Genomic DNA, 262,007 nt, shown 5'->3' on the forward strand with positions numbered 1-262,007 from the left:
GAGGATGTCAGTAGCCATCAGTTCAATAAGCCAAGCCTTGTCCATACTGACTATTCAATCAAGAGAGGAGATGAATAGCTTCCTGTTTTAGATGACTAGGGAGCCAGTATGAGCTCATAAACCAAACAGCAATTTTCAGAGACATCTGTTCTTGATCTCCAGAATAAACACAGTATCCAAGGGCATAAGCTGGTGGGAGCGTACATTAACCAAAGGAGGGTGGGCCCTCTGGGGGATACAGCTTCTCCAACAAGCAGATTAGACCAAAAGACTGACCCAAAGACATGCCACTTCCAAGGAAATTGCAGAGAAAAATTATCGAAAACCAGTGGACAACTAATGGTCATCTCTCTGAGGTACATTGATGGCCAGGTCAGTAGTTAGACATGAAGAGGACTGCAGCAGCCTGGTCCAAAGGGAGGTCTTTGTGTCGAGCAAAGAGAGGGCTGGCTTATTGCCCCCACACTCTGTCCTGGCTCCCAAAAGGAAGGTTCAAGGACAGATAGCTAGGTAAACAGGTTCCTAGAAATTCACATCTGGATGCAGCTGGAAGTGTTAAATATTTAGATTGGTGGTCTTCCCTGGACTACTGAGAACACAAACATCCACACCACAGGGCTGAGTTTTGTGCAAATGTTGGGGCTTTGCATTTTTTTATTAACATTTTCCTTTCACATGGTTTACATCAATTTATAATAATCTACATAAATTGAAACAGAACAGAGACAAAAAAATATATCCTTACCAACTTATTAAAGTCAAATATTAATGAAGGGTCCCATCCTACCTCTATCAGCAAAACTGGCAGCCCTCACCCATTGCCCAGCAAGGACAGGCATCCCTGGGACTCCTGTAGCCTGTCCCTTCGAGTCCTGTTGGCACAGGCTGCCCTGCTAAGTACAGTGACTGGGGGTTCTGGGCTGCAGTCCCTGGCTCAGGAGAACCCACCAGGTATTTATTTCCTCGGTGCAGCTTAGTCCATGTCTGGCACCCGACCCTCCCCACTCAGTGGAATTTATAAATATTATAAGCCTTTTGCATTTCTCAGCTCTTCCAGCCTTCCTGTTCTCATATTGCCTAAGCAAGCTGGGGGCTGCAGTAGCTGTCTGACACTGAAAAGCAAACATTCTGTATTTGGGGGAGGCAGGAGACACCCATTTGGGCTGTAATTAACTCTAGCTGGGCCTCTAATTTGTAACTGACAATCTTCTGGAAGCAAGAATCTTCCATACCACATACCAACAAGTGCCAAGCGGAGACTTCAGGAATGGTCAGATGGTGGGATCTTTTCCTTCACTTGCCCCAGGGAGCAGGGCTCCTTGCTAAGCTGCTAACAGGCAGCTGAATGGTCAGCATTTCCCTATTCCAGCGTGAAGAGTATACTGTTCCACTGGCGACAGGTATAAAGTAGATCAGGAAGGCCCCTGCCTCTCTCCAAGCAAGTACTCCTGCTTCAGGGCCAACAAACCCTTTAGACTTACCCCTGAGCACGAGCAGTGGGAGCTGTTTTCCCTAATCCTAAGAGCCTAGAATGGCCGCTGGCACATAGAAAAGCCAGGGAGTTGTGCAAAGGTTCAAGCCCCTTTTGCTGGCACTTTGGGAATAAATATTACTCCTTTCCAGTACTGAGCAATGGGTCTCAAAGTTGGGAATGGCACCTCTTGATCCCCTGCAGTGTCAACAATGAGGTTCCCCAGCAAAACCCAGTCCCAAGAGAGGCAGGTGCCTGTGATTCTTCATCCTCTAATTTCTGGGAGTTTCCAGAGTTCATCCACAAAGCTGCATCTAGAAGCTGGGGCAAGGGCAGCACCGTGATGGCTGGCAACTGCTGGATTGTGCCTTCCTTTCCCAGGGTCTGGAGCGCACGTGGCAGTTGGGGCTGCCCCGTGGCAGTGCTCGGCTGTGGAGAGTGTAAAATCTAAGGCAAAAGTACCACGAGGTATGTGAGGTGCCAGGCAGCCTCCAAGATGGAGCCTGCATGCTTCTGGACACCTGCACCAGCCACAGAAGTTGCCCTCCAGGAAGCCTGGCTCCATCAGGAAAGCCTCTGTAACTCACTGCCAAGTGCAGCTTCCCCGCAACTCAGGCCAGTGCTGACTGTTCCACCTGGCTTGTTTCCTCAGCAGCCTGGACTCTCCTACCTCCCCGGACGCCTTCCTGACCCTCTGGCTCTCTTGATAGCAGGTCACTTGTGGGTCTTTATACTCAAAGGAAATAGAACTCCAGGGGGAAAAAACTGAAAATTCAGCAGTAGAAGAAACAGTCAAAGACGCCTCACTGCTAAGCAGGAGACAGAGCAGACAAACCCCAGAAATCAGCCCTCCAGCTCTGTGCTAAAGCGTGGGATTAGTGTGAGTCTGTCTCCTTGTCCAACATTTGCACAGGCAGCAAGGCAAGCAGGTGTGCTCCCACAGTGGAGGGTGGGGAGAGGCCCAGGGCAGTGCATTGGATAGGCCACCACTGCTGCCCAGGACCTCTGCAGAACTTTCCAGGTGTTTGGAGCAAAAACTGAAGCTGCACATGCATGTGGCGGGCTGGGACAGAGGCAAGGGTGGAGGACACTGAGGGGAGGCTACAGTCTAGGAGCAGGGCCAAGAAAGGAGAAGCTGGTGGCAGCTACAGAGTGCCAAATAAAAGCCCTTGGACTGGACTCAGGAGGAAAGAAAGGCTTGGGGGAAATGAAAGAATAAAGCAGGCTGTGTGCCCACACATGGTCGGTCACTACCTTTTCTGCATGACAGATAGACATTAAACAATTCCCAAACAGCACGGAGCATTAGACACAACTAGAGGTACAGAGGGCAGGAGCCGGGGTTGGCGGTGAGGCCGGGGGCTGGTCAGCTGGCTTTGTACAAGGTGGCACAAAAGATGCACATATTCCAGTTCTTGGAAGTTGGCTTCCCTTGGAGTCTGGAGTGCTGGGCTGGGGAGTTTCTATTGCAGTCTTTCAAGTCTGTGTTGGGCTCTGGCTGGAGGGGCTGGCTCTGGCCACCCCCCACAGCCACCCCTCCTCGGGCTACACATCAGTGGAAAAGTACAGTGTGTTCCGCTTCAGTTCTGCAAAGGAGATGGGGGGGTGCTGCAGGTAGTAGAGGAGGACCTGCACCTGTGGGGAGACAGGAGAGACTAAGGTTGGAGTCCTTGTCTTCCTGGCCCTCCTCATCTGATCTGTTGAGAAGAAAAGGTCCCTGGGCGGAGGACGGGGGGTGGTGGGGGGAGTCTGTGTTGCCCCCTGCCCTCCCAAGGATGGCTTTGGCCACTTCCTGAAAGCCACACCTTCCTTTGAAACCCAGGTGTGTTCGTCCATTATAGCACTAGAGGGCGCTGCAGGACAGAGGGTGGGGAGTCTAGAGCCACTTCCCCAACCTCAGTCATAAGGTCAAACCTGGGCCTGAGGTCAGCTTGGCATCTCTGCCCTGATCTGGTCTGTGTCTCAGGGAAGCCTCCTGCCCCTGATAGAAATCCCAGGATTCTCCTATATTCCTGGGCTTGTTTTCTGAGACTGAGGCCCTCCCAGGAAAGCAGGCAGCACCTAGGACAGATATTCTCTGGGCCCTTGTCTAGCTCACATGTTTTGGCCTGGGAAGGGCAGGACTGTCCACAGCCCTGCCTTCCTGGTGGCGTCATATACACCAGCTGCCCAGGAGGAGAGAGGTGTGGAGACTTAGCTGTTTTCGCTACCCCTCCACCTGGGCAGTGCTGAGGTACCTGTGCCATGACATCATGGGACCAGATGTCTGCAGCCGATGTGAGATGTGCTTTGCTCTCCACTTCTGAGGGTCTCAGTAACGTGGGGCCAAACACGGTGGCCAGGTTGTGAAGCGACATTTTGTTAATGGGCTCCTTCTCGGCAACCCTGAAAGAAAGAGCAGGGAGATCAGAATTCACTCCCCAGCGGCTACTTGGAGATGTAGGGCCCTTGGCCTTAAGCTCCAGGAACTCCTGGAAGGACTCCTGGAGGACATCTTGCCTCCGTCTTTTTAGAGTAGAGACCTGCTGGTGGGAATGCACTAAGCCAAAGGATCAGTGCCCAGCTATGTCTCCGTATATTGCTGTGACAGATTCCCAGCTTCTAGGCCATCGCTGACCTGATGGTAAACTGCCAGGGCCAGAAAGACTCACAGCCATCTACTCCAACTCCCCTGCCTTAGAGAAAATGTTACTGATCTAAGAACTTCTCCTGCAATAGCACATACTTGCTAAGGTGCTTTGAGGTGGGTACTATTATTATTATCATTCCCATTATAGAGATGAAGAAACTGAAATACAGAAAGGTTAAGTGACTTGTCCACAGTCACATACTTAGCAAGTGCAGACAGCTGGGATCTAAATCGGGGCAGTCTGCCCAAGAACCCATGCTCTCAACCATTCTGCTCTTTACCCGTGATCCAACAATCTAGCTGTGGGGACTGGTGCAGGAAGAGTCAGTGGGAGGAGCAGGGGGCAAGGTGGGGAGAGCCTGCAGCTAATTAGCTGTAATCAGACCTAGGTTCTGCCTGCTGTGCTGGGGCAGAAGCAGCCCTAACTCCAGTAGGAGCCCAGGGCCCTCCTCCCTGCTGCTCTAGGGACCTCAAGGCTGCCTCCCTTTGGATCTTTCCTGCTTCTCTTGCATAATAGGCCAGATGCTGTAGATCTTCCCTTGGATGCCAGCAGGAGTTGCCATCTGTGCCCGGTGTCCAAGAAAGCCTAATATCACCAAACACACCGAGAAGCGCTGGGCCTCCACTGTTCTAGGAAGTGTTTCTGGGGTTGAGACAGACCAACCCCAGACAATGTCCCTCACTGCCTCCTTCTGACACCATATAGTTCCCACCCTCTGGGCAGGAGCCATAGATGTTCCTGCTGTTTTGGAAACAGGCAAACATTGCAATGCTAGCAGACAACTGTGCAGCGGGCAGTGCTCCATGTGCGCATGCGCGTGTACCCCCCCCCCCCCCCACACACACAGAGCCAGAGGCCCAGATGTGGGAACAGACTGTGCCCGATTCCCAGGGCAAAAAACCTAATGAATTTTCCCCTCCTACTCCTCCTCTGTGCATCCTCCCCACAACACTCGTCAAACTATTTGGGAATTGGTTGAGGCTTTGGTTCTGGCCAAACCAGAGGGAAAATGTCTCATAATGGGAAAAACAAGACACCAGCCCCAGGCACATCCAGGTCTCCCTCCCTCCAGAGCCTGGCCTGGCTGCACTGCAGCAGGCGCCTGGGCCTGAGGGTGGGAAAGCTCAGGGGGCGAGGGTGCTGGTCCACAGAGAGGCCCTCTCAGGGCTCCCTGGTTGTGGCTGGCAAGTTGATTTAAAGGACACCTAAAGGGGCTGGGGATGTGGCTCAAGCGGTAGCGCGCTCGCCTGGCATGCGTGCGGCCCGGGTTCGATCCTCAGCACCACATACAAAACAAAGATGTTGTATCCGCCGATAACTAAAAAATTCTCTTTAAAAAAAATAAATAAAGGACACCTAAAGTACTTTAAACTACTATGTATAGCTATAAAGCTCTAATAACAAACAAAAAAATTTAGAAGGGCTGGAGATGTGACTCAGTGGTTTAGCATGCCTAAATTCAAGCCACAGTACCCTACCACCACCAAAAAAAGGGACACCTAGTGACATCTCTTCCTCACCCATGCCTGAATTAATCCTGGGCTCAAAAGTAATTCAGGTGATTCAAGGACACTTTATGGCTAACTTCTAATTCTGAACCCTGAGGCAGCACCAGCTTGGTTTGCCCTAACCAGGGAAGTTGAGAAGGGACTTAGTTTAGGAAAATGTAGGTGCTAGGCACAGATCTGTAGCTAACCTAAGCAAGTCCCTATGGGCTTGGGGAATCGCTTTCCCTGTCTATTAAATGAGGCATCAGTGGAGACCAGTGGGTTTCAAACTCAACCGACTCAAAAAAACAAACACATTTTATGATGCAACCCAGTATACACACGTCTATAGTAACTGAACAAAATGGCACTTACACTTCCTGCTGCAGTGTACCCTGATGCTGCCCTTTCTATTCACTTAAAAAATGCTAAAACTAACTGACAGGTTGAGGCCCATTAATTGTAAAGTTCTCCGACAGCCCACAGCTCTAGTCTTACCATTCTGAGCACTTCATGGCCAGTGCCTGAGGCCTTTGTTAGGACCCACGTATTTCCCAAAACAAGCTGTGTGTGCAGGAAGTTGAAAAGCAAACTCTTGCACTGTTGTGGGTGGCCTAATAGAAGCCAGTACCCACTAGGAGGTGCTGAGAAGATGGGGTCCCCTAGCGGGACATGTGGGGCTGCCTTGGGTCTCTGGCCCTCCCCTTTGAAGACCGGTCTCATTACCTTTTCAAGTGTTCCAGCAGGAAGAGGAAGGTGATGAGGTTGGGGTCGGGCAGGGAGCGGAGCAGGTGCATCATGCAGTTCTCCTTGGCGGCAGGGTCTGACAGGGCTGTGGGGAAAGAGGGGCTAGAGCAGGGCTTGGTTCCTAGAGAACCCCTTGCCAGAGCTCCTGTGGCCACCAGGCTGTGAGACCCGGACAAATCCAGGCTGCTGGTGTTCAGGGGAGTAGATCCCATAGGGGAGGCCTGGCATCTGGGTGGTCTGTTAGCAGCAGGTTCCTCCAGGAGGCCCTCCCATGACTGGTGACTAGGCCAGAAGGCAGGCTGGTGAGAGCAGTCCCTTTCCATCCCTCCTACACAAATCTTTGTCCCCAGTGCCACTCCACTCCCAGTCTATATGCTAGGTTCAAGCCAATGGTGGCAGTTCTGCCAGGGGTGGGGATGTTCTATTAACCACCTCTCCCCCAGGGGTCCTCACCCCCCAGGGGCCAACACCCTGCCTGCCCCAGGAGAAGGAAGAACAGGAAGGATGCACCAAGCCTGGATCTGGCCCAAGCAGGTGGAGGCAAGAGCCCTGCCCTCAGCAGAGGCGAGGAGAGAGCAGCCCTGGAAAACACAGCACAAGCTGTCCCCAGTGCCTTCTGGCTCACACCAGCCTCTTCCTTGGCTCCGGGTTGCTGGCTTCTGACTGCTCACCTCAGGGCAGTCTTCCCTAGATATCTCTGGTTTCAAGCAAGCAGGTCAGTGTGCAAAGAGGACAAATGGAGGGCTGCCCATGGGGACGTGAGGGAAGAGAGGCAGGCCAGAGAGGCCCCAGCCTCTGCACCAGGCCCAGCAGCCATATAGCCAGCTGGTGCAATGGACAGGCCAACGAGCAAGGGAGGCCACAGTCCCTTGCTCTTTACTTCACTGGTCAGGAAGGCCCGGCTCAGCCCAGTCCAGCCTCAAGACCCAGGAGCCTCACCGATGCCTTCCATAAAGGCTGGGTAAAGTCGGTCTGTGAGGAGAGGCTCAGGCAGTTCCCGGAAATACAGCTTGAGGGTGCCAGCAATGGCATTGATGTCCATGTCACTCAGCATTAACAGGATGTCCTTGTTATCTATAGGGGAGGGGGAAAGGTCAGGGACTGGCCTCCAAGTCATCCCTCTCCCCCACATCCAGCCTTTAGCCCTTTCCAGCCCCACAGGGACTGTCCCAAGACAGACCACCACCCACTTCTCTGCCTCTGACTTCCCCCAGAAAGGTAGGACATAGGTAGTACCCACAGGATCTGTGAGCAAGCTCTGTTGACTGGGGTGGGGGAGACAGAGAGACAGGCTAGGTTCTGTCTGCCATGGCTTCCCAGGAAAGGAGGGGAGGGAGAATAACTTATCATCCAGAGTCCTAGAGCCACAATCATACCATGTGGCAGGCAGCCTCCTTCCCAACTGGAATCTCCCCCCGACTGATCTCTTCTGTGGAAGGCACTTCATTTTTCACACCTAAAATCATGTTCTGACAAAATCTCAGCTTCTAGGTTGTACAGGGGAGCCATGTGCCAGAACGTTCCTGACCTGGGTCCTATCTTCTACCCCAGGCTTCCCCCATGGGCCCCTCTCCACCTGGACTCATGGCTGCTGGTCCAGTTTAGGCTTCTTGACCGCTGGGTATGGTGACGCAACTGTAGCCTGACCCAGCTGAATAGGGAAACCAGAGGGCCAAACCCCACCCATACCACACCAAGGGGCTCATGCAGAGGCAGAACTGTCCCACAGGACACCAGGGCCTGGAGACATGAGGGAGGCCAGCTCAGGCCATGGCTCTGTGATCTCCCTGCAGCCCTCTAGGCACTAGGCAACAAGCACAGAAGCCAGGAACAGAGTCTGGAGTACAAAACTCTGAGTTTAAACCCAGGCAGGAAACCTACAGGCCGGTAACCCTGAGCAAGTGACTTGGCTTCTCTGAGATCTGTCCATGTTCTTATCTGTAGCAGTGGATTTGAGACTGAGAAAATGCAGATTACATGAGAAAAAGCAGAAGCAGGCTGGCCACAAGGACTCAGAGACAGCCTGCGCTGTGCCATGGTGGACTGTGTGCACGTCACAGGCCAAGGCTGCCCTTCCATCGGATCCAGACCCCTCCATGCAGAAGGCCTCCTGGTCCAGTGAACCTTCCTACCCACCGTACCAGCTGGGCCTCCCAGACTCACTGGCATCAAAGACAGCTTTCAGTGCCTGGATGTCCGTGGCCACTCCTGATATCCGGTAGATGCCAACCTCCTCGATGCCCCTCTTCTCCACCTCTTCCACACACTGCCGCACGATGTAGGGCACCTTGGAGCGCTCCCGCCTGCGGGCAGAGGATGCAAAGGGAGGATGGAGGGAGCCTCCCAGTGCCAACTGCACCGTCCCACCCGCCCCAGCATACCTTGGCCGCTAGGATAAGGGCTGGAGGGAAGGAAAGGGTTAAGGAAGAGGCCGTGCCACCCCACCCTACACAGCCCACCAAGGCCTGCCTCTTGAGCAAGGGCACAGGTGAAAGAAAGTTCTGGGAGATGCCCAAAGACCCTAAGAAAGAATGTTCCCTGAGATTCAAATGCTTATGGTGGGGGGTGGGGGTGGGGGTACAGCTCAGTTGCAGAGTGCTTGCCTAGAATGCCTAAGGCCCTGGGTTCAATTCCTAGACCTGGAAGAAAAAGCAGTCTACACAAAGAGGTGGTTCAGGGCCTGAAGATGAGTGGCACAGTGGAACAGTATGACCTGAGGCACACAGCCCTTTCCTGAGCGGCAGCTGCTCCCGGCCTCCAAGCTCAAGGGTGGCCTGCAGTCATCAACCAGTCTGGTATTTTCCCCATGAGATCCTCCAGTGTTTCCGTGCTGGCTCACTTATTTCTAAAGTATTGTGTCACCCAGAGAACACACCTCTGCAGGCCACTTTTGGCTTCCAAACAAGCCATCTGTGACTATTGACCTGGGGGTGATTGATTAAGTGCTGGCATAGGCAGGGGGGCTGGGAGGCCAGGGCTGGTAGGGACCCGAGTGCTAGTCCCAGCACTTGGACTCCAAAGCAGCACCTACTTAGTCACCACACTGATCTTCACCCCAAAGACGCCGGTCTGCTTTTTGGATGGGGTCCTCTTCAGGCTCATGTCCCGGCTGGTGAATTTCATGGAGAATTCCACTTTGATCTGGTTGGGGGATGAGTCAGGGCAGGCATTAGTCTCCCGAAGGCATAAGTGTCCATGGACTGCCTCCAAAACACAGGGGTTCCCCCCCCCAGCCCCGCAGGAGTGCAGCAGCCCTACCTCCCAGGGCTCCATCTCCACCCACCCCCAGGTAGGAGTGGGAAAGGCATGGACAGAGGGGAGAGCCCCAGCTGGGCTAGGGGAGGGGGCGCCAGACACTTCCTATCCCCAGGAACTCACCCCATTCATCTCAATCACATCTGTGTGCCAGTTCTTGGTTTCTACAGTTTGTGGATCCAACTGCAGAGAGAAAAAGAGAGGGGCTGTGAGGGAGGGAGTGGGGACAGCTCAGAAACCAAGTCAGTACTCTTCCTGCTAGGTGGCAACTGCTCACCAGCCAGCAATGGTTAGGAAAGCGGAACCTTGATGCTTGCCAGGCATGGTAGTGTACACCTGAATTCCAGCAACTCAGGAGGTTGAGGCAGGAGGTTTAGCCTCAGCAACTCAGCATGATCCCGTCTCAGAATAAAAAAAATAAAAATGTCTGCTATGTGACTTAGTGGTAGAGCATCCCTGTGTTCAATTCCAATAATAATAATAATAATAATAATAATAATAATAATAATGCCACCTTAATGCTCATCTTGAAATCTTGAAATCAACCTTCAAACTTCAGGTGGCTCCAGCCCTCATGCCCCTCCCAGCTATGGCTGTTGAAGGACCTCCGGACCCCATGGAGGTGAGGATCCTCTATTAGTCACTTTTGCCCATCACATCACACTGACTCCTGGTCACCATGCTGGGAAATGGATTTTATCAGTCCATTTCACAGATGCAGCAACTGAAGGTCACAAGAAGTAAATAACTTCCTCAGCCATTTGAGCTGAAGTCGTCAGAGAAGATCTAGACCTTGGCCCGTGCATATCGGAACACCAAATGGGTTTGAATCCCTGCTCCGTAGCTTGCTATAGTGGAGCCTGGGCTAAGCTTCGTCTGTATGGGGCAGCCAGTACCAGAACCTGCCTCACTGGACTGTTGCGATGAGATAACAGGTTAAGGGATTGGCTCCCAAACAGGCGAACTCTCTATAGGGAAGTTCCCAGACCTGGGCTGGAGCTCCAGGCAGGAGTAAGTGCCAGGAAAGGGTCACCGATATCCCACACTGGGACTGTTCAGAACTCCCTTCCTCTAATTCAGTGGCCTTCAAACTCAGTGGTTTGTGCACCCACAAAATAATTTTGAAAAGCAATGTGCTCTGGAGCACATTTTTAAGTCATCTCAACATTTCTAAGGCAAGTTCAAATTGCTGCAAAGAATGTGATTTCCAGAATAATGTAAATATTGACAGCTTAAAATAAAACCATTACATCATGCTTTAAATGTATACAGTAGAATCTAATTACTGTAACGATCTGATACCCACCATCCTCCACTTAAAAACACATGAGCAAGCTCTTTGTTCCCTTGCAGAATCGCTGTTCCATTTCTCCTTAAAGGGTTCCTCCTAGTTTATATTTTAATATTTTCAAACCTTTTACTCATTGCCATATTATCATTTGCTCCCAAAATATACCTATACATTGAAATGAAAAATTTCCCGAGACCACAAGGCTCTGAATACATAAAACATATTCTGGACCTGTTATTACCATGATGAGCAGTGCACACTAATAAAAATAAACCAACACATCCCACATTTTAATAAGTACCAAGCAGCCAGGTTAACACTATGGTGGACTTTTATCTCTGAATGAGATAGACAGGACACCTCTCCTACGTTGGGGCACAGATCTCTACAGATATTATTTTTTGCTAGAGTAAAATGGGGGTTAGCACCGACTCTGTTCACATTTTTTTTTTTGTCTTTATTTTAAAGGATGTAAATGATAAACATTGTCACTAGAGGAGGCTAAATAGGGTTATATTACAGCAGTGTTAAGCAAGTCTTTAATCTCTTTACATGTCATTTACCTTAAATTACTCATATATCTTTGATCAAACTTTAAAAAAAATTTTTTTATAGGTATAGATGAACATAATGCCTTTATTTTATTTTTTTATTTTTATGTGGTGCTGAGGATCGGACCTAGTGCCTCACACACGCTGAGCAAGTTTTTTGCCACTAAGGTAAAGCCCTAGCCCAAACTTTTTTTTTTTTTTTTTTTTGGTACTGAGGAATTGAGCCTGGGGCACTTTACCACTGAATTACATCCCCAGTCCCTTACTTTTTAATTTTAATTTGAGATAGGTTCTCACTAAGTTGCTTAGGGCCTTGGTAAGTTGCTAAGGCTGGCCTGGAACTTGTGATCCTCCTGCTTCAGCCTCCTGAGTCACTGGGATTACAGGCGTGCACCATTGTGTCTGGCTCAAACATCTTAAATGACCTCTCAGCCGATAATCAGGCCCTTGTCAGTGCAGTGGAAGGCAAAGAACTAGACAACACCTGGCTAGAAGGCTTTGTAACCAGCCATTGGAGTCTTAGTTTTCTCAACACCTACTCTGACGTTTCTGTGGCCCCTCTATTGTCACCTCCAGGGTCTGGGTCAAGTCATCACAGGAGCCTGATCTTCAGGCCTTCCATCTACAGAGGGGAGAGGTGCCCATTCTCAGGTGGGCGTTGAGGACCTGCAGCTGATTACCTTTGAGCTTTCCCTGCTCAGCCAGCCATTGGGACATCACTGCATACCCCAGAGACGAACCACTGCTCCGACGGGCCACCACCTTCACAGAGGGAAACTGGACCTGGGTCAGTCAAGTCCTTTTTTACCTTCTGTCTCCCACATACTGGCTGGGGACAGGAGGCACCCAAACCTCCTATGGGGGTCAGGGGGCTGCACCCAGCTGGCCCTAAGCCTTGTGTCTGGGCCACCTGTGGTCCAGGTCCCATCCTTAACAGTCAGTTCTCTGACCAGAGGAGGGATGAAATTGAAAACGGGAAATGGAGAAAGGAGTGTGGGGGGAAGCCCAGGCCCCAGGACCTCCTCAAACACAAAGGTAGTGTGAAGCAGCCAGCCTGCGGTTGCCCAGGCTCTCTGGTCCAGAAGGCTCGAGGCCAGGCGTCTGAGTGGGTCCCATCAGAAGCCAGATTTTGGCATCACTCTCCTGAAACCTGCCTCCCCGCTTAACTTCTTTTGTCCCCCAAATCCTGCCCAGACCTGAAGCACAGGTTGCTTCTTGCAGTTCCTTCCTCCCATCCAGACTGCTGGTTCTTCAACATAGGGTCCAAGTCTGCCCCCAGCTCTGTCCCCCAGCAGTGACCACAGGGAGTAGAGGGATCTCAGATGACTGGGGCAGACATGTCCTTTGGGAGACACATTCTGAACTGACCAGCCTCCCTCCTTTATTTTGCAGTGTTGGGGACCAAACCCAGCAGGTGCTCTACCAGTGAGCTACAGCCCCGGTCTGCGTCCAGCCCTTTGGAAGGCAAGTCTCTTCGGGTAGCAGCATACCCCTCAGCCAATTCCACCTGGCTGGATTCACCTCAAGCCATTCTCTTGCTCTGGTTTCAAGTGACCTGGCATTTCCTGGCAGCTGCTATGAACTGAGCCAGTGGTCCCTGCCTAAGTCCCAGAGTAGCATCTGGACACAGCAGGGGAAGGGCAGGATGGAGTTTCAGGCTGACCTGGGTCTTCTATTCCATTGTGTGCATCTGAGCAGGTCACTGAACCTCCTTGAACCTCAAATTCCTCGGGGGTGGGGGGGTATCTATGCCTACATCTGATGAATTTTCCATAAGTCTGGCACTAGAACAAACCCTTGACACACAGCATCTCAGTTCACTGTCATAACAAACCTGTGAGGTTTAAGCCTTCATAGCTGTTTTCCCATTTTACAGATGAGGACACTGAGGCTTCGAGGACTGATTAGCTAGGGAATGAGAACTGGGATACAAAATCAGTTCTCCCTGACCTGCTCTTTCTGATAAAGCTGCAAGATAATGAGCACTGTATTTAACCAGGCACCTGGGCCTGCAGGCAACAATGGCACCTGCCATCACCTGAATTTATTCAGAAAGGAGACATGAGGCCTCCTGGCACAGGGTCTGGTGCCTGGCAGGTTGCCTCAAGCACAAACTCCCATTTCTCCCCTCCCCATCAGGTGGTTCTGTTTTGGGACAGCATGTGAGGTAGGAAAAGCAACTCCTGACGCTAAGGCCTGACTCTAGCCTCTCTCTTCCAGAAAGCCCTCCCAGAGAACCCCAGGCTGCTGGAATCCTGGTTCTTCTCTGCCTCATGAAGAGCCTGCCTCCTCCATTTGCTGTGATTTCACATACCTCAGCCTTTCTGAAGCCAGCCCTGAGTAAGGCGTCCCTTTCTGGTTTTCTGTGAGTCCCCACCACTGCCATCTTCCTGATCCCTGCTGCAGGTGTGGTCCTGGTACCTGCCCAGGAAGGCCTGTCCAGCCCCTCAGTGCCCTGACAATGATGCTCAGACTCCCAGGAGGCCAGCAGCCTTCAGAGACCAAGTCTATTTCAGGATGTCATTTAAATACAGAGAAGGGAGGGTGGGGAGCGGAGAGGGACATGGCACATTTTCCAGCGAAATGATGCTGCCTGAATCGCTGTGACTATTTATAACCCCTGGGAAATGTGGACTCTGCTATTTCCTGATTAGATTAGTGCTTGGGGTGGAGAAGCCAGCCCCTGGGATATCAGTGAAGGGGAACACCTGAGTGTTCACCCCCTAATCCCACTAGACAGGGGCCATCCATGGGCCCTGGGGAGCAAATACCTGGGGGACAACAGATCACTTGAAAGAGACAGATGGGGGTTGCAAAGAGTCAGGCTGGGGAGACCCACCAAGGCCCCTCTTCACACCACAGGTAATCATATGCAGTGTGTTCCCCTAGGGTGGGCACAGGCAGGAGACAGAAATGGGCCACAAAATACCTTGGAGAAAGTTATTAACGGCTGGACGTCACTAAGGGCAACCCAGTCATGTTCTTTTAGTCTTTGCCTTTAGCCATGGTTGAATCCTGGCCACACATTCTGACCCATCCCAAAGAGAAAAACAGCTGACCTTTAGGACTGGTGTCTGGGAGAGCACCAGGAACCCTGCAAAAGATCCCAGGCCTCTGCTGGAATATTGCAGGAGTCGGGAAAGGCTGCCTCCGCTTTTTAGACCAAACTGGCCCTCCATTTAGAACAAGAAGCACCAAAGCAGATTTACAGTAGGGGCAGGAGGACCCGAGACTCTGGACATGAGATTCCTCCAGAGCTGTTTCAGTAACGTCCTAGGGGCTCCCCAGTTCAGCGCTTCCTCCCAGTCCCAGGCAGGGAACTCCATCACTGTCCTTGCCTCACCTGTTCATGGCCACCTCCCATTGCTTGGCATTTGGGGCCACTCTTACCACTGGAGGTCTCCATTCCTGCCTCCTGGCAGATGACAGAGCCACGCTCAAACCTGAGTCTGACTGCCGGGCTGCACGGTCCATCACGCCACACTCCCTCAACCACACAGCTTGCCCAAGGTCTTCTGGGGGTGATTTCTGCTGCCTCCCCTTCCTGCAAGGTCCTTACATGAGGCCCTTTAATCTTCTATAAGGAGCCTGTGATGGCCCCATCTGTGGGCAGCTAAGGATAAACAATCATGTTCTCTAGGGCTGGGGGTGGGGAGGCACTGAGCTGCCTTTAGCAAGCAGAGGCCCCACCTCTGAAGGCTGAGCCCCTTCCCTTAAAGTACCCTGTCCCCATCACTGCCACAGCAGGGACCAGAGGCCCTGAGGAGCTTGGCCTCCTGGCATAACCCCTAACCTCCCACCCCTCGGGCCTGCTCCCACACTTCCCTTGGCTCTTGCTCTTCTCTGCCCTTGGCCCCCTGAGCCTGAGGCCTGCCATCCTAGCTCTGTCCTGGGAGGCAGACCCCACCCCCAGAAGCCCCAAGTTGGTTTTAGAGGTTAATAAAAATGAAGTGTTTTTTAACAAGGGCAGTAAATCCAGTAGACTGAAGTTGTCACCCTAAGAGGCAGGGCAGGAACATTAGAAAATAACTCAAGAGGGACCTCAATCAAATCGACTGCTGATCAGGGCGCCAAATGGAAGGCAGAACCGACTGGATGTGTTTTTGGGATCCCTGCCAAAGGCCGAGCATCAGGTCATGGAGACAGGGCCCTGATCCAGGCATCACGTCTGATGTGGGTACATTTCCTGTGGCTCCCACACCAGGACCACAGTGGCGGTCCTGGGCTGGTTTTCCCCTGCCCTCTCCCAAGTGTGGTCACATGCTTAGGGCTGGGTCCCCTTGAGACACCAAACCAGCCTGTTATTGGGACATACCACAGGCGTGAGAGCCGTGGCAGGGCGGCAATGGGGAACGGGGAGCTGCCAAGAGCCTGCCTCGCCTCCCTGGAGGAGGGCACTGGAGGATTCCGTCAACGTGGCTGCTCTGAGAGACCCAGGGAGAGGCTGTGTGGGGAGGGAGAGGCTGCCAGGGCTTCTATTCAGGGCTCCAGCTCAGCAAGTGGGTCAGAAAAGGCCAGGGTCAGGCTCAGAAAATTATCACCTCATCTTCCCAGTGACTGGGCAACTCCTGCCATGTGCCCAAGCCAATTTTGCCTCTCTGGTCTTCGCCGTGCAGGGACAGTTACAGCAGGGCTGGCTAGGCTGTCCTGAAGCCAAAGTCTGCCCACCTCCTCCCAGGCCAGCACCAAGGGGCTTAGCTGACTGTATTCCAAGGCACCCGGAGGAGGCCTTTTCGCCTCCCTTCCCCCCTCTCAAGAACTTTGAAGTTCCCTGAGACCCACATATGGAAGGGGTTTAGCAGCTCTGAATGCGGCTTTTATTGAAGCCAGGTTAGCCTCTTAGCACCGGAGGCAACCTACCTTCCCCAATGTTCCCATTCCCATGGCTCAGCCTGCCCTCTGCATGCCACACTGTTGGTCCCTGGGCCAGGCACAGCTGACCTTGAAAACCTGGGCTGCTTATGGAGGTCCCTGCATTTAGGCACCTCTTCCCCTGAGCTGGCCCATACACCTCAGCCTTCCCTACCCCAGGCAGCCTGAAGACTTCACCCCAAAGCAAAAGACTACAAACCAAAAGCAAAGAAGCCCAGGGCCATGCTGGTGGCACCAGGGTAGCAAGAGCAGGGATGGTGGTCACTTGGGAATAAAGAAAGGGGTCAGGACAAAGCAGCACAGAGACAGCCCTCAGCAGCCAGTCCCCACAGGGAAAAGGCTACCTTAGAGGTCTCAGTCCAGGCAAGAGGCTTTCTGAAGTCCTGATAAGGAAATTTCATGCTAGCTACTTATGGGAAGACCATGATGGGCTAAGAGGCCTCTCTCTGGTCTTGCAGAGGTTTGGTAAAAACTATAAAACCCTTCTCTGAAACTGACTTCATTCTCCCCCCTCCCCCAGGCCAGGAGCACTTTCCGGGCACAGAGCCTGCTGCCAGTGAACATGGGGGAAACAGCATTTCCACCGCTGACGTGGCTCAGTGTGGACTCTTTCCTCAGGCCTCACATCTGCAGAGTCTCGAATTCGCCACCCGTCATCGACAGTAAATGGCATGTCCACTGCTGTGCACAGCACGCCAGGCGCGTACCACACACCCTGACGTTGATGGACGGGAACCTGGCACCTCCAGAAGTCCTCCAATCTAGGGCATGTCACCCTGACCTCCACTGGCCCTGTGACCACCCATACAACTGGACAACGGAGACATAGCTGCAGGGTCAGGACGGGCTCCGGGCTTCCTCCTTGGAGGCCCTGGAAAGCAGGTGGCACTGTGGGTAAGAGCCTGTGCTCAGGTCAGGCTCCTGGGTATGAACACCAGCTTCTCTGCTAAGCCACTCATGGGACCTCATCTGGATCATCCTTTGAGCCTCAGCTTCCTCATACATCACATGGTGTGGATAATCCTAACACCTTGCAGGGCATCGAGGGCTGGGAATGGCAACTGGTACTCGGTGTTGAAAATGCACCATCATCACTAAACTGCATCGAAACACTCCTGCATTGGCTGGGGATGTGGCTCAAGCGGTAGCGCGCTTGCCTGGCATGCGTGCAGCCCAGGTTCGATCCTCAGCACCACATACAAACAAAGATGTTGTGTTTGCCGAAAACTAAAAATAAATAAATATTTAAAAAAAAAGAAACACTCCTGCAGCTTCACACTGCACTCCAATTAAAGGGCAAACTCCTTGTGGCCTGCAAGGCCCTAGGCAATCTGGCCACTGCCCCCTCATCCAACGTCATCCTCTACTCCCCACGTGGTGGCCTCTGCCTGCCTCTGAACACACCGACTCAGGGCTTTTCCCTTGTTGGTTCCTTTGCCCAGAACGCATGGTCCCTAGATCTCTCTTGGACAAATCCTTCTTATTATTTAAATCATAGTTAAAAAATGACCTCCTCAAGCGAGGCCTCCGTCCCTTTATTATCTAATCCATGACCACTGCTCCTACCCTCCCTTGCTTTTTTCTTCTTTTTGTGGTACTGGGGATTGAACCCAAGGGTGCTCTACTACTGAATGATTTTGTTTATTTATTTATTTTTTTGGAGACAGGATCTAGAAAGTTGCCCAGGCTGGCTTCGAACTTGCAATCCCCCTGCTTCAGCTTCCCAAGTAGCTGGGAGGACAGGCATGTGCCACCACGCCTGATTTCATTTCCAGCCTCCTGAGCTCACATGCTGACCTCTGCTGTCAGAGTGTCACAAGGGCAGCGCTTCACCTGCCGGCCCCTCTGTGTCCCTTGTGCTCAGCACATGGAAGGTGCTCCATCAACATTTGTGGACAAATGCATATGCTGGGATGTGGGGGACAGAGACAGCAAAGCCGTTCCAGGCCAGAGCTCCTGAGGACAGGGGTCAAGTTGCCCCACATTGCTGCGAATGACTTGGCCTTGGCCCAGGGGCAGCCCTGTAACCTCTCACCACCCAGACTCCCCCAGCACATTGAGGGTTTAAGGCTTAGGAATAGGAATCCTGAGTCATGGCCAAGACCATCATATGAACTGGATTCTAGGAGATCATCCTGTTTAGCTCCCTCCATCTGTACTGATGCCAGAGAACCAGAGAGGTGAAGAGATTTGTCCAAGGTCACAGAGCAAGTTAAAACAACAAACACAGGACTGGAAAAATGAAGCCTCTTGATTCCTACCAGCCCAAGGCCTTTCCTTCTCTAGCACCCTGTGTCACATGAGCCCAAGGGCTGCAGTGCTGCAGCCAGAGAGCCACCCAGGGCACGGCTGAGACATTCAGGCACCTGATGAAAAGGGACACTGTAGATGTCACCGTGCTGGCTGGGTTCATCTGAGGCACCAGCCCTGGTTAGGGTCCCTGTCCAGGATAGAAATAATTCCAGCCTCTGGCTCAAGAGCAAGTTCCTGTCTAAGCAGAGCTAGAGAAAATCTCTCTGGGGATCACAGAACTTCCCCACCACAGGCCTTTCTGCAGAAGAAGCCTAAGAGCAGCCCCCATGCCCCTTCCCACCTCTACAGGGTCCATCCTGGAGGGTCAAGAACAACAGGCCTCACTGGAATCCAGAACCAATACCAGTCCCCCACCACCACCAGGTACTAGGTAGGCATGTCCCAGGAACAGGGGGCTGTTCCTCAAAGGTGCCAGGCAGCTGTCAAAACTCAAGCGTGCTTTCTACCTCCAGCATATGACAGGGGAAAGGAAGCCAAAGTAGCCTGCTGACCAGCTCCCAGTAATGTGGGCAGCTGGCAAGGCCACTTAGCAGAGAGCTCAGTCTTTCTAGATCAGTGACCCTTCACCAGCACCTGGCAACATCCCCAAACCAGCACCTGCAGAAGTTTCTGGGCTCTTTTCAAAATGTCTGTCCTCCTAGGCCTGGGGCCTCACCGTCTCTGGACACTACTACAACTCTGGGCCTTTCAGGAACCACTTTGGTTGGCAGGCTCAGCTCTCTCTGGTCTAGGGCCATCTAAAAGACGGGGCACCAAGCCCAGTAGGGCTAACTGGCCAAGCTGTGTGTGGGATGCAGAGACGCTGGGGAGGGCAAGTGCCCATCCAACCTCCCCAGGTGCCAAGAAACAGCAAGTGCCTTGACGAGTTCACTTAGAGGGAGGACTCCTGCCTTCAAGTTCTCTGAAATGGCACATAGGGTGCCTCTGCATCTGGGTGAGTTTGAATCTTCATCAAATTATCAGTCAAAGACTCCTGCTCTGTAAGTCAAAAAGGCCTCTGGGGAGCCAACATGGTGGAGAGAGGGGAGCACTGGGGTTGGGAGACTGCCCATGTGGCCCCAGGAGTCAGGTCCCCTATTCTGGGGGGTGGCAAGGAAGCATAGTGGCTGTGAGAATGAGCAGGTAACACTAACCCCACTTCCTACCTGTCAGTCTGGCCAAGATGCTGGCCCAAAAAAGGGCCTGGGAGGAAGCAGGCTGGCAGTGGTCTCTAGTCCCTTGTCTACAGCTGAAGGATCACTGTAAGAATGAGGGCGGGCCTGTGAATGGTGAAGACAGAGGATGCAGGTTCTTTCCCTCTGGCAAATAAGAAGGGTGGCAAAGCAGAGTGGTGGGCAGCTGAGGCCAGGACGGATTTCTATTACAAAAGGTCTCATAATTTTGTTTTTGATGCCCAGAGCTGGATGATGGGTAGATGAGCCTAAGACACATCTGTATCTTGCACCCAAGCACCCTTGTATCCTCAATGGTAGGAACAGCCAGTAAATGGCTAAGTGAACCTTTAGGGAGTTGCATGTCATTTGCAAACCTGGTGCAATCAAGAATAACCATCAAGCTGGGTGCAGTGGTGCATGCCTGTAATCCCAGCCAGCTACTTGGGAGGTTGAGGCTGGAGGATCGCGAGTTCAAATCCAACCTCAGCAACTTAGAAAGGCCCTAATGAGACTCTGTCTCTAAATAAAACAAAACAAAACAAAAAGGACTGGGGATGTGGCTCAGTGGTTAAGCACCCCTGGGTTCAATCCTGGGTACCAAACAAATAAAAATAAAAACAATTGTCAACTTAAATGACCCACTCTGGAAGGGGCTGGGAGCTGTTCTATGATGACAATCAAGCTCACGAAGAAAGGGACTCTCTTTTATGACCATCTGAGCCTTAAAGTTAGACAAATAGCCCAAAGGGGCTCCCCCTGTGTTTCCCTGGGTAATAGAACTTAACAGAACAGGTGGATGTAGCAATACCAGTCCCTCACTTCCTAAGAGAAAGTCTTTGGAAGCAGGGAATTCTCAGGCCCACATGGCAACCACTTGAAACAGAGGGAAAGTCACCAGAAGCTGTTCTTAATTCTCTTCCACTCCCCTGGATCCTGCCATTTCAATCTGAGACCCCACCTTCAGCCAGTATCTGGCCGGGTCTGGGCCAGAAGGATCTTTGTCGTGGTTGCAGGGAGACAGTAAGGTGTTGATTTCCCCACAAATGCTTCTGGCCTGGCCTCACTTTGGGCCCTCTTAGCTTCTCTATGGTTCCCACAAGTGACCCCATTAAAACCTTTGGATGTTACAGAGTTGGGAATGGGATTCCTCTTTCAGCCCCTTCCCCTCTGAAGCTCAATCTAAGAATCTAGAAGCAGGCAGGATGGAAGGAAAGGCAAGGCACAGAGCCTGGTCTACTTGCATGTGATTTAAAGCAAAAAAAAAAAAAAAAAAAAAAGAAGAAGAAGAAAGAAAGAAAGAAAAAAAAAAAGAAAAGGAAAGTAGAAATTCAAGTTCAATACTGAGAGCGCTGGCAGAACCCACAAACCCAAATGCCACGTGTCTCCTCTGCTGAACGCTTGCACAACACACTAACTGCCAAGTCAGGGGCTGGAATGAAGCCTCAGCCCCAGAATGCTCCTTGGGGACAAGAGCAGCCCTATCCTAACCCTGCCTCCCTGGGGTCCCAGGGAAGCTTGTGAGTGGTCCCCGATTCCCCTCCCACAGCCACCAGAGGCCCCATACTATTTCAATGGCTCTGTTTTAATATGGAGACCTTTCCATTGGAACAGACTCTTCATTCCAGCATAGGGACCCCAGATGAGTCAGAGCCCCTCTTCCAGACTTTAATGACATGTTGGTTAAATGGGAGCAGGAAGGCCACAGGTGTTTTGGCATCCACAACATTGAATCCTTAGGGCACAGTTAATGAGTTAATGAGGCGGCTCCTCCTGCCAGGCTGGGCAGGACCTGGCACCCTTCCCCCACCCCACCTAAAGTACTGCCTCGTCCCACCCCCTGTTCTGGCGGTGAGCCTGCTGCAATGAGAGAAATAGGTTAACGCAGCTGGCAAAGGAGAGAAGCATACAGTGGGCCCCACTGCCGCCTGTGCACCTACCAGCCCATGCAGAGCGAGGCAGACACAGGAGGACGGATGTCCCTCTGTCACCGCAGTGTCCCTGACACTGACACACTTTGTCACTCAGCATGTGCTAGGGGACTGAATCACCCGCTACACAGTGCATCCCAGCGCCAGAGCCACCCTGCAGTTGCACTGACGCCAACCAGCTCAGCAACACAGTGCCTGACTGGCCCGCCACGATTGCCAGAAGTCACCATCAGATATGGAACTGTCAGACATCACCGGAGACAAACCCAGCTAGAGTTCTTGGAGTGGCTCCTCAGTTTTGCCAGCCATACATCAAAGTAAAAAAAAAGTCCAGGCATTAGAGTTTAACAATTTAACCCTCTCTGCCTGGCACCTTCCCAAGAGGCAGGTAAACCGAAGGGCTCTGTTTGGCTGGCCCTGGGTCAGGAGCCTGCTGGGACAGTTTCTTGCCAACTTTGAGGTTTGGGAATAGATGTTGAGCTTTGAGCTGGTGTCCGCTGGCTTCAGCAAGGGCTGGGGAGAGGAGACAGGGAGGGGGTGGCTCCATTCTGCCGGGCACAGACAGCTGCCTCAGCATAGAGGGGCTCTGGTAACAGCCAGGGCCAGCGGGCTCTGCTAGCCTGGTCCCTAGGGAGGCTGAAGGTGACACAGGGGCCAAAGCAGGGCAGCTCAAGTTGCTGCCCTGCCCAGCACTTTCCAGAACTGATGTCACCTCTAAGGGGTCAAGTATGCCCCACTGGCAGATGAAGCTAAACAAGAAGCCAACAGGCCCAGGAGTACTTCCTCTTGGCAGGTGCCAGGAGCCTCTATGCTGGCTAGAAGAACTTGTGCAGAGGATACTCCTCTGAGCTACAGGAGGGCTTTCAAGTCTCCATCACAACTGGCCATGGCCTCCCTTGTCACTACCTTGAAGAAGGAACATGGCTCTCACCAGCCAGGACTGGCATCCTGCAATGTCTTAGGCAGTTGATTCAGTCTGCAGTGTTATCAAGCGCTTACTTTGTGTTAAGCGCTGGGTCTGGCTCTTCCTTGGATGCCTGATGCCAGGGCCCAAAGCCAGCCTCAAGGCAGCCTGCCCAGCTGCAGGACAGTCAGCTTCTATCTCAGACTTTAATCCCAACTCAGGTCTGGGGCTGCAGGAAGGGCCAGCAGTGTGCCCTGGCACAGCTTGGTCTGAGCTGCCTGCTGGGTCAGGAACCCCCTGGCACGCTGATTGAGTCGCCTGGTGCCCAACTGGCACCTGGCCAGCAGTCATCTGGGTGGTCCCTGAGGCAGCAGCCTTCAGACCCCAGACTCAGCACATCACTACCTCCCCAACCCCCGCCCCCTTCCTCCCTGACAGGAATGATCCCCACAACTTGCACAAAGAAACCTCACATGGGGGGTAGTATTGAGGTGCTCCTCAGCAAAGAGGCAGCCAGCAATGTCCACAGGAAGTGGGGTGAGGGAGATCAGGCCTGTGCTGGTTGAGTGGGGCAATGAGACCCAAAAACCTCCTGCCTGGTCTGCTAGAATAGACTCAGAAAGCAGGCAGGCAGAGTCTACTTGCATAGGAGATGGTCCCTTTTTCAGAGACAGGGACAATTGCAGAGAAGGCAGCTAGGGCTAGGGTGGGGACAGTAACAAGCATTCATCATCAAGTTCAAGATGCTTAGAGCAGACCCATACGCATACCCCAGCCTCTGTTCTGGGACTCCTTAGTTCAGGCAGAGAGTGCCCCTAGCAGCCCCCAGCCCCTCTAGCCCAACCCCTTCTGACCCCTTTAGTCCCAGGCTAGCACCTTGTGGCGAAGCAGCTTGCTGCGTACTCGGCCCCAGAGCCGGGCGCCAGTATTGGGGCCCCGCTTGCTCCCGGACTCCTCCAGCTGATCAAGGCAGCAGCGCTCCAGGGGTTCGCACACTGCCTTCAGGCTGCAGTCGGGCTGAGGCAGGACGTCGGTCATGCCGGCGGCTGGCCTGCCAGGCCAGCTCCGCGCAGGGATGCGGAGAGGAGCCGGCGGCGGCGTTGGAGAGGTTGCTGTGTGGAGCGCTCAGTCCGGGACTGTGAGTGGAGCAGCCGCCAGCGCGCGCGTTGCGGGGCTCGGCTTTCTCCTCCCTCCGCGTCCTCCCACTTTCCCCTCCCCACCTCCCTAGAGACTGCAGCCCGCAGCGCACTGAGAGCAGCCGTCTGGCTGAGCGGTGGTGCCCAGCGCCTCTCCGCAGCTCCTCTCCCCTCTGCCTGCGGATCGGCCCGCGGGATGCTGAGTGCGTGCGCCACCGCCGGACGCAGGCAGAGCGCAGAGTGCCCCCGCCGCACCGAAGGAAGTGACTCAAAGAAGTCGCTGGAGCTGCCCCTCCAAAAACACCCAGCCTCCGGGCTTTAACTCTTGACAATCTGGCGCTGCTCCTCACCGACCCTGCGTCCCTCCTTCCAGCTCCTGCTAAATAAAGTTTGACAAGCAGCTAAACACAAGCCAGTCCCTTCCCGGCTAAATCCCTCCGTTAACTCCTTCACCACCAGGCTGCTCCAGGGGCCTGGGGTATCAGGGAGTCTTGAGGCCAAGCCAGGGGGGGCTTGCAGGAGCCAGGATTCCAGCAAGAGCTGCATTTTGGCCATAAAGAACCATCCTCCTCCCCTAAAAGGGTCCACACTGACTTGGAGTTCTACTTCCTCTACCCCCAACTCCTGCCCCCAAGGAACTGCTATCAATGCCACTTAGGTGACTAGCCAGATACTTAGGGGCCAGCACTCCCAAACATTCTCTCCTGAGAAATGTGAAGAATAAAGAGGAAGCCAGTATGGTGGTGCACAACTGTAATCTCAGCAACTCAGGAGGATCATAAGACTAGCCTTAGCAAATAGCAAGACCCTCAAAAAAAAAAGGGGGGGGGATAAGGATGTAGCTCAGTTGTAGAGCACCCCTGGGTTCACTCCCCAGCAACTGGGGGAAAAAAGAAAAGAATAAAAAGGATCCTTAGTGGGGCAGCCCTCTGGGGTTTAGCAGCCTTAGTGGTAATCAAGCCACTGTGGGCCCTCTGGAGGAACATGGGCAAAAGCCAAGGTGACTCTGGTCATAGGTGTCCAGCAGGAGGTGTTTCAAGCCATGGCCTTGCACATCTCACCAAAAGACTTTTGCAAAGGACACCCAATGGCAGAGGGGCAATCAGTCACATATGTATGCTGAGCACCTCAGGAGACAGGGAGTAAAATCTTGTTTTTGACTCTTAAATTAGTGAATATTCTAACTGAAGAGTGAGAAGTGAATCATTTCTTATCATGCAAGTTAGAGTATGATCCTTATATATAAGAGAAAAGCATGAACCCCAGATGGCTAGGGTAGTCACAACCCAGGCATCTGGGACATCCTGCCACTGTGGAGCTAGGCATGTGGAAGAAGCAAACTAGTATCTGCACAGTGCCAACCATGAGGCAGGTCCCATGAAGGGCTTTCAAATAGCCAACTACATTTATGTGAACTTGGTGTTCCTGACTGGGGCTCAGGGAGGTAAAGTTTTTGCCTGAGGCCATGCAGCTGCAGCTAAGGCCCTGCTCTTCACAACCACTGTCTCTGCAAGTTCTTTGGATTCAGGAAAAAGAGCTGGGTCTTGTCATTGCTTGGTAGACTACAGTTGGGACAAAGAGACCAGTCCTTGGCATCCAAATGCCTTTGTGTGTGGAGAGGTCTCACCCCCCAATAGTTCTTAGTTCTTAGGGTTTTACATCTGAGTCCTTAAAATGCTTTTTTTTTTTTTGCGCGGGGTTGGAGGTGGGTGGGTGTTACTGGAGATTAAATCCAGGGGCACTTTACAACTATGCTATATCCCCAACCCTTTTAATTTAGACAGGAGGTTCTTACTAAGTTGATGAGGGTCTGAGTTTCTGAAGCTGGCTTTGAACTTGTGATCCTCTTGCCTCAGCCTCCCAAGCTGCTAGGATTATAGGCCTGCCCTACCACACCCATCTTCTTGAAGCCTTCTGAGAAAGAGGTAGCTTCATGGCAGAGTGAGCAGGGAACTAAGTGGTCATAATTAGAGCGGCCCTTTTATCAGCACCACACTCTCTACACAAACTAATTCAAGCTTTCCCAAACTTTATGAAGTACCCCATTTTACATTTGAGGAAACCAAAGATTAGCTTGCCCAAGGCCAGGATGGGCTAATATATGAAAAGAGGTCAGGCTACCTCTACAGCCTCTGCCTCCTCACCCTGCAGGAATGAGATCTCAGTAGGGCAGGATTGGGTCCTGTATCACTGGTGGAGGTGGGGCCTTGGGCTCTGGGTGTCCCTGGGCCCTGTCCCATCTCTCTCAGGGCTCCACATGCCACCACCTTCTGCACAGTGCAGGCGGGGCTGGGCTGCCGAAGATGCAGACAGTCAAAGCCACCCAAGGCCACTGTAACTAAAGATGGGCTAAGTAAGCCACACCAGCCAGCATGCTGAGAGGGAGGTGACAAGACCAACAAAGGCAAAAGGCTGGAATGCACCTGTGTCCCCTGTCCAGCTGAAGCCTGAGTCCCTCTTTCCTGACACATCCCTTGCCTGTCTCTTCCAGGGTACTTGGGTGCCACTTCTGAACAATCTTTCTCCAGTCCCATGAGGGACAAGGTAGCTCCCTCACCACAACTGCCACCAAACCTATTTCCTCCAGAAGGCTTTGCTCATTCCTTCAGTGCCATGTCTTTATCAAGAGGCAGTAACTGAGGTCCTGGATGAAAGAATCAGAGATAAGACAAAAGCCAGCATTTGACAAAGCTGCCAGCCTGAGAAAAGGAGGCAGAAAGGCTTTTGTGCATTCATTATCTACCAGCTGTGCACCTACTATGTGTTACACCCAGACAGACTAGGCCTGATCTCTTCCCTCAAGAAACCCAGAATCATGCCTCAGGACCGTGCAGATAAAGTGCTATGAAAGTCAAGAGAAAGAAGAGAACCTTTCTAGCCAGAGGGAATTGGGGACAGCTTTGGGGAGGAGATGGAGCTGGCTCTCTGAGGCAGGGGAAATGCCCCAGCTTTACTCTGCACTCTTTCAGCAAATGTGCAATGTCTGGTTGTATAACTGGTTGGAAAGATGCCATTGTGACTGCTCACCCTGTCACCTGATGCAGGTATCATCAGCACTTTACACTGGCTGCTTGACTTCAGAACTAGGCCCTCACTGGCTGAGGTTCTCTTCCCTCTAGCTGGGTCACATGCCACAGGGTACAGTCTGGGGAAATGATGTGCTGCTCCCCACCACTGGGTGTGTGGGAGAAGGGCGGCCGGCAGGATAAATCCTGTTCCCAAAGCCCTTTACTTGTCTGTCTTAGAAACCCCAGGCTCAACACTTGTCTGGGTAAAGCAAACTCTGATTGGATGATCAATGGCCAACTGGTCTCCATGGTGACAAAAGTGCCTTAGCAGATGGGTAGCTGAGCTGAGAGGCTCTTCCCTGGAGATGCTCATCTTTCCCTTCCTCCCTGTGGACTTGGACCTTCCTTTGGGGTCAGTACAGATTTGCCTTCTCTTCCCCAAGCCTGACTCATTCCTTCCTGGAATCAGTGGCCTAGGACCAGAGCGGAGGAGGAGTTGGGCAAGACAAGTGTCCCTAACAAGTTCCTCAAAAGCGGCAATCTGAATTCTAGTCTCTGCTGCCCATCACAGACCCTTCCCCATCTCTGCTAGCTGGGACACGCTCAGGTTATTCTGGCCACCCAGGAAGTGACCATATCCCCTCCTGCCTGTGTCCATCCCTTCCATCTTGCCGCAGCTGGCAGAATCCGCCTCTGAGGACACGCAAGGGCCCCCTGTCTGGATAAACAGAGCCTGGGCGGTAAGGCCCCCACAAACAGATGTCACTGCCTTTGGAATTAAAAACATTCCTGGTGGACTGTCCCATCCTCCCTCATCCCCTTCCCAGGCTCTCTGCCAGAGGAATGAGGGGCTGTTTCTAGGGAGAAGTAGGACCCCAGGCTATATGCAGGGAGGGGACCCGCCACCCAGCACAGCTGTGATTGAAGTAAAATCAGGTTAAAGTGATCAGCAGAGGCATCACTGAGGGGGAAAAAGGTCAACAGGGAATAATATGTAGCCCGAGACATGTGGGCGGGAGAGGTAGGGACTGCCACAGTGCTGCCTTGGTGACAGCTGGGGGTGGGTATAGCTTCTAGGCAAATCCTCCAGCCTGTGAACACAAGGAGGAGGATTCTGCTCCAGAACCTTGGGATGTGGCTGCTACTTCTCTAGAATGACCTCCTTTCCCCCTTTTCATCTCCCCCCAAGTCCAGACCAGAACCCTGATTCCTTGTTCCCGTTCTTTAGCTCAAATGACTAAGCTAGGAAAGGGGCAGCAACCTAGACCACGGCTACAGCTGTCCCCTCATAGGAACTGCTCAGGAGCAAGACGGGGAAGGGGGAGCCCTAAGAGGCCACCCTGAGAGTCACACGGTGTAAGAGTTGGGCTTCCCAGAGGAGCCTGGCACTGGGCTGATGATGAAGAACTGGAGAGTGTGGTGTGGTTGCCCAGAACACTCCCTCAGCCCAGAAGGGCATGGCATGGGGTAGGCCCAAAGGAACAGAGCTGGGAGGCATGATACCTGTGGAAGGTGAGGTGGGCCAAGGCCGTGGGGTATAGGGAGGAAGCCAGGGAGTGGTTCCTGGCCCGAGGACAGACACAGGAGTCTAGGCTTCGTGAGAACCAGGCAGGACAGTGCACAGGAGCCCAGAGAGACCGTGGTCCATGGAGAGGCCGCGGAACCCAGTGGAGGACAGCAAATCACAGCGAAAACTGTGGGGAAGCAGGGATGGGCTCACCCTCCCAACAAGAATGGCTCTGTAGCCCCTGCGCCCCCCTGTGCTCTCACCAGGTTCTCTACACACCTTAACCAAAACCCAGAGGTCCAAGGACAGAGGTTGTCCCAGAATGGGAAACTGAGACCCGTTCATATGTCTACCCATCTGAATATCTGCTATGTTCAAGGCTTGTGTGAGGTCCAGGGATGGGAACCCCTTATTCAAAAGTCACCAAGCAGCCAATGGCAGAGCTGTAGTTCCACCCAAGTACCCATTCACTCATTCGTCACCAACTGGATCCCCACCACATGCTAGTAGGGGGCCTTGGTACAGCTCACATTCTAACTCAGCCAAATGCACCCCTGGCTGTCCCCACTAACCTTCTCCTCTAAGGAGATCACTTGACAGTAATTGGGCCTCTTTCAGGCAGTCCATGTCCAAGGCCCCAGAGCTCCCCAGGAGTCTGGTCCTTGCCTGCTAAACAGCTGTGCATGAGTTTGCAGCAATCTGAGCTCTGGAACCCCAACTCTGTCAATAAATGGCTATTGACTGGGCACGGTGGCACACACCTGTAATCCCAGCAGCTCAGGAGTCTGAGGCAGTGGGAGTGCAAGTTCAAAGCTGGCCTCAGCAAATTAGCGAGACCCTGTCTCTATATAAAAGATTTTTTAAAAAGTGTTGGAGATGTGGCTCAGTGGTTAAGACCCCTGGGTTCAATCCCAGTTACAAAAAAAAAGTGTCTATTGGTGGCTATAGATAGACACCCAGGGTGGGGCTGGACAGCAGGCTCCAAGGTGGGCTCCAGGTTTAAGATGTGCACAGCATAAGGAAAGGAGGCAGCCAGGATGGCCAGTTACTTGCTCCCCAGCCCACACCAAACCTGCCCAAGGTGAACTGCCATCATACCACCTTTCCAGAGGTATGTGCTGCTTCCCATGCAACCACCTCTGGCTGGTGACCCCCAGGGGCATGGTGGTCCTAGGTAGAAAGAAGAGGCTAAACCAGCCCAAGAGCTTGTATGCTGAGGAAGGACTGTCCTGGGCACACCCCTGGCAATCCCCAGTCTTTCTCATGGCACATTTGGTCACAGAACAGGGTGGAAAATCCACTTAAGCCTTTGGGAAAATATTGCTTCTCTAAACCCACCCAGGGAGAGAGTAGGCAGAGTCCACTCCTCCCCCAGTGTCCATCTATTCTTTTCTGACTTCAGGACACAAGTCACAAGAATCACAGCCGGGAGCATGTCCAGACCCCATAGGCCACTTGCCTGCTCCCCCTCAAGGAAAGGAGGAGGTATGGCCAGGGTCTCCCAGCACAGCCAGTGGGCACTATGCTCTGGATACATGGGTCTCCCAGGCCACACATGACAGAAAGGATTCAGTCTGAAAGTGGGTCACAGGGCAGGACTGAGGAGCCTCGCTGCTCCCTTGTCCCCATGCATTATTGAGCAGCTCCCTTTCACCCAACCACAAGTGTAAAGCGACCAGAAGAAAGCTCCAGGCAGCTCAGGAACCTGGGCCCAGTGCTGCCTGATTACCATGGACTCGGCAGCCGCTTTCTCTGAGCTTGGGCTAAATCATATTCAATGAATTTCTCTTTTTTTTGGTTAAATCAGGAGCTTGGGCTAAATCGTATTCAATAAATTTCTTATTTTTTTGGCTGAGGATCCTCTCTACCCTTTTTGTCCCCCAATGTTTATTTTTTAGTTTTAGGTGGACACAATATCTTTATTTCTATGTGGTGCTGAGGATGGAACCCAGTGCCTCACATGTGCTAAGTGAGCACTCTACCACTGAGCCCCAGCCCCAGCCCCCCTCTACCCTTTTTGCTCACATAAAATTATATACCAAAGTCTCTTTTATCTCCCCAAACAGAAGCTGAAGTGGAGAGTAGAGGCCCTGGCTGAAGCGGGGTGTGGGACCTACCGTTCCCACTCCCTTGTCCTCTAACCCTCGCCTGTCTTGGGGCTCTTAAGCTCCTCCTGAGGTTCCCAAACTCTGCAGACAGAACCTGAAGCCTTGGATTCTCCTTTTGGGCATCTCGGACTTGGACCTCAAGTTCTTCAAGTGGACCCACCAGTGCCAGAGTTTCTCGTGGGAACTGCTGTTTCTCTTGACCACAGGGCCCCCTCCCACCCGCCCTCATTGTCCCTCAGGATGTGGGGGTGTGGAGGTAGGGAAGATTAGGGGCTTTTTAAGGAAACTTCCGGGTCAGAGTTCTGGATCCAGACACCATTTCTTATCTCCACTTCTTTCCCCACTTTGGGAAAACTGTGGGCTTCTGAAGTGTTGATGTCGGTGTCCCTCAGTGGCCTCTCAATGGCATAACACTTATCTCATCTAGTCCATCAGGCTAGTGTTTTCTGGGTCACTCTGGGGTGTGCCCTGAAGCCAGTGCAGCTCAGCTCTTGCCTCTGAGGGTGTAAGCAGGCTGTGCCAGCCCCTGTCCCAGGCCACAGGGTGCAGGCTCCCCCAGTGCCACATGGCTCATACCTCTCGGGACCAAGGTGAAGGCCAGGCTGGCTGTGTGGGACTGCTTAGGTTCTGGAGGTACTGCAGGCTTGAGGGAGGCCAGCAGAGCCCACCCTAGGGGGACCCCATACTGGCATCTACAGGTGGCCTCAGCCCTAACTCAGCGCATTTCTGGCCACTCTTCTGCTAAGTATTTTCTCAATGCTTTTGGAAAAGAATCAAAAGTGGGACCATCCTAGGAATCAGTTTTTGAGATTCCCGGGAGGAGGAAGCAGCCTGTCTGCAGGGAAGTGACCTGCTTACCAAGTGCCTTGTCCGCCTTTAGTTTTACCTCCATGGGCCTGTCTGAAACCCACCCAGGCTGCAGAGGACTTGCACAGGAGGGCACCTGAGACCAGCCAGCTGGCCTCAAACCTGGGTCCTCTGCCTCTGGGTCAGGGAGTCCCCACCCCACAGCTGAGAGTACCCATCTTAGGGTTTGGAGAGAGGCTAGGTATTCCCAGGGTCTGAGAGAATCAGTTTGCAAGGTACTCTATGCATCGGATTCTTAGCTTGTCACACATCCCTCAGAGGTGGGCCTGCGGGGGTGGGCACCAAGCCGGCCTGCCAAGGAGGCATTCCCAAGTGGGGAGAGGGAAGGAGATCTGAGCCTCCATCTGCTTCCTATTGAATGTTTCCAGTCTCCAGCAATCACTGGCAGAGCCCAGGCTCCCCAAATCAGGAACACCTGGGTAACAGAGGCAGCTGGGCCAGGGGTTCACATTAGGCATTTAGAACAGCATTTGGAGAGTGGGGCGGTCACTCTCTCAGTGTCCTCATCCTGGCTTTTTTTGGCAGAGGATAAGCTTTCTTTTGCCCACTTTCCAAGTATCCCCAAAGCTTCTAGACCAGCCTGAAAGAGGGACAGCAGGTGGGGCACTAGGCTGGGGGGAAAAAAAAATTGGATCTGCATCAGCTGGGGTGGGTGGCCCCATGAAGGACAATAGGTCCAGTCCCCAGGCCCTGGGAGGAGTGGTGTCTGATGCAAGGAGTAGAATCAGGCCTGGTATTCAGTCTCTCTGTCCCCATGTACCCTCCAGGACTGGCAAGGTGGTGGTAATGGGGTCAAAGGGAAGCATCCCACCTGGGCTGGCTCTGAGAATAGCAGCCACCAGAGAAGGAGAAGCACAAATTAGAGGGAGACACAGCACCTGCCATGCATGTCTGGACCACTGCAGGGAGGGAGGGACTCCATCTCCCAGGGGAGAGGCTGAATTCCAGGGCCTGGAGCTGCCTGGGGTTGTAAGGTATGCCAGGATAGGGGTTTGGGGGGACTACAGTGGTGGAACGAAAGGGAAAGGTCCACCAGCCAAGATATTTTCAAGGCAGCCCCACTCCTGTCAAATAAGGTGTCCCTCAGGACACTGGGCCCAGCAGTGGTCAGTGTGACCCAGAAACAAAGGTCTAAAGGACAAATGGGACAAGGTGCCAGGAACCCACATTAATGGGCCTGTTATTTGTCCAAAGAGGGACTCCTGGTCATTTAGGTCAACATTCCAGAGGCCAGGCTATCAGGGCAATAGAGCTGGCCTTCATGACCCTCAGGCAGAGTGAATCCGGGACAATAGACCCCTCGGGGGGCCAGAAGGAGGGAGCTGGGGTGGGGGAGCCCTCGACTTCTGCCCCAGCAGGCTCCTGACCCATGTTCTCCCAGAGCTCCCTCCAGCTCTGCAGAGTAATTAAAACCAGAAGCAGCTCTCTGCGGGCTGACAAAGGACCCTTGTTCCAGGGCTCCTCGCTCACACTGCACTCTGGGCCTGACCCCGCCAAGCCTAGGCGAGACATGTCTAGGACAAGCCCAGAGCTTCTCTGCCCTAGGCACCGCAGGCAGTGGGGACCCCAGGCTTGACTTCCCCAGTCACTCTGAGGTGGTCCCATCAAAGCTGGGTCTGACTCCATCAGTATAAGAAAAAGGATGGCCTCTCAGTCAGAGGTCCCAACACAGGGGCCACAGACTGCTGACAGACTTAGGAAGGGGGCCGTTTAACAAGCTGTACCCACACTGTCTGAAGGAAGGTTGGGGGGCAGGGGACCTGAACCTGCTAGCTTAGGGCAAAGGGACTTTGCCATTAAACAAGTACTGACTCTGTGCCAGGCCCCATAGCAAGGGCTTCAGGACTCTCACATTAGAGGAAACTGAGGCTCAGAGAGGTAAAGCAACTCAACCTGTTCCCCCAACTAATGAATGGAGTAAGCAAAACTTGAAGCCCCTGATCTGTCTGTCCTCAAGGCCCTTCAGTGCTGGCTGAATAATAAAAATTCTCTCATGGTTTCTTTATTAGATGGTGGAATCCTGTCCATTCTTTGGATTCACAGCACTGTGCCTGTCATTTAGAGGGCACTCAATAAACCATAAGTGACATGAATAAACCAGTGAAAGGCTGGAGATGCATGTCACAGCTCTATCAATCTCGTTCAGGTTTATTATATTCTTTGAGCCTCGGTATAATGTGGTGGTAGCTGGGTGCAGCGACGCATGCCTATAATCCCAGTGGCTCGGGAGGCTGAGGCAGGAGGATCATGAGTTCAAAGCAGCCTCAGCAACTCAGTAAGGCCCTAAACAACTCAGCAAGACCCTGTCTCTCCATTAAAAATATAAAAAAGGGCTGGTGATGTGGCTCAGTTGTTAAGTGCCCCTGGGTTCAATCCTTGGTACCAAAAAAAAAAAAAAAAAAAAAAAAAGAATAATGTGGTGGTGAAGAATGGGAATAATTATCCCATTTAATAGATAAGGAAACCGAGGCTTCAAGAGCTCAAGAGACACTGACCTTCAGTTTGGATTGCTCTTCCCACAGCATCAGGGTCACTGCACTTCCATAACAATATATCTAAATCACTGGCCACTGGACAAGAGGCCCTGGGAAAGAAGGGTCAAGGAGCCAGGGATGCCTTCCTGGGGGAGAGAAGGCCAGAGGATGCTGACATTACAAGGTTCCTAGTGATCAGTTGTGCCTTGGGGCCATGGGGCCCTGCTGTTTTATTATGGCCAGGGGGTGATGAACAGTGTATGGGGGAGGGAGACCTGGGTCTGGAGAGGAGGCTAGGAAATCTTCATCCCAGAGATAAGCTTTTTTTTTTTTTTTCTTATCTAAAACCATGAAGGTCTAAGATGTTATTATTTAATAATAACGTAATGAAGAACTAAGGAGTTATTATTTAACGGGCACAGAATCCAGTGAGGAAGATAAAGAGGTCCGGAGAGGAATACTGATGAAGATCATCCCACAATGTGAACGGACTTAATGCCATTGGGCTGTACACCTGAAAACTATGAAAACGGTAAATTTTATGTTGTGTATATTTTACCACAATTAAAAAAAAAAAAAAAAGAATAAAAAGTTAGAGGGTCTAGATATGGTCAGATTTGCCAACTGGGCTCCATAGACATCCCTAGTACTGGAGGCCAGGGGTGTAGCCTTCATGACCTCCTCCCAAGTATGGTTTATAATAGCTCCGATTTCTCACAAGCTTCCAAGTGGCCTGGTTAAGAATGTCAAAGAAATCCTCCCTGGCCTGCCTATTAACCTTAAGGCACAGGCTCCAAGCTCCGGGAGGGAAGGGAACAGAGCGGGGAGGCAGCCCATCAGCTGGAACTTGGCAATCAGGGGTGAGGGTAAGTTACCACCCAGGACAGGACAGCCGCACGTCCTTCTTGGCCTGGAATGCTGTCCTTTCCCACTCCAGGGTCTTGAGCACGCCTATGCTCAAGAAGGGCTGTCAGGACAGGCTAGCTATGGGAAAGAGTAGCTCCACACAGGGGAGCCAGGCGACCTGGGGCAGACCTCAGGCTCCTGGTGGAGGCAGGGAATAAGAGGGTGGGGGTGAGTGGGCAAAGGCGCAAAAGTGCTCCCCTGGCTTAGGCAGCTCCTGGGTCTCACAGACTCTTCTCCAGTCTGAGGTCAGGGGTAGGAACTGAGCTGTGGGGCCCCTGAGGGAAAGCTCTCCTCTCTGGCCTAGCCAGCTAAGAGGGGTTGGACCCTGGGAATATGCTAATCAGTCAGCAGGCTGGTCCCAGTTGGGGACAGCACATCTGGAGCCTGGGGCAGCTTGGTTGGAAATAGACTAGGATAAACATTCAGGAGTCCCCTGGGAGCAGGAAGCCAAAGCAGGCAGCGGGGGCTGGGGGGAGTCCTGGATGAGTTGTAACCCTGCCAGACAGGGCTGGGGGTGGGGCAGCAAGGAGAGGGTGAACAGTGGGGCAACCTGGACTGAGAATCCACAGGTAATGGAAACCTTGGGTCTGGAAAGAAAAGGAGATCTCCTGAGCCTGAAGAGGAGGAAAGGGACTAAGCTGGTGGGACCTCTCACTAAATCTGCAGTGACAAAGGACAGACCCCTGAGAGTCACAGGCTGACACCCAAATCCTTCTCTATCCCATCTAGGATCATTTCCAAGCATGACCAGCTTTGGGTGGGAGTCGGGGTGCGTTCCCTGAATTTGGAACCCTCGCTCAACCACTAGCGAGATGTGACTGGCCATGTCACTCACCCTTTCTTGTCTTGCTTTCCTTCTCTCTAAAAGACAGGACTAGATTCCTGCCGGTCTCAAACCCTTCAGATCTTCTGTATTCATTCCTTCACCTCCCCTCCTTCTTGCAAAGCTCACAACCTCCCTGCTTAGAGCCAGCTGGGCTCTTCAGTTTCCTAGGCTGCTCCCTGCACATTCCCGACCTCTCCACCCCTTCTACCACTCCAGAGCCTGCCCACCTTGCTAGAAGAACACAGTCTACAGACGGCAGTTACTGTGCAGGCCATTTTATAAAATGATTGATAGTACCCTAGAAATAAGAGGGTTTATGATAATATTCCACAAAATAGGGAAAAAATTACACACTGTGATTAAAACTATATAAAAATGTATATATCCAAGGAAGGGAAAAGTTACAAATAAAATGGGTGTTCCAGAGGAGCAGGAGTGGGATGGTTTGTGACTACATTTCGAGTTGCTTTACTATGATTGCGATTTTCTTTATGATATAAACACTGCCTTTGGAATCAAAAGATCCGGTTTTCTGAAATCCCTTTTGTCCCACCTCTGCCTCAAAGCCTCCCTACCTCCAGCCCACGATGACCTTTCCCTCTTTGAATTCCTGGGGCCTGAGTTCCCATCTATGACTTAATGGGAGCAGTGGGAGGCTGGGAGCACCTTGTGAGGGACTCTGGAGCTGGAGGCTCCCCAGGTTCAAGTCCTGGCCCTCCTACCCCAGCCACGCAAGTGACCTTGGGACAGGTTGCTTCAACCTTCCATGCTGCCTCGCATTTCTCATCTTCATCATCATGCTGACATTCCCGACCCACAGGTACTATGAAGATGCCCTGAGATCAGAGAGCGACCCACAGGTACTATGAAGATGCCCTGAGATCAGAGAGCGAGCACTGAGCACAGGGCGGGGCTCTTTGTAAGTGCAGATGGGATCATTGCTGTTGGCATCGCTAGATCTCCAGTTGATGTATACAGAATGGATTCCTCAAGGCCAGGACCTGCACCCTGAGGCCCACTGCAGGTGCACGATAAATCCTCCTCCCCTTGCTCTTTCCTATGCATTCTAACTTCAGGTGCACAAGGCAGAAATGTTCCCAGTCCAGACGGGACAATAATCCAGGCAAAGGCAGACTGAGCTCTCCTTATGCCATAAAAAAGGATCCTGGGGCAGAACACTCTGGCTGTTCTGCCACTAGCCATGTCAGGGCCCTTTAAGTAGGCTGGGAAATTTCCTTCCTCCTCCTTTTCTCTTTCTATATATTTATTTATTTTTGAGGCAGGGTCTCCTATATTGCCTAGGCTAGTCTCAAACTGGTGGGCTCAGGAGATCCTCCTGCCTCACGTTCCCCAGTAGATGGGATTACAGGTGTGTGCCAGTGCACCCAGCGTTAGGTTTCTTGATGAAGACCTGAGGCAAGAAGACATGGCACAGAGAAGAGAACATGGCCTTCCCTGTATACATAAGCAGAGATGCCTTGGCTAAGATTCTTAACTTCGGTGCCTTAGTGTCTTTATCTGTGAAATGGGGAGGACAGAAAGGTCGGTTTCCTTGCGGAGTTATTGCAAAGACCACATGAGACAACATTTGGAAACAGGCTTTCAAGAGCACAAATGCCAAACACACATGTTGGTGATTAGAACTGCCATTTATCTGTCACTAAACACTGCCCACCCCTGCCTCCCACTCTGGATTCTATGACCCATTGCCACATCAAGCAAAGCCAGAGAGGGCCACTTATCATAGGAGCAAATGCCTGGAGCTCAGACAGTGGAATTTCTCTGGCTGGGCTGAGTGGGAAGGGGCCTAGAAAGAAGGGAAGCCATAGAAGTGGGCCTCTTCTCCCCGCCTTTCCTGCAGTATCCCCGGCTGTACCACGAGGCTGCCTCCAGCTCCATCCTCAATACCTGCCGAAGGGGAGCAGGCCTGTGCTCCAGGGACGGTGCCAGTTCCTTTCTTGGACACCAGGCAGGAATAGAGGTGGGATGAGCTGTGGGAACAGGTTGTTCTGTGGCTCTGTGGGGCTTGGCCATGTGGGAACAGCTCAGTGCAGACTATCCATCCAGCCCAACATCCTTGTTGGCTCTGAGGGCATTCACAGGGCTGGACTTTATGGGCTATGGCACACCTCAGGGAGGTACCTCCTTCCCTGAATCATAGGGGGTGAGATGGCTCTGTGGCTGGGGCCAAAGGGCTGTGTTGGGAGTTAGGGGGAGCGAAGCACAAAGGGATTTCAAAGTCCGCTGGCTCTGAACTGTCCGCTCATGGGCTCAGGTCAGCTGGCAGCAGGAAGGTTTATGTTTCTTTTAATATCAACTCCCAGGCATTTAACATTCCTCGAAGCTTAAACACAGAAACATTTTCCTTAGCAGACTGTGCTTTCTGCTCTGCCAAACATAACCTGGCTGCTTCCCCCTCCCCCACTGCCTCCATCTGCTCCTGTCTCCAAGATGCAATGATTTATGGTGTGCTTCTCCTGGGCCTGTGAGCTGAGCGGGAGGGAGGGACGGTGGCAGGCTGAAGTCCAGATGGGAGATTACCACCTCCGTGCTCTGGACTCTGAGCTCTAGAGAGGTCGTGGGTCACGGTACCCACTGAGCTGACAGCCCTGGACACCCTTTCTACTCTTCCATTCCACAGCACTGATGGAGGCTGCTCATGTCTCTTGGATGGGTATCCCCTGGAGGCTGGACAGCCCAGCCTAGAACTCCTTCCCCGCCTGTCCCTCTGGCCCAGCCCAGGGATGTGGAGATGGGGCTCCCACTACTTATCCCTGCAGAGTAGTTTCTGGGGACTAGATTTAGAGAGCTTTCTCGCTTTATCCCTAATTCCCGAATAATGAAAGACTAGCTTCTGGTTGCCTAGCAGCGCTGTCTCCCTGGCGACGGTGCTGAGGAGCAGGGTGTAGGTCCCATAACATCAGGAAGGGACGTGCTCAGGAACATGGGTGGCATAAGGCAGATGGCTAGGCCTCTACTAAATAGTGCCATCCCCCTGAGACAGGAGTGGGGGAGTGGGAGACCCACACAGGTCCTAGTGCCACCAAGAATACCCAGTTGAGGATCAGATACCAAATTTCAGCTTCGACATGCATCAGAGAACAAACACTTTCTGCAAAAAAGCCTCACCCTATCACAACCTATACCCCGTCACATGGGGGCAATTGTTAAGAGACCAGGAGTATCCAATGCTCAGGCCTCCCTATGTACCAGTTATCATTTCCCTTGATTTCATAGTCACAGAATCGATTCCCACTTGTATCCTAATCATGAGGTCACACAAGGTGCCAGACAGGAGTGTGGAAAGCTCCACACTGAGTGTTATCTGTCCCCAAGCCTAGTTCTCCTGACAGATAAGTAGATAGCAGCCATCTTCAAAGCTGAAAAAATGTTCTAGACATGCAAGGTGCAAGCAAGGACTTTTTCCTTATATACATTTTCACGGCATCAAGAAACAGAGCAGAGCCAGGTGTGGTGGTGCATACCTATAATCCCAGCAACTCAGGAGGCTAAGACACGAAGACTGCCAGTTGGAGACCAGCCTTAGCCACTTAGTGAGGCCCTAAGCAACTCAGCGAGACTCTGTCTCAAAATAAAAAGGGCTGGGGATCTGGCTCTGTGATTAAGTGCCCCTGGGTTCAATCTCCAGGACCAAAAAAGAGAAACAGTCTGATTGAGGATTTGCCTCTACTGAAACTCAAAGTATCTTTCCTAAGTTGGTGACTCCCAAAACTCAGTTGAAGACAGTCCAGCAACTCTAGCAACAAGTCAGAGACCAGCCCCAGGAACCAGTAGGATCCAAGCCCTTCTGGTAGAATAACAAGTGCTCGGGAAATGTGCCTCATTCCTATCCAGCATCTATGGCAGAATTGCTCATCACACAGAGCACTCTCCCGCCCCCCCATGCTCATGACACAACCTCAGAATCCTTCTCAATATCGTGTTTTGGAAAAAGCCACCAACAGACTGAAACTGGAGTGTGAAAACTGTCATTCCTCAGTTCCATCTGCAGAAGTATGAATGAGTCTGCTGTAGCCCCACAGGTACCTGGATGCTCAGTAAGAAGCCGTCTCTAGGAAGCATGAACCACCACCTTGGGGAATTTTTTCAAACCAGCTTTGAACTAAAGTCACAAAAGGCCAAGCACCTTAATCAAGAAGACAAGACCAGAAGACGCCTTCTCAATAGGCACCACAATGCCTGGCAGCTCCCCAGGCCTTGCCCTGGGGCCCTGGACTCTCACCTGGATCTGCCCTTTGCCCATGATCTTGTCCACGATTTCATTGTTGTCCTTGTTGACCTTGGTCTTGTCATAGCACTTCTCATAGCACAAAATCCTCAGGGATTGAGAACCCTCCAGCTCGATTTCAAACTCCTGGGGAAAGACGGAACAGAGGGTCATCAACCTCAGAAGCGGGGGGCACAGGGCTTCTTGGCAGGTGTGGGCCTCAGCTTTGCAAGGCTGAGGGTGAGCGGGGCCCAGGAGGAACATATCACAAGACACGGAGGAGCGTCTCATTTTCTGGAGCTCCCAGAGGCCTCCACATCACCGATGAAGTGGAGTTTGTGGGCCAGAGCTGAAACCCTAATGTCTGACACCTAATCGGAAGCCAGATGAACAGGGGATGGGAGGGACTGGATTAGGGAGACAGAGCTGGTCCAACCAACAGGCAATGGCCACCCCTCCCCGCCAACAGATAGGTCATGAACACAGTGATTAGGAGGGCATGCTCGGTGACACAGAGGAATCCCTATAGGGACACCAGCCTCCTCCACTCACCTCATCCCATTTGGGCTCTGTCGTGTCCCGGAACACCCTGGTTTTGGCTTTACTGACAAAATAGCCAAAGGAATCCACCTCCAGGGTACAGTACAGGTCTGCAAGGAGAAGGGCAGACAAGACACACCAAGTGAGGCCCAAGAGGCCCGGGAACAGGGCTGGGGCAAGGGTAGTGGTGGTGAAGCCCTTGAGGGGACAATGCACCTGTCCCTTCCAGAGGCCCCTTCAGGAAATGCTCTAAAACAGAGAGCTTGGGCTTAGGTGTCAGAAGGCTTAGAAATATTGCTGCACCACCTAATAATACCGGTGCCACCCTGGAAAGTCCCTTGAGCCCTTTGAGCCTCAGCTTCCCTGTGTGTGAAGTGGGGATGAGTCAGTGACCACAGAGGGATGCCAGAGAATCAGGACAGATAATGGGCCATAAAAGGCTTTGAACACACCACGGCCCTGTCCACATGCTGACCATGTTCTCCTTTCCTCCAGGTACACAGTAGGTGCTCTGTAAATTAAGAGTGTCACTCAGCCTTTCTGAGCTCCTAGTTTCCAAGGATCAAGGAGACCTGGTTCCTGCCTTCAAAGATATCAGTGGGAGAGGCGAATTAGAAGTGACAAAACAGCATGACAGGTGCTGTAAACACAGTTTGCCCTGAACCGATGGGGACACCGAGGGGGAGGCCAGTTCTCCCCGGGAACTCAGGGAGGCTTCCCAGCAATGCCTGAGTGGCTGTTTGTGGGCCGATGACAGAAGCTCTGAAAGGGGTCTGCAGGGAGAGGGACAAGGGCAGATGTCACCTGCCAGAGGAAAGGGGCAGGCTGAGGAGAGGAGCCAGGAGCCCTGGGTTTCCGATTCTGTGTAATATTAAGTCCTTTTAGACCTGTGACTCAGTTTCCTCACCTGGTAAATGGGTAAGAACTATAAGCTGTCTGACTCACAGATTCCTGGGTAAAAAGTAGATAAATTGGACAAGTATAGTTTATGAAATATTAAACAGGGTTAGTATTACTAAATATACAGTTCTGTTCATCTCCAGACTTAGGGGATGATAATAGAAAAGGGATGGGTGCTGGCACATGCATACATGGTCATCTTTGAGTCCACTCTCACAGGTCAGTGTTAACAAGTGTGACTCCCGTTTATGGAGAAGGAAGCTGAAGGTCAGAGAGGTTAAGAAACTTGCCCAAGGCCACATGGCTTGTAACTGGCAGAGATGGGGTTGAAGTCCAGGTGTTTGCAGCTCCAGGGTTCAGATACCTGGAATGAGGACTTGGGGAGAAGAGATCTCCCTGCCAAGAGGAGCTGGTTCCTGGGGTTTGGGGGAATGCCCCACATCTCCAGGCATACTAGCTGGACCCCAGCCTGCACAGAGCAGAGCAGAGCAGAGCAGAGGAGATGGGCAGTCCCACACCATGGGTCTTTTTGTAAAAGATGAACAGTGGCCACCCAACTTCTTCCTAGGGCAGGTAGTCAGGAGCACTTACTAGCTGATTGTTTAAACCCCTTGGCAGAGTGAACGATGACATGGAGGAAGCCATAGAGTCCTGGAGACTCATCATCTGCAAGAGAGAAAAGCCCCCAGGGTAGGGGGTGTTGAGAAGCTCACCCCCAACTCTGTCCCAGGCTGGTGGAAAAGCTGCTGACCCAGGGAGATGCAGCCAGGTGGTCTGACAGCACCACCTGGTGGTTGGCTAAAGAGTTTGCAAAGCCCACTGCTTCCTCCAACCGGAGCTGCACCAGGTCTCAGTGCCAGGCTGTTTCCCACTGGGCTCAGCCCAAACCCACACTCATGGGCCAGATATTTAATACTATTCTCCAGGGCTACTTTCCCTTCCTCTGAATCCTGCTTACTCCATGGCTGTCTTCCTAGTTTAACCTTTCAAAGGGAAAACTAATTTGATTAGTCGCTCTGCTAATGGAAGAGGGAAGGCTCAGTTCTGACCCCTGCTTGGGACACAGGGGTCCCTAGTTGATCCAAATAGACCAAGGGAAGCTGGCCCTCAAAACCACTTTCAGAGAGTGAACGCTTTCCCAGAACCATGGGCAGCCAGAACCCACCTGCTTTGGGCCAGTTTCCAACCTTGAGAGCACTTGTCTCTGCTCAAAAACCTCCCCCAGGTCCCCCCCCCCCCGCCCTGCCCATTTGCATGACATCTGAACTCCCTTGATTAGCATTTAAGGCCTTCCAAGATCCAGACCCTGGAAACTTCTGGGCTTATTTCTCATATACTATCCTCTCCATCCATCATCGTCCCCCTACCCCTCGGGCTTCAGCCTTTTGCTTCCACTATGGGACGGTCTCAGAAACCAACACCATCCCAGTGCCCCAGGGTTCCAGATTCTTCTCTCACAACTGAGAGGGCTGAGGAGGGCCTGGGGGTTCAATAGAGAGTAACCCCCATTTAAGATCTCTATGTACCTAGCAATAGAATCGCCCCAGCAGAGTTAACCGGAGATCAGACATCGGTAGCCATGGTCCTTACAGAAGGACACAGCAATGCCCTGGGGACTTGCACCTGCTATTTGGGCCACCTCAGGTTCCAGATCTTACCATCTTTATTGCTGGTGACAGGAATGTTGTGTACAGTCCTAAGCTTGAAACAGGATCCCGTGAGTACCTGGAGCTCCACTGAGCTCAGGACGAAGGCCTGGAGATCTGCAAGAGGAAGCAAGGGAGGAAGGAGCATTAGCACAGGTTCACTAGGACCTGCTGCTCTTCCTTGGGGGCTGCCATGGGAAAACAAACAGCTTAGTTCTAGGGGTGGAGTTGGTCCTTGGGAGGTAAAGACTTGGAGACATTCACATGGGTCCAGTTGTGAGTGCTGTCAGAGGCCCTAGGAGAGTCTAAGGGAAGAGGCTCAGGTATGTGTGTATAAGAGTAAGGGCAAGAGCAAGTGAGAATGGCAGAACCCTGAGCTCTGGGTCCAGGTCTATCACCAACTCATGGTATGCCTTAAGTGAATCGCTTGAATTCTTTGGGCTTCCATTGATCAGAAACATGAATTAAGTGCCAACTCTCCTGGCATCTTACAGGATGGCTGTGAGGACTGAAGAAGAGCTAATTGACATGAAAATGTTTGGAAATGCGAACGTAGAGCAGGACAGGACTTTACCCTTCTTCTGTAGTTTCTGGATTGCTTCTCTCCACTCTGACCTCTCGTAGTCCGAGGATAGTAAGAACAGGTAGCTCTGAAGAGAGATGAGAATTCAGTGGGATGACCATAGTCAAGCCAAGCATATTCCCAGATTCTGGGGCTCCCAGTCAAGCTCTTTACCCACACACCCCTGAGCTTAGAGGAGGCAGCTGGGGGCGGGGGGTGTTTCTTTCTGGGAAGCCAGATGACCGGGATGACAGTGCTACTGGTGGCCAGCAGAGGGCACTGGTTCCACACCAGTAGGAGAGAGAGTTCAGGGCTGCAACCACAGCAGCCTCATTGGAAAGTGGGGGGCCCAGGAGCCATGGAGAGAGAGTGGGCTGCCCTGGACCAAGAAAAGGGGCTATCTCTGTCCCAACTCCACCCTTCCTGACCTTTCCATTCCGATTGTGGATCCGAAACGGGATTGTGGGGGAGTTGAGCAGCAGTAAGAACTCATTCTCAAACATCTTCTTTTTGAGGCGCTCGATGGCCCGGCTCTGCCCTTTGTTGGCTTTCTGTAGGGGATGAGGCACAGATGGTTTCCCTCACGCTCAGTCCCCACTGCACACTCAGCAGCTCTAAGCACAACATCCCCCCCCCCCCCCGGTGTGTTAATCATGATTTTAAAAAATTTTTCTATATTTTATGGTGCTTTGGCAGCTAGGGGCCTAGCTAGGTGAGGAGAAGCCACTCCTCGCAGGGCTGGCTAACTCCTAAGGTCGTAGATGACTCCCCCAAATCAACAACCAGAATCCAAATCCCCAACCACCCCTCAAAGGCCTCTCACCCATCAAGGCAGTACTTCCTCTGCCCTAAATCATCAGGGTCAGGGACTAGAGACCACCCCAAGGCCTGAGCCCCCCAACATTATTTGAAATCGGCAATGCTAAGCTGTTCTCCCGCCCTGCTCTCCTTCTTCCACAGAAACCTAAGTAATGCAGTGGCACCGTGGCCCATGATTTCCATTTCTGCCTCCTGATGACCCTGAGGCCTCCACCTGTGTAGTGTGGTGGACCCCTTCTCTAAGGAACTATAAGTAATAAAAATATCTCAGTGGCATTAGACTCTCTGTATTGTTTTTTAATTTTTTTTTTCTTTTAATATTCTTTTAGTTGTCAGTGGACCTTTATTTTATTTATTTATCTGCAGTGCTGAGAATCAAACCCAGGGCCTCACATGTGCCAGGCAAGTGCTCCATTACTGAGCCACAACCCCAGCCCTGCATTGTTTTTTGATCACCTCTATAAATTAAATCCTGGGTACAATAGAGACACCCTGCTTTCAAAACCTCAGCCATGTCATATGAGGTGGCACATGCCTGTAATCCCAGTGGCTTGGGAGGCTGAGGCAGGAGGATAGCAAGTTCGAGGCCAGACACAGCAACTTAGTGAGATCCTGTCTCAAAATAAAAATAAAAAGGGCTGGGGGTGGACCTCAGTTTTTGAGCACCCTTGGGTACAAGTCCCAGCCCTGAGGGGAAAACATAATAAAATGCATAAGTATACTTGTATCTTTACATATATACCTTTAAAAATATATTTGTACACACACACAGTACATGTGTAAGTGTACATTTTGCAGAGCTGCCCTCTCCACTGGATGAGGAGCTCCATCAGGTGTCTGGGATGCTCCTTGTAGCTACTGGGGCTCAGTAGGCATGGGCTTGACTGAGTAGAAGCCTCTGTCTGCATACTTTAGGCAGGAGGAAGGCATAAGACCTACCACTCCCCGTAGCCTGGGAAGAAACATGCATGCAGGCTGCCCCTGGAGTGGAGATGATGGGCAGCATCAGATGGGGAAGGAGGTGTCACTGCAGCAGGCCGGGGCCCAGCCCTGATGGAGGAGGACACCTGTGCTGGCCAGGGCACTTCCTTTGGGCAGATGTACCCCATTGCCTTCAATCCTAGCACACTCCCATGTCCCAAATACCCCTATAACTGTGGTCTTCTTTTCCCTTTTCAAAGAGAGAGATCTGAGTTGAAAGGATCCTTAGAGGTCATTTGGTTACTTATTCATCAACAGTTAATACATGAAGCACCTACTGACTACATGCTAAGTACTAGGGGCACAGAACTAGAGAAAACAACCCGCTTACTGGTGTTCAAATTTTAGGGAGGAAGAAATAAAGCTGACCAAGCTGTTATAGTCAACACCAGTCAAGCAAAACCAAAGGTGAACAGCCAGGACTGGGAGCAGGGCACCTAACCCGGATTATGGTGAAGGTGGACACCGGAGAAGGTTTTCCAGAAGAGGCGAGGTCTAAGCCAAACTTGGATGGAGGAGGAAGAGACCAGGCCAACCAAAGCACTCCATGCCCTACCTTCTGGTCACTGGGAAGCCTCCATCAATGTCCTTTCCTCTAGCCACTGTTTTCAAGTGTAAGAATTTAAAGCTATGCATTTTCCTCTAAACAGTGCTTTGGTTGTATACTCTGGGTTTTAACATGTGCAACTCTCATTTTTGTGTCGTTCTAAATAGTGCACAGTTTCTTTTTTTGATTCTGTAAATTGGAAGTTTTAACTTTCCACTCATTCAACTAATATTCTAGCCTTTGACTTCAAATTTTACAGCAGTGTGGTCTATGAGTGTTACCTGTATGCTAATTTTTTTAATATCTATTTTTTAGTTTTAGGTGGACAAAATATCTTTATTTTATTTTTTATGTGGTGCTGAGAATTGAACCCAGTGCCTCACGCATGCTAGGCGAGTGCGCTACCACTTGAGCCACATCCCCAGCCCCGCTATTGTTTTTAAATTGAAATTTCTCCTGTGGTTTAATTGTGTGTGTGGCATGCTGTGGATTAATTCTGGGGTACTTTACCACTGAGCCACATTCTCAGGCCCTTTTTATTTAAGGTAGGGTCTCTAAGTTGCTAAGGGCCTTGCTAAATTGCTGAGGCTGGCCTCAAAATTGTTATCCTCTTGCCTCAGCCTCCTGAGTTGCTGGGATTATGGTTGTGCCACAACCACATCCAGCTCTTGTGACTTAATATAGGATAAATATTTATGAATGTGCCATGTGTGACAAGAATCTCAGCACTCTGTCAAGGCACAAGCTTCTATGCATTTTTAGACCAAGCATGTTAATTGTGGTATTGAGGTCACTTCTCTCCCTGTTTATTTGCCTACTTGATCTATCAGTCCTCAAGAGATCTCCCAGGCCTTTTCTCTTGCATAAGTCCTGCTTTTCCTTAAGAAGCCCTCCTTTTTCTTCCCTTCTCTACTGTGTCTACTGTGTTCAACAAAAACTGTTCTCCCATAATTCAACTCATTAAATTCTGAGCACTCACTCCTTGGCCTTCCCACCATCTGCTCAGAGCTGATCTGCCTTAGTCTGGGGCTTTCTCTTATCACAGACACAGAGGGCTCCAACTCTTGTGTCCTGCCTCCCTTAGCAGATCCTCAAACCTCACAACTGCCCCTCTATGTCCCCCTCCCCCAGCACCCCCCCAGCTCAAAGGGACCCAGTCAAAATGGTCCCAAGGCTCAGCTGCCAGGTGCTCCTCACCTCCTTCTGGATTTCACTCTTGAGGGCAGAGATCTTCATTTTCATGTCCTCTAGCTCATGGTCTGGGAAGGGGTGCACGTGGGGGCTGGCCTCAGACTCCTCGGGGGATGGGAACACTAAGTCGGCCAGGGGGATGTACCACTTACAGTCATACTGCTGGTGCTTCCTGCAAACAAGCCCAGAGGGAGACGTGAGCCACAGGGAAGCTGGCTCTTCAGTCCTGAACCACTGGGCCCAGAACCAAAAAATGACCCAAGCGGGATCTACTGAGAACTCTGCAGAGGTAAGAATGATCGCAGCCGGAGGAGCTAGATCAGGAAACACACACATCGACCAGTGCCAGTCAGGTCTGGGGTCCGCCAAACAGTGAGGGCTCCTCACTTTGACGAGTCTTCAGATCCAGTAGGGCTGGTGTTTTTAAAAATCCCAAGTCACTTGTTTATTAAGAAAAACAAAAGCCTTGTTGATTAGACTTATACTTTCCTATTCCCCATCCAATACGCTTCTCTCCCTTCTAGCCCATCTAGCCTTAGGCTCAAAGTCATTTTCCTTTAGGGTAGATGTAGGATACCAAGATGTTATTCTAGATGCCAACTCTGATTAACAGGAGGTCACACAGGGTACTAGATTAAAGACTATAAAGCTACATCCAAGCCTAGTGAGAAAGAGCAACATGGTTGATTCATAATGTCTGCAATGGGCAAAGGACTCAGGCAGAGGCACATATGCTGATTATTGCCATCTCTGCTTTAGAACTATCTCGAAGGTGATCTAGTTCCAGGGAGTCATGCCCTTTATTGAAGCTCATGAAGATCTTTCCTTCTCTGACTTACTCCAGAACTTAAGATTTGTACCTCTCATTCCAGTTCCTTATTGCTGCAGTGAGCACATGGCTTATCTACCTCTATACTGCACAGCAGTGTACTTGGCACATAGTAGGTGATAAGTAAATGCAGGTGGACGAATATGTGGATAAATACTGAAGAACCTTTCCTGCTCAAGGCCCGGTGCAGACCCACACTACTGAGATGGAGATAGAATGGAGTTTTCAGTTTAGATTAGGGTTCAAATCCCATCTCCTCCACTTCTAGCTGTGTGACCTTGGGCAACTTAGTTACCTTCTCTAGGATTTTCATCTGTGAGATGGGAATAATAATAAACACTTTGTGGCATTGTTGGGAAGATCAGAAATCATGTATTCAAAGCATTTGTCATAGCACCTGGCATGGCATAAGCCCTCGATAAATAGTGGCAGATTTAATGAATATTCACAGAATTGCAGTTAGCAAAAAATTTAGAGATGTCTAATAAAAGGAGAAGGCTTAAGTAAATTATGGCATATCCACTTGTAACATCATACAGGAAAGTATAATGATGATTATGAAAATCAGGCAGCAATGGGGAAAATGCTTATGACGTGAAATAGATGAAGCAGAGCCCCAAATTGGGCATTCACTCTGATTACAATTATATGAAAGAAAAAAAAACAAAACATAATGACATTTAAAAAACTGGGAAGGAAATATAGCTGCAGGAGACAGGGGCTTATGTTCGTGGGCCTGACAGCTCTTTTCTATATGTCCTTATATTATCTTTATAATTTAAAGCATGATTTATTTTTAGAAAAAGACTCTGTAGTGAAATAAAATTAATTAATTTTCTTTTTATAAAGAAAAAAAAAAAAAAACCACACAGATTACCCAAGGTTGCTGAGGGCTCTACAAGGACCAAGGGTCTGGTTCCCCCCACTGCGACCCTGGACCCCCTTCCGCACACTCACCCTGCAGAGGTCTTCTTCAGCTTGGCGCACAGCAGGACATCTGTAAAGAGGAAGACATGCCGCAGCTTCCGGGAGCTCTCCGACATTTCCACCAGGAAGCCGTCCTTCACCAGCTGCCGCGTCTGAAGGAGATGGCACCCCCCACCCCCAGCCTGCTCAGAGGTGGATACAGCTGAGGGCCCAGGCTGCACTGGGGACATGGCCCTGCTAGGGAGGGCGGAAAGGAAGGGCTGTATTACCTAGTGGTTAAGAGCACTGGCTTTGGAATCCTGAGCTTGAACCCCAGATTTTGCCACTTCTCAGCTGTGACCCCAAGCAAGCTCCCTGGCCTCCCATATCTCAGATTTATCGCTGTACCAGGAGGAGAATGTTATCTGCCTGATAAATCAAGATGATGCATAGGAAACAGCATGGTGCCTGGCACTTAGAATGTGATTGACAAACAGTGGTTTTCCCACAGCTCTCAACTGGGATGGACCCTAGTTCAGAATGACCTGGTTTCTCTAGCCTGAGCCAAGAACATCCTTCATCCTCAAAGAGCCTCCTAATTGAGTCTGAGAAGTTGATCTATTTTCAGCTCAACCTTGACCTGCAGACCACTCAGGCCTGTTTCCATTACTTCTCAGTGGATTCATGAATCTCCCCTCGTGGATGGGAGATGCTGGGTTTCCCTCAGTGGGGCTGTAGCAGTCCTAGAATCACCTCTTGGAGTTTCCTCCCTCTCACCCTCAGAGCCAGTGGGCTTCTCTGGAGCTGTCACTTCCTAGCCCAGCCTCCCCCATGTGCACGACACACTGTGTGACCTACATATGCTGCAAGATGTGGGTGAACATTTGAAAGGATACAATTAAGACGACCTGAAATTGATGGTGCGCTAAGCAATCTGGAGATTTCTGAGCTATCCCCAGAGTACAACAAACTCATGATATTCTGGGGCGTTGCAAACCAGGGCTGGGAACTGCACACAGAGATAGTTCCATGCCCCGTTAGTCATGCTCCAGACCCTGTCCCTCATTACTTCTCTTCCCAGGAGACACTGGAGGCTCATAAATGTAACAAAGGAGCATAAACCCAGTCAGCCTTCACTCCTAAATGCCACTTAATTACCTCTATTGGACAGGAAGCACAGTATCTAGGCCAGGATGCTGACCCATGAGGGTCACCGTCCCTTCAATTCTTCACATTGCTTCCCCTCATTGGGCTACCTTTCCATCAAGAAGGGTCCCCAGGAGAGCTGCTGTGCCAATCTAGGCACCCACAGGGAGCATCTCAGCAGCCTGGATGGACTCAGAAATCATGAGGCCAGTGTGTTCAGCTGTCGGCTCATCCCCAGCTCCAGCCTACCTGCTGTGCAGGCCGAGCTGAAGCTGCTCAGTTTCTGTTCCCTAACCCTCCAGGGAGAGCAGCATACCAGGGGGGTTGTTTGCACCTGGAGGGCCCCTTCTCTGGTATGGAGCACAATGCTAGGGGCTTATAGCCAGATAGCTTCAATCCTGTACTGACCCTAATGGCTGAGGGACCTCATGCCAGACCTGGAGAGACTCTCCAGGCTTCAATTTCCGCTTCTGCCTCCCTGGGTTATCATGGGGATTAATGAGACACTGGACTTAATGCTATTTAGACCAATGTCTGAAATGCTACAGGTAATGGTGGCAAGCAAAGACTGCACACCTCACCTTGGCTGGCAACCAGAGACAAGGAGTAGAGAGGTACAGGACACTTGACAGTGACATGCATGTATGAAAGAGAACAGGGGCATTTGGTCAAATGCCTGCTCCTCAGCCTAGGTGTGAGGCCAGGCAGGGTCTTGAGCTCACCTCCCCCTTGGGAGTAGTGACTGCAGTCCGGCGGGGGTCAATGTCTTCATTGATGCTGGACAGGAAGTTCTGAGAGATGCGGAGGGCATCCTGTAACAGTGGGTAGTCTGGATGGTCCACAGGTGTGTGCTTCAGAAGATCCTGGGAAATGAAGGGGGCGGGGTGAGTTGAGAAGGACGATTCTGGGCTCTGTAAGATAGTAGGTAGTACCTAATCCTCACCAAAAGAATTCTGAGGTGGGCACTCAGGAACCCACACTCTAATCTGGTCATGCCTATTAAAAATCTGAACTAAAAATTAGGGTTGGGGCACTCAGGGTGAGGGTAGTGATCCCGATTAATCTTGCTGCATCATGACTGTAGCCTCATCTCACCAAGCAGCTGAGAGAGACACCCCTCTACCCACCCCATAGCTAGCTGCTCCCAGAATACCAAAGACCAGGAGGCAGAGAAGTGCCTGCCTCCTAGGGAGCATTTGGCCAAATATCAAGCTTAGTAGCCAAGCTATATTTAGGCCCTGGCCCCGTTGGCATGGTTACTGCAGGCCAGGCAGGCGCAGTTGAGGCCCAGGGACCCTCTGCTCAGCTCCCCAAATAGGCTGTTCTCAGTGATTCCAGCACCCTCCCACCAAACTCCTAACCCCTTCCTAGCCATTCAGGGGGCTTGACACTCACGTGTAGGACCAGGGTACTCCGAGTAACTCGGTCAATGGGCTTGTAGAGCAAAGCTGTTGGGGAAGGCAGAGAAAGGAGACAGGATGGTGACATATAAGGAACAACTTAAGACATGGGAGCTGGCTTCATCTCACAACCCACCTTGTTGCCCCATACAAACACTCATTTGCAGGGAGCCCAAGAGCATTCCGCAGTAACCTGTCCATCCACTCTCAGTCCCAGGGCATGCCATGCCACAGCAACAGGCGGACACACAGCCCCGGCTCCCTTACCGCCTCTGCCTCTGCATCTCACCGCCTATCAGACAGGACTTCTTTTTATCTGGGGGGTACAGGGGGACTGAACTCAGGGGTACTTAACCACTGAGCCACATCCCCAGCCCTATTTTGTATTTAGAGACAGAGTCTCACTGAGCTGCTTAGTGCCTCACTGTTGCTGAGGCTGGCTTTGAACTTTTGATCCTCCTGCCTCAGCCTCCCGAGCTGCTGGGATTACAGGCGTGTGCCACAGCACCCGGCCAGAGATGACTTCTTTGAGGGTCATCTCCCAGACCCTCCTGGCCTGGTCCGGCTCAGAGCAGATGCTCCTCTGCATGCTCCCCCACCTACACCTAGCCAAGCCCCTCAGGTCCAGCACACTCTGGGTCCCACCCAGGACTCTGGGCTGGGGGAAGGAAATGTTTTTCCAGGAAAGGCAGCTTCTCCATTCTCATGCTCCTCCAGTCAGAGGCCTGGCCCACCAGTGCGCGCAGCATGCTTTGCTCTGACCCACACATCTGGCCTCTTCTTTATGAAGAAAGACTTTTCTACATGCCCTTGAACTCCCAGGCAGAATGGGGAAGGCTGGGGGGCCAGGAGGCAGGCCAGACTTTAGCACCAAGTCTCTGCCAGTGGCAGCCTAAGGAGCAAAGACTTCCTGAAGGGATTTGATGGGGCCTTGCCTGTGGCAGTCCCCAAGAGGTTGGGCAAATGCAAACTCAGCCAGGTCCCCATGAGCCACACCCATCTGTGACCCAAACACATGAAGATTGCTGGGATTCAGTGGGGACAGGTGGAGGAAGCAGCTGGTGGCCCAGTACTTCCAAACATCCTTCTCACGAGCAGCTGTGCCCCGCTTCTCCCAACATGGTGGTTTCAGCATTGGGCCTGCACCCGAATTCCCCAGTCCATGGGCGAGACCTTTGGTCTCCTGCCATAGGAGCAGTAAGAGGTAGGACGCTGGTTTGGGAAGGACCTCAACTGGGTTTCCCACAGGACTAGGTTGTGCCAGATCCCACTCATGCCCTAGCCAGCCCCCAAACCAATGTGTCCCCTCCAAAAGCCCTAGATATAAATACCCTGTGAATTGCTAAGTAGACACTTCAGGGAACAATCTGCTGGCGACAAAGAAGATGCGGTCTCAGCGGTGTGCCAAGAGTCTTATCTGCAGTCTTTGCCTGGCTGCCCATTAGAATCACTGGGGGAGCTCTTAAAAGAAACAGATGCCCACCCCCCCCACCCCATCAACTAAACCCAAGTCTCTGCGGGTGAAACAGGGGAGCAGCACTTTTCAAAAAGCTCCTTTGCTGATTCTGATGCCCAGTCATGGTTGAAAGCCACTGCTTTATGCAAACACACTTTCTATGGGTTATTTGTACCTCTTTCTTATCTAGTCATTTCTAGAGGCCCTCTCCATGGGCGATGGGAGCTAGAATGCCAAGGCTTGTTATATCCTGGGACAGTGAGGTAAAGCCCAGTTACCAGCTCAGGGGGGCTCACTTCTGAAGCTGTTTTAAGGCACCCCCGCCTACTTGTGGTTCAGCCCATCTTCGGAGTTGCGGGGGCGGGGGGTGGGATCACCAGAAGAGAACCCAGAGACACACAAGGAAGTGCAAGGTCAGCAGACACCTGCCAGGGTGGGCCCTTGAGTTCCAGCCCCCAGGAAAGCTGATACTGCACTGTCAGCTACTCCAGGCCTCTCTCGAGTCCCAGGAGGAAGAGGCTTCTGTACAAATGGTGGGTTGGGTTTCAGAGGGATTATTAATACGCTTGTAGTCACCTCAAGGGTCCACCTGACAGGGGCTGTGGAATGTGACCTGCAGCCTCAGCCTTGGCCGAGTGGGATGAGGACAGCTAGGAGGAAAAATGAGGAGAAGGAGGGACAGGAAGAGGCTCTGGAGTCACAGTTAGATGTAGAGAGGAAGGGCAACCCAGTATTTGTGTTCCCCGTGGCCCCTGCACGCCTGCATCCCCTGGGGAAGCAGCTCACCCTTTGGCCCAGGAACTCCTGCCCCTTCCCTGTTTCCCGGCTCTGGCAGGTGAGCCTGGTTTCCCCCAGTGCTGTAAACCACTGTCCCTACTCCTCATCATGCCATCTGGCCCAGCATACCCACCATCCAACAACTTGCAATTCTTGTCTCTCCTCCTATTCCAGGAAGCCTCTCCCTGGACTCTCCCAGGACTTTTGCAAACAACACCTTCACTTGCCCCAAAATCAGCCCCCTGGCATGAACATGCTGGTCTCTCTTTTGTTTGCTTGGGAATTTGCTCTGCCCAATGGCACTGAGTTAACTGCTTGGTGTGCTTTACTTTCTGTGATTCGAATGGGGAGCAATTTTTTCACCAGCCCCAATTTACAGATGAGAAAACTGAGGCACAGAGAGATTATGTAACTTGCTCACAATCACAAAGCCTTAAGTAGTAGCTGGGTTTTGGATCTCAGTTTACCCATAAATAATAATAAACCGCTTCTAATAGTGAGCTGTCTTTTTCCTCAGGAGAGTGCAACGTCTGTAAAAGCTAATTGAATGACAGGAGGGTTCTCAGAGAGATTTCCCAGGAGTAGGTAAGATGACCCCTAGTTACTAGGGTGAGCCCCCTCCTTCAGAGCTGGCTTCTTCATTCTTCATTTCCCACTTTGAAGCTGACTTCAAAGATGGCATCGCAGGAACCAAAGAAACCCTGATAACCGGGTCCTGGGCCTGTTTCACAGAGACGAAGCTTTCTTTGTGGAGGGAAGAGGAAGGAAAGGACTGACCCCCTTTCTCTTTTAGGGAAGCCAGAGCTAAGACCTGACCAACTCCTAGGCCAGATCAAAAAAGAGAATTTCCCCTCGCTCTCTGAACAATCCAATTTCAAGTCCTGCTCTCCTCTGACCCTAGCCTGTCAGAATCCGCTGAAGGGCAGGGGACTGGCCGGACAGCTTCTGTCCTGCAAGTAGAGTGCCCAAAGCCGTCCACTGGAGCTGCTGAAAGGCTGCCTGCCTCTGAGGCTGCTTCTGTCATAAGCAGACTTCAACACAGGTCAGATCAGGAAGGTGAGGTTGAGGGGGTCCTGCACAGCGTCCCCTGGGAAAGAGCCCAGGAAACCTAATCCATCATCTCTCCTCCAGCAAACAGCACCGCCCCCCTTTAGTTCAGCCTTTAACAAGGAGCACTGGGTTACCACGGAGATAGGAAAGCAAAGTGATTGAGAAGGGTGCAGACAAAAATGCCTGGTGGCAGGGAAGAAGGTCCTACAACCAGCCACCTGCTGCTCCGACACACATGGGCCCAGAGCAGCTGGCCCGGAGGCCACACTTGCCCCTCACACCCTGCCCAACGCAGCTCAGGTCATCCCTAAGGCACTCCTTGCCTTGGAGAGCAGGACCCACCTGCTTCTGGACGCCTCCCTGCCTAGGCCTGCTTTGGCCTCCTCTGAGCAACAGCTGGGCTGATAGCATATGTCTGTCCTGGGACCTTACCCCCACCACACATGCTTGGGGTCCCTTTCATTAAGGAGTGGGTGTGTGACCTTCACAAAGAAGCAGCTGCCACACCCCCTTCTCCCAGAGCTGACCTTCTGTGCTGAGTGTGGGAACCTCAGCTCCAGGGCCTCCAGAGGCTAGCAACAAACCTCCTGGGAGGAACCCAGTCCCTCCCGGCTCCCCCAGCACATCCTGAGAGAAGGCGGCATGTGCACAGAGCACACAATACCCAGGCTGCTCAACCTCCTCTCCTATCTCCGGAAACAAAGAAACTCCCAACTTGTCCCTCCAGCCCAGGCTGGCACGCTCTTGGTTCAAGGCACTGCTGTCCACACCCTCTGCCCCTGTCCACCGGGCCCCTGCCCACCCTCTCCCTGGCCTCAGGGTTCTCTTGCCTGCAGGTACAGCCTGCCACTTCATTTCCTTAGGAAGTTGCTCAAAGCCTCTCATGCACGCATTTAGCTACCAGTTCCCCACAGATCCTTGTGGGGGAACCTGGACCCTTCCCGACTGGCCCTTCCATTTCAAAGCCTCCCTGCCCTGAGCAGTCCCCAGACTTCAACTCCACAAGCCACAGGGCTGTGCACACAGGTCCAACCACTTGCCCAGCCTCCCTTCTCTGCTGGCCCCCCCAATCCTGATGGTCACATTTAAGCCCACTCCAGCCAACCCTCCGCCCCCACAGTGGGTTAATTCACACCGCCTCCCATGGAGAGGCGCCTGGGTTACCATAAGTGCAGTTACAGCAGAAGCGAATGATGAAAAGAATTTCCATGGCAGCCTCTGTTCCTGCAGCAGGGGCGTGTAGCCATCGCTCCCGGCTCCCGGCTCCCCTCAGCAGCCCGGCCACTCGGCCACCTTGCCGGCTGCTGCTGCACAGCCTCCAGAATCAAGCAGCCGCTTCCTTCCAAGTGCTCCTCCAGCAAGAGGGAGGGCGGGAGACGCGTGGAGAGGCAGGAGGAGGGAGGGGAGGGAGGAGGGACCCAGCGCCTGCTGGCATCCTAAGGAGGAGCACGTTTGTAGCTGGCCTGCTGCCTGGGGAGGAGAGGCCGGATTCCTCATGTGCGTGTGTGAGGACAAGCCCGGGTACGCGGGCATGTATACACACACACACACTCTCACACACAAGCAGGGAGGGCCTGGTGTTCACACACAGCCCATAGTTCGCAAAACCAGACAAAGGAAGGTGACCGTAAAGCAGCCCTATTCTCCAAAGTACCTTCCATGGTGACTGATGTGTGGCTGTCCTTGGAGTCCTTGGGCCCTTTCACTTTGAGTTCCTGCCAGAAAGAGGAGAAGAATCACTACCTGATCTGTCCAGCTCTCCCCCTCCCCCAGTGTGACCATAGCAGGAAGAGGGGCTTTGAAACACAGGGAGACAAAGGAGACCCAAGGACATGGGGTACCTCTGCCTCGCCACCTAGATTCCCTGGAGCCTCCTGAGTCCAGCTGCTGGGGTGTGGGCAAGAAAGGGCCGTCTAGGTACCGGAATCAGGACTATTTGGTAGGACGTGCTAAGGTAACGGGAATTCCTCAGCATTCCCATGAAGCACCCCCCCAGCAATTCTTAGGGCCTCCCAGAGACTGAGAAAATGGCAAGAGCAGGATCCCACCCCCTAGTAACCCCTGCAGAAGACACTACTCAGAGATGTGTACATATCAGGCCCAGGGCAGCCAGGGTTTGAATGGACAAGCACCAGGCCAATCATTGGGGCATTCAGTCAATTCCTAGGGTATGAATGCCCTTGAGATGAGAAGGGGTCTGCACACCTGCACAGGGGGAGCAGGGAGGATGAGTGCCTGGGGCAAAGATGCTAAAGGTCACAGGCTACACCCTCCCCATACAGCAGGGTCTCACTACCACCCCAGCCCCCCGACACTCTCCATCACCCACGTCTGTTCTGGGACACGAGAGGAGACTGCAGGGAGGAACAGCCACAATGGCTTCCTGGCACCCATGCCAAGTAACCCAGGAATGAGTGCTGGAGACAAGATTCCAGGGACAGTTTATGGGATCCAAACCTTTCCTATCTGCTTTAGAGGGAGAGGGACCCCAGCCCTTGCCAACAGGACAGTGCAGCCTGCCATTGGAGCTGAAATGCAATCCCCATTTGGCAGGCTCAGGGCACAGAGCCTGGGCAAGGAGTGTCCCGAGAAGGCAGGGGCGAGGTGAGGCCAAGGTCAGGTACCCTGGTGATACTGCCTGCTCTGCCTGGAGGAAGGAAATGCCCAGACAGCAGGAGCTTATTTCCTATGCTAACTGTTTCTAGACAGAGAAAACCCCTAGGGACTGAGCTTGGGGGTGCATGGTGTGTGTGTGTGTGTGTGTGTGTGTGTGTGTGTGTGTGTGTGTCCAACTCAGCTTCTCCAGGCTGCATCTCTCTCCCTGATGCCTGGATTCCCAGCTTGAAGGAATTTTGTATCACACCCCCCTCCAGTGCAGCCTGGAGGTATGAAATCACTCCTGCTGCAGAGGAGAAAGGCCTAATTGCAGTAATTAAGTGGCAGCGCCAGCAGGAAGCAACATCGTCATCCAGTGAGTCAGGATGAACAGCCACCTGGCAAAGGGCCATGGGCCTGGCTTTGCCCTCTGGGACAAGCCAGCGTTAAAGGGGTTTAAGCATGGGTGCAGGGAGTTCTGCCCATGCACAGAGAACAGGCAATAAGGAGGAAACAACACTCTCTAGACACTCTCTGGACCATGTCGGCTCTGGGCATCCAAGTAGCTGTGTCAGGGACACTCTGAACACAGATCGGGCAGCTCAGTTGGTTCCTGGGGAGGGCTGGAAGCTTAAGGGGAAGCACTAGTTCTCTAGCCTCATGACCTCACTTAGAGGGACTTCCCCACCCATCACTCCATCCTCCTGAGAAGAGGGTAACTCAATTGACCCATGGGTTTGAGAGATGGAATGGAACCCAGGCCTCCCCTCGCAGTACTCTGAGTTAGAAGGGAGAAACCTGTGGCTTGCCATTCCCGATAGATTCAATAGAGAGATACATTTACTTTCAGAGGTGAAGCATTAGCAAGTCCCATGTGGCTATGGATCCAAAGCCACGTCTTCCAATCCGGCTTTTTCTAATAACCGAGCTGACATTTTCATCTCTATCTGTCCAACTCTTGTGCGACCTCTAGGTTGATTCCAAACTTGGGCATAACCCATAGCCTGAGTAGTTTCAGGAAAACGATCCCATGTCTCACCAACTTTTCTGTCATCAGAAGTGAGACAGGGAAAGCAAAGGGACTAGGGGGACTTTCTGGCAGGACTTCCAGAACTATAAAAGTATATTCTCTCCCAGAAAGAGGTTCCCTGGCCCTGAATTTGGACTGGGTGCTTTCTACAAGGCCAGTGGTTAAGGGGTGTCTCTGGGGTCTTTTTTGAATAAAGAACAAACTGGGCCGCAGATCCTGAGGATCCTATTCTGATCCCCTCCCTGCCACTTTCTGGATAGAAGTGCCAGTGGCCGGCAATGCCATGCTTCTAGGTCTCGAATCTTCCTGATAGTAAAAAGTTACCCAGGAGCTCGTTAGAGTGTAAACTGTGGGGCTGCACCCCAAGACTTCTTAAATCAGAAGCTGCAGGAAAGGTGCCTGGAGATCTGCATTTTGAATAATGCTCCGGCAAGTTTGAGACGAGGTGCACAAGTCCAAACAGCTCATTCTATAGGAGAGGAAACAAAGGCCAAGAGAAGGGAAGTGACTTGCCCAAGGTCACCATTATATAGCAGAATACTGCCTTTCTTTTTCTTTTTTTTTTTTTTTTTTTGCCTTCTCTATTCCTCTCTCTAACCTGAAATGGAATTTAAAAAAAAAAAAAAAATCAAACCAATCGATATTCTTATATTAAGAGGAAAAATGTCAGGTGTAAGAAAGCAAATATCAGGCTAAGCATTACCCATGAGGGGAACGGCTTCCCTGACTGGAGAACAGGGAGGAGACAGACAAAGGCTGGAAGGTTCCGAGCTGCCCGGGGTTGTCGTGTGGGGAACTTCCTACCTCTGAGATCTTCTGGAACTGGTTGTTGGACTGGCTGCACTTCTCAGCTGTCTCCAGAGCGACTTTATAGTTATCCACAAATGCTTTGTACACACCAAGCTGGCTGGCCTGCAGGGAGGAGACAGAGAGTGGAGAGAGAGGAGGGTGGGAGGGGGCTGGGGGAGGATTAATGAATGGATGAAAGCTTGACCAGAGCTCCTGGCGCTCCCTTAGCACTCGGAACCTCTGACTCGGCTCCAAAGGGCTCGCTGGGAATGCGAGGAAAGGCAGGATGAACATATTACAGTATCCCTTTGAACTTGACAGTTTCCATGGAAACGGACTCAGCCAATAAGGTTAATAAGAGGGTACTTGGGGGGGAGGAGAGCAGGGCAGGGCCTTTGTTGGCAGGCCAGAAATTCGACTCATCATAACATTTGGCTTTCTTTAGCACCATCTCAGGGTTGAAGCCCCTCAAGGTCTCAGTCCTCTTTCATATCCTGTCATTAGCAGGAGCACAGGGAGACAAGGGAAGGGGGTGGACAATGTGGCCTGCTCAGTTCCCCACTCCCCATGCTGAGTGTGGGGCACAGCATTTAACGGGGCCCCAAGTCCCCGTCCCCTGCCTCACTACATATCTGCGGGTCACTTGGGACCTAACCCCAAACTTCCCCTGACTTGCGACCACAAAGAGCCTTGCCTCCTGGGGGGCGGGGGGAGCAGAGCAAATCCCACCACCCGCTTTCTGTAAAAGGAGAAACGAAGGCTCCCTAGTTTGATTCCTTAAATATTTATGGGACGTCTCCTCTGGGCTGTGCATACATATTTTCTCCAAAGGACGGAAATTCAAACTAAAGCCACAATGAGATACTATTGCATACTGGTCAGAGGGTTGAAATTTAAAAATTAAATGCTATCAAGGGTTGGCAAGAATTAACTCTTATAAACTGGCCTGTAGGTATAAGTTAGTACAATTATTTGGAGAGGAACTTGTCAATAATTAATAAAGCTGACAACAGGCACGAGCTGAACCTACTGCACAGCAAATTCACCTCTAATAGAAACCACAGTACTGATTGGGGATGTGGCTCAGTGGTAGAGTGCTCACCTGGCATGTGTGAGGCACTGGGTTCGATCTTCAGCACCACATAAAAATAAAATAAAGATATTGTGTCCACCTAAAAAAACTAATTTTATATATATATATATATATATATATATATAAAAATTTAAAAAAAAGAAACCACAGTACTATGTTGCCCCACACAATGGCCACGAGCTACACGTGGCTACTGAACACCTGCAACGTGGCCAGTGCAAATTGAGATGTGTAAAATCTACACTGGATTCCCAAGACTCAGAATGTAAGAGGATGTAAATTACCTTGCCAATTTTAAAATATAAATTAGATGTTGAAATGATATTTGGATCTATTGGGATAAATAAAATATATATTTTTAATTTTTTAAAAAATTGTAGTTGGACACAATACCTTTATTTCGTTTATTTATTTTTATGTGGTGCTGAGGATCGAACCCAGGGCCTCATACATGCTAGGCAAGCACTTTACCGCTGAGCCACGACCTCAGGCCCAAATAAAATATATTCTTAAAATTAACTTTGCTTGGGCTGGGGTTGCAGCTCAGTGATACAGTACTTTCCTAGCATGTGGGAGGCACTGGGTTCGATCCTCAGCACCACATAGAAATAAATAAATAAAGGTATTGTGTCCATCTACAACTAAATAAAATATTTTTTAAAAAATTAACTTTACCTGTATGTTTATTTCTTAATCTTTTATTAGGGGGTGTGGAGCATACATAACAAGTATGCCCAGTGCCTGGCATCAGTGTTTGATTGTTTGTTTGTTTATTGTGGTGCTGGGGTTTGAATCTAGGGCCTCACACATCCTAGGCAAGCGCTCTACCACTGGGCTACAGAATGTAAAAGAGGATGTAAATTACCTTGCCTTTAAAAAAGTAAATTTCATGGGCTGGGGATGTGGCTCAAGTGGTAGCGCGCGCGCTCGCCTGGCATGCGTGCGACCCGGGTTTGATCCTCAGCACCACATACAAACAAAGATGTTGTGCCCGCCAAAAAACTAAAAAATAAATGTTAAAAAAAAATTCTCTCTCTCTCTCTCTCTGTCTCTCACTCTCTCTTTAAAAAAAAATAAAGTAAATTTCCCTTTAAAAAAGTGAAAATAAGGCTAGGAATGTAGCTCAGTGTTAGAGGGTTTGCCTAGCATATGTGAGGCCCTGGATTCAATCCCTAGCTCTGCCAGAGAGAGAAAGAGAAAGAGAGAGAGAGAGAGGGCTCTTCCAGGGGGAGAGGGAGGATACTAGAACATTTAAAATTATATACGTGGATGTGTAACCGATGTAATTCTGCAATTTGTATTTGGGGTAAAAATGGGAGTTCATAACCCACTTGAATCAAATGTATGAAAGATGATATGTCATGAGCTTTGTAATGTTTTGAACAACCAATAAAAATAAATAAATAAATAAATAAAATTATATATGTGGCTTGCGACTTATTTCTGGTGGAAATCACTACTCTTGAAAAGCCTGCATGTGTGTGTGCCCAAGATACTCACTGCCTCCCTCTTCTTTCTTATAGTGGAAGGGCTGGAAACAAATGCTCATAAATACTGGAATTCAGACACACACACAGCAGTTCAGATGAATGAACTAGATTTATATGTAGCGATACCAACATGTTATGAACCAAATGTTGATTGAATTACAAAATATGACATACATATAAACCTATGCACATTTTGAAAGTACATGCAGTGTCATAAAAAGATATAGATATGCAGTAAAAATATAAACTACAGTATATAAGGTACACATCAAATGCACAAGAACAGCTGCTTCAGAATAAAAGGGGAAGGAAAGGGAAGACAAGACTTCACCTTCACCTGTAATAAATAAATAAATATATATAGATATAGATATAGATATTTTGTTGTTGTTAAAAAATTTTTGCCAGGGACTGGACGTGTAGCTCAACAGCAGAGGCCCTGGGTTCAATCCCCGAAAGAAGAAATGAAGGGAGGAAGGAAAGTAAGAGAGAGACAGTAAGGAAGTTAGTTTTGGTATTTATCTTCCAAGTTTAACATCTGTTAATTCTGGGAGGTGCTTAAACAGTTGTCTGCTGTTATTCTCTAGATTTTCTGGTTTAAATGTCTTTCTGATGAAGTAGCAAGGGGGTACAGCTGTTGCCAGGCTTTGTCAGAGGTTTCTACTTTCCCCCGCAAGGTGCTAGGAAAAGCAAGCTGTCCCAGAGCCCAACTCTGGTCTATGCTGCTCCCTGAAGAATCCTTGGGCAGTTCAGGGATTCTTGAAAGAGGCTGGGCAGGGGGCTGGGTGCACTAACAGCTGGGCCTAGAGCCTCCCAGCACCAAGACAGGCCTTTGTGGAAGTTGGTGGGGCTGGGAGACAGGGAAGCCAGAAAGGACAGTGAAAACTGGGATGCCCGGAGAAACCAAGGCTAGAGCAGTGAAAGTCTCAGCAGTGCCCACCCCCCGGGGGGGGCGGGTAGGTAAGACTTTTCAAAAAGAAAGTTTCTGGGTGGGGGCAGGAAGAAGTGGAGCTCCTGTTCTTCTGGGAGAGTCCTGGTTGTCTGTGTCCCAGGTTGTAGGAGATGCACTAGACAACTGCTTCCTAAGGCAGAGTGCAAATCACTGAAGCCTTCTTCTAGGAAAAGGCTCTCCATGCCCCCCATTCCATGAAAAGGATGAAGCCTGGTGGCCTGGGCTGGCTTCCTCCACTGAGCCAGGAGCAGGAGCCATTTGTGCATAGGCTGTGTGTAGGTGTCATGGGCCATCCTAGGACTGCTGTCTCCACAGTCACCCTAAGCATGGAGGGCCCAAGTCCTAGTCTGCCAGGGTCATTAACTGGAAAGTAGACGTTGCTTGGAAACAGCAACTTGGCACTGGAGTGATCTCATAAAACAAATAGCAGAGATGCTAATTCCCTTCTCTCGGTAATGAATAATCAAATATAGAGAGACTTTAGCTGAAAATAAACTGCCTCCAGATGCCCAGCTTGCCCCAGCTCTATCTAGGCCCTGCCAACCCCATAGCCCCAGGAGCCTCAGGCATAGGTTCATGAGGCTGTGGGTAGGAATCAAACTCAGAACCAGCCCTGTGGAGCTGAGTCCAGAACAGGAGGCTCTGGTGACAGCAGGGTCCAAGTGATAAAAAGAACTGGAACAGCCTTTCCACTCTCCTCTGGCTACTCAGCCCTCACCTCTGGTTGGCTCTCTTCTGCCCTCATGAAGGCTCAGGAGAGGCTTCCCCTCAAGTCAATCACTTTAGACTCCTGGGACCAGAAAAGGATGACTGAGTGTTCACCATCTCTGTACCAGGGAAAGCATTTGGGTCCACTAGAATCAGAAGTGCGACGTTCCCTTGAAATAATGCCTTCTGTAGGTGGCACATGCCTGTAATCCCAGTGACTCAGGAGGATGATGCAGGAGGATTGCAAATTCAAGGGCAGCCTCAGCAACTTTGCAAGACCCCGACTCAAAAAATAAAAGGAGGCTGGGCATGGTGGCACACGCCTGTAATCTTAGCAGCTTGGGAGGCTGAGGCAGGAGGATCGTGAGTTCAAAGCCAGCCCCAGCAACTCAGTGAGGCCCTAAGCGACTCAGCCAGATTCTGTCCCTAAATAAAATACAAAAAAAAAAAAAAAAAAAAAAGAGCTGGGGATGTGGCTCAGTGGTTAAGCATGGGAGGTTTCATTCTAGGACTAAATTGAGGAGCTCTGGCAGAGAGAGAGAGAGGGAGAGAGGGAAAGGGGGAGGTGGTACTCTCCCAGAAGCACCCACATCCACGGGCTGTTCCCACCGTACCTGGAAACACTCCCAGGAAGTCAAGGTTCCAGGCCCAGATGCCCCATTAAGCACACACACCAAGGCTTGCACCCAGGACTCAGAGATGACTCAGGCCTTCAGGAGGCTAAGAGGGCTCAGGCTGGTTAGTCCTCTCCCAAGGCCACATTCATTTGCCAGCAGCCCTATCAGGACCCTGCCTGAAGTTGGCTCCCTCCGTGGGAGACTCACCAGCTTCTGGAAGAGGTGGCCCATGGTGACCTGGCTGTCCCACTGCTGCACCTTGGGACAGAGGTTGTCATAAAACTCCTTGTGGATCTCATAGATGTCCTGGATCTTGTAGAAGATGGTCTCAATCTGCTGGATGGTGAGCACAGGCTGGGACGTGGTGGCTGTGGCCTTCAGGGGTTTCATGGGCTGGGAGAGGAAGAGGAAGAAACAGCAGAGGTGGGGGGTGAATAAACCAGAGTATCAGCCCAGTGCAGATCGTGGCACTGATTAGTGCTTTGTGCAGCCCAAGTACTGCCTCAACAAGGCCACCAAAGGCAGGGCACCTGAAACGTAGTTTGTACGTTGGAGCAACTGTCACAGGCCCCAACAGGCCATCCACAACAAGGGTGAATTGATAGTCAGAACCTGGCCCAGCAGTCAGCGCACAACCCCCACCCCCATCTGAGCTCACAGCATCCGGCTCACGGCCCCCTATGGGTTTGCAGATCGATTTCACAGGATCTGCATCTCCCACAATGGCCTCATACTCTGAGTCACAAGCTTTCTTGTCACACTTCCATAGGAGGGAGGGTTGCCTGGGAACACAACTACTTAGCTGTTTCCTTTCAAGAAAAAGAATGTAGTTCTAGGACTTGAGGATTCACGACCAGCTCAGATTCACTGATAGTTCAGCTTCCTGTCACCTATCACAGGGAGAGGAGCAGGTAGCATACACACCACCCTCCTACTTCCCACACCAGTGGCAGACATTGCTAAACGATTGTAATGATCTTTCCCACGGAGCATGGCTGCGTTCTCAGGCTCTCTCTCAATGCCTGAGTTGACATGAAAATGAAACCTATCTATCATCCCCACTTGTCTAAACCAAGATGCACCAGGACCTGCAAGTGGAGAGGTGAGGTGACAGACGAGATGATAACACAGAACCATTCTCCAGCACTGCCTGGGATAATGCAGCCTGGGTACACTCTCTTCAGTGTGACCCTCTATATTTTCTAAGTCACCTACAATCAAGTTGGGCACTCTAGATTACAACTGTGGTCCCAACTACTCAGGAAGCTGAGGCAGGAGGATCACTGGAGCCCAGGAGTTCAAGACCAGCCTGGGCAATAGCAAGATTCCACTGCAATCAATCCATCAATGAAATAAATAATTTCATTGTGTAATAAAATGGATAAGTAGATAAAAATCACCTATAATGAAAGGCAGCAGAACACAACAGACACTAGTATGGCAATATGTAAATCAATGGATGTGTAACTGATGTGATTCTGCAATCTGTATATGGGGTAAAAATGGGAGCTCATAACCCACTTGAATCAAAGTGTGAAATGTGATATATCAAGAACTATGTAATGTTTTGAACAGCCAACAATAAAAAATTTAAAAAAACAAACAAACAAACAAAAAAATCACCTATAATGAGTAAATATTACTTTTATAATCAGAAAACCCCAAAGATGCCCAGACTATACCATGAAGGCCCTACAGGGGGACAGGGTCTGGAAACCTGCCATATGGAGAAGACGTGGGGGAAGGTACATTTACCTGGAAGAGAGAAGCATGAGTCAGATATGGCTGATGTTCTCTTTGGTGGCTGTGTGGAAAGGGGACCTAGACTTCGTTTGCATTACTCAGTAGACTAAGGAGTCGTGGGGAGAAGTGAGCCAGGTTTGAGCTCCCTGGAGCCATCTCCCACTGTCTCCTGGATGAGGTAGTGAGCTTCCCAACAGGAACAGCATTCTAGAAGGGAAGGCAGAATTCCCCTGCTGAAAGTGCTGCAGGTGGGAACACCCACACTGAGGGAGACCAAAGCTATGCTGGCTCCCTCCCAGCCATGACCACCCGCTTGAGCTGGCCACAGCAGCCACACCTCCAGCCAGGCTCTGCCCCATCCTCCCTCTGATGATGGCAGAGCCCAAGTTGGTCCACAAAAGGAAGTCTCCTCTACTCAAACACCCAGACAACACTCTGACTCTGGGCTTCCTCTTCCTCTGAGCTCTACAAAGTCCAGACACAATGATGGAGGCAGGGAAAAGCAGACTCTCTTCTGCTGACCCTCTCAGTGCTAGAACCAATGACCCTCAGCATTGAGTCCTTGCTGGGAAGAAGGGGTGGGGTTGAAGCTGGGGCAGGCCAGGCAATGTGGGTTTGAGTTCCAACCCTGCTACTTAATAGCTGTGGGCAAGTCACTTACGAACTCTGGGCTTAACATCACCAGTGGCCTCATTTGTAAGTGGGATAGTATTACTTTCTCAGGAGAACTGACGGGAAGATCAAAAGCCATGCTTTACATGAAATATCTAGTATGTGCCAATCAGCAAGTGTTAACTGCTACTATTACTATTATTCACCCCACATATAATGTATTGCATGTCCAACATGAGGCTAGGCCTGGGGTATTCAGTGGTGCATAACACACACACAATCCCTGTCCCCATCTAGTAGGCTTCCCATCTAGTAGGGCAGACAGACAAAACCTAAGTAAACAATAAAACATCTCATGACACAGAGCAGTAAGTGCAATGAAGGAATTAGGGAGGGGACCCCCTGAAGCAGGATGGTGAAGGACAGCTTCTCCAAGAGGGGACATTTACCCTGAAACAGAAGCATGGGGGCCCAGTATTGCAGACAGACTTCCCTAATGCCTGGTCCTGAGGTAAGAATGAACTTGATGAGAAACAGGAGCTGAACAGGTCCTTGAGCCATGTGCAGTGGGGTAAGGGGAAAAAGGGGGTTAAAGCAGAACTGGATGCCTCACAGGCAGGGCCAGATCACACAGGGGAAGGAGTGCAGCCTCCAGTACTGCGGATTGTACCCGGGGGGCGCTCTACCACTGACCTACATCCCCAGCCTTTTTTATTTTTTATTTTAGGATAGGCTCTTGCTAAGTTGCTGAGGCTGGCCTTGAACTTGACATCCCCCTGCCTCAGCCTCCTGAGTTGCTGGGATTATAGGTGTGCACCATTGCACCTGGAGAGAAGTACAGCTTTGATGGTGCAATGGATCATGCACTGACCCAGATTTCCCTGGAGAGATTCAGGCACGTGTGTGATAGAGGTCAAATATTCAGATTAGTTTTTACAATCCATCATTTCTGCAATCTATTTGAGTCAATCAGATCAACACAAATGAAACAATTTAGGAAATAATGCAAGATGGAGCTATTACCCAACTTGGACTATAAATATCAACCAGGTGGCTACAAGGTTGTGCTAGAGTAGCTCAGGGGCTTCACAAAAAAGACAGGCAGGAGCTGGGCCTTGGAGGTTGGGAAGATCAGAGCAGGTCAGGGGCTGGGGGCTAGATAAGCTTGCAGGCAGGGAAACAGAAGGTGCCAGGAGAAAGCATACTGTTCTCCCAAGCCCAGGCAGAAGGATGCAGAACTCGCCCTCGGGTGTGAGTTTATCATCTCTCTGCAGGATTCAGTGGAGGGGCCCAAGTTGTCAGAGTCCCAGAACCACTCATCCTTGACCTGCTTTAGTGCCATCCCCATTGCAGAAGGAATAAAGGAAATGAAGGGGGGGGGGGGGAGTCCCGGGAATGCAAAAAGGATCAGATTTCTCAGAAGCTGCTGGGGAAGCAGACACTCATCTGCTGCCCATACAAAGACAAGGCACAACTACTCTGCTTCCTCCTAAACTTCCCACTCAGTCTACAAAAGGGGAAGAAAAGGAAGCTCGTTGGTGGTCAGTCACATGGACCAGCCTGCACTGGGGGCATAAACGGTTCTCACACCAGATTGAGGACCTTTGCTTCTACCCTTGATTTCATGTGTGGGGATGGGGAAGGGCTGGTCCAGGTTCTTAAGGCCTGTTATTTTTACAGATAAAAAGGTACAGGCCTCAGGGGTAGGAGGGGCCCAAGGGCCAGAAACCCTCACTGAGCTTTGACCCAGCACTTCTCTTTTGCCACAGAGCTAGCCTTTCAGGTACCTCCTCCCTCCTCCTAGATCCTGCTGCAGAGAGCAAGGGTGGGACCCTGGCTCTCCATTTTCTCAGGGAAGAATTCTTAGAGAGAACTCCGGGCCACCTCAACCCTGGCTCTTTATTTCCCAGCTCTTCATTTCTTCCTGAGTGCTTCTGCATGTCTGCTTTGTCCCCCAGCAACTGGCCTTTCAACACAGGGGAAAGATACCTGCCCACTTCCTCCAGCTCCCACCCCAGAAGGCCTAGTGGCTGTCAGGCGTGTCTGCTAACCTATCACCTGGGCTCCTCCTCACAAGCGCCCAGGGAGGAGAGATCATTGACCTGTTGTACAGATAAGAAAGCCAAGATGCAGAAGGACTCTGAACTCCACAGCAAACTGCCAGAGTGAAAGTCTACGGGAGGAGGGCCAGTGGGGACCGCGGTGGCCACCCTGTCCCAGTGGTGGGATGTGCTGTGGACAGCAGCCCCACACAACACAGGCAATACCCAGAAACCCAGCCCCAGATACAGAATCACAGCACATTTGTTTTTCTGCTTCCTTCACTACCTCCCACCTCAGCCCAGGTTGCCAGACCTTGCCTGTAAAAAGAGTCCAGCAGGAACCAGGAGGGTTCCAGAAAATTACCAAGCCTGACCTCAACCAGCACCCCAGGGACTGGAACAGATGTCCCTATGTGACGTCTCCCTGTCCTGTGTTATGTACAGTCTTGGGTACACACACTCAGCCCTTTGCATATCAGGAAGTGTGAAGGGGAAAACACACACACATACACACATACACACACACACACACACACACACACGCAGAGCAGTGGGAATGGGGCAGGAGGGGAGTGTGTGCTGAGTTCCCTGCCCCCCCAACCAGGAGCCAGACAACCCCAAAGAGCAGAGGGTTTAACTCCCTAGTAGCTGACAGGGGAGGACTCCTGGCTCACGGAAAAGAGAGGGCTTGACTCCTTATCTCTGAGGTTTATCCTCTGAGCCTATGGCTGTGGAGGGTTCTGCCCCCTCTTCCTGAGCCCTCTAGCCATAGACCTGGCCTCCCAACTCAACCCTCCCTCACTCCCACTGGCCTCTGCTCAAGACAGAATCAAGTAGGGGCCCAGAATGAACAATTTCAGAGTGGGGAGGTGGGGAGGGGTGGAGGGGGTGCCCAGCCTCACAGTTTTGCCTTTGAGGCATAAGCTGTTGGAAAGGCAGGGCAGGGAGGAGCTGTCTTGGCCCCTAAATCTGGTCTCTTTGCCCAAATGAAGAGGCCTAACGGGGGCGGGATAGCATCGGAGTGGCAGGCGTCTGAAGAGGGCGGCACCTCCCCCGTCCTTCAGGGAAAGGGCTTGTCACCTCCCCCGTCCTTCAGGGAAAGGGCTTGTCGGCAAGACAGGATCCTAGAAGCCCTAACCCGTCTTCTCTGCCATCACTGGAGACACTAACTGTGTCATGTAATGCTCAGGTTCTGTTCTAAGAGCTGTACGTACAAATTCATGTCATCCTCATAACAATCCCATGAAGAGTGCACTGTTTGTGTACCCAGTTTACAGATGGAGAAAATGAGGCACAGAGACTCATTCACCTGCTGAGGGCCAAGAGCTAGTAAGCAGGCAAGAGCGGATCCACAGCCAGGCAGTCTGATTCCTTTTGGGTAGGCACTCTGTTAGTAATGACAATCATGCCCTCTTTGGGGGGTGGGTATAGTAACCCAGTATATAAGGTATTCTTATGTCTGCTTGATAGTGTGCCTGCCTCCTAACAGTTGAGTGTCTTTAGTACCCAGAAAGGTATAGGTCCCCAAGAATCACCTGACCTAACCCAGGAAGAGAAAGAAGGTAATGGTATTGCTGTAGCCCCAGTTTTAGTCACCTGCAGTCAACCACTGTCTGAAAATGTCAATATTTGTTTTGACTCTTCAAGATAGACAAGACACATTCCCATGCTTTTTATTATAGTATATTGCTATAATTATTCTATTATTAATTATTGTTCTGAATATCTTGCTGTAATTGATAAATTAAACTTTATCACAGGTGCGTATAAGTAGTGAAAAAAACCATAGTATATATAGAATAGTATATATACTATGTATATATAGGATCCAAGGTTTCAGGCATCCAGTAGAGATCTTGGAACACATCCTCTGTGGACAAAAGGTTGCTAATGTAGTTTCATCTTCACACAAGGAAACAGAGGACCAAGGGCTTGTGCGTAGCTTTCCAAAGACAGTGTTTTTCAAACCCTCAACATATATAAGAATGTGGGGGCTGGGTTGTGGCTCGGTGGTAGAGCACTTGCCTAGCATGCGTGAGGTACTGGGTTCAATCCTCAGCACCACATAAAAATAAATATATAAAACAAAGGTATTATGTCCATCCACAACTAAAAAAAAATTTTTAAAAGAATGTGAGCTTATGCATGCATACATATGCATATACATATACATACAGATATACATGTGCAACAAACCAAAGGTTCTTGATGCACATTGATATTTTCTTTCTCCATTTGTTTTAATATGCTGGTTCAACCCACTACACTTTCACTACCCACTAAAAGGTGCAATATGCCTGCAATTAATGGCAGAGTAAACACAAATAGCCTAGTATACCGTGAAGTATCTTCACATTTCTGTAGTCATTCCTTGGGTAATAAATGTCTCTGGAACACTGAGGAACAACATCTCCTATCACAGCAAATACACGAACGTGTGTCTTACCCGTAGGACCGAGTTTTACTTGCATTTTTTAACTCCTCCTTTTCTGATAGTACCTTGTGCCCCAGACTACAAAGCGCCCAGGGGAAAGAACTTTGCATGCCGCAATCACTCTGCATAATATCCAGACGCATCTAATAAGCACTTTCTTCACACGCACAAACACCTTACATCTGCACAGAAGTTTGATCTTTGGAAAACATTTTCATGTTGCCCTCCCAATCTGAATCTCACAACAGTGCCTCCATCTTGGAAAGGACCCTGGGATGCATCACTATGGAGGACTCAGGTTGGTCTAATGCCCGAGTTGTGATGCTTCTCAAAATGACAGACAGCTTCCACCTTGCACTTCCTGACACAGGGTCTCTGGGCTGGTGCTGATGTCTTCCTTCCCAGGGAGGAGGAATGACTTGGACAGAAGATGACAGATTGTCATCTTCTTGATTGATTGGTCGAGACTGCCAGGAGCACAGCATAGAGGAAGGTGGCCAGGCACCCACCTGGATAGAGCAATGCTGATGTCCTGGTCATGGGCAATGGGAGCATTTGGCCCCCTGACCTGTGCTGTTTCTCCTGCCCTTCCCAGAGCAGGGTAATGAAGAGTCAGAGCTGAGGGGAACAGGTGGCCCCATGCCCAGCAGTAAGCAGAGTCTCTGTTTGCAGGTAAGGTCCCCTTTCCTTTCCAACTCCAAAAGCAGTTCTGAGCATGACATTGGCAACAGGGGAACAAGGGGTCCCCACAGCAAATACTCACCAACAACAGGGCTTCCAACTGGTTAATGTAGATCTCTTCACTGGCCAGGAAGCCAGAGAGAACCAGCTTCCTCATCTCCAGGCCTTTCCCTGCCTCCACCTGCAGAAAGCAAACCAACATCCAACAGCTCATGAGAAAGAGAGCAAAATCCCTAGAAGACTGTTGCTTTGTCTTTTTCTCTCTTCTTTTAATAAACTCTTTCAAAGGGAATAAGAGTCAGGCGTTATTACAGAAAATTTGAAAAATACAAAAATATAAAGGCAAGAACTATTGCCCGAATTCCTGTCCACATCTTGCTTTATTTCCTATCATTTTTTTTTCTCCCTTTCCTTATTTACTACCCACCCCTCCAGTCACCCCTCCATCCAGCTATCCTCCACCCATCCTTCCATCTATCACCCTCGCCAACTTTGTCACGGTAAGCAGGACCACAAGGACCTGCCCTCATGTCTAGTGAGCAGTGTAATTGGGGAGAGAGATGAAGACACATATAATGGAAAATTAGTCATGACTGAGGCAGGGCATGGTCACATGGGAGGGCACAGCAAAGGTCACAATCTAAGTTTGGGGAACAGACAGGGGCTCACAGAGGAAGTGACATACAAACTGGGGGAAACAGGCAGAGAGAATGGGAGTGGGCACGGGAGCCCCAGCCTTGTGACCATTTCTGATGAGATCTTCCTATCCCTCCGGGGGGATCAATTCCACAACAGAGGACCCTTCCCGCTTACCTGTGGTAGCCCCCCAGTATTTCCTCATTGTATAAGCCACAGACCCAAGCTAGCTCCTCCTGCTTCCTAAATTCCTGCTCTATGGTGGAGATCATGCCCTGTCTAGCCTTGAATGCCCATCAACTCGCACAGTGCCTGGTACTGAGAAGGTACCCCCCAATTTTTCTTCGGTAAAAAAATGTGTAATTCTTCTCATCATCCGAGATCCATACGAGGCATTCCTGGCCCCTCTCTCCCTTTCCTCCACCACATTTCTAAAGTGTTTGACAACATCCTTCATCAATTCTTCCCCTCAATCCCATCCTCTCCTCCCCTCTGCAGTGGTTGAAACCCTGAGGCCCACTCAGCCACCTGAATTCTAACCAACCTCCACCCCACCCTCCCTCCCCACTTCCCGCCTGCAGCAGTAGACCAGTCTTCCGAGAATGCCACCTGATGCCTGTCGAGGACCTAATATGAACACTGCAAAATTTGATTATTATTTGTTCATTTACCCATTATTCATGCAATAAGTATTTAACGAATGTCTGTTAGGCCCTATAGATACAAAGGGAAATAAATAGACGAGAGTCCTTGCTCTTGTGTGGTTTATTCTCTAGTAGGAGAGAAAGACAATAGCAAACAAATAAATATATAAGCACGATCTGTAATGTGTGCCCAGAATATCCTTTATTTAAACACCTGCAATGCCTCTCCCTAACCTTCCTCTGTTCCCCACGGTCAAGACATTGCTGTCTTTCCAACATACTAGAAGCGTCCATTCATTGAACTTTGGCTCCTGCCACTGCTGCTGCTTAAAGCCCTCTCCCACCTGGACTCTTCTCCTGACTAAATGACACCTCTCCTTAAAGAAAGAGCTGCCATCTTATCTCTCCATCAAGTCTCCCTGGACCCCCACCCCCACCGGCAGCAGCATACTTCTTACCTGCCCAGGAACTTCTGAGCTTTGCAACACCTGCCTCACACCCCTCTTCCCTGAGGCCAGCACCACGTGATAACACCTGCCATTTACTGGGGGTTGTACATCTTTTCCACATTCTCAGCCTTCAAACATCCCACTGAAATGGGTTCTGTATCTTCTCATTGTACAAATGGAAATAAATCATTTAAAAAGAGGGAAGGGAAGGACCCAAGTCACATGGCCAGGACTGGCAGAGCTGGGATTCCACTCCAGGGCTACCATTTCTGTGTTTCCACGGCTCTGAGGAATTCCCCAGTCTCCTATTCCTTTTTCAATCATTGGGTGTTTGTGTGTTGTCTCAAATGGATCCCTTCTGGGCATACCCGGACGTCAGCTGAGAGAATGTATGATGCCGGCAGAAATTTCATAAAGCCCTGAGAAGAGCTGCTGTCTCCTAACTGGACAGTGTGTCCCAATGGATCCTCACAGGCTTTCCCAAGCCACATTCTTCCCGCCTTCCCCACTGGTGAGGAGCTTAATTAACACTTTGTTTCCATCAGCTACACACTGTCCCCAAAGTCTGAGCCTCAGGTAGAGAGAACGATGACTCCCCAGAGATGTCCACATCCTAATCCCTAAAATGTGTGAACTCGTTACTTTAATGATGGTGTGATTAAGTTTGAGATGGGGACATTCCTGGGTTATCTAGGTCCTCTGTAATCAGAGGGGTCTTTATAAGGAGGAGGAAGAAGGGAAAGAGTCAGAGAAAATACAATGTGACAAGAGAAGGAGGGAAGTTGGAAGACACTAGGTTTATTGTTGTTGTTTGTTTTGGGTGGTCCTGGGAATCGAACTGGGGGAAATATTATGACTGAGTTACATCCCTAGACCTTTTCATTTTTTATTTTCAGACTGGATCTAAGTTGCCGAGGCTGCCCTTGAACTTGCAATCCTCCTGCCTCAGCCTCCAGAGTCTCTGGTATTAGAAGCGTATCACCATGCCTACCTTAAACTGCTACCTTTGAAGACAGAAGATGGGATGGGGAGTCAAGGAATGTTGGGGGCCTTCAGAAGCTAGAAAAGGCTAAGAAGTGGATTCATTTCCTTAGAACTTCCAGAAGTCAGGCAAATATGCTGAGCCTTTTAAGACTTCTGTATAAGAACAGATCTATTCTGTTTTAAGCCATTAAGTTTGTGGCAGTTTGTGTGGACCCCCCAGCTTTTGAGAAGGACAATAGTTATTTATCAATGGCTACAGAGACACCAGGAACTGTGCTAAAGGCTTTTTGCTGGAATCTCACAATCTGGAAGGTATTGTCATTATCTCCCGAGGCACACACAGCAAACTGCCAGCTGCTCAGGGACAGCACAGCCTCCAGCACACACTTAGGCACAAGATCGGCGCCTAGAGCAGGGCCTCTGCTATCTAAGCCTGATAGACCCCTCCACTAGGAGCATTCCCACCAGGCACCACATCCTTCCTGCTCTCCGCCAACCAAAGATTTGCCTGAAGTCTTGGTAAATGCCCTCTAAAGGAAATCCCCTGGGGCACACTTGGGCTGAACAGGCAGAGCTGGTTGGACTAGGACCCCAGGTGATTGGCAGCCCCAGGCCCCAAGAGGCCCTCAACCTGGCACCAGCAAGACCCCTTAGCCTTTGTGCCTGTCATGTCAGCGGAGCCTCCCTTCAAGGGTCCCACCTCAGGATCCAATCCTGAATGCTGGTTTTGAGGGGACAGCTCAGGGAAGAATCCCCACTCTGGGCTACATTCCCTCTGAAGTTTTGGCTGAGATCGGGTAGAGGCATTAGGAAATTTAAGGATGTGAAATTAAATTCTGTCTTAAATTTTAGTACCAGGCCAATTGCTCAGTTACCACCTGAGACCTCTTCCACCTTTTCTTTGCTTTCTCTAGACCCCCACATGTTCCTGGCTTAGAACTGTTTCTTCAATCCTTCGGGGGCTATTCCTGTCTTATAAACGCCAGGGCTCAACCTTCACTCATTCCTTCTCTATAACATGCCAGGCACTGGAACACGAAGGTGAAAGAAACAGTTTCTGTCCACTAACAAGCTCTCCAGAAGGGCCACACAGCAGAATCCCATGGGCAAGTGCTCTGAAGAGGTCAGTGCCTAGGCTCTGCCATGCTGCTGCAGTGCCCAGCATAAAAACCCCCCTTCCAAGTGACACTGTCTCCTCCTCCTCTCCAAGCAGAGCTCACAAAACGCAGCCCTGGTGGGCTCATTCATCTCTAAGCATTTTACACGACCTGCTCAGATGAAAGTCTGACCGCTTGAGACTCCCAAATCAAGGACATCGGGTCACTATGGTAGGGACAGTATCTATAGATAAACCTTAGTCAGCTCTGGCTTGGGCTTCCACAGAGCTAAATAAAGCTTCTGAAGGTTTGGTTCTAGGCCAAACCAAGAAAATCTCTCCAGGAGGCTTGATCTCCTCCAAGACAACAGTAAGGACTGAACAGGCAGGGCTGGCTCTCTGGCTGTGTTTCAAAGCCAGAGCAGAGACTGCAGACAGCAGGACTCGGCCCATGGGCCCACATCACTTTGCGAGGAGCCCCCAGTAGGATCTGCCCAGAATTGATACCACTGGGGCCAGGGATTGTGCACATGCCCAGGGGCTTACAACCAAGCCAAGCATCAACCTCAGGACAGCTGGCCTCTCTGAGGTCTCTTTCAACTACTTCCTCAGCAGAACTCAGAGCAAAGAGGGGAGGGGATGGAAGATAAAAGACCAAATTCCACCTGCTCCCTCTCTTTAAGACACACGTTCTGGTGTCTTAAAGCTTTAGACAGAAACTATGGGGGCTAGGCAGTGTGTGGGAACCTCTGTTGTTCCTAGCCCAACTTTACAGCTTTTTTTTTTTTTTTTAATATTTATTTTCTAGTTTTCGGCGGACACAACATCTTTGTTTGTATGTGGTGCTGAGGATCGAACCCGGGCCACACGCATGCCAGGCAAGTGCGCTACCACTTGAGCCACATCCCCAGCCCCCTAACTTTACAGCTTTGCCAGACTCTCATACCACTTACTATTGTTCTTCACAACGACTGACTTTTTTTTTTTTTAAAGCAGAGTCTTATTGTAGGACTTATAGCTGAAATCATAGGAAAGATGTACAAGTGATTTTTTTTTCTAGTTATGCATTAAAATATATACTTAACTATTAAAGTGAAAAATATATATTCAGGTGCCACCTAAAATCATCTTTCAAATCACCACCTATGGGGCTCACACTTCAGGAAACACCCCACAGCGGACAGAAGCAGGGCCCTTACTGCATGTGAGGCAGGAGAGACCTGGGCAGGTGAAACAGAAATACAAGCATTTCAGATAAACCATTAAAACTTGGCACAGAATAACACCTGAAGGGTTAATCTGCTCTACAAAAGGGCTTTTATTCCTGACAAATGAGTTCCTTGAAATAGCAGCTTCCACAAGTCCCGGCCCGCCAGCCCTATGAACCTTTAAATAGAACAGTGCGAAAAGATTTTGGGAAAGTATACACCGTTTTACAGATGGGAGGTGATGTTGCTATCAGTATCTGCATTATGAGTTTCCAGATCATTAACTCCTCAAAAAGAAATCTGGGTTGAGAGATGCAGCAAACTCCAGCTACAGCTCTGGAGAAAACCACTGCCGGCTTCATATCTGTCCCCCAGGAAGATGAAGCATTTCGGAAATTACACTAAAAACAGGATTGATTTATAGGACTGGCATTTGGGCACATGTTCAGCAACACAACTACTGTTGAAGATAAGTACCCCTGAAGCAAAGTAATAGCAAAGAGTGAATTGCCTTGGATTCCTACCAGCTGCCTTGGAGGAGTGAGCCAAGATCATCTGCAGCCCAATACATGACCACACCAGTCAGAAAGGACCCTTGGCCATACACACTGAGGACACACATGCATACACACAGGGCACACGTGCACCCAGTCTAGCCCCGACTCAACGAGAAGTGGTCTCACCTCTGAATCTGGTACCCTTTCATAAGAACACGTCTCATCCCTTGACTGCTTTCTCACTATATCTCTGTCACCTGTGCACTCGCCAACCCTCACTCTGCTCTTTGTGAGACAAGACTGTGCCTCATTTATCTTGTTCCATCCTGGGCAGATGATCTGAATACACATAACCTGACAGCATTTGTTGAATGACTCGAAGAGTTTTCTTTCCCCATCTCCACAGACCCTGCTTGTTATCCTGCCTGAGGCCAAGCCTGGTGGAAGAGAAGGGCTTTGGAGAGGTGTTCAGGATGAGCCAGGGAGCCTGAAATTTCCCAGCACTCAGGAAAGAACCCCTGCTCCCATGCTGGAGACAACTCCAGGAAAGGAGAAAACTCCATCCAGGCCTCAGGAGAGACAATCTTAGGAGTAAAATGTGTCTGTCCAGGCCCTTTGTCAGCCACATGATACCTCCTGAGAACACCTCTGAGAAACAACAAGGCCAAGGTACACCCTTTGCAGGTCCCAGTGAGGCTCACTGGTTTCACAAATTCTCACTGGCACCAGCCACACACACAGAGCACCACGCTGTGTTCATTAGTGAGGACAACATGGTACCTGCCCTTGAGGAGAATCGGACATAACAGGAGGTAGATGTCTACAGTTCTGGACAGAGTGAAGCATGAACGAAGACCGAGGTGTAAGACAGAATCCAGGAAAAGGGTGGGTGCAGGGTAGCATGTGAGTGGGACTACATCTATGCTGGGGAGGACTTCTCAGAAAAGTCCTTTAGGAACCCCACTGATCTCCCATCTCACACATTGCTAAGCTCCCAGCAGGCACTCCTGCTTCACGATCAGACTTCTCCCCCATTCCGTTCCTGGTGGGGAGCTTGGTCAGACACTAAGTCTGCAGAAGCCTCCATGTGACTTACCCCCAGTGCTCCAAGCCAGCACCAGATCAAAGCACAGGGGTGGGGTGCCAGCCCCCGCCAGCCTCCCAATGCAGCTCTTCTGCAGCCACTGCTCCACCGAGGGGTGCAGTCATTGCTCCACCAGGACTCCGCACATCAGCCATCTACCTACCCTGGGTCTGCAGGCTATTTCTGCCTCCATTAGCTCCTTCTGGGAGCCACACTCTAGTGTGGGTGGGGCAGGGCTGAGATCCTCATCTGATGGTGAGGAAAGGCTCAGAGAGGTTCAGAGACAGCCTCCTATCCCCAGCAATGCTCCGTGCACCACGCCCTCTAGGGGCCCACCTGCTGTTAGCCAGCCTGACTTCACAGTATGCAAACTCTGCCACAGTCCTCCAGGGCTCTCCCTTCTAGCCACAGAAGACAGGAGCTAAGCAATAGCTCAAGTGAGAAGAAGTGAGTCCAGGTGAAAGAAAGCCCAGCATGGTCTATCATGCCAGAACTAGGCAGAGCTGGTGTCCCAGGGGGTGTGTGCCCCCAAGAGAGGGAGGAAGAAGGCCAGGGGATAGGTGTAAACACTCCCCTCCTGCTCTGCCTCCAGGAGCATGGCTGCAGAGAACCCTGAAACCCAGGAGTGGGTGGGCTGGTCCAGCAGATGCTTCTTGCCTATGCGTACTTTGGGAAAAGCGCCTACCTACCTGGCTGGTGTCTCAAAGGCAGCTGCTACCTCCCCCCTCTTCAGCTGATTCAATTATTTTCATTTAAGGAAGACCAGTGGCCTCTGGCTCTTGACCTTTGCAACTGCTCTCTTGCCTCAGTCAAGACACTAAGTCCCCAGTATCCTCACTAGAAAGAGGGGTGGCTCCTTTAGCCGACACTTCTGGAGTGCCCATATCCTCCGGTCGCCATGGAAACAATGAATTATTGCCCACCGGTTTCAAGTCAGCCAGCTCCTCTGGGGGAAGCAGGCTCACACCACTGACAGCCCACCAAGTGACTCGTGTCACGGCAGAAAGAGCCCCCAGCACAGCTGGCTGAGAGGAATGCCCCGCAGTCACTGCCCCTAAGGACAACTGGTGCAGGGGGAGCACGCACTTCACCTCTCCCCCAGGAACAGCTGCCAAAAGAGCACAGCCCTCGGTTCCCCTCGCAGGCATGCGCCAGCCCCTCTCTCGCACGGAGTGAGGTGCTTCCACTCAGCCATGAGGCTTGTGCACACACCAGCCATTTCTGCCCGCACACGGCTTTGGCGGCAGTCGAGAGCTGCCAGCCCTGCCCCCTCCCCGACAAGCATCTAGGGCGTGTCACATTCCCACCTTCACAGCCACCAAGAAGGGGGACCCTGAGCCGGGGCTAGTCGGGGTTCCCAGCTCACACTCCTCCAGGAGAAATACATCTTCATCTTCCAGAACCTTGTCCAAAAAGCCTATTGCCTCCTCTTCCTCTTCCATGGCAGCCGGAGCCCGCGGAGGGCAAACAGGAAGCAGGGTCCACGCAGCAGCAGCAGCAGCAGCCGCCGCCGCCGGGAGAGAGGCAGGCAGGCAGGCAAGCGGGCGGGAGGGAAAGCGCGCGGGGCAGGCCTACACCAGCATGCTGGCCTCCCCGGAGTCAGTCCTGGCACCTGGCCACCGGCTCCCGATGAAAGGCTCCATTATGAACCTTTTCCTGCTGCCGCTTTCCAGCCCTCCTGGGCGCGGGGCTGCGGGCCCGCCTCCTGCGCGTCCCCACCCTGCGAAAGGGGAAGCCTGGCCTTCGGGTAGCCCCTGCCGGCCGGCCGGCAGCTTCTCGCGCAAAGTCGGCCTCCGCCGGCGTTTCAGGGCTGTCACCCGGACCGTGGCGAGGCGGGCGGCGCAGCTGCAGGCGCCCTCCGCGGCCCTTCCTGGCTAGCGCACCGGCCCCGCGCAGGCGGGGCCCCGGACGCCGCTCAGTCCTCGCGCTCTGCTCGCCCCGGCCGCCCCGCTGGCCGCTGTGTCCCGGCGCCCGGCCGCCGCGTTCCCGGCCCCACAAAGCCCGCCCTTTCTGGACTCGGAGGCTCGCGTTTGCTCTGAATACACAGGAAATGCACGTCTTGACTTGCGAGGTGGAGCCGTTCGTTCCCTCTGTGGTCACCGGGCAAGCGGCTGGCGGAGGCTTCTGATGCGGAGGAGGAGGGAGGGAGGAGGCCGCAGACAGGCCGGGCGGGCGCAGGGGGAGGTCTGCTTCCCAGAGACAGGCTTTATTTACAACTTCTCGCTAGAGCCGGCAGGCAGGGGGAAGCAGGAGAGTAGCTTAGTCGCACAGCCGTCCCCCCCCCCCTCCCTCCACCAGGTCACCACCGGTCACCGTGGGAATCTCATGAGCCGGAGCCCCCTTCGCACCTTGGCCTCAGTCTCCAACACCTATGCCAAGGGAGGCCCAGGCCCGGTGAGAAACCACAGTTGTCATCCCTACCACGGATGGATGAACAAGACTTGGGGGGGGGGGGGAGTGGGGGGGGCACCTGTCCTGCCTCACCCCCAACAAGAGCTGAGTGTCAACCAGAGTCCTGAGCACGTGTCACCTGGCGCCACAGACCAACCAGATGTCACGTTCCACCTGTGAGTGGGGTAGCACCCACTCACAGGTGCTACCAAGACTGGCAACGCCACTTCCTTGGAGGAGTTTACCCTCAAGAAGGGCCTCCCCCAACAGAAGCAGCTCTACAAGGCCAGGACACCTAAGACCTAGGACAGGTAGCATTGCCAGCTCTGCCCATTCCCAGCTTGCTTCTCATCCTTACAGAAACTAAATTCATCCAAAGGGTGAAGCCCCAGTGTAGGTCTCCTAGCCCGGATCCCTGAGATGCACACAACTCTACTTTCAGGGGGGAGGAGTCTAGAGGCAGTTCCGGGAACAGTCTTCCACGACACAAAATCAAGGACAATGATGACAAACACTAGTACCCCTGAGGGTGCAGGTGAGGTAATCAGTGAAGGAACCAGGTAGGGCTGGGCAAGCTAGATAAACCTCCCTGGCTCCAGCTGATGGCTGCTAAAGGTAAAGCAGGCTCCTGATTGCCTTTCTCTGTTGAAGTGAGAAATCTGGATTCTTGGGTGAAATCTCCTGATTTAAAAAGGATTGCAAATAATTTACATCTTTTAAGAAACATGATGCAGTTTAAGTGAACGGCATCTGTGCCCTGAATTATTAGGTCCACCGATTACGGGGCTGACTTTATTCTTGCAATGGGTTGTTTCTTTGAGGAAAAGTCAGGACTCTTGTGTGGGGAAGGTTCCCTGAGTGTCTCCTTTGTCCCATTTCCTCACTGGACCGGGTATCTTGGAGTCAAATTTAGCTTCACACACTACTAAAAGACCATTTATCTGTGTAAACCTGTATCTTAGCTTCCACCAACCAGGCAGTGCAGAGTCTGAGGCTGTCTGTCAGTGCCTCGTGTGTCCATGACCAGTCTTTCATACACATATCACATTCCCTGTCAGGTGACAATTGTACAGCCACAGGATAAAGAGTCAAACTGTCAAGACCATTTCCAAAGGAAGGTCAAACTGGGCACCATCCTGAGCCCAGGTGGTGCCACCTTCTCTCTGCTTCACCTCCCTGCTCAGCACCTTAGCTGAGAAGAGCTCTCTGCTGAGCCCCCAAGCTGGGTGGAGAGGAGAAAAAAAAAAAGAATGGGCATGGTTTCTATCCCCACTTCCAAAAAAAAAATTCTGTAGAAGTTTGGAGCTCTAGATGGGGTTCCTGTCAATCTCTCAGTAGTAGAAAACCTGTTCTTGCTGGTCACAGGCTCCATCTTGTTACCAAATACAGAGATATGGGATGGGTTATCCGGGGCCCTAGATACTGTCAGGCCTTGGTCAGGGAACTGTCCCCTCACCCCAACCCCCTCTCCCTCCAGTCCCTGGTTTTTCCCTGTCCCTGCCCTGGCTGGGTTATAAATAGCCAGGGCACATATGAAGGGCCCTTTCAGCCACAATTCCTCATTTGGTTTGGGCGGGTAAGGCTGTTCCCAGGGTTTGGGAACAACCAGGCCTGGCGTTCCCCAGGGCACAAGTGTGTCAGCTTGGGGCCTTGTGCCACAGGTTCTTCTGTCTCCACCCTGCAGGATCCAGTGCCTGGCATGAGCTGCTCACGTAGGTCAGACAAGCAGGAGGCATGAGAGAAGAGCTAGAACTCCAAGGAACACTGGGTGTCCCTTCCTCCACCCAGGAGATCATGAGGCGCCCTTAACAGTCTTTTAGAGTATACCTGTCTTTATTCCTCACACCCCTAGCATGGTGGGATCAGCACCCAATTCTTCCCCAAAACCTTGAACCTCACAGAAGCGACTCACTCAACATCCAAGGCATCTCTGCTCCACCCCACTCCAGTTGCCTGGAATTTCCAGTGAGTAACTAGGATGCCCCCTCCACTGGACTCCTCAAAGGCCCTCAGTCCTCTCCCTGGAGGGGGAGTGATTCACAAGTCCCCAGAGTGCTCCCTCCCTTTCCTTCACAGATGCCCTGAGCTGGAACTGAGCTTCCTCTCTGTGTCCTCCACACTCTGCCTGCTTCAATCTGGCTCCTGAGCCTCCTCTCCAGAGAAGCAGCCACTCTAAAGGCCCCCAACTGCCTGTTCCAGAGGCAGAGGCCCCCCCTTTCCTAAGGTTCACCTCTGCAGTCTGGACTTTTCAAAACCCTTAGTTCTCTTGGCCATGGAGTTGCTACTTGTGACCACTCCTTGGTTTAGGCTGGCCCTTCTTTCTCCTGCCCCCTATACATGAGGAGGCCTCTACTCAGACCCCTGTGCTCTATCTTTGGAGAACTCATCCCTTCTTAACTGCTAGGCCGCCAGCAACTCATCACCATCCCCAGGCCCAGCATCTTACTAGGCTCTGTCTGTCTGACACCTGCACTGACAGTTAGATCTCCTCCCCTGGGAGATGCCCATGCAGCCTCAACTCCACATATCCAGACCAGGAGGCCCCTCCTCCTCCCTAAACCAGCTTCCCCTTTTGGCTTCTCCACTTTTGTTGGTGGGTCGCCATCTCATGGCTCTTCTTCCTTCTGGCCCTACACATCCCTTTTACCAGGTCCTTAGGTTCTTCCTTTTTTTTTTTTTTTTTTCTTTTTCCAAATCTACCACCCAACCAAGGTTTGCAGCATTCATACCCACACAATCCCAGTTGCTTGGACTCCCCATGTCATCTGTCATCTACCTGTTCACTGACTCCATTCATTCATACCCTGAAAAGGCCTGGCAGGGCAGACACACGACCTGAAACAGGACCCCTGCCATTGGCCCACTCTTGATCCACTGAGGGTGAAGAATGTCTGAATAAAGGAGGCACAGTTCTCATTCATCAGTCTCGATGGGAACACTGGACAAAGCCACCAGTCCTGATAGAGAGAGAGGAGGAAAACTTCACAGGAGAGTGCCTTTTGGGTGTCACTTGGGTGTGAGGAAGAACCCAAGGGTGATTGAACCCAAGGGTGCTTTACCACTGAGCTACTCCCCAGCCCTTTTCATTTTTTGAGACAGGGTCTTGCTAAGTTGCTGGTCTCACTAAGTTACTAAAGCTGGTCTCAAACTTGTGATCCTCCTGCCTCAGCCTCCAGAGTTGCTAAGATTATAGGCTTGCACCACCATACTCAGCATAGGAAAGGGTTTCTAAGCACAGAGAAGAAAGCTTGCATGTGTGTGTTTGGGGGTGGTGGCACTGGGGACTGAACCCAGGGTCTTGCATATGCTAGGCAATGCTCTACCACTGAGCTACCACCCCAGCCCTTTTTATTTTGTTTTGAGACAGGGATTTGCTAAATAGCTCAGGCTGTCCTTGAACTTGTGATTCTCCTGCCTCAGCCTCCAAGTAGCTAGAATTACAGGTGTGTGCCACTGTGTTTGGCATGAAATGTTTTTTTTTTTTTTAAGGAGAGAGAGGGAGAGAGAGGGAAGGAGGGAGGGGGAGAGAGAGAGAGAGAGAATATTAGAATGAATGAATCTTTTTTGTAGATGGACACAACACAATGCCTTTATTTTATTTTTTATGTGGTGCTGAGGATCGAACCTAGGTCCCACCCGTGCTAGGCGAGCGCTCAAGCGCTCTACCGCTGAGCCACAATCCCAGCCCCATGAAATGGTTTCTTAAGGAAACCCAGGAGACATAGAGAACAGAAGAGAAAAAGGCTAGGAGACAAACAGGGAGAGGCTGGCTGGAGCCAATGAGGCACCCAGACCAGATCCACATCTCCAAGACTCCAGTGGATTACTCCCTACCAATGGCCTTCTCTCACACTCCTCCTTCACCCTCCTAGTCCCTTACGACTCAGTCTACAAGTCTGCTGTGCACCAGGCAAGCACCATGCTCACACTCAGAATGCAGTCACAAACAGGAGATACTGTGTTTACCTTCATGGAGCTAATGGTCTCAGCAGAAGAGTGACCATTGTGCTGACTCCCAAGGCAGAGCCAAGGGACGGGCAATGCCAGGGGAAGGGCAGGACTGGGGAGAGGCACATTTTAGAACTATTCAGTTGAAGTGCCATTGCTCTGGAAGGGGTAACATGGAAATATCTATTGTTGATTTTAAATGTTCACACCCTCTGACTCAGCAATTCCACTCTAGGGAATTTCTCTGAAAAAAAAAATACTTCTAGAAGGACACAAAGATATATATATTTAAGGATGTTCATTGCTGCAATATTTATACCAATGAAGACTGGAAAGAGCCCAAATGTCTATCAAAAGTGGACTGGTCTGGCAGGGCAGAGTGGTGCCTACCTGTAACCTCAATAACTCCAGAGGCGGAGGCAGGAGGATTGAAGTTAGACACCAGCCAGGGCAATTTAGCAAGACCCTTTCTCAAAATAAAAAAAATAAAGCTGGGTGTGGTGACCTAAGCCTGTAATCCCAGTGCCTAGGGAGGCTAAGAGCAGGAGGATCATGAGTTCAAAGCCAGCCTCAGCCACTTAGCGAGGCCCTAAGAAACTCAGCGAAACCCTGGCTCTAAATAAAATATTAAAAAGGGCTGGGGATGTGACTCCGTGGTTAAGTGCCTCTAGGTTCAAACCCCCTACTAAAAAAAAAAGAAAGAATAAAAAAGGGCTAGGGATGTAGACCAGTGGTAGAGCACTTGCTTAGTATAAGGCCCCAGCACTACAAAAGGAAAAAAGAAAAGGGGTGGGGGCTGGTTAAATAAATTACACCCATAGAACGAAATACTGCATACATTCAGGAAGAGGAATAAGGTTGATCTTTAATTACTAGTATGCAAGATGTCTTAGTCTTATTAACTAAAACAACATGAGCAAACTTCATAACTACCAATAGCATGATCTTGTTTATATATATGTATATATACACATATAATAATGCATGGAAAAAAAATGAGAAACTTACAACTAACTCTTGGCAGGTCTCTGTGTAGGATGCAAGTTAAAGAGACTTTCGCTTTCCACATTATGTATTCTGTTGTTAGACTTTTTAGTGATGCAATCAGGGAAAATAAAGAAGCTATAAAAATAAATGTGGGGGATGGGGGTTTTGCTCAGTGGCAGAGCACATGCTTAGCATGCGCAAGGCCCTGGGTTCCATCCCTGGCACCACAAAAAAGAAGAAGTCTGTTAAATACTATGACTGGGAATTTAGAGTAAGCTCAGGGTACAAAGGAGGTCCATCTGAGGCAGCAAAGAAGTCACTGGGAGGCTCCCTGGAGGAGACATTAAAACTCAGACGGAAAAAAAAAATGAGCAGGGGTTAGCCATGCCAGTGGGGGCTGGGAGACAGACAGGAAGGAGAATGTGAGGCCCAGTAAAATGAGCTCTATCTGGCTGGAGGACAAGGAGTGTTCACAGACTCATTCACACAGTATTTACTGAGTACCTACTATGTTCTAAGCCCTGAGAACTACAAGGAGCAAAAGTTTTGTTACAAAACGGACAAACCCCTCATGGAGTTGACATTCCAGTAGGGGACTGGTCACTATGAGGCTGCAGAGGTACAGGCAGGGGTCAAGTGGTCAGATCAGTCAGGGTCTGGATTTCACCTGTCAGACAAAGGGAAGGCATGGGAGGGTTTTTAGCAGGGAGTGACATGACCATTGTTTAATGCCTCCCTCTGGCTGACATCAGATTTCTCTTTCTAAAACACTGTTCACTCTGTGCCCAGCAGGAAGCCACTAAATCAGCCCAAACAAGGGCAGCGGGGCCTGGCTGATGACTCAGGCGGTCACACTCCAGACAAGAAACTCTGGAAGGGCCAGGCACATTCCCACCTCCGGGCTCCACTGGTTGCAGTTCTCTTGGCCTGAAGCACTTTCTCCCTCCTCCTGGCCTGTCCCCGGCTCTTTCTTGGCAGAAGCTCAAGCCCCACTCCAAACTTTTGGAGTTCAGTAGATCTTGGGTCAATGAGAACTGCCCCCAGAGGCCAGTGCCAGGCAGGGAGAGTCACTACAGCTGCAGATAGCACCAGAGTCACTATCCTCCTAACCTTGTTCCCTCCTCTGCCTTCCCTTTCTCTGTTATAGAACACTGTGTGAGTATAATCTCAGCAACTCAGGAGGCTAAGGCAGGAGGACCACAAGTTTGAGGCCAGCCTCAACAAGCTGGCAAGACCCTAAGCAATTTAATGAGACCCTGTTTCAAAATAAAAAATTAAAAAAGGGCTGGGGATGTGACTCAGAGGTAAAGCACCCCTAGTACAAAAAAAAAAAAAAAAAAACAGAACCCAAAACAAAACAAAACCCCTGCCAGATCTGTAACTCTGGGCAAGGCATCCTTATCTGTTAAGTGGGGATAATCATAGCACCAATCCTAGGATCCTGTAGGGTCTGGTGCACACGGGGTGGTGCTGGGAGTGTGGTAAGCCCTCAGCTAGCTCCAGCTGTTCCCCCTCTTCTTTGGAAGGTGCTGTGTGTTGGAAAAATACAGAAGAGGGGCTCCTAGCCCACTCAGACTCACCTCTTAAGTGTTCCAATGAACCCAGTGCCCCTCCACTCCCCCAAACCAGACCATTCTCCTTTCCCAAAACCTCCAGTGGCTTTCCCACATTCCAGAAGGTACACAGCTCCCTTACTTATCATATTCTTCTGGATCAGTGCCCCAGAAGAGCATAACCCACTCTCAAGGCTACCTTCTGCAAGATCCCCTCCCTCCCTTTGGGTATTTATATCTCTCAAGGCTGTTGCTCAGAGGACCTGGAAATAAAGGAATTTGGGGCTAGGGGGTGTAGTTCAGTGGTAGAGCATGTGCTTAGCATACGCACAGACTTGAGTTCAATACCCAGCACTTCAAAAAAAGAAAGAACAAAAGGAAAAATAAAAAGGGTTTAACAAAAAAAATATAGGAGTTTTTTTTTTTTTTTTTTTTTTTGTATGTGTGAATCCCTTGATCATATTAATTCCCCACAGCACCCGAAACAGTATATTGTAAAAAGTGGGTGCTGGAGCCAGTACACACCTCTATTCCCAGTAACTCAGGAGGCTGAGGCACAGGGATGGCAAGTTCAAGGACAATCTCAGCAACTTAGTGAGGTCCTGTCTCAAAAAAAATAATAAAATTAAATTAAAGGGCTGGTGAGATGTAGCTCCATGGTAAAGTGCCCCTGGGTGCAAGCCCCAATACTGCCACCTCAAAAAGGTGGGTGCTCAGAAACACTTAGTGAGTGGAAACAATACCAGGAGGCTTACAGGGCAAGGCGAGGGGTTGCCCACGAAGCTAAATCAAGGGGCTCAGGTTAGATGATAGCTCTCATGGAACAGTCATATAAAGGGGGATCCTAGGGCTAAAGGGAACTCAAAAGACATGGCATGGTGACAGAGCACTTTTGTAATCCCAGCAACTTGGGAGGCTGAAGCAGGAGGATTGCAGCTTTGAGCCCAGCCTCAGCAACTTAGCGGGACCTTGTCTCAGAATAAAAAATAAAAAAGGGCTGGGGATGTGGCTCAGTGGTTAAGCACCCCGGGGTTCAATCCCTGGTACCAAAAACATAGAATAAAAGGGGCTGGGTTTGTGGCTCAGTGGTAGAGCACTTGCTTAGCACGTGTGAGGCACTAGGTTGGATCCTCAGCACCACATAAAAAATAAATAAATAAAGGTATTGTATCCATCTACATCTAAAAATAAAATAAAATAATAAAAATCCACTAACAATGAAGGAATCTCCTCTCTACCTTCAGTCCCCAGCCTCTGCTTGAATCCTTCCAAGGACAGGAAACTCATTACTTATCTTGTTGCTGGACAGTTCCAGCAGCTGAAAACCTAGTTTGAGGTGTTAATGTACTCAGCTCTTGCCTCCCAGTAACTCTATTCTCATCCTGTCCTCCAGGGCAACCCAAGATACTTTTATTTTAATTGGATAGTGTCCACCTCATTCAAATGCCAGTATGGAGGGGCATGCAGTCAGCAGTCTCCCCACCCCAGCCCCAGCCACTTGCTGACACACACCCCTACTAGGCTGGGGGTGGGGAGTGGCCCTGGGATCCTATATCACATACCTGGGTTCATAGGTACCATTTACCCAACCTGAACACTTGGATCTATCTTCCCTAGTGGCACCTCACCTTGCCCTGTGAGCCCTATGGGGCCATTTCCATTCACTTAAGTCTTTTCTCAGAACCGTCTTTTTCCATTTAGTAAATGCCAAATGTCCTGGGCCAGCAGTGGGGGTAGGAATGGGGGGGGGGGCCCTGCCCTAAACAGCTGTTCTAGACACTTCGCTTTCTAACCTCCTTTTAGAGCCACAGTTCTGAGTCAGTGGTGATTTTCAACCTCCAGGAGGAATTTGGCAATGTCTGGATACCTTCTTCTTCTTCCGATTTTTGTTTGTTTATTTGTTTGTTTGTTTGTTCTGGGAGTGAACCCAGGGGTACTCTACCACCGAGCTTACATTCCCACTCATTTTGAATTTTTAAATCTTACTTATTGATTTATGGACTAGGGATTGAACTCAGGGGTATTCTACCATTGAGCTGCATCTCCAGTCCATTTTTTTAAAATGTATTTATTTTTTATTTTTTGGTACTGGGGATTGAACCCAGGGGTGCTTAACCATTGAGCCATAACCCCAGCCCTTTTTTATGTTTTATTTAGAGATAGGGTCTCAGTGAGTTGCTTACAGCCTTGCTAAGTTGCTGAGGCTGGCTTTGAACTCACGATCCTCCTGCCTCAGCCTCACAAGCTGCTGGGATTACAGGTATGTGTTACTCAGTTTTCATTTTTATTTTTAGACAGGGTCTCACTAAATTGTTGAAGCTGGCCTCAAAGTTGCAATCCTTCTGCCTCAGCCTCCCTCCCAAGTCAGTGGAATTATAGGTGTGTGCCACTGTGTCTGGCCCTGGATACATTTTTGAATGTTACAACTTGAGGATGCTACTGGCATTGAGTAGGGAGAGGTCAGGGACGCTGCTCAACAGCCTACAATGTGCAGAGCCTACAATGTGCAGACGGACCCCTCATAACAAAGGATTGTCTGGCCCTTTCCAGATTATAACCCCTGCTTGAGATGCACTTCAAAACCAGAAGCCGGGCTCTGAGGAAGGAGTCAGGTGAATATTTGTAAGGCCAAACCCAGTGAGCCGAGCCCTTCGCTGTCTGTTTCCTGGCTCTACCTTTCCTCCTCAGTGCACAGATCCTGACAGGGGTCAGTGTCCAGCAAGGGGGTGCGTAGAGCTTCAAGGGAACACGCTCTCTATGAGGGGACAGGGAGGGAGGGCACATGCTGCCTACGTGGGAAATGGCTCAGATCAAGTCTAAACCCTTGTTATGGTGAAATAATGTAAGAGCTTAACCAAATCAGTGCAAAAATCCACTTGAATGGATTAACTGGGTGGTAACTATAGGCAGGTAAGGTGTGGCTGGAGGAGGGGTGCCCAGGGTGTGCCTTTAGGGAATATATTTTATCCCTGGTGAGCAGAGCTCTCGGGCTTCCTGATTGTAATGTCCTGAGCTGTTTTTCCTCCTTCATACTCTTCTTTTTCTTTCTTTTTTTTTCTTTTTTGGCACCAGGATTGAATCCAGGGGTGCTTAACCACGGAGCCACAACCCCAGCTCTTTCTATATTTTATTTAGAGACAGTGTCTCTCCAAGTTGCTAAGGCCCCGCTAATTTGCTGAGGCTGGCTCTGAACTCCGATCCTCCTGCCTCAGCCTCCAGAGCAGCTGGGATCACAGGGGTGCACTATCGCGCCAAGCTCCTTCATACTCTTCTACCTTGATATTCTGCCTCATCTTGGGATCAGAGCAATGGAGTCAGCTATGGACTGGGACGTCTGGATCTGTAAGCACCAAATAAACTTTTCCTTCTCTAAAATTGTTCGTGTCAGGTCTTTTGGTCACAGAGGCAGGGGAAAAAAAAAAAAAAAAGCTAACTACAACAACCCCCTTCCCAGACACTGGGCTCTTTCCTTGGTGTCTCTGTCTTTCCCTTGAGTTCCCCAGGGTGACACTCCCCAGAAGGGCTTTCGCCCAGCAGGAATATTGAGCCATCCTTGATGGGACCAGAGCAGGATGGGGAAGGACCAAGGGTAGTCAGAGCTAGAAGCCCATGAGAGAGCTGGGGTTCACATCCCAGGCAGGGTTCAAACTCAGCTAGCTCCCCAGGAGGTATTTAATTCCATTGACAGCTAAGGGGACAGAGTCTCAATGAGCTGCCAAAAGTCACATGGCCAGATAGAGGTAAAACAAGGGCGCTTGGGCTCACATTCTGGAGAAGACCCAGAGCGGGGTGGTTACCAGTACCCCAACCCTGAGGAGGCTGTGTAGCCTCCCTGCGCCCTAGTTTCCACGTACGTAAAAGGAGCGAGAATGGTGCCCACCTCACAAGCTGGTGCTGAGGACCAAATGAGCTCATAGTTACGAAGCCCGACAGCAGTGCCTGGCAATTAGAAAGTGCCATGGGGAGGCTGGGGTTGTGGCTCAGTGGTAGGGCGCTCGCCTAGCGTGTGTAAGGCACTGGGTTTGGTTCTCAGCACCACATATAAATAAATAAATAAAGGTCCAATGACAACTAAAAAAAATATTTTAAAAAAAGAAAGTGCCATGGAAGTATTTGCATTTTTACTCTTCTTTCTGCCACACAGGCCAGAGGGTGAGGACTCCCTGTGTCCCTCCAGATGGAGGCTAATGGCCCATCACCATGCTGGGCAGGAGGTCAACAAGAACATCTTCCACGTGAAAGAAAAACACTCTGTCCTTGTTAACACTGAGGAGTGGAGAAGCCAGGTCACAATGACAGAAAATAGTCTCTGGGGTAAGAGCCTGCTGATTCCCTGTCGCCCTTGTGCACCTGGGTGGTCCAGCTTCTGCCCCCAGGTGTCTCACCTCTGGGTGGCTGAACACCCCAGGCTTTCAAGACACTTGTTTTAGGGGGCAATTTAACACCATGTTGGTGTGATTATTTGGGTCCAACACATTCTGTCTCTCTCCCTGTCTCTCCAAAGACTTCAGGACCTCAAGGGCAGAGAACGCATCTTGTTGGACCCATCCTCTTATCTATGGTACCTGGATAATTGCTGCTTTCTAAGTAGCCTGATTGGCGGATGTGAAATACATTAATGAACTAGGACCCCAGCACACTAGCAGGGAAGGGTCCAGACAGGATGCGAGAGCCACCAGGATCAGCTGGGCAGCCAGGTGGGTCCATCAGGGGAGATACCCTGGAGGGGTGATCAAGGCAGAGCTAGGTGGAAAAAGCAGTGAGGGGTGGCCTGGAGAGAACAGGGAGAGCGATCTAGGAAGGAGACCGAGGATCAAAACTCAAGCGTGTTATCTGCCTACTTCCGACTTAGTTCTTTCCCACCCTGCCCTTGAATTTGTTCATGGATAAAACAGTGGAACTCCCCCAGAGGCTGAAGGTGTTGGGTAGCAATGAAGCCCACGGGGCCCCTCGCAGAGCACCTGGCATGTGGGAGCCAGTTAGTAACCTCTTCTTTATAGCAGGGGAGAAATGGGGAGCAAGGTTACCCAGTCAAGGAGGCAGGCGAGCTGACAGCATGTCTGCCTCCACCGTGGCCATCCCTTAGCCACCTCACCAGGCCTGGGACAGAACATGAAGGCAGGAGAGTGGGGTGCAAGCTCAGAAGCTGCCGCTCTCCATCTGGCTCCCCCATTCACTTGGAAACAACCTGTTTCCTTTGCAACTTCAACCCCTAAGCCCTCAGGAGAGGACTGGGGAAGTAGGGAGAAGCCAGTGATTCTTCCCAGCTTTGTCCCAAGATTGCCCTTACCCTCTCTTCCTCCAAATGGTTCTGGGTGACCAAGAAGGAGGAAGAGAGGGTAAGGGCAACTCCAAGCACCATTTAAGAACCTCTGAGTACCTGAGCTGTCGATGGGGCCCACAGAGATGATCAGGGATTGGGGCTGCCAATCTCATAATAGCCGATGCATCCCACAAGTAACTATGTACACCTCCCAGACAGCAAGGAGGCCAGCAGTGAGTTATAAAAGCTTCACAGGGAAGGGGTGGGCATCTGAGCAGGACCTGGCAGCACCATTCCGACTGCAGCACCACAAGGACCCAAGCTTAAGTAAAGCTCTAGCTCCCTGGCTGTGTGGTCTCAGACAATGATGTCTCCTCTCTGAGACTCAGTTTCCTCCACCGTAAAATGGAGATAGAGCACATACATCATTGGGCCATCATAGACCTTAAATGAGACCACAAGCTCTGCAGCTGTGATGATGATGAGGAAGAGATGGGGGAAGAGGAGAAGGATAACAGTAATGGTGTCAACTCACCTCCATCCTTATCTGTGGCGTCTCCTGCCAGCTGGAGTCTGAACCATGAACAGACTTTACAATTTACAAAGCATTCTGCTAACACCGTCTCATGGAAAACTCGTGACTGCTGTCTGAGGTCAGGAGGGAGGAAATGCTCAGGATCTTCACAGATGGAGCTCAGAGAGGGCGAAGAACCTCCCTAAGGTCACAAAGCTACAAAGTGGTAGAGGAGGGACAGAACCTAGGTCTTCTCTTTGCCTGTGGTCCCTTTTTTATACCTCCCTAGAGGGGAGACAGGAGTTTATGGCCTATGGGGAGCAAGATTGTGGTCCTGGCTGGTGAACCTAAGCCCCCTACTTGTCAGCTGAGCTACAGTCCTCACTACTCCTTCCCAGTATGCAACGTGGCAATCCCAGTTAAACTGAACCATTGGTGGTCTGTGACCTTGATCCTGTGCCAGCGTGCTCTGCTCAACCTAGGCCTGGGGAATATCTGAAGGGCTGGGTTTTAGGGTTCATTCCATACCTCTGTGGGCTCAAACTAAGATGAGAACAGCAGAGTAAGGCATGTTGGGAAGTGAGAATATGTATCTGTCAACACCAGAGGCTTTGCTTCATCTGGGGCTACCACATGTGACAGGAGGGACCCAACCCCAGAGGTGGGCTGCAAAAGCAGATTTCTTGTTCAGCATGTGCTTACTAGATGGGGTCCTTGCAATGCTCCTGGTTCCCCACATCTCTAAAAGCCGATAAGAAAAGCCTCACAGACCTCAGTCACCAAGGGCTGAGCATGACAGTAAGCCAGACCCAATGCCCTGGGCCATCCTCTCAACAGCCCTTGGGGTAGTCAGTGCTATTTAGAGATGAAGAAACTGAGGCTGAGTGGTAATACGACACTGGTGCAATGTCTCACAGCTAGAGAGATTTTTGTCTTTCTAAAATTTAAGTTCTTTCCATTCTTTGGGCTGCTGAGAGTAAGACTGTGATTGCTGAATTTATGTGTCAATTTGAATGAACCACAGGGTGCCCAGATATATGTCTTAACAAAATTCTGAGTATGTCTGTGATGGTATTTCTAGATGAGATTAATATTCAAAACTGCAGACTGGGTAAAGCCAATTACCCTCATCAGTGTGAGTGGGCCTCATACAATCCACTGAAAACCCAAGTAGAACAAAAAGCTGAGTAAAAGGAAACTCTTCCTACTCGACTGCTAGAGCTGGGGCACTGGTCTTTTCTGGCCATTGGACCTGGATTGAAACATCAGCTGTTCTTGGACGACAAGTCCACTGGCTTTCAGACTGGAATTTCTGCCGTTGGCTCTCCAGGTTCTTATGCCTCTGGACTTGGATCAGAACTACACATTAACTCTCCTGGGTCTCAAGCAATCCACTGTAGAGACTGGGACTTCTCAGTCTCCATAATCACATAAGTCAATTCCTTCTAGTAAATCTCTTCATATATATTTATGTGTACACACACACACACACACACACACACCATACAGTTTCTATTTCTCTGAGGTACCCTGACTAACACAAAGACCAATCCTTTAGTTTCTAGGAGAGAGCTGACTGCTATTCGGGTGTAGAAGGCTCAGCTGCCAGCCTCTGCCAGAGGCCAGATATCTGAATATCTGATTTGGCTCTAAGTCCCCACTGTTCTCAAGTTCCCAAAAGGAAGACTGACCAAATGAGATCAGCCAGGTTGCAGAAACCTTGACTCTCTTTTCTTTTTTTTTTTTTAAACCAAAACATCCCCAAGTACTCAGGCAAAGATACTGGCACCCTCCAGACACCCCAACACAAACAGCAATACTTCCAGTGTCCACTAGATGGGGCCAGTGATACAGTGGAAAGGGCAGAAACACAGGGGCTGGAATTTTCCCTGCCATTCCCAAGTTGGATAAATTGCTCCCTACTCCTATTTGTAGAGGCTTCTAGTCAAAGATGTCAAAATCAATATGAGAGGCCCCACGCACTTCAGTGGATTGTCACTCTGTAGCAACTCTACATTTCAAAGTTCTCAAATTAGGTTATTCCCTTATGAGCCACCAAACAAAACGGGCAGCCACAAAGTAAAGTTACGGTCCCAAGCCTCAGAGAACCTGGTAGGGGCAGCTTCCCATGACGGGTGTGAGCTGTTTTACTAGAGAAAGTGCCAGACAGTACTTTTCACCAGGGAATCTAACATAGGACTGCCTGGGTGGGATGAACACCAGGAAGGAACGGGAGACGAGAGGCAGAGAGGAAGGCAGAAAGGGTATGGCAAGGACCTGGCCCTTGTGCTGAGGTGCTACAGGGCATCTCCCCGCAACTGTCCATAGCTGTGGCTCTGCCTAGGCATCTCTGAGCCCTGCAGTCACCTGAGACTGGAAGGCAGAGATGGGGAACATTCCCTTTGGTTGGGGTCCAGGTCACAGAATTCCTTCCTCTCCATGGGGTACCAAATCCTGTCCCTGCCTGTCCAAGATGGCTATCTCTAACCCATCACCTCTCCTTAGGAATAACGGAGGAACAACACCCCAGAACGCTAGCTGGGGGGAGCCTGAAGCTGACCAACACCCTTGCCCACCCCCTCCGCCTCCCACCTGCACCCCACCATCCCTGCCCAAACTTGTACTGCCTGGCAGCCACTGAGCTCTGCCTCGGCCTCTGTTGCCATGGCAACCGTGTGGCTTCCCCCAAGTGGGAAGCTGGTTGCCAAGGCCCTTGTTGCCAAAGGCTATAACAGCCACCCCAGTGTGTGAAGAGGGAGTGAGAGCCTGTGCAGGGGGTTCTCCAGAATGGTAGAGTCCAGGCAGCCTCCAGCTGGAGTGGGGGTGCTAGGCCCCAGAGAAGGGAAACGCATCACACCGTGTCTCTCAGCGTTGCTCTTCTGGGGGCTTCAGAGAAAAGAAAAAGAACTCCCACAAAACATAGCTGGACAAGCCTGAATCCAGCAGGACCAGGCACTCCTACAGCTCACCCCAAACACACACATGCCACCAAGAGAAACAGCTTTGATTCTTCTCCCAAACTCCAGAAAAAGAGCCCTGAGGAATCTCTGTCTTGCTGGCTCCTGTGTCTCAGAGGCACACACGCAAGCAGGGCCCAGAGTCTATCCCAGCAAAAGCAGGAATTACAACTATGTGTCCCTTCACACATTCCTACCCCCTGCCCTGTCTTGGAGGACAGGCTTAATACTCCTTATAAAACGCTTCTCTTGGGAGCAGAACTCCTGCCTCTGTTGACAAGAGGAGAGGTGGTCACCCACCAGGGTTTGCTCCCTTCCTGAGTGAAGAGCACAGGGCTGGAGGGGCTTCCAGGTCAGGCCAGACCACAGAAGCAGCTGTTTCTACCCGGCAGGGAGCACAAGACCATCCTTGGCTTGGCTGAGCCAGCACCTGGACATCCACGACCCACAGGCCATCTATACAGCCACTGTCCATCCTGGGTTCGGACAGAAGGGTCTGGTCCTTCCTGGAGCCCCCTCCCCACCCTGCTAAGCAGAGAGACTGCCAGGGAAAGACAGGAAGGAGGACCGGGTGTCTGGGAAGTATGGAAGCCAATGTTAGAGGGGAGACAGGTGCAGGGGTGGCAGAGAGCAGCAGGTGGGGGGAGAGGAAAGCAGAAGCCAGAGAGCGGTTCCCAATGGAATGAGAGGCCCGGAGCACCCAGAACACGGGGTCCCAGTCTGGCCCCAAGCAGAGCATGGCCGGGAGGCCCAGGATGCTCTACCAGCCTCCCCAGAAGGCTCCCCTCCCCAAATCCCAAAGGAAAAGCAGGTGTGTACCTACCCCAGGTGCCAGCCCCTCGGGTGGAGTGGGAGAGATGCCATCCCCGCCACCCTGGCTGCGGGCGCTGAGCTGGGGTGACATGGTGGGCGACTCGTCGATGTACGGCATGGTCTCCGAGCCCTCGGGGGGCCCCTTCTGCTCCTCATGCCCCTCTGCGTCGTAGTCGTCGGCCCCGTAGCTGAAGTCTGAGACAAGGAACAGGAAAGGCCACTGAGAGTCCTCCACGAGGGCTGCCAGGGACTGGTAGCGCAGTGGGCGCCGGCGGCGGCCCCCGGCTGCCATGGCCCCGGCCGCACCATGCACACCTGGACGGGGCAGGGGCTGCGCGGGGGCCCGGGCCTGGGGAGGGGGAAGCGCCAGCAGGCACCAGGCTCTGCTCGGTCACAGGCTGCTGGGAGTCGGGGAGGAGCGGCTCTGCTGTCGCCACCCGCTTAATAGCATGTCAGCCGCGTATTTGGAGCTGTTGTTGCCTTTGCCTCCTGCCTAATTCCACGTCTAAAAATCAACAGTGGGAGCAGGAGGCAGGACGCTTCCAACTCTCCTCTCTGAGTCACCATTTTGCTTTTTATAGGGACTAAGGAGTGGGGGCGGGCCGAGCGATGTCACTTCCTCAGCCCCTCCTCCTTAGGTACCATTTGTACACTGAGTCCCATCCCTCCAGGGGGGCCAGGGAGGCTTGGGAGGAGGGGTGGAGCAAGTGTGCTCAAGGGGGACCTCACCCCTCCAACCCAGGCCCTGGGCGCAGGACAGAGCCCAAGGCAGGCAGATGTGGGTGGGAGGGCTGTGCCCAGTCCTGGCAGGGACACGGTGAGCAGCAGACTCCTCAAAAGCCGGCACTTATGTCTATAATTCCAATGTAGGCTTCCTTCAGAGGAGGAGGGAAGGGAACACAACAGGAAGCCAAGCCGTGTTAACCCTCTCAGTACTGCCAGCCCCAGAGCCCACGCACACATGGGGACCCAGGGTTGGGCCATCAGGGGATAGGGCAGCCCCTCAGGGCTTGCACTGAAAGGGCTACCGCAGCAGTCTCAGAGAGGCCCCTGCATCACACACCCCAGCTGGGTCTCTCCTGCAGCAGGTGAGGGTCTCCGACTCCCCCAACCACTATCCCTCTGCCTATTTGCATCCCATCAGCCCAGAATGGAGGGGCCGGGACAAGGCCAGGCAGTGCTGCCTTCAGCTGGCTGGTGATGGGTCTCCTCAGGCTGAGGCCACCTTCTGGAGATGAGGGGACTCCTCTCTAACCCATCACCAGGCAGGAGCTAAGAACCTTTGGAGAACAACGGGAGCTGGCACGGTAGTGTATAGGGGGACCGCAAAGACCACAGTCTGTTCCCTGGGCTCCCAAGTAGCCTCAGTGTCAGCAGTGGTCTCTCCTTCATGCTGGACTGCCCAGCAGCCCCATCCATTTGTTAAATAGTCCCTGAGCATCTTCTAGGTGGGAGGTGTGGCCCCGTATCTTGGGATCATGCCCAGCGGGGTGAGAGGTCTGGCTGGGCCTGTCCTATTGTCTGCTCAGACATCGTGTCCTTCCTGGCAAACCAGCTCACACACTTATAGCATATGGCATCCTGGTGTCCTTGTTTTGGCCCTGCGTGTTTGTCCCTGAGCCCCTGAGACAGGACTGGGTGTCTCAACCATTGCTGTGTGCCCAGCACCCACGACCAACCCACGGCAGGCTCTCGGCAAGTGTGCGTGGCCAGAATGAATGAGAGGAAATACACCGTCGGTCTCAGGTCTCAGGTCTGAGCCGGGCCGTAGCAAGCCAAGTTCTCTGCAAAAAGGTCCTGGCTCCTCCTTCTCTGTCACAACATACCGGCCCCAGGGCAGCCAGCAGCCCAAGAATGGTGTCAACGGGTCACCAGGGCGCCTAGCCACGGCCACACTCAATCCAATCTGGCCTGTTGGCAGCTGAGAGCTTCCCCAGGCTCACTGCACCTGCTGCTGAGGATGTCCTCTCCGATCTCTAAGCTGACGGCCTATTAAGCTGTCAGGGAACACGGGCTGTTTATTTCCCAAGACAGGCCATGCACGCAAAGAACCAAGGGCCCTAATGATAAGTCAGACGCTCAGACGTGGATGCCATATATTCAGGAAACAGGCCCACTGCCCTGCGGGCCACAAGGCATGGGCAGGCGGGAGGTGAGCAGACTCTGGCATTTCCAGGGACAGGAGGAATGAAAGAGGCAGCATCCAGTCTGCAGAGCTTGGCACTGAGAGGGGCCTGGCTGTCTGGAGAGAGCTGCTCACTTAGGCAAGCTCAGGAGGGACTCGAGATATCAGGTCGACCTCCATCTCTCCTCCACCAGGCTCCAGGCTGGCGTCAAGGCTGGGGGAGGTGAGCCTCCGCGGACCCTGGCCTGGCCCAGAGTTCAGATTCCAGCAGACCACACCAGGGGTCTCCTGCTCTTTTCAACCAAACCACCGCTCTGTGAGGGTCTTATTTCCCCAATTCACAGAGAAAGTAACTGAGTCTCAGAGACATTGACCTAAGGACACAGAAAGACCCTGAATCCAGATCTGCCTGCTGCCTCCAAGCCATCCTTTCCCCTCTGAAGCTCACTCCAGAGAAATCCTCCTCGGCCCTCCTGGCAGGAGAGATGGAGCAAAGGGGAACAGGAGAGCCCAAGGGTGGGGGGCCAGCACCGGGGGCAGGCGGGATGGGACAAGGTCCAGAGAGCTCTCCGCAAGCGTTCCTAGATCATTCCTCTTCCCTTCCTACCCACCATAAGATTCCGAGAGCCCAGGAGACTCCTGCCAGGAAAGAGAAATCAGAAAAAGATTGAGAAACCACTGCTTCAAGAAAGCCGGAGCCCTGGAGAAGAAGGAAACCAGCCAAGCACAGGCTTCGGCCTACCAAGGCCACAGGTGGGAATGCCAAGCGGACTGCAGCTTAGCCACCGGGTCTCCAAAGAAAGAAAAGGCAGATGAAGTGGCTGACCATCACAACCGTTTCCCTCTTGGTAACAGAAATCCCACTGTATTTGAAGCAGCATGGCAGTGTGCCCAGTGGCTAGTTAAAAGACTACTTTTCCTAATGGTGTGGAGCATGTGATCAAGTGTCTTCATCATGAGATGGATATGTGTGGGACTTTGAGAAAGGCTGCTAAAAGAAATACATTCCCCAATACCCCCATTATTCCTCCTTTCTGTTGTCAATATGGAAAGCAAGTGGGATGGCTGGAGCTCTAGCAGCCACATTGAACCATAAGATGACCTTGAGGATAGAAGCCGGCATTGAAGATAGCTGAACAGGATAGGAATCTCTGCTCCAGGATGCTCTACCTCTGGACTGCTTTTACTTGAGAGAAAGAAGGTGGGGGTAAGCGGGGGACAGGCTGATGTGATTTAAACCACTGTTACTTAATTTTCCCCGACTACCTTCATTATTCCTTCTCAGTCTCTGGGGTGAAATCTTTCACTGCCCCAACTCCTTTAAAGATTTTGACGTTTCTTATAGATCCTTACATAGAATGGCACTCATCAACGAAAAGGAAAGACAACATAAGTGACTCTCACAGACATTATGCTAAGTCAAAGAAACCAGACACAAAAGAGCACATCCTGTATTTTGTTATATGAAGTCCTAGAATAGACAGAATTAACTTGTGGTTGAAAAAAAAAAAAAAATCAAAATGATGGTTGCTTCCGGGGATGGAGCAGGGACAGAACTGACTCGAGTAGGCACAAGGGAGCTTTCTGGGCTGGTGGAACTGTTCTGTGTATTGAGGGGAATTTGGAGTCCATGGACGCATTCATCAGAGTTCATGGTACCCTTCAGATCTATGCAGTCCCTGAATATTGGACTTCCGTTCAAGATATGCGGCCACCCAGGTGCAGTGGCGCACACCTGTAATCCAGGGAACGATCTGGGCAGCAGATGCATCTCTGATGGTTTCCTGGACCCCTTCCCTTCAGGAACCTCAAACCCAAGCTTTTCCTGCAGTTAAGACACAAGATCCCTCAAGTAGGAAACTGAGGAGTCTCCCAGGGTCCCTCCTCCTTCCTGCTGCTCATCTTCTGCACCCCACTCGCCCTTCTCCTTCCCAGCTTCACCTACTGTCACGAGGATGATTCCAACCCTCTCCCTGCAGCAGCCAGACTGCAAACCTGGTCACGGCTCTGCCCTGTTCAAACTTCAGCTGTCCTCCGAGCACTTCAACGGCACGACCAAACTCCCCATGCAGGGCCCGTTGGTTGGCACCTGCCTCTACTTTACAGGGTCATATACTCCTGCCCTATAAGACTTCTAAGTTCCTAGAGTGGGTTAAGTAGTGGCACCCCCAAAATAGACATCCAAATCTTAACCCCTGGAACCTGTGAATGTGATCTTGTTAGATATAATCAAGTTCAGTGTCTTGAGATCATTTTAGATTAACAGGGTGGGGACCAAACATCCCCTTGTCCTTCAGAGAAGCAGAAGGGGAGGTGATATAAACACAGAGGAGGCCACGTGGAGATGGGGGTGAAGCAGCCACAGGTCAAGGAACACCTGGAGCTGTCAGAAGCCAGAAGAGGCAAGAATTCTCCCCGAAACCTTGAGAGGGGGCTGACCACCCCTTGACTGAGCACATCTGGCCTCCAGAGTGTGGAGAATAAATTTATGTTGTTTTAAGTCACCAATTTTGTGGTCATCTGTTTTGGCAGCACTAGGTAGTGAATACAGTCCCCAAACACTAGCACTCTTTCCACCCCTGGGAATTTGCACATGCTATTCCAGCGCTAGAATACCACTCAGTCCTTGTTCATCTGCTCAGAGCCCGTTTAGCCTTCAAGTTCTGCTTGGATGCACTCTCTCCTACCAACTTCCCCTGTGTTCTTCAAACAACAATATCTGGGTATGGAAAGCACTTGTACAAACCCGTGAGGGGAAAAAGTGAAAACCTCAACTTTCTAAATGAGCAAGGGATATGAACAGAAAATTAAAAAGAAAACTACAATTTTAAAAATGTGAACCTCACTTGTAAACAAAGAAAATGCAAACTACTTCCCCTCTTTCTTTTTTGTTGTAATTTCCCTATCAAATTGGCAAGGGTTTCCCAGTGACTTAGGAGGCTGAAGCAGCAGGACCATGAGTCAAGGCCAACCTCAGCAACTTAGCGAGGCCCTGTCTCAAAATAAAAAATAAAAAGGGCTGGGGAGGTAGCTCAGTGGTTAAGCACCGCTGGGTTCCATCCCTGGAACCAAAAAAAAAAAAAAGAAAAAGAAAAGAAAAACAAAATGGCAAGGGTTTCAATATAACCACAAGGGCTGGAGATGTAGCTCAGTGGCAGAGCCCTTGTCCAGCGTGTGAGTTCAATTCCCAGCACCAGAAAAAAAAATAAATAAAAATTAAATAATAATACCTATAGTTGTCAAGGAACAGACTCACTCAGAAATGCCTGGAGGATATGTACAACTGATACAACTCTTCAAGAGTTAATTTGGTAGCTGGCATCAAAGCTGTGATCGTCCAAACATGTTTTAACCCAGCAAAACCCAACCAGGGTCCTAAGACTAAATTAGTTATAAACGCACAAGTTATAAATGTACATTAAATCACAAGGTTATTAATCACAGGACGGCTTATGATTATGAGATATTAAAAACAACAGGAATGATTCATTATAGGGGGACTGGTTGAGAAAATTAAGGTAGTCCCCGAGATAGATGAATATTCAGCCATTTAAAATTACATAGGTGGGGCTGGGGCTGCAGCTCAGTGGTAGAGCTCCTGCCCCGCACGTGTGAGGCACTGGGTTTGATCCTCGGCACTACATGAAAATAAAGAAATAAAGAAATAAAGGTATTATGTCCTTCTACATCATATATATATATAATTACATGGATGGATGTGGAACCTAGAGAGGTAAAAGGAAAGAAAAGTGTTGGGGGGGGTGGGGCTCATGAAAATCAAAGGGAAATCACTAGACTAGAGGACAGGGACAGGGGCGGGGGATGCGAGGCCCTAGCAACTTAACAAGGCTTTGTCTCAAAATAAAAAATAAAAAGGGTTGGGGATGTAGTTCAGTGGTCAAGTGCCCCCTGGGCTAAATCTCTGGAAGGAAGGAAGGAAGGAAGGAAGGAAGGAAGGAAGGAAGGAAGGAAATCCAGAGAAATTATGTGGATGGGGCTGGGAATAGAGTTTGGTTTGTAGGCACACATGAGTTCCTGGGTTCAATCCCACACACCACACACGCACACACACACACAAAAAAAAATCTATATGGATGATAGCCAGATATAGTGGCATATGCCTGGAATCCTAGTGACTTGGGAGGTCCGGGTAGGAGGATCACGAGTTCAAGGCCAGCCTGGGCAACTCAGTGAGACTCTGTCTCAAAATTAAAAATAAATAAAAAGGGTTAGGGATGCAGTTCAGTGGTCGAGTGCCCCTGGGTTCAATCTCCAGCACTGTAAATAAATAAATAAATTATATGGATGATGTATACCACCTTGTTAAGTGGAAAAATGAGATTAATAATAGTAATATACAGTATTATATGTTTGGAAAAAACTAAAAAGGTCTGTACATACCCAAAAGAAAGCCCGGAAGGCTACAACATGAACAATTACAGAGCCTCCAAATTCTGGGAATTGGGAGGAAATTAATGAGTGGTTTTTGTTCCCCAGGACACCAAAACACACTGCTTGTCTTCTACCTAATATCCACCTTCCCCTCCTCCTTGCTCCCATTGCCTTGGTCTTATTTATTTCTTATTCTTTGTGGCACGGGGGATTGGACTCTGAGCCTTGTGCATGCTAGGCAACATGCTTTACCACTGAGCTAGATTCCCCAGCCCTTTTTAAATTTTATTTTGAGACAAGGTCTCGCTAAGTTGCCCAGGATGGCCTTGAACTTGGATCCTCCTGCCTCAGCCTCCCAAGTATCATTACCTTGGTTTTATATGAGGTGGCAATGGTCCCTGTTCCAGGTAAGATACCTACTTTCTCTGCCTCTTTTACTACAACTAGTGGCCATTTGATGTCATTCTGTCCAGTGAGACCCAAGTGAAGCGTTCTGGGGCCTCTGACAAAGCCTTTACTTTTAAAAAAATTTACTTATTTTTAAATTATAGGTGGACCCAATATCTTTATTATATTTTATGTGGTGCTGAGGATCGAACCCAGTGCCTGACACATGCTAGGCGAGCACTCTACCACTGAGCCACAACCCCAGCCCATGGCCTTTACTTTTGATGATTAAGAAGGGCTTCTTGCCGGGCACAGTGGTGCAAGCCTGTAATCCCAGTGGGCCCAGAGGCTGAGACAGGAGAATTGCAAGTTCAAAGCCAGCCTCAGCAACTTAGTGAGGCTCTAAGCACCTCAGTGAGACCCTGTCTCTAAATAAAATACAAAATAGAGCTGGGGAGGTTGCTCAGTGGTTAAGTGCCTGAGTTCCAGTCTCCAGTACCACACACACACACACACACACACACACACACAAGGAGTGCTTCTTACCTTGAACTCAGATGTGATGATGAGAGCTACAGTGGCCATATTGCTGCCATGAGGAAAAGGTCTAAAGCAATAGAGACACTTCCCTGATAATATTGAGCTAGTGGATTGCCCTAGAAACAGCTTGCTTCACTGTTTGCTAAGTGAGAAATATAAATCCCTACATATTGGAGTTATTGGAGTTTGGGCTGCTTTTTTTTTTTTTTTTTTTTTTTTTTTTTTTTTGTGGTGCTGGGGATTGAACCCAGGACCTTGTGCATGTGAGGCAAGCACTCTACCAACTGAGCTATATTCCCTAGCCCGGGGCTACTTTTAAAAACACATTTCTAAGTGATTCCTTTACAGCCCAGGAGAGGTACACAATCCCATAAGCAATAAAACATCACAGGCACAGTGAAGCGGAGAAGGGGAAACAGGAAGCAGCGGGGGTGAGGGGATGGCTGGAAGGACTCTGGCACCACCACCAAAGATGTGATAGAAATGGTTTTTGGTCTATCACAGTGGCTAAAAGCAAAGACCCTGGGGCCAGACAGCTTAGGTCCCAGTCCGTGCTCCATCCCATCCCAGCCAGCCTCTCTGCATCTCAGAAGCAGGCCTGGCACAGGGCAGCCACTTACCAATAGACACTGGCTAAATAAATTAATGTGAAAGGAGGGCCTGTAAAGGGATGGGAGCATAGGGCCACGGTGAGGGTTTGATTGGGTGGCGAATGCATGCAAAGCACTTAGCACATAGTAAGCACCCAATAAATCTTAGCCGCTATTATTAATATCATTAATTGAACTTTGAAAGATGTGTGGGTGCTTGGCAGGCGGGTGGGGGACGGGAGCAGAGTTCTAAGCAACAGGAGGAGGCTTGGCAATGGCACAAAGTGTGAAACAGCAGGGTCCCTTAAGGGGACTATAAATAGCTGGGCATGGCTGGAACACTGAGCGAGCAGGAGGGTGAGATGACGCCCTGGGGAAGTGGGCACAGACCAGCTCACCGCGGGCCTCCTGAGCGGAGCTAGGGATTAGGCAGGATCAGAGGGGTCTGCTGATCCAGCCCACCAGCCCACCACCCCAGGGTCTTGCCTGCCCCAGGAGCGCTGAATCACGCTAACTCTAGGCAAGTCTTCCTGATGCAGGCTCCTGGGTTGAGTCACAACGCAGACAAAATCTGGGACTTCCAGATCTCCTGAGAGTCACCCAGATCCGTGACCACAGGTGAAGACAGGGGTACCTACTGCAAGCCCATAAGGAAGCCCGAGTCCTTGAGGCTGGACAGATGATAGAACAGGAGCGGAGTAGTGGCAGAACTGTATCAGGGACCTCAACCTGCTCTTCTCAGGCAATACAGAGAATCAGCTTGCAGGAAGCAGGCTGACCCAACTGACTGGCCTTCATTCCTTCCCCCTTAAGCTCTGCCAGGTGCTAAAGGAAGAAGCCCAAATGTAGGATGGGGATCTGTTTACTCCAACGACTCATGGACAGAGCCTAGGACACAACCCCTGACAAACTGAGGGAAGTCTGGGCCCCTTCCAGACTCTTCCTGGGCAGGCCAGGGACCTGCAGATGCAGGACAAAATCAAATTGCAGGTCTGAAATGGTCCTGTCCTCCCAAGGCATGATACAAAGGCTCGGTGACACATTTATTTTTCTAAGAAGGATGATGGGAACAGGGGAGGGGAGGAGAGCTTAGGAAAGTCCGGGTCTCACCATCATTCCCACCAAAACAGCATCAAAGTCTTCAGAGAGGCTGGGCACAGAGACACAGGAAGCTGAGGCAGGAGGATAGCAAGTTCAAGGCTAGTCTCAGCCACTTAGAAAGGCCCTAAGCAACTCAGCAAGACCCTGTCTCAAAATAAAAAATAAAAAGGGCTGGTGATGTGGCTCAGTAGTGAAGCACTCCTGTGTTTAATCCCCAGTACCCCCCCAAAAAAAAAAAATGTCTTCAGAGAGCAGCTCCTTCCCTTGAGTATCTCCCTGGACTATGTGCACTCACTGTCATTTGTGACTCTGTGTGGGCACTAGACTGTGCACAGCTTCATTTCATCCACAAGGCAAGAGCTGATGGATGAATCTTACAAACATGTGAACAAAAGAGCCACAAGAGAGCACATAGAGAGGACTCCCTTTATATGAAGTTCAAGAACAAGCAAAACAAAGGGAGAATAGGGAAGTTCACAGCTATAGTTGGGCTGTGGGGAAGTGGTGTGTTGACTCAGAGGAGCATGAGGGAGCTTCCTGGGGTGATGGACCCTCGCTCTCTCTCTTTTCCTTGCAGTACTGGGGATGGAAACCAGGGCTTTGCATACTCTAGGTAAGCACTTTACCACTCTCCTATAGCTACAGCCCCAGCTCAATGCACCATATCTTGATCTGGGCATTGGTTACCCAAAGAGACCAATGCAAATGTTCATTTAGTTGTATGCTTAAGACTGGTGCATTATAGCCGGGCATGGTGGCACATGCATGTAATCCCAGCTGCTTGGGAGGCTGAGGCAGGAGGATCAAGGGTTCAAAGCCAGCCTCAGTAACAGCGAGGCCCTAAGCAATACAGTGAGACCCTGTCTCTAAATAAAATATAAAATAGGGCTGGGGATGTGGCTCAGTGGTTGAGTGCCCCTGAATTCAATCCCCTTTGTACCAAAAAAAAAAAAAAAGATTGGTGCATTCTAGCTTTTTTTTTTATATACCTTTATTTTATTTATTTATTTTTATGTGATGCTGAGGATTGAACCCAGGGCTTCACATGTGCTAGGTGAGTGCTCTACCACTGAGCTACAACCCCAGCCCCCATTCTAGCTTTTAAGAATCAAGTAAGTTGTGCCATTATAATTCTCAGTTACACATGAGGAAATAATGGCATAGGTTTAGTGGCTACCAAGTTAAAAATATCAAACATGGGTAGTCTGATGCAAGGATATATCCATGAACAATTGTACTATGTAGGAAACATATCAGTAGAAAAAACAATGGGAGGACTATTCTCAAAAGGCCTCAAGAATAATCCCAATGACTTGGGAGACTGAGGCAGGATGGTTGCAAGTTCAAGACCAGACTCAACAACTTACTGAGACCCTGTCTCGAAATAAAATTTAAAAGAATTGGGGATGTAGCTCAGTGGTTGAGTGCCCCTGAGTATCCTTAGTGTCCTTTCCCCCAAAAGTGGCATGTGGAGGAGGAAGAGGTCAGCTCCCTAAAGGGTCTGAGCGTGCAGACCCGGGGCAGGACTGCACTGGCTTTTCCTGGGTCCTGATGAGTAGATTGATATGGGTGAAGCACAGGTCCAGAGGGTCAGACTGGAGGCTTCAGAATACTGTGCGCAAGTCGGTAACTGGGTGCCACTAAATCCAAAACAGCAAGATAGCTTTAGGAAAATTAGGCCAACCAAGGCATATGTGATGATCTGGAGCCCACAGTCCCCATACAAGTTGTCAAGGGTGGTAGTGGTGGGAATAGAAAGACAAGACTGGATGTGGGAGAGTTAACAGAAAGTGCAGCCAGGAAGGGGGTCTTCTGGGTTCAGATGACTGAGGTGCAATGGGCCAGGGTAGTGGGAACAGACCCTGAGTTCAGGTTTAGGCAGGTCTAGACTGGGAGGAGGAGAACATGCCTGTGGAGGATCATACCTGCAACTGGACTGGTGTCTGTTCACGAGATGCAGACTTGGGAGACTAGTGACCCCGGGTCAGCAGAAAGTCAGCTGCTACTCAGCTGAGCCAGACCATGCTCTTTGGGAGACAGGACCAGGGGTGGTGTATGAAATACAGAAACTGCCACCGAACCTATGATGGTAAGGTCATTATCTTCTATTGCACATGTAAAGGACAGCTCCATAACTGGGAGTTAGGGAGTGTGAAATGGAGACTGGACTGAAATCAAAATGCACTATCACTCAGAATAGGCCCTCCCCTTGACCCAGTGCTCTAGAGAGTGACAAGAACCCAGTGAAGCAACAGGCAAGCACCATTCACCTGACACCCACAAAGGAGATGCAGCTCCCATGGAGTCCCATAGGTCCAAGTATGGAAAATTTTCAGTCCTCACTTCACTGCAACTCACAGCAGCATTCAAGATGGTGGCCCATTCCTCCTTCCAGAAACACTGGGTTTTACCTGGCTGCCAGGACACCATGCTGTGGGTGTTCATTCCCTTGCCCAATGCTGCAGCTCAGCCCCCTGGGTTGGGTCGTCCTGGTCCTAGCCCTTTTCCCTGGGCCACTCCAGGACTTGGGGCTTGGGCTTCTTCCCTATCTTCTCTCACCTTCTCAGTGTCTCAACCAGTCTTGTGGTTTAAAATAATCACCTACCTGCTGACAACTCTCACATATATATTTATTCAGCCCACGTCTTTCTTCTGAACCCCAGGCTTGATGATGATCCAACCACCTGCTCAAGTTCAATATCTACTAGGAATCCCAATGTAACACATCGAACCAAGGTACCCCAGACCTGCCCCACCGTGGCTTGACCCACCTCAGCTAGTGGCAACCTCCTTCTTCCAGTTGCTCAGGCTCATCTCTGGGCCCTCTCTCTCACACACACACCCACATCTAATCCATCACAAATTCCTATTAGCCAATAGGAATACCAGAGGAATACACCCAACACCCAGCCACATCTCGTTTCCACCAATATCAGCTGGGTCCAAGTGACATCAGTTCTTCCTGGGCTCATGAAATTTCTTCCTGATGGGTCTCTCTGTTCTTGCCCTTCCTGCTACAATGTATTGTGTGTATGTGGGAGGGGAGTGCTGGGAATTGAACTCAGAGCCTCATGTATGCTAGGCAAGGGGTCCCCCTTGAATTAAACCCCCAGCCATTCCTACAGTGTGTTTTGTGGGGTGGGTACCAAGGATTGAACTCAGTGGTTAAGTCACATCCCCAGCCCTTTTTCATATTTTATTTAGAAGCAGGGTCTCACTAGTTGCTGAGACTGGACTTAAACTGGATCATCATACCTCAGTCTCCTGAGTTGCTGGGATTATAGGTGTGCGCCACCATGCTTGGCCCATCCCCAGCATTTAGAATAGTACCTAGCACATGGCAGGTACTCAGTGTTGACTGACTGACTGACTGAATAGATAGCTGGATGGATGAGGGAAAGGATGGATGGATGGATGGATGGTTTAGATCCCATGAGGGTGAACACTCTGACACAGGCACTGGACGGTGAAGGGTATGCCTTTGCTCTTGCCATTTTTAGTCTATTCAGATGAGAGAGGCAAAACCCAGGGGAGCCTTTGTCACTTTAATAAAAGTGCCAACCACCCACCGATCAGGGAGTGGATAGAGAAGAATAATGCTGGATTGAGGCTGGACATTAAGAACCACCCTGGATGGAGGGGTGGGCAGAGGAAGGACACCATTGGGGCCCAGGAAGAAGCTGCTAGAGATAAGGAGGGGAGGCAGGAGTCATCACGGAAGCCAAGGGAGGCAGTGATCTAGAGATAAGGTGCTGTGGAGGTCCAGGATATGGTCAAGGTGGAAGAACGCACCTGCCTAGGAACTTCGAGGGTGCTGGGGACTTTGGGACAGCACTTTCAGAGACTCAGAGGAAAAAAGGCCAAGCTCATTGGCAAGGGAGTGAGCAAATGGACAGTGAGGAAAGAGATGGCAAGGAAGGGCTGCTCCTCCAAGAAGCCCAGAGCAGAGCCAAGGCCTGGCTCCTTCTCCCAGGAAGAAGGGCCCAGAGATAGCAGTTTTCCCTGTGCAAGGGCTGCCTCTGCTTTCAGGGAGAAGGTGCTCAATCCCTCTTCATGCTGAGTAATGAGGTTATTTCCTGGATCACAAAACTGGACAGACAGCAGAGCAGAGATCTGTGAAATCAGACACTGGAAGCTAGACTTGGGCTGAGTCTCCGTGGTTCTGAGCCCAGATATGACTGGAGGGTGCAGGGTTGCAGCAGACTGTTAGGAAGGAGGCTATAACAGAGTCCCTAGTCACTGAAGAAAGTGGAGGACATATTGACCCTAGTCTGACCACCCTTGCTGCTCTGAAAGGGCCTCTCAATGTCTCCTGGCTGCCCATCCCTTCCTGCAAATACACGGCTCGTTTCTGAGTCTGAGCATGGCTTGGGCATCTGCAGCCTCCGGGGTATGGAGAATTCTGCTCTGTTGCCACCTTGTGTTCTGAGGCTGACCACCTCTAGAGAAACCCTCCTGACCTTCACACACAAGCCCAGTTCACAGCACCTGTCTCCCCAGCTATCGCTCATCCTTGGCTCCCCCAATCTGATGGAAACTGAGTCCCCAAGGCACAGTGGAAGGCCAGGGCCTTCCCATCCACACCAGAGCTGAGCCACCACAGAGCTGCAGAAGTGGGCTTGGGGGCCAGCTCTGGACTGATAACTGGCTGGCTCCGAGTCTCTCTGAGCTTCAGTTTCTTCTCTGTAAGATGACATAATACCAAGGCCGCAGGGTAGTTGTAAGAATGACATTAAATAACATAATGTAGGCTAAAGAACCTGGCATAGTATCTGGGGCAGAAGAGCCTCTAATAGAAGTTACCAGAAGTCGTGCTGGAGCCATGAGAGCACAGGAAAGAGCAGGGCCGACATCTTCAGGGCTCAGGTGAACGCATTTGATCCAGAGATACCACAGGTCATGGCCTAACACCTAAGTGAGGTGTCCTGGGGAACAATACCTTTACTCCTTCTCAGCACCCCCGGCCTTGTGACTGATGGAAGAGGGTATAAGGGACCAGGACAACACAGTGGTTCAGGGTATTCAAGCCCTGGTCAAACTTTATCCCCAGTATTCCCACTTACTAGTCATGTAACCTTGGACAAACTTCTTGCTCACTCAGAGAGCCTCAATTTTTCATCTGTAAAATAGGGGTAACAAACAACGATTACACCTCATGAGGTTTTCATGGGGTGCAATGAGAAAACATAGGCAATGCAAGGCAAGCACTAAATAAATAGTAGCTCTTATTATTATGACTCCCTGACATCCTTCTGGTGTAGGATCATCCTTCCGGAGATCCTCAAGGATCTCCTGCTTCTTAAAAAAAAAAAAAAAAAACCAGGGCTTTGGTAATTCATAACTGTGTTAAGGCTACAGCAAGCCTTCCTCCCTCAGCTGACCCACCTGTTAATTGGGGGCCATCCCACTGGGAGTTTACATGGAGTTTTAAGAGACCTGGTCCAACCTTCATAGCATGCTGGTATCTCCAGAGGAGTCTGGAAGCTCCAGATGTCTGGCTTCCCCCCTAGAGGCTCAAATGGAATTGAACAGAATTAGTGGGGGGTGGCCAGAACATTAGGGCTATTAAAAGCTCCCCTGGAGAGTCTATTGTACAGGAAAGCTGAGATTCATCAGTTTAAGACAAGAACTTGTTAGTTTGGTGCTAGATTGCTGGCCTGGAGTGTGTGAGGCTCTGGGTTCAATCCCCAGCACCTCAAAAAACAAAACAACTCTGAGGCCAAAGCCTTGAAAGCCCAATGGAACTAAAACTCTAAAACAGCCCCGCGGAGCCATCAGGCACCATGGGATCAACTCCCTGAGCACAGGGAAAGCTGCCTTTAAGAGGCGGGGTTTGAACTAAGTCTTGAGGGGAGAGAGGAGGAGACCAACAGAAAAGCTTTGCTCTTAGTGTACACCGTGGGCAGACAGAGAGGGCAGTCCATAGCTCATTCACTCAGGTCCCCTGGCTCAGCTGCAGCAACGGCTTACATCAGAGGGTGAGGGTGAGTTCATCCTCATCAGAGAACTTCAGCTAGGCCTGGAGCCGGGGCACTAATAGCAAAGGGCCAGCTGTATGCCTGAGCAAAGAGAATGGGATGGGACAACTCATTCCTAGAGGGGCAGCTGGTGTCACTGGAGTTCTCAGTTCTGACTCCGCCCCCACTGCTGGGAACAGACTCCAGGCCCCCCACAGGGTGCAGCAAGGCCTCTTTGGTTGCCATGGAGATAAGATCTGATCATCCACCTCCGGGATCCCTCAGGGAGGGAAGTGAGGCAGAGACAGTGGCCGCCTGCAGAAGCCCAGGGCTCCAAAGCCTGAGACAAAGGAATCTCAGGTCCTGGACAGGAGTGACCCAGGCAGAGGGCAGGGAGGAGGGTGCTTTTCAAACAGTCCTGGGCAGAGAAGGGAGGGGCTCTGAGGGATGGCTGGGAATACTGGCACTCTCCTAACTGTGTTTTACAGCGTAAGCAGCAAGCCCACAGCTGGGGTCTCATTTCATCCTCACAACCCAGGGAGGCTGTCAGAGTAGCTATTACTCCCCCAACTGGGGGAGGGGAGAGGAAACTGAGGCTCAAAGAGGTTCTCGGTCTTGGGGGCAGGGACTGTGGCTCAGTGGTAGAGCGCCTACCTTCCATGTGTGAGGCACTGGGTTCGATCCTCAGCACCACACAAAAATAAATAAAGATATTTTGTCCATCTACAACTGAAAAAAAAATTTTTAAATGCAGCCACATTCTGAATTAAATGAGATTAAAAAAAAAAAAAAGATTTTGGGTCTCATCCAAGGCTAATAAAGAACTAAGCCCCAATATCAAGCTTGCTCTTTTTCCTCCTGTGCTTTGACATAATCCCACACTCAGGCCAAGGGCCTAAAATTCCTAATTACTCTGTAGGAAAGGTGGTTACCAGCCCACTGATCACACAGGACTGATGATGTGGACTAGCCAGATGACCTTCCTCAGTGGATAGCGAGATGACTTCATGTGTCATTCAACAAACATCTCCTACAATATCACATACCCCTGACAGTTCTCAGCACCCCCAACTCCATTACCTGTCCCCTGTCAGGCCAGGCCAGTAGTCAGACAGATTTGGGTCCTGGTCCCAGCTCTAAATGACTTGTGGCAAGTTGAGCATTCTCTTGGAGCCTCCACTCTGTCATCATCTGGAAAATGTGGGTGGCAAAGCTGCCCTGCCCATTGTGCTGGGCTGCTCTTTTGAGCAATTCCAAACAAAAGGAGTATTCCACCAACAAAAAGTTCATCAGACAAAACACAAAAAACAGAAAACACCCTCTACCAAGTATCCACCGGGCATTGGTGTATCTGGTTTCCCCACTAGGCGGCAGGAATCTGGAAGGCAGGGATGGCCTTCTTCTATATATTGTGTCTTTGGGGACCCCAGGACAACATTCACACACAGTAATTGCTGGCTGGTTGACAATTCCCTAAAAATCCTCGAAGTCTCTTCCCATAACAATCAATTCAATTATTTAGGGTCTGGGGGCCGGGAGGTCACTCTGACACATCCTACAGGAGTCCTAACCCCTGCTAGAGTTAACAGCTTTAATCTACTTCCTGTCTCCCCTGTGAACCTGCTCAAGAATTGATAACAAGTAATGAGCCTGGACTGATTTGATTTAGGGCTCCACTCTTTCTTCCCTCTTCCCTGCTCAGCCTCAAAGCCCCAGAAGGGGGAGCAGCAGAAGGGGGAGCAGCCAGGAGGCTGTGACTCAGGAGAATCCAGGGACCATTAAGGCATGACCTTCGAATCCAACCGCACTTATCACCGGCCTGGGATGGCTTCCTCGGAGTCCCTCTCCCATATATGGTTTCATGAGTCCTCAGGGTATTCATGAAAAATTAAATGACTCTCAATCTAGTACTGAGGAGCAGGAAGGGACAGTTCGAGGACAGATAAGTAATGTAAGATCCAGAGGGGTTGTAAGGTTCTCACAGCAGCCCTGCAGGTTGGCGGCAGCCAGGGCGGGAATCCACGTGAACCCTACCTGCCACCCCCAGGCTCCCGTTCCTCGTTCCTCGCTGCAGAGGTCAGTCGAAGCACTCCCACCTTGTACACTCTCTCACACCCACAGAAGTACTTCTGCTCACTGCAGCTGGGAGGCCACACTCCCTGGCATTCAGCTCAAGGGGCTGGTTCTCCACCCAAAGCTCCCCTGGACCTTAAAAACAATCTCACCATTAGCGGGACACAATGGCACAAGACTGTGATCCAGCAAATTAGGAGGATGAGACAGGAGGACCCAGGTTCAAGGCTAGCCTGGGCAACTTAGTGAGACCCTGTCTCAAAAAGAAAAAAAAAAAAGGCTAGGTAGGGTTGTAACTCAGTGATAGACCACTCTTGGGTTCGATACCCAGTATCACAAATTAGATGATGATAATGATAATTCTACTATTAGAGCGGGGTGTATGGCTTAATGGTAGAGCACTTGCCTAGCATGCACCAGGTCCTGGGTTTGATCCCCAGCGCAGGAAGAAAAAAAAAAAAAATTCTTCTACTTTACAGGGCTATACACACGTTCCTTTATTAACTCCCTCAGCTCCAAAGTAATAGTAGCTTGACCTGTTCCAAGAACAGAGGAGAGGACTCACCCCAATTAATAGCTTCTTCCTTGGACACAAACATCACTTTTCCTCTGGGGTAGTGCAAAGCCAAGTGAGAACTGAGCTCAAGAAAGACAGAGCCCAGCCAGCTAGCTTCTGCTCCGTGTTCTCACGCACGTGTAGACACACAGGCACACCCACCTCCTTGTGGCCCAGCCACCTGTGACGCCCACTGCTCTGGTCAGCCCTCAGCCTCTCCGTGGGTCCAGACACCCACCTGCCAGCAAGCACAGACATCATTTAGAGGCATGTGGCTTTGGGCAAGAGTGTGGCCCTGAGTTTTGGTTTCCTCAGATGGGAAATGGAATTACAGGATCATTGTGAGGACGGCATGAGACACTGGCTGTAAATAGCTCAGCCCGGTGAGCACATGACGAAGAGGACGATGATTCTGCCTCTCCTCCCACAAGTCAGTGACACACAAATCCCCACTGCCCAGCCACCAGCTGCCATCACCTTGGCCACAGAGCAGGCTCCTCAAGGGCCTTTGTCCTTCACGTAAATGATTTGCCCCTGTGTTATCAGCATTACCAGCATTCAACAATATCCCATTCTCCTCGCCTTCCAGCCGCCCTGCAGTTGGTCAGGGCCATGTGGTCAATTTGGATGTCAAGAAAATGTAAGTGGATGTGACATGTGCCATTTCTTGAAGGAGGTAGAGAAAAGCCATGCACAATTCTTTCTCCCTCTTCCCCTAATGAGGTGAGATTGGAGGCCCTGGGTTCCTGATGGTACAGTCTCCATCAGGCTGGATCCATGAGGGATCATGTGGAGCAGAAGCCCTGGCCTACCTTCAAAGAACCCGTGAGCAAAAAGAAGTCTTGCTTGTGTTAAGTCATGGAGATTTCAAGACTAATTAGGTCCCACAACCTCCCTAACACCCTCCCCCTAAGCTCTAGGAGGGTGGGAGGTAGCCCACCCCAATCTCAAAGAAGTTCTACATGAACATCCCTATGTCTATCAGGCCCTCTTTCCTAATACCACCCATGCCAGCCTCATGGTAAGCCACAGCCACCTTCTTTCTGTTCAAGGGAGAACCAGGAACCCAGCACCCTCTTCTGGAGGCAGAGGGAAAAGAAAATGTGGAATTTCCTTCACAAGTAGATTTGGTTAGAAGCCCAACAGCTTACTGTTTGGAAGAAGGTACCTAAACCCACAATACCAACACAGTAACCCACCCACTCTCTCCAGGCTAAGTCAAGGGGTCCATCCCAGATTAAACTCCGAGGATGGGCTACTACGGAAGTGAGCCCAAGAGCAGACAGGGAAATACACACGTTCCTAGCAGCATTATTCACCGTAGCCAGAAGGTGGAAGTTGCCTCAGTGTCCGTCGATGACGAGTGAGTGGATAGACAAAATGTGACGCGTTCATAATGGAATGGTTTTCAGCCTCAAAATTGAAGGATATCCTGACACATGCTACAATAGGAATGGACCCTGAGGACATCCCGCTGAGTGAAATAAGTCGGTCACAAAATGACAAATGTACAATTCCGCTTGACTACCGTAAGTAGTCATATCAAGAAAGAAAAGCAGAACAGTGGTTGCCAGGGGCTGGGGCAGGGGAGGACTAGAGAATTGTTTAATGGGTGCAGAGTTTCACTCATCTGCAAGGCTGAGTTCTAGAGAGGGCTGGTGGTGGTGGTTACACAGCCACGTGACTGTACTTAAGGCCACTGAACTGTGCACTTAGAAATGATTATGATGGTAAATTTTATGTTACATCTATTTTACCACAATTTTAAAAATAAAATAAAATGCTTTTTTTTTTTTTTTTAAAGTAGACAAGGAAGGAACAGAGATAGAAACCCTTGCCCAGTGATTAGCAGGAAGCAAGGGGGCTGGACCAGGCCCAGAGCCCACGCAGCTTCCAAAGAGGGCTTTGGAGTCACCTTCTGAGTTCCAAAGGCAAGTTCCACCTCCAGAGCTTATTTGTTTTGCTGCCAACTTCCTGGCACAAGACGAGCCTGGCTCAGTAGGGCTGCCAGGCGCTTGTGGCCTCCAGTTTCAATATTCCTCCCATCAGAATTCAGATGGGAGGCATCCTCTCCAGAATTCAGCCTATCCCTACACCCATCCATCAAAAGGCAGTGTCTCAGCTTGGGCAGAGTGGCGCATGCCTGTAATCCCAGCGGCTCAGGACGATGAGGCTTAGTGGTCAAGTGCCCCTGAGTTCAATCCCTGGTACCAAATTTTTTTTAAAAAAGCAATGTCTCAGGGAGAATGCAGAATAGCCCAGGGTTCAGCAGGAAAAGAAACTTCCCCCAGGCCACAACTTTCACTAACTCTGCCCTACCCCTCTGCCACCTCCTAAGCACAGCTCTGACCTCCTACCTGGCAGTCACGAGATGCCAGCCCTCCCTCCCACCAGAAGGCAAACCCATCCAAGAACCAAGCTCAGGGCCAGATATGGTCTAATTGCTGTCAGGGGATAGAGAGGCGAGATGTCTCAACTTGGCCTTCATAATAAGGATGCTCACAAGCCAAAGGCCAAAGGAAACAGGCCAAGAGAGTATGCAGAAGGTCCACAAGGCTGGCAGGACTGCCCTACACCAGGTGTGAACCATAGCAGGATGCAGCTGGAGCAGCAAAGGGTCAGTCACCTCTGCTCCAAGGAGAGTTCCTGGAAGCATCCCTTCCGTGCCTGGACATTTGAGCATGAGGCCAAAGGAGGGACACAGCTCCCACAAAACCAGGACCCATGGGCAGGCAAATGGGCACATACAAGTCTTCCAGAAAAATGAATGCAAGATTCTGAATTGAGAGCAAGAGGAAGATTACATGGTGCAGAGGCTTCCTCTAGCATCCACGAGGGGGTATAGTAGTAGACAGCGCCATCACTGCACTGGCTCAGGAGCCAGGCTGCTCCAATTCAAATCCCAGTTTTAGCCCTGTAACCTCAGACAACTTGCTTAACCTCTCTGTGCCTTAATGTCTTCATTTACAAAATGAAGATAATAGCAATAACAACGCTCAAACTTTCACAGAGCTTTAGTGACAGTTAAATCAGTGAGTTAGTTCCGACAAAGCTCTGAAAACAGTGCCAGGCACATGGTAAGTTATATTACCAGCTGCAATTGTTACTGTTATTATTCCCAGACCCTCGCCCCCTGTTCTGGTCCTGAAAGACACCAAGAGGAAGACCAACTCATTGGGGACTTCTCGGGAGCTGGAAGTAGCTGCATACAATGTGGGCAGCACACTGGCTGTCCCACACCATGAGAGGCACAAGAGATGCTCCTTCGGACCGAGGACAGTACACTCCCCATTTTCACGGCCTGCCTCCCCCTAAGGGTGCTGTCTGCTCTTAGCCCTAGATTTGAGCTCCTTCCTGGGACCCTGGGGCCCTTTAGCAGAGTTGGGCAAGCAATCCAGGCACACAGTCTGCAGCGACATCCTCATTCTTTCAACCAGAGTCAACAGAGCACCAAGCCTCCTGGGAACCACTTAGGGAGGGAAGGAAAGGGAGGGACACACAGGCACACAGACACAGGTCTCCCTGGGCTCCTGCAAATGTACCAGTGCAGCTGTCAACACCCAGTGGCTCACAATCACAGTCCTGGGCGCTCCCTCCACTGCGGGTATATTGCGTGTATGCACACACGCACTCCACACACACACACACACACTCCTCCTTCCTGCAGGGAGGGTGTTGTGCAAGCTGACTCACTACCATCTTTCCAGAAGGTAAGAGCAGAGGCAGTAGAACATTTCGGTTAAGCGTTCATGCTCTAGAACCACACTGCCTGGCTTGAATCCCGCCTCCACCTCTTAACCAGGTGCGTGACCTTGGCAAGTCAAGTCACCTCTCAGAACCTCCATTTTTGTCTTTGAAATGGAAAAATAATAGCACCCAAACTCACAGAGCATCTGTGAGAAAGGGATGGATAAATACATCTCAAGAGTGCTTAGGAGTACTGATTACCATTTCTATGACCTGACAGCTCGGTAGGTCAGATCATCTGATTGGCAGGCTCCCGCAGAGGCCCTGGTTCTCTTCTGGTTCTGAGTCTTACTTGCTCAGAACCACTTTCACCAAAGCTCTCTCTGCTGCAAACTCATCTGGCAATTAGAAGGTCTTAAGCAAAAATTCCAAGCTCAGTCTATGTACCAAATCTGGGTTTTATTTCCTCTGCCCACAGGCTACACCAGGCGTGTCCCACATCTCTCAGCCTTCCTGTTTGGAAATCAGAAACAGCCTCAGTTCACCATTCTCCACAGACACCAGGGGCTTTCCCTGGGGAGATTGCCATGGCTTTTCCACCAGAGGATGGATAGTGTTTCTTTTCTTTTTTTGTAATTGAACCCAGGGGTGCTTAACCACTGAGCCACATCCCCAGACCAACTTTGAATTTTTTATTTAGAGACAGGATCTCCCTGAGTTGCTTAGTGCCTCATTTTTGCTGAGGCTGGCTTTGAACTTGCAATCCTCCAGCCTGAGCAGCTGGGATTACAGGCATGCACCACAGGGCCAGGCCTCCAGCCCTTTTTAAAATATTTTATTTAGAGACAGGGTCTGGCTGAGTTGCTTAGGGTCTCACTAAGTTGCTGAGGCTGGCTTTGAACTTGAGATTCTCCTACCTCAGCCTCTGGAGCAGCTGGGATTACAGGCATGCGTCAGGGCACCCAGCTGAAGAGTGTTTCTTTCTTTTCTTCTTTTTTTAAAAATTTTTTTAGATTTTAATGGACCTTTATTTTATTCATTTATTTATATGTGGTGCTGAGAATCAAACCCAGTGCCTCACACATGCCAGGCAAGCGCTCTACCACTGAGCCACACCCCCAGCTCCTGGGCAGTGTTTCTTCATTGGATGTCCTAAGAAATCCTGACACTGGGGATATCTGGAATCCAAAAAAGTACCAAACCACAGAGCCCAGTGACTGAGGCTTAACTCTCTGGACAAGTCACTTAAACCCTCTGGGTTCCTGGATTTGCTATTCTGCAGAGCAGGGACAGCAGACCCCCTCCCCAGAGTTGAAAAAGGATATAACAAAAAGATGGAAGAGGAGCTACTCTAACACCCAGGGCTCCGCAGGTGCTCGTTGCATCTGGAATGCAGACTTTTTACCTCCATCCCCGCTGAAGACAAAAGATAGGAGAAGAGATCTGAACTGGGGTGTTGTGCTGGCTTGGTAAAGCAGTCTGTTATCTTTAGCAAGATGATGTATTCTGTCAGGTGGTTAAGAAAAAATTCACAATGCAGCCTGGGCAGGTTTCACTGGCTGGGATTCAGAGCAGCCTTCTATTCTGGGAGATGGGTGCCTTCTAGACTCCTTTTCTTCCCCCAGACTTTAGTTAACCTGATCAAATCTCCACCTCACCCCCTGCCCCCACAACTAGGCAGAAAGGTCAAGGGAACCGCCCCACCACCCAGCCCCAGGTCCCAAGCAGACTTGGCCTAGCCACCTGTGTCCTTTGCTCACACACACCCAACCCAGCCTAGGCCCACACAGCTTTTGGAGCAGTCCCATGGTGCTATTGGGGAAGATGGCACATCCTCAAAAGGGCTGGGACATTGACCCACCAGACCCGTGTGCCCATCATGTGACAGCATCACAAGGTGAGAAAACCACACCCTGCGGCTACCTCACCCATCTCAGTGGTTTGAAGCCCGGTGGTCACCATAGCAACAGGCTCCCGCTCCAGCCTGCCAGGCAGGGCTGATGCAATTCTCAGGCAGTGAGCAACTCCAACTTGTTCCCACAGCTCTGTTCCCACTCGGGGCGGGTGAGTGGGGAGAACAAATGAAGAGGGAGGAGATGGGCGCACAACCTCCAGAAACTCTACGCTCCCTTCAGTTCTGCTCCAGGGGCTGGATCTAAGGGACCAGGACCAGGAAATAAGCAGTGAGCTATGGGTTCTCCTCCCATGTCCCTAATAAATGTGGTGTCCCTATAGTGGCTGCCACTTCTGGAAGATGTGTCTCTGTCAAGCCTTGGGAGATCTGGGGGAAGGGGAAACAGCCTGTACCGTGCACTTCTCTGCCACCACGTGGCCCCTTCCCTGCCTTCTGAGTCAGCACCCCACAGCTGAGCATGCCGTCCTCCCTCAGCCCACAGGCAGCCCAGCTCTTCAGAATTCAACAGGTGCAGCTTCTTAGCCCTCTGCTCAGTTATGTTCTCTGCCTTAGTTGCTTGCAATAAGCACCCATAAATCCCAGAGCTCCCTGTAAGCCAAAAGGTCCCCGTGATACCACGGAGCTGTCTATCCCACTCCTCAGGGGTCTGTGGCTGCCCTGGGGAGTTATTCACTCTACACTGAGGACATAACAGCCAGGAGTCACCTGACCTATTAAATTACCCATGCGCCCATCTTCATGGAATAAGCACTCAGAAAGTGGGAGGAGGGGGCCAAGTCACCGAGTCTCTCCTCCCACCAACCAAACACACCAAAAAAAGGGAGAACTGGCAACCCTAGTGTCCTCTCGCCTTCAGCGCCTACCCATTGATGCAGGACTCTCCCTCCTGAGGCTGCTGTCCTGTTGAAGATACCTCTAGAGCCAGGAATGCTTCCCTCCTGCAGGCCCGGCTCCCTTCTCCACCCCAACAGCCACCTCCTGCCCTATGCTCCCTCCTACTTGCCCACATCAAGGGCATCCACCCAATCAGGAGCTGGGCCTCCACACAAACAGGGCCTGCTCTGGGACCTTGCACCCTGCTAGAGGCCAGCACTGAGAGGAGGAGGGAAAGTGTACCTCCTGGGAGGGGCAGTCCCGCAGAGGGAAGTGATTAACTGAGGGAGTCCTTGGGGAGATGGCATTCAGCTGTGGGATGTTCTAGTAAAGTGTCCTGCAGGAGCCTCCAGGCTGCTGAGAGCAGATAGGCAGAGGTGGTAAATTGCTATAGCTGGAGGTGTCTTGTAGACAAATAGATCAGTGGAGGAGATTTGAATGAGTCCCAAAATAAACCACTGTATTCATGGTCAGTAGACTCATTATGCAGTTTAAGCATACCAAGACCATTCAGTGCGGAAGGAAGAGTCTTTTCAACAAATGGTGTGGGAACAATTGGATTGCCACATGCAAACAGAAAGAAATTGAACCCTTCAAAAATTAACTCAAAATGTCATCCTAGCTACTTGGGAGGCTGAGGCAGGAAGATCACAAATTCAAGGTTAGTCTGGGCAACTTAGCAAGACTCTGCCTAGAAATAAATAAATAGGACTGGGGATATATCTTAGTAGAGCACTTTCTTAGTATGCACAAGGCTCTGGGTTTAATCCCCAGTGTCATTAAAAAAAAAAAAAAGTGAAAACCCATAGAATATGATAAAATGTTTGCAAACCATGTATTTGATAAAGGACTTGTAGCTAAACTATATTAAAAAAAAATCTTACAACTCATCAATAAAAAGACATCTAACCCAACTTTTAAAAATGCTCAAAGAGGTCTGGGGACATGTCTCAGTGGTATAGCATTTGCTTTATCCCCAGTAACACACACACACGTACACACACACACATGCACACACATAGAGCAAAGGATCTGAACAGACAGTTCTTCAAAGAAGACGAAGGTGGCTTTCCTTCAGTCCACTGACAGAGAGTCAATATGCACATACATGTGCCCGGTACTATGCCAAGTTATAGAGACATAGCAGGAGGCAAAGTAGACTCATCCTTCATAAGGATTCCATTGAGTGTACAAATAACAAATGCATTTACTATGTGTGTAAAATGTGTATTGGCCGTTTAGTTCTCACAATAAGGAGCTACGCCTAGAGTTCCCATTTCATAAGGAAACGGAAGCAAAAAGTAAGGTAACTAGCCCAAGATCACACAGTACATGGTGGGACCAAGATCACACTCAGGACCATCTTCCTCAGAGTCCATATTTTGAACCATGACATGACACTGCACATTTTCAGAAGTGATTCATTCCACTGGGGATCAGGGAGTTGCTTGAAGCGGGTGATAGAGAAGTGGGTTTGAAGGTCAAAAGGTCAGTACAAGCTGGGCGAGGTGGTGCATGCCTATAATCCCGGCAGCTTGGGAGGCTGAGGCAGGAGGATCATGAGTTCAAAGCCAGCCTCAAAAATAGCGAGGCACTAAGCAATTCAGTGAGACTCTGTCTCTAAATAAAATATAAAATAGGGCTGGGGATGTGGCTCAGTGGTTGAGTGTCCCTGAATTCAATCCCTGGATCCACCCCACCAAAAAAAAAAAAAAAGGTAAGCACAAAGGACAGTGAAGGACAGAGACACAGAGCCAAGCATCAAAACAGAGTTTGGGAACACAGAGAGCTCAGCACTGCTAAAGCTGAAAAGGTGAGGAGGCCCACAGGGCCAGGCTACGGATGCCCAGAAGTCTATGCCAGGTAGACATGGCTCCATAGGAGCCCTGAAAGGGTTCAAGCAGGAGGGAGACTTGCTCTGGACTGCACCAGCCACTGTGCTAGGTTTGTTTTGTTTTGTTTTTGTCCTGGGGATGGGACCCAGGAAATTCTACCACTGAGCTACATCAGCTACATCCCCAGTCCTTTTTATTTTGAGATAGGGTCTTCTAAATTGCCCAGGCTGGCCTCGAACTTGCAATCCTCCTGCATCAGCCTTCCAAGTCACTGGTATTACAGGTCCATCCCACTCTGCTGGCTTGATTTGATTTTGATTTGGGGAAGCTGTCAGGTAGCTGGGAGGGGCTGCTGAGGAAGGGGTGGTTTCAGCAGGCAAATTGGGGAATGATGAGAACTCAGGTGTGCATGGTGGAACATCCCATGCCATCCTTCTTGTTTTATCCACATCAGTGACAATAACAGGGTAGTCAGGTGGGTACTAGATACTGCTGGCCACCAAGGGGTAGGAGGAGAGGCTCTCACTGCAGGGCATTGTGTGCCTGGTGCCCAGGTGACTCTGGGTTTAACTCCAATGCTGGGATCTCCTCTGAACACAATGGGATCCCTCAATGGGATCCCTGTGGCAACCCAAGTTAAGACACCCATCTCCACCAGCCTGCACCAGAGGGAAGGGCTGCCTAGGGAGCACATATTTTGTAGAGAAGAGCTTAGGTCTCTGATAGAAGTGTGCTCGTGAAAGGAGAAGTTCTCAAAATTGAGTTTTAGCTGGTTACAGTGGCACACTCCTGTAATCCCAGCAATTTGGGAAGCTGAGGTGGGAGAATCCCAAGTTCAAGGCCATCTTCAGCAACTTAGGGAAACTCTGTCTCAAAATAAAAAATAAAAAGGGCTGAAGAGCTGGGTGCAGTGGTGCACACCTGTAATCCCAGCAGCTGGGGAGGCTGAGGCAGGTAGATCACCAGTTTAAAGCCAGCCTCAGCAATTAAGCAACTGTAGCTAAATAAAAAATAAGAAAAGGATCTCGGATGATTTGCTCAGTGGTTGAGCATCCCTGGGTTCAATCCCCGGTACCAAAAACTAACAAAACTCAGTAACTGAACTTTGCTGATAGGGAACCAGGCCAGGGAGCTGCTCCCTACCCAACGGGTAACAATATCCCGTGAAAAAAATTGCTGTTCAAACAACAAGAAGCCATCTCCTGAGGTTCTGGCTGGGTCAGGGGGTGGCAGAGCCAGACTGGACTAAAAGCATTATCTCATCCAATTTTCCTAACAATCTCCTGGTGAGCTCTATTGTTGTTTTCATTTTGCAGATGAGTAAACCCAGGCCCAGGGAAGGTGACTGGTTTGGTCACCACCCCATGGCTAGTCACGGTGGAGCGGGGATCTCAATGCAGGCAGCCTGGGCCTAAACCAACTCTTCTCTCCACCTCCACCATCCCTTTTTTAAAAAATATTTCTTTAGTTGTAAATGGACACAATATCTTTATTTACTTATTTATCTTTTTATGTGGTGCTGAGTATCGAACCCAGTGCCTCATACATGCAAGGCAGGTGCTCTACCACCTTTTAACCATGGAGTTTGGGGTGGGGGTTGGTACTGGGGGTTGAACCCATGGATGTCCTGGGGGTTGAATCCACTGAACTACATCCCCAGCCCTGATTTTAATTCTGAGACAAGTTCTCTCACTAAATTGCCCAGGCTGGTGTCAAACTCATTATCCTCCTGCCTCAGCCTCCCAAGTAGCTGGGATTACCGACATGTGACACAGCACTGAGTTTAACCATGGGTTTTTACCTCTTTCCAACATAGCCATTATGTCCAGAGATACTAGTAGAGAATTAAATCAATTTCAGGTTCTGATGCACAGGCAGGCTCAGCAGTAATAATAACAACAGCCCATATGTATACAATAAATTATTGTATCCTTATACAGTCCACAGAGGCACTATTATTATTCCCACTTGACAGATGAAAACTGAGGCACAGAGAGAATAAAGTGTCTGGCCCAAAGTCTCAAAGCCACGGGGTGGCTAAGTTTGGACCCCAGGCAGTCTGGTTCCAGATGTTAGCTTTTCTCTTGCTACCTAAGTCAGCAATACCATAGGATACATAGTTCTAATGTGCCCAGAGGGCTGGTTTCTCAGGCCACAGCCCATGAGACACAGCCACTACAAGGGCAAGGCCACAGCTAGAACATGCCCAGCAGGACCGGGGAGAAGCCGACAGTCAGGACAGATGGAAGAATGAGAAACCTAGTGACACCGTGGATTCCCATCAGTGGGTGTGCAGACAGACAGCTGGTGAGACTGGCAGGGGCATGGCCTGGGCCTGCCTGCCAGGCACAGACCACAGAGCCACCAAAGCAGACAAAAGACATGATGGGGTGCATTCAGCTCCACATTCTTTGAAACTGGAGGTCAACCTGTTAGTGGATCATGATATCACTTTGGCAGGTCACTGTTTGGAACGGATTGCAAAGTAATATCTCACCTACTGAAGGTCGGTATTGTTTTGTGAAGCTTTTTCACTCATGTGTGTGTGTATATATAGATGTAAATATATAGCATGTGCTGACGGGTTTTGTTCCAAAACGTGGGAGTAACATTATTACTACTAAATAAGTTGTAGTTTATTCCTACAATGGAATTCCAGGCAGCTTTGACAATGAATAATTTAGAGCTATAGGCAAGAACAATGATGAACCTCAAACATAATTTTAAGCAGAAAAAAAAGGCAAGTCACAGAAATATTCTTCTATTTATATAGATTGCAGGCAAAACTACACAGTTATATTATTTAGGAACGCGTACCTATGTAAGAAAACAAAGAAGAGGGGACGACTAACACCAAATTCAAGACAGTGCATGCTTCTATCTGCAATGGGTGGTAGAGGCAGTGTTGTGGGTTGAACTGTGTCCCCTCAAAAAGAAATGGTGGACCGGGCATGGTGGCGCACACCTGTAATCCCAATGATTTGGAGGGCTGAAGCAGGAGGAGAGTAGGTTCAAGGCCAGCTTTGGCAATTTAGTGAGATCTTGTCTCAAAATAAAAAAAAAAATAAAAAGAGCCGGGGATGTAGCTCAGTGGTAGAGCATCCATGGGTTTAATCCCCAGTATATATATATAACCTCAGTACCTCAGAATGTGGCCTCATTTGGAAACAAGGTCTTAATAGAGGCAACTGAGTTAACATGAGGTTGTCAGGGTGTGCTGTAATTCAGTGTGACTTGTGTCTTTATGCAGTGGGGAAATCTGGGCACAGAGACACAAGGAGAAGACCACATGAAGATGAGGACAAAGATGGACATAGGGCATCTACACACCAAGGGATTCCAGAGACTGCCAGCCAACCACCAGAAGTCAGGAGACAGATGGACAGATCCTGCTTCTCAGCCCTCAAAAGCCACAAAGCCTGCTGCCACCTTGACTTGTGGTCTCCAAAACTGTGAGACAACATATTCCTGTTGTGGAAGTCACCCAGTCTGTGGAGCTGTTATTAGCCAATGAACCCAGCAGTTTTTCAGTCCCTCCAGTGGGACAAAATTCTCTGGAAGTTTCTCTGAAATGACTGACCACAGGTTCATCAAGGCTGAGAGGAGAAGGACCTACAGCAGGCCTTCCGTACAAATGGGGAAATGGACCCTAGGCCAGAACACAAACACAGCCTGTGCCCACTGTACCTCTGGTCACTGTACTGGGTCCCTCCCATGGGCCAGGCCCTCTCACACTCCATAACAGAAGTTCAAAGTCAGTCTTACGACTACATAAGTAAGTGCAAATTATATCCCAAATTTACAGAGGAGGAAGCTGAGGTTCAAAAATATAACAATTTTGCCAAATCAATCTTCACAGGTCTCTTTGGCTCTAAGGAGGATGTTGAATCCAGACCATCATTCATTCATTCATTCATTCTCCCTTCATTCACTCTCTCAACGAGTAATCGTTATGCTTCAGGCACTGCTCCAGGAGCCAGAGATATAACAGAGACTACAACAGACAAAATTTCTTCCCTTTAGTGCTGAATTCATAGAACCACCACACAGTGTGAATACCAGACTTGGCGGGGGCAGATTGGCAGCCCTATGGAGCCCAAGGCTGGATTAATTAATAGAGGCATTAATGTTCTCTATTGAAAAAAAAATCAGGGAAGGGCGGATGGAATACACTTTGGAGCATATTCCATCACAAATTACCAAAATTTAACAGGGTCCATGCTTCAGTGGAGTCACTTGATTAGAGTTGTTGTTTACCTTCCAGTCTCCAGGGGGCGCTGCTGAGAAGGGGGTAAGGGGCAGCCCAGGTCCCTGCCTCCTGTGGAACCAAGAGGATTCCCAGCCCAGCCATAAATTCCCTTCTCAGATACATGAGGATTGATCCCGAATCCAGCCTCCTGCCTAGCAATTACCCTGAGCTTTTCAGAAAACTCCAGTATCCAGAATTTTTCCAGTTGGGCTTAAGGAGTCCTGTTAACTACCCCCTCCTCACCAGCTAGTGGCATCCAATCCCGCTCTGAACCCCAAAGCAGCCCCATGAGGTGCATTTCACTGCTGACAAGCTCATTAAGTGACTTGCCTGATGCTTTGTGGCCATTAAGCAGGGGCCTTGGGATTCAAATCTAGAGTGTACAATTGTGCAATTTCTCTTTCCTTTACTCACACATCCCTCAGAGTTTAAAGGGCCCCCTACAGAAGTGAGAATGTATAAAAGACTCAGTCTTGCCTGGTACCCGGCCAGTGTTTATCGGTAATAACAATTATCCCTGACTCTGGCATAACACAGCACGGTTACACACCATCAGCATTATCGTCTCAGCTGATTAGTATGCATCCCAAAACACACATGGGGTGGGTGTTTATACCTTTCACTTTGCAGATGATGAGAGGTTCAGAGAGAATGAGTCTATGTGGACACAGGCTGGCTTCTTGGAGACGGCCCCTCCTGCTGTTTCCCCTGTTTTCTGTCCCAGCATGAGATCAGAGGAAGGGAGTGGCTAGAGGCTCCTTGTGGGACACCCAGACTGTGTGCTCCACTGAAAGTAGCAGCTTCTGCCACAGGCCCTCACCCCACTGCAAGGTCTGGAAACCAGACCCTACCCTGCCCACATTGTGGTCATAGTCCTGTTACAAGCTCCCCCAATATGACAGTGCATATGTTTTCTGTTGCACCCGGGTAGAACCAGGGTTTCTCTGAATCTCCCAACAAGCACTTACTGAGGAGTCCCTTGGGAACTGGGGACTGGGAGAGAAAAGGAAGATGTCAGGGACCTGGAAGGAGCTGGCAATAGAAACAGGGAACGCCCTTGGTCGCAGATTTCTTTGAACTAGCCCAAATTAACCTGAGGAAAATGGGAAAAGATCTTTACACAGAGAAGCTGGATGGGGAAACTCCAGTATCCAGAATTTTTCCAGTTGGGCTTAAGGAGATCTGTTAACTACCCCCCCTCCTCACCAGCTAGTGGCATCCAATCCCGCTCTGAACCCCAAAGCAGCCCCATGAGGTGCATTTCACTGCTGACAGGCTCGTTAAGTGACTTGCCTGATGCTTTGTGGCCTGGGGTGGGAGAAGAGGTAGGGAAGCCTTAGAATCTGGGCTTTAGGCCAAGGAGGGCTGCTAGTGCTACCTGAGCATTCTAGAAACTGATCTGTGGCTATAATCTGGGAATGGGACCAAAGCAGCCCCTCATAACAACAGGTGCTTCCACAGTGCAGTGTAGGGCAAAGACAGGTAAGTGTGTGATGGCCCTGAGGGGGAAGCTGCCACCTGTCGGGTTCCAGTCCTTTCCCATTTATCCCTCTTGGCATAAACATCCAGGATTGGTGCCCACCTAACAGGCTAGTGTGCTCTGGCCTTCAGCCAGACTGCATGGCCTAAGCCTGAGCATCAGAGAAGCAAGAGGAGGGACCCCTGGGGAGGTTGAGCAGTGGTACATTATTTTGACCCTTTATTTCTAGGTGTTTTTCTAATCTTCTATCACTCTATACTTTTTTTCCCCCTTGGTCCCCATCATTGAGAATTGAACCCAGGGCCTTGAGCACACTAGGCAAGTGTTCTACTACTGAGCTACATCCCTATCCCTTTTTATTTTACTTTGAGACAGGGTCTTGAACTTATCATCCTCCTGTTTCAGCCTCCTGAGCAGCTGGGATTACAGGCATAGGCCACCACCCCCCACCTCATGCACTCATTTTACAAAGGAGAAAATCATCTATCCTGGAGAATTATAGTGATTCTCAGGGAGAACAAGATGTCACATAGTAGCAAAATTCTTTGTGAATTAATAAAACTGAGGTGGACATGTGCAAATATAAATAGACAGGCCAGGAGGCTGGCTTGTTAGGGACACTCCAGGACACACTCAGGGGTGTGGCTGGGGTAATATGCACCTGGGACAGACTGGCACATGGCCAGTGTCTCCAAGGCCATCAGGGGGTGCTGAGCAGGAAGAATCAATCTCCTGTGTGTGCTCCCCACACCTGGCTCCCCTCTCTCTATGTAAGCATCACAGGGGAACCCAGGAAGTCACACCTCCCTCTGGGAGCAAGATGAATTATCACCTACTTTATGAAACTATCCCTGTAGGCTTCCATGCCCTTGACCTTGAAAAACAAACTGTACAGCTTTTAACTATGGCAGCTGGTAAACAAGATGCAGCAATACAGTGTCCTGATTAGGAGCAGGAACACAGATTGCTTACCTAATTCCTGCCTCAGTGTTCTCATCCGTAAAGTAAAGATAGTGTCTTCTTCACAGGACTGTTGTGAAGGATAAGGGAGTTAATATAAAATGCTTGAAACAGGGGGCAGGGGGCTGTGGCTCAGCAGTAGAGCACTTGCCTAGCATGTGCAAGGCCCTGTGTTCGATCCTCAGTACCACATAAAAATAAAGAAATAAAGTAAAGGTATTGTGTCCAACTACAACTAAAAAATAAATTTAAAAAAAAAATGCTTGAAACAGACACAAAGCAAATATTAGGCTACTCTTAGCAATTATCACTGGCATCTTTCCATTAACCACACCATTATTTTTTGTGTCAACTCTGAAAAAAAACTCAATATTTCTGTGACATCTCCACAGAAATTTTTCCACCAACTTGGCTTCTGTAGATCAGTGGGTGGCACAAAGGGGACAAGAAAGCAATGTAATGAGCAAGAAACACCTAGGTAGAAACTTTGCAAAGTATTACACACATAACCATTTAATCTGATGTAGGAACACCAGAAAAAAAAAATGCAAGTTAAATAAGAAGGTGAGATAAACGATAAATAAGTTTTTAGTGTACACGCACCCCAAATTTTGCATAAGATATACTTTTAAAAATTACTCATTATTTACCTAAAATTCTAATTTAACTGAGCATCCTATTTGTTTTTTCAGTACTGGAGATTGAACTATGGGGAGCTCTTCCACTGAGTTACCTCCCCAGTCCTTTTTTTATTTTACTTTGACAACATGTTGTTGAATAAGTTGTCAGTTATGTCAATAAATTGTTGAGGCTGGCCTGGAATTTGTGATCTTCCTGCCTCAGCCTCCCAAGAAGCTAGGATTCGTCACATGTCAAGGTACCTTCCTATAACATACTAGATTTTTATTTGATCAAAAATTCAGCCATGCTTTCCTGGGGTTAGTAAGGTGATTCCCATTTTGCAGGGAAGGAAAATGAAGCTCAAAGGGGTTAAGTAAACTGCCTGAGGTACAATCCTAGCAGGCATTCAAGGCCTAGTGCCCTAAGGGCACCAGCCACAGGCCTCCAGCTGCACACCTCTCAGAGGAGGGGACAGGCCTAGATCTAGAGAAACTAGCCCTTTGTCACCTGCCTGCAATCAAGAGCCTGCTCCTCAGCCCCTGGAGGGGGAGCCTGCTGTAGAAAGGGCCATTTCTTCCCCGGGAGAGGGAGTTACTACTATCCAAAACCAGAGCTTCAGGAAGCCTTGGGCAGCCGGGGCAGGAGGTGCCAGAGGGGGCTGCAGCAGGCCAGGGTGGTACCCATAGCCCTTCCGGGAGCTGCCCCTGCTTGGGCTGGGACCTGGAGGCAGAAACCCCAGGAGAAAACTCAGGAAGCTCCAGAGGAAACCCCTCAGGAAGTCCTGAAATAGTGCCACAGCAAAGACAGAAAAGAGTGACAGCATCTATGCTTTAGAACTCCCAGCAGGGGGACCAGGTTGGCCTGAGTCCAGGCCACAGACCACAGTGCCCCATAACTCATGCAGATGGCCACCAAAGAGTACCAGGCACACACCTTCCCAGAAGGGACCCCACCTCTTCTCTCCTGGACTCCAAAGTGGCATTTCACTTCAGTCATTCTCAGCTCTATTTTTACTCAAAGGTGGCAAAGAAACAACAAATGTTCAAAGCAGGACAATTAAGTCACCTGATTCTAACCTTTCTTCTTCTTCTTTTTGGTAGTGGGGATTGAATCCAGGGGTGCTATACCACTCAACCACATCCGTGGCCCTTTCTAATTTTTATTCTGAGACAGGGCCTTCCTAAATTGCTAAATTACTGATACTGGCCTTCAATTTGTGATCCTCCTGTCCCACCTCTGTAGTCTATGCCCCAGGGATTCTGTACCTTTCTTTTAAGCCCAGGAGCCATGGCTGACCTTGGCTATGAGAAGGAGTATAGAAGAAAGGTTTAAGAAACATCTGGAGGGCCAGGCCAGGCGGCACATGCCTGTGATCCCAGTGGCTTAGGAGGCTGAGGCAATGAGGATTGCAACTTCAAAGCCAGCCTCAGCAACTTAGTGAGAATCTGTCTCAAAATGAAAAGGGCTGGGGATGTGACTCAGTGGTAAAGCACTGCTGCGTTCAATCCCCAGTACCAAAGAAAGTCAAAAACAAACAAATCTTGGGGGAGCTTCTCTCCAGGGCCAGGAGTCCAGGCCTGGAGCTGACTCCCCAGATAGTGACTGCCCAAGGAGGTAACCTTCAGCCTCATCTTCATCTGCACTTGCACAGACAGGTCCAAAGTCCCTCCAGGCAAAGGAACAGCATGTGTGAAATCAGTGTGTCTGGAGGGTCAGAAGTGTGGTTGGGGGTCCCAGGAGGTGATGCTGTGCCAGAGGTAGGTTAGAGTAAGTCTCCAACAAGGCCCCCACGCCATGCTGTGTTTAGATTCTCTCCTGCAGGAAAGAAGGAGCTAGGAGGTGCTAGACAGCCATGTGGCTGCATCCAGGTCCTTCCCACCCCAGGTGAATAGTATGGTCACATCACTGGGGCTCCTAAAAAATTAAAAAAAAATGCAAAAAAGGAGGCTGGTCCCCATCTGCAGAATCAAAATGTGCATTTTTCACAGGGCACTTTGGCGGGGCACGGGTGATTAATAAGTTTTGGTCTAGGCCAAGCTCTGAATCACAGCTAGCACAGAGAGATGGCCACTGGTGTGATTTCTCTAATATTCTTTTCTGATTGCTCTCTGCCCTCTTGGCAGCCAGCTCTCCCTCACCCCTCCCCTGCACACTCCCAGCTTGAGATTGTCTTAGGCAGCCTGGTACCTCCACATCCCAGGCTTCCTCCCTTCAAACTTCCTCGACCAAACACAAAGCATTCTCCAATCTCCCACCTGCCCAGAGCTCAGCTAAGTATGGGGTTCAGGACACACCACCCCAAAAGATGAGTAGAGGAGATCAGAATATGCTGCCCCAAAATATACTTCTTTGGCATATTTGAGATAGTTATTCTGAGATACCAACAGAAGGGAGTAGCTCTGAAGAGCTGTTCTTGAATAAAAGAAATTTACATCTACAAGGGAAATCTACATTAGTAAAAGTAGAGGAAAGAGGCTGATCCAGACATTTTTTTTCCTTTTTGTTTTTACCCAAGACTTTTTATCTGCATGAACAAGACAAGCTTTGTACATCATACAACCCACCCCCCACATTCTCACAACTTGTGGATGTCACCATCCTTGCAGAAGCCCACAGCCTCTTTTTTTCTCTAGCTCAGGATGCTTGCTATACAGTAGATCCTTGGCATCCTTGAGGGATTGGGTCCAGGACCCCCTGAGAATACCCAAACCCTTGGATGCTCAAGTCCTTTATGTAGACAAAGGGGGAGGATGTAACTCAGTGTTTGAGCACCTGCCCAGATATGCAAAGCCCTGAGTTCAATCCCCTGCACTGGAGGAAGAAGAAGTAGAAGAGGGGGAGGAGAAGGAGAAAGAAAAGGAGGAGGAGGAGAAGGAGGAGGAGATAACATCAATGCTATGCAAGTAATTGTACCTTATATTGTTTTTCCTGAATAGTTTTGATATGCAGTTGGTTGAATCCATGGATAGAGAACCCACCAATGCATATACTTCACTCATCCAAGTCTTTTTCAAGACTCACAGTGTATAGGACTCCCATACATAGGCACAGATTTAAAGTGGGTTTTCTCCTATTCATCTGTCATGTCAACTTAATTAGTAGCCATCCAAGGAACCTGGTAAGGGTGGAAGGGAAAATACAGTGGCTAAGTGTCCTAGTCTCCAGGAAGAGGAGCTTTCAAGATACAGATGCGGGCTGAGATGTAGTTCAGTGGCAAAGCGTCTGCCTTGCATTCGCAAAGCCCTGGGTAAGACCCACAGTTCCAAAAAAGACAAAAAAAAAAAAAAAAAAAAAAGATTAAAAAAACCCCTTTTTAAAAAAAAAAAAAAAAGATACAGATGCCTGCCCCCCACCCACCTTCACACCACCCCAACCACTATGCAGTTCTTCAGTGGAAGGTCCCAGCATTTGGTCACCTCCTAGAAAGAGCACAGGAGGGTGCATCCAGACATCTGGATTGTGACCTAAGGAAAGGCGTGTTTGAAGCTTGGGGTGGGGGTGGGGGTCCTCAATCTTAAAACAGGATAAGAATAATCAGGACCTCAGCAGGTAGTTGAAGATTAAATAGGATAGTGTTTGTAAAGTGCTTAGGACAATATCTGGCACACTATAAAAGCAGCCTTTGTTATTCTTCATGCCTCTAAGGCGTTTAGAATCTGGCAGAGAAGAAATGACAACTGGCATGAAACATTATAGAGGTAAACAGTGTACAGATAAGAAAGTACTAAATGATGGCCCCAGCAAACACAGTTAGGGGTTGTGAGATGGGGATCTCACTAAGAGAGTGCTAAATCAGGCCAGGAGGGCTTCCTGGAGGTGGTGGGAATGGAGCTGAGGCTTGAAGCTGGGGAGTTCACCAGAGCACAAATTTGCCAGGGAGTGGTGAAGGGCCCCAACACTTCAGAGGCAATGTGCTAGAATGCTGGGAAATCCTAATAGATAACAAGAGGATTCCCAGACGTTGGGAGATCTTGAAGGCAGTCTGGACCAGATATGGTAGGAAATGCCCCACTGAAGGTTTCTGGGGAAAGGAGTGGCAGATGAAAGTGAGTTTAGCTCATTAATCCTTCTGTAGCTTAGGCAATGCTGACAACGGGGAGGGGAAGTTTACATATGTTTAGTAAGTGAATTTTTTTCTGAATATTTTTGACTTGCAATTGACTGAATCCATGGATGCACACAGCCAAGTGGAAAAGGAGGTCTCAGACTCGGGGAGGGAGCTTGAAGACACTGCAGGCATCTGCTATCTGGGCTGGCTGAGGTGGCAGTGACCAGCCACTCCAAGGGGTCCAGGCCAGAATCTGCTATTCAGCTTCTGCAAAATTTTGCTCTCTGAAGGTTCTGCACCCAAAGACAGTACGGCATATCCAGACAGGCACCATCCCGGACTCCCAAGGCAGGAACTGTTTGGTCAGAAGCTGCCATGAGGTCTGAAAAATGTTTGCCAGTCTGAATCAGGGAAGTGGCCATTCTACACGGTTGGGTGGCACACCAGATGGTCTCTCATTAACCCTCTCGATGACGCACTGGGAAATTAACAACCATTTCTGCTCCATTAACACCAAAGTTGGCCCTTCGGGGAGAAAAATCGGGGTGGGGAGGATATGGATTTTATCTAGACAGAGGCACTTATCAAGGCCAGATGCTTAAGCTTTTGCACTAGAGAAGAGGGTGGCAAGGAAAGACCCTGTGTGCCCCCTATAGTGGGAGTCCCCAAGGCAGAATTCACCAATGTCAGTCCCCTTCTTATCCTTAAAATGAGGTTAACAACCTGTCATCGGTTTACTGTGAGGATTAAATGAGATTGTGAATGTGAGAATACTAGCTGGGTCTGCTATGCTATAGGTGTTCACTTAATTGCTTTGTCATTTTTACTTTTATTGGGAAATGGACTCCTAAGAGAGACACATCAGTGTATGTGGTACACACCTATAATCCCAGAAACTTGGAAGACTGAGACAGGAGGATCGCAAGTTTGAGGCCAGCCTCAGTAACTTAGAGAGATTCTGCCTCAAAATAAAATAGTTAAAAGGGCCGAGGATATAGCTCTGTGGTAGAGTGCCCCTGGGTTCACTCAGGGGTGGGGGTGGGGACATGTCAAGGGATTGCTTTTCATCTAGCTAGAATCCAGGGCCACAATCAGCCCTCAGTGAGTGGGAACAAAGAACTCTGGTGCCCTGCTACCCAAACTATGGTCCCTGGACCATCACTGAACACAGCAACAGCAGCAACACTTGGTTGCCTGCTAGAATGCAGACTCTCAGGCCTCATTCCAGACCTGCTGAATTGATTAGCTTTACAAGACACCACCCTCCCCACCCCCGCTGGAGTTTGAGAAGCTGCTAGGTATTCGATCCTAGGGAAAACCACCTCCTTCCCTCTCTGCTCCCAATACAGGAAATATTGGGCTTAGGATTCGGTAGATGGAAGTAGAGGATGTCAGTGCAGAGGGTACTTCGATTAGCATCTGCTTGCTTGTCACACTGAATAAAATTACTCTCAATCACATGTTAAGAAAATTATTCCGTTTCCCATTCCATTCAATCTTTCCTACTACTGAAGACTCAGTTTGGTATTAGCGTGTCTTTAACATCTCTATCTCCCTTTAAACAAAGAAGCAGGAAGGCTCAGAATTAGATCTTTCCCAGGGCAACAGAGTGTAACTAGAATTAATAACCCTGCTTAGTTTTCAGGGTGGTTGTTTATAATCTTTTATCTATTGCAAATGTACAAATTTCCCATTAGTTTTCTTTGTAAATAAGTTACATTTTAAACAATGAATCAAATGAAAGAAAAACATTAAATACATAATAACAAAAGTGTGTAATATGGCAGGGCTGGGATTGTGGCTCAGAGGTAGAGCGCTCACCTACCATGTGTGAGGCACTGGGTTCGATCTTCAGCACCACATACAAATAAAATAAAGATATTGTGTCCACCTATAACTAAAAAATAAATAATTTTTTTTTAAAAAGTGTGTAATATGGCAAAAATCACAACTTGAGTTGGGTAAATTATTATTCCCTATAGTTAATAAGAACCCTTTGAGATCAGCCTATCCACTTTTTGGGTTTTGTTTGTTTGTTTGTTTACATTGCAGGTCATGTAATCAATGTTGTAGGTCATGACCAGCATTTTCTTTTCTTTTTCTTTTTAATATTTTTCTTATTTGTTCATGAATCAGGAGCAAAGAACCTTTATTTTATTTATTTATATGCGGTGCTGAGAATCGAACCCAGTGCCTCGCACATGCTAGGCAAGCGCTCTACCATTGAGCCACAATTTGCTTTTGATTTTAATGGAATGGAATGGAAAACAATAGAAGGGCATAAATATAGGAATGCACTGCAAATAAGGTAAGAGCTGTTGCATGAAACTTTGTTTCAGTGTGTGAGCTTACCATGTAAAATGTCTGTACTGTGTGTGGGTAACAGTCCAAGGAGTTAGCAAGTCACTTCTCCAGCCCAGTCCAATCTCCATTGATAGAGGCATTCTAACTGAATCCCAATGTGTGGCACTAACTCCTTTGGTCAGGCCACCCATGAGAAAAATTTCTCTTACTACTACACCCTGAACCTCCCCACCACAGCTCTTTGTCTCCTCTCTCTCATGACACAGAACTGACAACAGTAGCCACTGCATGGAGATACTAAATGAATGGGTGTTCCCCAGCCCTGCTGAGGTGAGGGAAGTGGAGGAGATGTGCACTGAGTCACAGCTTCAACCTGCACAGATAGAATTAGGGAGAAGCACAAAAGGGACAACATGTGCTGGGAGCCATTAGCCAAGTAGGTATGACAATTTCCTTGCCAGTGTACCCCATGTTGCAGTGACATTGAATGTAGGTAACCTTGCTCAAGGACCAGGGCGGATTAGGGTGTTCCGGGTTTAAGATAATCGTGTTTAGGGCGTTCCCAGTTTAGGTTCCAGGTTTAAGATTATTCCTCCTGGGAATAGGGCGTATCCTGCTGCCTGAGTTCCCCTTGAGTTCTCACGGGATTCAGACAGTATATTTTGGAGATAGAAGCCCAGTGGAGGGGGATTCGGGCAGAGAACGTGGATTTCCCCAGAATGTGATTGTAGACAGCTGGTGTGAGTTCGGGAATAAAGAGTTGCTGTTTGAATCTACAAGCTGTGTGGTGGCTCGTGATTGTGTGCCCAGCCAGACTGCGGCATTTGTGCCCAGCCAGACTGTGGCAAACATGCCCTTTTTGGAGGGGCAGGACTTGCCAATTGCTAGGATCTGCCTTCCTGGCCTCTCAGCTCTCCTGGGCTCGGGCAGCCTTGAGTCAGGAGTCTTCCCTCAGGGAAAGGAAGTGATGGGGAGGGGCCAGGAGTGGAGGGGAAAGGCAGGAATAGCTGGAGAAAGCTCTGGGCACGTGAGGAGTGGGGAGCATCACTGGGTGGCACCTGGAACAGGAAACTTGTCAGGGCTGAGCCTTTCCTCGGGCTACATTCCGGAACCCAGGGGTGAGGGTGGAGATTGGGAGGCAGGAGCAGAGCTGGAGCCCCAGAAGGGAGGCAGCTGCTAGGCTCAGGGTGGTGTGAGGGAGAGGAGGGTTAGATTCCAAACATGCTTCCCTAAAAAGGACACGTGACTTGGAGGGAGTGGTACTTGGGTCCCTATACCCAACCAAGGCAGGGGCTCCTAAAAATATTGCTGACTCAGAGAAGAAAGTGAGCAGCCACTGAAATTTTGAGCAGCAAGAGGAAAGGAAAGAGAATGGAGGTGGGGAGCATACCTCCTCCACTCCGACCCTCCTGATTTGGTTTTCAGCTCATGGGAAGCTTCTTCCCTCAGTCTCACTACTCACATACCTTGGTGAAATGGGGCCTCCCATCTTTTTTTTTTTTTTTTTAAGAGAGAGAGAGAGAGAATTTTAATATTTATTTTTTAGTTTTCGGCAGACACAACATCTTTGTTTGTATGTGGTGCTGAGGATCGAACCCTGGCCGCGCCAATGCCAGGCTAGCGTGCTACAACGTGAGCCACATCCCCAGCCCAAGGGCCTCCCATCTTGACTGGGCCTTTCTGACCCCAGCCACAGGCAGGGTCTGCTAGACTAACTATAAGCCGCCCAGGCTCACACTTCTCCCAGAGGACTAGGGTCTCCGAAGGGGCTCTCTGAGGTTGCAGGGGTCTTGGTGGAGGAGGGGAGTGGGACTGGAGGAGCTGCACCATGCCACCCCATGGATCTTGTGCCATGCCTGGGTGAGTTCAGACATAGCGGCCGGATCTTAGCCCAAAAGGCTCCAGGCCTAGGCAAGTGACTTTGGTGCTCAGTGGCCTGATTTATGGTTGAGGGCTGTATTTTTCTTCTGAAACTGTGGAGGTGAATTTTAAAAGCCAAAGAGCAGGGCCAGCATCCTTGGGCTTTGCCAAGTCCTCTCTTCCAGTTCCTACTTCCTTGACCCTGGCCCCACTTTGCTCTGGAAACTGGGCACTAGCGACACCCCATCCCCGCCTCCAAAGCCTATTCTCCTTTGCATTAATAATCAGCGCTTCTTGCCAATAATCCCAAGAGCAACGAGGTTAATGCTGAGAGGTGGACTCTGAGTGACTGTGGGGAGAATATCTTGGAATAGAGGCGGCATCAGGTGGGTGGGTGCTAACAGGACACCTGGGGGTTGAGAGCTGCCCACATATCACGGGTTGGCGGGGAGTCAAGACACAGTCTTCACAGTTGTCATTTTGGCTAGAGATGAACCAGATCAATCAACCTCAGTGAAATACCAGTTGCCAAGAGGCCCTCACTGGGCTGCCAAGAAAGGCCAGAGTGTGGGAGAAAAGCACAGGGTAGAGTCAGGCAAGCCCGATGCTCAATGCCTGGCTTGTGCTCCAGCTCCATGACCTTAAATCAAATTCTTAACTTCCAGTTTCCTCCCCATCTAATGGAGAAAATAATTCCCGTCTTGTGAGGATAGAGATGGAAGGACAAGTGATAACATGCGAAGTGCCTAGGCCCGAGCTGCCACATAGGAGGTGCTCAATGGTGGTGGCTAGAATCACTATTGCTGCTGGAAGCTGAGTGGGTTATAGTGTCAGAGGGACCTAAGGTCTGGCCCAGCAAAAACTGGGAGACCTTCAGCAATAAATGAACATCTCAGAGCCTTGGTTTCCTTATCTATATCATGGGGATGGTAAAAGGTATCCTTTTTGGAGTTTTATGATAATGTACAGAAGGTACCTCACGCAACATCTGGAACAGAGTAGAGATGATTAAAGTTCCAGTCACTTCCATTCTTTCTAGAACAAATAGAAAAATCTATTTTCTATGAACTCCACAGGACTGATGGACTTCTATTTATGGGGCCCACTGGTTCTGGGAGACCCAAGGATAAGGTTTCTCTTCCCCTCTACAGAAAACAGACACCATCCTCAAAGACTGCTGGTGTACTTTTGTCACACAAAAGACACTGCCATCCTGATCCTAAGGTTCTCCTAGAGGGGTCTTTCTTCCCAAACTATGCCTTGAAGAGAAAGACTAACTCAAAAAGATGGCTCGAAGGCCGTTTAGACCCAGGATAATGTGCAGTTAGCTGGGGGTAACCACAAATGAGGAAATCAATTGTTGCTATGGGGAGTGCATGTCCCCCAGCCAGGGAGATAACTAGGCTTAATTACACAGCATCTTTTGCCTCTACAATCTTGATCCATTAAACCCTTGCTGCTCTCCAGGAGGCAATGCCCAGGAGGAAGGGGTTAGCCCAGCACACAAACAGGATCATCCCTTCAATCCCACGAAGGCAATTATAGACATATCCTTCCCCAATTGACCTAAATAAACCCACAAGACCCCTAGTTAATCCTGGGCCTTCTCTAGGCAGCATAAGCTCTACCGGCATCCAGGGAGGCCAATGGCCACCATGCCTGGAGTGACAAGGACTCCTTCAGCCATGCTCCACCTGAGACTGCCAACCACCCAACCCCTTCTGCAGATCTTTCTCACCTAATTGCATCTGCCATGTCACTTATGAACTAAATGGACATGAAGCCATCAGTAGTAAGGCAGAGACATGGCAGGGCAGAATGGCACCTTGAACAACTGGGTCCCCACAGAGCTCACCCTATCTAGTCCCATCTCCTAAAGGCCAGACTCACTCTGATACTTTCTGTATAGCCAGTAAACTCATATTCTTTTTTTTTTTTTTTTCCGTCCTGATGTGTGGTGGGGAAGGAAGGGCAGGAGAAGTCAAGAAATAAGTATGGGGGCAGAAAACTGAGGGAGACAAAATTGGATCTGAATCTGGGAACCGAGAACTGGCTGCCCCCACCTACAAATAGGCATAGTTACCAGTTGGTTCTGCCTTAAAGGTCTCTTCACCAAATGACTTGGAAAGGGAGAAGACTGGGCATGTGTCCTCAACCTCTGTATGGGGACTCTACTCTGCCCCTTCCCCTGATTTCTTTCCTCTTCCCCATTCAGAGTCTGCAACAGGTTCTCCCCAAGCTTCAGAGACAGTGGAACAGTCCCAACCAGGGGTACCCATGGCTCCAAATGACCATATTTTACCCTGAGAAATGCAAGCTGAGTCAGGCCAAGGTCACACATCACAAACAGCTTCTTTGGGCTTGGGTTGTGGCTCAATGGTAGCATACTTGCCTAGCACGTGGGAGGCACTGAGTTTGATCCTCAGCACCACATAAAAAATAAATAAATAAAGTTATGTCCATCTACTACTAAAAATATTAAAAAAAAAAAAACAGGGCTGGGGTTGTGGCTCGGCGGTAGAGCACTCGCCTAGCACATGCGAGGCCCTGGGTTCGATCTTCAGCACCACATAAAAATAAATAAACAAAATAAAGATATTGTGTACAACTAAAAAAATAAATATTAAAAAAACCAAACAGCATCTTCATCCACCACCCCAACCCACCCACACCCCCCACCCCTGCTGCCAGAGCTGAGGACCAAACTCAGGGCCTTGTGCATACTAGGCAAGTGCTCAGCCACTGAGCTAAATCCCTAACACCAAAAACAGCCTCTTCTATTGCAGCCCTGGAGACTGTGATAAAGGAGGCTCTATGCACAGGCTTCTCCCACTAGTACAAAAAGCCCTTGGAGGAAAGTGCCAAGACACTGTAGGTAGAACATGGTAGTGATTAGCCTGCACATCTCCTTAGCCTACCACAGCCAAGGGCCTTGAAGGTGGCAGGATACTGATTTGTCCTGAATCTGCCTAAAGCTGTCTAGTTCCAGGTTGCCCCCAAAGGGCTCCAGCTGAATCAAACAGCTGCAACAGGAAATGCTGCAGTGAAGCCTTCCAATCACAAGCCCTAGCAAAGCGGGACTCCCTTGGGGGGTCTCCAGCTCCACTATAAGCTACTACAATTACCAAATCCACACACCAGGAAACTTGTGAATGGGCCAGCAAACAGGTTTCTAGGATGTCTGGTGGAGTAAGGAATTAAAGGAGCCATGGCCCCAGAACTTCTCTCTCATACTCATTCAACCAAAAACTATCAGGGGCTTATACCTGAGAACTGAGCTAGGAACTTCCTAACAAATTGGGAGTGTGGCTCATTGGTAGAGCACTCACCTAGCATGTGCAAGGCCCTGGGTCCAATTCTCTGTTCCTATCTACCCTCTTGCCACTTCCAAGCCCCTTCCAAACTCATCTGAAAAAGGATCCCTGTTCATTGGTGAGGACTATGACGAGCTGAATGGCTGAGCAGTTCAATAGTACTCATCTTCAAAGCACTTTATAAACATTAACTAATTAATCCACACAACACCCACGAGAGACATCACAGCCTCACTTTACAGAGGAGTAGTTACAAGAAGAGTTCAAGAACCGCACCAGGAAGCAGACCATATCTCAGACAGAGAATAGCCCAAGTCTTCCATCCTACCTTTAAGAGAGGGAGAATGAAATTTCTTCCCATCCTCCCTTAACCAGCCTCCCAGAGTATCTTCTTGCTAATTCTTACAACTGTTCCTGTCATTTCTTCCTTTTCCCAAAGAACAACAACAGCAACAATCACAACAACAAAAAGTTTTTTTGAGCAGATGACTTAATTATTCTGCCAGCCCCACCTCTGAGACTCCAGCAACCATGACAATTATGGGCTGGTGTTGACAAGAAGGAATAAATTACTGGGGCTATCCAGAGCACAAGAAAGCCTCTATCTGCAGGTGTTCACTGGCACATCAGGGGCCGTCCAATGTGGCCTGGCTGAATGAGCTGCTCTGACGAAGTTCACCCAGTGCCAGTGGCTTGGACCTTGGTGTGTCAAGTGAGGCACTAAGATGAAACTGAGGCGGGCTCATGGTCATTTGGAGATGTGTTTGTATCCTCACAGCCTCAAATACTTCCCTGGCCCATGGATAGGGACTCGGTCTTTAAGAGGCATGAAAAATATCACGAGAGACTGAAATATCCCTTGGAAACGTTGCTTGGGGTAAGAGACGTTGGCTCCAAAAGGCAGAATTCTTGTAACTACAGATGGTCATATTCTGCCTTCTATGAGGTCCAAGAAACTACAGGCTTTTGCATGGCTCAGTGGGATGGATATGTTTGGGATCAGTACTGAGTTGCTCAGTACAAAAACAAAGAGATTGAAATAGCAAAGGAAGAGACCTGAAATGCAGCCCTCAGCCCCTCTCCTAAAAACTCCTGGCCATTTGAAAAGCAGCCAAATGACAATCCTGCCTGGAGTATACATGCCTCCACTTGGAAGGATACAGAAAGTTTCAGAGCACCCCTCATTTTTAGGTTACTTAACAGAACTTAATTTAATCCAGTCTTATCCCAGGGTATAGAACCCAATTAAGAGGTGTTAAACATCTAGTGGAAAGTGTGGTTGGTGAAAGATACAGAGAATTTAAGAAGAATAAGAAAACAGCCCACAGAGAGAGTCACACCAACCCTAGGGAAAAGAAACTAGACAGGGTATCAAGGAATGAAGTTAGCATTATTATATTCATGCAGGAAAAAGAGTAGTAGAGACAAGAATTTGGGATGGCTGGCACCCTCGCCTGCCACTTTACCAGGAGCCCAGGACCCTGCTCTAATCAGTCCCACATCCCATTGGGAGTTGGAATCTAACCCATATCCTTGAGTCAGACAAATCATCCTTACCCAAGTCCTTCAGGACTTCTACCATAAGGGAGAGAATGCATTTGCCATCCACCCCTTCTCTATGTGCATCAACCTGTGGTGAAGTGGACGCACTCCTCCCACAGATGCTGAAAGAGGAGTCTGAGAATTCCAAAGGCAAGAAGCTGCTGGTGTGCAGTCTGGCACCTTAGGAGCAGAGAGCCCCTGAGGGCAACAGATGGAGCTTCAGCCATCCCTTCCTGGGTTCTATGTCCAGCCCCCAGCTCCTGCAAGAGACCAGGGACAGGTTGGGGTCAGGGTCATTAAAGCCACCTACCGTGCTGGACCATTTTGGGGAGAACTGGAACAGAGAACTGAAGAGACAAGTGGAGATACAAACACATCTCCATTCCATGTTACCATTCAAGGTCTTGAATAATCTCAGACATATCTGACGCCCAGAGTCCTCTTCACTATCCTAGGATATCATCTGAATTCCTGCTCTGCCATTCATCAGTTATGTGACCTTGAGTGAAATCATTTAAGTTTACTGAGCCTCCATTTCCGAATCTGTGAATTCAGAGTTGTGAGGTTTGGTGAGAGTGGTAGAGAGTGCCTAGCATACAGTAGGTGTTGAGGAGATGCTCTGGAGCAATGCTAAGGTTAAGCCTCTATCATTGCATCATTTGCATCTCTAAAAAGTCACTCCAGGTGCCCTAGGTGCACCCCCTTAATAATTCCTTATGATCTGGCACTTGTGGGGGCTTGCCATCTCAGGATTGTGAGCCTCCTAAGCAAACAGCTTCCCAAGAGGCAAAGGAACTTCCTCTGGGAGCCACAAAACCATGCTGCCAGGCAAATGACAGCCCGGGTATTTGTTTTAATTTAGGCTCTTGTCAAGAGGAAACTTGATGGCTTACAGCCCAAACATGACTACACAGCACCACCCCAGGAAGCCTCATGCTATGGGGCTCTCAAATAATCTGTTTTGAAGAGGGAGGCAGGAACTCCTCACACTGCTGCCAAGTCAGTGCCCCCGGCCCACCCCATCATCCAGCTGCACCAGAGGTTCAGAGGCCACTGTGGCAGCACCAGGGTACAGTTCAGATGCCAGTCTGCCTGAGTCAAGGCTGGTTTACAGTATCCCAAAGAAGTTCTTGACCTAATTCTCTCCTCTGACATTCCTCAGGTCAGGAATTCTCAAGGCAACCCCAGGCAATTTTGCATCTCAGATCCAGGCTGGGTATGGGGGGAGAGCCACTTGGAAATAATAAAGGGTGTGTGTGTGTGTGTGGGGGGGAGATGGAGGGGTGTCTTCTTCAGCATAGAGAGAAAGACAGAGGTGGGTTTCCACAGGATTCAATGCTTTGGGAAATAGAAACTAGTACTGGGTTTTGCAAAAAGCCAGAAATATCCAGGAACATAAGCAGCATGTGAATATGAGGCATTGTTATGACTGTTATTTGCAAAAGCACAGCTAAGCAGAGGTCACTAATCCTTCCTGCAGGCCAGGAGCTGATCTGCATCAGGGCTCTGAACAGATGTGTGTCCCCATTCACACAGACACACATACACACACATGCCACACAACCTTGGGCTCTAACCCTCACTCAATGAAGTTGACCTCTGCAGGGAAAGGAGCAGATGGAATGGCTGGGCTTGGCCCAGGATGGAAGCCCAGGGGATCCAGCTTTGCCCCTTTGATGTAGAAAACCAAAGCAGAATGAACCATCACAAGGGGAGCTCCTGGGAGGAGGCAAGCAAAGAAAGTAGGATGGGTGGGGGGAGGAGATATGGGGAATAAAACAGGATTCAAGGGGATGCAGAGAGAAGAGGCTGGGTGTTGAGTACTGCACAGCCTTCAGGGCTAGACCTTGGAGCTCAAGCTATCACCTTTCCCCTCCTCCCAATATGACTGTTATCAAGAAATTGGAGCCAGGTTGACCCTTAAATATGTCCTTGAAAATAAAAAGCAATAAAAATGTCTTTTTTGTATGGTATCCAGTGTCCTGACTCAGACCCTGGCTCTACCTGCCTCTCTGGGCTCCTGCTTCAGGACTCTGAGCTGGGAGATGTTGTAAGAGAGAAGGAGGGTCTCAGTCAAGTGGATCCAGAAGGGTGCAATTTACTTACTATCTTCCTCAGAGGCCAGCAAGGACCCTCTTCTTGCATCTGGAGAAAGCACCTGGAGAAGGTGTCTCAAGGGAAGGGTGAGGATAAGAGGCGGTTCTGTTTTAGCCACCTAAGCCACAGAGGGTGCGGGTGGTGATAGCTCCCAGTTTAGTTCCAGTGCCCAGGAAGTCCCAGTGATCAGTTACACATCCCCCGCGGCCAAGGAAGAGCAATCACATGATCGAGGCAGATTTGGGAGCTGCGAGGGGGTGGAGAGCCCGAGAAGGGCTTTTTACCCACCCCCCTCCCCTTTTTTGGGAGGGTGATGAGGATAGGGTGGTGATGAGGCTGGCTAGGAAGACTGCTGAACCAGGGATTTTCAGCTTCTTCATCCAAAAGGCCCCCAAGGAGATCTGCACTTCCAGTCTCCTCCCAACCCAATCAATCCATCCCACCTTCGCCCCGAACCACACATCGGGCCTCGGAATATTCCTGAGGTGGTAAACTTGAGCGCCAAGGATTTCCCAAAATGGCCTTTCTGCTTCAGTGTGAGAAACACTGAAACAGAGAGAGAAACCGCTAGTCAGGGAGCCCAGGTAGCACCCTAAAAAAACATGCTCCCCTCTTCCTGAGGGCTGTAGAGGGCTGGATTACACAACAGGTGGGCGGGGGTGAAGCAGCTCCCTAGCCTGGTTGGTCCACTGTCCCCATCCCCTTGAAGTCCACTCTGGGGACCCTATCTGCAGCCAATCTCGGGGAACCCATCTTCAGTCGATCACGGGGATCCCACGAGCTCCCCCGCCTCCCAGTCCGCGGCGCACCTAGTGAAGGATGCCCGCGGCCCCTAGCCGCGCTGAGCTCCCAGAGGAGCCCAGCACCTGGGACCCGGGGCCGTCGGGGCTCCTTGCCAGGCGCTGAGCCCCTTCCCGCCCGGTCTCCCCGGCCCGAGCGCACACGTACTGCTGTAGAGGGTGTCGATCCAGGAGAGGCGCGGCAGGCCCCGGTGGCTGAGCGGCTCCATGCCCGCGGCTCCGCGCGGCGGCGGCGGCGGTTCTGTCAGATCGGAAACCCGACCCTCATCGCACAACAAAGGAGGGAGGGCGCGGGCGGGCTGGGAGCTTGGAGGGGCGGCCAGACCCGGAGGCCGAAGTTGCAAAGCGCAGGGTGGAGGTCGGGAGGCTGGGAAACAGGTAGCTGAGAGGAAAGACCCGGAGATGCTGGGGAGGAGGCGAGGGCGGGCGAGTGTCCCCGGGAACCCTTCTAGCCGCTTCGGCTAAAGAGAGCACCGCTGCAGATCCCCGCGCCGCGGCCCCGCAGCCCGCCGGCCAACTAGCAACTTCCCCCGGGCTACGCGGCGCCCAGGGGCGGGGGGGCGGGGGCCGCGACCAATCCGCGTGAGGCTCCGGAGCGCCCCCACCCCCAACCGCAGCACGCCTCCGGACCCGGTGTGTGGGCAGTGGCACCCGGCCCCACCGACGCCCAGAGAAGAGGGGCGCGAGTCCGAGCGCGAGGAGTGGTCAGGCGGGGTCTCTGGGTTGCGGCACAGACCCAGGCTCCCCCTCCTGCCCTCGTTGGACTGAGCAGAATTCTGGCAACCCGCAGACTAGGTGCCGCGGTTAGACCTATGGGCCCGCAGGGGTGACATCACCTGCCACCCCAGGATCTCCAAGCACAGTTTTCGGGCTGGTTCGGCTACCAGGCCCCTCCCCTAGGCAAGCCTGGGAATTGGCGCAGACGGGGTTAATGTCCTGCGCGCCCGCGGTTAGGCTCCGCCGCCCAAAGACTGTTGTTGGCTTCCAAACCTTAGCAGTGCCTCCTCTATTCAGCTACCCTTGACCTTAAAGTGCATCGGTTCCTGCCCTACACACCAGGGGGCGGCTCTGGAGAAAAGCAGGAGAAAGCTACAAGGGGTAGTGGAGAATCGACTCTCTCTCTCAGAAGTGCCCCTTTGAAGTAACCGGAAGGCAAACTCCAGGAGCCCTCTCTGGGCGTCTCTCCAGGCAGCACAAGAGGCCTATCATGTATGCAATATCATGTCTAAATTGAGGGAAGTCTGGGGTCAAGATGCCTCAGAGAACGGACAAAATTCCTCCTAACAAAGACCCCCTCAAAGGTAGTAAAGACATTGCGGGTAGGGCCTTATGTGTGTCAATTCTATGGGACTCAAGACAACTTTCCCACAGACTTGGTCCTGTAGTCACACTGGAGATGTGACTGAAGAGGAGGTGAGTCAGGCTAGAGTGGTCTAGGGCAACAGAGGAGGACACCCTTTCCTGAACTCCCTGGGAACCAAGCAGCATGGCCCACCAAGGCAGCCCTGCACTAGACCATTTGTTTACCAGGATAGTAACATTTCTAATAATGGAACAGTCCTCAGGCAGCTTAAGGGCAAAACCTTCATGATCCAGTTCTACCCAAAGTCTACATGAAGTTAAGCTCACCCTGGCCTTTGTGGTTGGCAGTGTTGTTAGCATCCACTGAACTTGGTGGTGGTAGTGTGTGTGTGTGTGTGTGGGGGGGGTGTCCTCATTATTCCAAACATACAGATCTAGTTCTTAAGGGGAGAAGCAGACCCTGGGAGGAAGGCTGTGCCCAGTTCCATAAGCTGCCTGGGCACAGGCCTCCACAGCTGCCCAAAGGAAATGGTGGATACCAGTTCACGGTGGATTGGGTTGAGCCTCTGAGAGGTGCAGGGAAAGATGCTCTGAGGTGTGGAAGCCTCTACAGGTGGCTGCTGCTGATATTTTCTAATATGAGCCCCTCCCTGTATCTGCTTGGCTCTCCATCCCCCACCCTATACCACTCTTGGTTCAGGCTCTAGCGCTGTGTCTTGCTGCTCCTCCCTGCTCAGCAGACACCCTCCCATCATCTCTGACTGGCACATAAGATTGGGAGCACCAAGCAGGCACCTGGAGCTTGGCAGGGAGGGAGCCATGCATCTCCAATGAGAAGCTCCAGAAATAGAGCTCCAGGATGAGAGAAGGAGCAAGTGGGCTCTCCAAGGAAGCAGGCGGAGGATGGGAGAGGGGCCTCGGGCTTCTCTTCTTCCTGCATGGAATTCTCAGAAGGCACAGGCAGAACCAAGGAGAGGAGGAAACAGGAGCATGAGCTGCAGCCATCCTTGATTATCAGCCCCAGAAAGCCATGGCACTGTTCCCTCCCCAACAACAACCACCACCAAGACTGCCTGGACCCTCTCCCCACACCATGGGGATTTTTCCTGATGGTCACATCCGGAGCTGGCTGTGAGGAGGCTGTGGATATGTGTTTCTGTGTGAGTCACATACATTTGCATACATTTTACATTTTTATCTACAAAGGCTTGAACAAGCTATTTTCAGCATTTTTTCAAGCTAAAATCTTGCAGTTGTTCTCCTTAGCGTTGCCATAGTTTGCTTTTTCCCTCCATTCTGTCCAATCCTGCATGGACCTGCCTCTCTACACCACAATGTAGGGTTGAAGGAAAACTAGAAATATTGGGTGGTGGGCTGGGGTTGTAGCTCAGCGGAAGAGCTCTCTCCTCGTAGGTGTGCGGCCTTGGGTTCGATCCCTGGCACCACATAAAAATAAATAAAATAAAGGTATTGGGCCCAACTACAACTGAAAAATAAATATTTTTAAAAAAGAAACACTGAGTGGCAATATTTCTAATATCTGACACTGAATGTCAACTTGGACATTAGTTTTGTTCACAAGGATGATCTCACTATGAGCACCACTGTTATCCCAGTTTTTCTGCATTTTCCAGATGAGAAAATTGAGGCATTGAGCAGCTAAATAACCCACCCAGACTGGCAAGGACTGAGACTCGGACCCTAGCTGTCTGCTTAAATAATGTACATGCTGTACACTGTCAGCTGACTATTAAACACAGGGTATTGAAGGTCCCTGGAAATCTTGGTTGGTCTATTGGTGAGACCTCCTTCTAGGAAAACTTTCTAGCCTCGTTCTATCTGTAGATGCCCATCTCAGAAAATGGTAGTTACTTCAAGATTTTCTTGATGCCTTATAGGATGACCTCCAGTGTTAATACCACACAGCCTGATTGTAACCTTGGCTACTGCAACGATTGAATGGGCCTTGGAATACCATAGCAATTTGAAATTGGAACAGCTGCCTTCAGATCTCTGGCACTGAGGGCAGGGGGGGAGGCTGGGGAAACCCTACCACACACCTGGAAACAGAAGAGTTAAAAGAGTTACTCGCTTCAGTATTTTGCCCAAGGAATGCTACCCTTAGTGCTCTTAACCCCAGCCATCAACCCCAATCTGTCAGAGCAGCAGAAAGGTGTTCCTGTAGACAGACCTCCCTGATTCAGCTAAGTGCCTGCACCAGCCCGTGCACCCCAAGGTACTGAGTCAGCATCCATCAACCACCTCCTCCACTCCCCTACTAATCAGTCCGTTGTCCAGCCCCTAGGGCCAGAGCTCTCCATCTTCCCCAGCCTTTCCTCCAGCCTCTGCACTCCGGCTGTCCTCAGCTCCTCCATCTCCGTGGTGACCTGCCCACTCCTCCCTCACAGGGATTTAAGGGCTGGTTACAGTGCCGGCAATGCTGGGCTGATGATGTGAGGCTGAGCAGGAAGGAGATGATAGATCCCATTCTGAAGGCCACAGCCCTGCGCTTTACTCCCAGGGGCAGTATTTTGCCATCCAACAACCAAATCTTTTACCAATCATTTGGCCAGAATGAAAAAAAAAAAAAAGGATGATCTTAGAATCAAAACTGTGTATCTCCAATCCCTAGCATGGCAAACAAAACAAAAACAGCAGTAAAACTGTGTCTCACCACTTTTCTTCCCTTCTCACAGTAGCAACAACCCAGCTCCACTGTGCACAACAGGAAGGACCCAGGAGTCCCTGCTTCCTTGATCACCCAACAGTCACTGTTGGCAAATGTTGTCCACAGCCTGGGGGCAGGCAGAGAAAGCCAGTGTGTGCAGAAGCTGGATGCATAGGTATTGATGGGGTGTGTGGCCCTCCACATTCAGATTAAAAAACAAAAACAAGAGGCTGAGGTTGTGGCTCAGTGGTAGAGCACTCGCCTACCATGTGCGAGGCCCTGGGTTCAATCCTCAGCACCACATAAACAAATAAAAAATAATAATAAAAAAAAACAGACTCCAGTGACTAAAAACCCAAGAGTTTGCACCCTCCCAGCAGATCTGTTCTTTAAAGCCAGGTCAGTATATTGTGCACTAGAGTGGACCCAGCACCCAGCCCAGTGGATGAATGACATTGGTATAGACTTCCAAAGCAGCTGTCATCATGCTATGTCCCCAGATCAGCTCTCTGTCAAAAGCCCAACAGACTGGCATTCAATAATGCATATTGAATAAGTAAAATTAAGAACAGCTAATATTTATTGAGTACTTGGTAAGCGCCAGGCACTAGTCTGTAGTTCTATGTGGATTATCTCACCTAATCCTCATAGAAGGCAATGAGACAGGCACTACTATCATCTATTTCACAGAAGAAGAAGAAAGGCTAAGACATTGGCCAGCTAGCAGACGGAGACACTTGGAAATGAACCGAGTCTGAATCCAGAGTCCATGTGTATAGCTCTGTGTTGGGCTGTAAAGAGTGATCAAATGAATAAACAGAATGAAGTTAAACTGGGGGAAGAAGAGATCCGAGCTATAGAAGGAGGCAAGGCAGTGTTATTCCAGAACCCCCTAGGGCCACTGATAATAAAACAAAAAGAGAACTGTTTCCTATAGAAAACCACATCTGCTACAACAGGGCAGATGACCCTGGAGACAAGCAAGACACAATCCAATGGCAGCCTCTTGTATGCCAGGCTCTGTCAAATCCCACTGCCTCTATGCCTTATGCCAGTCTCTGTCATCTACAGAATATGGGCACCTGGTGGGTCACATAGATGACTCCAGACTTCTTATCAATAGTAGCAGACTAATAAACTTTGCTTCCTTTCCACTTCTTGCTTCATTTCTTCTTCCTTGGTATAGTAAAGCAGCATCTATTCTTCTAGGATTCACCCTCACCCCTTGGGTCTGGAAAGAAGAAAATCCCCCCCAGACCTCTGTCACCAGTCAGGGAGAAGGCTTGGCCCAAGACTCTGTCCTTTAACCTCTTACTGCCTGCCTCTTCCAAGCCTCCTGGTTTTCCAGCAGACAGTGAGATTTCCAGATAATTAATTTGCAATCATCCCCTATTCATTTCTCTATTGAAGTTTTGTGTCAGCTTGAATCATGGGAAAGATCTGCAGCCCCGGTAAGATGTAGACCTTATTCCCAGGGAATTGCATTCACTCCTTGTTGCCTCCCTCAGAATCACTGCCAGGAGAAGGCACAGGCCCCAGGACATCCAGGTCCCAGCAGCAGTGACACTTCCCGCACATACCCAGACATTTCCCAAGGGCTGAGTTCAAGCCCTGTTCTCACAGCCAGGGCTACAGCACAGAGCAGCTGGCTTAGAAGAGACAAATCAAGCTGCAATTTCAGGAGGATCTCTTGCCAAGCCCCAGCTAACATGGCTCTCACCTGATATTGCTTAGATTGTACCACCCAGGGATCACCACCAAACATCTCATGGTGATGAAAGTTTCCCTACAGCCCATCAGAGGGCTCTACAGCAGGGTCTGGGTCCCCTCCATCATTTACTTACCACTGAATCCTCATCAGCATTTGGAAAGATGCTAGCTGAAGAAGAGACAAGAGGTTTCTCCAAGTCCCCCAAACCCAGAGACCAAGTTAAATGGCTCCAATTTCATCAGTTCCAAGGGACACAGGGAAACATGTCCAAGATGAGCTCAGAACTCACGAGCTGGCCCTCTGCCCTCCTGTGGTCACCACTGCCTTGAAACTGGCTGTGCTCCCCACTCTTTCAGCCAGAGTTCTGCTGATGCATCCCAGCCCTGCGCTGCTCTGCCAGGAGCTCTGACGCCACTCACCAAGCTGGCCCTGTCCCCATCAGGCCCAGGAGTAGCCTCCGGGGCTGCAGGCTGTCAAGGAGACCGCCTCCAGGAGGTGGCAGCTCAACATCCAGGAAAGTGAAGACAAAGGAGCGTTTGAGACTGGCCAGTGGTGCTTGCTAGTGGTGGAGTCTTGCTTTGAGGTTAATGGTAGAGCAAGTCAGCGTGTGACAATGTCTCTTTAAGAACTGGACCTCTTTAAGGCAAGTTCCCTCTGCAGTCAACTCTTGCCACCACCCGTCCTGCGGCAGAGAGGTGGGCTCTCAAGCGCCATCTGGTGGTGGCCCAAAAGAACAGAACAAGGTTCCGCTCCTGACTGCATTCAAATTTTAGCTTGTCAACAAATTCTGCCCAAGGCTGCAGGTTACTATTCTAAGCAACAGGGCTGGGGGAGTCAGGAGGAGCAGAAGTCTCAGAGAGTAAGGAGAAGGGGAATACCCATCCCACCAGACAAAATCTTCAGTAAGATCCTCTCAAATGGGGGGACTTCCCCTGAGGCACTGCTGAACATATCATTATTGACTTCATCACTGAGACAGTGACTTTCAATTAGGGAAGGTGTAGTTGGTATTGCCCTGCCAGAAAGAATTTTAAAATGTGCAGGACAATTTAAAGTGATCACAACAACTAGAGAGTGACCAGCAATCGATGGGCAGAAGCCAGAGATGTTACAATGTCCTGCAACATGCAGGACTGTCCCAAAGAATTTCTGACTTCAATGCCAACAGTGTCAAGAATACTACATTTATATATTTGAGTGGGGAGAACTGAAGATCCTTCCTTAGAAAACTCATACCCTAGTCTTCTTTTCCCTATCATGCCACCTTAGAGATCCTCCTTAAATAAAATCACCAAACTTAGGGGTGGGGAAATGATCTGGCTCAGGTCACCTTTATGAGGGAATCCAATGTTCTAGCTGCCCCTCCCTAGAAACAAGGCACACATACTTGTCTGTAGCCCAAATGGCTCATCATGACCCTGAACTTTTTTTTTTTTTTAATACTAGCGATTGCACCCAGGATTGCTTTACCATTGAGCTACATCCCCAGCCCTTGTTATTTTTCATTTTGAGACAGGGTCTCACTAAGTTGCTGAGATCGGCCTCAAACTTATGCTTGTCCTGTCTCAGCCTCCGGAATCACTGGGATTACAAGTATAGCCACTGCACCCAGACATGGCAGGCACTTTCAGGTTCTGATCATAAAATCTTGTGACTACTAATTTCCTCTTCTCCAAGCTCTTTGTGCCCTGTCCTGGGCTGGTCAGCTTGGTTTCATGAACTGAGCCCAGTCTAGTGCCAGGGGATGCAGGAAAAACCAACAACCATTTTCTAATGGAACAGGACAAGATTCTGGCCAAGGTGGTCAGTGAAAGCCACCCAGTGGTCACATCTGAGCTGGGTCTGGTGTTCAAGCAGCCCTAGGCTCAAGAGGCTCACATCATAGACACAAAGATCAACTGGAAGAAAAAGTTTAAACACTCTATAAAACAATCTGGCATGCTACCCTTATGAAAACCAGTCTGATTTCTCACCGCCATCAATACAAAGACCCATATCCTTTTTTCCTTATTGCAGTGCTGGGGATAGAACCCAGGGCTTTATGCATGCTAGGTAAGCACTGCACTGCTGAGCTATACCCCAGCCTCCTCCTGTATCTTTATTTATTTATTTTTGGGAGGTGGGGGGTTGGTATTGGGGATTGAACCCAGGAGTGCTTAACTGAGCCACATCCCCAGCTCTTTTATTTTTTATTTTTTTGGTAAATTTATATATATATTTAGTTGTTGATGAGCCTTATTTTATTCATTTATTTATATGTGGTGCTGAAAATCAAATCCAGTGCCTCACACATGTGAGGCAAGCACTCTACCACTGAGCCACAACCCCAGCCCTGTCCCCAACCCTTTTTATTTTTTATTTATAGACAGGGTCTCACTAAGTTGTTTAGAGTCTCACTAAGTTGCTGAGGCTGGCTTTGAATTCACAATCCTCCTGTCTCAGCTTCCTGAGACGCTGGGATTACAGGTATGGGCCACTGTGCCCAGCTCCCATATCTTTTTGACGGCCACAAGGCCCTGTGTCCTGGCCTATGTACCCCCCTTTCGGCTTCATGTGGCTTATTCTTCTCTTTGCTCTCGCCCCCTGCCTTTTTGTTTGTTTGGTTTTGTTTTTTGTTACCCTTTCCTGCCTCAGAGCTTTTGCACAGGTTGATCTCTCTAGTGAAAATGTTCTTCCTGGCTGAGCACAATGGTGCATTCTTGCAATCCCAGCTGAGGCAGGAGGATCGCAAGTTACCTCAAAAGTAAAAAGGGTGCATTAAAAAAGTCATCTCTGGCTAGGTGTGGTGGCACCCACCTGTCATCCCAGAGCCTCAGGAGGCTGAGGGGGTGAGGGGGATTGTGAGTTCAAAGCCAGCCTCAGCAAATTGGTGAGCCCCTAAGCAACTCAGCAAGACCCTGTCTCTAAATAAAATACAAAAAAAAAAAAAATGGGGGATGGGGGACTGGTCGTGTGGCTCAGAGGTTGAGAACCCCTAGATTCTATCCCCAGTCCAAAAAAAAAAAAAAAATCATCTCTGGAGAGTTGGTGAGTTCCTGCAGCATCCTGTCAGACAAGCAATTTTGGTTTTCAGGTCAGCAATGGAAGAAGAATGATGGAACAAATTCTGGTCCCTTGCCCTCCCAAGGACCTAAATGAAGAGGGTCTACAGGCAGCCTAACAGACAGGCAGGGCTAGGGAGACCCTCTGCAGCTGCTGCTTACACTGAGCCACAGTGACCACCAGGCAGGCCTCAGAGTCCAGACTCACTAGGTCTTCTGAGAGCCTGCAAACGGTGAAAAAGTTTCCTTTTCACATTTCCTTCACCAGAACAAAGAAATGAATAAAACCCTCAATATTTATTCAGCTTCTGGTTTGTTGGGCTGTCAGTTTGTGATATCCTGGAAAAATCTCCTCAGGCCATTAGGTCAATAATCCAGAAGGGTGGTATTCTAAGTTTCCTGCCATCTATCTAGTGAAGATGTTCTATCATACTAATAGTCTCAGGGTTCTCCTCTCTTCTGAAATGAGGAGACCTGGTTTGAATATGATTTGTTTCCCTGGAACTCAGGCAGGACTTTAATCCCCAGGGTCATGTTTATGGTATTCACAGTGTGGAAACTTAATCTGACTGGTGTTTAGCAAAGAGGACTTCCTCTTTTCTTTTCTTTTTGTGGTGCTAGGGATGGAACCCAGGGCCTCCTTAGGCAAATGCTACTACTGAGGTACACTCTCATCCCCAAAGTGGGGACTTTGGAAAGTGATTAGATCAGATTGGGTTATTATGGTGTAGCCGCAGGACTGAATCCTGGTGGCTTTATAAGGAGAAGGAGCGACCACACAGAAATACACATGCACTATAATGAAAAAGAAAAAATTAAATAAAAATACATATAAATTCCTGCTGTGATTTGATGAAGCCAAGAGTCTACACTGTTGTTTGGACTTCCATCCTCCCAAACTGTAAGGTAAGTAAATCTTTTTTCTCCATACAGTAGCTTGCCTTGGGAATTTTGTTGTAGAAATGAAAAACTGCCTATTAAACCTCTGAACCATATCCCCAACCCTTTTTTATTTTGAGTCAGGGTCTTGCTAAGTTGCTTAGGGCCTCACAAGTTACTGAGGCTAGCCTCAAACTTGGGATCCTCCTATCTTGGCCTTCCGAGTCACTGGGAATACAGGTGTGTGCCACCATACCTAGTCTAAATGCTTCTTGAATAAATTGGCATTTGACCAGGGGCCTGGAAAGACACTTAATGTTTCACTGACAAAAAAATGATAGGGTTGGAAGCCAGGGCACTCTGGGGAAGAAGGAAAGCAAAAGCAATTGTAGAAGCAAAATAGGGAGGGGAAAGCCAGGCAGGTATACAGCCAGAGTCCTAGCTCCTCTGGAGGCTGGGGTGGGAGGATCACTTGAGCCTACAAGTCTGAGACTAGCTTGGGCAACATAGTATAACCTTGTCTCAAAAAAAAAAAAAAAAATCCGGAGGCAGAACTGGAGTAGATGCCTGGAGAAGGTTCTTTTGGGAATCAGGGAGGAACAAACAGAGAGAGTTGCTAACTGAATGTGTGCCTAAGACCCAACAGAATTTGCAGCCTTTCCCTGTCTTTATTAAGAAGCCATTCTGGGTCATCGCTTCCTCCTCAATGCACAGCAAGGCTAAGGTTCCACTTCTCCTTCCTGGGTTCACTGAAAGCCCTTCATTTAACTTCATTTTAATTCTCCCTGGCATCACGGACACTTACATTCTAGGCATATACCCATTACTTTCCCTCCTTTTTATTATGTGACATCTCTAGGTGGAAGACACAATCACTACTCTCATCTTACAGAAGAGGCTCAAGGCCACACTTCCAGCGAGTGGTGGAGTCAAGTTCACACTCTGGTCTGGCTACCAGTCACAAATCATCAGCAAGCATCCTCATCAGACAGCCTCTTTGTCACTCATGACAGAAGCTGGGGTTCCAGGCAGTGTGGCTACAGGAGAACATGAGTCTGATGTGAATTTATCCTCAGATCTCTCAAAGTTACTCTCTAGAGGAAGTGGGAGGGCCAAGACACAAAGACAAATTTCCATGGTCTTCCTCCTCAACTGAAATCTGATGAGATCTAGGGTCTTTGCACTACTCTTTGAGCATGAGGCCTATGCCTGGAGGGTACCTGGTGAGTTAACTAGTCTGTGGGACATCTCTCTCAGAGGCAGTACCCAGCCTGATGCAGGCTCAGCTGAGTGTGTATTATAAGGAGTTTTTGTTGTTATTGTGGTGGTGGTAGGGGTGATGCTAGGGATCAAATACCCAGACCTCCTACAGGCTAAGTATGTTGTCTACCCTTTTCAGGAACATTTTAAAGGTAAGTATCCCTCAGCTAATGTCTAGGAGGAACACACGAGGACATCAGCTCTATATTGGGCTCACTCAATCCCCTTCCCAAACTCTCATGTATCTGCTGCCCTGGGCTAAAAGAAGAATACCCATACATGTAGAACTTTCTGGAAGCTTCTCTGCTTGGTGGTCCGAAAGGGTGGGGGGTGTGAAGGCCCTGGGAGAAGATAACAGAATGTGGTATGTGGTGAGGTATGACAGATTCACTTTCCTAAGGAAGTATCGTGTTCTAAGAAACCCACACAGAAACTAGAAAAGCAAAGCCAGGAACTTCAGTTCCCTGCCGGGCCACCTGGGCAGAAGCCCCTTCCCCACTCCTCAGAGGCAGCCCCCATCCCTGCCCAGCCCAGGCAGTATTTTGAGATACATCATTGCTATTTCAGAGCCACCAGGAAACATGCCCAGACCTCCTACTCTGGGATGCAGAGGGGGATGCCTGGAGGTGCTGAGCTCCCATAGCCGGAGCTTCAAGCTGCCCGATTTCAAATCTCTGGCCCTGCCCACCTCTTCCAGGTCAGCCCCATGTCCACTTTTAGTCTGACTAGTGGGAGACAGAAAGATACTGGGTCTCTGACTCAGGCTACCCAGAAGCCTCAACTCCAGGGCCTTCTCAGATCTTAGACGTGACTCAGGTAAAACCTGGCTCCTCATCCTCACCTGCTTCTGTGGCCCCAGTGTGTTTTAGAAGAGCAAAGCCAGGAACTTCAGTTCCCTGCAGAAGCCCTTTCCCCACTCATTGCCTCATCCCTACATGCCCCACTGAGCTATTTTCCAGCTTCCTATTTCGATCTGATTATGAAAGTTTCTTTCCTCCAGGAAGTCACATGCTTGTCACATGAGAGTAGCCACAGGCCACCAGCAGCGGGAAGGGTGTTAGGAAGTCCTGGGCCCAGGCTTTGGGTGATGATTCCTCACTTGCTGTAGCCAACATACCGAGGAGCTTTGACTCACTTGGGGAGAAGCCTAGTAAGCACAGGCCCGAATGAGACCATGACTTTTCAGTTTCCCCAGAAAACAGTAAGTAAGCAGAGATGAAGAAGCTGCCACCCAGAATCATCCTCATCTCCAGGGCTCCCAGTTCTCGGCTGCTGTCTCTCAGAAGCCACAGGTGGATCTATACATGCAAGCAGGCCACTTCCTGACAGACCCTCAAGGAACACTGTCTTCCTGCACAGACTATCAACCTCACATCAGTACATGTGGGCATATCTACCCAAGGCAGAGTTGCTAAAGATTTCTAGTGTGGTTTTTAGGACTGAAAAAAAAGGAAGAGGTTCTGTCTTGCCAAGGAGAGTATGGGCCCTGGACTAACAGAAGTTGACTTCCCATCTGTCCTGCCTAAATCTACAAACAAAGGTGCCTGGGTCCTAGCATAAGGTACCATCTCTTAACTGGACCCTCTTCTGAGGGAGTTGGTAAAGGTAGGGGACTTTGCTCTGGAATGTCCAGTCACAGGTAACTTGTTATGGAAAATAAAACCTCTCTCTTGCTCTGCAGGTGTAAGGAAAGATGGGGAGGAAACAGATGAAATATGCAAAGGTCCTGCTATGAAGAACACTCAAGCTGTTGGTTCGGAAGCCACACTGCAATTAGCTTCCTGTCATTTGCTCATTTGTGTGCATTTCATATATCATCAAAAAGCCACATGGAGGGTGTGAAGTATATAGTCTGTTAAGTTGTTTTTTTTTTTTCAATTCTGGGGAATGAACCCAGAGCCTCCTATATGCTAGGCTAACAGTCTACCACTGAGCTACACCCCAGCCACTGTTGTTTGATTATTTTTAAGTTCACTGAGTTATTTTTTTCTGTAAGTTTATTTAGTTATTTTTCAGACAGGGGTGGGGGTGCTCTCTCTCTCTCTCTCTCTCTCTCTCTCTCTCTCACACACACACACACACACACACACACACACACCTTTTGACAACAAAACGAGTGAAATGTGACCCATAAATGCACCACCCCAATTAACATTTCTTAGCCTTTCAGGGGATGCATACAATAGTATCTTCACATTCTTATAGTCAGAGGACTCTGTAGACTGTGCACAAAAATTTCTCAATCTTGGGGCTGGGGTTGTGGCTCAGTGGTAGAGCACTTGCCTAGCATGTGTGAGACACTGGGTTCGATTCTTAGCACCATATACAAATAAATACATAAAATAAAAAATGTCATCAACAACTAATAAAAAAAAGATATTTAAAAAACTTCTCAATCGGATCCTTGGCTAGTCCAACCTTCATTTCCCCTTCCTATCCTGTTACCTCAAGCAGGTCAAGTTCTACCTAGATGAGCTATGACCTCACTTTGCTCAGGGCTAGCCTCCTAGGCCACAGACACAAAAATGAGCCCCTGCATGGAAACTCCAGAACATCATTCAATTCTGTTCATGGTGTGAGATGTCTCAGATTTCTTGGGCAGAGGGAGGAATAGCACCTGGGTCATCAGTGCAGCCCAGGAGAAGAGATAAGGGGTTATCTGTAGTGTCCTCAGTAATAGGAAGCCAAGAACTGCTCCAGACAGGGCCTGGTGGCTCTTCCTCTGGGCTGGGCTCTAGCTTTGACATTGGAAGGAAGTCCTGTGGTTGACCAGGGCTACACACCTGTCCCAGGAGGGGCTGTATTAGTGACATCAGTCTTTCAGTAATGGAACCTGAGGAGGAGGAGGGGAGGGACATGAAGGAAGAATTGTAAAGAAAAAGTTAGGTTTGGATTCACCACCCAAACCCCAACTCCTAGTAGAAAGAAAGTGAGTGGAGGGCTGGGTACACTATTCCAACCTCAGAAGGACAAAGGACAGAAAAGCTTCCCAGACTTTTTCACACCATGGTTCATGCAGGAAATGACACCATATGCACAGCACACTTGGGTAGACAGACAAGAGTTGTGGTCAGAGGCGAGGTGGGGGGAGGGAGGAATTGTATTTCTTCATACTTTCAATTCATTCTAGACAAGCTTGTTGAGAAACTGAGAGAGGGGCAGGGAGAGCAATTTTGATTTCAGAAGTCTCTCCACTGCCTGCCAAGATAAAAATCAATGAAGCCTCCTCTAAGGCAGCAATCCCAGCCCCACTGCAGGTGAAATGTGGCAGTGTCCAGGTGAATTCAGACAATGGGGCATAGAACACTTTCCCCAGAATGACGTACTATAGCTGGGCATGGCCACTGATAAAGCAGAATTATTAGCTTAGAATATATTGCCATGCCTGGCTTGGGCCAGATATCAGTCAATCTTGTCAAAAGGATTCAGGAGCTCACAGGCCCAATGGCCAAGGTGAAGACTGACATTTACTTTGACAAAAGCAGTGCCGCTAACACAGTGGCTGATCTCATCTAGAGACTTCTACCTGACTTCAGCCGTCCTCCCATGGTGGGGTGGGGGAGAACCTGCTAACTGCTCTCAGCACTGCTAGAGGGACTTTGGTCCCAGGCCTGCACCAGCAGCATTCACAGGTATTTAGTTCAGCAATAGCTTCATAGGCCCAGCATATGAGCTGCTGCTGTTCAGGACACAGGGTGGGATGGTTTAGCTCAGGATGTGGGTTCTAGAGACAGAGTAGACCTAGGATCAAGACTGGTGTCCCTAAGTAATCTAACCTCTTTGAGCTTCCATTTCTATCACTGTAAAATGAGGATAGCAGTGGTTACTGCCTCAATTGAGATGGCTTAAAGGATCAAAAAAATAGCAGCTGTAAGACCGCCACCCCAGCACAAAGCCTGCTTCACTGTAAGAGCCCAAGCAGTATTTACTATCATTATTATGTTGGCTGAGTTTATATATATATATATATATATATATATATATATATATATATATATATATATACACACATACACACACACACACACACACACACAATCCTCCAGGCAATAAACTTAGGACATATCTGAATGTTATAGCAGGGGCATGATTCAATGCAGAATTTCTTAATAATGGATTCAGCTATACTAGAGCCCCAGAGTTTATATTCAAAAGAAAATCTCATTTATTTCTATTACTCATCTTAGACATCAATGTGATCATCCACTCTAAATGGCAAATTGAAAAAGTATCCCTGCTGTCTCTTCATATTCTCTTCAAACACAACATCAGTCACACATACGCATGCGTGCACACACGATAAGGTCATACTTAAAGGGTGTTTCTCCTGGGATAGGGTGCCCAACTGCCGGAGGCTCTTATAAGGGATCCCAGTCACTGTGTGCTCCCCAACGTGTACAAAGCCCTTTTCATGTTCTCACATATTACCTCTTGGTAAATGTTGCATGAAATTTGATGATCCTGTTAGGGAAGAGAAGATGATTTATAATCATCTATTACTAATTGGCAGACCCCTGATGAAATCCCGTCTAGGTTTAGGAGACATTGCTGTTAGGAAATTGCTGGACTGGAGACACCTGGCTCTCCCCTTTCACCAAGGAGGCCCCAACTGCCTGCGAAAGGGTACATTCAGCTATTCCGCCCCAGGACTAGTTTTCCCATTAGTCGGTACAGACTGAGTGGCAGAACCGGGAAGGGGGGGGGGACCCCTTGAACAGTCCCCCAGCTGGACTCCCGGACAGCTCCGGTGCAAGGAGGGGGCTGGGGGTTCCTGGTCATGTGACGGGCGCTGCAGCATTTAAACTTGAAATAGAGCACCGGCAGTCAAACCACGCAGGCAACCAGGGTTACCTCTTCCTCCACGCACGATTAATCCAGCATCAAACTAGAAACCCTGTCGCAGCCGGATGCTGCGAGGAGCCAGGCGGACGAGTAGGCTTTGGTTTCTGAGGTTTACGCAGTAGTTGGGATGCAAATGCATTCAAGGTCTGGGGCCTTTTCCCATGACTCACTCAGAGAGGCAGATGCTGCAATGCTCCCCGAGCCTATCTACACCCTCAGGATCTTGTGGGGTGAAAGGATGCTCAGACTATCCCTAGCCATAGGGAAAGCCCTACAAGGCGGGTGTGGCATTGGCGTGGACCCCACCTCCCAAGTGGACCTTCCGCTTTCTGATTGACATAGGAGGTGCTGATTGATACGGAGATGAAACCAGCTTCAACCCTTTATTTGGATTTAAAATAAACAGCTCAAGGAGTTTTTGTTTCCTGGCATTGGTGTCCACTGGCTCCACTGGGGAAATCCCTGGAAAGGAGAAGAGCAAGAAAGCGCAAGGCCCACCTGCCCAAGAGCTGGGGCAGCCCACTTCCTCTTGGTTTCTCCCGCAGCTCATTCCACAGGGGCATGTTGAAGTCCCGAGCACGAGAAACCGTCCCTGGAGGAACTTACAGATGTCTGCACAGGGCTTGAAACCATCTAGCAAAAGGAAAAATCTGCAATCCAGATGAGGGTCTTCTGAAATTCAAATAATCAAGCACCTGTGTGCCCCGCCCAGGTTTCTGAAAGGACAGCTGCTAAAGGAAAGCAAAGCTGAACTGAGAGGTCTGGGCCCCATCCCAAATGTCCTTGAGGACTCCTTCAGACCGTTATAGATTTGTGACAAAATAGTCACTGAGCAAGACTACTTCATGTATGTTTTCAAGAGTGGTGCCTTGTTTTCTGCAAAAAGAGGCACTGGCTCATTTCAAAAATGCAAAAATAGATTCAAACTAATTATGGGTGCCCTTTGTTATGTTTAAGTGGCACCCCCTGTCTCCACAGAAAAGCCCTCTTCACCATGGCTGATTTTAGGACTGTCAGCAAAAGAGTCTCTGCAAAAGAGTTCAATGTATATAGACTTCCTATTTTCATGTCGCCCTGTTTACTTGGCCACTGGCCAAGAACATACCAGCACTCCAGGTGCTGGACAACTGTGGGAGACCAACCTTACACGTGACTGGGTCACACTCCCTGGCTGGGTGCTGAGGCACTCAGTCACAGAAATATGGTCAGTGTCTCGTGCATGGGTGTGTCTTGCTACAGCCCCATGGGTAAGGCTATGCTCACCTGTTCCTTTGTAATATAACCCCTTGCCCTGTTTAGGATAGAATCTTCCATGGAAGTGCCTTGTGAGTGTCCCCTCCTCTTACTGTGCCCTTGGGTGTGGCCTACCCAGGTGTCAGTCAACCTGCTGACAGTGGACATCATGAAGATACTCAGCCCCCTGAAAACTGACCCCCTTGCCCCTGAAACCTGACCCCTTGCCTCATTTGAATAGCTTTCCTCAATAAAAGGGGTCTGCGTGTGCTCTTGCTCTCTCTCTTTCTGCGGACCCTTAAGATCAGAGGAGCTGTCACAGCAACCCCAAAGAAAAAGGTATTTGTGTCTCTTTCGTGCAGCCCAGTTAGCCCAGTTTAACTAGAGTGACCCCTGAGCCTTTTAGTCGCGAGAACAGAAACCCGGCAGACAACCCTTAGTAGTTTTTCACAAACATATCCAGTATAGTACTTTGAAGAAATGTGCAAACAAGGCCTCTGGCCTTGAGCTGGGGCTTCACAGAGATGTCTACATTTTTAAGATAAGTTACAAATGGGCTCCATGGTAACAGCTGGCAGGGGGAGGAAAGAAAGGGGAGAAGAAGCTCTCCCCTTCTCAGATGTTGTCCTTGAAGAGTTAACTTGCCCAGAACAGTGAAAAAAAAAAGCTGCTTTTATGTGAACTTCTGCAGACTTGAACTTCTGAGCCCCTTCCCTTACACCCTGGGTATAAAACTCTGAAACTCCCTGAACTCAGAGTTCAGGGGATTTATTGATTACAGAAAAAGCTGTGCCCTCTGAACCTGGCTGCAGCCAAATAAAACTGTTTCCTGCTATCTTCGGTGCCTTGCCTCATTTGTCCCTACAACAATGTGAACTAACATCAGTTGGGCCTCAATTTTCTCATCCATAAAGTGAGGTTAATAATACTAACCTCTTATGGTTGTCGTGAGAATAAATGAAATGATGCATAAATTAGATACAATACCTGTAAGTGTGCCATAAAAGGACTCAAGGATATATATCTACAACATAGTGTTAAGTGCAGATTCTTTCTGGTGGGGACAGGTGACAGAAACTGACATGTTTTAGTTCAAAGACTTCAGTATTGATTGAATATTTTATACTGAAAATGCATTTATGTAATTCAGGTGCTTAGTAACAGGTCCGTGTCATGGAAGATACTCAGAATTTTTTTAAATTGAGATATTCATTCTTCCTTAATTTAACTTGGCTCCTGGTTCAAAGTGGAAGACAGTGCATGGAGTTTGTGTGTTTTAAATCATTGTCATATGCCTCTCCCTCTTAATTCAAATCCATAAACATGATATGACTCAGATATTAAAATAAAACCTGTTCAGGCCAGAAAGATAACATAGGGTATTCTCAAGGGTCAGGAATTCCAAAGAATACCTGAAAGATGGTGTTAAGAGAGATCAGATTGGAGGAAAGCAAAACCCACATTTTGGCTCCTGCCAAAACATGGGAGGGAAGGAGGAAGCAGATCATGGAACAGGAGAGTGGGCAGGGGAGCTATGTGGGAGACTAGCAGAGAGGCAGGAGAAGCAGCCAAGCACTCAGATGCCCTTCTGTTCCATCTCACCTTCCCAGTCCTAGACCCACCCCATCCCCAAAAGCCTCTGGCTTCAGCTTTCCTTTCTACACTGTGGCTTCATTCCATCTCTAATTCATACAGAAGCATATCTTTTTTTTTTTTTTTTTTTTTTTTTGTACCAGGGATTGAACTCTGGGGTAACTGAACCACTGAGCCACATCCCCAGCCTCTTTTATTTTTTATTTGGAGACAGGTCTTGCTAAGTTGCATAGGACCTTGCTAAACTGCTGAGATTGTCGTTGAACTTGTGATTCTTCTGCCTCAGCCTCCCAAGCCAGTGGGATTACAGACATGTGCCACCACACCCAGCAAGAAGCATATCTTACTTTTCAGCCCAGCAATATTTTTTTTAATAAAGAAATGGGCGGCTTGGGTTGTAGCTCAGTGGTAGAGCACTTGCCTTGCATGTGTGAGGCACTGGGTTTGATCCCTGGCACCAAATAAAAATCAATAAACAAAATAAAGGTATTATGTCCATCTAAAAACTTAACATTTTAAAAAATGCTTAAATATCAGGACTGTATTTACAGCAGCAGAAGAAGAAGCTTAAAACGTGAATTCACTGCATGAAAATGATCCAAAATTTGAACTGATCAATTTCTCAGAAAACATAAAGTCCAAATAATGATTTGAGAGGGAAGCCCGAATAGATACTAACTTAAAAAAATGGACAGGGCTGGGTTTGTGGCTCAGCAGTAGAGCACTCGCCTAGCACGTGTAAGGCCCTGGGTTTGATCCTCAGCACCACATAAAAATAAACAAAATAAAGGTATTGTGTACAACTAAAAAATAAATATTTTAAAAAATGGACAAAGGGGCTGGGGATATAGCTCAGTTGGTAGAGTGCCTGCCTTGCATACACAAGGCCAAAAAAAAAAAGACCAAGTAGGTAGAGATCTACATACTAGACCTATCTGGTTATAAAGGTAAGGGCTTCTAAACCTTTGCAAGCAGAAAATGCCTGAGTTACATAAAGTGTTTCAGGCACAGAAACTACTAGGAAGCTACTCAACTAATTTTGTGACACCACAACAATTCTGGATAAAGACAGAGAGAAAGAGAGGGAAACAGGGTGGGGGGGGCTCTAAGTCAGCCTTTCCTTTGCCACAGATACAAAAATATCTTAATTGCAAGGATCATGTTGAATCTAGCAATAATTTTTCCTAAATAGTGTATTTCAGAGCCACTATGCACTGCACAACTAATTGCCATGTGAGTGGGTTGTTTAGTGTACAACTGAGCATCCTGCAACCCTGTATGTTAAATAGGGTTTATCTCAGAATATAAGCCTTGTTCAACATTAGAAAATCTGTGTAGTTTACTTCATTAATAAATTAAGGAAGAAAAAGCATATGAGTATCTTAAAATATTCAAGAAAAGCATTTGTGAAAAGTCAATATCCATTTCTGCTTTAAAAGAACAGAAAAAATACTCCTGGAATCTAGAAGTAAAAAGAACAAGGGCTGGAGTTGTGGCTCAGTGGTAGAGCGCTCGCCTAACATGTGTGAGGTGCTGGGTTTGATCCTCAGCACCACATAAAAGTAGACAAAATAAAGGTGCTGTGTCCAATTACAACTAAAAAAAAATTTTTTTAAGGAATAAAAACCTTCCTTACGTAACTCTATAATTAGCAGCTGGGTTAAGGACCCCCTGGGTTCAATCCACAGTACCAAAAACCAAACAGACAAAACTATAATAACATACTATTTTACCATGAAGCATTAAATATATTCACATTAAATCTAACAAGTGGACAAAGAGTATAACAAAAAAGAAATAGGAATACCCACCGAAAGACACTCTACCTTATTAGTAATCAGAATCATATGTATATTGAGATGCCTTTTTTTTTTCCAGGTATTTTATTGACTTTTCTTTTTTTTTTTTTTTTGGTACTGGGGATTGAACCCAAGGGCCTCAGGACCTAGTGCATGCTAAGCAAGTGCTCTACCACTGAACTTCACCTCCAGACAGGTTGACCTTGAACTTGAGATCCTTCTGCCATAGTCTTCTCAGTAGCTGAAATTACAAGTGTGTGCCATTGTGCCCAAGTGAGATGCCATTTTTGTCCATTAGATTGACACAAATGAAAATTAAGAACAAATATGGGTAATAACAGGTTATCTCAAAAAGTATGGTGAGGCTGGGTGTAATGGCACACCCCTAAAATTCTAGGGCTCAGGAGGCTGAGGCAGGAGGATTCAAGTTCAAAGTCAGCCTCAGCAATTTAGTGAGGCCCTAAGCAGTTTAGTGAGACTGTGTCTCAAAATAAAATATAAAAAGAGCTGGGGATGTGGCTCAGTGGTTAAGTGCCCCTGGGTCCCATCCATGATACCAAAAAAAAAAAAAAAATTGAGAATATAAACTGAATTGACCTTTTTGCAAGACAATTTGATAGTACCCATAAATGTTTAAAGTGCACAGTGTTCAACTTTATAACTCCATGTGTAGATATTCTCTAGAGATATGTTCATACATGTGAACTTGTGTTCTGCAACATACATGGTTTTTCATTGCAGTGATGTTTGGAATAGCAAAAACTGAGATACCCCAACAGGGATTAGGTTTGCCTCCTTTGCATTTTTTCTAGCAAGGGGAGTGGGAGAGGTGGGCTCTTGGAATCACGGAACTTATGACTTTATAATTCCCTAGCTAGCCTCTCTTAGAAGATCAACTATTTCAGACCCACTGATATCAGGTGACCTCCTGTTGTCTAGGAGAGAGGGTGTAAGCAACCCCAATGAGTTCTGAGGGTTTAAGAAGAATAATTACCAGACTCCCAGATGGGTTCCTGAGGGTGGCAAGGACAGGGTGGTATAGATGCTAGAGGTTGTCCTACCAGACCTTCCGGCAGGCCGACACCTGAGAAGCATCTCTGCCTGTGTCCTGAAAGAACTGGATATCAGGAACAACAACTCAGGGAACCCAAGTGTGAAGTGCCTTCAGCCAAGCTTAGCCCTGAGGAACTGACATTTCCCTTCTCCAGGAAAAACGGTGGCTGTGCTGGGTCTGGATCATGTGAGCTCCACTGCACCTTCATGTGCCAGGGTCATGTGTTGGCCTGTGAAGAACCAGTCTTAGAGGTACATCTGTGGCAGTGGAAGCCCTTGATGCTGATGAGATTGAGTTCTCTGCCAACCTGGGGGATAGCAGCACTGACTTCCTTTTCAAGCCTGAAGGGAGAACTTCAGGAGGGAACTTCTGGACTTTCTGCCGGTAAGTATGTGGGTACTGGAGCTGAAGAAATAGGAAAAATGCCAAAGGAAGCACCTCAAGATAACAGAGCAAGTGTCGCTGCTTTCATATGTGCTGGTCAGCTAAAGAAGATGTGGTTATTGCTGTTCAGAATCCCAACAGCAGTAGTTGCCAACAGTGCAATCTTGGGTCTTGTAAGCCATTTCAAAAACTTTTTTTTTGTTTTTGTTTTCAGTACCAGGAATTGATCCCAGAGGCACTTAACCACTGAGCCACATCCCCAGCCCTTTTTTAATATTTTATTTTTGAGACAGGGTCTCATTGAATTGCTTAGGGCCTTGCTAAACTGCTGAGGCTGGTTTTGAACTTTCGATCCTCCTGTCCCAGACTCCTGAGCTGCTGGGATTACAAGTGTGCACCACAGTGCCTGGCTGCACAGGTCTCTTGCCTACACATTTATGTAATAAATGTATGTCTACTAGCCTGGTAACTAGCTATCTCTGTCATTGGTATTCTTGGAGGATTGAAGCTCTTGAAGCAGAATTTTGAGCTCTTTCCCCTGGTGTACTCTTTGTCACAATTTAGGTTTCACTTTAAAAAAAAAAAAGTTTGCTTTAATGGTGCCTACATCCCTTTCTCCTAGATAGAGGAGTTTATGGTAGCCCAGAATTGATCTCTCCTGGGTTATAAAACCAAACATACAAAGCTTCTACTCTCTGGACCTACTTTGAAGTGGGTGATGTTTTATTGTCCACATCCTTCTCTTTTAACCTTCTGATTCTTGGTGATTTGGTTGCTCCATAAACATTGAGAACTGCAGTAAAGGTATTTTATTGACTTTTCTTTCTTTCTTTCTTTCTTTTTTTTGGTACTGGGGATTAAACCCAAGGGCCTCGGGTTTATTGATCTTTTTTATTGATTGTTTTCAAGGTTATAAGCACTCTATCCTCTCCACAGTGACTTATAAAAAAATACCAGAAAGAGCCAATTATGGTGGCCCATGTCTATAATACCAATGACTTGGGAGGTTGAGGCAGGAGAATTGCAAGTTCAAGGCCAGCCTGGGTAACTTAGCAAGATCTTGTCTTAAAATAAAAAATAAAAGGGGTTGAGGATGTAGCTCAGTGGTAGTGTGCCCCTACGTTCAAACCCCATTGCCAAAAAAAAAAGGGGTGAGGAGGGGAAGTTCCATTTATCAAAGTTCAGCAGATATGTCTGATTATTAACAAACATAGTAAATTTACAAATTTCAGCAAAGCTCTATTCTTAAATCCATAATGATCTCTGCTCCTGAAGAACACACACTCTTTTTTTCATGTCATCTACATCCAAGTTAATGAAGGCTGATCCCTTTGAGAGAGCGAGAAAACAGAGGCAGAAAGTAATCAACTTTTGAGAGATTGAAACTCAGCTCACCAAGGCTGGGACTCTAGAACTATCCCTTGTCACCTACATAAAGATTTGACCCCACCCTAGTGCCCTCCTTTCCTTAGCAAAGCAAGGGGAAAGAATAGAATGAGCATTCAAACCCAGAGCCCAACACTTTAGACACCAAGATGACTGGGGACAGCAAGAGGGTCACCTGCATGATTCCAGCCCCAACCAGCCAAGAGTTTTGGAATAGCAGATCTGAAAGGACTTCTCTGTACCATCATCCAAGTGTCAGTCAGCTTTGGGATGTTTGATCTCAAGCCAAAGATCACCTTGGCTTCTTCCTCTGACTGCTGGCTGGTTCCTAACACACGTGGATTACTTTATCAACTGTCTGGCAACTCCTTATGTACTTACACGCAAACTCAAAAAGGGCTTTTCCCTCCCCATTTTACTTGGAAACACCCTAAGTTCTTAAGTAAATTGAGAACTTCTTTTTTCTTTCTTTCAATGTCAACCTTTGGGGCTGTGTAGACAGAAAGGGTCCTATATTTGAAACTTACCAGACATTTACTACCACCTCGCATCAAGCTCTTAGAAAAGCCTACTGAACTCTGGGGTGGCTGGGCTGGCTGCTAAGAATCTCTGGGCTTGTTAAAAATATAGATTCCAGATCCTGACTCCTTTGCATAAGACTATAGTTCCAGCTATTCAGGAGGCTGAGACAGGAGGCAGCTTGAGCCCAGGAGTTAGAGGTCCAGCCTGAGCAACAAAGCAAGACTCTCATCTCTTAAAAACAAACAAACAAAATGATAGATAAATCCCAGGCTTTTCCCAGATCCATGTGGATTCCATTTCAATGTGGCCCAGCACAAGAATTCTTTTTATAATGTTCATGCAAAGGATTCTGATTTGCAGTCAGTTCTTTAGATTATTTCAGAAGTGGAAGAAAAATAGTTTAGTAATTTCCTCAGACTTTCTTTCAGACTAATTAGCAAGCACTTAACAAGTAGATAAGATGGGTAAGGTGCTACAGCAAACTCTAGGAAAACAAAGAGTGAATAAGATGAGGTTTGGTTGAGGCCTGGCAGCCACTTTGCTAAACATTTACCATAGATTTCCTCCTTCATCCTCAGGACATAGAAGCTTTTTTAAAATTATTATTATTTTTTTTTAGTTGTAGATGGAGACATACCTTTATTTTATTTGTTTTTATTTTTATGTGGTGCCGGGGATCAAGCCTCACGCATGCTAGGCAAGCACTCTTCCACTGAGCCAGCCCCCGAGATAGAAGCTTTATTTATTTATTTTCTAATAGCCATTGTTTCTCTCTTTTTAAAAAAAAAAAAATTTCTTTTTTAGTTTTAGGTGGACACAATATTTTTACATTTACGTGGTGCTGAGAATCGAACCCAGTACCTCATGCATGCTAGGCGAGCCACAACCCCAGCCCCAAGATAAAAGCTTTTAATGCATCCATTGCACAGATAAGAAAACCAAGGCAAGATGACTTTTTAAAATCCATCACTTCTAGTAAGGGGAAGAACGGAGCTTCAAACCCAGGTAACCTGGTGCCACAGCCTGTGCCCTTTACCACCACTAGCCAGTATCTGCCTTCAACAAGCCCAGTGAAAAAGGGGTAACAGCTGAATTACTGTAATAAGAGGCAGAAAGAGAGTCTAGTGGGTGGCAGCCACGTCAGGGATGGGGGTTTGAACTTGAGATTTTTTTTTAACCCTTTTGCCCAACAGCTAAAGGAGTCTGAAATTCCCAAGAAATCTATCCCCCCATCGCCACCCTTTTCTTTTGTACCAGGGATTTAGCACAAAGGCACTTAGCCACTGAACCACATCCCCAAGCCCCCATTTTTTAAAAATTTTTTATTCTGAGACAGAGTCACATTAGGTTGCCTACAGCCTTGCTAAGTGGTGGAGGCTGGTTTCAAATCTATGGTCCTCCTGCCTTAGTCTCTTGAACTGCTGGGATTACAGGCATGTGCCACCACATCCAGCTCCCCAAGAAATCCTTGAATGCAGCAGCTCATAATGAAAGTCAACCCATCTGAGCACAGCACAATATATATATATTTTTTAGTTTTCGGTGGACACAACATCTTTATTTATTTTTTTTATTTTATGTGGTGCTGAGGATCCAACCTAGTGCCCCGAGGATGCCAGGCGAGCGCGTTACCACTTGAGTCACATCCCCAGCCCAGCACAAATCTTTCTTCAAGACATGGCCCAAGGGCTGGGGCTGGGGCTCAGTGGCAAAGCGCTTGCCTTGCGTGTGTGAAGCCTTGGGTTCAATCCTCAGCACCACATAAAAATAAATAAAGTCATTGTGTGTCCATCTACAACTAAAAGAAAAAAAAAAGTTTAATTAAAAAAAAAAAAAAGACATGGCCCAAACAAACAGTGGCCCAGAAAGCAAGAGAGAAGATTGGTTATTTCTACTTTTCAGTTTCTAAAATCTCTTGATTTTGTGATGTGCTTGGGGTGGAAGACAGGTCAGGGAAGTGGTCAGAAGTGAAACTAAGATTCTGTTTTCTTTCCAAACACTGCCTGTAACCAAATTCCCCTAAAGACTGTGATTTGGGGGACAGAGAAAGCTGCCTGTCAATTTGGGACTCAAATAGCAAGCTAAGGGATATCTTAAGAGCAGGAAGATGACCTTATTTTAGGTGACCAAGAAGATGATATTTAGTCTGGATTAAGGTTGCAGAGGTTAAAGGTTATTATCCTAATTCATAAGTTCCCCTGTGCTTTTTTTCTGTGTTCCTTTTTCTCAGACTGTGTGCAAACCTCAGCAAAGATACAGTCTTACCCCACAGTGGTCTAACTCCTTCAAATATAATAAGCTGTACTGTTCCAAAGCCACAAAATGGTTCAAAACAAGGCAGTCTAAGACACTGCTTCTATCTAAGGAGGGACCACATCCCTAACAACAATTTGGGCAAAATAGCAAATAATTCCATAACTGGTTAAAATTACCTATATTAACAAGGCCAAATGCTAAATGTCGACAGCTCAATAGCAATTTAAAAGAAAAAACAAAGAGGGCTTTGAAATTTGAGTATAGGGGCTGTTGCAGTGGTGCATCCTGTGATCCCAGTGGCTAGGGAGGCTGAGGCAGGAGGATTGTGAGTTCAAACCATCCTCAGCAATTTAGCAAGACCTAAGCAACTCAGTGAGACCCTGTCTCTAAATAAAATATAAAAAAAGGGCTGGGGATGTGGCTCAGTGATGAAGCTCCCCTGGGTTCAATCCCTGGTTCCAAAAACAAAAACAAAATTTGAGTATAGAGGCTGAGAATGTAGCAGCAGTATAGCGCTTCTCTAGTGTGCACAAAGCCCTGGGTTTAATCCCTATCTCTGCAAAAAAAAAAAAAGAAAAAAATTTACAGTCATATATATATATATATATATGAATGATTGTAACTAAACGTTTCTTCCCCTAATTTGTCAGCTATTTCAATATATATATACTTCTATTTAAATAAAAATGCAGATGAAATAATATTGCCAAAATTTGACTTTTATATCCTAAAATACTGCTTTTATGTTTTTTTTTTTAATTGTAGATGGACATAATATCTTTATTTATTTATTTTTATGTGGTGCTGAGGCTCCAACCCAGGGCCTCACGCATGCAAGGCAAGCACTCTACCACTGAGCTACAGCCCCAGCCCTGCTTTTATGTTATATAAAAATTTGAAGCATAGCCAGGAATGGTGATGCTGGTCTGTAATTCCAGCGGTTTGGGAGGCTGAGGGAGAAGGATCAAGAGTTCAAAGCCAACCTTAGTAATTTAGTGAGGTCCTAAGCAACCTAGCGAGAGCCTGTCTCAAAATAAAACATAAAAAGGGCTGAGGATGTGGCTCAGTAGTTAAGTGCCCCTGGGTTCAATCCCTGCTACCAAAAGAAAAAAGAAAAAGAAAAAATGGAAGCCTAAAGGTAACAATAATATTGTTTTTCCCGCCCTCTCCCTCTCACCCCCAGCAAACCAAATAAACAAAAGACAAAACCAAGAGTCTGAGAGGGAACATGTGTGTGGTCTTTGCTAATGAAATGTGAACAAAATAAATGGGTACCACCACTTCTGGGCTGAGTCAAGAAGCAAGTGTGTCTTCTCTCTTGCTCCCTCAAAGTCTTGTGAGAGCTAGAAACACTAGGATCCAGAAGAGGAAGAACCATCAGGGTGCTGCCTGGGTTCTGAGTGGCTATGGGAAGCAAGAGTGGCCGGGGGAAGAAGCAAGTCTTCTCATCAAGAGCACCCACATTCACTGTTGTGTGAACCAGAAAGAAACATGGCTGTTCAGCCTCTGCAATATTGGAGTGGGTTTGTTACAGTGGCTAGCTCTAATAAAAACTGTTGCATTCGGAGGTACTGAGATGGGGGTGGAGGTAGGGGAGGAAGAAAAGGCTTAGTAGCCAGTGCAGAGGCCACTAGGAAAGAATACATTGTCTTCTTCAATGGAAAACCCTTTAACACAGAGATTTTGATCTCATATGCCTATAGAAACTAGGCAGGTAGCATAATACTAGTAGATGTTGACAACATACATAGCACAATGTACCAGGTTGAGCACTTACCTTATTTAGTCCTCACAAATTTGTGAGGTAGATAAACTACGTTTTTTAAATTTTTTTTTTTAGTTGTAGATGAACACAATACCTTTATTTATTTATTTTTATGTGGTGCTGAGGATAGAACCCAGCGCCTCAGGCATGCATGGCAAGCACTCCACCACTAAGCTACAAGCCCAGCCCTGAGGTAAATAAACTATTATAAACTCCATTTTACAGAGGGGTCAAGTAACTTGCCTAAGGTCACATAGCTGGTAAGGGGCAGAGAGGCAGGACGCAAAGCCAGGCAGCCCAGCTTTGGAGTCTTGCTCTGTCCACTGCCCTCTCCGCACTGAAGGCGAGTGGATAAGGGGGTCAGACCAAGAAGGCTGGAGCAATTAGAGAAACCACACCCAGTCTGAAGGGGTCAAGCCATTCAGCTCCACCAAACATCTTGCCAATTTGCCCATCTTTCAATAAGTCAGAAATCCAGATTTTCATGTAAAATCTCCATAAGGTTCTATTTTGTCTTAACCCTCTGCTGCTAAAACAAAGCACATCAGCAGTTAGCCTGGGGCCAGCCACTTGCCGCCCTGTGGCCCCTGCATTCAGAACAGCTGTCTATGCTGTCCAAAGGCCCTGGGGACTTCTGGGTCTGGTGGTCTTCGGTCCCCCTGATATGAATAATTAACTTGTTTTCCAAGTGCTGGCCCACAAAGGTTACCAACAAGGCTGGCATTCAGGAAGCAACTTCATGTCCTTCTGAAACAATGAGGACGGGCGTGGGGGATCCTAGGGGTGTTCAGGGAGTCCCAGAATGAAGTCTGGCCTGGTGGCCAGTGCTCAAAGGGAGCCAGTAGATGCCAGCCTGGTCCGGGGGGGCCTGCTCCCTGCCTGGCTGGCTCGATGGGGCCATAAGAGTGTCAGCGAGGCTCGTTAGAGACGTGACATGCTGCGGCTTTCACTGCTGTCAGCGGGAGAGGGCTCTGGATTCCTCAAGATGCTTTAAAATAAGACAAAAAGACACAATTATGCAGCCAAACGGAGGCAAGGCAACTGCATACAAAGCAGGGCTTTCTCCACAATCAAGGACCACAACCCCAGCTAGACAGCACTGAGGTCTCACCTTCCTCCCCAGGCTGCAGCTGGGAGGCATCTGTAATTGGATGCTCCACTGCTCCAGCTTTTGGATTATTCAAACCGCAGGATTTCCAGAAGCCTCGGGTTTCAATGAAGGATGCGACCAGGCAACAAGATGAGCAAGATACCATTTTTCACCCTTAAGAATCTATTTCAGCAATGCACATGGCCAAATTAGAAACAACAGTGATAATAAGATTAACCAACACACATTGAGTGTTTACTACAAACCAAGTGCTTTTCAAAGTGCTTTACACATATATATCGATCCATTTAATCTTCACCCCACTTAATTAGTCACTGATATCATATTATCACCTCTAGTGTACAGATACAGAAACCAAGGCACAAAAAGGCCAAGAATGGGCTGGGGCTGGGGCTCAGCAGTAGAGCGCTTGCCTTGCATGTGCGAGGCCCTGGGTTCGATCCTCAACACCACATAAAAATAAATAAAATAAAGATATTGTGCCCAACTACAACGAAAATATAAATATTTTTTAAAAAGCCAAGTAAACTTATTCAAGTTTACTACAACTAAAAAATAAATATATATTTTTTAAAAAGCCAAGTAAACTATGTGAATAGCAGTTAGGTGGCAGAGCTGGGATTTTTTTTTTTTTTTTTTTTTTAATACTGGGGATCAAACCCAGGACTTTGAGCATGCTAGGCAAGTGCTCTACCACTGAGCTGCTACACCCCCAGCCCCAGAGCTGGGATTTTTTTTTTTTTTTTTGGTACTGGGGATTGAACCCAGGGGCGCTTAAAACTACTGAAACACATCCCAAGCCCTTTTTAAAAATATATTTAGAGATAGGGTCCCCCTGAGTTGCTTAGGGCCTTGCTAAATTGCTGAGGCTGGTTTGAACTCACAAGCCTCCTGCCTCAGCCTCTTAAACCACTGGGATTACAGGTGTGTGCCAACACACTCGGCCAGAGCTTGGATTTGAATCCAAGTGAAGTGAGTGATCTCAGACGGCACGCTCAGGACGACCATACCAGTGCATTTACACGCTGGGAACTACATGCCAGACCCTGCACAACCTATTTTCTGTACATTATTTTGCTTAATTTTCACAACACCAAGTGAGGTATAATCATCTCTATTGTGCAGAAAAGAAAATGGGTTTATAGAGTGGTGAAGTAATTTTGCTAAGGGCACAAAATAATGAGCAGCCTACAGCCTCACTGTAAACCCAGGTCCTTCTGATTCAAAGCCAGGCTCTTTACTTGGTACAGAGTCCCAGCTCAGCTCATTTAATTTACCAGGGTTTATAGAATTCAGATCTGGAAAATCATATAGTCCCATAATGTTATTTTAGAGATGAGGTGCTGTAGCCTTAAGAGATCACTAGTTAGTGGTGAGATGGGGTAGATAGTAACTTTGGTCCCAGAAAGAGCTGGGTTCCAATGCTAGCTCTATCCTTTATTAGCTGTGTGATTCTAGGCAAATGACTCAATGTCATTGGACTTACTAGTATGTAATGGGAATAATAATAATACTTAGATGCGTGTGATGGCATATGCCTGTAATACCAGTGGCTGGGGAGGCTGAGGCAGGAGGATCACAAATTCAAAGCCAGCCTCAGCAACAAATAGGCACTAAGCAACTCAGTGAGACCCTATCTCTAAATAAAATACAAAATAGGGCTGGGATGTGGCTCAGTGGTCAAGTGCCCCTGAGTTCAATCTCAGAACCAAAATAAATAAATAAATAAATAAATGCTTAACCTTACAGAATTGTGCTTATAGTATGTTTGTAATATATACTTATTCTAACTACTTGACATGACAAAAACATACTATTATAGTCCGATAGCTGTTCCCAAATTACAAATTGATGGTTTCAGACGTCTGCTTACAAGTCTATTTTTTTTTTTTAAGAGAGAGAGAGAGGGAGAGGGAGAGAGAGAGAGAGAGAGAGAGAATTTTTTAATATTTATTTTCTAGTTTTCGGCGGACACAACATCTTTTGTTTTTGTATGTGGTGCTGAGGATCGAACCCGGGCTGCACGCATGCCAGGCGAGCGCGCTACCGCTTGAGCCACATCCCCAGCCCCACAAGTCTATTCTTTATGACTTGACGTGGTGGGGTAAGTGGTAAGTGGGTTGCCAGGACAGCTCCTGAAATCTAATCAACAGACGAGGACCTTGAAAACTGCATTGCACTTCTGGGATTTTCCTGAGTAACGCACTTTTAAATGTGTAAGATCCCCAAGGAAATCACATTTCTCAGACAGCTGCACCATCAGACACTTAGGACTTCCACTCTCACAAAGAGACTTAATACACGACTAGATCAATGGCATCACAGACAAAATAGGTTTCCATGGTTTTTAATTCTCAGATCCTTTTCACTGTGAGTGATTTAATGATTTTGCATCTGGAGCAACGCACCTTGCTGAAACAGCTTGTCATTTTTCCTTTCAACAAAATCCATCAAAACTTCTGATGATGTGGCAGGCGCGGTGGCACCATACCTGCTATCCCCAAGACTCAAGAGGCTGAGGCAGGAAGATTGTATGTTGGAGGCCAGCCTCAGAAACTTAGTGAGACTCTATCTCAAAATAAAATTTTTAAAAAAGGGATGGATGTAGCTTAGTAGTGGAATGCTTGTCTACCATTTGCAGGGACCTGGGTTCAATTCCCAGTACCACACACACAAAAAAAAATACTGGTGATGTGTATCTGGTTTCGTTTCATGGTTGGGGTTTTTGATTTTGGTTGTTATGGATGATTTGCAGAGCAGAATATGCCCATGTGATCCACCCTCATAAAAGTCTCAGAACTTGAGAATCAACTGATTCCTCTGGGCAGATATTCCATATATCTCTCATTTGCTCTAAGAGAGAAAGCATTCCTATTTGGGCAGAGATGAGAAAGGACATTGAAAGTGTGTGCTCTGTATTCTTTGGGGGAAAAAAAATCTTTGTCTCCTCCTCCTCCTCCATCAGTAGAATCTGCTGGGAGCTCTGCTCTTCATTGTCTTGCCTCTAGGGCACAGGGTGATAGAGCAGCCACCTAGAGCATTGTGCATTGTGGCAGTGGAAAAGAGATCTCTGAAGAGTCTCCTATCAGCACTAAATTCTCTGATTCAGAAGTTGTGCACGTCAATTCTTTCACACTCATTGGTCAGGCCTAGGCAAATAGTCCCATCAGATTTCAAAGTAATCAGGAACATAATCCTGCCTCTCATATTCCTAGAAGACAAAAGAGAATCAAAGTATTTAGTCTGTAGTCCTAATGACTAACATAGGTCTTGGTTAGTTGGGGAGGGCCTATTTGTCCAGGTTTTAAGCATTAGCCTTTTACTTCATTGCCTCCCTTCAGAAAATGATACATTCCCACCAGGAAGAAGAGCAAAAAATGGCAAAGATTCTCAGATGGACATGGGAGTAAGCAAGAAGGGTGCATCAAAAATTCAGGGATGCATGAAGTTTGAAAAAAGGATTCAGGAAGAATATAATAGCTCTTTTTTGTTCCCCTTTTCTTTTCTCTCTCTCCCTTCCTCCCTCCTTTCTTTCTTTGGCACTGGGACTGAACCCAGGGGTGCTAGAGCACTGAGCCACATCTCTATCCCTTTTTAACTTTTATTTTGAGACAGGATCTCACTAAGTTGCTGAGGCTGCTCTCAAACTTTCAGTCCTCCTGCCTTAACCTCCTGAGTTACTAGGATCAGAGGTGTGCATCACCATGCCCGGCTGCCAAAGGCACTCTTAACTGAGACCCAGTACCTAAGTCTACTGGGGAAGACTTCATAGATGAGGTGGCCTCCTAGCTGAGACCTGAAAGATGAATAGAAAATTGTCATGTGGACAATATGGGGAGGGCATTCCGGGGAAATGTAGAGAGACATGAGAGGGCATGGTGTGTGAGGAAACCACAAGCAGTTTCAGTACTGCTGCAGCATGGAGCACATGCAGGGGAAGGTGGAAATGAGGGTGGAACAGTTCACAGATGACCTGGCACCTTTGTATTTAAGGAGCTCAGATTTTTCTCTTGTAGGTGACAAGAGAGTCAAAGATGAGTGAGAGTTGGGGGTGCAAAATCTGACTTGAGGGTGCAAAATCTGACTAGGGCATAGCATTGTCTTTACTGTGGAACATAATCATGGGCTGGAGAGGAAAAGCTAGAGGCAGAACAATCAACTGCTGTGGTGGTTTAGGGGAGTGATGATGGAACATGCAGATATGCAAGCATTTATTGAGCACCACCCATGTACTGGGCACTGTGTCATTCTGGGGCTACTAAGAAAAAGAAGGCATAGGTCCCTTGTGGTCATGCCAGCCACAGCCTCAGGGCATGAATGAGTAGGGCTCAGGGAATCTCAAGTGTGGGTATTGTAACTCCTACCCCAAGTCCAGGACACACACACATAGGGTTTGGTGGCGCCTAGAGTACCTAAGGCAGAGCCCCACAGTCTAGCTATTTGAACAGGGCCCCAGGGCCAGCGCCATGATGGGAAAGTGACCAATGCCCCTTTTATATTCATGTCTCCCCCAAATGAGTCCTGATGTCCCGTGCTACATCTGCTTCCATTATTTTAAATCTCTGCACAGGGCAAATCAGAAAATGGAATGGCATTGTTGTGGAAAAGGCTACACTCAAAGATCCCCCTCTCGGAAAAGGATTTGAAATTTTAAAAAAATGGTGGTGATCACACAGCTTTGTGAATGTACCAAAACCCATGACTGTACACATCAAACGGGTGAACTTTATAACCCGTGAGTTCTCTCTCTCAAAAAAGTTAATTTCATTGTTCCAATTAGAGGGGAAAAAATAACTCTACCACTTAGCCTTGAGCAATTTGAGGCTATTTAGTTAGTTAACCAACCAGGGCCTCAGATTCCTCATCTGCACAATGAGAATGGTTAGGGAGCCCGTCCTTCAGGAGACTGTTCTGAATATTCAATGGGAGAATGTAGGTAAAGCACTTAACCTACTGCCTTGCAGAGAGTAGGTGCTAAATATATTCTAGTTCTTTTCCTCCTAGGTGCCAATGAACTTTTTAAGACAATCTTTTGCTAGCAGATGCAAGATGTGACAGGAGCTCCAGGCAACTTCTCTTCAGACAGTCTTGTCTCAGGCAGACTACAGCGAAATCAAACGGGAAGACAGAACAGGAACTGGAGCTGACTCTCACTGTAGAAAGACTGCAGATTTTCTCTGCAGCTACACAGTGCAGAAATAACATGGGAGGTTCACGTGGAATAAGTACAGCTACACACAAAGCAGCCGCATGGAAAGTCACATGGCACAGAGATTTCTGCTTATAATTCTAGTATGATACACAGTCCAGTGTCCAAGACAGACAACTTGGTCCCAATTCCTGGAAAAGTCCACGGGGCTATAATGTAGCCCTGGTGGGTAGAGATGATAGATGCTCCATCCTCTTTGATATGGGTTCTTTGAAATCAGAACGAATCCAAAACAAATTTCACACAACCAGAATTTTCTATCATTGTACCAATGCAGGGAAGTTTTTTTTCACTATGCTTTTCATTTGTGACTATTCTAAAATCCACCAGGTACTTAGCAAGTGCCTGCCATATGCTCAGCACTGGGAAAGATATCTTTATGAGAGAAAGAAACAAACCATGGCCCCTGCTCTTGAGGAGCCAGCTAACCTCTCAGTTTTGAGAGCAACGCTTCACAGCCATGGTGCCTTGCACAGAGCAGTGGTTCTGTTGTTGTTTGTCCATAGGGTCAATGAATTAATAGATGGCACAATAATAATACAATTGTGCAGTGTGGGGCTCACTCTAAGAACCACAAGATGGGTTGGAGTAGTTAGAAAAGGCTTGTGCCAGAGGCTGCTAGTTGCCTACTCAATATCAATTCTTCCATTTTTTTCTTGTAACAGAGCCCCCATTTTATGTGAGGTGGCCACATGCCCAGATTAAATACTACATTTCTCAGCCTCCCTTGGAGCTAGAGGTGGCTAATGAGATAAAACCAGAAATTGTTAAGAAAGACTTCTAGGAAAGTGCTTTAAAAAGCAGGTCAAGGGCTGGGGCTGGGACTCAGTGGTAGAGCACTTGCCTTGCATGTGTGAGGCACTGGGTTCAATTCTCAGCACCACATATAAATAAATTAATTAAATAAAGGTCTATCAAATATATATGCAAATCAACAGCCTGCCACTAACTCTTATGCTCTTCTTCCAGTTCTTCTAATCCCTGCCTGAAACATAAATATGATGGCTAGACCAGAAGCTCTATTAGACCATGAGGCAGCCTAGAAAACAGAAAGACTCAAAAGCCTGAATTTCTCATGATCACCAAACTACTTACCTGAACTACTTACCTCTTGGAGTTCCTTTACATGAGAGATAAAAATACCCCTCTGTTGTTTAAGTCACTTTTTTTCAAGGGTGGGGGATCATATGCGGCAAACCCATATCTTAACCAATACATGGAAAAGCCAGACCCCAAAGGAAGCACTGGCTTTGGAAGGAAGTAGAGATGGGAGGGCATCTCAAATGCCCAAAGACCTTGGCAGGAAAAAGCATTAGCTGAAAGCAAGTGGTAGAGAGTAGGAAATAAGGAGAAGGAGGCGATAGCACTGCAGATGTTAGGGGAAAGGAGTTAACTGGGAGGGACCAGGGACTACAAAGGACTAAGAAAGCTGGTCTCTCTCTCTCTCTGGAGAAACAAAGTACCTTTGAACTGAGAAAGGAGAGGAAAAGGGAAAATAAAGAGGCCTGGGGAACTTCATTATGTGAAGAGATGCAGATGGGAACAGTGGCCTGGGTCAACCAACTGGGTCTTTCTGTTTTAAAATCAGGATCTTGTGGGGCATGGTGGTGTAGGCCTGTAATCCCAGTTGGGGGCAGTTGTACACCACTGTAATCCCAGCAGCTCAAGAGGCTCAGGCAGGAGGATCTCAAGTTCAAAGCCAGCCTGAGCAATTTAGTGAGGCCCTAAGTAACTTAATGAGACCCTTCTCAAAAATAAAAAGTAAAAAGGGCTGAAGATGTAGCTCAGTGGTTAAGTGCCCCTGGGTCAATCTCTGGTACCAAAAACAAAAACAAAACCAAAAAAGTTGCTCTAATAATACCATCTAAGATCTACTAAACACCACGCCCTGGCCCTGTGCTAGGTACTTCCTGCATAGGGTCTCATTTAGGTTTCACAAGTCTATGAAATAGTCCTATATTATTATCAGTCACTCTCATTTTGTAGACAAGGAAATTGAGGCTTTCAGAAGGGCAGTAACTCACCAGCATAATCATGGTGTCCCTGCAAACTGGGTAACACCAAGCTGGGCAACACCATTTATCTGTAGTGGCAACCCCTTTTTTCAGATGAAGAAGGGATTAGTCCCAGTGTTTCAGAACCAGGAAAAAGTATGAAGAGCCTGACATTTTTGGGAGGAGGGGTACTGGAAATTGAACCGAGGGGTGCTTTACCACTAAGCTACATCCCCAGCACTTTTTTTTGCGGGGGGGTGGGGGTGGTGGGGAACAGGATCTTCATAAATGCCTGAGGAGCTTGCAAACTTGTAGAGGCTGTTCTCAAATTTATAATCCTCTTGCCTCAGGGTATACACCACCATGCCTGGCAAGATCCCGATTTTAAAACAGAAAGACCCAGAGCCAAATACTGAGCCAATTGCTTTGTGAATTAGTCTCTTCACCAGAAGAAAAACAGACCAGTTTTCGGGCTTCGTTGTGTTGACTACATGGATAAGAGAAAAGCATGTTAAACCCACCCATCACCCTTGGCTGGCAGGGAAAGTGTTCATAAGTTGTGGGGGGGCGGGCGTAAGGTGTTGGGGTGATCTAAGGTGGTGGGGGTGAGGGGTGGAGGGAGAGCCAAGCAAACAGGAATGCAAGGTCCATTTGAGGACCATAGTAATCCACTAGCTCATATGTCTCAAATAATTTTTTTTTCAGTACTGAGGATTGAACCCCAAAGAACTCTACCACTGATCTACATCCTCAGCCCTTTTTATTTTTATTTTGAAATTGGGTCTCAGTTGTTTAGGCTGGCCTCAAACTTGTTATCATTGTGTCTCAGCCTCCTGAGTAACTGGGATTAAAAACATGCACCACTGCACACAGCTTCAAATAGTTTTTTAATATCTCTCCACAACAGGGATTGGGGGAAAATTATTCTATCACAGTTAAAGCTAAAAATTCAATACTTTGAATTGAATTGAGTTATTCAGACACATCCACTGAACACTAGGAATTCTTCCTGGAGCAAAAATCTCATTAGTCATTGATGGGAAGGTGAGGAAACCCATCAGCTTACAAATGGGCTAGGTACCTAGTAGGAAATGCATTTCCAATAAAGATTAAAAACAAAATGTCTCCATCAGCAACCTGGTAGAATCCAGTGGCAGAGAAATCTGCGATCACACAGCTGGCACAGGATAGCATTACAGGTTGGATGGTTGAAGTGTCAGCTTTGCCAGGCGTGGTGACACATACCTATATCCAACAACTCGGAAGGCTGAGGCAGAAGGATTTTCAAGTTCAAGACCAGCCTCAGCAACTAAGTGAGGCCCTAAGCAAAAAGGGATGGGATGTGGCTCAGTGGCAAAGTGCTTCTGGGTTCAATTCCCAGTCCCAAAAATAAATAAAATAAAAGTGTCAGCTTTGTAAACTGATCCAAGTTCAAATGATGATTCCACCACATGCTAACTGCGAGACTTTGGCAAGTTTCTTCTCAGCCTCAACATCTTCACCTGTAAAATGGGACTAATCATTTCTGCTCACTGAAATGGCTGCGGACCTGTAGGAGATGGTCTGTTACTCCTGCCACTATGACTTTGGGGACTGAGGCTTTGGTATTTACTTAAAATTCCAAGAAAGAAGAGGCTGCAGCATATAATGGAAAGAGCTTAGATCTGACCTCCAAATCGCACCTTGTGGATCCTAAGCATGTGACCTTGAGGCTACTTGCAGGAAAATATTTTCTTCCAGTTCTAGGCTCTTGAATGTTGCCAAGGTTCTAAATAATAATCTTCAGTAACGAATATGATATAACCATAGTCACCCATTAGAAAGTTGTTTCTTTAATCTAAAAACTAAGCATTTCTATCCAGGAGCCAAAGAGCCAATGAGAACCATGAGGTGGCGGGGCATCACCAACCTGAACAGTCTCAGCATGATGTGAGATCTTGATAAATGCTTGCTGAGCAGAATGGATGGGCAGGTGAATGGATAGATGAATGAAGGCATTCCAAAGGCCAACAAAAATAGAGAGCCTTGTTTTCACTGAGCAAATTTTAATGCAAAGAGAAAATGTTACCCATTTAAAATATTAACATTATTTGGTTTATCATTTGAACTGGAACCAGAATATCAATGAATAGCTTCTGTTAGTCAAAGGATGCCAGAAAGCCAGGCACAGTAGCATGTGCCCATAATCTCAGCTACTCAGAAGGCTGAGGCAGGAGGACTGCAAGTTTGAGGCCAGCCTCAACAACTTGGCAAGACCCTGTATCAAAATAAAAAAACTAGAAGGGCTAGAAATGTAGCTCAGTGCTAGAGTGCCTCTGGGTTCAACCCCAGTATTAAAAAAAAAAAAAAAAATGGTATCCCTAGGCTCTGAAAAGCCATCTCCAGGCTTTGTTAGAGAACAGCACTTTGGTTCACAAGGATTGCAGACACACAGGGGAAATCACAGGCTGCAGAAGAGATGCATAAACCTGAGAAAGACATGTCTCTCAACTCCTATGACAGGGGTGCTGCCAGGGAAGCATGTCAACATGCAAGGAAAATACAGAGCCTCAGGGTGCAGGCATGCCATTTTGTCTACCCAAGGGTGCCCAGAAGAGGTCTGACATCCAGCTGTGAGGCTGAGACCACCCTTAAGCCCTATAGATGGGCAGCATCCCTGATGGGTGATCCCAGCAGCAGATCTGAGGTTTGCTGGGATTTTAGTAATAAAGAAGACTATAGAGGCTCAGCAGAAGAGTGCTTGCCTAGCATGTGCAAAACACTGGGTTTGATCCTCAGAACTACATAAAAATAAACAAAATAAAGGTATTGTGTCCAACTACAATATATATATATATATATATATATATTTTTTTTTTTTTAAGAATACCATAATAATGCACACATACACATGTATGCACTCCATGGTAACTATGAGCCAGGTGCTCTGTTAAACTCTTTAAATATTTTCTTATATGTATTCATTCATTTGTTTATTTTGCAGTACTGGAGGTTGAATGCAAGGGTGCACTACCACTGAGCTACATCCTCAGTCTTCTTCTTTCTCTCTTTCTCTTTCTTTCAGACAGGGTCTTGCTAAGAGGCCCAGGCTAGCTGGCCTTGAGCTGGTGATCCTCCTGCCTCAGCCTCCTAAGTAGCTGGAATTAAAGGCAAATGCCACTGTGTGTGGCTATTTTCTTGTATTTAATCTTCTTAAATATTTTTGGCTGTAGATAGCAGTATCTGAGACAATACAGCTTGGTGTTTGAAAGCATGGACTTGGGATCCAACTTCCTGGGTTCGAATCCTTAGTAATCCTTTTATAGGCTGAGTGACTTTGGGCAGCACTATGTAAGTTTTCCAAGCTTCATGATTCTTATATGTAAAAATGGAAATAATAGTAGTGCTGTCCCCTGAAGTTCCGTAGCATAAACAAATTAATATGGATAAAGTGCTCAGAACAGGAGCTGGCAAAAGTAAACCCTCAGTAAGTGTTCACTATTCTTGCTATTCCCACCTGAGGAATAGAGACAGAGGTTTGGAAAAGACCAGGGTGGCTTATCCATGGCTTCATACCTAGTAAGGATCAGAGTCAGGACACAGAAGCAGATCTGACTTCACAGAACACAGGATATGACACAGTTGTCCTGGCTCTGCCTGCCTGGGTTCCCCATTCATAGCACCAACTCATCCCCCAATTTTAACCAAGCCAGCATGGCCTAGTCTTTTCATGTATCAAGATGCTAAAAGAAAGATACTAAATGAACTGGCCTTCTAACTTTATTGAGACTATGATTTTTCCATCATGTGTGCAAAGAGCCCTCAAAGAGCCTTCAGACAGGGTCTTGCTAAGATTCCTAAACCCTCTTGGTTTAGGGATCTGTCCCTTATTTAAAAGAAAATGTCCCTTTTCCAAGGAGGGGAACACTTTGCCTTTGAGCCTTTTTATATAAGGCCTTGTATACTCTCTGTCCTTGAAACCCTGAGACCTAGGCAAAGCCTATTATTGCCAATAAAACCTACCCTTCAGTCAAGTCCTCTGGGTACAGATACTGGGTGTGATCATTGGCACAGAAAGAGAATAGTATGAGGACCAATCCAATCAAAGAGCCTCATCAGCCAAGATTACTACCTCCCCTTCTTCCTGGGAGGTTCTACAAAGAGCCAGAGTAGTGCTAGGGAAAAAAAAATATGGTAAAAACATATGTTATAGGGCTGGGGATGTGGCTCAAGTGGTAGGGCGCTCGTCTGGCATGCGTGCGGCCCGGGTTCGATCCTCAGCACCACATACAAACAAAGATGTTGTGTCCGCCAAAAACTAAAAAAAAATATATATTTTTAAAAATTTTTTTTAAAAACCCATATGTTATAGACAACCAAACCATCTTTGATCCCAAATGATCTGGAAGTAGGAAGCTTTGAAAAGTCAACTAAAAAGAAAACAAAAACCCCATAGCAGTGGTTAGTTGACATTCATGGCTGCTATGTGCTAGGACCTGCTCAGATCTGGTTAGAGATAATATCCTGCCTAATCCCCATATCAACAGTATAGCATAAGCAGTGTTTATCAGCCCCATTTTACAGAAAAACAAGCCACAAAAAAAGTCAAATAACTCTTCCAAGGTCACGTAAGCAACATGAGTCTGAGGTCATGGTTTTAATCAGTGTTTGTATACTCACACATATATATACTTGAAATAGTTTTAAAACAGCATAATATTCAGCACTACTATGTGCAATGCACTTTAATGTTTTGTTCTTTTTCTTTCTTGTACGCGCGCCTCTCTCTCTCTCTCCCCCTCTTTGTGTGTGTGTGCTAGGGATTGAACCCTGTGTGTTGTGCATTCTAGGCAAGCCCTCTACTATGGAGCTACACCCTGAGCTCTGATGTTTTTCTACTCTATTTTAATATATTTTTAAGTTATAGATGGACACAATACCTATTTAATTTTATGCAGCTGAGGATCGAACCCAGTGCCTCACACATGCTAGCAAGCGCTCCACCACTGAGCTACAACCCCAGCCCCTATTCTATTTTATTCCTATGATGTATAACATTCAACAAATGTGTCTGGAACACTTAATGTATGTTAGATACTGTTCTAGGGTATTGGGCTGCAAGAGGCCAAAATCCCTGCCTTCCTTCAGCTCTGATTTCACCAGAGAGAGAGAGACAGAGAGAGAGAGAGAGACAGAGAGAGAGAGAGAGAATCCAATCCATAGGCAAAATCATAGCATCTGAGGTGGTAATTTGATGATCTGCTATGGAGGGGGAAGAAAGAAGGGAAGGTCAAGGGTGATCAAAGAAGACCTTGCAATGCTTTCTCTGTCTGATTTCAGTGGGCTGTTGCCTACAGTGTGAAAGCCCCTGCCCTTGATTGTTTCACTCCAGTTCCTCCCTGTATGTTTGAAGAGTCTTTTTCCTAGACTGTGTGCATGTGCACACACATGCATGATGGTGCGCATGTATGTACATGAGTATATGTGCATGTATATATGCGTGCATGTGTGTGCATGTGCAAATCCACCCCTATTCACTTCCTCACTGAGGAGGTTTGAAAGACTAGAGGCAGGGCCTCCACCTGAGCTGTAGAATCCCCTACACAAGCTTGCCCTGCAGGGGGGGTCTGGTGTGGGACCTGAAATACAGCTCTGGCACTAGTCAAAGCCATGAGTGCCAGAGATGTGCTCTGGCTGGAGTCTTTAGTCCAGAAGAAGGAGAATATTATCATCAATCTATCCAGAGGGGGTACCTTTTACAATTCATTAGCCCAGAGGCACTGTCAGTTTCTGATTTGCATCAAGGTCCCTGTATGTGCTAGAGTGATCTTAGGGAGAGAGACCACACAGAGAAATAAAAATCACACCTGGGGGAAATTCCAGTGCACTGGGCACACCTGAAAGAGTGATTGATGCAGGTCTTGGGGGAGATGGGATTGGAGCCAGCTCTGAAGCAGCTAGAGCCACTTGGGTAGCCTCCATTGAGGGCATTTGGAACTTGGCACCAGGATGAAATCTTCAGATTCTTGCTTTAAGTTAAAGGGGCACATAAAAAATGTTACTAGCATGGATGGCAAAAGCATTACCTATGGGAAAAGCAGCCAATCTCTGCTAATGAATAAGTGTAATTGATCAAAACAGATGACTTGCTGGACCTTCCAAATGTGCTTTTAGCAAAGCGGACAGTTTCTCATTCAAATGCAAACTCACCCAGATAAGATCTAATAATGGAGATTTTGGAACAATCCCAGCATCAGTGATTTCTTCTCCTTTTTTTTTTTTTTTTTTTTCTTTACTGAGCAAGAAGGCATCATCCTAAATTCCTGGATGTGGTTTGACTCAACTAGATACCAATATATGGCTGTCGGGACTGTGACAGTCCCCAGGTACAGCAAAGAGCCAGTCACATGCCACCCCACATCACCATCTGATCTTTCCTCCTTACCTCATTTCCACTCCCCGAATTATGAAGAGCTGGGTGGTCATTCAATCCAATGTAATCATCCATTTATTCAGCCAATATTTATTGAACACTGACCACCACAAGGGGATTCAAAGATGACTAAGACTAGACCCTGTCCTCAGAAAAGGGGAAAGATGTGAGGGGAAACAACAGATGACAGAAGCCCCTAGCAAAGGTCTCAGTTCACCTGGGCAAGCACTTAATCTTTCTGGGCTTCAATTTCCTCCTTTATCAAGTAAAGGCTCTGGACTAGACAGGATCTCTGGGCACTGGGCCAGCTGAAAACTACATAATTCAAAGCTCTGCCCTCCTCTCAGGCTTCCAGGCTCCTAGGAAGCTAACAAACCCAGATTAGTTTTCTAGGAAGGTGAAAAGTCAGCAATGGGAAACTGGTGAGCATTATGCACCCTTTCCAGAGTGAATTTGGCCCCAGAACACAAGATAAAGGTTGGAGAAGATGTGAGATAAGTTCAGAAAATTAAGTAGATTTATAGACTTCCACACCAAGGACCAGGAGATAGTGGGGGAGCCACTGGATTTTTATATAGAAACTAACAAGTTGGCACAAATGAATCTGGTGAATCTGTGGAGGTTTGGCTGGAGCTGGGCGGTGGTAGTAAGTGATACTGCAACGGAACAGAAAGGCCACGACCTGAAGTGAAAGGTTCCACCGGTGGTCAGGCCAAGCCCACTGATCCATCACTCCCTGCCATGCATGGCCATCATACTTATTTTCATAAACTCACCCAAGCCCCAAATTCACTTTGCACTCTTTTTATAAGTTCCAAAAGTGACTGTAAAGTCAACAAGTAAAGCTCAACCCCCTTTTTCCGAGGTACCCGAGATTAAACAAGACCACCCACCAAGGTCTGCCAGGGAGGAGTGCCAGTAGATTGTTTGGAGGATACACTGTAGAGGGATCTGGGGGGTGGGGGTGGGGGGTGGGGGAGTCGCCTACCTGCAGAGAAGCCGTCCTCGTGGTCTGAGCTGTTGTGGCTGCAGTCGCTGCCTCTCTCGGGCGAGCTGTGAATGGGCGAGTCCTTCTCCGGCACCCACAGAAACCTCTTGCGCCCCCACTGGGGGAAGTGATCACGTACCCCGCGTCTGGGAGGCTCATCCTCCGCCGGGAGCTGGGCCCGACCTTCCTTGGCTTCTGCCTCCAGCTGCTCTAGGTCTCGGCTCCGGCGCTGCTGCCGCCGGCCCCCGGGGAACAGGTGAATCCAGCGGTGAGGGCTACACGCCCGCGCCGGCTTCTCGGTCTCATCGCGGGTCCCGAACCGGCAGGGGGCCACAAGCAAGTGGCCGAGGACGAATTTCTCGTTCAAATCCACTATCTCGAAGTCGTGATCACTGCTGTCGCCCCCATCATCCGCGCCGGGAGCGTCCGGCTCTCCCTCTTCCGAACCCCTCCCTGCGCGGGTCCCTGAGGACTGCTCCTCCCTGGGCAGGGTAGGAACGGTGCCATCGTGGCCCGGGGGCGCGCAGTCCTCCTTTAGCCTGAAGAGGAGGCGAGGCTGCACTAGCTGCTGGTGGATGGCAGCAGTCAAGCTGCGCACCGCGCCCCCTCCCTCCGCCGGCACCGGCCAGGTAGGAAGATCTAGGCACACGTAGGGGGGAGGCTCGGCCTTCCCCGCCTCCTTCGAGTCCGGCTGCGAGGTGCTTGAGGAGCCTGGTGAGCCTGAAGGGCCTGCGGGGTCTGCGTCGCCACCCGCTGCGCCCTTTTCCTCCAGCTGTGGCGGAGCCCTCCCCGGCTCCGCTGGCGCCCGCTCCTCCGCCGTGGCTACGGGGCTGTCGCCTTCTCCTCCCGCCGGATCCTCGCAGCCTAGGTCCATCTTCTTCCCGGCCAGGGCCGCCTGCAGGTACAAGACTTTGAACTTCTCCTCGGCCAACACCTGTTGCAGCCGCTTCAGGTTGACTTTGCAGCGCTCCAGCTCCCGCTCCATGTCCAGCACCGACTCCAGCCTCATGACCGGTGCATCCTCCCCGGGGAATTCGGCCTTCCAGTGACGTTCAAACTCCTGCGGGTCCCACATGCTGGGCGCCCCGTCGGGCCTCGCGGCCCGGATCCTCTGCGCCACAGCAGGCTGAGGTCGCGCCGGGCTCTCCCAGGGAAGCCCACGATGGCGCAGTCGCCAACCTTTCGCTTCAGCGCCTGAAGAGAAAAAATAAAGTTTTTCCCCTTCCGCCCTCGTGCCTTTTTTTTCTTCTTCTGGGTTTCGCCTTCCTGACGTAAGCAGCTAGCCGCGGTGGAGGCGGGAGCCTGGGGACCCTGGGCCCGCCCCGGGCAGAACGCGTGGAGCCGGCGGTCTGCGGTCGCTCGGCTGGGCCCGGCGCCCCACGGACTCGGGCTACGGGAAAGCCGTGGCGGGGGCGGAGCCTCGGTGGCGCTGGGCCAGAGCCCGCGGGCGCGTCCCCGAGCTGCCGGGAGCCCAAGAGAGGGCCACTGAGGGGCGGGCCTGCGATTCTGTCCACCTCAGAGACTCTGGCGACACCAGGTGCTGGCCGCAGTAGGGCCCGCTGGCACCCGCCAGTCTCCTCTTGCTGCGCAGCTCCCGCCGCAGCGCGCGGTCCGCGCCCCTTCCTGCATCCGAGCGCGGGGTCGCGCGGCCGGCAGGAGGCGGGAGCCCGTGTGAGGGAGCGCGCGGGGGCGCCCTGGGTCCCTGCCAACCTCCCGCCGCCGGGCCCTCTGCAACGTCGCCTGCCCAGAGTCAGGTTGGCGCCCAGGACCAACAAGGAAAAGGTTCGAAAAAAGCGATGTGGCGTGGCGGCGTGGGCAGGTGTCGAAGGCAGAGGTCTGCTGATCCACGGTGTTGCGCTGCTCAGGGATTTAAGGAGCTCCTGGAACTAACTCATCCAAGATCACACGGCAGCTTAATCCTAAACTGGGGCTAAAACTTTGGTTTTTGAGTCCCTTTAAAGGATCTCTCCACTGCTTACTAGAGCTTCTCGGGAGAAATAGGCAATGGTGATAAGCTCCAAATGGTTCTGCTTGGAGACTCTTGTTGCTTCAAAGCTGAGGGAGCTGTCTTGTGACTGAACCAGACCATGGTTGCAGGGGCCTCGATCTAGTAGAGGACCCTCCCCTCCTCCTCTTTATGGCCTCAGACAATCATCCTCTATGGAGGGAAAGAAGGAGCTGGGAAGAGGCTCCCCGTGGGCTGGATTGAGACTCCTACTTTGCCCTTCCCCTCCTTTCCCCTGCCCTGCACTTTCCCTGCCTTTCCTCTACTCCAGGATTGGGTGGGGTCCGCCTCCTGACGAGAGAATCCTTAAAAAATCGTCTCCTGCTGGTGAAGAAATTGATACTCAAGAGGTTAAGATGACTTGGCAGCTGCAATTTTTTCCCATCCTCCGAAGCTAAACTCGGGGACCTTCTCTCCAGCCACTTGCCACTCACTTAACCGTGGGCACAGGCCATCATGCTTCCACTTCAATCCCCTTCAATTCAATCCTCAAGTCTAAAAGGAAGATGTTTCTTAACATCAATGCTTTTTGCTCCAAACCGATCAGTGACTCCCCATCACCCACAAGGGTGGAGTCCAAACTCTTTGCATGTCACAGGAGGTCCTATCTAGTTTGGTTTCTGCCCACTTCTCTTTCTCCTATGCTTACTAACAACACTATCCCCAAAGACCTGGTTTCTTTTACATGTGCCTTTTGTTCTTTCTTGAAGCGCCTGTTTTTTCCCTACACACAACAGGCAGCCTGGGGACCTCTACTTCTGAGAAGCCTTCTCCAGCCCCTCCCTCTCTTGTTTGTTTCACCCCTGAATCCCGTGTGTGCCTTTATTTGTTTGCTCTGCTTCCATCTTATTATAATTATTAATAACAACTTTTATTTCCTCTAAGAACTGCACAAGGGCAGGGATTGTCTTTGCCAGTTTTTATATTTCTGTGGTTGCTTGCAATGTGGTATAGAAACGATGGATAATTGTTGAAGGAAGAAAGTTGAATGAATGAATGAAAAGATGAACTCATCCTCCACCTTGCCATTCCTGCTGTGCTCCTCCTGCAGCTTATCATTCCAAACTGGGGCAGATGTGCTTCCCCTAGAGGCTTCTCAACTCTGGGATTTCTTTCTTGCTAAAAATCTGTGTTTGCTTTGTTTCCTTTTTTCTTTTCTCTAACTTGGTTGTCAATGGCATGAATCTTCAGAGTATCTGTCTTCATCCCGGACTGACATGGGAGAATGGATGTTTTTAAATACACTAATTTAGAATTTTCCATTCTGACTGATTTCTCAATGCTTTATCTATCTAATTCCTTGATCTGCTTTCTCTCCCACTTTAGCTCCATGTGATGCAGCTCCAGAGGCCATCACAATTTTCTTTGTTCACTGGGAAGGATTGAGGATCTTCCGGTGAGTGCTTACAACCAGCCAGTGCAGGGGTATTCCATCAAATGGAATCCATAGGCATTGTAACTTCTGTTAAGATTTCAGAAGGGGAGGAAAATATGCTGCATGGCAGTGATGGATGATCCCAGTCAATACCATATTGATTGAGAAATCTTCCAGTGTGTATATTTAAATGCACAAAGAAAAAAGAAAACTATCAGTTACCATAAACATCAATTTCTGAATGTGTAAGTTCCCTGGGAGGGTAGTTTCTACCCTATCCTTTAATTAAAGCAGTGGTATGATTCCCTTTTGGCCCGAGGAAGTTGTTACCAAAACCACTAATTTTTTCCACCAGGACCAATATAGCTGGAAATGCCAGCATACATCTTCTCTAAACAGATCCCAGGAGCAGCCTTCATTGTCTCTAGCTGGTGGATAGTTCAGCTTTATTATCCGGCTTCGGGTTATCATGGGGACAGGAGTAGGGTGACTGAAAATTATTGAGTCCATATTTCTAGTTGCCATACATCTTTGATCCCATCGAATCCCTCCCAACAACCCTGTAAATGAGGTATTATTGTTGCCACTTCAGCAAGAGAAAAATGAAAGATCAAAGAGGTTACAGGTCACGTAGCTGGTCTGCTGAGTTCTAAAGCCCAGCAGCTTTGCAAAGGTGTGACCCAGGTGCATCTGTCGTTGACACTTATCATTCAATAAATATTTGTTGAGCACCTACTAGGGGCCAGAGACAGGCAAATTAAGTTTAAGCTTTGTAGCCTTGCATATAGGTTTCTCCACCATGGATCCTCTGATGCCAGCCTACTCTTCCAACATCATTACCTGGATTTATTTTGCTGGCTGTCCCCTTTAACCCACCAAGCTGAATGACCCCTCTATTACCAATGCCTTTTGTGCCCTATTCCACCTGTCCACAGCATAACTGAGATTTCTGCTGTAGCCTCAACTGGACAGTTACCACAAGCTGGTCTCTCTTTCTACAAGCACCCACCCCTACTGCTCTTCATTTTTTTCCCCCAAAGTCACAAGGCTCTCAAGAGTAACCCAGATGGAATTTTCCATAGGGAAATTAACACCCCCAGGAGCATCCCAGGGCCAGTGGAAAGCATTGGTTAATAAGTGTCCCAGAATCCTGTCTTTGGAGGGTCTTTCTGAGGCATGCTTCAGATGATTACCCAGGGATCTTCGACAGCAAGGATCCCCAGTTGTTCACAGAGGCCAATGTGAACCAATCAATAACGAGCTATTGGCTTTCTGTCTTAGTCTCCCTTACTCCTGCTTTCTGCACTTCCCCCAGGTCCTTGTCTCAGCCTCTGCTTTAACTCCCTTACTATGACACCCTCCAGCACCCATGCTCTCTCTGATATAACCCCATATGGCACTTCATCATTCTTCCTTGGTCTCTCATGCCTTCCTTCACCAGGCTGCTTCCTTCTCTACCTGGCAAGACCCCATTTCACCTGTCAAAGCCCAGTTCACTATGACTTCATCTCTGATAGGGCAAGTTCACTATGACTTGCCCAGATCCAGTTAGGCATGGCTGTCTAGAGACCCAGCAAGGGTTCACCACACTGTAATTAATTACATGGCTCTTCAAGTCTACAGCTTCTCAAGTCTCAAATCCATGACTCATCAAGGATCAGATACTCCTGGCCAGTTGGCACCTTTTATACCTCCAGTTGTCCCAACACCTTTCAGGTATGGAACAGAATCAGTGCCTAGTGCATACCTGCTGACGGGATGAATGAATGATGTACAAGTAAAAATGATCACTACTCATCTGGGCTCTTTGGACCTCAAAACATCTTAAAGCAGAATCACCCTTATCCAATGGACAGACTTGGAAGACACCTGTGAAGGCCATGCTGCTAGAAACTCTCCCTTTAAGAGGATTATTCTGTATTAACAAGCAACCTCTAAAGAAATACAAATTTGGGGCTATCAGTCATTCACACTTCAATATGAACTGCCTTGCTTTCCTCATGGTTTTCTGAGTTTAATAGGAAAAGACTGGATGGAGGAAGAGATTGAAAGCAGATTAGCCAGAAGGAGGAGGAGACCTGGGGTGAGGGGAGTCATGCCTGGGTGGAACCTGCATCTGAGTGTTGAAAGTGGGAACAGGCCCCTCCCTTTGAGTACCTGGTCTACCGGGCTTTTGTTCTCTAACACAGATGTTCTCCTAACCACAGTTTGAATAACCTGGGAGAACTGTTCAGCCCGTCCAGACTTGGACTTCCTCCAATTTCAATTCTTTCGTAATCTCAGGAATTCAGTCCCACAGCAGGATTTTATTTATTTATTTCTAACTTTATTGAGGCACAATACAATGAAATTCACTTTATTTTAAGTGTGCAATTCAATACATTTTAGTAATTGCAAGTAGTCATGTAATCTCTACAATAATCATGATGCAGTCCTACATAAAAAATCCCCTGCTGTCCTTCTGCGGTCAGTCTCTTACCCCAACTTCCAGCCCCAGGCAAACATAGTTTTATAGAATTTCTGTCAATATAGTTTTGCCTTTTCTAAAATTTTATATGAACGAATGTAGTCTTTGGTGTTTGATTCTTGACATTTAGCATAATGTTTTTGGGTTACATCTGTGTTGTTATATGTATTTGTATTTTCTTTTCTTTCATCCCCCCACCCCAAATCAGGAATAGGCATTTAAAATTTTTGTTTGTTTGTTTTAATTAGTTATACACGACAGTAGAATGCACTTTGATACATTCTACATACCCCTCCCCTCCCTTCACTCCCCTCTACTTAATCTAAAGTAACTATTCTTCCCTAGCCATCCCGTGCCCCCATTATGATATAACATCCACATATCAGAGAAAACATTCAGCTTTTGGTTTTGGGGGATTGGCTTCTTCACTTAGCATGATATTCTCCAGCCCTATCCATTTACCAGCAAATGCCATAATCTCATTCTTCTTTAAGGAGTAGGCATTTTAATGTTACTTTGTGACATTTAAAGTTTATTATAATGGGACAGAAGTTTTATCATCATCTTACAGATAAATGTGGTTTGATGAGATTAAGAGTCATTGGAGGTTATATAATTCCTTTTTATTGCTAAGGAGTATTCCATTGTGAGAGTTTATTTATTTACCTACTCTCTAGTTCATGGACATTTGGGTTATCTTTGGTTACCTTTGACATGTTTTCAATTATCTCAAACAAACAAAGAAATGGGATGGCTGGATCCTAGGACAACTCTGTTTAAACTTTCTAAGATACTGTCATATGATATTTTCCAAAGTTGTAGTGCCTTTTTTGGTGGCGGTTGGGGGAGGTGTGGGGGGTTCCAGTGCTTAAACCCAGAGGAGCTTAACACTGACCCACACCTCCAGCCTTCTTTATTTTTTATTTTGAGACAGAGTCTCACTAAATTGCTGAGGCTGACCTCCAATATGCCATCCTGCGGCCTTAGCTTTCCAAGTCACTGGTGCATGTACCATGCACCCAGCTAGCAGTATCATTTTTTTTAATATTATATTTTTTTAGTTATCGTTGGACACAATACCTTTATTTTGTTTATTTATTTTTATGTGTGCTGAGGATCGAACCCAGGGCCTTGCACATGCCAGGAGAGCGCTCTACTGCTGAGCCACAACCCCAGCCCCACAGTATCATTTTTTAAAATTTTATTATTATTATGTTTAGCAGTATCATTTTTTATTGCTATTGGCAATGTCTGAGAGTCCCTTTGCCTACATCCTTGACAGCACCTGGTGTTGTCAGTCTTTCATTTTAGCCATTTTAGTGGCTGTGTAGCTATCTTTATTGAGATTTTAGTTTGCATTTCCCCAATGATTAATAATGTATAAGATATTTTTTATATCTTTATTTATTTATTTATATTTATATGGTGCTGAGGATTGAACCCAATGCCTCACATGTGCTAGTCAAGCACTCTACCACTGAGCCACAACCCTAGCCCACAATGATGCATGATGTATAAGATCTTTCTATGTCCTTTTTGGCCATATCTTCTTTTCAAAAGTATTCTGTTCAAGTCTGTTGTCCATTTTTTATTGAATGTTGCCTTTTTATAATTGAGTTGTAATAGTTCTTTATATTCTTTATGCATATGTTTTGCAGATAATTTTCTGCTAGTCTGAGGCTTATCTTTTCATTTCCTTACCTGTGATTTATGAATAGTGAGTATTTTTTATTGCAATGAAGCACACTTTATTAATTTTTAATAATTCAAACTTTATATATTCTACTTTAAAAAATTTACCTTACTTATTGTCATAAAGGTTTTTTTTTCTCTTTTTTTTTCCTAGAAATTTAATAGATTTAGGTCTTATGTTTGGTCTATAATCACTTTTAGTTAATTTTGGGGTATGTTTAAAAAGTGAGAGTAAAGGTGTTTTCTTTCTTTTTCTTTTTTTCATGTTGATATCCAATTATTGCAGTACAAGTTAGTAAAAAGACTCTATTTTCCTCCATGGAAGAAAGTAATTTGGTGACTTTGTCAAAAACCAATTGAGGGGCTGGGGATGTGGCTCAAGCAGTAGTGCGCTCGCCTAGCATGCGCGGGGCGCTGGGTTCGATCCTCAGCACCACATAAAAATAAAATAAAGATGTTGGGTCCACCGAAAACTGAAAAATAAATATTAAGAAATTCTCTCTCAAAAAAAAAAAAAAAAACAATTGAGGGCTGGGGTTGTGGCTCAGAGGTAGAGTGCTCGCCTAGCATGCATGAGGCACTGGTTGATCCTCAGCACCACATAAAAAAATAAAATAAAATAAAAATATGTGTCTAATTAAAGCTAAAAAAATATTTAAAAAATCAATCGAGCAGCTAGGAATGGTAGCAAATGCCTGTAATCCCATAGGCTCAGGAGGCTGAGGCAGGAGGATTGCGAGTTCAAAGCCAGCCTGAGCAAAAGCAAGGCGCTAAGCAAGTCAGTGAGACCCTGTCTCTAAATAAAATACAAAATAGGGCTGGGGATGTGGCTCAGTGGTTGAGTGTCCCGGTACAAAAAAAAAAATCAATTGAGCATAAAAATATGGATCTATTTCTGGACCTTCTTCTATCTCAATAACATATTATGTCTATTCTCTGGCAACACCATAGTCTTGATTATTAAAGTTTTAGGTAGGTCTTGATTTAGGTACTGTGTTATCAGCCTTTCATCACTGTGACCAAAATCCTTGAGAGAAACAACTTAGAGGAAGACATGTTTATTTTGGACTCATGTTTTCAGAGATTCAGTCCACGTTCAGCCATTGCTCAGGCCCTGCGATAAGGCAGAACAAACTGCTCAGCTCACGGCAGCCAGGAAACAGAGACAAGAGAAGACAGGGACAAGATATAAATCATGCCCCCAGTAACCTACTTCCTGCAGCCACACCCACCTGCCTATAGTTACCACCCAGTAGTCCACTCAGATTACCAATCCGTCGAATGCATTAATTCACTGATTATAATCTAATTATTCCACTCCTGCATTCTGCATTGCCTAACACAGGAGCTTTTGGTGAGACATTAAAGATCCAAACCATATCAGGTAGTGTAAGTCTTCCAACTATGCTACTTTTTAAAAATTATTTTGGCTATTTCTCAATCTTTGCCTTTTGATAAACTTCAGGTGTCAGCTGCAAATGCTGCGCTCAGGGTACCACCCACAGTTCTGCCCAGCAGACTGCAAATCTGGTACTCTGAAAGCCCTCCCCATCAGGATTAATAATTCACTAGAAGAACTCACAGGACTCAGGAAAACAATACATTAATGATTGTGGTTTATTACAAAGGATACAAATGAGCAATCTGATACTTTGGACCAGGTCTGGAAGGATTCTGAACATAGCAGCTTCTGTCCCGATGGAGCAGAGTGTGTCAACCTCCTGGATGTGTCCACCAATACAGAAGCTCTCTGAGCTGCTTTGTTTAGGGATTTTTATGAATATTTCATTATGCAAATTTGGCTTAGTGGTTGAGTGCCCCTGGTACAAAATCCCTGGTACGAAAACAAAATCATAAAAATTGGGCCCTCTTCTATCTATGATTTAATCATTGACCATTGGTGATTAACACAATTTTGGGTCCCTTCTGCTCTCTAGAGGTGGAGATGTACAGGGAGAGGGGTTGGGAATCCTGAAAATTCTGACCCTCGAATCTCCTAGTTGGTGTTTCTATCCCCATTCAGAAGCTAACCCACAAGAATGGGATCAAAATTGTAATGGGTTGCACACCATGTATGTATATATAATATGTCAAAATACACCCTCCTGTTATGTATGTCTAAAAACAACAAAGTTTTTAAAATTAAAAAAAAAAAAGCGCTCACTAGCATCATAGCACTGAGTCATCTCATTAACATACAATGGACAGTAAATTCCAAGGATTTTAGGAACTCTGTGCCCTGAACTAAGGATGAGACCAAATATTTATCTTATATGATACCATGGGTGTGGATCCTCCTGTCCCTTTTTAACAGCTTCACAGCGTCCCATGCTATAGATGTACCAAGAGGTTTATTTAACACACCCTATTGACCAACGTTGCAGGCATTCTCTATCCCTGCTAGTACTAGCAATGATTTATTCAAATATCCCCTATTGATGAACATTGAGCTGCTTGCAGTGTTTCTGCTATCAATAAGACTGTTGTAGGAAGCATCTTTGTACATGTTTATTTAGGTTACATTCCCCAAAATGGAATCCCTGGGTCAAAGTGTAATGTGTGCTGACATTTGGGCAGATACTGCTAAATTACCGTCTGAAAATTGGGCCAACTTGTGCTCCCATCAGCAGTGTGTGAGAGAGACCATTCTCCAGAACCCTGCCAACATTGGATGTTTTCAATTTAAATTTGTTGTTGTTGTTGTAGAGGTTGGGGTGTAGCTCAGTGGTAGAGTACGCGCATGCCTGGCTTTCATGAGACTCTGGGTTGGATCCCCAGTACTGGGGAAAAAAAATTATTGTAGAAAATTTTGTATATTGATAGGGCACAGTGCTGTATGCCTGTACTATAATCCCAGCTTCTCAAGAGGTTGAAGCAGGAGGATCTCAAGTTTGAGATCTTTTGGCAACTGTTTAAAAAAAAAAATCGGGCTTGGGGAGCTAGGAATGTGGCTCAGTGGTAGAGTGCCCCTGGGTCCACAGCTAGTGCTGCCAATCAGGACTATTGTATTAGAGATGCTTATTTCTTCTGGGTTGTTTATTAGTCTATTCATTATTTTTAGTGAGCAAAGTTAGGAAATACATTTATTTAAACTATATCATGAATCTATAGTGTGTTTCCTTTTTTTCTTTTTTTATATACTTGTTATTTCTCAGTTTTAAGTGGACATATTATCTTTATTTTATTTTTATATGGTGCTGAGGATGGAACCCAGTGCCTCACTCATTCTAGGCGAGTACTCTACCACTGAGCCACAACGCCAGCCCTATAGAGTGTTTTCTAATGAGTATTCAAGACAATAGAATTTTCACTTAATCTCAGCGATCTCACTTTTCCCTCTCCTTTTTCCTGCTCAAAAAAAAGAGCCCCTGTTTTCAGTAGCACTAACTTGATTACTCACGCACATTCTCACAGGATTTGTCATTATTTACATGTCACCCACGCCCAGAGACCATGCTAATTCTGTGTTATTCTAAATTTAGCATATGTGCTGCCAAGGTGAGAACACAGTTTATAATCTTTGCCAATCTGCAAGGTGAAAAATCGTACCTTCTTGTACTTTTATTTAGTATTTCTTTGGTAATTGGAGGCAGGTGTGTTTGCATTGTAGACAAGTCCCTGGTTTAAACCTCTTTCCCTAAATTGTTGACAGTCTCCAGAACAGCAGATCCCAAACTTCAGGTATCTGCGTACTATTTTTTTTTTTATCCACAAATCACCATGCTATTGCTTACTGAGTATATTTTTATTTACTGAGCATCTTCTTAAGCAGTCACATGCAAATGTAACAAACTTTATTAGATTTGGTATCTACTTATACTTGTCTAGTGCTCATTTACATAAATATATTACTCTTGAAATTAAAAAGTGGGTAACACCTGAAACATCTCCTGTCCCACCAACTGGTGGGAGCATCACACTCAAAATTACTGCCCTAGCCAGGAGCTGTGGCACATGCCTGTAATCTCAGCAGCTTGGGAAGCTGAAGCAGGAGGATCCCAAGTTCAAAGCCAGCCTCAGCAATTTATCAAGGCCCTAAGCAACATGGCGAGAGCCTGTAAGAAAAATAAAAAATAAAAGGGGTTGGGATTGTGGCTCAGTGGTTAACTGTACCTGGGTTCAATCCCTGGTTTAAAAAAAAAAATCACTGCCCTATAAGTGTTGATATTCTATGACTAAAACAAAGTGAGAGACATCATTGCCTCTTGTCAGTATGTTTAGTAAGAAAGACTGTTCTGGGGAAAGCCAAATCCTCACATGATGCTGGAGGCAGCCGCCAGAGAATGGCTTGTTGTAGAAAAGAGGACCTGAGACTTGCCTGGAGTGCTGCTGTGAGTCTTTGAGGTGTTTGGGAAAGCACACTGCCTTTCTCGCCCTCAGTTTCCTCATCTGTAAAATGGGGAAGTTGGAGTAAATGCTTTGTGATTCTTTCCAGGTTTGAAGGCAGGAAACCCCTCTGACTTTGTGCACTGAGTTCCTAGTTCAGAAGCAAGAACACTGTTCAGCTACCCATTTTCTCTCATTCAGGTTCCTATGGCAGGACTGGTGGTCCCAGTCCACACCACCAAGCTTCTCTCTTGGCATCATTGACAAAGAACTCACACCCAGGGAGCCAACCAGCTCCTGAGCACAGGAAGCACCTAAAGGTAAGCAAGCTATGAATCCCGGTAGAGCCAAGATTAGGACAATGATGTGCAATCATTGGAAGAGGCCAAGAACTGCATTCAGGGAGGCACAGACAACCCGAGGTACGGGCAGAGCCCAACAGGTAAGGGCATTCTCAAGACCAGCAGAAGCAATCCATGCAATCCCAGAAGCCCAGGTCATGCCCTGCTGGACCACATTCCAGCAGCTGGTCCAATTCAGTGAGGATCAGATGCACGTGTGTGTGTGTGTGTGTGTGTGTGTGTGTGTGTGTGTGATGTCCAGAGAAACAGGAAAACGCTGTGGCTATGAACCAGAGAAAGTCTGGGATTGAATATCACTCTTGGCTTTAGACAAGTGACAAGTGACCTAATGACTTGTGCTTCAGTTTCCTCATCTGCAAAACAGGGATCATAACATTATCAATTTTCTAGGAGAGGAATAAAAGGATTAACAAATAAAGAACACTGTGGCCCCAAGCAGCTTATGTATTTCTGTTTTCATGTGTACAAGAGAGAGGGGACAAAACAAAGGAATGACGGAGAAAGAGAAAATTAATTGACATTTTTCCAGTAGGGTGGAGTAAGATTCCCCAGCCAGAGTTCTGGGAATAAAATAAGATGCACAAAGGTGAACTTCTCTCACAGAGCAAAACTACTCATATGGAGCCCACGACCCCAAGATACATCCCAACAAGGTGGACTACGCCAGGCACAGTGGTGCACGCCTATATTCCCAGCAGCTCGGGAGGCTGAGGCAGGAGGATCGTGAGTTCAAAGCCAGCCTCAGCAATGGCAAGGTGCTAAGCAACTCAGTGAGGCCCTGTCTCTAAATAAAATACAAAATAGGGCTGGGGATGTGGCTCAGTGGTCAAGTGCCCCTGAGTTCAATTCCCCAGTACCAAACAAACAAATGAAAACCCTTCATATTGCTTGAACGCATTTGGACCTCATATTATCTAATTAAGAAAGGAAGCTGAGATGCCAATGATTCTACCTTCTATTAAGACTGAACAATTGATCCAAGAGCTGCAAGTTGCACTGAGTCTGTGACAGTCAAAGTGGGTTTCTGCACCACCTAGAAGAGCAATCGGTGAATCTGAGGAGCAGGCCATTTGCTCAGATAGTCCCATGTACAGAGAAAAGCATAAGTGGCTGTGTACACATGCTTATGGCATGAAGCTCAGTTCCAAATGGTCAATGCTATGGCCACCCAAGCATCCCAAGACCAACCAGTGCTGGTGATCATCCCTGTACATGCCGTGCCCCCTGAAGATTCGGCTGCTCCAAAGGAAGGTGTTTCTTCTTCCATGGGGGGCTCTGCGACACGTGCCTGTGATCCAGGTGACTTGGGAGGCTGAAGCACAGGGTTGCAAGCTCAAGGTGAGCCTTAACAACTTAAGGAGGCTCTATCTCAAAATGAAAAAAAATTAAAAGATCTGGAGGTGTATCTCAGTGGTAGAGTGTCCCTGGGTTCAATCCCCAGTACCAAAAAGAAAAACAAAAAGAGAACCTGAGACCTATTGTACCATTTACTTTACTTTTTTTTTTCCTGTCTCTCCAGTATGTTTTCTTGTCTGTGTACTTAAAAAATATTTTTGGTCATTTCCTTGAGCCATTGTGTGTGTGTGTGTGTGTGTGTGCGCGCGCGCACGTGTGCACACGTGCATCTAGAAAGCTTACCTCCCCTGGTCCCTTTCCTCCAGTGCTAGGGAAGTTCTGAATCCTTGAAAACCTTGGATTATTTGGCTGGGATTTTTTTTTTTTTTATTGCTCTGGGCATTCTTCTCAGAGAATGGGCACCAGGCTCAGAATGAAGGTCACATGTCTTCAGTCATTGTAAAAGCCCTGAAGGGCATCAATAAGTTCCTTCAGGATCTTTGCAATATTTCTCCTGTCTCCTGACTCATGCTTGAAATTCCTTGACCTACTTCAAGGCTTTACGTTCTACATTAAGGGTCAGCAAGCTTATTGTATAAAGGACCAAATGGCTCTGTAGAGTGTACAATCTGCATACACAGAGGTGAGCATCTCTCACAGCAAAGTAACCCCTACTTTCGTTGTCACAGCGATCAACTGTTCCTTTGTAGCTGAATAGCAGCCTTAGACAACACATAAATGAAGAACATTTTTGTGTCTTAACAAAACTTTACCCTGGGCAGGTGTGGTGATGCTCATCTATAATCTCAGTGATTAGGGAGGCTGAGGCAGGAGGATCTCAAGATTGAGGCCAGCCTGGGCAACCTAGCAAGAAGTTGTCTCAAGTGCTGGGTTTCATGACACACACCTGTAATCCCAGCAGCTCAGGAGGCTGAGGTAGGAGGATTGCAAATTCAAAGCCAGCCTCAGCAACTTAGTGAAGTCCTAAGCAACTTAGCAAGACACTTGTCTCAAGATAAAAAAATAAAAAGGGCTGGGAATGTACTCAGTGGTAGAACACCCCGTGTTGATTCCCAGTACCATATACAAAACAAACAAATAGGTAAACAAACAAACTTTATTTACAAAAGCAGAGGCCAGACTTGGCCCACTGTCCATTGGTTATAAACCCTTCATTTATGGAGAAGGGTAGATATAACACATGCCAAGCACTATGCCAACAACTGGATATGCAGTATTTCATTTAGTCCTCAAAAAAATCACTGTGCAGTGTAATAGATATCCCACTTTATAGCTGGAGAAACTGAGGCTCAGAGAGATTAAGTAAGTTGGTTGAGGTTGCACAGGATATTATCAGAATTTGACCTCAGGTTATGTGGAATTGAGAAGGGACAGACAGATGCGAGTGGTAAGAATAATTCTATAAAATGAGCCCACTCTGCTGACCCCCACATGCTTTTTTTTCCAAGAAGCAATTTACCTGCAGCCCTGCCTGGCTTAAGCAAACAGGATATGTCACATTCCTCAGCAATCTGTTATCTGCAGGAGAAATGCAGGCCCAGAGAAATGTCCATATGAGGAACCCAAGTTCCACTGCAGAAGGAAGACTTTTGTGATCCTGTTCACAGATCAGATCCTGAGACCCAGGGAGATAAGGATAATTCCTCCTAACAATACAATCTATAAGAATTTATCAGTTAAGAATCCAACTAGAACCAGTCTGCATGAGCCAAAGTGACCTAAAGTTGTCACAACAGTGGAGACTTAAACGTCTGATGTCATCCTGCTGTCAAAACTCAAGAGGTGGACCCTGACAAAAACTCATTGGAAACTTCTCTGGGATTCCCAATAAAATTGTGCAGGAGAGGCACGCTGTCCCTCTACTCTCTGAAAGGACCTTCTCTCTACCTTAAGAGTGTTCCTTTGTTTCTTTCCCATTCCTACTAATAAACTCATGCCTGTTCCTCTGAGCCACCTATCTGAAATCTTTCTGACTTGAGCACAAGAATTGGGGTTTGAACCCTGCACAGTGGGCCCACACCTAGAATCCCAGCAACTCGGGAGGCTGAAGCAGAAGGACTGCATGTTCAAAACCAGTCTCAGCAACTTAGTGAGGCCCTAAGCAACTCAGCAAGACCCTGTCTCTTGGGGCTCATCCATAGAGTGTATGCCTGGCATGTGTGAGGCACTGGTCTCGATCTTCCATACCACATAAAAATAAATAAATAAAACATACAATTTGATTTTTTTTAGACCTTGTCTTTAAATAAAATATATATTTTTAAAAAGGACTGGAGATGTGGTTCCGTGGTCAAGCACCCCTGGGTTCAATCCCTGGTATCAAAAAAAAAAAAAAAAAAAAAAAAAGACAGATCTTCATGCTGCCTGTTTCCCAGAAGGCCCCAGCCCTATAATAGAATTCCAAAGCCTATGTTTTGTGACTCTGCGGTAGAGCACTTGCCTAGCATGCAAGAATCCCTGAATTCAATCCAACACAACGTGTGCGCACACACGATCCAAAGCCTGTGTGTCCAAAGCCTGTGTGTTTTCTACAGAAACAAAAATGTGCAGAATACTGAAACTAGATGGGCCTCAAGATCTCACCAAGTCCAACATCCTCATTTTGTAGAGGAAATGGGAATAATGGGGCAAGAGCACACCGAACCAAACTTGTCTGTCTCTCCTAATACCATCACTTGAGGCACAGCATCTCCCTTCCTGGATAAGTGGTCTTCAGTGGGATTTCCACTCCCTGGGTGGACCCCAACTCTTCACTTAGAATCTCATCTTCCTCAGCACTGATTTCAATCTGGGGCAAGCTCTCCCTTGTGATTGCACAATAGCTTCCAGTCACTCCTGAGGCTACATTCTTCCTTATTTGCAAACTTCCTCCAAGGAGAACTTTTCTTTTTTAGAAACCACTGTAATCCTTTCCTTGTATCCAACTGGTTTGAAGTACCCATTTTATTTATTTTTTTTGGGGGGGGGGGACAGTACCAGGGATTGAACTCAGGGGCACTCTCCGCTTTTTTAGAGGCTGGCTTTGAACTAGAGATCCTCCTGCCTCAGTCTCCCAAGCTGCTGGGATTACAAGTGACACCACTGTGCCTGGCTGAAGTACCCATTTTAAACCAATCACTGTAGTCAGGGAGTGGGTCACTGTTTTTTAAGTCAATCAGGATCCTTCTCTGCAACTGGAGTTGAGATAATTATATTTAAACCACTTGGCTGGTTGTCAGGGAAATGTTATTAATTTCCCCATGAGGGTCTGTGTTTGCAAAAAAAAGAGGGGTTGACAAACAAAAATGTCTTCTCAGGCTCTCTCGTGCCTGAGAGTTCACTCTTCATTGTTTTTTCCCATCCAGGCAGGAGAGGCTGGTTTTGCAGACACTATCCCTCCGTTATCTCTTGGAGCTAAGGTGAGCCCTACGTTGCCATCTGCCTGGCATGGAAGCCATGTACAACTGCAGCCAGGGTGAATGTGGGCAGCTGTGTTCTTAATTCTTACTTCTTTGGTGTCTGAATGTGGTCTGAAGGTGGAAGTGTGTTCAATTAACCCACTGTAGAGAGTTTAGGAATTTTTTTCCTCCCTTTGTACTGGGGATTGAACCCAGGAGCACTTAACCACTGAGCCATATCCCTAGTACTTTTTTAAAAAAAATTATTTTGTTTAGAGACACAGTCTCACTGAGTTGCTTAGGGCTTCACTAAGTTTCTGAGGCTGGCTTTGAACTTGAGATCCTCCTGCCTCAGCCTCCTGAGCAGCTGGGATTATAGGTGTGTGTTACCGCACCTGGCTGGTTTGGTGATGTTTTGAGTAGAGGAAGCAGCCTTAACTAACTACTGCCCAAGGTGAGTCAAAATGGATACCGGAGAATGGAGCAGGAAGAGAGTTCTACTCTCACTGTTTTAGTGATGTCTTGGCATAGTCTTAGTGTTACTTAGGGTACCCTGCTCACTACATCCTTGGTAGTGGAGGTCAGAAGGCAATAAACAAATTACTGAGCTTGCACCCTTTTCCAGAGTTCTCCTTAGCAAATGGGTACATCAGTAACATCACAGGACACCTTCACAGAGTGTCAAACAACAAAATCTGTGATGTTAAGAACCATGACAGCAGGGTGCAGTGGCTCACACCTCTAATCTCAGCAATTTGGGAGGCTGAGGCTGGAGGATTACACGTTGGAGGCCAGCCTTGGCATATTTTTTTTTTTTAATTTTTATTGTTGGTTGTTCAAAACATTACATAGTTCTTGACATATCATATTTCACACATTTGATTCAAGTGGGTTATGAACTCCCACTTTTACCCTGTATACAGATTGCAGAATCACATCGGTTACACATCCACTGTTTTACATATTGCCATACTAGTGTCTGTTGTATTCTGCTGCCTTTCTACTATCCCCCCTCCCCTCCCCTCCCCTCGCATCTTCTCTCTCTACCCCATCTACTATAATTCATTTCTCCCCCTTGTTTTTTTTTCCCTTTCCCCTCACTTCCTCTTATATGTAATTTTGTATAACAATGAGGGTCTCCAGCAACCTGGTGAGATGCTGTCTTAAAATAAGAAGAAATAAAAAGAAAAAAAAAAAAAAGCAAACACAGCTCTGGTTACTGTTTACCTTGTAAGCAGGTAGAAGTGACAGGTCCATCTGTTCTTCCTAAGCTGATGGGGGAAGGGAGAGGCAGCAGATGTCCCCTGAAATCCTCAGGCCCTAGGATAAAACCTGACATCAGATACAAACACAGAACACAACTGTGGCTCCTTCATGGAGACAAAGGGGAGGAATGAAAGCCAGTGGCCCTTTGGGGGCCTCACATTCCTTTAACCATTTTGATTGTGAATAACAACTATATCTAGAAGGTACTTGGCTATTCTGTAGTATTTGTTTGTACTTTAACTTTCTCCCAGATTTTCCTTGCAGAGTTCTGAACACTTAGTCTGTAATCTTTGAGGGGAGGTTGCTCTAGGTTAGCTCAGCAGGTTAAAAACCAAATTTAGGCCAATTTCACTTTCTACTTTGCATACCTGAAAGAATTCAAAGCAGGAAATCCAACAGATACATGGTACTCCAACGTTCATAGCAACACTATTCACAATAGCCAAAAAGTGGAAACAACCCAAATATCCATCAACAGATGAATGGTAAATAAACCTGGTACAGCTATGTAATGAAATGTTATTCAGAATTGAAGTTCTGATACACGCATCAACATGGATGGACCTTCAAAATGTTATGCTAACTGATATGAGACACAAAGAACAAATATTGTATGATTTCACTTATATGAGATACCTAGAATTAGCAAACTCATACAGGGGGAAATAATGGTTACCAGGGACTAGACAGGGTGGGTGGGGTAAGAGAGAATGGGGAGTTAGTGTTTAAACGGCTTGGAGTTTCAGTATGGAATGATAAAAATGTTCTAGAGATCTTTGGTGGTAATGATTGCACAACAATGTGAAGGTACTCAATGCCACTGAAAATAGTACTTAAAAATCAGTCAAAGCTGAGTTGGGGTGTAGCTCAGTAATAGAGTACATACCTCCATGAGCAAGGTTCTGGGTTCAACTCCCACCATGCACACACAAAAAGGTTAAAATGGTCAATTTTATATTGTGTATATTTTACAAATACCCACCCTCCTCCGGTGGTAATTTAACTCTGGGGTGCTTTACCCCTGAGCCACATCCCTTTTTATTTTTTACTTTGAGACAGGATCTCACTGAGTTGCTCAGGGCCTTGTTAAGTTGCTGAGGGTGGCCTCAAACTTGCAATTCTCCTACCTCAGACTCCTGAGTTGCTGGGATTACAGGCATGGACCACTGAGCCTGGCCCACAATAATCTCTTTAAAGTCAGAATTATAAGTGATCTGTAAGGTAGGGGACAGTTATCTCTATTCTGTCTCACAAACCAAGTCATCTCCATCTCAGGCCCAGCTGGTGACTAGAAAAATCAATGCCTTTGGCTAGAATAGAGTTTGTTTCAAGGCAACCTCTTTTGGTTGCTGGGAGTTATGGTCCACTGCTGCTTTAAAAGCAGGTAAGGAGTCAGCCAAAGCACTGAAGGTCACCAGCTATACCACCTCTCGGTATTTATCCTGAAGAATTAAAGTGATCATACTACAGTGATACATGCATACCCATGGTTATAGCAGGAAGATTCACAATGGAACTAATCTAGGTGTCAATCAACAGATAATGGATAAAGAAAATGTGATACATACACACACACACATACATACATACATACATACATACACAATGGGGTTTTATCCAGCCATAAAGAAAAATGAAATTATGTCATTTTCAGGAAAATGGATGGAACTAGAGACATTTAATTGTGTTAAATGAAGTAAATAAAATTCAGAAGGTCAAGGGTTGTATATTTTCTGTCATATGCATAAGCTAGAGAGAAAAAAGGAGAAGAAATGTGGGGGCAGATCTCACGAAAATCAAGGGGAGATATCAGTAGAGGAAAAGGACCAAAGGATGGGAGGCACAGAGGGAGGGGGGAAGTACTGGGGATTGATATTGGCCAAATTATATTGTTATATTGTGTCATGTACAAATATGTAACAATAAATCCCATTATTATGTACAACTATAATGCACCAATAAAAAAATGTGTGGCAGGGGGGACACTGAAGATCACAACTGGGAAGTATAGTAGATGAGATATCTACATTGTTCAAACATTAAAACAAACAAACAAAAAAACAGGTGGAGGACCTGGGGATGTATCTCAGTGCCCTGGGTTCAATCCCCGCCCCCCCCCCCCCCCGAGAATATCATAAAATATCTTCCCACTGCTATATGCCATTCATGTCTCCATGTGTCCCAACTTGTTTTTAGTTTCTTGTTTATCTGATAGGCTACTATGAATACATTATCCCCCCTCCTTTTTTTCAGCGTTGGGGATATTGATCTATGCAAGGTAAACAAGCACTCTACCACTGATGACATTACCCTCAGTCTTCTATTTTTTTTTTTTATAACCTAAATAGTGCCTGCTTTTCTGCACCTCATTGGTTTTTTGTTGATGTTGTTTTGTTTTGTTTTTGTTTTTGTTAAAATGTATGTTATTGGCCTCTCTATCGAAAGCATAAGGATTTTCCTTACTGTCTTTTTGTGTTTATATTTGATTTCAACACTTTACTTAACCAGTCCTTTACTGTTGAACATTTATCTTGTTTCCAATCTTTTGCCATGATATAATTGTAAAGGATAACCTTTTCTAAATGTCATTTTGCACAGGTGTAAGGATATCTATAGGAAAAAATTGTCTGGAGGGGAGATTACTAGATCAGGAGGTACATAAATTGGCTACTTTGGTAAATACTTAACTAATTGCCCATTGCCAATTTATCATTTTACCCACAATATTAAGAACACTGTTGTTTTTTAATTTTTTTGTAGTGTAGATAGAATACCTTTATTTTATTTGCTTATTTTTTAAAACTTTTTTTGTAGTCGTAGGTGGACAGAATGCCTTTATTTTATTTGTTTATTTTTATGTAGTGGTAAGGATGGAACCCAGTGCTTCACGCATGCTCATATTCGGCAAGTGCTCTGCCACTGTGCTACAGCCCTAGCCCTTATTTATTTATTTTTATGTGGTGTTGGGGATGGAACCCAGGGCCTCACACGTGCTAGGCAAGCGCTCTACCACTGAGCTACAGCCTCAGCCCAAATTTTTGGATTTTTACTAGTATAATGAGTGAAAATTATATCTCAGTGTAATTTTAATTCACATGTATCTTATTATGACTGAGGTTGAGCATCTTTTCATAATAAGAGTCATTTTTCCTTTCCTTTCTGTGAACCATCTGTTCATATCTTTTGCTCATTTTTCTCTTAGGCTATTAACCTTTTCCTTATCAATTTGTAGGAGACTTTCTAATATTCTGGAAATTAACCCTTTGCCTGTAATATAAGTTGAAAATATTATTTGCAAGTTTGTCATTTCTATTCTTTTTTTTAACTTTTTTTAGTTGTAGTTGGACACAATACCTTTATTTTATTTATTTTTATGTGGTGCTGAAGATTGAACTCAGTGCCTCGCATGTGCTAGGAGACCGCTGTACGGCTGAGCCACAACCCAACCCCTTGTCATTTAATGCCTTAGTCTGTTTTGAGCAGCTCTAACAGAATACCTGAGATTGGGTTATTTATAATGAATAGAAAATTGATTTGCTTGCAATTCTGGAGCTTGGAAGTCCAAGATCAAGGAACCAGCAGCTTTGTGTCTGGAGAGGGTCTGGTCTCCACTTCTGAAATGGTGTCTTGAAAGGAAACTGTCCTTTATATGGCAACAGAGCAGGAAGCAAAAGCCACCCCCCCCAACTTGCCCTTTTAAAAATGGCATTAATCCGACTCATGAGGGTGGCTTAAACACCTCTCAAGGATCCCATCTCTTGCCAGGGGCAGTGGCACATGCCTCTCATCCCAGCTACTCCAGAGGGTGAGGCAAGGAGAATGGCAAGTTCAAGACCAGCCTGGCAATTTAGCAAGATCCTGTCTTAAAAAAAAAAAAAATTTAAAAGGGCTGGGGATGTAGCTCAGTGGTAAAGTGACCCAGGGTTTAACTCCTAGTGCTGAAAAAAAATAAATTACAATGATAAATTTCAAAATGAGTTTCAGAGGGGCCAAGCATTCAAACCATCACACTTAGGCTATCGTTTGCTTTACAGAATTTTTTATGTAGCCAAATTTATCAACTTCTTTTTAATGGCATTTAGATTTTGTGATAAGAATGAGAAAATGCCATACTTTGAAATTACAAAAGAATGCTTTCATTTTTTCTTCTATTTCGTTAATGGTTTCAATTTGTTCTCATTTTAAGTTTTGATCCAAATGCAATTTGTCCTCATGTGCATTGTGAAGGATGGAGCTCACTTCTTTTTCCCCAGTGGCTACCCAGCTGTTTCAATACTACATATTGAGAAATCAATCTAATTTCCTCGCTGGTTTTAGATTCTGTCTCTTAAAAACCAATGAGCTAGGTGACACTTTCTATTTTTTTTTTTCCATTGGTCTGTCTCTCCATGCATATAATTCAAGAATTCAGCAAGTATTTCCTGGGTGCTTTTCCTGTGCTAGGTGCCATTCTAAGCATGGGGGATTTTGTTTTGAACAAAATGAGGGAAATCCTCACTTTGGTGGAGCTTAGATTCTAGTGACAAGACTCAATAAATAAATAAATAGGTATGTGTTAGATAGTGATAACTGATAAAGAGAACAATAAAGAAGCCTGGGAGCAAGTCAAAGTTGCCGTTGAGTACAAGCTAAAAGAGGGGTCATGAGGATTTTAAGCAGAGGAGTGGAAATTCAAAGGCCTGAAAAGTGGGAATTAGACATATTTCAAAGTCCAGAGGCCTGTTTGGTTAGAGGTGAGAGGGAGATAGTAGGAGCTCAGCTCCAGCAGGCAAGGATAGCAGATGGTACAAGATCTTGAACTTCATAAACCAGTGCCACACCCTCTTAGACACGGAGCTTCTCTAGTCTTTTTAAACATGTGGTCAACGGTGGTGCATGCCTGTAATCCTAGCAGCTCGGGAGGTTGAGGCAGGAAGATCAGGAGTTCAAAGCCAGCTTCAGCAACTTAGCAAGGCCGTAAGCAACTGAGCGAGACCCTGTCTCAAGATAAAAAATAAAAAGGGCTGCAGATGTGGCTCAGTGGTTAAGTGCCCCTGGGTTCAATCCCCAGGATGACGACGACAACCACAACAAGAACAAAAACAAGTGGTCAAGCTGCTTCCTTGTTTTAGTTTGGATTTTCTGCGAAACAGAAGAAAAAGGCTGGCTTTCCACGCAGGTCGCTTATTTGGGATTTGCTCCTAGGTATGGAGGTGAGGAACAGGTGACAGATGGAGGGAGAACCAATACAAGGATGCAACCGTGGGGTCAGCTGCCATCGGAAGCTACTGGTACTCAACCCTTCGGCACCTTCATGGGAGACTTTTCAAACGGTTTTCAGACACTGTCTGCCTTGGGGACAAAAGGGGGAAGGCTTTAGCTATCGGTTCCCTTTCCCCATCAATCAAGAAGGCACCTTGTGTGTAACTCTCCCTCACCCCCAGTTCTCCAGCTGAGTATGCAAACGTCAAGGGGATTCTGTGGGCACGCTGCAATGCAGCTGCAGGAAAAGAGCAGGATCCCTTCAGGTTGCTCCTGGGTAGAATTGGTCACTGTGGCTGCAGCTGGATTGAGAGAGAGGTACAGCAACATGTCCCTCCTTCTTGTGGTTCTCTTGGAACTTTTTATTTATACATGCAGTTGTGTGTTGTTGTTGGTTTTTTTTTTTTTTTGGTACCAGGGATTGAACTCAGGGGCACTCACAGTTAGGATCTGAATTTACTTCCTACCTTGCAATATCATGCCATGTAGATCATTAATCTGCTATCTACCCTTGTATTATGTATTAAACTTACTGAGCCACATCCCCAGCCCTATTTTGTATTTTATTTAGAGATAGGGTCTCACTGAGGTACTTAGGGCCTTGCTTTTGCTGAGGTTGGCTTTGAACTTGTGAACCTCCTGCCTCAGCCTCCCCAACAGCTAGGATTTTAGGCATGCGCCACCGTGCCCGGCTGTATGTATTTTTAATAACATGAATTTTATAGTCAGCTTATTTTAGGTTAGGAAAAAAATTAGTGACATTTTTGTTGGAATTGCATTCATTGTACCAATCAAGTGAGGGAGACTGTCTTGATGATACTAAATCATTCTCTTCAGAAACATGTCCTTCCATTGTTCAAAGTCGTCTTCTTATAAATCTCACAATTTTCCTGTTAAATGTGTTTGTGGGCATTTTCTTTATTTATTAATGTTGTTACTTTTTTCCCATTATATGCAGAAACTGGGTGTTGTTTCATTATGAAATCTACTGATTATTATGTATTAATTTGTACTCTGCTACTAGTTCACTTCTTCTTAGTCCATTGTGTTGCTGTTGACTAAACCTGTTTGGTTTTAAATTTTAGTTATTGTAATTTTTCAGTTCTAGGATTTCTCTTTGTTTTTTTGTTTTGTTTTGTTTTTCTAATCAGCTATGCTATGCTTGTAGTTTCCAGTTCCCTGGAGATTTTCAAACTTGAATTCTATTGCTTTGAACATAGTAAGCACACTTGTTTGAGAGTCATGGTGCCCCTGTCCCATTAACTGAAGTCCCTGTGTTTCTATTAACTGTTTTGTTGTTTGGGTTGTGTTTTTTTACAGTGCCAGGGATAGAACCCAGGGCCTCACAAGTGCTAGGCGATGCTCTCCCCCTGAGCTATACCCCAGCCCTGTGGGCCTGTTTCTTCTCATTGGTATTAATATTGTCTTGTTCCCCTTGGGCCTGTTTAGCTATAATTCATGCCATATATTGTGTTTTAAAAATTAATTTTAGGTTCAGGATGTGACCTTCCTCCAAAGATGATTTTCTTTGTCTTTTTCTGGTATTCTGGATATCCTAATAACCAAATTCAAAGCTTAATATTTCCTGGGCTACCCATATGACCAGAAGCCAAATGCAGTAAGAGAAAAAGGATCCCCTGTATTTTTATCCCCTCTTGGGATGAAGTGGTTTACCAGAATCCCTTCCCTTGTTAGATTCCAACTTTTCTCCCCATACCTGTGGAATTGCCAAAAGTATGTATGTGTATGTATGTGTGTGTGTGTGTGTGTGTGTGTGTGTGTATATATATATATATATATATATATATATATATATATATATATATATATATATATATATAAAATGTGTGTATATATATATATATATTATATATATATAGTAGTAGATAACACAATATCTTTATTTTTTATTTATTTATTTTTATGTGCTGAGGATTGAACCCAGGGCCTCACATGTGCAACGCAAACATTCTACTACTGAGCTACAACCCCAGTCTCATGTCTTAGTTACCTTTTATCAAATGTTTCTGGAAAAAGTGACCCCAAGTGCTTTGCTTACCAGTGTGCATTCCCAAACTTTCCCAGATCTCATCCAGCAATTTATCTCTGTCTTATAAACTATTTGATGCTTTAAAAAATGTTTCTAGCCAGGTGTGGTGGCACACACCTGTAATCCCAGCAACTCAGGAGGCTGTGGCAGGAGGATTGCAAGTCTAAGGCCAGCCTCAGCAACTCAGCAAGACCCTATCTCAAAATAAAAAATAAAAAGCACTGGGAATGTTTTGTTGTTTTGGTTGTGTTTTTCACAATGCCAGAGATAGAAGGCAGGGCCTCATAAATGATGGAGCGCCCCTGGGTTCAGTCCCCAGTATGAAAAAAAAAAAAAAGTTTCTATTATATTTTGTCCAGCTTTTAACTTTTCCTTCATAGAAAATATTTTTCTAAATTTACCTCACTGAGCTGGAGATATAGCTCAGTTTTAGAGCACCTGCCTAGCATGTGCAAGACCCTGGGTTTGTTCCTCAGCACTGGAAAAAACAAAAACAAAAACAATCCTTTGTCTACTACAACCAGAAGAGGAAGTTCTGGGTTATGGTAGTAAAGTTTTGTATGATGAACCATCCTTGAATTCCTAGAGAAAAAACAACACATATATATTAATTTGAATATGTTATATTCTGTTTATTAATATTGTGTTTATACTTTTTGCATTACTATTAATTAATGAGATATATCTATATTATATTTTAGTGAAATTTTTAAAAAAATTTGTTGTAGATGGATACAATTTATTCATTTATTTATTTACATGTGGTGCTGAGGATCAAACCCAGTGTCTCACATGTGCTAGGCAAGTGCTCTGCCACTGAGCCACAACCCCAGTCCCTTAGTGAAGTTTTTATTGAGTTTGATATCAGTTATGTGCTCATGTTTTTTGAAGTATTTTGGAAGTTTTCCCCTTTTTTTTTTGTAGACTATAATAATTTAAGCAGCCCTGGTATTATATTGTCTTGAAAGGTTTTATAGAATTACCCTGAGAAACCATCCAGTGCAGTGGTTTTAATTGTGTTGGTTGGGACTCTTGCTGGGGGCTATGGAGTGGTGAAATATAATAAATGACAGACAGCATATTATTCACACCAGTGCACACAGCTGTAGCTGGAGCAATTGTGTGGTTAAAAAACAACAGCAGCAAAACATTTGAGTAAATTTTCAGTGCCAAGAAATTTTTTAAAAATTCTTATTTTTTTGTTGTCTGAAGAGTAAAAAATCTTAAAGTCTTTTTAAAAAAAACTTATTTCACATGCTAGCCTTTTTCAGAGACCAGAATCTGTGCATAGAGCCATTTCCCAAACATTTATTCTGCTTTAAAAACGAGTCTAAGTTGCTTCAGGTCATAAAAATAACCCTTCCTCTCTTCCAAAGCTCATCTGTAAAATTTGACATTTACTCGCCAGAAAACAATTTCTATTTGTAGGCTTCTTATCTGTGCTGTTCTCCCTCAAAGGAAGAGGGTTTTTATCTCTTTTGTTACTCCCATAAGCAGAATAAATGTGATTAGTAAGCATAAAGATGAAAGCAAGATGGGAAGGGAGAGCATCAGATCTACACTCAGATTTTGCAAAATCAAAACAAACAAAATCCCCCTGACAGCAATAAGCCCCCAAATCCTTTACAAAAAGTGCTATGTATTAATGAGCTGTTTTCTCATCTGCACAACCAAAGTGCTCTTTGTGAGGTAGTCTGGTTTCCTAAGAAGCATGGAATGTAGAGTGTAATTTGGGGCTTCAAAGTAATACAAGATAAGAGGACTCCTGAATTGGAACTCCCTTCCCCCACAGGTCTGGGAGAGGTTGGGAGTTAAGTTCACTGCCAGGATAAGGGGCTGAATTTCAGAAGGATATTATCAGTCAAACCAGCAAGCAACCCTACTGTGTGTGAAATAAATTAGCCAGTAACTAAGAGAAGCTGGAATTCAAGTAGTTCAGAGCCAGGCACGGTGGCCCACGCCTGTAATCCCAGCAGTTTGGGAGGCTGAGGCAGGAGGATTGCAAGTTGAAAACCAGTCTAAGCAATTCAGCGAGATCCTGTCTCTAAATGTAAAAGGTGGTTGGTGTGTGTGTGGGGGGAGCCTAGCTGGGGGTGTGGCGCAATGGTTAAGCCCCTTTGAATTCAATTCCAGTACCAAAAAAAAAAAAAAAAAAATCAAGTTGCTCAAGCACATGCCTGTCTCCTCCGCATTGTAATCTCCTTGAGAATTGTACTTCTGATCTCTGATTCCCCCCGTGCCTGGTACAAAGTATATGCTCAGTTTATGAAAGAATGAACCAAAATAGCAATTAACATGAAAGTACACATTCGTTCATTAAGTATGGTTATTGTGTGGCTGAGTCAGACACTGTGCTGAGTGCTGGTGACAGGAAAAAAGACCACCCTGGACCCAGGATTTGTGGTCCCTGACACAAATTTGTGGACGCTCCAGAGGAGGTCACAGAAGGGACGGTGTATAAGGACTCCCTCTGGAGAGGCTTCCCATCCTTTGTTTGTGGGCCCTGCGGAGCAAAGAGCAAAGGGAAGCAGTATATTCAGAACTGGGGGTCCTGGTCCAAGGGGCTCAGAGGTCCAGCGCCTCTGGTTGGCTCCCCTGCTCCTCCCTTGCAGTGAGCAGCGATGCTTGGCTTGGATGTGAAAAGATGAAGAAAACGGAGCGTCCGCCTTGGCAGCCTCTAACAGCCCGAGGCCCAACGTGCGCAGAGATTGTCATCTGCTTCCTCGCTGTTACCCGAGAAGGAAAACCAACACAGAGGTAGAAAGAACCCCGAGCCGGCTCCAGCAGATGGTGGAGGTGTGGTTTACCAAGGGCTGGAGGCGAGAGCATCTAAATCAGGCGGTGGCGCGCCCTCTGCTGGAGACAAGGCCATTCTGCATTCGGCGGAGCTTGGGTGAAGCCCAGTTGGACAGATTGCTGAGACTCCAACAATACCAGGCGTGCCTTGTTCCTCCCCAAAGCAGAGACCAAATCTCCAAAAGGGAACATCTACCAACGTTGATCCAGGCCCTCCCATCTTCCCTACTCTCCAGGGGAATCAGGAAGTAGTCAGGATCTTGTTAAAATTCCATCTGCACTGAGTCTCCACTACTCAGTTTGCTGGTCAAGTCAGTACCTCCTTTGGTCCCTTGATGCCTGTATGTATACAAACTGGACTGGGAATATGATAGAGCACTTGCCTAACATATGTGGGTCTCATCCTCAGCACCGAAATAAAAAGATATAGGAACTATTATAAAGTATCTAACCTCCCTCTTTTTATTTATTTTATTTTTTTTGGTGCTGGAGATTGGACCCAGGACTTCATCATGCATGCTAAGCACATGTTTCACCCCTGAGCAACTCACTCCCATCCTGTCTGTCTGCTTTTCTGCAAATACAAGGACTTGGGGTACAGTAATGATACAGAGAGCATTGCTAGAGAGGTCTATATCTAGTTTATTGGCATACTCCTTCACTTCCTTCCTGAACAGCATATCATTTGAGGATTTTCTTAAAAGAAAGTCTTTAATGCCCCCAACTAATCTTTTCCAAAGAGCAATAATTATAAATTCCAAACAAAAACTTAAAGGCATGTGTGCCTCTCTCAGGCTTTTCATTTCGATAGATCCGCTAATTAAAAGCTATAATTTAACAAATAATGACCTAACCATCTTACTCCGAAATCAAACAAAAACCTACCACTAAAATGTTGGACTGGATAAAGATAATGAATCCAGGCACAATTCAGACTCCTGCTGAGCCCAGCCTGGCCCCCTTCCAGCAACGGGGCCTGCCGCCTTTGATTAGCTGCAATAGTTTTCCAAGCCATTTGGAGCAAACTCACTACAGGGAGGATAAGTGAGCAATTTATGAGGCTAAGTGTTTTTTTGGACCCTCTCCCACTGCTGATGGAGCAGGTTGGGATATTTATCCCTTCCTTGTCCTCATTCATTGTCACTTGGTCAATTTCATTTTCTCCCCGTCCTTCTTAGGCCCCTGGGGGAGAATATTGTTTGTGAAGTAACAAGGAGTCAGGAATCATGAAAAGGAAACTGGCAATGAAACCAGGTAATGCCTGCTGCCTTTGACATCCTAAGTGGTTAATAAAATAATAAATGATGAAAGCAAGATTGCTTCCCACCTACCACACCCGCTCCCTTAGCTGGGAATTGGGCATCTGTGCCAGGCTAAAAATAGTCTGGTGTTCTGGAACCTCCCCCGCTGCCCAGGCTCACACCAGTCTCCTGTGAGTGCCACCCAGCTGTTTGGCATCTGCAGGAGTGCCCATTCTCCATGGCAGGAGGGCTGCAAACGCTGACCACTTCCTGGAGCCCTGGGAAGGGGAGTAAGTGGGGGACTCTCTGAAAGAGCATCAGGGAGTGGCAAAGGGCTCCTCACAGAGCCGAGGCAGGAAGAGCCAGCACTAGGTGGGACTCCCGTAGAACACAAAGCTTGGACCCTCCGGACCTGTATGCAGGCTAAGGGAGGAAGGAGCCTCCAGTTGTATTCAGGTCCCATTCTCATCCCCAGGAGCTCAACCTGAGTGGTTCTATCCTGGGGTCACTAGTAACAGTCCAATAATAGTTGTGGTTATCATCATCTTTGTCATCCTCTGTGCCACCATCTATGGGATGCTTACGATGTGCCCAGCACTTTGCTAAGTACTGAATGCTGATTCATTCCATTGATCCTCTCAACCACCATAAAGCAGTCATATATATATATATATATATATATTTTTTTTTTTTGGTCCCTTTCATTTTCTCTCAGGCCGTTCCTGGATTCTCTTTCCTGACCAACTGTACTGCATAAGCCAGTTCTGAATGCCTTCTCCATCCAGAGTCCACCCATGAAGAAAGGTTACCTTTTGTGGGAAGGATGAGGTTTTCATTTTAGTTGTAGATGGACACAATACCTTTATTTTATTTATTTATTTTTATGTCGTGCTGAGGATCAAACCCAGTGCCTCCCACGTGCTAGAAAAGTGCTCTACCACTGAGCTATAACCCCAGTCTAGGGTGAGGTTCTTAATTCGCCTTGTGTCATGTGATTAAATTGTTCTTCTGGTGCTAAAGTATTGGTCCTGGGATTGGGCCCTATGTTAGTCAGTTTTTCAACACTGTAATGAAACACTAGAGACCAGCTTACTTTATGAATAAAAGAGGCTTATTTAGATCCCAGTTTTGGAGGTTCAGGGGCATGGCACCTGTATCCACTCAGATCAGGTGAGGGTCTTCAAGACTGTGTCATATCATGGTGGATAGCAATGATGGGAGCATTTGCAGGGCACATTGCCAGACAGGAAGCCAGGGAGCTGGGTGGGGCTCTTATAACAACCCTCTTTGGGAGAACTACTAAAGGGCAGCATGAGGGCCTCCTTAATTATCCTGAGGGCACATCCCCAATGACCTAAAGACCAGTCAGTAAGCCCCACCTCTTAAGAGTCCCATGACCTTACCACACTGAGGACCAAGCCCTCAACATATGGATTCTTGGGAGACAAACCAAACCCCAAGCATAGCAGAGCCCAAGCCTGAAGTGGCTACCATTAGCTGGACATCAGAATGACAGGGATGGGTTGGGGGCTGTGGCTCAGTGGCAGAGCGCTTGCCTAGCACATGTGAGGCACTGGGTTCGATCCTTAGCACCACATAAAAATAAATAAATAAATAAAGGTATTGTGTCCATTTACAACTAAAAAATATTAAAAAAAAAAAAAAGAATGTCAGGGATGCTTCTATTAGATGGGGACAACACCCCCAATCGGATCTTGTCTGGGGTGTTCATATAATGCAGACTGGGACAATGGAAAGCTACTTCCACTGAGATGACTAAAGGACAAATGGCAACCATAATAACTGTGCATTGTTAGATGTGTGTTTGCTGAATACGAGGTGCCCTGCTGAGCACTTTTCATGTGTTCTTTTATTTAATCTCTCAACAGCTTACAACACAGGCACTATTAGCACCTTTTACTTTAGAGCCCAGAAAGAAGAGAATCAAGCAAATCCATCAATTTGCCACAGGTCACACAGCCACAGCAGGAAGGAGGTTCAAACACAGACATGGAGACTCAAAAAACTGTGCTCTGTTTTTTTAAAAAATAATTTCAAGATCATATTTTTGAAAAATCACATGATCCAAGTATTCTTTAAAAAGCATACATGGGTATTTAGTCAAAAGTGTACCTTCTTATACAGCCATGCACCGTATCCATCAGTGAGGCAGCAGCCTTTGAAAACTCAAATCCCACTTCCACAAATGCGGTTAGCAAGGCTTTACCTGTGATCGTCAGAAATGACACCCCAGTTTTGCACCTATAGATGCAACGTTTGACCTTGCTGGACAGCCATAGCAAGAGCATCCACCCCCATCTGACATCTGGACTGACAAAATAGAAGGCAGTTAGATTATAAGACAAGCTGTCATTCTAGATTTACCTAACATGATATTTTTAAAAATCAGAGTATTCAAGCTGGGTACAGTGGTGTGCAGTGACTCAGGAGGCTGAAGCAGGAGGATTGCAAGTTTGAGGCTAGCTTCCATAACTTAGTGAGACCCTACCTCAAAATTAAAAAAAAAAAAAAAAGAAATTTAAAAGGATCTGGGGGATGGAGCTCAGTGGTAAAGCATGCCTGGGTTCAATTCCTTATTACCAATAACAACAATGATAAAAATAATAATAAAAAAGAAAGACGAGGGATTGGGGTTGTGGCTCAGTGGTGGAGCGCTTGCCTAGCACGTGTGAGGCACTGGGTTCAATCCTCAGCACCACATAAAAAATATATATATAATAAAGGCATTCTATTCTGTGCAAATATATATATAAAGAAAGTCAAAAAGGCAACATATTCAATTTTCATTGTTAGGAATCCATCAGAAACAGGGACAGGAACAAATTTTTCTAATGCTTACAAATTCCAGCAATGGTTTTACATTGTTTTGTGCCCTCTGGTGACAGAGAGGGAGGAGGGCATCTTGAGAACATTTGTTTTTTTGTTCAATCTATAGGAACATATGATCCTGCAGAGCTGGAATTTTTCTTGAATATTCTGATCTTTGCTTCCATTTTTTTTTATTTTTGAGATGGCATCTCCCTATGTTCCCTAGGCTGGCCTACAAATCCTGGGCATGAGGGAGCCTCCTGCCTCAGCCTCCTGAGTCAAGGGGAGTACAGGTACACACCACTGCATCCAGTGCGAATACTCTAATTTTTAAAAATATCAGGCTAAGTAAATCTAGAATGACAGCTTGTCTTATAATCTAACTGCCTTCTATTTTGTCAGTCTAGATGTCAGATGTGGCTGGACGCTCTTGATATGGTTGTTGAGCAAGGTCAAATGTTGCAACTTTAGGTGCAAAACTGGAGTCTCATTCCTCAAGATAGAAGTTAAATCCTTGCTAACCGTGTTTACGAATGTGGGATTTGAGTTTTCAAGGACTTTATTATTGATGGACATACTGATTTACTCTATCTCAAATCCTCAGAGCAAAACTATCAAATATCAATTCCCAGTGTCCGAAGCCTCTCCAGCAGTGACCTGACCCAGGCTTTCTGAGCTGAACTCCAAGGGTGAGGCTATTAATTGATTGTAGCATCTTGTGACCTCTTCTTAGGGATATTTGCATTCAAAGGAGGCAGAGTTCAAGTTCAATCCATCCTCTACCTGAGAAGCGGCTCCAGAAGGACAAACTCCATCTCTCCAATGCCTCAGGCAAAGCCTATTCTTTTTTTTTTTAGAGGGGTGGGGGTACTGAGGATTGAACTCAGGGGCACTTAACCACTAAGCCACATCCCCAGCTCTTTTTTGTATTTTATTTATGTAGGGCATGATGTAACGTGTGGGGCATGTTGCATCAGAAAAAGGGGAAACTTAACTTGCTGGCTGCTACCCGCTTCCCGGTCTTGGGGCCGCACTTGTGGCTAAGACGGCGCCTGGTGATCAGCCAGAAGGCATTGCCATGGGTTGTGACAAAAATCCGACCACCTCTAGGATAGGCTCAGAACCCTTCCACCCATGCCCATTACTGCCAGTAGGATGGGTGTAGACATGAACTCTCCCCACCCTACTGACCTTTATCCTGATCGGCTTCTGTACATTGTATTAGCTGTGTCTTCTCATTAAACCAACTCCTGCTTTGACTGGTCTCTGATCAGTCAGTTCTCTCAACAAGGGACACAAAGAGGTCGGTTCACCAAAAGTGAAAGTTATCATCCGAGGTAAGGGTCTCCCTGAAGAGAAGGGGCAATCTCACACTAAGCATGATGACCCGGTTCTTAAAGCGCTGAGGTTCATGCTCAAAAGCCGAGGTTTTGAGATCTCAGATGCCCAGGCCAAAAAGATCTGGGAAACCTTGACACGTGCTGCGCCCTGGTTGGTGGCTGCCGATCTTTTTGATTGGGCCACCTGGGACCTCGCAGAACAATTGGTGAGGAAGAGGGAGATTAACCTGGGAGAGGACCCCCCTTTGGGGGTCTACCCGACCCTATCTGCCCTCAAAGCCTGTTTCTCCCCTGGCCCCTCAAAAGGAACATCTGGGGGTGGCAAAGACCCTTTTAAGACACCTACTCCTCCTACCACTTCCTCAAAGGGCGACCCACCTTGGGAAACCTTTGTTGAGGAGCGACTTGGGTCACGGCGAGTCCCTCTCGCTGCCCAGGAGGAGAAAGGCTTAGAGCCTCACTCTGACAATGGCCTCCTAGACCTTTTTGATCCTTGGCCTGGTCCTCTGAGTTCCACACCAAGTGCTCCTGTCCCGGAACACATGGTACACAGTCGGGATGGGGAGCAGCCTCCGCCATATTGTCACCCCTCCCCTCCAGGAAATTCTCCGCCCTCTTGTGCAAACCGGAAAAGCCGGTTAGGCTGCCATCTTGTAAGACCAGCGATGACTCATCCCATCGTGTATGGCTTTCCCTGTAAATGCTAACCCTGTGGGCAATAGTCTGGCTTTATGGTACCCCTGGGAGGCCTAAGATTTGAAGGAACTCAAAAAGGCCGCCTCCGAGGATGGACCTAATTCGCCCTGGGCCGAAACCATCCCCCAGGGTCTGGCCCACCAACAGAGTACCACCCAAGACTGGAAAAATTTAACCAAGGCCGTGCTTCCTGGTCCCCTCTACCTGAAATGGTGTGCTTTTTAAAATGAGGAGTGCTACACTCAGGCTGAGAGGAATCAGGCTGTTAATCCCCCGGTTCCTGTAACTTATGGGATGCTGTCAGGGTCCAGTGATCAATTTTCCACAGGCCTTCAGCAGGCTGCTATCCCTGTCCCCTACCAGGAGCAGGTACGGGCTTTAGGACTGGCGGCATGGAAGAAGTTGGAGGAAGGCCCCTCAGAGCCCCTGGTAGCAGGAATTACTCAGGGGGCTACCGAGGATCTTGCCACCTCATCAAGAGGGTGGAAAAGAGCCTCCAAGGGAAATTCCCCCCAGGGCCCCTTCGGGACCAGTTTGTCAAGATGCTGGTCTGGGAGGGGATGACCACAGACCACAAACTAGCCTGTGCGGGGATGAGGGACAGATCTATGTGGAGGTGGATAGTGGCCACTAAGGATGTCAGTACTCAAGCCCACCAATCACAGTCGTTGGTCACGGCCTTGCAGGCCCAAATGGCTTCTCTTGCTGAGGCCCTTACTACCGCCCTCGCCTGTTCCAGTGGCACCGGGAAAGGGGTTTGTTATGGGTGTGGTCAACAGGGCCATTTCAAGAGAGTGCCCTACAGGCTGAATAAGACCAGGGACATCCCTCAGGCCAGACTAAGGGGCAAACTCTGCCTAAGACGCCTTGCCCCCACCCCCCCACACCCCCCATGTAGAAAGGGATTCCATTGGCTGAGGGCTTGTAAGTCCAAATTTGATATTGAAGGGAAGCCTTTAAACTAATAATGGGGTGCCCTCCAGCCCCCTCACCCAAAGGAGGCACCCCACCTAGGACCCACTGGACAGCCCCAATAATCCCGGGAATTAGGCCAACAATGGATATCTTCATAGTAGGGAAAAAGTTCCGCTGCTTGATTGACACTAGAGCGGATCAAACAGTATTAAGGAAAGAGGAGGTTCCCCCACAATGGCAGCTGATTCCCGGACCTCAGTTATTGGGAGTGGGGGGTGATACAAGGTCTGAATAAACCAAGGACTGGCTTACTTGTAAGGATGTAGATGGTAGTCAGGGAGAGGTACGCCCTCTGGTGGTGTCTGGCCTGACAGCTAATCTGCTGGGACAGGATATTTTGGGGGAAGCTGATGTGTTCATCACCACAGATCACAAAGGGATACATGACGATATCCTAGAGGAAGAGGAATACCAGCAATAGTTTGGCCTATCAGGTCCCCTTAGCAATTACGGGGGGATCCACTTTTTGAAGACATCCAGGCGGAACACTCCTGCACCCTGTGTGAGGCCTCACCCCCAATCCTAGAGGCCAGGGTTCCTACATCCCAGCCATTCAATGGCTTCAGGGCCCTCCAGTGTGGGTGGAACAATGGCCCTTCCTCTAGATAAACTACAAAAGTTAAGAAGAGATAATATCAGAACAACTGACCCTAGGGCATACTAGGCCCTCCCTGAGCCCTTTGGAATAGTCCTGTATTTGTTATACAAAAGGCCACAGGGAAATGGAGAATGTTACAGGACCTAAGAAGGATTAATGAGCGGATGATTCCCATTGGTACCCCCTTGCGAGGGCTACTCTGGATCCCCTCCATCCCTAGGGATTTGACTCTCATTGTGATTGACATCAAGGATTGCTTCTTTTCTATTCCCCTTGATCCCCAGGACTGCGAGAAGTTTGCCTTCTCCGTTCCCTCTGTTAACTTCCAGGGGCCAGACCAAAGATATGAGTGGGTGGTGTTACCCCAGGGCATGGCTAACAGTCCAGCTTTTTGTCAACATTATGTTTCTCAAGTCCTGCAACCCCTTCAGAGGCGATCGGACATAATTCTATATGTTTACATGGATGACATCATTATTGGGGTGGCTGACGCCAAAGCGTTAGGCTCCGCCTATAAGGAACTCCAGACTCTCTTACAGAAGGGAGGATTACATATATCTAATGACAAGGTCCAGACCTTACCCCCTTTTAAAATTCTAGGGGCCGAACTTAGATTGGACTCTGTCTGTCCCCTTAAGCCTCAATTACTTTTCCAGTCGTCCTATACCTTGGTGGAATTACAAAAACTGTTGGCGAACTCAACTGATTAAGCCCTTGGCTTCACCTGCCTACAGAAGACCTGCTTCCGCTTTTCGACTCTTTAAGAGATAAAGTCCCCACAGATGTCATCACAATGACTCCATCGCATCAATTGATATTCCAAAGGATTCAGTAGCCTTAAATGCTGGCACAATTGGCTCGCTATAGGCCCCAATGCCCCCTCTGTCTTTGGATCCTCCCCGGCTTGGAGCTTTCTTCGGCTGCCATTACCCAGTTAGGTGATCTTCAACAGATACATGCATCTGTGGGAGTGGCCCCTAGGGTCTATTCCCAACTTGACCAGTTGGCTGACCTGATAGTTAAGGGTAGGGATCCTGATGTGCTAGTAATCCCCTACCGGTTGTCGGACTTTGAGTGGGTCAGAAGAAACCATAGTCGGGTATCCAATGCCTTGGAGGGTTTCATGGGAAAGGTGGATCGTCATTATGGTACTTCGAGATGGGTGACATCATTCTCGAGGTTACAATGGACCCCCCCCATACTTTTTCCCACCATACCCCTCACTAAAGCGGTAAATGTCTTTGCTGATGGGGGAGAAGTGGGATCTGCCACAGTGGTGTACTCCGTCTCTTCCCCTGCCAATGAAGGGGAAAGTACCCACTATTTTGAGCCAGTTACGGGATCTGCACAATTTAAGGAACTATATGCAGTTGCCCTGGCCTTAACCCATGTCCATGGACCAATGAACTTGTTTTCTGACAGCCTACATGTAGTCAACTTGTTACCGACACTAGTGTCAGCGTATATTATGTTGGACAAAAACCCAATTACTCCTCTAATGATTCAAGTCTGATCCTTGTTGAAAAAGCGGGCTGAGCCCATTTTTCTGCAGCATCTCAGGGGACACCAGGAGTTACCTGGAATCTTGACACGGGGGAACCAAATGGCTGATCGATTGGCTACCAATGGGACTATCATAGCTACAGCTCAGCCTCAACAGAACCTTCAGATGGTTCAAGGACTTCATGAACTTACTCACTTAAACTGGAGAGGGTTACATCAGATATTCCCCCTGATCCCCATAAAAGATTTTAAAAAGATCATAAGGACATGTAAATCATGTATGTCGTTTTTACAGGTCCCACCTCTTCAATCCCCTGGGGTCAACCCCAGGGGCCTCAGACCTAATGTCGTCTGGCAAACTGATGTGACCCACTATGCACCTTTTGGAAAATTAAAATATATATTTATGTCTATAGATACCTATTCACATGCTTGTTGTGCAACTGCTCATTCTGGGGAAAAAGCTTGATGTGCTGAAAGCCATTTCCTACAATGTTTTGCCATTTTGGGATTACCCTTACAGGGTAAGACAGACAATGGGCCCTGCTTTGTGAACAAATCATTACAAGAATTTCTCCAAACTTGGAATATTAAACACACCACTGGAATACCATACAATCCAAAAAGTCAAGCTATAATTGAGAGGCATAAGACCTTAAAGGACCAATTAATAAAACAAAAATGGGGAAACAACCCCCATGACCAATTAAGGACAGCCATGCTTACATTAAATATTTTAAATTTTTCCAAAGACCAACCTCTAACTGCTTTCCAGAGACATTGGTCTAATCAGACACCTTATTTGAAGCTAGAGGTCCGATGGATCATGGCACCGTCCTGATCCCCTCATTAGTGTAGGGAGGGCATTTGGGTGTGTATTCCCGATTGGGAAGCCAAGTCCAATTTGGGTACCCGCTAGAGATCTAAAATACTGTTCACCAGAACAAAAATTATTACCCAAGAGCACCCCCCTCTTGAGGTATGATTCTTTATTTTTTCATTTGTAATGAAAAGACCATTCTGGATGCTTTGCCTGGTTGTGACCAGACTCCTCATTGTCTCCCTCATGGAATTCATGTTTGTTGGAGGAGACGTGCTTGGGGAGGCATGCTTTGATGCCATATCCTTGGCTCCCCCTGCAGGCAGTGTGTCACTAAGGCCCTTCTCAATAGTCGATGCTACGGGACCAAATATGATTGTGGTAATGGCTTATGGGGGGGGGGGGCATATGTAATCAGCAATCTTGAAGCCTGTGAAGCTGGCTCAGGTCGCCTCGTTGCTCTTGACTACAGCATCTGCTGGCCCAAACCAGTGATTCTTCCTTCTAAGCCCCAAGGCTCCCCCCCACCCACATGCCCGTGCACGATATTCCATTCAGGCATGGTCCACACTGCTTGTTATAAATCAGCATCTAAATGTACTCACAGGGGTGTAACTTACTGGATGGGCCACTCTGAGGGGTCCCATTCTGGGTATCAGTGTCCTGGAAGTGGTGGTAAGCCAATTTGTTGGTCCTTATATGCCCCCCCCCCCCCCCCCGGGAAAGAATGGACCATTAAAGGCTACTGCCATTCCCATTTGGTGGAATATAACCTCACCTCTTCCTAGTAGATGCCCTATACTCCCACCCCACTCAGAAGTCTTTTTGCCCTTGGTGACCATGCCTAACGTCATCTGTCTCACTAGAAATGGCACTCAAGATGTGGGGACATTGAATCCCTTCTGGTGTGGAGGCAATAGGTTTTTTGAGGGATCAGTAGGTGGTATGCTTTGTCCTCCTAATGGTACTGCCTCCTTCTGTGGATACATGGCATAGAGTGTCCTACCAGGTAATTGGAGTGGGATCTGCATTGTGGTCCTCCTCCTTCCTGACATTGGGGTCCTCCCAATAACCAGTCCCTGCCCATACCTGCTGTTGAAGAGCCATTCATGATGTTCCTTTGCTGTTGGGTCTGGGGGTGGCCACGGGGATGGGCACTGGACTTGCTGGCCTCGGTATTTCTTTACAGATGTACAATAAGCTTTCTCAGCAGATGATAGATGATATGCACCATGTTGCCAGCACTATCTTGGACCTGAAATCTCAACTCAATTCCTTGGCTGCAGTAGTCCTCCAAAACCATCGTGGTCTGGACCTGCTTACCGCCCGAGAAGGAGGACTATGTCTGTTCCTACAGGAGGAGTGCTGTTTCTACGGTAATCGCTCTGGTATTGTCCAAGACAAGATCAAAAGACTACAAGAAGACCTTGAAAATCGACGAAATGAGCTGCAATCGAGCTTCCTATGGACTGGGTTAAATGGGTGGCTTCCTTACCTTCTCCCCTTTGTAGGCCCCTTGGTTACTATAATTCTTGTATTTACATTTGAACCTTGTGTAATCAACAGGCTCCTCCAGTTTCTCAAGGATTGAGCCAGAGCTGTTTAACTGATGGTGGTCCGGCAGCAATATGCTGTCTTACAAGATACTGACTGGGAACCCTATGAGATTGGCCACGGCCCCTACCAGGATGTGCAGGTGTAAGCCGGGAGCAGAAAGGTTTCCTTCGTAGGCAATAGCCATCTCCCTTCCTTGAGGCTTCCCATTGGGCCTGTGGGCCCTGCAGGTGGGATTGCCCCAAGAGCGAGAGTGGTAGTCAATGACGGATAAGATCCCCAGAGGGGGACAATCTAAGACAGGCACACTCTCAAGTAAGGCAAACACCTGCTAATAAAACAAAAGGGGGGAGATATAGGGCATGATGTAACATGTGGGGCATGTTGCACCAGAAAAGAGGAAACCTAACTTGCTGGCTGCTACCTGCTTCCCGGTCTTTGGGCCACACATGTGGCCAAGATGGTGCCTGGTGATCAGCAGAAGGTGTTGCCAAAAAATTGGACCACCTCTAGGATAGGTTCAGAACCCTTCCACCCTCATGGATAGCTCGTGACACCCATTACTGCCTGTAGGATGGGTGTACACGTGAACTCTCCCCACCCTGCTGATCTTTATCCTAATTGGCTCCTGTACATTATATTAGCTGTGTGTGTTTTCTCATTAAACGAGCTCCTGCTTTGAGTGGTCTCCCTGACGCGTCTGATTGTCCTCCCTCGGCCCGGGCGGTCAGTCGGCCCTCTCCTTTCTTGGTTTGTCCTGGTCAGGGCGTGCTCTCCCCATCTCTCCTGCAGGTCGGGAGGGAACAAGGGCTAAACCATGAAAATTTAGAGACAGGGTCTCAGTGAGTTACTTAGCACCTTGCTGTTGCTGAGGCTGGCTGTGAACTTTCAGTCCTCCTGCCTCAGCCTCCTGAACTGCTGGGATTACAGGTGGGTACCACCCAGCACCTGGCTCTTCAGTGGTTTTGATATCTTTAATAATATCCATTTGCCTTGATCTCAAGCATTTGGGGAAAAGTTTTCTGACTCTCTGTAGGGATTCATTTTGATGTGCATGCCTGGAATAGTCATTGCTTTGGAAATTTTGGTAGCACTTCCTGAATAAACTCCGTGTCACAGCAGTGAAGCAGAGCAGGGATGTTTGTGGTAAACGCAAAGAAAGGCTGACAAAGACTGTTTCCAACTAAAAGAGACAAAAGGCACATGACAACCAAATGCAAAGCATGAGCCTGTACAGGATGCTGGACCCAAAGAGAAAAATATAAGCCTATTGAGGATATTATTGGAGCAACTGATTAAATTTGAAAATGAACCATAGATTATTGTATTATCTTGATGCTTTATACAGATTATGTAAGAGAATGTCTTTGTTTTTAGGAAATATGCACTGAAGTCTTCAGGAGGAAAGAGCATCATGTCTATAACTTTCATATTGTTCAAAAAAGAACAAAAATAATTTAGCTGGGCATGGTGGTGCACATTCATAATCCCAGCTATTCAGGAGGCTGAGGCAGGAGGCCAGCAAGTTTGAGGCCAGCCTTGGCAATTTAGTGAGACCCTGTCTCGAGAAAGAGTTGGGGGTGTGTTTCAGTAGTACAGCACTTGCCTAGCAACTTTTTAGGTCCTGGTTCAATCCCCAGTCTGGGGGGTAGGGAAGACAATGCAAATGGGAATAAATGTTTAAAATTGGTGAATCTGAGTAAGGATTATGGGAGGCCTGTGTCTCTGTGTTCCCATGCTGCCTCGCCTGCTCACTAGGTAACTCTAAACTTAAGTTCTCCAGGCCTTAAGGGTTTGGCTAGTGGTAAGAACCTAATATCTTCTATTTTTATCACTATTCCCTCACTACTCACAGTTCTTGGGGAAAAGAGTTCTAAGTAGAGTTATTTCTTCCAGAAGCACAGGTAGACAAAGTCCTTCCATAAACCCTGCCACACAGGAAAAGCTGGATTTCATCACACATCTTGAATACACATGGTGATAGGCTTTATGCATTTTTCTGTGACTTGCCTATTTCACCCAAAACAATCTCTTGGAGATCTTTCCATAACGATGCCAATAATATTTCACAGTTACTGACATTTACCATGTGACTTTCATGCTTCTCAGTGCTTGAATGCATTATTTAATCCTCACAACAATCCTGTGAGACAGATTCCCTGGTACTCAACATTTTAGGGATAAGGCAACTGAGGCTCAGAGAGGTTAGGTAAGTTGCCAAAGGCCAGAGTATCAGAATTTGAACTCAGCTGATTCCTCCTGAGCCTGTTAACCTTAACCACCATATTCTCCATGTAAGTACTTCAAGGTCCACTTCATTGACAGAAAGTAAAGGGGGCACCAAGGGGGCTGTGCAGTATTCCACACAATGATGCTTTCAAAGCTCATTTAGTCATTTCCCAATTGATGGGCATATAGGTTATTTCCAATATTTGATATTTAAAACCATGCTGCAGAAGCGCATGCGTAAGGCGGCGCCAGGACGAATTGCGCCCAGGCTGGAGGCAGGTTAACCCTCTGAAACCTCGGCATGGCATCGCCTGAGGCAGCCTTGGGGTCCTCGGCGCTAGACCAGAGTGGCCCAGATGCGATGGCCGCCTCCCTGGTGCTCTGGGAGCAGTGGCTATGTGCTCCTGATGCTGGAGCTGTTCGGGGGACCACAACAAGACGAGCGAGTTTCTGGTGCACAGTGCCAAGGTGCACTTGGTGGCCTGGAGCTGTGACCGGCGTCTCTTAGTCCCCAGATCCTTAAACAAGACGTCCAGTGTCTTCTTGCTGGAGAAGGACCTGTTGGTCGTGGGGACATGAGGATAGAGTGGACCAGCTTTGTTGGCATCCCAGTAGTCCTGGATCTCTTGGTCACTTTATCTGGCAGTGAAACCACTAGCATCTGGGATGTGAGGGCTACAGAATGCAGTGCCACTGAAACGCTAAAGGGGAGAGATTACTATCTGCTGGAGTCCCGATAGCCAGACCTTGTTGCTGTAGGCAACAAGGATGATGTGGTGATCTTTATGGATGCCAGACGCACCGTTCCAAAGCAGCAGAGCAGTTCAAGCTTGAGGTCAACGAAATCTCCTGGAACAATGACAATAACATGTTTTCCTTGGCAAATGGCAATGTTTGTATCAACATCCTCAGCTACCCAGCACTGAAGCCTGTTCAGTCTATCAAAACCCAACCTTCCAATTGCATCTGTATCAAGTTCGACCTTATAGGGAAATCCTTTGTCCCAGGAAGTGCAGAGGCTTTGGTTAGCCTCTGGGGCGGGCATGAGTTAGTATGGGCGGGTGCTTTTCCGGGCTGGATTGGCCTGTAAGGACCCTCAGTCGGATGGGAAATTGCTGGCATTACCATCGGAGGATCATTTTATTGACATGACTGAAGTAGAGACAGGAGACAGACTATGGAAAGTGCAGTGTGAGTGCCCAACCTTCCCTGTGGTTTGGCACCCCAAGAGACCTCTGCTGGCATTTGTTGACAGCAAATACAATGGCAGCTGGGACTGTGGAGCTGTTTGGGCTTCCTAAGGACTCCTGAGAGGAGGACCTGACATAAGGAGAGGAAGCCCTGTGGAGACACTCTGTGCAGTTTGGTCTGTTCTCTTGGAGTTGGTGGACACCCTAAATATTTGTGAATCAGTAAAGGCTCAGTGGTAGAGCGCTCACCTAGCACATGCTGGCTCTGGGTTCCAGCCTCAGCACCACACAAAGATAAATAATTTTTTAAAAAAAGTCTTGTGTCCAAGTACAACGAAAAAAATAAATATTAAAAAAAAGTCTCTTGTGAGGCTGCCCATTCCAATTTCTTTCCCATTTTTTGTGTTAGCTGTTTCCATTCTTCCCACCCAGTATCAGTTAGCGGAGGAGGACTTCACACTATGGACCTCCTGTCTTCCCTGAATTTAGATATGTGGTAGACTTTGTTGAGCTGCTTGAATAATACCCAGTTTGGAGAGAGGGTGGGATGAGGATGGAGGCCTTTTAATGATTAAAAAATATATATATTATCTTATAAATATATATTTATTAATATATAATAAATATATATTATATTATAAATGTATATATTAGACATATAATTTTGAGAATTGGGCATTTAACAAATCTGACTTTTTATTATGGGGTTTTGGGGACTTATATAGATCTGGTATTATTATTACAGGGAGATATTGCAATTTGTATTTTTTTTTAAATCTGAGAAATAGAGTTTGTAGGGTATAATTCTGTTTAATGTCCTAACTAAAGAACCTGAAACATAGGAACAAAGCAGTCAGTGCATGGGCTACAGTAATCCTTAGAAGTCATCCGTTGCTTCTGTGAATGTGTGTCTATGCTTGGCTTTGGTATACACAGGACCTGTAGACAAATTATGACAAACACTGAGAAAAGTTATAAAATATAAACAAGAAAGACAAAATCAAGATGAGACAAATGTAAATTAGAACAGAAAGTTATGACTGAGGAAATTAAATAGAAATATGTTAATGTTGTTAAAAAGGAAAAAAAAATTGCCAGGCACAGTGGTGCACGCCTGTAATCCCAGCTGGAGAGGCTGAGACAGGAGGATCAGGAGTCCAAAGCCAGCCTTAGCAATGGCAAGGCGCTAAGCAACTCAGTGAGACCCTGTCTCTAAATAAAATACAAAATAGGGCTGGGGATGAGGCTCAGTGGTCGAGTTCAATCCCCGGTACAAAAGGAAGGAAGGGAGGGAGGGAGGGAGGATGGAAGGGAGGAAGGGAGGGAGGGAGGAAGAAAGAGAAAAACATGCCAGTACCCATGGAAAGCAAAAACCTCTTACCTATAAGAGAAATGGCTCATGCAAGGATTTGTTACCTATGAATGATGTTTTGATTTTCATTGTATCTTAATATTTTTATCATTAAAAATAAAAAATAGAGGGGCTGAGGTTGTGGCTCAGTGGTAGAGCGCTCGCCTAGCACGTGTGAGGCCCTGGGTTCGATCCTCAGCACCACATAAAAATAAATTTTAAAAATAAAGGTATTGTGTCTAACTACAACTAAAAAATAAATATTTTTAAAAAATAAAAATAGAAATGTGAAAAAAAAAAAACATGCTGCAATATACACACCATTGAACGAGGCTTGATAACACTACTATGTCTAAAATCAAAGACAAGGGACAAGAAATTAAATATCTTAGAACAATTTGAGCAACCAAATAAGTAATATTGAATTATAACCCAAAGCTATATTAAAAATTTGGGGGGGGGAGTGCTGGGATTTTAACCCAGAGATGCTTTACCACTGAATTACATCCCCAGCATGCCCCTCCTTGGTGGTGGTTGTTGGTGGTGATTTTTTTTTTTGAGACAGGGTCTTGCTAAGTTGCTTAGGGCCTCATTAGTTACTGACGCTGGCTTTGAACTTGTGATTCTCCTGCTTCAGCCTCCCAAGTTTCTGGGATTACAGGCGTGTTCTACCATGCCCAGCTATATTAACTTTATATTAAATACCCATAAGTCCACCATGACATATATAAATAATTGAATAAATAAATAAATGGAGAAGAGATAAATATCTAATACAGAAGAATTTCAAAGTTTTGCAGATGCTCTGTGGTCAAAGCAGGGAATGTAACTCCCTACTCCTTCAGTATGGGTTGTGCTTAGTGACTTCCTTCCAAAGTGTACAGTATGGGAAGGGGCAGGAGAAAGAGTAACTCTACAGTAGAGAAAACTGACAAACACAACTCCAGTTCAAGGTCATCACGAACACTGATAAACCATGCTGATAGTGTGTACCCTTCATATGTGGCATAGAAATGGCACTTTACCTATGTGGCTTTCCTCCCCCAAAGCCATAACCCTAGTTGTGTTAGCTTTCTGTCACTATCACAAATGCCTCAGATAATAAGATTATAAAGACAAAAGTGATATCTTGGTGTAAATTTTAGAGTTCAGTTTATAGTCGGTGGAGCCTGTTGCTTTAGGTCTGTAGTGAGACAGTCCATCTTGGCACATGTGGCAGAGCAAAGCTGTTTGACTCATGACCAGGATGCAAAAGAGAGAGGAAGGCATTTGGGCCCCACAGTCCCCTTCTAGAGCACACCCCCCAATGACCTAAGACCTCTATTAGGCCTCACCTCTTAAAGGTTTGACCCCTCCCAATAGTCCACCAAGCTGGGGACCAAGCCTTTAACACATGAGCTCTTGGAGGATCCAAACTATAGCACCAGAGTAATCATGAGGAAAATCAGGAACATGCCAGTAGTGGGGCCAGCACTCTCCAAATCATCACGAGCCCCGAGGGGAGTGAAGGACAAAGCTGATCAGAGGCAGAAAAAGAGCAATCACCTCTCACTTTACAGATGAGAATACCAAAACAAGGAGTCTGAAAAATTGTCATAGTCAAGAGGAGCTAGGGAGACTGATGGCTAAGTGCAATGTGTTGATGGGATCCCGGGACAGAAATGGGCATCTGAGTGAAGAAATCTGAATGCACTATTGACATCAGTTAGTAATATTGATGTGTTCCCGTCGGTTCCTTAATTGCAACAAATGTACCATAGAAAGGTGATACATTAATGATGAGGGGAAATGGGTGTGGGGTGCATGGGAACTCTGTGTACTAGCCTCTTAGATTTTCTGTAAATCTAAAATCATTTTAAGAAATAAAGTCTAGGGCTGGGGTTTTGGTTCAGAGATAGAGCACTCGCCTAGCATGCGTGAGGCCCTAGGTTTGACATTCAGCACCACCTAAAAATAAAATAAAGATATTGTGTCGACCTATAACTAAAAAATAAATATTAAAAAAGAAATAAAGTCTAATATTCAAAGTTTATATATTTATTTTATAGTCTTTAAAATATATTTGTATATTTTTAAATATATATATATAATATATACTATGTCAAAATATTTTATATATATATATATAAAATTTACTGTAAAGGGTACCTTATAGTGGGTCAAAATCTGGCTTCTGCCAGGCTTGGTGGGACATGCCTGTAATCCCAGTGACTTGGAGGCCAAGGCAGGAGGATTGCAAGTTCAAAGCCAGCCTCGGCAATTTAGAGAGGCCCTAAGCAATTTAGCAAGACCCTGTCTCAAAATAAAATATGAAAAAAGGCTGGGGATGTGGCTCAGTGGTTAAGGCCCCCTGGGTTCAACCCCGGGCACCAAAAAACAAGAAGAAAAAATCTGGCTTCTGTAAGGGAGGGGAGCAGAGGGGCTCAGCATCAGCCATCAGGTTGGGGGACAGGAGAAAGGAAGTTCAATGGGTACCGACAGACTATTTATGGGCCCAGCTAGGGAGCTGAGGATTCACACCTGAAACCTCAATTTTTCCTCTATGATAGGAAGTGAGGGTGGGGCTACTCTGGGAGATGAGTAAGCAGAGGGAACAATTGTGGTTACAAAAGTGAGGAAGACTTGGAGAGCCCCTGAGGGGTGTAAAGGACAAAGCTGACCAGGGGCAGAAAAGATCAATCTCCTCTCCCTTCATAGATGAGAATGCAACTTCCATGTTTGCTGCTGGCAGCCCCAGAGATCCCAGCCAGCCCAGGTCCGCAGTCGGACTACTTGGAGTTCCAGATTCTGACCAGCAGAGGGCACAGAAACCCCACCTAAATTTTCTTTTGCTTTTCCGTACCTGAAAGTTGTCTGTGTTCCAAAGCTTTTAATTCTAGAAGTAAAAAGTTTTCTGAGTTAGCTATATTTAAAAGATGAGGGTCTGGGAATGTAGCTCAGTGGTAGAGAGCTTGCCTGGCCTGACCTACTTGAATGCCCAGTTGAGACCCTAGTTGAATCCCAGCACTGCAAAAAAAGAAAGACTTTATGACAGCACAAAAGAAACTTTGAAGAGAAAGAATTAACTTATGCTTCTGAAAGCTAATTTATTTTACTTTCCTCCCCCACAAGACTCTCCAAAGAAGATCTGGCAAGGGAGAGGACATGACTGCCCACAAGAAGTGGTGGTGGTGGGGTGCCGATCTAAGTGTTCAGTCTCCTTGAATCCTCATGGCCACCTCTGGGAGGGTCAGTCACATCACCTCTACTTTACAGGCCATTTAACAGACTCACATATTGGTTCAGGAAGTTACTGGTTCAGGAAGGGGTCTTCTTGACTCCAAGCTGAGCTGCCTTCCTATTTGATTTCAACCAATTAACAGTCAACAGGTGCATGGGCTACACCCCTCCTCTGGGAGGTACTCTGTGAAGAAAAGATCCATGTCATCAAATTCGGGAGATCACAAGCTCCCCATTCCTGTGCGGGTCAGCACATGGGAGAATCTGAAGTCAGGTAGTGAGGAGGCTGCTTGGGCTTGTTCAAACTCAGCCTTCCCAAATCTTCTACCCCACAGCCTGGACAGAGCAGTGGCCGTGAAGCTGAAGAGAGGAAGACAGACTGGAGAGGGAGCCCGGCTATACAGTTGCCAACTTGGTGGGCTTTGGGCTCTGGGTATGTGAGAGGGGTGGACAATGAGGGTGGGAGGTTGGGATGCTCCCTGGGCTTTGGGCTGGACCAGCTAGGTAAGGGATGGTTTTGTTCTTTTGTTCATCTTATCTGCCATGTGGAGCCAGGGAGAGGAGTTTTGGATTTGGGTTCAGATATCTGCAGAACAATCATCTGGAAATTAGAAAGATAAGAGGGAGAAAGATAGGAGGGAGAACACAGCTGGTGACAGAGAGCTGACATTTAGGGCTGGGGGCGTGGCTCGTAATAGAGGGCTTACCTGGCATAGGTGAAGCCTTGGGTTTGAGCCTCAGTCAACCAACTGTCCACCACCACCAGAAAGAGATCTGACATTTAAGGGGTCCATGGAAGGAGAGAGAGAGAGAAAGAAAGAAACAGAGAAAGGGAAGGGAGGCAGGGAGAAGAAGAAGGAGGAGGAGGGAAGAGGAGGAAAATAAATCAGAGACCCAAAGGGGAAGCTCATGTCGAATAGGGAAACCCAGTTTCTGGAAGGAGTGGTGAGCAGATCTCGAGCTTATGGGTAAAAAAAAGAAGGACGGAAACTGCAAGTGACATATCAGCCACCAGGAGGTCACTGATGAGCAGGGTTCCAGCAGAGTGGAGAGGGGCTAAGGCAAATTATTATGGATCAATAGATGTGCTGGGGTGAGGTGGGACAATGAGGGGAATTCTGGGAGCAGCAGGGTCCAGGGAGTTCCATACTGGTTACTTGAGCATTAATAGTAGCCTCCAAATACTGCTGTGAGTGATCCCTCTGATCCAGGTACAGACCTGGGGTTTCGCCTACAGAGAGGGGAAGTCTGTCTCCCCTTCCCCTTGAGTCTAGGCTGGCCTTGACACTTGGCTTTGACCAAGAAAGTTGGCGGAAACAACTGTTCCCAGTCCTTAAAAGAACACCGGCAACTTCCTCTTCCCCCCTCCTCTTAGAACCCAGCAGCCATGCTGTAAGGAAGTCCAGGTTGTCCTGCTGGAGTGACTGGCCGAGGGAGAGGCCACACAGGAATGGAGGTCATTTGGCAAGAGAGGCTTCCTTGGGCACTCTAACTTCAGAAGAGTTCCCAGATGAATTCAGTCACATGAGTGACCCTTGCTGATACCACATGAGGCCCTGAACTGCCCAATCGACCCCCAGAATCATGAGAAATAATAAGAGGCATTTTAAATCATTAAGTGGGATAATTTGTTACATGTGAATAGGATGAGAGGAAGGAGCTGGGGAGAGATGCTGATCCCTGGCACAGGACTGATGGAGTGAGTTTGTTCAGAAGGCTGAAAGGCTGGCCTGGGTTGAGGGAGGCACTTTTCCCTATGACACAAAAGCAAAGGACAAGCCAGGCATGGTGGCACACTCTGTAATCCCAGTGACTCAGAGGCTGAGGCAGGAGTATTGCAAGTTTGAGTCTAGCCTCAGCAACTTAGCAAGACGTTCTCAAAATAAAAAATAAAAAGGGCTGAGGATGTAGCTCAATGTTAAAGCTTCTTTGGATTCAGTCCCCAACACCCCCCAAAAAAAGGATTTTTCTGAGTTCAACTGACCTGTGCTTTCACATCCCAGTCAGTCCTGTTTGGATTGGCAGAGGACAAACAGCACACAGGAACCCTTTCAGGGAGAAGAGGACCATTCTGTTGGGACTTTTCACTTTGTCTACAGTGTTTTTGTTTCTCTTTCTTTCTTTCTTCTTCTTCTATTTATTTATTTATTTTTGTACTGGGGTTTGAACTCATGGGCGCCCAACCACTGAGCCACATCCCCAGCCCTATTTTGTATTTTATTTAGAGACAGGGTCTCACTGAGTTGCTAAGTGCCTCAATATTGCTGAGGCCATCTTTGAACTTGCGATCCTCCTGCCCTAGCCTCTCCAGCTGTTGGGATTGCAGGCGTATGCCACCGCATCCAGCTTTTGGTTTCTTTTTGTCTTCAAGCATTTCAAGGATTAAAACTTACCATGATGCTTTAAAATCCAAAAACCAAACAAAACAACAATAAAGGACAGTGATGCATAGAAGTGTTTACAAAGTGGGAGGAGAGACTGAAGCTGGGGACTCCCCTGCTCCCCCACAAGTGATTTTTTTGCCCATACTGTGGATTGAACCCAGGGATTGGCACCTGCAAAACTCCAAATGACTTCTTTCTCTGTGGCTCCTTTGTCAGAGTGAAGTGCCAAGATTAGAGAGGGGCATAGGTGAGCCCTAGAAGTTTGGACCTGTGATGGAACCCCCCCCACCCTCATAGAGCACCTGATGGGCTCAGCTGCCCTCCAGGATAAAAGGTAAGTGGACAGAGGGACAGTGAGCAGTGGGAAGTTCTGACTCAAGTGCTGGCTGAACCTGTGATTTGGGACAAGTGACTTCCACTTCTGAGGGGTGGTTGGACTAGATTAGTATTTCTAAAATTTTTGGATTATGGATTTCCCATGACAATTTGATATGAACCCATATAGACGTAAATTTAGATATATAATCCATATTTTATATGTGTGTATTTTGTTCCTGGCACAAAGTAGATGTGCCATAAATAGTAATGAATAGATTATGGTTGGGATTCAGAGACCCTCTCCCCACAACACACACTTGAAGTTAGCCCAGGTTCAGAATCCTGGAATAAGCTGATCTCTTCCTGTCCCTACATTCTTGGAATCTACAAAATTCTACCCTGAATCTTTTTTTTCTTTCCTTTCCTTCCTCTCCCCATCCAGTGCTAGGGATTGAACCTAAGGATGTTCTACTACTGAGCTCACGGATCCACATCCCCAGCCCTTTTTATTTTTTATTTTGAGACAGGGGCTCACTAAGTTGCTGAAGCTAGCCTGGAGCTTTCAATCTTCCTGCCTCAGCCTCCTGAGTTGCTGAGATTACAAGAGTGTGCTACTTTGAATCTTTCTGGTGTAGACTATATAGTTGACTCAAAACAAAGTTCTAGTCCCGTTCAGCAAAAAAATATTTGCTGAACAGCTTCTGTGTCCAGGGTGCCAAGAGCTACATTGCATGCATTCCATATTTTATCTTATTTAGCCTTACACCAATGTATGAGGAGGTTTTTATTATTCTGATTTTTCAAATGAGCTGGTGTGGTGGTGTACACATGTAATCCCAGCAACTAGGAAGGCTGAGGCAGGAGGATTGCAAGTTCAAGGCCAGCCCAGGCAACTTAGCCAGATTCTGCCTTAAAATAAAAAATAAAAAGGGCTGGGGATGTAGCTCAGTGGTAGAGCACCCCTGGGTTCAATTCTCAGTATAAAAAGAAACAAATAACAACAACAACAACAAAAAACTGGGCTGGGGATGTGGCTCAAGCGGTAGCCGCTCGCCTGGCATGCGTGCGGCCCGGGTTCGATCCTCAGCACCACATACAGACAAAGACGTTGTATCCGCCGAAAAACTAAAAATAAATATTAAAATTCTCTCTCTCTCTCTCTCTCTTAAAAAAAAGTTATTAAAAAAAAAAAACTAATTTTTCAAATGAGGCTCAGAGAGGTTAAGTAACTTGCCTAAGGTTATTTAGCTGGTCAGAGATGGAGCTGGGATTTGAACCTAAGTCTGTCTGACTCAAAACCTATTGAAAGGTCTTTCTTCCATGTCCTGGTTGAGGGTCACCATTCCTTCCTCCCAGCATGAGGTTTGAGGATTGCTGGGCATTGCTGAGTGGAGATCAACCTCTTCTCCTGAGCTGCCACAGAAGATAGGATGCGGTGGCTGTATCTGAGGACAGGCTTCCCATCGCACCAGAGGAGCGGCACATTCCCAGGAGAAGGAGACTTGGTGACACCAGCCCTACTCTTGGGCATACAGGACCTGGGCCCACAGCCCTTTCCTCATTGGAGCCCCGTGGGTCTGTGCAGCCCAGTTGCGCCCCCTTCAGGCCTCCCGACGACCGCTGGGGAATGCACTTCAGACACCCGCCCACTTCCTGGCTGTGTGACAGCCCGTGAGCTGCTTCTCCAGCTGGAGGCTCCGTTTCTACATCTATGAAATGGGCATAAAAAGAGCGAAGCGCCAGGACCCGTACCTGGACCGCGGCGGAGGCTGGAGAACCGCGTCTCCCTGGCCCCACGCAGGTGCCTTGTCCAGACGGGGCGCTGTCCCAGGCAGTGAAGCAAAGGGGCGGAATCGACCCAAAATAAGTGTCTGTGGACAGAACCACAGTCGCCGAGGACCCCCGCCCGGAGCCTGGCTCGGGACGCTAGAGGTGGGTCGGCCACCCGGACTCACTCGCAGCAGGATTTACGCGGGTGGCGACTGCGGTCCTTCGCCCCGGGCGTCGCGCTCCCCGCGCTCCCGACACGGCCAGGCTCCGGGTCTTGGCTCGTAAATCTCCTTCACACAGAGGGCCATAAATCAGGGCCCGCCCGGGACCCCCCAGCTCCCAGCCCGGACCCGCCCCCCTCGGGAAGGGCGGGGCGCAGGAAGCCCCCGGGACGGGTGGGCGGGGCCGATGCCGCCACGCCCCCGCCACGCCCCCTGCGGCTGCTAATTACAGGCCCGCGGAGCCTGATTTACGGCGGGGCGGGGCGAGTCTGGAGAATCTGGAGTGGCGGGGGCTGGGACACCCCAGGGGCTCCCAGGTTCCCAGGACCTCGCTGAAATGACAATCTCGATAGTAAACTGCAATGTGCTTTATATAAATTAATAGAAACATAATAATAGCTAACTTGGAGAGACTATGTGCCAAGCTGGGCTAAACACTTTATTAATCCATTCATCAAATAGTTATTGAACACTTACTAGGTGCCAGGAATCTTGCATATATTATCTCCCGAATGCCCCCAGCCCTAAAAGTTAGTCTTTTATGGGTCCCATTTTGCAGATGAAGAAATGAAAGCAAGAAGTAATTAAGCAATTAAATGACTTGTCTAAGGCCACTTACCAGTGAGTAGTAGGTCCAGAATTCATACTCCTTCCTCACCATCTGTCGCTAAAAATCTACTTTAAAAACAAAAAACCTGGATTACCTTGCTTCTTTGTTACCACTTGCGTTACCGTCTTCCTGCTCCATCCTTCAACCTTGTGCCTTTGGGCAAATGCCTTAGCCACTCAGAGCTTTAGCTCCTCTCAGTGGCAAAAGAGTACCGTCCTACTTATCACAAGGAGTTTGGAGGATCAAATTTAAAGGAAGTTTATGAACACAATCATAAATTATAAAGTTCAAGGATGAAAGGGTATTAGTTAAGGTGATTTGGGGTGTTCTAATGGATAAATGCAAGACTCTCTGTGGCCTAAACATAAATGTGTATTTCTTGCTCAGGTGTGGTCAGTTTGGTGTTCCTGGCCATGCAGTTTTTCCTGGGCTATTCTGTTCCAGGCATGACGAAGGGCCCAGAATTCATCCCCCTTGTGGCTCTCTCATTTCCAGCCTGTGGCTCCCGAGGTCCTGAGGCTGCCCTAAGGTCCAGAGGCCAGCAGGAAGGGGAAGGAGCATGGAGGCTGCTTATCCGAGGTTGTTATAGGCTGACCTGGAAAGTACACATCGTTTCCACTCACACTCACCAGAAACACAGTCAACTGCAAGAAAGGCTAGGAAATGGCATGACTGCTGCACAACAGATTACCCCCAAACCTTTTGGTTTAAAACAGCAATAAACATTTATTAGTTTCTCGTCAAGATTTTAGGGAGGGGCCTACCTGGGTCATTTTCTTCTCCTTTTGTGCATGATAGACATGTGAACTTCTGCAGCCTTTTTGTCTCCATGAGGGAAGAGAAAGAAACATTATGAGGAAAGAGATATGAAAAAAAATTATATGAGCTGAGGATGTGGCTCAGTGGTAGAGTGCTTGCCTAGCATGCACAAGGCCCTGGAGCTACAAAAAAAGAAAAATAAAAGGAAAAGGAGTAGATACTGAACTAAACAAAGGTATTAAAAAATCCCCACAAATTTTTTATTCATTTATTTATTTACTTATTTATTGTGGTGCTAGGGATCAAATCTAGGGGCTCACACATTCTAGGCAACTACTGTATCATTTAACCACATCCCCAGTACCCTACAAAGTTTTAAATATTCCTAAGAACACTTAACACAATTCTGAAAATGAGCAGCCTGAAGGATTTCCCAAGGAGGCAGTCATTCCACAGAGGTGGTTGGAGCTGGCATGGCAGAGATGTGTAACTGCAGATCATTGGGGACAGGATGAATTATTTACCAAATGGGGTTAGAAAAATTGAATGGGGCTGGGGCTGTAGAGCGCTCGCCTAGCACGTGTAAGGCCCTGGGTTCGATCCTCAGCACCACATTAAAAATAAATAAATAAAATAGAGGTATTGTGTCCAAAGCTAAAAAATAAATTTAAAAATTTGATAGCTAAGTTCCAATAATAATCATAATGATAGCAGCAATAACAGTAATAATAAAAATAATGGACACCACTTATTGACATCTACAAAGTGCTAGAAATTGGCTTTCATATATTTATCACAGTTTATTCTCCCGCCATGTATTATCATTTATTAGTCCCATTTAACATACGAGAAAATCAAACTTCAAGAGGACGAAGATGGTGGCTCATGCCTGTAATCCCAGCAGCTCTGGAGGAAGGAAGATCATGGGTTCAAAGTCAGCCTCAGCAAAAGCGAGGCCCTAAGCAACTCAATGAGACCCTGTCTCATAACATACAAAACAGGGCTGCAGATGGCTCAGTGGTTGAGTGCCCCTGAGTTCAATACCCAGTACACCCCTCCCCACAAAAAAGAGGACAAAGACGGCTTCTCAAGCTTCCTGAGCACAGTTAGGAGCCCTGATTTCCCTCTCCAGTATAGCAGAGCCCCTTCCTGAGAGTTCCTGCCCTTCAGCAGCCCTGGCCAGGACAGAGTCTGCCTCTCCAGAGGCAAAGCCCTCCATCCCAAGCCGGGCCCCCAGACCGGTTACTTCACCCCCACTGACACTGGGGCAGGCAGATCTACCTGATTAGACTTCCTGCTAAAAGCACTGAGGCCTCTTTGTCATTCCCCTAATGAGAAACCAATCACCCGGTCATTAGTGGGTGGAGGTGATGAGGAGTCTGGTGCTGGGGTGGGAGGGCAGGAGATGCTCTTGGTTATCTAGATGATTTATAGCTGCAGTGGCCAGGCTGACCTGGGAAGGGAGCAGAGAAGCAGCAAGACAAAAAGTTAATATCCAGAGAGGAACTTCTAGGAGTGAGGCCCCCAAGCTAAGAGCCTAACATGCTATTTTCTTTAATCTTCCCAATAAATCTGATGAAGAAGTATTATTACACACCCCCATTTTATAGACACGGAAACTGAGCCTCAAAAAGGTTAAGCATCTTGCCCAAGGCTATAGTACTAATAAATGATGATCTTATTCCAGAGCCCTCTCCAGAACAACCACTCTGCTTTCAGGTGATAGGGGCATTGCAGGTGAGTGCAGGTGAAGGACTAACAAATATCTCGGCTTTAGACTAAGAAGGAAGAGCATTCAAGAAGTGCTGGATTGGCTGGATGCAGTGGCGCATGCCTGTAATCCCAGCGGCTCCAGAAATTGAGGCAAGAGGATCAAGAGTTCAAAGCCAGCCTCAGCAATTTATCGAGTCCCTAAGCAATTCAGTGAGACTTGTCTCTAAATAAAATACAAAAAAAGGGGGGGAGGATGGGGATGTAGCCCCATGGTTAAGTGCCCCTGGGTTCAATCCCCAGTTAAAAAAAAAAAGAAAGAAAGAAAGAGCAGGTCAAATGTGTGCATGAATTTGTAAGAACCCCTGGGATGTTGAGAAAGCTTACCAGAAAAAGGATAATAATAATGACAACTAAATATTCATATTATTTTTTGAGGTAGTGGGGATTGAACTCAGGGTGATTTACCATTAAGCTACATCCCCAGCCCTTTTTTATTTTTGATTTTGAGACAGGGTCTCACTAAATTGTGCAGACTGGCTTCCAACTTGCCATCCTCCTGCCTCAGCCTCTAGAGTGGCTGGGAATACAGGGATGGACCACTGCACCCAGCAACAATTAAATATTATTGTTTACTATTTGCTAAGTCCCATACTCAGGATTTTCTGTGCATGGTGTCATTTAATTCTCACAACTTTATCAGGTGCTCATCAATTTATGTATTTATTTTGCAGTGCTGGCAATCAAACCCAGGGCCTCATGCAAGCCAGGCATCTTGCCCAAGGCTATAGTGCTAATAAGTGATGGTCTTATTAGCTACCACTGAGCTACACACTGCCCATCAACCCATTTTACAGATGAGGAAACCAAGAGTCTGGAGGTTAAGTTACCTGCCTCAGCTCTTGAAACTGGCAAATGGCAGGTAGAGGGGATTGGCTTGGGAGTAAGAGGAGGAAAGGGTGGTTGCTTACTCTCTAAGTTGTCAGGATTCTTGGTTTGAAACAACAAAATCCAACTCTGATCACATAAATAGAAGAGGGAATTATTGGGCAATACTGAATTAGCTCATCAAATTACTGGGAAGAAAGGCTGGGAAATTACTTCTGGGAAACTCATAGGAATTCCAGGATCCTGGAATTCTCTGACACTGAAGGCCATCAGCCCTGGTATTGGCACAGTGATTTCTCTCTCCACCGCTGCCTGTTATTCTGGGACACCTGCTTTAGACTCAGGTTTCCTGGCCAAGTGCCTGAACTCCTGTGTGTCCTAGCTGCCAGGAATCTCTACCTCCCAGAGCCCCACCACAGAGGCGCCCCTCCCCAAGATAAGCCACTAAGCCAACAACAGTGATGGAAACAAAAACATTCTTGTCTGTAAGTCTATTGATGTAATGAATGATGTTTATTGATTTCTATATAGTGAACCAACCTTGCATCCCTGGAATGGACCCCCACTTGATCATGGTACACTATTTTTAAAATGTGTTTTTGAATGCAATTTGTCAAAATTTTATTGAGAATTTTTGCATCTATGTTCATCAGGGCTATTGGTCTGAAATTTTCTTTCCTTCATGTGTCTCTGTCTTGTTTTGATGTCAGGATGATACTAGCCTCATCGAATGAGTTTGCAAGGGTTCCCTCCTTTTCTAGTTCATGGAATAATTTATAATTTGAGGAGTATTGGTATTAATTCTTCTTTGTAGGTCTTATAGAACTTGGCCAAGAATCCATCTCTGGTCCTGGGCTTTTCTTGGTTGGTAGGCTTTTTTTTTTTTTAAATATTTTTTAGTTGTTGATGGACCTTTATTTTATTTATTTGTATGTGGTGCTGAGAATTGAACCCAGTGCCTCACACATGCAAGGCAAGCGCTGTACCACTGAGCCACAACCGCAGTCCAGTTAGTAGACTTTTTATAGCATCTTCTATTTCCTTGCTTGAAATTGATCTGTTTAAATTGTATGTGTCCTTCCTCCGGGTTCAGTTTGGGTAGATCATATGCCTCTAGAAATCTGTAGTGCTTTCTACTGTCATGTATAACTGACTAGAACTAATAATAATAATAATAATAATAAAAGAAAACAAAAACATTGACAAAAATATTGACAGGTTCCTAGCCACCCAGGAAGAGGTGTCCTATGTTCATAATTAGACCCTAGTTCAGAGAGCCTATTGCGAGAGAGAGAGAGAGAGAGAGAGAGAGAGAGAGAGAGAGAGAGACTGCTCTCTAGTCTTGAAGGAGGATATGGAAATAATGCCTCTCTTTTGTTGTCTGTTACATCCAGTTCTATTATCTGAATAGGTGTTTAGGTGTTGACTCCCTCCATTCAGTCTCTCTCTGCAGGGCTCAGGTCCCCTCCTCTCTCCTGGATCCTTATCTCCTAACTGGAGTTTTGTCTTAGTCCACCCTGTTCAAAGGCAGTCAAGCCACAATTCAATAGAACTATGTCACTACTCAGTTTAATAATCTTTCCTTTCTTTTATTGTTTTTTTATTTATTTATTTTTGCTTTGTTTTATTTTTTGTGGAACTGGGAACTGAACCCAGGGCTTTGCACATGCTGGGCAAGCACTCTACCACTGAGCTACCTCCTCCGTGCTGCCCCTCCACCTTTAAATTTTATTTTGAGAGTGGACTTCACTAAATTGCACAGGCTGACCTTGAGATTGCAGTCCTCCTGCCTCAACCTCCAGTGCAGTTGGGATTACAGGTGTGTGCCACCTTGCCCGGCTCTGTTTTTTTAATGACTTTTTGTAGTTCTTAGTTATTTATAGGACAAAAGAAGAAGAAGAAGAAGAAGAAGAAGAGGAGGAGGAGGAGGAGGAGGAGGAGGAGGAGGAGGAGGAGGAGGAGGAGAAAGAAAGAAAGAAAAAGAAAAAAAAAGATATTTTGTCATGTCTAGGTACGGTGGCCCATGCCTATAATCCCAGTGGCTCAGGAGGATCCCAAGTTCAAAGCCAGCCTCAGCAACTTAGCAAGGCTCTAAGCAATTTAAGGAAACCCTGTCTCAAAGTAAAAAATAAAAAGGGCTGGGGATGTGGCTTAGTTGTTCAACAGCCCTGGGTTCAATCCCTGCATGCCCCCCCAAAAGAAAAGTCATGATGCCAATGATTCCCAGCCTCATCTCCCATCATTTCCTGATTTCCCACTTCATGATTTGGCAGAGTCAATTTCCTGTATTTTCCACATCATCCCTACAGTGGTTTAACCTTCCAGGCCTTGTCACTTGCTGTTCACTCCATTGTCAAAGCCCTTCCACTCACTGTCTGCTTGGTAAATTCCCATCCATCCTTTGAAACCCAGTTCAGGCATAATTTCCCCTGTAAAACCTTTCCTGACCCCTCAGAGTTCATCCTCCTTCCTCTGTACCACTTGCTAACCTTGCACATTCTTTTGATTTCATGCTATTGAGACAATTGACCTTTCCCACTAGGTGGTAAGCTCCAGGAGGGCAGGTACTGTGTTGGTTTTGCTCACAATGACTTCTTCATTACTTAATCCAAGACTTGGCAGATGGTAGGTGTTCCATAAATACAGAACTAAATTGGCCAGAAAAAGCAAGGTCACTGGATGAATTGAAAGAAGAGAGTTTCCCAAAACTGGGGTTTGGGAAGTGGCAAGAGTCAACTTGTAAGTTGAGGCAGAGAGACAAAGGGGAGAGAAGGCATAAATTCCAGGAAGTAGGGAAAGACTAATTTGGACAAAGCCATCTGAGCACATTTATATTTCCCACAAAGGAGCCAGTGTTGAGGGAAAGCTGCAAAACCAAGGGAGGGGCAATTGATGAGGCAGGGTCTCCAGAAGAGATGGAATGGAGGTAGGAGGGAAGAGGAGGTCACCACCCAGAAAACATGCATGGACACCTGGGGAGGCAGGAAGTACACAAAACCCAAAGCTGGATGCTGCCTGGAGAGGGGTTCAGTGAAGGGAGTCCTCAGCCTGCAGCAGAGCAAGAGGCTAATGGGTTTTCTGTTGTCTGTTTTAAGATCCATAAGTGGAAATAGTTAATGACTTCCCCATCTCCTGCCAAAGAAAAGTGGATGCTTCAGTGGCTACATGATTATGCACCGTCTAGTCCCTGTCATCAATCTGAGCTCATCTCTTACTCAGCCCAGGTCCCCTGGACACCTTGTACTCACTAGAATCAGCAAACATCCTGCCTCAGAGCCTTTAAACATGTTGTTCTTTCTGCCTGGACTCTGTTCCCCCAAACAGCTATAGTACCTTGCCTTTTGTAGGTCCTTACCCAGATGTCACCTTCTTGGGTGGGCTTTCTGGACCTCCCCTCCCTTCACCCCACATATGCGTACTCAACACTTTCTATCTTTCCTTGTGTCATTTATTTATTTATTTATTTATTCTGCAGCTCTTATTGCTGTCTAATATAGTGCCCCCAGCATACCAGGGATTGAACCCAGGGGTGCTCTATCACTGAGCTACATCCCCAATCCTTTTGATTTTTTTTTTTTTTTTTTTTTTTTTGAGACAGGGTCTCTCGCAGTTGTTTATGCTGGCCTTGAACTTGTGAGCCACCTGCCTGGCCCTCCAGGGTCCCTGGTCACTAGGCTAGCCTAATATGCTGCTAATATACATCTAATAGTATTTATTTATTGCATACGTTATCTATTTTCTTTATTATTTGCTCTCACCACGAGAAAATGACCTCCATGAGGACAGCTTTTGGGCTATTGTATTCACTGGTCTATGCCAGTAACTGCACCAATAAGCAGTCCATAACTTTTTTGTTGAGGCTGGGGACTAGGTCGGTGGTAGATCGCTGGCCTTGCATGCACGGGATGGGATCTTGGGTTCCATTCCACGAAATATTGTTGTTGAGTGACAGCATGTAGGACCAGAGTCTAACACTGAGCGCAAATCTGGATTCCAAATGTCTTCTACACTAAGCCAGAGTCTGAGCTGAAACCCGGAGGGTCGGGGTTGGGGAGGGAGGCTCCCACACTCCCCAGGGAGGCAGCTGGGGATGGGGAGACCTGGGCTTTCTTCCAAGGTGGGAGTTCTGCCCTCCCTCGGGGGAGCAACGCCGGAACTTCCAGAGAAGAGCAGGAATTTCTGAAATCCGGGCCCGGCCGAGCGGTAATAGGCACCTTCGCGCCGCCAGCGGAACCGCCCGGCCCTAAATCACGGCCGCCTCCCCTCCTCCCGCCGGCCGGCGCGGGCAGCGCTGCTCCCGGGCATAGGCGGTTCCAGCCGCGGCGCGCACCGGCCGTGCAGGTGCCGCGGAAATGCCTGCCCCGCTGGCCGCTTTGAAGTCGCGCTCGCGCCGCAGCGTCCTACCGGGCGCGGGCGACCCGCCTGCGTCCCCTCCGCGCTTCCAGCCCCCAGTGGGCAGAGGCCTGGGGCGGAGGCGCTTCCCGGGAGCCCGGCCGCCTGTCAAGAGAGTGTGGCCTCAGAATTATGGATTGGAGCCCTGGGTCCTTGATCTGTGCAGGGGAAAGGGATGGGAAGGTGACCTGTGCCCAGCACGGGGACAATGGTGCGGTTCCACATTTTCCTTGCTTTTATGGACGCTTTAAGAGTTCGTGTTAGGGACCAGAGAAGTTTGTCCAACTCACTATTTTTTTCTTACTGTTCCCTTTGAGCCCCATAGATGTCTATTGCAATGGATTTTCCCTCCATGCGATGCAGGAATGGGGATGTTCCAAAGTTAATGAGCAAGAATGAAATTGTGTAATCAAAATTATCCTTAAATAGGACTTAAATTACAGTACACAACAGCATTATATATTTAACCCTGAACAATGTTTTTACACAAGTTAACACTTAATAACTACTGAAATAGATTCTAAAGAGGGAAGTGAATACACACACATACACACAAACACACACACACACACACATTTCCTTTCTATGCATTCAAACTGCTTTGCTGTGGAGGCAATTTTGAATTCAGTAGCTCTTGGATGGGGTGCAAGGTTTTGCTTGATGCTGTAACCACTACAACCATAATTTGGGGACCATAGCTTTAAGGCAACTATCATGGGAGAATCTAAAAACACTTTTACATGGATGCAGTTTCCTCCCTCCTGTTTTAATATTGAGCTTCATAAAGTTACCTTGAGTTAATACATTGGTTTGTGGTCATCTGCATACAGGTCTAGTGCGTAGTAGGTGTTTAATAAGTGCTTGATCAGACTTAGATGGGATTTCCAGTTTCATGATTATCTTCATATCAGGGATTGTACCATTTATTGAACAGTCAGCAAATATTTCCCCACACCTCCTGCATACCAGGCACAGTGCTAGGAAATTAGAGGTGACCTAGAGGTGGCCCCAGCAACAGCACAGAAGTGCAGTACAATATGCAGCTAAATTCTAGACAGGATTGGGAACCCTGTGGGAGAGGCTCAGGGCTGACTTTACTGAGGAGGAAAGGGCAACAAGCAACTGAGGCTGGTGACTCACTGAAGGCACCTGAACTCGGTCCAGAACTCTGGCAGGCAAAGAGCCCTGAAGACTTCCCTGCAGATGCAGTCAGGGAGCCTCGGGATGATCCTGTGTCCTCGGGCTGATCCTGTGTCCTTGGGCTTTACCTGGCTGACTGGGCCCTGACTCACCTGCTGGAGGGGTCAGGGGTAGGCACGGGCTGTTCACTTCTGTTCTCTGGTGCTTTCTCTGGGATCCCAGGGGCCATCAGTTCTGCCTGCATGGCTCAAAAGGAGTTAAGGAAATCTCAGGCAGCAAATCTCAATCACAGCAGGCAGGCATTTGGACCCTCTGGACTTCTGCCTTCCAGTTCACGTTCTCTTCTGTTTGTTTCTGCCCATTGCCCCCTGTCTTTCCAAATTTCCTCTATATTAGTCAAACCCTTTTAAAATTTTCATTCTCAGTTGAAACTACTTAAATCTCTTAAAATTCCTATTTCAAAGGACAGATGCAAAGTCTCTAAAAATGATAGGAGGTGGGGGGGATTGGGGTGTTGGTGGGTACTCCCTGAGCTGAACATGGAGGCCAAGCCCAGACGGGTTAAGAACCTGGTCTTGGAATAGGAAACACACCACAGCTCACCCTCTGACTTGGGTCAAGGTCCTTAAGTCTGTTTCCATCTGCATCATAATAATGAACTTTCCATATGGGACTCTTGTGAAGCTAAGATAATATATGTTTAAAAAGCACTTAGTACAATGCCTAGTCTATGAGAAGCACTCTATCGAATTCAGTACCATTATTATTAAGATTATTATTGCTATGGTTAATTATCACCAAGCAGCATCCTATCCATAGTGGTATGTGAGTTCTAGGATACTGAGTCACTGGAGGAAAAAAGGTGCTAGATGTAGTCTAAGCTTGTTTGTCACCCACTGGTACCCTCCCCTCAGCTCCTGGGCTGCCCCAGGAAGGTTCTTCTCCCTTGAGGCTGCCCTGGAGATCAATGGGCCACCTCCATCCTTCTGTGAAGATGGGGGTTGCTCATGGCTCATCCATCTACTTTTTGGGGCCTACAAGGCTCTTGATTGTAGGTCAAGGTCTCATAAGTATCCAGGTGAGTTTAAATCCACAGCTTGAGCTTAGTACCTACCCTCAGGATCAGCTGTATGGGCATGGGATTGGTGCAGTGGTTTAGAGGCACTCTAGGTTTGATTTAGTGCTGTGCTGTCTCCATCTTCAAATTCTTAGTACTTTGGAACAAGGGGCTCCAAATTTTACTTTGCTCTGGACCCAACAAATCACTTAGCTGGTCCTGCCTACACCTTCATAGAGAAGATATCTTCCATGCAAAGGAAAGTGAGGTGCAGAATCAGGGACATGAATGGCACAGGTCACAGTGTGAAGAGCTGTTGGCTTGCAGAGGGTGGGAGGAAGAGATCTCCCACCTCAGGCTTCCTTTCCCACCTGGAAGGTCCAGATCCTCTGCCCTCTGCTGATAACAGGGGCTTTTCTGAGGGTTTGGACAAGGCCCTGAGTTCCACAGTGTCTGGGTGAACAGGGCAGTGATTCAGCTCTTTCTAGGGTGGCTTCTAAGGGCTAAAGGATATGGATGAGGGTGAGAGGAGAGGTGGCCATGGAATGTGACAGTAAGGAATCAGATGCCTGGGCTTTGGCCCATGCCCTGCTTCCTACTCTGAGACATACCAAGGCTGACATTCTGCTACTTGAGCTGGATGGGTGGGCATGGGTGCTAAGACACTTGTGGCCCAAGAACTGCATAAAATTCTGCATGAGGAATACAGGTGTATGTATGTATGTTGTGGGGGAGGCTTGAATTAAGAAGAGAAAACCTCTGGTTTTAATGAATTTATTTATTTATTTAATTTGTTTAATTGGTACTGGGTATTGAACCCAGGGACACTTAACCACTAGGCCACATCCCCAGCCCTTTTTTTGTATTTTATTTAGAGACAGGGTCTTGCTTAGAGCCTCACTAAATTTCTGAGGCTGGCTTTGAACTCTGGATCCTTTTGCCTCAGCCCCCTGATCTAGCTAACTATTTTCTCCCCACAATTCCTTTTATTTCATGGGTTTATTTTTCATGTGGTGCTGAGGATGGAATCCAGTGGCTCACACATGCCAGGCAAGTGCTCTACTGCTCAGCCACAACTCCAGCCCTCTAGCTGACTTAATTCCACATAATACTGCTCTTTTGGAAAGAACAAAAGCCAGGAAGTACAAAAAGTCCTTAGGCTACTTCTAGTCTAGTGAACAAGACTGACAATCACACAAGTAAATATATATGGTTTGTTTCCTAGTGCCCTGCACTTTCCCTCTGTGGAGAAATTCAGTTGAAACGATGGGATTGTTGCTGCTGATGTTCTCTGGCACGAATGCAAACTGCATTCTCATCCCCGCTGATGCCACAACAGGCCTTGGCATTCAGGTTATGGCTGGGAATGAGATTTACCTTAAGGAACTCCAAATAACTCCCTATGGATGCCTGAAATTCCACTGGGAGTCTTTCTCTAGGATTAAGCATTTTTCTTTTCTGAGACCCTGTTTAAAATTCAAATCCCTGGTGGTAACAGCAGGAAAGATTTGGTGAGTCCTTAACAGGATAGTACTGTGTCATGAGTAGAACTGTCCCAGGGCCCTGGGCTTCAAAGGATGCCCCTGATTGGTACTACCAGGAGAGCTAGAGGAAAAAGAAGATCTTCACCATCTTCTCTGCTGATTCAGCCCCACTCTTTCTGAAGGAAAGGAAGTCAAAAGGAAGTAGGAGGAGAGTTGAGCCCAATCAAAACCCCAACTCAAAATCCTGACCAACTTCAGCTGGTAGCTGAAAAAGCCTGAAGCTCTACTCAGCTTAGGAAGGGGGACTTAGGACTGTGTCAACTCTGCCCCTTCCTTATTGATCCTCTGGGTTGGTCACGCTTTTCCTCAATGACAGCTCTGTAGTTGCCCATGAGACTTGACAAGAACTTTCAAGATTCTAAAGAACATTCAATCCACCATTGCCACCCTTCTATGGTCTATCAATTCTCCTGCCCAGAATCCACATTGGGGCACTCTATCTGGGGTCAGCGGAAAGAATGTGGATCCCAGTCAACCTAGAGAGACCCCTGGAGTGAGGCACAGCAAGTTCCTGGTGGCGATTGGAGTTCTGCCCCGGGCATGGCCTGGCTTCCCAGCTGGTCCCCGTGTGTGTACAAGAATCTGCATGCTTCCTTCCTTGCTTGCTTCCTTCTCAGTTCCTCCCTCGCCAACCTACCTGGGGGCAGGTAATAAAGCAGGAGGAGGGAGATGGATGGATGGGGAGGGCGGGGAGCCACGTGGTGCCATAAAGCCCAGGTAGAGAGGGCCGTTCAGGGAGTGTCCAGACCACAGGAGCCAACGCTCAGAGGGTGGACTGTCAGCCTCACCCTCACCTTCCCAGCGCCGAAGCAGCGGGGCCTGGGAAGAGGCCATGCTCCGAGGCTCGCCCGGGCTAGGCCTCAGGGGCCTGAAAGGAGCCGAGGGCTCTGCAGAGGACTTGGGAGGCTCTTGTCCTGAGCCTGGGAGGAACTTTGGGGTGCTGAGGGAAAACGGCGCCCCCCGGAGCCAGGGAGAGGCCGGGGAGGCTGCGGGCGGAAAGCGGGCCAGGCCGGTGCGGTCCAAGGCGCGGCGCATGGCCGCCAACGTGCGGGAGCGCAAGCGCATCCTGGACTACAACGAGGCCTTTAACGCGCTGCGGCGGGCGCTGCGGCACGACCTGGGCGGCAAGAGGCTCTCCAAGATCGCCACGCTGCGCAGGGCCATCCACCGCATCACTGCGCTCTCCCTCGTCTTGCGTGCCAGCCCCCCTCCTCGCTGGCCCTGCGGCCACTTGGAGTGTCACAGCCAGATGGCGCGCGCAGGAGGCACTGGGGACGCCCGCTCCAGCCCCGCACGGCCCGCGCCGCAACCCGCAGGGCCTAACCTCGGGCGCCGGGACGCCACAGGCCCCTTCCTGCAGCCGGCGCCGCGCTGCGCCTCTTGCTCGCCACACACGTATATGGGACGGCCCAGGGCGGTGGCCGACGTCCCAGGCTGGGGCCAAGCCTACGGAGGAAACTGGCGCCGATGTCCCGGGTCTCCCTCTGCTGGGCCCCTTCCCTGGTGCCGAGGCTACCTGCGAACAGGCACCGGGTTGGGCTACCAGCACTCCTGAGCCGGACACCGAGGAAAGCTGGGCTGGCAGGATGACTATAAAAGGGAAGACGGCAAAAAATATTGTCCTGGACGGAGCAAAACGGAATGAGCTGAGACCCGTGGAGGAAAGGAGGCTGCTTGGCAGCAGGAAGGAACTCTGGGGGCTGGGGCGTCACCTCCACATCCCAGCCCCGGGTAGCGGCTCTGCGAAAGAAGCAGGATCCTGCTTGGCTTTTAGGTTTGGACTTGTTGAACTCTTCTTGGAAAGTGGCCTTTGCATTCCTGTGCCTCTGAGCCGTTTTCTCTCGCTGCTTTTGGACAGGGGGACTTGTGTGGGAGTATGGGTGGCCACCTGTTTGGGTCTGATGGCACAGTGTCAGGACTCTTCCCCCTGTGGCTGTCTCAGGTCTGATCTGAGAGAGGCAGACAGAAGCAGCCAAATAAAAAGGAAAATTGTCATTTCTGTCTGCTGTCACGACTCCACTGGCTCAATGGGCTAGGATGACAGGAAAGCCTGAGGGATTGGGGGTTACTGAGAAATTTTGGGGCCAGGGACTAAGTCCCACAGATAGACCTCAGCAATGGCTGAACACAGTGAGGAGTCCAAGGGGAAGGGAGCCATCCAGAGAGGACATTCCTCCTGTGCCACTGGAGGGAATTATCTGGAGAAAGTTAATGGGGAGGTTAAAGATATGATCAGTCTCATCTGTGGACCTCCCTGCAGAACTACCATCTGCAGGGAGCCACAGCAGGGGCTACCATGACGCCAGAGTCTGGCCATTCACAGGGAAGGAAGCTGAGGGCAGGACCAAGGATTGGGGGCCAGGAAGTCCTGCTTATACTCGGAGTGGCAGGTAGAGCTCTCAGGGAATAGTGGGTCAGCACCTCTGTGATGAGGGGTAGGCTTGGAATCCAGGAAAGATTATGGGGAAAGGGTTAGGGAGCCCTTAGGCCAAGGATGCAGAGAGAGTGGGAGGCACAGGAATGTCCCCTCCTGGAAAATTCTGGAAAACTTTGCTATATCTAAGATAGGCTCATGCCTAGCCCAATCAGACCGACAGGGATGATTTTGCAGGTGGTACTTGCAGGGCTAAGGGTCCAATGTGCCAGGGGAGGGCTGAGGACTTTCTGGTCCCTTTGGAGAACTGGGCTCTTGCTGTCTGAGGGGAAGGGTTAAATATAGCCATCTCAAAATGGGGAACCCCACAGAAGCTTGGGAGATGCCCATGGGCACAGACCCAAGGGAGCGTGAGGTTCCTCAGAACAGTTAAGGTGAGGCTCGCTGCTATAATTAAAAATGTCTTTGCTTTGTGCAAGCCTCAACACTGCTGGCACACTTGGCATCCTATCCCTAGCCACAGGCTTAGGGCTCCTGATTTCACAGTCAGGGATATGGCACAGACCACAGGAAAGCTTTAACCCTGAGTCTAACCAGGAGCCAAGTGTGGGACCTGGGCGCCAATCCTGACCACTGAGCCTGACAGTGACAGACAGTGGAAAGGAAAGAGCTAGACCTGCCTGGGATCTAGTTCTGCTCTGCCATGTCCTTGGCCTCTAGTTTCTCACCTGTGACATCGATAATGATGCCACCTCAGGGTGGCTGTAAGGTGAACATGCTTCATAATGTACAGTTTGGGGCAATTAGAAGGAGTTCACAAAGTGTTACTGTTTGTTTCCTATTATAATCTTATGATGAATCAGCCTGGACAGTGCTTTAGCCTTCTTTTGGCCTTAGGGATTTATTCTCTGGAAACATGATAAAATCACCAGCAAATCCTGCTTTCCTAAATTCCAGGGTTAAAAGAGGGTTCTTTTCCCACACCCAGCAGCCCTCTCTGCCCAGGAATGGTGAGGGTGCCCCCTGCAGGTGAAATAAAAATGTGGCGAGTGAGGAAGTTCATCAGAGGGGCGTGACCACTTGCCTCTCATAGTTTATCAGCTGCATGACCTTGTGTAAATAAATCACCCAACTGATTTCAGTTTGGGGGTTCCCATTTGTATAGTGGACTAAAATAAGTACTTACATCCTAGGCTGTATGGACTAAATGAGACAATGCATTTAAAGCGTGTAGCATAGGGTTCAGCCCACATAATCACTCACTATAATAGTAATTAGAGCATTTTTAGCAGCTTTACAGTTCACTAGGCCTCATATACTCAGTCTCTTTGGCTCTTTTTAGAAGTATGTGCCTTCTTACACCTACACTTTTACACCGGCGGCCTTTGTCACAAGGAACCGGTGCCTGCCATGGTGCTAGCAATGAATGAGACGGAACAGCAAAAACATAGAAATATAAAACCCAGTGTTGTCAGGGACATGGAGAAAGGGGCACATTTTACAGATTTCTCGCTGTACTGTATATTTGTTCCTTTTTTGTAAATATGGAAAGATCATGATAAAAATACATTAAGGAAGCAATCCAAAAGGAGTTTTTCCCCTTAATTTGCAAAAAAAAGCCATCACAGCAGTCTGGTTCATTATAGTGCAAGGTTTTAAAAAACACATATGCCCAACCATAAAGGCAAACTCTGCTACTTTAACAGAATGAACATAATAGTGAGTTAAAAGGGCAGATCACAAAATGGTCCATGCCCACTAATTATCATGCAGGCAAACATGTAGGTGCCTGCACAGATGGGGAGAGGATTTGGAGAGATAAACATGGTTTTTAATTTTCACTAGATTCTTCTTAACTTTTTTTATGATTATTAGAAGATTTATTAAGCAAGAATAATATATTAATCATCATTGCCAGACTTAATAGGAGATATTAAATTTTAGGTCCAATTTTCCTACCTGGATAAGTTTTTCCTTCCTATCCCTATCAGTTTTGAAAACATAATACCAGAAGAAGAGGGGTCCAATTCCAAACAGAGCTCCTAAGAGTGAGTTCTTGGGAGTGGGTCTGAAATTTGGGTAGATATTTGCTGATCTTGCGTAGGTCCAGCGAATTAAGGCAGGATCTTCGATGAGCCCTTGGCAGTTGGGGTCATTGTACTGAAGCAGATAGTCCCATTTAAGCCGGGCTCTTATGGCCTACCTCTCGGCTTGTGCCTTCCAGGTTTCCGGAGATATGTCTTATCGGGGTCGAGGGTCGGGGTAGAGTGGTCTGACATGAGGGCTTATACTTTGGAAACGACATCTTAGCGCCCTGGCGCAACTGAGCCTGCCCTTCTTAACTATTTTTTGAAAATGAAAGATCTGCTGGGTGCAGTGGCACATGCTTGTAATCCCAGTGGCTCAGAAGGCTCAGGCAGGAGGATCATGAGTTCAAAGCCAGCCTCAGCAAAGTTGAGGTCCTAAGCAACTTGGTGAGACCCTCTCTCTCTAAATAAAATACAAAATAGGGCTGGGATGTGGTTCAGTGGTCAAGTGCCCCTGAGTTCAATTCTCGGTAGCCCCTCCCCAAAGTGAAAGATCTGTCCCCTTAGGATAACCCCAGAAAGAAGTAGGTTCATATTTTGTGCAAGGATGTCAAGAATAATGTATCCCCAGTGGGCTCCTTTGGAAGGACTCACTTCACTAGATGTGAAATTTTGGGGTTCTTACTGATGGAAGCTTCATCAGATTAAGTTTTCCTTGCCTTTCATGAATGTGCACATACATGTGTGACCACAGATGTCAGGAGACTTTTGTTGCCTCTAAAGAAGGGGTGACTGGGCCCCAGAAGGCTTCAGTGAGACAAGATATTGGCTCAATGATGCCTACCCTGTCAGTTCTATAGGGCTTCCAGACACCCAATCAGATGCCCAGAGTAAAAAGGGCTGCAGAACAGATAAGAGGAGGCTTTATTTCCTCTTCACCTTGAATTAGGCTGGACCTAACTTGAAACTTCTGAGGTTTCTTTCCTGTTCACCCCACCACCCAAAGCACCCCTAGTATGCAGGCCCACTTCCCCCTCCTCTGTTTGTATCCCTAACCTCTCTCAGCATCTGTCACACTTAGAGCACACAGGATGGGGGTGGGCAGAGGTGGGATCAGTGTCACTGGGGACACACTCTAGGCGCTTGGTTAACGTTTCCTGCTTCCTCCAATTCATCCGGTTGGCCTTGATTGTGAGCCAGGCCCTGGTTGAGGGAGCTGGGGTCACCACTGCCTCCTTCAGGCGCCTAACACCGAGTTGGGAATGGGGAAAGAGAGAGGAATTCCTTCCTTTTGTTCCCTGTGTCCACCCCAGAGATCAGTGAGGCCAGCCAGCTGTGAAACAGCAAGAGGCTGACCCAAATGTCTAGCTGGCCCAGGGCTCGTCACTCAGATTCCCAGGCAGGCAGGGAACATGGAGTTGACCAAGGAGTTCAAAGCCCTTCTAAAGGCTGCAGCTGGCCCGGTTTCTGTAGGAAATTTTCCCAGAGTTCCAAGATTTTATGTTAAAAGTCTGAAACTCTAGCCAGGTGTGGTGGTGCACACCTGTAATCCTGGTGGTTTGGGAGACTGAGGCAGGAGTATCACAAAGTTCCAGGCCGGCTTTGGCAACTTAGACCCTGTCTCAAAATAATAAAAAGTAAAGTAAAAATAAATAAATATGGCTTAGTGGTAGAACCCCCTGGGTTTAATCTCTAGTACCATAAATAAATAAATGAATTTATTTTTTTGAAAGTCTGAAACCCCAATTTTTATGTGGAATGAAGTTTTAAAAAACACTGGTTAAGTCAAAACTTGTGCAGATCAAACCTACTTTGTAGGATTAATATAGTCCATGGGTTTCCATGAACCATTTAGATGGGAACCTACCTGGTTTAACTGCTGGCAGGGTTGGGCTCCAACTCCGGTTATTCCCCTCATCACACAGCCCACTAGGTGGCGCTGCAAGCCAGCATCTTGCACGGGCAGAGCAAGCCTGGTCTTCTAGTGCCCTAAGAAGGAAACAGTAACCAACTCATTCAGGCAACCTTGCTGCCACCAACTAATCTGGATTTGTTTTTTTTTTTCCTTTGCTTACAGAATTTAAAAGGTTTATTTATGTCTGTTTTTTCTGTCTTCTAGGCTAGACACTGCGTAATAAAAATATATAATGTAAGACACATTTTAATTTTAAATTTTCTACAAGGCACAGTAAATTTTTTTAAAAAGGTAAGAAGACATAGGTGACATTAATTTTAGTAACATTTTACTTAGCCTAATATATCCAGATATTATTATTTCCACATGCAATCAATATAAAAATATGAATGAAATAATTTACATTCTTTTTTCTCTGTTGTCTTCAAAATCACATCTCAATTTGTCTAGTCATATTTCAAGTGCTCAGTAGCCTCATGTAGCCAGAGGCTACTGAATTGAGTTGGGCAGATGGAGGTCCTGCAGAGGACCTGAGTCCCTCTACCCAACAGCCAGCTCCTGGATTGTAACATGAAATTCTGTGTACCTGGATACTGATGGGGACCAGCAATCTCAGGGGCCCAACTTGCTACACTTGGAAGGAGATTTCACAACTGAAAGGCATTGACATATCTGTGGAAACCCTTGGGCAGAGGAACCCAGTTCACTCCTCTGGCTGGGCTACTGGCCTGGGGGTTAAGGGGCTTCCTGAGGTCTGTGATGTAGACACTCCTCCCCTGAGGGGGGCATTTTGCAAATAACAATGCATTTACCTTATTGTGCAAAAATTCTTAATTTAATACAGTTGGATTTATTAAACCTAAAAATTTTACCCTATAACCACAAATATTTTTTCCAAATTTATTATTTTCTAGGGGTCCTTTCAGTTCCCTAGAGCTCGTCTTAGGTCAGCCCTGCATATGGCTCTTCTCCAGGGCTCTCCTTTCTTCCCTCTGGCCGGTTCTCTGTGTGTACATACTTCCCTCCACCTGTCTGACCCAGCCTTTACTGGAAGCAACATTTTTTGTTTTTTGTTTTTGTACTGGAATTGAATCTAGGGCCTCTTAACCTCCACATCACATCCCCAGCCCCTTTTCATATTTTATTTAGAGACAATGTCTCCCTGAGTTCTTAGGGCCTTGCTAAGTTGCTGAGGCTGCCTTTGAACTAGCCATCCTCCTGCCTCAGTCTCCAGATCCACTGGGATTACAGATGTGCACCACCACACCTGGCTGGAAGCAGCATTTCTGAAACCAGCTTGATATGCAACCCAAAGCCATTTTTTTCCCACTAACATAGTTGGTTTTGTTCCTAGTTTGCCTCATGAACTAGACCAAGGATTGATATCTAACTGAGATACAGTTTGAGATGAGCATCTCTTCCCATGTCTGGGCCTCAGTTTCCAAACTGCAGTACCAACAGATTTGAACTCCACAGTTTCTGAGGCCCTTCCAGCATCATTTCCCATATCATGCATAACCCTAGGATTTTAGATGATTTCATCACCCCCTTCAAACTCTACCCCTGACACACCTCTACCTCTAGTGGCTCCAGATCATCAAAGTAAGGAGAGAGGTCAGGGATTTAGAAAGGAAAAGATACAGAGAATAAAGGAGGCAGAAACAGAGGGAGGGAACATAAAAGGGAACAAAGATGAGAGAGAATCTGGAAAGGCAGCCACAACCAGAGCTGGCATCCGCCTGAGCAGCTGCTGAGCAGCAGGGTCTCTGCCTGCTGCTCTTCACCACCATGGAAAAGTCCTGATGGGCATGAGATGAAGCTACTGTCCCCCCCCCACCCCCGCCCAACCTCTGCTCCAAGCCTTGGTGAGCTGCTTAAAAACCCAGTTAGTGGGTCCTCCGGGGACCACCCTGCTGCTCACATCTCCTTTTCCCTCTTGGAGCGAGGAAGAAGACTTTGGCCTAGAGGTCTCTAAGGGCTGAGGGTCAAGGTCTGGGTGGGATGTGGTAGACCCAGGGCCTAGCATTTCCTACCAGATAGGAGGAAGCACGAGCCTGCTGGGTAGAGAGGCAGGAGGCTCAGTGCCCAGGACGGCTGAAGAC

The 262,007-nt window shown here is 48.0% G+C and overlaps 2 protein-coding genes and 2 pseudogenes across 4 annotated transcripts; 2 read left to right on the top strand and 2 right to left on the bottom strand.

Annotated features, from left to right (window-relative positions):
* Positions 1–619: 619 nt before the first annotated feature.
* Abr (ABR activator of RhoGEF and GTPase) lies at positions 620–190,123 on the bottom strand. 3 transcript variants are annotated; one of them, XM_027924429.2, is made up of 23 exons: positions 188,939–190,123; positions 96,234–96,418; positions 71,282–71,380; positions 63,895–64,080; positions 58,843–58,950; positions 56,068–56,128; positions 51,126–51,178; positions 50,453–50,593; positions 48,636–48,757; positions 46,856–47,021; positions 43,740–43,862; positions 43,324–43,399; positions 42,762–42,866; positions 41,695–41,769; positions 40,216–40,313; positions 39,679–39,810; positions 9,714–9,773; positions 9,367–9,476; positions 8,499–8,638; positions 7,275–7,409; positions 6,315–6,420; positions 3,709–3,856; positions 620–3,106 (listed from the first exon to the last, which is right to left on the bottom strand). In XM_027924429.2, exons 1-23 carry the CDS (start codon positions 190,011–190,013, stop codon positions 3,017–3,019), a joined length of 3,594 nt encoding a protein of 1,197 aa, XP_027780230.1. In that variant the 5' UTR covers positions 190,014–190,123; the 3' UTR covers positions 620–3,016. The 3 variants fall into 3 exon arrangements, with proteins under 3 accessions (XP_027780230.1, XP_027780232.1, XP_027780233.1); XM_027924431.2 differs by lacking the exons at positions 96,234–96,418; positions 188,939–190,123 and adding an exon at positions 79,105–79,912; XM_027924432.2 differs by lacking the exons at positions 39,679–39,810; positions 40,216–40,313; positions 41,695–41,769; ... (11 more) ...; positions 96,234–96,418; positions 188,939–190,123 and adding an exon at positions 23,480–23,654.
* Positions 190,124–231,337: 41,214 nt separating this feature from the next.
* On the top strand, positions 231,338–232,347 carry LOC114083207 (THO complex subunit 3 pseudogene; annotated as a pseudogene).
* Positions 232,348–254,421: 22,074 nt separating this feature from the next.
* Positions 254,422–255,584, top strand: Bhlha9 (basic helix-loop-helix family member a9). Its single transcript, XM_027924400.2, has one exon. The coding sequence runs from the start codon at positions 254,422–254,424 to the stop codon at positions 255,142–255,144; it is 723 nt and encodes a 240-aa protein (XP_027780201.1). The 3' UTR covers positions 255,145–255,584.
* Positions 255,585–257,844: 2,260 nt separating this feature from the next.
* Positions 257,845–258,268, bottom strand: LOC114083310 (NADH dehydrogenase [ubiquinone] 1 beta subcomplex subunit 4 pseudogene; annotated as a pseudogene).
* Between the last annotated feature and the right edge of the window lie 3,739 nt (positions 258,269–262,007).

The sequence above is a fragment of the Marmota flaviventris genome, chromosome 17 (genome assembly GCF_047511675.1).
Source record: "Marmota flaviventris isolate mMarFla1 chromosome 17, mMarFla1.hap1, whole genome shotgun sequence".
Taxonomy (NCBI): domain Eukaryota; kingdom Metazoa; phylum Chordata; class Mammalia; order Rodentia; family Sciuridae; genus Marmota; species Marmota flaviventris.

Bases quoted from the DNA above. Each gene is read 5' to 3' on its own strand.
- Bhlha9 (XM_027924400.2), top strand. From the start codon at position 254,422: ATGCTCCGAGGCTCGCCCGGGCTAGGCCTCAGGGGCCTGAAAGGAGCC.
- Abr (XM_027924429.2), bottom strand. From the start codon at position 190,013: ATGTGGGACCCGCAGGAGTTTGAACGTCACTGGAAGGCCGAATTCCCC. The intron at 9,774-39,678 runs GTGAGAGTCCAG...TTCTCTCTGCAG, and splicing joins TGGGCAAAGGGCAGATCCAG to TTGGATCCACAAACTGTAGA. The intron at 9,477-9,713 runs GTGAGTTCCTGG...TCCCCCAACCAG, and splicing joins ATGTGATTGAGATGAATGGG to ATCAAAGTGGAATTCTCCAT.